We start from the raw sequence: 288,358 nt of genomic DNA, 5'->3' as shown, positions 1-288,358 counted from the left end.
AGACTGTGGTTAAATCCAAGACAATATAGGGAATTTACAAAGCAAGAATCAGAGCTACTCAACAAGAAGGACAAAACTAATGATTGCACTTTAGGCAAAAGATCTGTTCCTGGCGCTCATCTTCCTAATGCAATAAGAGAAACCTAATAGAGTTTTTCAGAAAATATTCATGGATGAATTCACTGCAATACAGTGAGCATTACTGATGAATGAGAGCAACCACCAGTGATCTGGGACCTTGGTGTGAAGAGAGCGATTAGCACCTACTCAATTAAAAAATTTGAAGGAAATGAATGTTCATAATGGATACCACGCAATTATGTGAAATTTTTCACAGCATCACTGGGGACCAGAAAATTTCAGCTATCATCAGTAAACCTTCCTGGATTGACATATGGAATTGTAAAATATAAAGTTAAGTAGAATTAGCCTAAAGTCATCCTATTTTTGCCATTCTTGGCATACAGAAGTGACTTCTGATTTTCTCTCAAGAAGGATGGAAAGTCTAGCGACAGATACCACACATACCAGCCCCGTAAACTACAGGCCGTTCCTGAATATATTTCGATTCCTTCTCTATTCCCTGTGGCCTCCTTTAGCCCTTCATTGTTTCTGACCTGGATATGAGAGTGGAGCTCTTCCCTCAGCCTTAGTTTTTATTCCCTTGTCTTTTAAAGCCTTTCTCCAATGCCATCTCCTCCGTAAAGTGTTTCCCAATTACATTGTGAAGAATGATTACCTTTTATAGCACCCTGTTTATCCCTCATTTGGGGATAATCACCATGTAATGCATTTTACTAGAGTATGATCTATTGAAGTCAGTAGCCCATATTGGACAATAAGCTTCTTGAGGTGGTATATTGGCTTTATCCCACTTTATCCTTTGCACACAGTGTTTATTGTTCTAAATTTTCTTTAATGCAAGACTCCTAACAATTGAATCATTTACAAATGATTCTCACTTTGCCAATATACTCAGACCCCAGTAGATTCCGGTTAGAGCCTGTTATCCTTAACTCAGTTTGTTTTTCTAAGCCATAGTTCTGTAGTTAATCCCATGATCTCCAGGCCTTCAGAATAATTTTCCTATATGATTTCAAGGCAATTATTCCAGTTGAAATACTGCTAGCAGTAGTAGTCGGAAGGACTCTCTAAAGTATGCAGTAGATCTTTTGAATATAAGGAACAATGAATCTACTCACATATGTACATGTGGGTAGAAGACTTTTTAGTTACTGAGGCTAGCTGCAGATGACTGACTAATGTACCAGACTAGCAAAAACATAAAAACTTATTTATAAAACCAAAAAATAAATGAAAGAAGAGCAATTCCTAAGTATTTATTTGATTGCTATATGGCATCTTGAGCATTTATTTTATGAAGTCAGAGATGAATGAGACTGGCTTTAAAAAAATCACTGAACCTAAGACTTAATTGAGATATATATGCTTTGTGATGTGCTTCTCTGGTAGCTCAGATGGTAAAGAATCTGCCTGCAATGTGGGAGACCCGAGTTCAGTCCCTGGGTCAGGTTAGTCCTGGAGGAGGGAATGGCAACCCAGTCCAGTATTCTTGCCTGGAGAATTCCATAGACGGAGAAGCCTGGTGGGCTACAATCGATAGGGTCACAAAGAGTCAGGCAGGACTTTGTGAATGTCAAGTGAGATGAAAAAAGTTTTCTGAGAAAATTTGTATGCAAAAACTGAAGTTGAAGATTCCAGTCAGTTATCCTATAAGCTATGTTTGGCCACCCCAAAATGTAAGTAATAATTAATAGATGAACACTGGGTTTCTCAAGATTTTATTTGTGACATTCTACCTGGGGAAGTGAGAAAATTTGGGATCAGCCTAATTATGGAGAGTTAATTCACCATAAAAGGCAAGAAAAACCATACTGGATATATTATTTCTGGATTTTGAATTTGTTTTTGTTTAAAATTTATGGTGAATCTGAGATGCTTCTGAAATGAGTACAACCTAGCCATGAAAAATGATTGAGCACAGGGTGCCTAAGTCTTATTGAACTTTGTCCTCATAGGTAAATCAGTTGAGTTCCCACTTTACTGAGTAGTTCTTAAGAGTGCATAATCACTGAGGGATAAACTCACACATCTGTTACTCAGGAGCTGGGATAGGGAGGTTTTTATATCACACCTGGAGGTTGCCATAGATGACATGCTATATATGTGTACCTAGAAGCCCAGCTTGGCTGTTCTGTGCCCCCTCCTTTGCCTCATGAACAGGGGTCTTGTAAGAGGATCTGTCATCACCTAGGGTCAGTCCAGGAGGTACCATTTAGCCTGGCTTCTTCACCAGTCTGGTGGAACCCAGTGACAGGTGCCCCAGATGAGAGCTTGTGGGTATGGGCAGTTGCTGCCACAATTTCCACTTGGCCCCTTGCTACTTACCAAACAAGTCTCTATTCCTTTTTCATTATTTTAAGTGCCTGGAAATGAGTGCTTAATTCTATTGCTATTTCTGAGTAAGTTATGAGAGAACCATAAAAACACTCTCTGGTAGGCTCAAAGCAGATATTTCTAACAATTACCTTAATGAAGGTGGAATAGGTACATTGTTAGTTGGTATAAGCGCATATTTAAATCAGTTTTTCCTGTTGGTTATTTATTTCAAGTCTCATTGTTTTCAAATTATCTTCTGACATCTTCCTTTAAATCACTGCTCCGTATTCATTTTACTATACATCTTTCTCAGAGAAACCTACTAGGTATCTGAATAATTACAGCTCTTGTGGCAATAAATCCTAAATTGTGTGATGCATCATTGTCTGATGCATTAACAACTGGTTTTCTGTATTCTGTTTATTCCTCAAGACTAGGGACTATGGTTTTCCCTTTCTTTGATCATTCTGAAGTATTTTCTTACTTAGTAGGGTTCTATAGGGGCTTCCCTGGTGCCTCAGATGGTAAATAATCTGCCTGCAATGCAGGACACATGGGTTCAGTTCCTAAGCTGAGAAGATCCCCTGAAGAAGGGAATGGGAATCTACTCCAGTATTCTTGCCTGGAGTATTCCATGGACAGAGGAGACTGGTATGGTAACATGAGAAAAGAACTAAATCAAGTGAGATCTCTCACCAAACATATGAAGATCCAGGGAAGTGCAGGTGCAAAGACAATGTGGCAGGAATAGGTTTCCTTGTGCAAGGGCAAATTAGCAGACCCATGCATACAGGGCAAAGTAAGGGAAGGGCAAGGGGTAAAAGAGGAGGCTATAGGTAAAGGCTAGAGGGAGCATCTTGGAGGGCCATGTAAGGGCTGATGGGTGAGCTGACTACACTGGGATTGTTCCTATATGTCCTCAAGAAGGAGAGCCTTGAAAATGTAAACATCATGATCCATGGCCAGACAGAGCAGACTGCAGCAGTTGGGGACTAAATGCAGCTTCATACCTACTCTTCGAGGCTTCCCAAAGATGAGCTCCAGAGTATCTATAATGACTCCCAAGAAGAGCACCTTGCAGTGTTTTATCTGTTTTCTGCCCCAGAGGTTCACAGATGGAGCAAACCCCAGACAATATGAGTGTTTACCTCCGAAATGAGGAAGAGGGAAAGTAAAACGAGGCTATGCTCATGCTCCCATTTGACCACAGCCTGCCAGTGGGTAAGCATCTGCTTTTGGAGCCTAAGTCTGTGTTCTAAAATGTTTTAATATAGGGATCACCTGGGAAGCTTGTTAAAAATATAGATTTCCATGTTCCCCAACATTCACAAAAACAAAATAAATAATTAATGAGGGGCTACTGTACAAATCTAGTGAAGGAAGGGACAAATTTCCATTGCCATCATTTGCTGGTACAAATAAAGAGACCTCTAAGGAACCATGACTACATATTAAAAGTTGCAAATAGCTGTTTTCATAGTGATAATGAAATTTATTTCCTATACTTCTCTTGTCATTATTTTCCTAAATAAGTTAAGGGCTCTTGTAATAACAAATATCTTTTAGAATTGGCCTCATCAAGAGTTTTCAGTTATTCTTCTCAGTTATTCATGCATATTTTTTTTCTATTTCCCCCAAGTCTCGTAGGATTGACTTGGCTCAGAGATAAAGCAGTGCTTGGAAGACTTCTCTAATGGGACACAGTGCTGAGCGTAAATGAAGAGGGCAATGACAGAGGCTACCCTGAGATGCAAGGCTCTGTTTTGTTACAGTTGCCTTCCTTTTGTCATCTGCATCTGTTAGAGTGGCGAACCTCAGTGACAGACAAGAAGTAAATGTGAGATGTATCAGATCTGTTTTTGAGCAACTGATCTTGCATAACCAGACTGTAGCAAGCTGTCAGCTCTGTACGTCCCTCATCGCTAGACCTTTGCACTTCTCTATGCTGCAATCCTCTGACCTTTTATTCTCTATATAAAAGAATAAAATGCTGGCTTTCTATTTGGCTCGGTGTTTTCTGTGAAACCCCACAGTTTGTAAGAGAAGGACTCGGTGTTTCAAATACACTTCTTTTCCTAACTTGTTGAGGTAGGGTTGGTTGGCCAAATGGAAAGTATTATAGTTTTTTAGGTTTAAAGTATAGTTAGAAATACAGGTAACACCACTGCAAGCATCATAATGCATGCATAATGGCAAAAGGGTAAAGTAAGAAATGAAAAATCTTTACTACAAAAATAATGGCTATATTTTTTTCCCATGGGAATGCTCCAGCAATTTCAAAATCTAAAATACACCAAATAGTTAACCCATGATCAAAAAGGCCTCACAATGTTCATCCGATGAGAAAAAGTTCTTTGGGCATTTTTCTGCAGCTTTCCTTATTTGGTCTGGTTTGTTTGTAATAGTCTTTGAATTCATCCCACTCTGATAGAATTTCATAAGGTGTTTAGACAATGGTTTGACTTCAAAGTCAGTCAGTCATTCTAGAAAAATAAATAAATTATCAACCCTAATTTCAAGTAATGATCTTTCCATAAACTGAGTATTTTAAATATCCATTATTTTATCAATTCCTTTTTTCTTTACCCTTGTTGTTATATTGCATAGACTTCTTATGTTAGAATAAATCTAATGTAGATACCTTTATAAGATATTTGATAGAATACACAAAAATAAAATAAAATAAGGCTTTGGTAGATAAGATTATCTGACTATTTTTCTGCCCCTTGCTTGAGGACATAACCCCTCAAACAAGCATGTAATGGAGAGGATCAGGTCTCTGCTTTCACTTATTGTCCCTAAATCTCATCTGTTGGCAAAAGCCATATTTTATGCATATCAGATTTGAAAATATAGGTGGAAATCACCTAATCTGTTCATTTTTCTTGGCAATGAAGATGGAAGATAAAATATATTCACAGGAAAAATACTATAGACCAGAAGAAGATACTCTGCCTTGTTTGGTAGCACAAGAGACATTACATGAGAATCTGGATGTTTCCAGGGCACATGCAAACCTTCATACTATCCAGCAGATGGCGCCAGGCAAAGTTCAAAGTCTTCTGGTAAGCACAGAAAAATTCACATTCTGCTGCTGCTGCTGCTGCTAAGTCGCTTCAGTCGTGTCCGACTCTGTGCGACCCCATAGACGGCAGCCCACCAGGCTCCCCCGTCCCTGGGATTCTCCAGGCAAGAACACTGGAGTGGGTTGCCATTCCCTTCTCCAATGCATGAAAGTGAAAACTGAAAGTGAAGTCGTTCAGTCGTGTCCGACTCTTAGCGACCCCGTGGACTGCAGCCCACCAGGCTCCCCCGTCCATGGGATTTTCCAGGCAAGAGTACTGGAGTGGGGTGTCATTGCCTTTCTCTCACACTCTAGAGGGCCCCTAATATCAAATTAGAGAACAGAAAAATGTTTCATAACTTTGGGGTTCTTTATTTTTAATTTCATAATTTGAACATAATCCTAGATTTACCTATGGAATTCCTTTTGCTCTCTTTTTATACTATTGCTAAAGTAAATCTGGCTAGTGTTTGTTAAAACAGTCAAAAAGAACGCACACTTATTTATTCTGTTCAGTTTAATCTGCTGGATCTATTTGTCTTTCAATAACATAATTAGCATACACAGATCTATTGTTTTTCCATTTGACTTATTCATGTGATGTAATTGAAAGTAAATGGAATTGACAAGTGTGGAAGACCTTAGGATAGAAAGGAAAAATCTACTGGCCCTTGAGGACATCAAGAGCTTTCCCTTTACTCATTGATAGCTGCTATGTTTTGCTTCAAAATTTCCTAATATGTTTTTGTGAACAATCCAAACCTAATTTTTTCTTGTACTGTATACAGAAGGAATTTTTTTCTCAATGAACAGATTTGGAAAACTGATTTTTATTGCAATGTTAGTTGGAGAAGCAGAGAACCTCTGAGGAATGAATATAGGATGTGTTTCATAAATGGGCAGTCAAAAAATTCCATCATGATTTCTTTTCCCCTCCAGACCATTTTCCCCACAATTACTTTATGATTTTACAACATTGTTTAGCTTGTCCTGAGAAAAGCTTAGGATGATGTCTGTGTGGTAGATTCCTTCAGCTGAATTAAGAAGCTAAAAGTGGGTATGTATTTTTCAGTTTAGAAGTGTGCGTGTGTATTTCCTGGTAACTATACTTTAAACCTACTCGCTTCATTTGCAGTTGAGTGAGTGAGTGCAAATCGCTCAGTCATGTCTGACTTTTTGCAACCCTATGGACTATACAGTCCCTGGAATTCTCCAGGCCAGGATACTGGAGTGGGTAGCCTTTCCCTCCTCCAGGGGATCTTCCCAACCCAGGGATTGAACCCAGGCCTCCCTTATTGCAGGTGAATTCTTTACCAGCTGAGCCACTAGGGAAACCCTCATTGCAGTTAACATGCTGTATTATAGTTTTTGTGTCAGCAAGATTGTAAACTGTGTGAGAATATATGCACATTCATCTTTACACCCCCTAGTATCTGCAACATAGAAAGTGCATAAAATGGTCATTTTGTCAAAGTTCAGTTTAGTGAGTCATGTATAGGCTTTGTGCACAGATTTTCTTTGCCAGTAATACCAAACAGCAGATGACACCTCAGGAGTGGTGGCCTCTCAGCTCAGATTCCTGCAGAGAACTGGAGATGCTCTCCCTCTGAGACACACTGGCTCCCCTCACCTGCAAGAGTTACACAGGAAAAACATTAAGGACTCCAGTCCCAACTTCTTAAGAGTTTAATGTTGAAATAGCCTGAAGTTTGTTCAAAACAGCATCATCAGTAGTCTGGTACAGAAACAGCCAGTCACAAAGGGTAGTGGAAAGCAGACAGAGCCTTCCTCTGGGCTGATGGCTGTCCATGAGGATTTTTTCCTACCATACTAGGTGTTTTCTCATAATTCCATACCACCACTTTTACTCAATTTTTTGCCCTTTTCCTTGACATATTTTGCAGTTGCTAAAAATTATCTGAAATTGAAAAGAAGGAGGAGAAACCCCATTGAGAAGAGATATGTAAAATAAGATCACACAACAGGGATGTACCTGGATTTGTCATTTGGGGTTCCCACCTATCTTGAGGCAGTTTGTGTTAAAAAATCCTTAAATTATATTTTCATTTGATTTTTTACTCTCAAGTGTGTTTAAAATTTGCATAAGTAAAAGATGCTGGTAATATAGTAATTTTTGTGTAACAGTATCTAAGTTCTACCTTTACAAACACCTGTAAGTCACATTTTCCAGAATGATTGTTCAGAGTTTTCATTCCTTTTCAAATATGTTTTAGGCATATACAATCATGTACACATACTTTTCAAATGGAATCGTACCACACAAACTATTCTACAGCTGTTCATGGAATCATACTCCACAAACTATTCTACAACTATTTTCCAACACGCAATCATCATTTTGTTACTGCTAAGTCACTTCAGTCGTGTCCGACTCTGTGCGACCGCATAGACGGCAGCCCACCAGGCTCCCCCGTCCCTGGGATTCTCCAGGCAAGAACACTGGAGTGGGTTGCCGTTTCCTTCTCCAATGCATATAAGTGAAAAGTGAAAGTGAAGTCGCTTAGTCGTGTCCGACTCTTGGCGACCCCGTGGACTGCAGCCTACCAGGCTCCTCCGTCCATGGGATTTTCCAGGCAAGAGTACTGGAGTGGGGTGCCATTGCCTTCTCCACAATAATCATTTTAGTGCTGAGTAATTTTCATCATGAGGTCGCACTGTGATTCATTTACTCGAATCTCTTACTGACCAACATTTAGGTTGTTTCCACTTTTTTTAACTTCTAAAGGGTGCTTCTCTGTTCATCTTTCAATCTTTTTTTTGCACATTTGCATATCTGTGGGGAAGTTTTTCTAGTAGTAAAATTGCAGGATCAAAGGAAATTAATGTTTTCAACTGCCTCCCGGACAATGCACCAAGTGACTTTCTTATCAAAAGTCACACCCCTCCACCTCATCAAGCTACTGCTCTCTTTTTTTAAAAAAATTGAGATATAAATTGACATATATTCACTTTAGGTGTACAACATAATGATTTGATATTTGTACATATAGCAAAATGTTCACCACAGTAAGTCTAGTTAACATCCGTCACCACACAGAATTACAAAGTTTTGCATTAACCATATAGTACAGTATTTTTTACTATCGTCACCATGCTTACATGTGCTACATGTAACACCACGTGTTATATGTCCAGGACTTATTTATCTTACAACTGGAAGCTTGTATCTTTTGACCACCTTCATTCATTTCACCCACACTCCACACCCCTTCTGGAAGCCACCTAGGAGTTTAGGAGGTTTTTTTTGAATGTTTTTTCATTTTCTGATCCCACATATCAGTAAGATCATACAATATTACCTTTCTCTGTTTGACTTATGTCACTTAGCATAATGCCCTCAAGTCCATCCATGTTGTCACAATTGACTCTCTGCCTCTTTTAATCCTCAAAAAAGAGACCCAGGTTTATTTTATTATTCACCTACAATTACTTAAAAGGTTATAAATATTGGTAGACTATGTGTAAAAATATAGGAACAACAGAAAAGACAGGTGATAAAGATTAGGCATTATATATGATGTAGATAATGTTATTTTTATTCCATTATTGTTGTAACAACAGAGGTCAAACATACTGTAACAAAACTTGGAAGGATGGGGACATAATCAATGTATGTATAAATTCCAATTTGCTCTGTCTCTGAGCCTCCTGCTTGCTGAGATAAAGGAGGCAGTTTTTTGGCTTCCATCAGAAAAAAACCAAAAACCTATTACCCACAATTCCTTACACCTTCTCTGCTCGATGATGCACCAGTGACAATACAATAAATCTGCTTGTTCATGAGAGCACCACACTGCCCAGTTAGGAAGATAGCACTCTGCGGCCCCTAGCATCATACATCACCTGGAGGTGCTGCTGGCTGTGTTCTAGAGAGTGACGCGCCTCTGAATTTTCTCCTTTTTGTCACTGACTCCTTCAGACATCACTGTCTCATCAACTGTAGCTGATTCCCAGCCATATTTCCCCTCTTTCTGCCTCCTTTCATTACTTGTACTCAGATAAATCTCTTCACTTTGACAGAGAGGGTTGAATATATGGCCCCTTTCCCTTGCAGGGATCAATACTTGCACGAGATAAGCCAGCCAACAAAGAGTGGATGGTGCAATAGGACTGGCTTTTATCGTGATTGTGTCTCACACATAAGGTGCTTCTAACCTTCACATGTAATCAGTAACAATAATATACATTTTAGGGGACATAACCGCAAGATGGGCACCATCACATCAGCGCTATAAACACAGACCAGAGAGGCTTTCAGATGCAGCTCAAGGGCCTGAACCATGGCATTCAACCAGGCATACTCCTGGTCTCCCAGTATTTATTTGTAACCCCGATCTTCCAGGCTCCTCCCCCTGTGGAAGCAAATGGCGCTCCCAATATCTATGTTCACATTCATTTCAATGGCTCTGACTCCATCCACTTACTCAGTCTGATCTAATTATTATGGGGACTCCCCAGAGGATCACCCTGAAGTGCTCACATACTAGTGGCCAGTTCCAGCCAGAGTTATGTCCAGAATCTGCTCCAGCCTCCTCCTCTATAACTACTGCCTGCAAAGGCACTTGGAGGTGCCGTCCTAGCAGCCATGTTTACCATAGCACCTTGAATGTCTCTGTCAAGGGGACAATCTCCCAATCTTCCCAAACCTCTGGGAGCTAGTGTGGGCCTGTGCTCCTGAGGAAGTATAAGAATGCTCTTCTCTCCAGCACCATAATGTCCTCTAGCCCCTGGGTACCAAAGGAACTCTGCCCATTCCCCCCCACCCCCGCTTGCCTTACAATACCTCATGGAACAGCTCTGTCAAACTTGGCCTTTTGTCCTTCTTTATGGGACCTGACATAAGGCTTTAGAACTGGGCCACCAGAGGCAACGAATCTAACTTGAGCCCCCTCCTCTCCTGTGTTCCACTTCACTGAAGTCTATCTCCTCTCACGCCTATTAACTCTTGCAAGCAGATGCCTGAAGGATGACAATCCTAATCAGTCCTTCTAAGTTGCTTCTATTCCACATATTTAATGTCTAATGCAATTTCATGACCCCAAAAGAAGTTCCACACAAAGCTGCATTTTGAAAATCAAGTAAAAAGTATGCATTAGAGTCTTCACTCTTTTTGCGTGAGTGTCAGTCATGTCCGAGGCTTTGTGACCCCATGGACTGTAGCCAGTCAGGAGTTTTCCAGGCAAGAATACTGGAGTGGGTTACTGTTTCCTACCTCAAGAGTTTTCACTAACTAAATTGTAATGACCCCCTGGAGTTGCCTTCTTTAGAAAAGGCTATTTGTTGTTGTTACTGTTTTTTAATATTTATTTAGTTGCACCAGGTCTTAGCTGCTGCATGCAGTTGTGGCATGAAATCTAATTCCCTAACCAGGGATTAAACCAGGTCCCCTACATTGACAGCATGGTATCTTAGCCACTGGATCACCAGGGAAGTCCCAGGTTATTTGTACATCTTAGTTGGTTTTTGTACATCTTAGTTTTGTATGCTCTAAAATTCACACTTTTGAACACCTTTGAGCATCTGTGTTCCTGCCAGGAATGTTCCATGTAAAATCAGTTGTGAAGACAATATCTAATCTAACATACAAGGTCTCCATAAAGTGTCACTTCTTCTTTTTCTAACTCTGGCTTTAACCCTTTACACCCACTAAACAGTCATACTGAATGACTTCCAGTTTCCTAAACAAATTTTCCATTTCATTCCTATAACGTTTGCTGCCAATATAAACCTTGCTTCCAATATAACTTAACATAAAATATGTTCTTCCCCTTCTAGTTACATTTCAAACCCAAGTCGAGCATCACTGCATACATGAAGACTTTTCTCTTTCATTCTATCTTTTCCCTCACTATCTTGAAAGAATTAATTACTTCCTATCTGTGACCCAACACCATATTGCATATAACATTCCACCATAGCACACAAAATAGTTTTCAAACTTGATAAAGTCAAGTCAGAGTTATTTCATCAGCATCTACTCAATATCTGATGTTCAGTAGTTGTTGGTTTGGGGAATTAATTTCTTAGAAATAAAAGGTATTGGTACATCTTTGCATATGTAGATAAGAGTAAGCAAACCATTCTTTTCCCCAAAATGCTTAACTATATCTAGACTTAGATAGCTTTTTGTTTTTAGAAAATTCTCCTAAAGAATAACAAACTGAATAATACTACATGGGGAAAAATGAGGGGGAAAGTATGGGAAAATTCATATTATGAGCTCTATCTCCTGGTGCCCACATCACATCCCCTGGGCCCACCTCTGACTGCACTGCAGCTGGAGTGGACAGAAGCTAGATGAGCCTCTTTGTTTTCTTGCCCTGGGCCTTCTCTCATCCTATACAAGCTCTAAGCCTATGCAAGCACAGCTGGAAGCAGAGTAGAGTTAATGCACAGCCAAAAGCAGAGTAGAGTTAATGTCCTACACGAAGCCATGGAATCTTGTCCTAGACAATTAGCCCACTCTAACACATTAGTGCATGGAAAGATGTACCAGAAGAGATTGAAAAAGACCTAGAAAATATAACAGTTAAAGATAATATGTGGTTCTAGATAGGATTGTAGTTTGGGCAAACCAGATATAAAAGATCTTTTTAAGACAATTATAAAAATGTGAATATGGCCTTGTACTTCATGAGATGAAGATATACTGAAGTGGAAAAATAGATATTATTAGCTCAAATTGTGTGTGTGTATATTCCAAAAGCCAAAAAAAAAAAAAAAAAAAAAAGGATCTGGGAAGATATACACTAAGGTATTGACTGTTAAATCTCTAGATATTTGCAATATGATCCTATTATTCCCTTAGTTTTATTTATCTGTGTTTTCTAATATTTTACCACACACACATAAACTGCTCTGATATTTTAAAGGAAGCATTTTTAAAAAGCAAATACAGTGTCCAACTTTCAACCTGTTATTGTTATTCCAGGGCAATTTCTATACAGTTCAGAGATAAATGAGTCTGAGAAACAAGGGAAAATGTAAATGGACTAAAGAGGGTCCCATAATGCATTGTGGCAGGATATGGATATCCAGGCCATGACCCAGCTCCTGGGCAGACAGGATCCCATATATATCAGAGTCTGAGTCTTTGTGAGTTATAATCACTTCTCTCTGTAAACTTATTCACATGCATGCATTAACATACTCAGAGAACACAGACACATTCCTCAGCCCAGATGGAGGAAGATGCTTGTTTAACCAGCACTTCATAATTTATGATTTCAGGAATTAGGAGCCAGCCTCCCTGCTTACTAACTGCACCTGATGTGACTTGGCAGGAAACTTCCACCTCAACACACACATTCTCTGTAAACTGATGATCCTCCTATACACTTAATCTTTTCCCAACCAATCCCCCCAAAAGAAAACAAATATTTGTAGATTAAAGGAGAGCTGCCTTTTCATCCTTTACAGCTGCTGGCATGCAAGCCATAAAGCACAGGGTGTTTAATTAATGGAAAGATATCATTAGAGAGACAGCTGGACCTGCATTCAGATGAGTTTGGATTCAAGGTGCCAACAGATAAAGATCTGAAAATGGAGAAGCTGGACTGCAATTGGGTTCATTTATAAAAGAGACTATTAAAGGTCAACTGTGTTTTCTTGTGCTAGAGATAAAGAGATGCTATTAAAAACAATTGGAAAGTAATTCATAAGAGAGCACTGAGTCACTTACGCTAAATTAATTTGTCTTTCTGATAGCATGGCATTCATGATGGGAAAGTAAATTTACCTAAAAGCAAGATCTTTCACAAACAACCATTGGTCATGTCTTTTATGCAGTCACTGAAATATGCTTCAGAAGCCAGAACCACTGGTTCTGTCTGATCACTGCAGCCCCTTAGTTCACTGCAGCCTGTTCCCAGTCTGAGAATTCACTGCTTTCCCCTAGGGACAGTACTGTAGTGGCATTTCTATGGACATGCTAAGATGCCTGAGGCTGCTAACATCTTCCCACTACCCTTGATGAACTAATATCCAAGGATCAGGACTACCCATTGTGCTCATGTTCCCACTTTCCTGTCATTCAGCAATATATTGGAACAAACTAGCTTGCTGTATTTTACCTACAACCTCCCCCTCTTCCTGTGTTCACTCCAATATACCACGCATTCAAATATACGCAGACTGGAATGAAAATTGTTCATTTAACTGGAGGATATATCTACAATTATGACTGGTAGTTTATTTAGCTTCATATAGCGACATGATATGTTTTCTTTGTGCATCTCCCCCTCAGGGTGAATCCTTTCATTCAACTACTGCAAACTTCCCTTCTCCCCAACACATCACACCAGTCAGAAGTGTGACAAACAGCAATTTCTTCCAGTGCTCAGTGAACCCACTGAGCTCCCCTTCATCTTCCCCTGGGCAAGATGGAGGTTGTGTCTATTTGCTGCTGGACTTGGGGGTGGCAGGGACTAACACACTCCATAAGACTGTGACCTCGTACTAGTAACCTGGATCTAATTCTCTTCTACCCTTCTTCTTGCCAGAGGAAAACTGCCTGTTGCTCTTCTTCATTTCTTGGGCTTGGGAGTTAATGGGAGTGTTTAGTTTCTGAAATCACAAGAACAATGAGCAATTTTCTGCAAAGGTCTATTTGTGAACATGCATTTCCAGACAAATTCCTGCTCAGCACCAGTTCCATGTCGGTTGGGAGTGTTGACCAAGGATAGACACAGAGGTAAAGAGGCAGTCAATATCACACATTTACCACTGTGGATCATTTACAGGTTTTAATAACAGATTTGCAATTCAGATTCTGTACTACAAAGGATTTCCAGAACAGATATCACAAGGTTTCTTCTGAGTCCATCACCTTTGAAAAACTAGGGAGGCAGACATCTTCATTATTAACTAAATTAGAATGAAGGCACCTTGCTCACGTTCACATCTCACTATATACCTGACCTTAATAGGATGTGCTTTAGGCTCCAGTCATTGAAGGGTTCCCCCCAGTCATGGAGGCTACTGAGAAACAGCACACCATGGAAGGAGCCAAGAGTAACAGCAGCCACAGTAGCTACCACTTGTGGAGTAGCTGCTGTAAGTCACATACTCTACCACTTGTTTTACACACACTGTGCGTGTTAAGTTGCTTCAGTCGTACCCAACTCTTTGCAACCCTGTGGACCATATCCCACCAGGCTCCTCTGTCCATGGGATTCTCCAGGCAAGAATACTGGCGTGGCTTGCCATGCCCTCCTCCAGGGGATCTTCCCAATCTAGGGATCAAACCGGTATCTCTTATGTCTCCTGCATTGGCAGGCGGGTTCTTTACCACTGGTGTCACTTGGGAAGCCCTAATGTCCTTTAATTCCTAAAGCCAGACTGGGAGATGGGAATTGCTGTTTGCATTCTTAACTTAAGCTGAGTTAAACTAGTAATCCCTAAATACTTAGGTAAATAGAAGAGATAGCGTACACTCATGCACTTGTTCTGTGTCAGCTATCTGAAACCATCTCTTGTGATTCAGAGTTTGCCAATGAAACTATGAGTCTATAAATAACTACAACATACCAGGTGCATTTTTCCTGTGCTATCTGTCCCACCCACCTCCTATCTTCATGCGAAATCAGCATCAGTGTCCTCTAGAGGATGCTCTTTCCACTACATCAACTGTCTCATTGAATGAGCTGCTCATTCTCTTCTTACAGCCCCTCAGCCCCTCTGTCCACAGTAATTGGCCCAGGTAGGCACATGCCCAAGTCAGTCCAACCCCTTGGATGGACTCCTTCCACTCCCTGGCTATGATTGTTTGTTACAATGAGCATGTGAAACAGTAACAGTAATTCAAAATATATTAATGGTTTTTATGAGCCAGACATCCTATTTTTTACATATTCTTACAAGGATTCTATGATGTAGGTACTGTTATTATCTCCATTTTTCAGAGGTGGAGAGTGAAATCCAGATGGTTAGGCATCTTGCCCAGGGTCCAATATCTAGAAAGTTGCAAAGCTGAGACTCATTTTGTATCAGTTAGCTATTGCCACGAAAATGCTGGGTAAACAATTTCATGTCTTAAAACAACAATCATGTGTTCTCCCTGAGCTGGGGTCACACAAATATTAGCTGGTAGAGGCTGGGCTCAGATAGATGTGTCAAATGTGACCTTGGCTGAGCTGGTTCATGCAGTTGGGTCCATAGGGTCAGCAGATGCAGGCTGGGTGACTGAGCTCCATGTGTCTCCAGGGACCTGAGGGCTGGCCTGGGCATGTCCTTAGGGAAAAACCAGAGAGCAAGAGCAGAGAGAGAAACAAAAGAGACTTCCTGAGGCCCGGACTAGGAATCAGCACACTGCTGTTTTCACCTCATGCAGACGCAGTCAAGAAGTGGGATGTGTGGTCTGTCTCTTGTGAGAGCTCCACAGTCAAAAGCAAAGCGGAAAGATTCAGGGAGAAATGAAGCACTGGGACCAATGACACAAGCTACCGCAAAGTCCCATTCACTCCTTTAGAAATGTTCCATCTCAAGCTGGGGAATTTCAGTTTCTTGTTGGTCAGTGGCATCATGAGCTGTGGATCTTTAAGGTGGTCCAGCACCCACATCCCCCAGTGAGAGGAAGAAACTGGTCACAGTGGTATGTGGGGAGAGATGCACAGACCGAAGATGGAGAGGTCTCCAGGGATGCACATTGCCTTGGGGACCACTTGCCTTCAAGCTTCAGCTGTGTTCCCACCCATCCTGTCATTTGGTTGTTCAAGGCTGTTTCTCAAGTCATTACCCCAAACCCCTTTAATTTAGATTTACTTTCTGTCAAATGTTACCCAAAATGTTCTGAGCAGTAAAACACCTTGTGAGTAAAACAAAAGCAGAACTGCAGTAATTCAGGCTAACATTCCTCACAATCAATGTATATTTTATGCATCTACTATTTGCAATGGGTTGTGTTAAAAACTGGGCATCAGAAAGAATGGGTCAGGTGGAATGCCCATCATCAAAGAACTCATCATATAGAAGGAGACACAACAGAAACACAGCTTGTGACACTGCCAAATGAATGCCTTCAAGGGAAATGCAGAGACATCACTTTGCCCACAAATGTAGTCAAAGCTATTTTTTTTTCCCAGTAGTCATGTACAGATGTAAAAGTTGGACCATAAAGAAGGCTGAGCACTGAAGAATTGATGCTTTTGAACTGTGGTGTTGGAGAAGACTCTTGAGAGTCCCTTGGACAGCAAGGAGATCAAACCAGTCAATCCTAAAGGAAATCAACCCTGAATATTCACTGGGAGGACTGATGCTGAAGCTGAAACTCCAATATTTTGGCCACCTGATGTAAAGAGCCAACTGACTGGAAAAGACAGTGATTCTGGGAAAGATTGTGGAAAAAGAAGGGGGCAGCAGAGGATGAGATGGTTAGACTGCATCACTGACTCAATGGACAAGAGTTTGAGCAAACTCTGGGAGATAGTGAAGGACAGGGAAGCCTGACCTGCTGCAGTCTATGTGGTCACAAAGAGTTGGACACGACTTAGAGATTGAACAACAACAAAGGGAAATGCAGGAAAGGATGGGATTAAAGTCTGATTTGGGCAAAAATAGGACTGTCTGACAGAGGACCTGATGTGTGCTGTCAGTTCCTAGAAGATTGAGGATTATTTCTACAGCCAGAGGAGAGAAAGGTGGGTGGCACTGAGGGGACTGCTGTGGGGGAGGGTAGCAAGGGCAAGGAGCAACATCATAGAACTATTTAAAACTACATGATATCAGATGGGAGATCAGAATCATTTGGTAATTGACAAGATCTTTTAAAGTGAAAAGTTAGAAAAATTTGCCAGTGTGCCTCTAAGAAACTGTGCTAGGCATGAGGCCATGTCTAGCTGGCAGAGTGGCTCTGCCCTACTTAGCAGGCATTATATCCCTAAAGGGCCAGGAATATAGAAAATGTCCCTTGAGATTGTTCTGCTTCTTTACATCCTGACATTGCACTTGCAAAGCAACCTTTATAACATCATTTGGTTTTCCACATAGACAGTCCTCTAGGGAAGAGAAGAGGCTAACCAGCCCACGGTAATATTCCAATCCACGTGGCAGTTACATTTCTTAGAATAAATTTTTAAATTGAAAACCTAGTTTATAGAGCAAATTCTTGGCAGTCTGGTGTGTAATCAAGACTATTTTACAGAAACCCAACATAAGTTAAACAAAAGGGGTTGCCTGGAAAATCACCCATTTGGCTTACAAAGAAAGAGCTTCAGGCACCAGGGCTGCTTCAGGGCCTTAGGATGGAACTTGTAACTCCATATTCCCCTCTCATCATTGTTTGGGGATTTTCTACATCCAGGTAGACAGCAACAGCTCTCAGATCATATTTTATAGTCCACAAGCAATAAAGAAGAAAGAAATGACTTTGCTAGTTCCAGCAGAAAATATTCTAAAATATTCCTCCTATTGTTCAGATTTGAATTAGCTGCTCATTTATGAGGGATACCAAAGGGATGAAATGAAATGATTGATCCAGTGTGGGGTCATGTGCTCAGAGATGGGTGAGAGTACTATCCCAAAGTTTGGGCAGGGTGTTTCCTGGACAGACAAAGTCAGGGTCATCAAATTTATTTATAATGAGTTAATCATGCTTTACATTCAATGGTCCTCAGACTAACCGATCAAACTGAAGGACTAGACCTGGACGCACTCCCACTTCCAAGAATAGAGCAACCAAACAACACTTACCCTGGCCCTGCATCTTTTTAAAGCCATGATTAGAGGTGATGCAGACTGAATAAGCTTTTGGACACATCATGGATTAAGTTTGCCTAGGTTAACCCTGTGTCTGCTGCTCCTGCTGCTGCGTCGCTTCAGTCGTGTCCAACTCTGTGCGACCCCATAGACAGCAGCCCACCAGGGTTCCCCATTCCTGGGATTCTCCAGGCAAGAACACTGGAGTGGGTTGCCATTTCCTTCTCCAATGCATGAAAGTGAAAAGTGAAAGTGAAGTCACTCAGTCGTGTCCGACTCTAGTGACCCCATGGACTGCAGCCTATCAGACTCCTCCATCCATGGGATTTTCCAGGCAAGAGTACTGGAGTGGGGTGCCATTGCCTTCTCTGAACCCTGTGTCTAGGATATTAAATTTTTACCGAGATGGAAAAAACTTACTGAGTGCCAAATGATAACAGAAAATGAGTGTCTTTATCTGCTTTGGGGATGTATTCATGTGCCCTGAAATATAAACACAGAAGAACCAGCAGTGTCCCAGATGCTCAGGGAAAAGGTTGAAAGAGAGTAATAGTGTGCCCAAGAGTGCCCGTAGCCATTCTCCAGATCTTAGAGCAGTTGTTCTTTCTTAATCCCCACCCCTACCCAAGAAGCTTGCCATTGCATTCAAAACGTTGCATTTAGATCTCACAGTTGCAAAGGTCAACAATTTTTCATGATTCTTTTCGTCTTCTTTAAACAGGGACTACTTAGGCAGGTCAAACACAGTCCATGTTAAAAGCATGGCCAGTCATACAGTTTTGAAAGCAAGGCATAAAATGTAAAGAAGAAAAGCGATGGATCCCAGAAGACTAAATCTCTGTCACTCGTTCTTGCATGGACTCTTGAGCAATGTACATCCTTTTCGAAGTTGTTTCTTAATCTGTGAAAGCAGCTTGTTAGTCAAGTTAATCTCTAAGGATCTTTCCACATGGAAAGATCTTTGATTTCACTAGAATTCCAATTTTCTAACCTTTTCCAAGACTGATGCCTTAATGTGTTCTCAGAGTCCTTTGTTGCTCTGAGGATGATGGGATCACTAATATGGGAACAGTGTCTACATACCAAACCATATACTGTAGAAGGGTGTTTGGAGCTCAGCATTGCAACCCAATGGACTGTAGCCTACCAGGCTCCTCTGTCCATGGGATTTTCCAGGCAATAGTACTGGAGTGGACTGCCATTTCCTCCTCCTTCAAATAGCACAGATCTCTTCAAACCACACCTCCTGTATGTTGCCTAGAGCGAGGGACATTGACAACAAAGAATCAGGAGGACTCAGCTCCTGCCTTTCAGGTGTAGAACACTTAACAATAGCTCTTTGACCTTGAATCTTGGAGGAATAGGAAGGTGAGCCTGCTGAGCCTGGTTTTAGACATCCAAGAGAAAGTGCAGGAGGCAGAGAGAGAAGTGAGAATGGGGGTCAAGAGCTACAGAATTTTTAATTGGAAAAAAATATTGGTATCCTTTTTGTCCTTTCAGCAATGAGGGGTAGAAGCTAAAAACTTGGCTTGGACTTGTAGATTAATGATGGCCTCAAAAATGGTGTTTCATAAGCAACAGGAGAAGGAGGCCCTTGGAGTACAAATACAGCTCTACTGCTCTGTTGATGCAGATAACACATGGCAGACTCTGAATGAGGCTGCCATGCCTTTCTCCTGCCACCTGGTGTGCTGAGGGCAGTTTCACCCTCACTTTATCTGATTCTCCCTGTGTGCATTATGTTGTTGGCTTAGTGAATTAAAAAAAAAATAAAAATTTGTCCAGGTGACAGACCCCTTAAAGAAAGTGTGGCAGTCTGTGGGCCTGTGGTCTGCAGTCAACTAGGACGGGGCTTCAATCCTAGACTGACACTGATTTATTCCAGTCATATCACCTACCTTCAAGAGAATGGATTGACAAGTGTCCATCAATAGAGGACTGGTTACTCTATAGTAGCTGACCCAATGGACTACTGTGCAACCATAGAAAGAGAGAGGAGGCTATTAGGTAGTTCAGTGAAAAGATCATCAGGCTATTTCATTCTATGAAACAAGCAGGATGCAAGACAGTTTAAACACTATGTTACCTTTGGGCTAGGGAGGGAAGAAAAGAATATATTTATATGTTATTTGTATGTAATTTTAAAAAATTTTATCAGAGTATAGTTGATTTACAATGTTATGTGGTTTCAGGTATACAGCAAAGTGGTTCAGTTATTTATCCTTTTTCAGATTTTTTTCTCATATAGGTTAGAATATTGAGTAGAATTCCCTGTACTATATAGTAGGCCTTTGTCGGTTATCTGTCTTACACATAGTATGTGTGTATACAATCCTAAAATCCTGATTTATTCCCCCTTCGTTGACGTTTCCCTTTGATAACCATAAATTTGATTTTGAAGTCTGTGAGTCTGTTTCTGTTTTGTTAATAAGTTGATTTGTATCATTTTGAGATTAAATTCCATATATGAGCAATTTCAGTTGATATTTGTTTTTTTCTCTCTGTAGCTTACTTCACTTACTCTGATAATTTTTGGGTCCATCCATGTTGAAGCAAATGGCATTATTTCATTCTTTTTATGGCTGAGTAATATTCTACTGTATATTTGTACTGATCTTCTTTATCCATTCCTCTATCAATGAACATTTAAGTTGCTTCCATGATTTGGCTATTGTAAATAGTGCTAGAGTGAACACTGAGGTGCATGTATTTTTTTGAATCAAGTTTTCTCTGGATGTATGCCCAAGAGTGGTACTGGTAGACTACATGGTAGGCCTATTTTTAATTTTTTAAGGAACCTCCATACTTTCCCATAGTGGTTGCACTAATTTACATTCCCATCAACAGTGTAGGATGGTTCCCTTTTCTCCACATCTTCTTTAGCATTTATTGCTTGTAAACTTTTTAAATGATGGCCATTCTGACTTGTGTGTTCAGTTCAGCTCAGTTGCTCAGTCATGTCCGACTCTTTGTGATCCCATAAACTGCAGCACTCCAGGCCTCACTGTTTATCACCAACTCCCAGAGCCTAGCCAAACTCATGTCCATTGAGGTGGTGATGCCATCCAACCATCTCATCCTCTGTCATCCCCTTCTCCTCCTGCCCTCCATCTTTCCCAATATCAGGGTTTTTTCAAATGAGTCAGCTCTTCACATGAGGTGGCCAAAGTATTGGAGTTTCAGCTTCAACATCAGTGCTTCCAACGAACACCCAGGACTGTTCTCTTTTAGGATGGACTGATTGGGTCTCCTTGCAGTCCAAGGGACCCTCAAGAGTCTTCTCCAATACCATAGTTCAAAAGCATCAATTTTTTGGCGCTCAGCTTTCTTTATAGCCCAACTCTCACATCCATATATGACTACTGGAAAAACCATAGCCTTGACTAGACAGACCTTTGTTGACAAAGTAATGTCTCTGCTTTTTAATATGCTGTCTAGATTGGTCATAACTTTCCTTCTAAGGAGTAAGTGTTTTTTAATTTCATGGCTGCAATCACCATCTGCAGTGATTTTGGAGTCCCTAAGAAAAAGTCAACTACTGTTTCCACTCTTTCCCCATCTGACTTGCATGAGGTGATATATATTGTGTTTATTTACATTCCTCTGATAATTAGTGATGCTGAGCATTTTTTCATGTGCTTTTTGGCCGTCTGTATGTCTTCTTTGGAGAAATGTCTGTATGTTTTGTATATATGTATAAAGGAACACTGAAAGTATATACAAGAAACTATTAATTTACTAGAGGGCAGAAGTGAGAGGGTCATGAAACAGCCTGTACAGAAATGAAGACGGAGTGATACTGACATTGTGCACCTTTTAAGTTTTGATTGTTAAACAATGTGAATATATTGCTTGTTTTAAAAATTTTAAATTTAAAAGAAATTTGGGATATGATTTTGTTAAGGTGGGCTTCCCAGGTGGCTCAGTGGTGAAGAGCCTGCCTGCCAATGCAGGAGATGCAGATTCAATCCCTGGGTCAGGAAGATTTCCTGGAGAAGGAAATAGCAACCCACTGCAGTATTCTCACCTGGGAAATCCCAAGGACAGAGGGGTGTGGTAGGCTATATAGTCCATGGGATCACAAAAGAGTCCACATGACTTACTAATCGCTGAGTGGACTTAGCAACTAAACAATACAAATTTGTTAAGATAAAACTAGCTTTGTTGTTGTTGTTTAGTCTCTAAGGTGTGTCTGACTCTTTTGCTGCTCCATGGACTGTAGCCCACCAGGATCCTCATCAGTGGAATTTCTCAGGCAAGAATACTGGAGTGGACTGCCATTTCCAACTGCTATTGCAAATAAATCATAAAACTCAAAGGCCGACTGTAGTGTTTATTTTTCGCTCACACGAAGTCCAAAAGCTCAAGGTCATTCAGGGACCCGAGTTTCTTTCAAAACAGGTCTCCTTTTCTCCTGTGTATCTCAGATTCCTCTGCATCCAGCTGGTGGAATTAGGGTGCTGGAGAGGAACCATGGGCCTGGAAGTGAGGCAATCATTGCTACCTTCATTGCTTTGTCAGAATTCAGCCAGACAGCCACCCACAACTGCAAAGGAAGCTGGGAAAACAGCCTAGCTGTGGGCCCTGGAGGAGGAGAAGATGAATTGGAGGAACAAAAACCGTATTTTACCAGTGGAAAAACTTGGCAAAAGAAAAATTTTGATAAATCCTATTTATTTTCTGAGTATTTCAAGTTAGCTTTTACTAGAACATTGTTTTGAAATTGTGTCATTACATAACTGTTCCTACAAGACAGATTTGTTGATGTTGATGAGATCTGTGTGTTCACTAATCTGATCCATTTATCATGTCTTCGGTTTAAAGGAACCATTGAAAGTTCTGCTATTAGAGCAAATATTGAGGGTCCATTGAATGTGGCTCAGATGGTAAAGCGTCTGTCTGTAATGCAGGAGACCCGGGTTCAATCCCTGGGTTGGGAAGATCCCCTGGAGAAGGAAATGGCAGCCCACTCCAGTATTCTTGCCTGGAAAATCCCATGGATATCGGAGCCTGGTAGGCTACAGTCCATGAGGTCGCAAAGAGTTGGGCACGACTGAGCGACTTCACTATTGAACAGTAGGATTCTGTTCAAGATCCCCTATTTCGTTCACTTCAAGGAAGATTCAAGGGCACTGTTCTATTTATGAATCCCAGGAAATAAGATAAACAGCATTACCTGCCTCAAAATGCCCCCAAATTCAGTGATGTTAGTACGAATGGGGTGTCCAGGATGGAGGTCATATTCACTTACCAGTGTCAGGAAATTCAGAATAAGCAACTAAGATTACTAGCTGTCTCTAATGCAAAACTGTGCATTATTTCCAGGGTTTGTCTGATTCATTGTTTTTGAGCTATTTCACAATTGACAACAAAGCAAACCATTTGTGTCTATGGATATGCAAATAAATTCTGTCTGGTGGAGGGACCTATTCTTCCGCACAGAAAAGCTATGTATGGGTTCATCTGAAAATTCATTTCAGTATTCCCAATCTATAAATGTATATGTTCCTCAGATCCTCTTTTGAATTGAGTGTAACGTTACAATTTTATTCTCTTTTGAGATGAATCCTTTCACACTAGAAATTGTTGAAAAACGAGGATTTGTGCTTCTGGTTCTTGTCAAGCTTTGTTTTCCTTTTGGTTTATTTATTTGTTTTGCTGTCTCTTTATGTCAGGCCTATCATCGTTGCCAGAAAAGCTGTTATGTAGTATAGCATAAAAATCAAGTGGTGAAAAAATTTTACTATCTTCCTCTTGCACCCCCACCCCAACTGTTAGGATGTTATGCCAACATAATATCATCAGAAAGCCCATTCTGCTGACATTTCAAGCTCCCACAGAAAACACTGTGAATCTTCTGAGAAGGCCTTATTTGCAAGATTTGTTCAAGAGGCTGGATAAGCATCTTGGATTAAGCTTTCAAAGCAGCATGCCCTTGGTTTCTTTTCCTGATTAACCTGGGGACTCTTTAAAACTCTCTTTCTTATCATAATATGTTTTTTGAAACCATCAGTTTTCATAATGAGAAACACTTTGGTAAACACACTTCTTTATGCCTTTCCTTTTAATTAGTAAAACCTTTATTTCCCACAAAAATTTCCATGTTTGAACTTTATCTGCAAAGAATATTTAGTGTGAAGTATTAAAGAATTAGACAGCTAATAGAAAATACATTTTTCCTACTGATAACATATCAAAATCTGTTAGTCTGTTCATTAATTTCTGGCTGCTTAGCTTCCAGGAAGAACAGAGCCAAATTTGTGACTCAATTTAATAACTCAGTAGAACCTACCTGCCTGCCTTCTACCTTCTTTCACTCTTAATCTTGGTTCCAAATTTATATTTTACCAGTTCCTGATTTTACTTATTTATGCGTATTTTCTTCTATTTTACCACATGCATTTTATAAACCATGTCTACTTGTTTAGGGAATAGGCCAGACATAGGGTAAGAAATTTATACACATAAATTATACATGTCTCTGTGTACAATCCTGTACGAGAAATTCTTGTGCAGTTCGGTTCAGTTCAGTCACTCAGTCATGTCTGACTTTTTGTGACACCACGGACTGCAGCACAGCAGGCCTCCCTGTCCATCACCAACCCATGGAGCTTACTCAAACTCTTGTCCATTAAGTCAGTGATGCCATCTAACTACCTCATCCTCTGTCATCCCCTTCTCCTCCAGCCTTCAATCTTTCCCAACATCAGGGTCTTTTCAAATGAGTTAGTTCTTTGCATCAGGTGGCCAAAGTATTGGAGTCTCAGCTTCTGCATCAGTCCTTCCAATGAATACTCAGGATTGATCTCTTTCTGGATGGACTGGTTGGATCTCCTTGAGGTCCAAGGGACTCTCAAGAGTATTCTCCAACACCACAGTTCAAAAGCATCAATTCTTCAGGGCTCTGCTTTCTTTATAGTCCAACTCTCATATCCATACATGACTACTGGAAAAATTATAGCTTTGACTAGACAGACCTTTATTGGCAAAGTAATGTCTCTGCTTTTTAATATGCTTTCTAGGCTGGTTATAACTTTTCTCCCAAGGAGTAAGCATCTTTTAATTCCATGGGTGCAGTCACCATCTGCAGTGATTTTGGAATCCAAAAAACTGAAGTCTGTCACTGTTTCTATTGTTTCCCCATCTATTTGCCATGAAATGATGGGACCAGATGCCATGATCTTTGTTTTCTGAATGTTGAGTTTTAAGCCAGATTTTTCAGTCTCCTCTTTCACTTTCATCAAGACGCTCTTTAGTTCTTCTTTGCTTTCTGCCATAAGTATGGTGTCATCTGCATATCTGAGGTTGTTGATATTTCTCCTGCAATCTTGATTCCAGTTGTGCTTTATCCAGCCTGGCATTTCACATGATGTACTCTGCATATAAGTTAAATAAGCAGGTGACAATATACAGCTTTAATGTACTCCTTTCCAGATTTGAAACCAGTCTGTTGTTCCATGTCCAGTTCTAACTGTTGCTTCTTGACCTGCACACAGATTTCTCAAGAGGCGGGTTAGGTGGTCTGGTATTCCCATCTCTTTCAGAATTTTCCACAGTTTTTTGTGATCCACACAGTCAAAGTCTTTGGCATAGTCAATAAAGCAGAAGTAGATGTTTTTCTGGGGCTCTCTTGCCTTTTCAATGACCCAACAGATGTTGACAATTTGATCTCTGGTTCCTCTGCCTTCTCTAAAACCAGCTTGAACATCTGGAAGTTTACTGCTCATGTACTGTTGAAGCCTGGCTTGGAGAATTTTGAGCATTACTTTGCTAGCGTGTGAGATGAGTGCAACTTTGAGGACATACTCCACTTCCAAGGGCAAGGGAGAAGCCCCAAAATGGTATTAGAATCAAACCCCATATTCGCCAGAGATGCTCAGAGAGCTCAAACAAACCTTGTGTGCACTAGGACCCAGAGACCCCATAGAGTCTGAGCCAGCCTGTGTTTGAGTGTCTCCTGCAGAGGTACAGGTCAGCAGTGGACTGTTGCAGGGACAGGGGCTCTGAGTATAGCAGACCCGGGTATGGCATAAGCCTTCTTGGAGGAAGTCGATTTTAATCCCACCATAGAGCCACTAGAACTTTCACAGGATTGGGGATATAGACTCTTGGAGGGCACAAACAAAATATTGTGTGCACCAGGACCCAAGACAAAGGAGCAGGGAGCCCATAAGAGACTGACCTAGACTTGCCCATGAGTGCACAGGAGTCTCTAGAGGTGTGGGTTGGCAGTGGCCTGCTATAGGGTTGGGGGCACTGAGTGTAGCAGTGCATGCATGGAACCCTTTGAAGGAGGTTGCCATTATCCGCATTACCTCCACTATAGTTTGGCCTCAGGCCAAATAACAGGGACAGAACACAGCCCCACCCATCAACATAAAATTGGATTAAAAGTTTACTGAGCATAGATAGCATATTCAAAAGCAGAGACATTACTTTGCCGACTAAGTTCCGTCTAGTCAAGGCTATGGTTTTTCCAGTAGTCATGTATGGATGTGAGAGTTGGACTGTGAAGAAGGCTGAGTGCTGGAGAATTGATGCTTTTGAACTGTGCTGTTGGAGAAGACTCTTGAGAGTCTCTTGGACTGCAAGGAGATCCAACCAGTCCATTCTGAAGGAGATCAGCCCTGGGATTTCTTTGGAAGGAATGATGCTGAAGCTGAAACTCCAGTACTTTGGCCACCTCATGCAAAGTGTTGACTCATTGGAAAAGACTCTGATGCTGGGAGGGATTGGGGGCAGGAGGAGAAGGGGATGACAGGATGAGATGGCTGGATGGCATCACGGACTCGATGGATGTGAGTCTGAGTGAACTCCAGGAGTTGGTGATGGACAGGGAGGCCTGGCGTGCTGTGATTCATGGGGTCGCAAAGAGTCGGACACGACTGAGCAACTGAACTGAACTGAACTGAGCATGGCCCCGCCCATCAGAACAAGACCCAGTTTCCCTCTCAGTCAGTCTGTCCCATCAGGAAGCTTCCCTAAGCCTCTTATCCTTCTCCATCAGAGGGCAAACAGACTGAAAACCACAATCACAGAAAACTAACCAATCTGATCACGTGCACCACAGCCTTGTCTAACTCAATGAAACTATGAGCCATGTCGTATAGGGCCACCCAAGGTGGACGGGTCATGCTGGAGAGATCTGACAAAATGTGGTCCACTGGAGAAGGGACACGACTGAAGCGACTTAGCAGCAGCAGCAGCAGCAGAGAAGGGAATGGCAAACTACTTCAGTATGCTTGCCTTGAGAACCCCATGGACAGTATGAAAGGAAATTTTGGGGAAGTTACAATTTGCCTTGTCATTGTTCTTTCCTGGTGTGTTTCATTCAAAGATGATGAAGCACTTAGCACTTTCTTAATCTGTTTTGAAATGTAATCAGTTGCTCAGTGGTGGTTGACTCTTTGAGACCCCGATGACTGTAGCTTTCCAGGCTCCTCTGTCTATGGAATTTTCCAGGCAAGGATACTGGAGTGGGTTCTCATTGCCTACTCCAGGAGATCTTCCTGACCCAGGGATGGCACTCACTTCTCTTGCAACTCCTACATTGGTGGTGGATTATTTACCATTGTGCCACCTGGGAAGCCAACTGTTCACGTGCTCTATAACTACAGAAATGGAAACTACACTATCCGTTAAGTGATGTGAATCATTGTTAGATCCGATGCATATTAATTTGACCTTGTTTGACTTTGTGCATCTATTCCTAAAGTACATTTAATATGAAAAATACTTTAGAAATGGATACACAAAGTCAAACAAGGTCAAATTCAGTTCAGTTCAGTTCAGTCGCTCAGTTGTCATGTCCGACTCTTTGCAACCCCATAAATTGCAGCACGCCAGGCCTCCCTGTCCATCACCAACTCCCGGAGTTCACTCAAATTCATGTCCATCAAGTCGGTGATGCCAACCAACCATCTCATCTTCTGTTGTCCCCTTCTCCCCCTGCCCCCAATCCCTCCCAGCATCACAGTCTTTTCCAATGACTCAACTCTTTGCATGAGGTGGCCAAAGTATTGGAGTTTCACCTTTAGGATCATTCCTTCCAAAGAACACCCAGGACTGATCTCCTTTAGAATGGACTGGTTGGATCCCCTTGCAGTCCAAGAGACTCTCAAGAGTCTTCTCCAACACACCATAGTTCAAAAGCATCAATTCTTCAGCGCTCAGCTTTCTTCACAGTCCAACTCTCATATCCATACATGACCATTGGAAAAACCATAGCCTTGACTAGACAGACCTTTGTTGGCAAAGTAATGTCTCTGCTTTTCAATATGCTATCTAGGTTGGTCATAACTTTCCTTCCAAAGAGTAAGCGTCTTTTAATTTCAGGGCTGCAATCACCATCTGCAGTGATTTTGGAGCCCCCCAAAATAAAGTCTGCCACTGTTTCCCCATCTATTTCCCATGAAGTGATGGGACAAGATGCCATGATCTTCATTTTCTGGATGTTGAGCTTTAAGCCAACTTTTTCACTCTCCACTTTCACTTTCATCAAGAGGCTTTTTAGTTCCTCTTCACTTTCTGCCATAAAGGTGGTGTCATCTGCATATCTGAGGTTATTGATATTTCTCCCAGCAATCTTGATTCCAGCTTATGCTTCTTCCAGCCCAGTGTTTCTCATGATGTATACTCTGCATATAAGTTAAATAAACAGGGCGACAATATACAGCCTTGATGTACTCCTTTTCCTATTTGGAACCAGTCGGTTGTTCCATGTCCAGTTCTAACTGTTGCTTCCTGACCTGCATATAGGTTTCTCAAGAGGCAGGTCAGGTGGTCTGGTATTCCCATCTCTTTCAGAATTTTCCACAGTTTATTGTGATCCACACAGTTAAAAGCTTTGGCATAGTCAATAAAAGAGAAATAGATGTTTTTCTGGAACTGTCTTGCTTTTTCGATGATCCAGTGGATGTTGGCAATTTCATCTCTGGTTCCTCTGCCTTTTCTAAAACCAAGAGCAGGGGCAGTGGCCAAGAGGAGCTACCACACACCCAAGGTCAAGGTTAAATTAGTGTGCCTCAATTCTGACAACAATTCACATCATTTAAGTGATAGTGTATTTACAGTTTCTATAAATATTTGTCAGTCACATCATTATTTATTAGATAAGTACTATCTGATCACCAGCATCTCATCATTTTCTCTACAGTCATTTCAGAAGATAAAAAGTGGCCTGCCATCATGCTTAAGAGTTCAGAATGTACCTTGAACAGCTTGTCTATATCTCTGGGATTTGAGCTTGTCTAAATCATCCTGAAAACTAAGATCATGGCATCTGGTCCCATCACTTCATGGGAAACAGTGGAAACAGTGGCAGACTTTATTTTGGGGGGCTCCAAAGTCATTGCAGATGGTGATTGCAGCCATGAAATTAAAAGACATTTACTCCTTGGAAGGAAAGTTATGACCAACCTAGACAGCATATTCAAAAGCAGAGACATTACTTTACCAAAAAAGGTCTGTCTAGTCAAGGCTATGGTTTTTCCAGTGGTCATGTATGGATGTGAGAGTTGGACTGTGAAGAAAGCTGAGTGCTGGAGAATTGATGCTTTTGAACTGTGCTGTTGGAGAAGACTGGACTGCAAGGGGATCCAACCAGTCCATTCTAAAGGAGATCAGTCCTGGGTGTTCTTTGGATGGAATGATGCTAAAGCTGAAACTCCAGTATTTTGGCCACCTCATGTGAAGAGTTGACTCATTGGAAAAGACTCTGATGCTGGGAGGGATTGGGGGCAGGAGGAGAAGGGGACGACCAAGGATGAGATGGCTGGATGGCATCACCGACTCGATGGACATGAGTTTGAGTGAACTCTGGGTTTTGGTGATGGACAGGGAGGCCTGGTGTGCTGCGATTCATGGGGTCGCAAAGAGTCGGACATGGCTGAGTGACTGAACTGAACTGAACTGAACTGAAATCATCTTGAGATACAAATCTTTCCCAGTTTCCATAACAGTGGTGAAATCTCCTTAAAGGAACTAAAGAATTGCCTTCAAGGTGGAAACAAAAGTGTCAGTTAGCTACCTTCTCTCTGTAGTGCGGAAGATCCACTCGATGGCATGGTAGTAAAAGCACACTGAACTTTGGGCCCCAAATCTGGTTTCAACTCATTTTACAACTCATTAAAGTATGCTCTCCTGCATTTGTACAATGTTGGTAATAATTCCCCTTACCTTCAAGTGGTTGTGAGGACTTCATGTGAACACGTTTGGCATTGAATATGGTTTCCTCATTACCCACTCCCTCTCTGCCTTGCGCTAAGAATTGACAGTGCAAATCAATCCCAGGGCTTTTTAAGCCTCTTTCTTTCCTGATAACGGGCTGCCATGCTCAGAGAGGCTCAGCTGCAGCTTCTCTTCTGTTGGTTTTATTTGTCTCAGGGCTGTCCTATTCTTAGCCTTGGGCATTTTTCATTTTGCTTTAATAACCTGGGAGGAGACTTTCATTCATGAATGTATCTGCCCTTTCGTGTCACATGAAATTTTCCAAAGATGGTCACATCAATGTCTCCCACCCCATTAGCTCTTCTGCGGTGTGATACCCAATCTTACCTGGAGGAGGGCTGTGGTTTTTCCATAGTCATGTATGGATGTGAGAGTTGGACTATAAAGAAAGCTGAGCACTGAAGAATGATGCTTTTGAACTGTGGTGTTGGAGAAGACTCTTGACAGTCCCTTGGACTGCAAGGAGAGTCAACCAGTCCATCCTAAAGGAGATCAGTCCTGAATATTCATTGGAAGGACTGATGCTGAAACTGAAACTCCAATACTTTGGCTACCTGATGCAAAGAACTGACTCATTTGAAAAGACCCTGATGCTGGGAAAGATTGAAGGTGGGAGGAGAGGGGATGACAGAGGATGAGATGGTTGGATGGCATCACCAACTCAATGGACATGAGTTTGAGTAAGCTCTGGGAGTTAGTGATGCACAGGGAGGCCTGGCATGCTGCAGTCCATGGGGTCACAAAGAGTTGGACACGACTGAGGGACTGAACTGAACTGAACTGATATGAGAATAGTGTCCAACTAAACACACTTTTGAAAGCACTGATGTATTCATATTAACTATCTATTGCTATGTAACAAATTACCTCAAATTTAGCTTAGAATAACACACATTTATTATCTGACAGTTTTTGTGGGTCAGGAGTCTGAGTACAATTAATTTGCTTTGTACCTGTGACTAAGGTGTTATCCAGGAATAGTCTCATCTCAATGTTTGACTGTGAAAGGGTTCATTTCAAACAAGTTGTTGACTGAATTCATTTGCTTATTACTCCCAAGCCTGAACCTTCTGTCCAGCTCACCAAAGGTTAAATGTAATTCATGGATCAGGACTCACAAACCAGAAGGAAAAAACATTAAACAGGTGTTGAATGAGTACAGAGCAAGAGGGCTTTGTAGGTACTGTGTTCTGTTTTGTTTTTTAAGGGAAGCTCACAGCTTCTTTCACATTTTATAATATAAAGTGTGGACACTAAGAGCTGAGATCTCCTTTGACATTTGCCTGTTCAGTGAACTGCAGAAAATGCAAATCTTTACAAGCCAGAGAATGGTATCTTCCCTGTGTGTGCTTAGAATATTTAAAAATCAATCTGACTTTATTGTTCTTAAAGTTTTTGAAATGATGTTCCACTTGATTTTACCCTTTTAAAAAAGAGGGGAGAGTGGCAATGTTGCAAAGGTCTTTATAGCACCTGCCAGGCTCCTCTGCCCATGGAATTCTCTAGGCAAGAATTCTTAAGAGGGTTGCCATTTCCTACTCCAGGTAATCTTCCCATCCCAGGGATAGAACCCAATTCTCCCACATTGGAGGCAGATTCTTAACCATCTGAGACACCAGGAAAGCCCTTTTAAGAAATGAATTGTTTCCAATTCTGTAAGAGTGCTTTAAATCAACAATTATTTCCCTAGTTTTGTATTACCTTTAGTATTCCAAACTATGTTTTCAAACTATGTCATCTTCTATCATCACAATACCTTTATACAAGTATCCTTGAAAATGTGATTTTTGGAAAAAGTAATATTATTCCTAAGCCACAATAGCTCTAAAATGAAATTAAATTCTATATGGATTTTTGCTTCCTCTTTTATATTTCATTTCCATTCCCTTGATATTTAGACCTACTTTCCAATAAAATTTTCTTCTCCTATGAACAGCTTCATTTATACTTTTAATCCATTAATGATTTGGTTCAGAAGTCTTCACTTTAATTTTTCTCTGGCCATGTTAAGTAGTTTCAGGCCTTGATCTGAGTGTTTGTCATTGAGCTGTAGATTCTGGCCTGGGATCTTGCACCTCAGCTACCTTCTCATTCAAAACTTCTGTAGACAGTCATATTCTTCCTGATTTGCATTTTCATCACTAAATGTAGCATCTCTGAGCCACTGGAATACTATTACTAGCATTCATTTTCTCTTCTTACTAGATTATAATACCTTTTAAGCTTATTTGGAAGTAAAATGGACCTAGAAGGATATTTGATGATAGGAAAAATAAAATTTGATTATTGTAAGGGAGGAACAGCTAAATGCCTTAGTCATAGCTAGAGAAAGGCAATCAGAGACATTAAAAATAATTTTGGAAGCAAATAACCCAGTAGAAAGATGGGCAAAATATTTGAACAGACACTTCTGCAGAACTTATATACAGATGGCAAATAAGCACATAAAAAATGTACAACATAATCAGTCATTAGAGAATTGCTGATTAAAACTCTGAATATTCATTGGAAGGTCTGTTTTTGAAGCTGAAGCACAAATACTTTGGCCACCTGATCTGAAGAGCCAACCCACTGGAAACGTCCCTGATGATGACAAAGATTGAAGACAAAAGGAGAAGGGGGTGGCAGAGGATGAGATAGGTAGTATCACTGCTCAATGGACATGAATTTGAGCAAATTCGGGGAGATAGTGGAGGACAGAGCGGGGCTGGCAGGCTGCAGTTCATGGGGTCACAGAGTCAGACATGACTAAGCAATTGAACAACAACAAAAATTAAGCCACAGTGAGATCCCCACTTGTATGGCTAATGCCAAAACAAAACAAAGCCCAAAATAACAAATACTGATGAGAATGTGATGTGGAACAACTGTGGCTATCATATATTGCTGATGGGAATGTGAAAATGTTAATGTTACTTTGACCAATACTCTGATAGCATCTTATAAAGTTTAGTATATACTTACCACATGACCCAGCAATCCCACTCTTATGCATTTACCCAAGAAAAATGAAAATTATGCCCTCACAAAAATCTGTACCCAGATCTTTATAGTAACTTTAACCATAATTGTCAAAACCAAAGAAAGTGAAGTTGCTCAGTCATGTCCGACTCTTTGCAACCCCATGGACTGTAGTCTACCAGGCTCCTCTGTCCATGGGATTTTTCAGGCAAGAATACTGGAGTGGATTGCCATTTCCTTCTGCAGGAGATCTTCCTGACCCAGGGATTGAACCTGGGTCTCCTGCCTTGTAGACAGATGCTTTACCATCTGAGCCACTCAAATATCTCCTAACTGGTGAGTAGATAAGCAAACTGGGGTCCACCTATACAAAGAACACTACTTAGCAGTAAAAAGGAATGAAAACTCCTGATATGGGAAATCACATGAATGAATTATGTTAAGTGAAAGAAGCTCCAGTGTATGATATTGTGAAAAAGGCAAAACTGTAGAAACAGAGAGCAGAAGAGTGGCTGCCAGAGGGAGGTTGGGTTTAGGGAGAAGACATTGACAGTTGACTACAAATGGGCACATAGAAATTTGGGGGTATGTCAGAACTGTTTGTTCTCTGTCTTAACTGTGGTGGTGGTTACAAGGCTGTATGGTTTATCAAAACACACAGGACTGTACATTAAAAGTGTGAATTTTATAACTCTTAAAAATGAAGGAAAAACCTAAGAGGTCTCTGGCTTGAGTGACAATTAGAGTGACATTGCTGAAATTAACAAGAAACCTTGGCTGGGCAGCAGACAAGCCTGAAAGGAAATAAGGGCAGGTTCTGCCTTGGCAATTAGAGTTGGAGGCAGGCAGCAGAAATACAGAGTTAATATGGACAAGATGGGTTCTTTTTGTTTTGCTAACTGGTATTCTATTATATTCTGCTGAGTCGGGAAGATCAGCTGGAGAAGGAATAGGCTACCCACTCCAGTATTCTTAGGCTTTCCTTGTGGCTCAGCTGGTAAAGAATCTGCCTGCAATGTGGGAGACCTGGGTTCGATCCACAGGTTGAGAAGATCCGCTGGAGAAGGGAAAGGCTATCCACTCCACTATTGTGACCTACAGAATTCCATGGACTGTACAGTCCATGGGGTTACAAGGAGTCGGACATGACTGAGCAATTTTCGACTGAGCAAAATTAACAGTGTTATATGAATATGCCATAGTTTATCCATTTGCCCGTTGAGGGACATTTTTTTTCCACGTTTGGGCTTTTATGAATGAAGTCTCTATACACATTTATGTGGCTACTGAAAGATCTCAGCAGAAAAATTAGGAATCTGTGTTCCTTAAAGGCAAATCTGATCATGTTATTCTCCTGATCAAAATTCTGCACCGATCTCTTACTGCCTACAGCAGTGATTCTGTATGGTGACTGCACAGTAGAGTCACCTGGAGCACTTTTCCAGCTGTTGGTTGCTGGGCCTATCCTGAGAGGTTCTGATTTAATTGATCACTGGATGGGGCTCAAGTGTCAGTTTTATTAAAAGCTCCTTATATGATTTTATTATTTTTTAAGTTTAACTTTCTTTAAACAAAACAGTATTACTGAGATATAATGTACCTAAAATACAGTTCATCCATTTAAACTGTATAAATCAATGGGTTTTGGTATATTCCATTATTAACTTTCTAAGTTGAGGCAAAAAAAAAAAAAAGATGTATATATCATAAAATTTACCATTAAATGTATAAGTCAGTGACATCAGTTAACATTCATAGCCATTAGTTACATTGTACAGTCATTACCATTAGTTTTTCCTCACCATTTGATACTAATAAATGTCCACTTCTATAAAGCTAAATCTAAGTGCTTTAGCAAAGACCCACAAAACAAGTATATTTTTTTAAATTTCACTAAAATTATGGCTTGATGTACATGAAGCAAAGTATGGTTTCATCCAATCTGCCATTACCATGTTACCCTATTGTCTCACATTATTAAAAAAGCAAAATGTGTATCTGTCATACAGAAATATGTAGACATTAAATACCTCAATCAGAAATGAATTGTTTAAAGGAGAGAAGTATATGCTAAAAAGTATTGCAGTCTGGGATCTGCTTTAAGACAATGTGATGAGAGAGAGGAAAAAGTATATACATAAAGCAGACATGGCAAAATCTTAATAATTATTGAACCTCAGTTATGAATATAGGGGAATTCTTCATACTCTGCTCTCCACTCTTGTGTATATCTGAAGTTGTTGATGATAATAAATGATACAGGGATCATAAACTTACAGATAAAATACCTTCTAACATTTGTCCGTCTAGTCAAGGCTATGGTTTTTCCAATGGTCATGTATGGATGTGAGAGTTGGACTGTGAAGAAGGCTGAGCGCCAAAGAATTGATGCTTTTGAACTGTAGTGTTGGAGAAGACTCTTGAGAGTCCTTGGACTGCAAGGAGAACCAACCAGTCCATTCTGAAGGAGATCAGCCCTGGGATTTCTTTGGAAGGAATGATGCTAAAACTGAAACTCCAGTACTTTGGCCACCTCATGTGAAGAGTTGACTCATTGGAAAAGACTTTGATGCTGGGAGGGATTGGGGGCAGGAGGAGAAGGGGACGACAGAGGATGAGATGGCTGGATGGCATCACCAACTCGATGGACGTGAGTTTGAGTAAACTCCAGGTGATGGTGATGGACAGGGAGGCTGCAGTTGATGGGGTCGCAAAGAGTCAGACACGACTGAGCGACTGAACTGAACTGAACTGAACATTTGTACAAATTTAAGGATACAACTTAAAAATTAGGTTCTTTAGTCATTGAATTTTACTGGGTAATGTCAAATAATAATGATATTTTGGAATTAACATGTTAGATTCTTTCTTGAGAGCTCTTTCATTAGTGATATTTCATCATGGAACATCGAATGACAGATTTCTACAGTGGCACTACCTTTTTCTGATATTGTTTAATAAGTGCATTTCTCATTGCCCTTAAATCTGAACATCCTTAAAGAGTTCATTTATCTTGAAAAGCAACAATAATCTTGCATCATCTTTAAAATTACTCAATGTTAAAGATGATAATGTTGAAGCTGAACACATCAGGACAATCCACATTTCCTGATCCTTATATGTTAACAAGAAAGGGTATTGCATTCAGACTTACACATGCAACATCTGATTCAATCAACTATGTATTGTTTTCTGGAAACCATATCTATTGATTGTGGCTTGAAACATGGATATGAAAATAGCAATATTTTTTTACTCTTTTGACAGTTAATAAAAGTAGAGTGTATCTTATATTCTAGAGTGAGATGTTTAGCATGCCATAGGTATAAATAAAAGACATAAACTAAGAGACAAAAGTGAACCTTTTAACATTAACGTGATGTTGGCCATTATTATGAGCCTAATGATATCAAATGCACATAAGAACACATAGGTATCATGCTGGGAAACCAATGATCTAGCTCTCATCTTGACTGCAGGCAAAGAATATCTCATTAAAGCCATAAATTTCATGAGTTTGTTCCTAAATTTAAAACCCTTAAGGAAAATGGTTTTCATGGTTCAATAGTTTTAAAGGGTTGTACTTAGTTGGCTTTGTAACGAGGAAATTAATCGCTGTTTTAAAAACAAATCAGAATTATGCCTTAGTTGCATGTGTTTTCATGCTGTTGCTGTTAGCACTTAACTTCCTCCCTAGACAACAAAACCCCAGACTCCACATTGAATTCACCATGGGGAGACATTTATTACCTGCTATGGTTGCTCAGGATAGTCTGGGAAAGATGAAATTTGCTCATTCATGGCTACATAAAAATTGTTTTCTTGAGTTAATGTGAAATGGAGAGGGTTTTAATCAACCCTCACTATTCAGAGTAAATATTATTCAGGCCCCACTCAGGAGATGTAAGTTTCTCCAGTTCCATATGGTGCTAGCACCCAACCAACAGAAATATCTGCAGGTCTCAGGGATCCAAGGCACTGGAATATGTCAAAGCAAATAATTGAACTTATTTCTTTTTTCTCAGTGGATTTTGGAATAAATCTTCCATAGCAATGGGAGAGATGCATTTATAGGAAACATTCTCCTTTGTTTCCTGCATGTTCAACTTAAAGAACAACAATTTGTTGCATCTGGGAGAAACAAGACACTATAATGGTATAAGAGAGCATTTCAAATGCCTCCCAATGTTTAAGTTTAGAGGAGAGTCTTAGTGATTGTTTTACAGAAAGAATATAAACACATGCAAAAAGAATATAATTATTGACTTCTAAAAATTATCAGGGAAGCAAAAACTACCTAGACTGACCTCATTTCATCTGGATGATTAGAAAGTTACAAATGGGAAATACTATACCTTGGAAAGACCATGTCCTATTTGATGTGTGCGGAAATAAAATTCAAAGCAGTTCATAGACACTTGAAACTCCAAGTAGCTCAGACATTTTCTAAATTAATTTATGTTTAATTGAAGGATAATTGCTAGTTTGCAGACATTTAAAGTTGGAGCAACTAGGAATACATCTTGCTTCTTTCTCACACAAGCTTTCTTTTTAAAAAATTAATTATTTTAATTGGAGGCTAATTATTTTACAATATTGTAGTGGTTTTTGCCATTCACTGACATGAATCAGCCATGAGTGTGCCCCCACATGTGCCTCCATCCTGAACCCCCCTTCCATCTTCCCTCCCCATCCCATCCCTCAGGGTCTTCCCAGTGCACCGGCCCTGAGAGCACTGTCTCATGCATCAAAGCAACTGACAAGGAATTAATCTCAAAAACATACAAGCAGCTCATGCAGCTCAATACCAGAAAAATAAATGACCCAATCAAAAAATGGGCCAAAGAACCAAACAGACATTTCTCACTCAAGCTTTCTAATCTCAGGGGAAATGGATAGAATTTATTGAGAAGATAAAGTTAAGATTTAAAAATTTTAAATTATGTTTAAATGTATTTTCTACTGCAGAGGTCATTCAAAAAATCATTTATTAAAACAGAGCTTGAAATCTATTAAAAAGCTTTAACTACATTAAATGTTTTCAAGTAAGGCATCACACGTTTTTGAATGCTGAATTTAAAAAAATTGTTATTTAATTTATTTTTAAGCTTTCATTAGCGTCTTTTGTAGACAGTGATTACTTTTAACTTTCAAAGTGTTATAAACATTATTGCAGAATACATCCAATTTCCCTGAAAGAAAATTCAAGTATTAGACCCAAATTTAACCATGCTACATAGCTTAGTGTGACAGTTTCTGAAAAGAATAACCATTATGAAGTACAATTTCTACTTAAAAGAAAAAACAATTGCCTCCAGTTTTTGGTTATTACAAAGTTATGAATAAAGTTACTTAAAATATTCATATATAATCTTTCTGTAGGCATATCTTTTCATTTCTCTTGTGTAAAAATCTCTAGTGGAGTACCTGGTTCATGTATTAAGGGTATGCTTAATTTCATGTGAAATGTCCAAACTTTTCCAAAGGGGTGTACCATTTTACATTTGGACCAGTAATCAGGTGGACAAGATGACAATTCCCATAGCTGTTAGTCTGCCTCTTTCTATCATTGCTTTTTTTAATAGGCTCTTGATAAAATAGACATTCAGCAGAGAGGAAGGCTGTGTATAGAAAATAACATTAGTGTTTACTTCTGAAGGCTGATTTGGTTACCACTGCTGAATGCCTAACTTTTCTGATAGTAGCAACCCTTCTTTAATCTTTTATGGAATATCTCCATTAGACTTCTAAAGCATTCTTGGTGCATAAAAGTTACCATTAAATTAGCAGCTTATAACAATACAATTATTATTTCAGAGTTTCTATGGGCCGTGAGGCTGGATGTAGCTTTGTTGAGTTCTTTGTGAGTTCTGGTTGCTTTATAACCTCATCAACATTTCATTACCAAGAGTTCAAATTATCACTTACACTTGGCCAGTAGAAATACAATGGAATTTATCCACACATATTTCAAGTTGCCTAGGAACCACATTAAAAAAGTGAAAATAGTTGAAGTTTTTTTAGTAATATATTTTATTTAACCAATCTATCCAAATATTACCATTTCATCAGATAATCAAAAGTTAAGAAATTTTATATTTTTTCTCATGCTAAGTCAACAAAATTGTATTTTTATGTATTTTGTTCTTTAGCACATCTCAATTTAGACTAATTGTATTTCAAGGGCTTAGTAGCCACATGTGGCTAGTGGCTGCTGTATTGGACAACACAGTTAGATGCTTCCGTGAGTATAGTCACTCTCTGTGGTTTTAACTTGCATTTTTACCAATAACTAAATGATGTTGAACATGTTTTTGTATACTTATTGACCATATGTAGATCTTTTGTATAGTTTTTGTTCAAATGCCTAGCAACACGTGCTATATTCACATAGCAGTGATTCATAAATTGTGGTATATTGATACAGTGAAGAAGTACTCAGTAATAAAAAGGAATAAATTAGAGTCATGAAATAACCTGGATGAATCTCAAAATATTATATTGAGTGGAGAAAGCTAGACACAAACAAATACATGTGAAATGATTCTATTTGCATGAAACTTTAGAACAGGCAAACTAACCAAGAAAAAAAGCAAGTCCATGGCTATAGTAGGACTGTGTGAAAGACTATAAAACTGCACAAGAGAACTTTCTGTAGTGATGGAAATATTCTATATCTTGACGAGTGATGATTATGTAGAAATGTACATTTATCAAAACTTGCTGAATGGCAAATTTAAAATAGGTGTATGCATATATAAATTATACTTCAACTTAAATGATGTAAAGTAAAAGCAATATATGATAGTACCTGCTATGTAATTTGCAGGCCCAGTGCAAAGTAAAACTGTAGGACCCCATATTCAAAAAGTATTAAGAATTTTAAGATGGTGATAGCAAAGGGATTTTATCTGTTATAAATCCCCAGTGATAGTGAACAGGCTATAGTATGTTCTAATAAAGTTTTGTTGGATGAATTTATGACCAACCTAGATAGTGTATTTAAAAGCAGAGACATTACTTTGCCAACAAAGGTCTGTCTAGTCAAGGCTATGGTTTTTCCAGTGGTCATGTATGGATATGAGAGTTGGACTGTGAAGAAAGTTGAGCACCGAAGAATTGATGCTTTTGAACTGTGGTGTTGGAGAAGACTCTTGAGAGTCCCTTAGACTGCAAGGAGGTTTAATCAGTCCATTCTAAAGGAGATCAGTCCTGGGTGTTCTTTGGAAGGACCGATGCTGAAGCTGAAACTCCAGTACTTTGGCCACCTCATGCGAAGAGTTGACTCATTGGAAAAGACTCTGATGCTGGGAGGGATTGGGGGCAGGAGGAGAAGAGGACGACAGAGGATGAGATGGGTGGATGGCATCACCGAGTCGATGGACATGAGTTTGAGTGAACTCCGGGAGTTGGTGATGGACAGGGAGGTCTGGCGTGCTGCAATTCATGGGGTCGCAAAGAGTCGGACATGACTAAGCAACTGAACTGAACTGGATGAATTTAAGAACTTGGGCATATTGTTTAGTTGCTAAGTTGTGTCCAACACTTTGAGACCCCATGGACTGTAGCCCGTGAAGCTCCTCTGCCGCTGGGATTTCCCAGGCAAGAATACTGGAGTAGGTCACTATTTCCTTCTCCAGGGGATCTTTCTGACCCAGGGATTGAACCTGCATCTCCTGCATTGACAGGCGGATTCTTTACCACTGAGCCACCAGGGAAGCCAGGCACATTGATGCCCAGCAACTTCCTTTCAAGGACAGCCTAACATCTCTTCCTACTTCTGCTATGTGCTCCACAGACCTAAGGAGAGAGTGGAATTCTGAAAACAGCTTTTTAAAATTATTATTAAATGTTTATGATAGAGACAAATTCTGAGTAAAAGTTGTCTTATTTTTAAATTCTTTGAAAATGTGAAGAAATCTAGCTCAATAACTAACATGAAGAAAATTTTGTCCTTCAGGTGTTCCATATTAGTTATAGGCTGACTTAGCATGGCAGTGTTACACCCAATGTGGGTCAGGAAATAAGTTAAGTAATGGGCATGTAGAGATAAAACAGGTATAATACATATAATTGTTTTCTATAGAAATTCTTAGATCATATTCCAATTGTAAACATTTCTAAGGATCCTAAATATATACAATCTATATTGCCATAGACATAACATTGGGACTTCACTCTAGTGTTCCCTAATATAACTAGAATTGTTATAACAGACGTGTTTGGACTTATTTAAATACTGTGTTATGGACTGAATGTGCTCTTCCCACCCATCTCCCTCCAAGCGAAAACTCACATGTTGAAGCTCTGGCCCTCACTATGGCTATAATGGCTGTATTTGGGGTAAGGAAATATTTAAGGTTAATGAGGTCATAAAGTTGGGAGTCCTGACCTGATAGGATTAGTATCCTGTTAAGAAGAGATTAGAGAGCTCATCTGCTCCCTTTCTGTGTGTACTCACCTAGGAAAAGACCATGTGAGGATGAAGCAAGGACACCATTTATAAGCCAGGAAAAGAGTCTTCACCAGAACCCTAAACCTGAAGAAGCCTGATCTGGGACTTCCAGCCTCCAGAACTGTGAAAAAATACATTTCTTGTTTTGAAGCCAATAAACCTGAGGTATGGTTGGCTAAACCAACCTGCCTCCTGTGCAATGTAATGAACCTCCATCCATAGTTCTTCAGGCACTCTGTCTATCAGAGCTAATACCTTGAATCTACTGTCACTTCCACAGTATAATCACAAGGGATTTATTTTGGTCATATCTGAAAAAGCAAGAGAGTTCCAGAAAAACATCTATTTCTGCTTTACTGACTATGCCAAAGCCTTTGACTGTGTGGATCACAATAAACTGGAAAATTCTGAAGGAGAAGGGAATAACAGACCACTTGACCTGCCTCTTGAGAAACCTATATGCAGGTCAGGAAGCAACAGTTAGAACTGGACATGGAACAACAGACTGGTTCCAAATAGGAAAAGAAGTACGTCAAGGCTGTATATTGTCACCCTGCTTATTTAACTTATATACAGATTACATCATGAGAAACGCTGGGCTGGAAGAAGCACAAGCTGGAATCAACATTGCCAGGAGAAATATCAATAACCTCAGATATGTAGATGACACCACCCTTATGGCAGAAAGTGAAGAGGAACTCAAAAGCCTCTTGATGAAAGTGAAAGAGGAGAGTGAAAAAGTTGGCTTCAAGCTCAACATTCAGAAAACGAAGATCATGGCATCTGGTCCCATCACTTCATGGGAAACAGATGGGGAAACAGTGTCCCACTTTATTTTGGGGGGCTCCAAAATCACTGCAGATGGTGACTGCAGCCATGAAATTAAAAGACGCTTACTCCTTGGAGGAAAAGTTATGGCCAACCTACATAGCATATTGAAAAGCAGAGACATTACTTTGCCAACAAAGGTCCGTCTAGTCAAAGCTATGGTTTTTCCAGTGGTCATGTATGGATGTGAGAATTGGACTGTGAAGAAAGCTGAGTGCTGAAGAATTGATGCTTTTGAACTGTGGTGTTGCAGAAGACTCTTGGGAGTCCCTTGGACTGCAAGGAGATACAACCAGTCCATTCTGAAGGAGATCAACCCTGGGATTTCTTTGGAAGGAATGATGCTAAAGCTGAAACTCCAGTGCTTTGGGCACCTCATGCGAAGAGTTGACTCATTGGAAGACTCTGATGCTGGGAGGGACTGGGGGCAGGAGGAGAAGGGGACAACAGAGGATGAGATGCCTGGATGGCATCACTGACTCGGAGGATGAGTCTTAGTGAACTCCGGGAGTTGGTGATGGACAGGGAGGCCTGGCGTGCTGCCATTCATAGGGTCACAAAGAGTTGGATATGACTGAGCGACTGAACTGACTGACCTGACTGAATGGTCTAGTGGTTTTCCCTACTTTCTTCAACTGAAGTCTGAATTCAGCAATAAGGAGTTCATGATCTGAGCCAAAGTCAGCTCCCGCTCTTGTTTTTGCTGACTGTATAGAGCTTCTCCATCTTTGGCTGCAATGAATATAATAATCTGATTTTGGTATTGACTGTCTGGTGATGTACATGTGTTGAGTCTTCTCTTGAGTTGTTGGAAGAGAGTGTTTGCTATGACCAGTGCGTTCTCTTGGCAAAACTCTGTTAGCCTTTGACCTGCCTCATTCTGTAGTCCAAGACCAAATTTTCCCGTTACTGCAGGTATTTCTTGACTTCCTGCTTTTGCATTCCAGTCCCCTCTAATGGAAAGGACATCTTTTTTGGGTGTTAGTTCTAAAAGGACTTGTAGGTCTTCATAAAACTGTTCAACTTCATCTTCTTCTGCATTACTGGTTGGGGCACAGACTCAGATTGCTGTGATATTGAATGGCTTGCCTTGGAAATGAACAGAGATTATTCTGTCGTTTTTTGAGATTGCATTCAAGTACTGCATTTCAGACTCTTTTGTTGAGTATGATGGCTACTCCATTTCTTCTAAGGGATTCTTGCCCACGGTAGTAGATATAATGGTCATCTGAGTTAAATTCACCCATTCCAGTACATTTTAGTTTGCTGGTCCCTATAATGTCGATGTTCAATCTTGCCATCTCCTGTTTGACCATTTCCAATTTGCCTTGATTCATGGACCTAACATTCCAGGTTCTTTTGCAATATTATTATCTACATCATCAGGTTTTACTTCCATCACCAGTCACATCCACAACTGGGTGTTGTTTTTGCTTTGGCTCCATCTCTTCATTCTTTCTGGAGTTATGTCTCCACTGATCTCCACTAGCATATGGGGCACCTACTGACCTGGGCAGTTCATCTTTCAGTGTCCTATCCTTTTGCCTTTTCATACTGTTCATGGGGTCCTCAAGGCAAGAATACTGAAGTAGTTTGCCATTCCCTTCTCCAGTGGACCACGTTTTGTCAGAACTCTCCACCATGACCCGTCCACCTTGGGTGGCCCTATATGACATGGCTCATAGTTTCATTGAGTTAGACAAGGCTGTGGTGCATGTGATCAGATTGGTTAGTTTTCTGTGATTGTGGTTTTCAGTCTGTTTGCCCTCTGATGAAGAAGGGTAAGAGGCTTGGGGAAGCTTCCTGATGGGACAGACTGACTGAGGGGGAAACTGGGGTCTTGTTCTGATGGGTGGGGTCATGCTTAGTAAATCTTTAATCCAATTTTCTGTTGATGGGCAGGGGTGTGTTCCCTCCCTGTTCTTTGGCTAAACTGTGGTGGAGGTAATGAGGATAATGGCAACCTCTTTCAAAGGGATCCATGCATGCACTGCTACACTCAGTGCCCCCAACCCTGTAGCAGGCCACTGCCAACCCACACCTCTAGAGACTCCTGGACACTCACGGGCAATTCTGGGTCAGTCTCTTGTGGGGTCATTGCTCCTTTCTCCTGGGTCCTGGTGCACACAAGGTTCTGTTTGTGCCCTTCGAGAGTCTGTTTCCCCAGTCCTGTGTAAGTTCTGGCAGCTCTATGGTGAATTAATGGTGAAACCTCCTGTAAGAGGGCTTATGCCACACCCAAGTCTACTACACTCAGAGCTGCTGCCCCTGCAGCAGTCCACTGCTGACCTGTACCTCCTCAGGAAAAACCCAAACACAGTTCTGTCTCAGTCTCTGTGGGGTCTCTGGGTCCTGGTGCACACAATGTATGTTTGAGCCCTCTGAAAATCTCTGGTGGGTATGGGGTTTGATTCTAAGTATGATTTTGCCCCTCCTACCATTTTGCTTGGGCTTCTCTCTTGCTGGGGCAGTAATCAAGACCATCCCCAAGAAAAAGAAATGCAAGAAGGCAAAATGGTTGTCTGAGGAGGCCTTACAAACAGCTATGAAAAGAAGAGAAGCAGAAGGCAAAGGAGGAAAGCAAAGATATACCCATTTGAATGCAGAGTTCCAAAGAATAGCAAGGAAAGAAAAGAAAGCCTTCCTCCATGATCAATGCAAAGAAATAGAGGAAAACAATAGAGTGGGAAAGACTGAAGGTCTTTTCAAGAAAATTAGAGATACTAAAGGAATTTTTCATGCTAAGATGGGCACAATAAAGGACAGAAATGGTATCGACCTAACAGAAGCAGAAGCTATTAAGAAGAGGTGGTAAGAATATGTAGAAGAACTATACAAAAAAGATCTTGATGACCCGGATAATCATGATGGTGTGGTCACTTACCATGAGCTAGACATCCTGGAATGTGAAGTGAAGGGGCCTCAGGAAACATCACTACAAACAAAGTTCGTGGAGGTAATGAAATTCCAGTTGAGTTATTTCAAATCCTGAAAAATGATGCTGTGAAAGTGTTGCACTCAATATGCCAGCAAATTTCGAAAACTCACCAGTGACTACAGGACTGGAAAATATCAGTTTTCATTCCAATCCCAAAGAACGGCAATGCCAAAGAATGCTCAAACTACTGCACAATTGCACTCATCTCACATGCTAGTAAAGTAATGCTGAAAATTCTCCAAGCCAGGCTTTAGCAATACGTGAACCGTGAACTTCCAGATGTTCAAGCTGGATTTAGAAAAGGCAGGAGGAACCAGAGATCAAATTGCCAACATCTGCTGGATCACTGAAAAAGCAAGAGAGTTCTAGAAAAACATCTATTTCTGCTTTATTGACTATGCCAAAGTCTTTGACTGTGTGGATCACAACAAACTGTGGAAAATTCTTCAAGAGATGGGAATACCAGACCACTTGACCCACCTCCTAAAAAATCTGTAAGCAGGTCAAGAAGCAACAGTTAGAACTGGACATGAAAAAACAGGCTGGTTCCAAATCGGGAAAGGATGTATATCAAGGCTGTATATTGTCACCCTGGTTATTTAACTTATATGCAGAGTACATCATGAGAAACACTGGGCTGGAGGAAGCACAAGCTGGAATCAAGATTGCCAGGAGAAATATCAATAACCTCAGATATGCAGATGACACCACCCTTATGGCAGAAAATGAAGAAGAACTAAAGAGCCTCTTGATGAAAGTGAAAGAGGAGAGTGAAAAAGTTGGCTTAAAACTCAACATTCAGAAAACTAAAGATCATGGCATCAGTTCTCATGACTTCATGGCAAATAGATGGGTGGAAACAGTGAGAGATTTTATTTTAGGGGGACTCCAAAATCACTGCAGATGGTGACTGCAGCCATGAAATTAAAAGACGCTTGCTCCTTAGAAGAAAACCTATGATCAACCTGGACAGTATATTAAAAAGCAGAGACTTTACTTGCCAACAAAGATCCATCTTGTCAAAGCTATGGCTTTTCCAGTAGTCACATATGGATGTGAGAGTTTTATTATAAAGAAAGCTGAGCTCCGAAGAGTTGATGCTTTTGAACTGTGGTGTTGGAGAAGACTCTTGAGAGTCCCATGGACTGCAAGGAAATCCAACCAGTCCATCCTAAAGGAAATCAGTCTTGAATATTCATTGGAAGGACTGATGCTGAAGATGAAACTCCAATACTTTGGCCTCCTGATGTGAAGAACTGACTCTTTTGAAAAGACCCTGATGTTGGCAAAGATTGAGGGCAGGTGAAGAAGGGGATGACAGAGGAGATGGTTGGATGGCATCATTGACTCTGGATACGAGTTTGAGTAAGCTCTGGGAGTTGGTGATGGACAGGGAAGCCTGGTGTGCAGCAGTCAGTCCACGGGGTAGCAAACAGTCAGACACGACTGAGCGACTGAACTGAATTAAACTGAGCCTGAGGTATGTTATGGCAACCTGAGCTAGTACAAGTTATATGCTCTATGAAACAATATATAATATGTAAAATTTGATTTAAATACAATGACCAGGTTAATCAGTCATATAATGTGGGCAATCTTTTAGCATTATAACAAGATTTATGTGTATATATTTATGGCATAAATGTATAAACCCTAAAAATTTTGATAAAATTCATATGGCAAAATTTCCCTAAATTTATAGTGATTTACTTTATTACATATTGTCCATAAGCCAAGGGGTATACAAATATTTCAGAATATTTCTGTAATGGAAAATTGGAGTTTTAAATGGTTAAAGGTTTCACTTAAATATATTTAATGTGCCTGTTGAATAGCTGTGTGTCCCTGTGATTCTCACACTCAACAACTTATTTTAGAAATGTAAGTATTATGAGATGACAGTACACTATTAACTAGTTTACTGAAAAAATATGGCCAAAAATTACTGAAAAATTGGTGAGAAGCAGTAAGATGCTCTCATAGTTGTTGTTCCATCATAATTCAGTGTAGAAAATATAAAGCAGGTTTTTCATGTTTAAGTGGGCTGGTAGTTAATTATTTCACTTATTTTACTGAAGTCAAAGTTTGCAAACTGAATTAAGCATGGTTAAGAAGAAAAATAATTAAACAGGACATAGCAGGTGGTAAAGAAGATGCTAAAAAGACTGCATGTTTTTGGGGAATGATAGTGAATTGAAAGAGATATGATGTTAGTAGGTATTTCACAGTGATTAAATGTGTTATTCTGGGGTGAGACTGCTTGGGTTTGAAGTTTTCCTCTGCCAACTACAAGTAATATAACCTTGGTTAATTTATTCCCCCTAAGCATAAAACTTATCATTGGTAAAGTGAAAAAGTAATAACTATCTTTTAATAGTGTTTATTAGTGGTATAAAAAATACTGTTTAGCACAGTATCTATAGCACAATCAATGTAATAAATGATCATGATATGAATCATGTATTATTGCTTCTTTTCAAAAATGACACCACTAATGTAATTCCAATCTAAGTGAATATGGGTTATTTTGACATAGACTAATATGTAATCCAAAAATAGAGAAAAAAAGGGAGGAGTCAAATTATCTTTATATTTGCTTATTCCAAAGGCCCTCTTCAGACTCTGACGTGCCTTCTCAGGCTTTTCTTTGGCTCAAAGTCTGCTTCAGAATTCACCACCCAGGGAGTCCAGTCTGTGAGATAGAGCTGTTTTCCTGATATACATTATTTGAGGTTATATACATCAGTGAATTCTCTATCTTGCCTACTTGCAGTTTTCCACCCTTTGGTCAGCTATAGCTGCCAGTCTGTCCCACTGTCACACCTTTACAGGGCTCCTCAGATGCTTGTGATAAAACCATCGCTCCAGGGTAAGTACAATACACAGACTCCATTCTCACAGGGAAGAAGTGTGTGCTGGCATGTTTTTATAAGCTTTCCAAAGTTTTGCCTCTCATTTTAAGAAACTCTGCTTTAAATAATCAGACAAAGGCATCTGCTAAAAACATTTGGGTCTGCAAATAGCAAGTAGATTTGTTCCTCCTGCTGAGGCTGGCAGATGATAGCTTAGGAATTAGAATCAGGAAAAGTAAAATGTCTGGTTACTGAGAACTCTGATAAAGATAGGAATGAAAGGAGTTTTAGAAAACTCCTAAGCCAAAGAAACACAAGTAGGGAACAAATGTCCAGAAAAAATGTGTATGGCCTAGAACATACTAAGTGCTTGCTGCTGCTGCTGTCGCTTCAGTCATGTCCTACTCTGTGCGACCCCATAGACAGCAGCCCACCAGGCTCCTCCGTCCCTGGGATTCTCCAGGCAAGAACACTCGAGTGGGTTGCCATTTCCTTCTCCAATGCATGAAAATGAAAAGTGAAAGTGAAGTCGCTCAGTCGTGTCAGACTCTTAGTGACCCCATGGACTGCAGCCTACCAGGATCGTCCGTCCATGGGACCCTCCAGGCAAGATTACTGGAGTGGGCTGCCATTGCCTTCTCCAGATCCTTAGTAAATATCATATCAATTAAAAATCATGGTGCTACTTCTGTCACAGAGAATGTTAAATTACCATTTCTTTTCAGCCTTTACCTGCAATCCCAGAATATTATGTGATGTATAAGTTGATGAAATCAGAAAACGATATTTCATCCCATGGCACTTGCTGGTTTTCAGAGTTTTTACATGCAAACATTTCCTGTTCATTTCTGAACTATGTTGGATTTCTTTATATTAATAATTGGAATTCTATTAAGGTTCCTGAAGAAGACAACGCAGACTTGCAAGCAAAAAAAAAAAGACTTTCAGAGTTTGTTTTTTTTAGGTCATTCACATGATAACACTTGGGTTACAGATAAGAGGAAATTCTGTCTCTATTCTCAAATTTCAGTAGAGAATTAAAAAAAATATTTTAAAGGTCTTTTATACAAATGTTTAAATTGCTCTAAAAAAGCATACAAATTCCAAATGCAAGCTCCCATTTCATTTTCAATGACTTTATTGAGAACATTTTGCAAATTAGATTTTACAGTTTAACATTTTACAATTAGAAATTTCATCTGCTACTACATAAGTTGCAAACTTCTCAAAACACTACAGAAAATCCTTTATTTCTTTGAATTTTTCTGTTCCACACTGAGCTCCTGAGATATATGTTTTCTTTCAGCTTCATTTTCATCTTCCTGTGAAATAAATTTGAGAAAACATCAAAATACAAACCTTAGAGCATTTAATCACTTATACTTCATACACTTTAACTTCATTTCTCTGAAGAATTAACTATCATGATTTCAGTAATACTAGGGAAAAGGCTATAAACAAAATGGCACAATTATATAACATTTAAATATTTACAGTGGGTGCTGTTTTATACTACATGTTGACTAAATTTTTCTATATATTTTTAAAAGCAACTTATTTTATCAATGACCTAAAAATTACTTTTGGAAACACTTGCCACTAAAAAGTATCCTTTTTAGGGGTCAATCAGATATTTTTACTTCACTATTTGATTAAAAAAAAAGTAAATGTAACTTCTGAGACACTTTATGCACATTGGCATTTTTGTCTCATCCAGCAGACTTTCTTGACAGGTCTGCCAATTTCCCAATTACTTGGACCACCATATATTATCTGAAAATCAGTCAGCTCTAAAATAGGAAACTCTAAAATGGGCACGTCAGGCAACAGAATGCTTACATCTTCTACAGTTTCGATTCTGAGTAGTGGCTTCATAATTCATGGCAGGCTCCTGTGGAACATGGTGAATAAATAAAGTGACATCATAATGTCTGCTTCCATAGGAATGAAATACATCTTGTGTTCAATATTAGATGGTGACCTCCAAAGTATAAATGAATGAGAATCTGGAAAAATACGTCACCTTACATTTTATAATCCAACTTATCATCTATGTTCTTTAACACCCAAGTACAAAGCAGTCTTGCTTTCCTATTATTCCTGAAAGGCCTTTCATTTTTATTAACTGAAGTAAAAAGCATTGTCTAACTCTTTACGAGTTAAAGTATGAATATCTTAATTTCTTAAGCATCTCAGGAAAACAGTAATTATATCAGTATCACCAAACACATAACCCTGTATCTCTTTATCTTCTTATAAAACCAAGTTCAATTAAATAATTACTGAGCTTTGGTTAGTAAACTGACTTTATTAAGTAAATGCAAATCAAGATGTGTGTATATATATCTATGTTTTCCATGAAAAACCACATCCTTGCCCATAAATATTAAGGTGGAGAAAGCTTCCTTTATAGACACTGTCTCTAAACTTCAACAGCAACTGTGATTAAACTTTTCTGTGGCTATCAATATTATCAGTCAGCCTGAATAATTATAGATATGCTGGCTATAGAGGATGGCGTTCTGAATATCAATTTAGGTGATGTAATTTTAATATATTTTTCTACGTATAACAACCACTGAGTGTTTTTGTTTTTTCAAATTTTCTCTACTGAATAGAGATATAATGTTGAATGGACTATTAAAATCTGTTAATGAACAGATAGTTTTGGGGTTTCCCTGGTGGCTGGCTTCCCAGTAGTAAAGAATCTGCCTGAAATGCAGGAGTTGCAGGAACTGCCGATTTGATCCCTGGGTTGGGAAGATCCTCTGAAGGAGGGCATGGTAACCCACTCCAGTATTCTTGCCTGGAGAATCCCATCGACTGAAGAGCCTGGCAAGCTACAGTCCATAGGGTCACAAAGTCCAAAAACGATTGAAGCAACTTAGCACACGCATGCAGTTTCCACTTTAACTCAACACTTTAACTCAAACAGAGATTACATTTTAATCATAACCTAATAAAAACCAAATCCTATTCCATATTTTCCACTGTCTTCTGGTGAAACACTGACAGAAAGTGTTACATCAGCAGGTAAAGGTGGCAAGATTTTATTAGGTAGGACTGAATGTGTCTATATGTTGCTCAAGGCAAGGTTTTATCTTTTTTATCTTATATTCCTACCATCTAACAGGGCATATTTAGTATCTAGGTAGAGTTCAATAAACATTTCCTGAACTATTTTAAATACTGGGATAAAGAATGAATAAGAGGTGTGTACTTTGGAAAAGCAAAATATCCTTCCTTATCTAGTGGTTACACTTCTGAGTTTACTAAAACAGTATTGAAAACAGGAATAAGCAAAAATGTCTGAAGCAACATTAGACAAAATTGCCTTTACCAAATTCATAGTCTTTAAGTTTTGAAAAAAAAAAAAAATGGAGCTTTTATCATGTGAACGGTCTAGTAAGTCCCCACAGCAATATGACTTACTGGTTTAACAACTAGTTTTAACAACTAGTTTTTCCCTGAGAACTCGGAATTATCTATAATATTTACTTGCATAAATGGCAACCCACTCCAGTACTCTTGCCTGGAAAATCCCATGGATGGAGGAGCGTGGTAGGCTATAGTCCATGGGGTCGCAAAGAGTCCGACACGACTGAGCAACGTCACTTTCACTATATAATGTCACTCTTTTTGTTGAATTTTTCTTAGTAATAAAGTATAGCTAATAAATGCATGTCTATTCTAATAGTACCTTCTGTTCAGGACAGGTACAAAAGTTTCTTATGATGAGAGGATATCTTAAAATATCTTGCCTTTCTATGCCTTTAAACTATTTATGTAAGTCAGCAAGATACAATTTCTTCTTCCTCTGCAAAAAATAGCTGTAGTCTGGATATAGAAAAGGATTATGGAAGTATAGAGAAGGCATTTAGTCCCACTGATAAGAGTCCCACACAACATAATTGCTATGGTATAGTATCACCAAAATAATAAAACAGCAATAGATTTTAATCAATATAAAGAAAACATCGGAATTAGATATAATAAAACTCCAGAAACGATTTTAGAAGTTGTCTTGGTTTTTCTTCTTTTTCCAGAAGTGCTAACTTGTATTTCTAATGTTACATTGTCAATTTTTATAAGAACTTTATAAACAGTTCAAAATTAATAAAATCATTAAAATAGTTGAGGCAGCGAATCAAATATCATTCACAAATGACTACATAATGAATGAAACTACAAAGAAAGGAAGCTCTTTTACCGAAGTATTTCTTCGCTACTAGTTTAATAAACGCTGGCAAAAATTTCTTCTGATAGATGGCAGGTTTTGTCACTCTTTTCTAAGACAAGACATCTGTTTGTTTCCCAGTGAAAGAAGACCCTTGCTACAAGGATCATTTTCTTAGTGACAGCCCTGACAAGTTTGACATTTGTTTCATGAAGTATTCTGAAGCAGCCAACAAGAAAATGTACCCTTTGGGGCTACTGGGAAGTAGACAGGTTTACCTCTTAATGTTTAAGCCTGTTAATTTATACTCCAGAAAACATATGATTATGGCAACCTTGCAGATCTCCTGTTACATGCGGAATTTCAGGAATACACACACGTAACAGTAACACTCGTAATGCCAAATCATTACACGTGATTCCTTGGCCTCCCTGCTCCTTGTACACTGACAGCACTGTTGGAGTGAGAATGATAATTTCTAGGCACACGTGGACCATGTAATTATGGACTCCAGGAGGCAACATGAGACTAAAAGAGTCATTCAAACAGAAAATAAGTAAAAACAGTGCCATTTTCCATCTAAACTAGATCCCATAAAACCCGAAAGAGTCTTTAAATACTACTCAGCTTGCAGCATCAGTTTGGAAGAGGTGGCTTTCTATTTCCCTTTATTTACAAATTTGACTTTGCTCTCAAAATAGTTGAAAGAATTAATGTCAATAAAACCTATCCATCCCACTTTTCCTTTCTCTTGAGGTAACCAATTCCAAACAAAGAGCAATTACTTTAGCAGCTGGACTTCTTAATGCTCAGGTAGTATCTAGACTCAAAATTATAGTCTATGAACAAAGATGACTCTGTATTTACGCTACAGACTGTCAAGTTTTAAATGATTTCTTTTAAAGGTTGCATTATACAAAGGGACAAACTTTCTCCATTATTTCATTTTATTTTTAAAGATGACTTTATGAGTACCTTTAGAGTAGAGAAATCTGTCAAACACTACCTTAACCAAATGATTAGGGTTAACATTACCAGTAAGGCATATTAACATCAACCCTTTGGTAAAATGCTTTACAAAGGGCATGTTAATTCTGATTTGTGGTATCCTTCCCAGCAATGCATGAACCTCAATCTAATAAGAAAACATCAGATAAATGCTCTATAAAAGAATTGAACAGTAGAAGATAATAACACTATAGGAAGCTGGATGAAGGGCAAATGGGAGTTATCTGTGCTATTTCTGCTACTTTTGAAAGTGAAAGTGAAGCCGTTCAGCCGCGTCTGACTCTTTGTGACTTCGTGGACTGTAGCCTACCAGGCTCCTGCGTTCATGGGATTCTCCAGGCAAAATTACTGGAGTGGGTTGCCATTTTCTTCTCCAGGGGATCTTCCCAAACCAGGGATCGAACCCAGGTCTCCCGCATTGTGGGCAGATGCTTTACCCTCTGAGCCACCAGGGAAACCCTAAGTTTTGGTAAGTCTAAAATTATTTTAAAATAAAAAAAAAGATTTAAAAAACAAAATAGAAATGAATACTTGATGAAAGTTTTCTAAATTCAAAGTAAGGGTGATTTACGCACAAAGAGTTTATGTAAAAGAAAATTCAAGGTTACTTTAGCCTCTACATTGAAAATACACAGCTAAAATAAATTGTTTATGCTTTCCATTTTTGTACTTAAAATTCCTTTCTTAAGTACCTCAACTGTTTATTATGATGATGCTATTAATTTTTTATTTTCTTGTTTGTGCTTCCAGGCATTTTTCTTACATTTGTACTTTCAGTACAGATCACTTTCACAGTCAGAAAATATAAGCTTTATCTCCAGAAATAAGGAAGCATAATGGGAGACTGTTTTCAAAGAGAATGATGTCAGCTGTTTTAATTTTATAGCAGCAAAGACATATGGTGGGAACAGTAAAATAAAGTGAGAAAGTACAACTAAGCACTAAAATATTTCTATTTCCTTATGATATTTTCTTTAGATTTTAAATATTCCTTTAATCAGAAGAGTTCCTATAATCAGATTCAAATTAATAGCTGAAATTATCTGTATGCTTTAACTATAATCCTTTCAAAACTGCAGTATATATGCAGCTTCCAGTAAAAAATATGAAAACACACTTAACCTGTTAATATAGAAAAGCAATATATAATATACTCTAATCTGTGGTCAAAAATTCCTCTTTTACTCATTTAAAACATACCAGATGTAACTCTCAACAGCATTTAAGACTGTGCTTTTAATACTGAAAATAAGCTAGTGCTGCACAATAGGAAAAATTTATCTTAATAACTGAAAAAATGTTGATGATAATGAAAATGTTCTAAGCAAAAACGAGCATGCTGCATGCTTCAGACTAAAATTAATTAGAGTTTTTAACGTTTTACAATTCCACCATAATTCTTTAAATGGTGCATTTACTTCATGGCAATAAACACTTGGATCATTAAGTAAAGTGCAAAATGTGTGTGATGTGCTACATTTAATAACCTTTGGCCCTTTTTTCTGTACTTCTGGCATTCAGTTTTCCAATGCACTGAATAAGCAATTGAAGACCACAATTAAATATCCTGACGTTGCATATTTGAGATTCTTTTTTCATTTAATACAAAAGGCAATTAGTCTACCATTTTACAACTGAATCCCAACTTTAGTGGGCCATGATAAAGATACTGAAATGAACTTACAAGAAATGCTTAATTAAATTTACAGTAAAAAGCAAAAGAGGTTTTTTTCTTATGACAGAAGTTGCATATTTAATTAGAAAGTCTAGGGCTACACTGTGAAATTACAGTAACCTCGGAAGTTCTTAGTGAACCTAGCTCAAACATAAATGCTGCTAAATAAGATGGAGCTATTTTATAAATTTCTACCTTTTTTCTCTACTTAGTGATTCAACAAAAGGTAGTTAAATATTGTCTAATATTGTAATATTATCTAATATTACAAAATCATGGGCTTTATGTTAGTAGCAAGTATAATATATACATAAAAGGACAATGAGTGCTCAGTCACGTCCGACTCTTTGCAACCCCATGGATTGTAGCTCTGCAAGCTCTGTCCGTGGAGTTTTCCAGGTTAAGAATACTGGAGAGGTTTGCCATTTGCTACTCCAGGGGACCTTCCTGACCCAGGGATCAAACCTGTGTCTCCTGCACTGGCAGGTGAATTCTTTAACCCTGTGCCACCTGGGAAGCCCCAAAGGGATGGCAATAAATTTCTAATTTCATGTATGAATATATATGAATTTCATATCTCATTTATTTCATTTATTAGCAATCATATCTCTCCATTTGTGATTCTGGAGATCTAGTTGAGTAAGTTTGCCCTTCTAAATCTCTAGTTGAGTAGATGTGCACTTCTAAATGTTTAGTTTCTCTTGTTACCTTTAACTTCCTTGTTTTGTTTTTTGATGGCATGGAAATGGGATAGTTAAAAATAAGGCTTTGGATTTCCCATGTATGATTTGAGATCGAGAGAATTTCTGTGACCTGGGAAGAAAGGCCCTAAGGATTGGTCAACCATCTGGGGAGGGCATATTAAAAGGGAATGGAAAACAGTAAGTCCAAGATAAGAGTCTGGCAAAATTGAATTAAAAAAAGGAAAATGAATGATGGATGGTTAAGTGTGAGTTAGGGCAGACACTTAATGAGCATAAACCTAATTCTATAAGCTTGCATCTTCCCATAAACATGAAAAAAAAGCACAACTTTGAAGTTTTAGGTATTTAGCAGGTTGCAAACCTGCTGGGCCTAGAAAATTTAATCATATTCTTTTCTTCTCTGACAGATGAGTTCTTGTATAAGGCATATGTTTGATAACCCCTGCAGAACTTATGATCTTAAAGATAATAAATTTTCCTTCTTTGGTAGGCTTCTAATATCTAGGAAATAAGCTTAGAAGTATACACTAGAAATCAAATTCTATAATGGGGCAATATATTTTCAAATGAGAACAAATCCAATGTATATGAATTAAAAGCTTATGTTATATTAAGATATAACATTTTAAGAGGCTCTTCAGAAAGTATTTTTTGCATAAATCATCTATTATTCACTAAATGTAACATTACAAAAATCCTAAATGTGCTAATATTTAAAGATAATACATATGAATTTTTACTTTTCCCACAGGTATTCAACAAGAAGAGACATTTCTAAATTTATGTTGTTTGATTTTTTTCTGTCCTAAACATATACATACAAGATTAAATTTCATCAAGCAAAAATGAGGCAAAACAAATGTCTAAAAATGTCTGAGGTAAAAAAGCTCACCAGTAAAATCATAGTTCCACAGCTAAGAAATTTCTAAGTTGTATAAAAATCAGTGACTGACTCATTAAAATTTTCAGTCATACATGCACTGTTTTATGACTGGAAATTATTCAGCAATAAATGAGTTATTTATACAAGCTGGAAAATACTTATATGTAGCATATTTATATTTATTAATATAAGCAATAACCATTGATATTAGAATTGGCCATTGTGGAAGAACTGACCTCTTCAGTAATGTGTGACTGCATTTTGTTTATCCTTTACAATATGATGAGAAGTTTAATGCAACATAGATTTAAAAGGTATTTTACATATATAATATTAAAAGGATTTCTGGTGTTATATCTTTAACATATATAATATTAAAGATCAAGATGGCAGAGTAGAGGCATGTGGAGCTCACCTGCTGTGTGTGTGTATGTGTGTGTGTGTGTGTGTGTGTGTGTGAGAGAGAGAGTGTCACTCAGTCGTGTCTGACTCTTTGTGATCCCATGGACTGTAGCCCACCAGGATTGTGTCCATTGGGATTCTCCAGGCAAGAATACTGAAGTGGTTTGCCATGTCCTCCTCTGGGGATCCTTCCAACCCATGGATCGAACCCAGGTCTCCTGCACTGCAGGTGGATTATTTACTGTCTGAGCCACCAGGGAAACCCTGACCTGCTCTAACAAATACATAAAAATATATTCTTTTAGGTTTTGCTTATCTGAGAAATTCTTGTTTTTAAATTTACTTATTATTGTTGTATTAGATGCTCAGTCATGTCTGACTCTTTGTGACTCCATGGACTGAGGGTCCTCTGTCCGTGGAATTCTCCAAGCAAGAATACTGGAGTGGGTTACTTTGCCCTTTTCCAGGGGATCTTCTTGACCCAAGGATTGAACCTGGGTTCCCTCACAGCTCAGTTGGTAAAGAATTTGCCTGCAAGGCAGGAGACCTGGCTTTGATTACTGGGTTGGGAAGATCCCCTGGAGAAGAAAATGGCAATCCACCCCAGTATTTTTGCCCGGAAAATCCCAGACAAAGGAGCCTAGCAGGCTACAGTCTATAGAGTTGTAAGAGTTGGACATGACTTAGAAACTAAACCACTAACCATCACCACCTCCCCTATTGCTGGCAGATTCTTTACCATTTGAGCTACCCTAGAGGTTTGTTAGCTCTGTGAATACTAAACCAATCCTAAAAGAAATATCTAAAGGTCTTCACTAAACGGAAAAGAAGCAAGTATCTACATGAAAGGCAAATAAATAAAAGGATTGAAGATTACTTAAATAAGCCAGCACAAATGTTAACAATAAAAAACAATGAAAAAAATTCTGTGAAAGCAATTATAACTACAATGAACAGCAAAAGGATAAAAATTAAGATGTAAAATAGGACATCATAAAATGTAGGGAGGGAAGTAAGAAAAATGTAGATCTTTTAGAATATATTTGAGTTTATATGACTACAATTGAAAGCAAGTAGGTAAGCTATGGGTTAATATACTTGAAAACCAGGATAATCACAAATCAAAAACATGCAGTAACTTCACAAAAATCAAAAAGAAAGGAACTATAGCATAACAGAAAAGAAGAACATCAAACCACAAGAGAAAAACAAAAAGAAGACAGGGATAAAGAAGGAATACAAAGGAATCAACTGGAAAACAAGGTTTAAAATGGCAATAAATAATTATCAATAAATATGTTAAAGGTAAATGGACTAAATTCTCCAATCAAGACACAGAGTGAAAGACTAGATAATAAAACAAAAACCTTCAATATGCTGCCTATAAGAGATTCTCTTTAGGGAAGAAAATGTATACACTGAAAGCGAGGGGATAGAAAAAGGTGTTTCATGCAAATGGAAATGACAAAGCAAAAGTAGCAATATTCATATCAGACAAAACAGACTTTAAAACAAAGGCCATAAAGAAAGACAAAGGAGACTACATAATGATAGAAAGATCAATTCAAGAAGAGGTGTATATGCACCCATTATAGAAGTGTTTAAATACATAAATAATAACAGACATAAAGGGACAAACTAATGGGAATTCAATAAGGCAACGGAGATCCTAAAGGACACAATAGAACAGACTTAATTGAGATCTATAGGCTAGTACATCTAAAAAGACCAGAATATATATTCTTTTCAAGTGCATATGGAACATTCTCTAGGATAAATACATCCTCTACATACTAGGACACAAAACAAACCTCCATAAATTAAGAGGACAGAAATTATTTCAAATATCTTTTCTAACTACGACATGAAACTAGAAATCAATCACAGAAAGAGAAACAAGGGGAAAAAAAGGATTACATGGAGACTAAACAAAATGTTACTAAAAAGACACAGATGTGTATAGCGGACTTTTGGACTCAGAGGGAGAGGGAGAGGGTGGGATGATTTGGGAGAATGGCATTGTAACATGTATACTATCATGTAAGAATTGAATCGCCAGTCTATGTCCGATGCAGGATACAGCATGCTTGGGGCTGGTGCACGGTGATGACCCAGAGAGATGTTATGGGGAGGGAGGTAGGAGGGGGGTTCATGTTTGGGAACGCATGTACACCCGTGGTGGATTCATGTCAATGTATGGCAAAACCAATACAGTATTGTAAATTAAAATAAAGTAAAAAAAAAAAAAATCAGTGAATCAATGATGAAATCAAAGAGGAAATAAAAAATACATTGAGATAGATGACAATAAAACACAACCATACAAAAGCTATGGGGCACAGCAAAAGTTCTAAGCAATCCTGAGAGAAAAGAACAAAGCTGGAGGTATAACATTTCCAGACTTCAGACAATACTACAGAGCTACAGTAATTAAAATAGCATGGTACTGGCACAAAACCAGACATAGATGAATGGAACAGAAAAGAGAACACAGAAATAAGCCCGTATGCCTTTGGTCATGGAGAAGGCAATGGCAACCCACTCCAGTACTCTTGCCTGGAAAATCCCATGGATGGAGGAGCCTGGTAGGCTGCAGTCCATGAGGTCACTAGGAGTTGGACACAACTGAGCGATTTCACTTTCACTTTTCACTTTCATGCACTGGAGAAGGAAATGGCAACCCACTCGAGTGTTCTTGCCTGGAGAATCCCAGGGACGGGGGAGCCTGGTGGGCTGCCGTCTATGGGGTCACACAGAGTCGGACACAACTGAAGCGACTTAGCAGTAGCAGCCTTTAGCCAATTAGTCTTCTTCAACAAAGGTGAAATATATAATGGAGAAAGACATTTTCTTCAGCAAGTGGTGTTTGGAAAGCTGGACAGCCACATGTTAATCAATAAAGTTAGAACAGTCTTTCACACTATGCACAAAATTACACTCAAAGTGACTTCAAGACTTATTAAGACATGACACCATAAAACTTCCAGAAGAGAACACAGGCAAAATATTCTCTGACACTGTACCAATGTTTTCTTAAGTCAATCTTCTAGGGCAAAAAGCAATAAAAGCAAAGATAAACAAATATAATCAAACTTATAATCAAGCTTATAATCAAACTTATAAGCTTTTGCACAGCAAGAAAAGAAAAGAAGAGAGTTAGTTGCTCAGTTGTTTCCAGCTCTTTGTGACCCCACAGACTACCGCCTGTCAGGCTCCTCTCTGCCCATGGAATTCTCCAGAAGGGAATGGGTAGCCATTCCCTTCTCCAGGGGATCTTCCTGGCCCACGGATTGAACTGAGGTGTCCTGCATTGCAGGCAGATTCTTTACTGTTGGAGCCACAGGGAAACCGTAAACAAAATGAAGAAAACAACCTATGGACTGGGAGAAAATATTTCCAAATGATGTGACTGACAAGGGCTTGATTTCCAAAATATACGAACAACTCATACAACTCAGGGCTTCCTGGTGGCTCAGTGGTAAAGAATCGGCCTGCCAATGCAGTAGATTCAGGTTTGATCCCTGGATCAGTAAGACCCTTGGAGAATGGCAACCCATTCCAGTATTCTTGCTTGAGAAATTCCATGGACAGAGAAGTCTGGCGGTTTACAGTCCACAGGGTTGCAACAAGTCAGATACAACTTAGCAACTAAACAACAACAACATACAACTCAGTAACAAACAAACAACCCAATCAAAAAATGGGCAGAAGACCTAAATAGACATTTCTCCAAAGAAGACACAGAGATGACCAACAAGTACATGAAAAGATTTTCAACACTGCCAATTATTAGAGAAATGCAAATCAAAACTATATTGAGGTATCATCTCACACAGTTCAGAATGGTCATCCTGAAAAAGTTTACAAATACTAAATGCTGAAGAGGGTTTGGTGAAAAGCGAGCCCTCCTACACTGAAGGTGGGAATGTAAATTGGTACAGCCACTACGGAAAATAGTATGTATTCCTTAAAAACCTAAAAATAGAGTTACCCTATGATCCAGCAATCTCACTCCTGCTCATATATCCTGAAAAGACAAAAACTCAAATTTGAAGAGATACATGCACCCTAATGCTCATAGGAGCACTATTTACAGTAGCCATGGAAACAACCTTAGTGTCCATCAAGAGATGAATGGATTAAGAAGTGGTACATATATACAATGGAGTATTACTCATCCACAAAAAGAATGAAATAATGTCATTTGCAGCAACATGGGTGAACCTAGAGAATATCATACTAAGCAACATAAGGCAGAAAGAGAAAGATGAATACCATGTGATAAAACCTGTGGAATCTGAAAAAAACTATACAAATGAACTTATTTACAAAACAGAAACAGACTCACAGACATAGAAAACAAACTTATGCTTACCAAAAGGGAAAGGGGTAGGGGGAAGGTAAGTTAGGAGTATGGCATTAACAGATACACACTACCATTTGTAAAATAGATAAACAACAAGGATTTACTCTACAGCACAGGGAACTATACTCAGTATCTTTTAATAGCCTATAATAGAAAGGCATAAAAAAATTATTGTGTATAAATATGTGTATAATTAAATCACTCTGCTGTACATGTGAACCTAATACAATATTGTAAATCCATATTCAATTAAAAATTATACTTCAATTAAAAAAATTTTTTTTGCTTAGTCAAGTCCTATAGTTAATATTTACCTAGACTGTGTATCAAAGCACTGTCAAAGAAGTAGAATTTATATAAATGGTAATATTACAATCTTAAAGTGCTACTTTAGAGAAGAGATAGAAGACAGTCAAAAAGTGAAAGGTAACACAAACTCCCCTAATGAAAATGATGTTATTTATATAACTTGATGCTTAGGCTTGATAACTGTCCTCGTATATAAGAAGTTATCAAAAGAAGCTGGGTGCTTCATACTCACCGTACATGTTTTTGCAACGCTTTTAAAATCAAATTTGTCTCAACACAAAAAGTAAGAACAGGTAAGCAAACAGACAAATGATCTTTGTTGTAAAATCACCTATGTTGTAAATGCTATAAAGTTTCTCACCAAAATAATATACAGAGGTTATCAGAGTTATGAGTAACAGTTTCAGCATTTCTGTGATACGGACAGCTCATTACAGACTCCATACTGTAAACCAGTAAACTGTATTTACTGCTTGCTAGTAAAATCATAAAATCATTCAGAGATACTGAGTTATGTTTCACACATGAAATTCACTGTAGTGTTCTGAGGATTCATGAAGTTTAATAAGAACCATGAGAATCAAATTCAACTCTTAACGGTAAAATAATCTTCTCATTTTACAAGACTCTTCATCCCTTGACTCATATTAAACATTTTTATCTTTTAAAGATAATATTAAGTATTGAAGTAAGTTCTATTCCTAGAAATCCTTCCTTTCTTCCTCCTGCAAAAATTTATTGAACAATGACTGTGTGTCAGACACTGGGAAAGGTACTGGAAATAACAAAATGAATGAAATGTCTTCCTGCCTAGAGGAGCCTGTGTTCCAATGTGGTAGAAAAGTAAAACTGAAAGTTGCCCAGTTGTGTCTGCCTCTTTACAACCATATAGTTCATGGAATTCTCCAGGCCAGAATACTGGAGTGGGTAGCCCTTCCCTTCTCCAGGAGATCTTCCCAACCCAAGGACTGAACCCAAGTCTCCTGCATTGCAGGTGGATTCTTTGCCAACTGAGCTATCAGGGAAGCCCAATGTGGTAGATAGGCAGTCATATAATTACAGTGCAATGGAGAAAGTATATTTTAAAGTCTATCAGGCATAAAATGTAAAGAGAAAAACCTGAACTATGACAATATATAGGAGAGTTTTTTTTTTTTTTTTAAATAATGAGTTATATTCTAGAGTTGGGGTATGGCATCGGAATAATATATCCTCCTTCATTCTCAATGATTGCGATTCTGCATCTTTGAAACAAACACTTCTCAACGTAACTTACACTGCTGCTGCTGCTGCTTACACTGACTACTCTTTTATTAAGATTAAGTCAACATCAAAGGACAAGTGAATTTTTAAAACTTTACTCCCAAGTGAACAGATTAAGTTACTGCAAATGTCTCTATTTCAAGTTGAATGCTATTTTCCCTAGAGTGAATCCATTAATCTTTTCAGTTTTATTGGAAATTAGTAGCACATTAGAGATCCAAGTAACACATTTCCTATGGCACATTAATTTTTCATGAGTAAAAAAAAGTTTGATTTTGCTTCAAAAAATAAAAATAACATTTTAGAAAATTCCACACAGAAATTTTCTCTAGTAGTGGTACTTCATATCAGACAGAGTCCAATATAACAGCCACATTTTCTACATTCTGACTTCAAAATAATTGTATAAACACTATTTTGCTCTTAAAAGAAAAGTTAAATGTTTTAAACTCTTTGCTTTAAACTGTTACCATAATGAAAACCAAGTACTGATACCACTGTAAATGATTGCCAGAAGTAGGCCTTGTGGTAAGTACCAAATCAGTTAAAAAGCTTACCTGAAAATGTATTTACTTAACTGATGTTTTCTATGACCAATTAGTTATTCTATAAGTATAAAGTATTTCTCTATATTTCATGATCAACACTATAAAACATTAGAAAAAATATTTGATAAAATGACATTTGAAAAACCTATTTGAAAAGATCATTCAGAGAGCTACAAAAGCCATTCATACATTTCCCCCGATTATTAACTGTGTGTCAGTTATTGTGATAGGTGCTAATAAGAAAAAAAAAACCAAAAACTGATATATAAGGCAGATTCTGAGCCTTATGAATCTTTTAATCTCTGTCCAAAACAATGATTACTAACTATAATTTCAATTAAGACATGTTCAATGAAAGTACAATGCTATGAGCGTTTCACTAGAACAGCCTAAAAGTTTCAGAGAAGCTTGTCCTCATCCTAAAAATGACAAATACATTCAGACCTGGAGGATAAGATGGAGAGGTAAACCTAAAGTCCACACACAGACAACATCAGAAGACAAAGAAACATCTTCGATTAATTAACCCTACAACCATCTAATAGTCTTAATTCTGAAAATATCAACACAAGGTATGAAATATTAAAAAGTTACATTTTCTATTAACTTGCAGTTAAAGCATCCTTACCAATACAACACTGGAATCTTTGTTAATTTTCTTCTTAGTTCTTTGAATTTTCCCCATATCTTTGATTTCTTTTAACTTCCTTTTATCAATGTTTTTAGAACTCTGTTACTCTTATCTGGAGATGGCTCTAAAGAGCCTCAAATGCCATCTATTTTATGTTGACTCTCCAATTTATACCTTCAGCCTGGCATATATTCCGTGTTTTAAGGTCATATGTCCACTGCTACTTGATGTCTTCACTGAACTTTTAAATGAGCACTTCAAACAGACCAGGTACAAAGCCAAACTTGCTTGCCTTTCCCCAGGCACTACCAACCTCCCTCAAAAGCCTTATACCTCTCCTGGTCTATAATTTATACAGTTGCTCAAATACAAACTCTAGGAGTCATTCTTCTATTCTTTTCTTTCTCTCATACTCCAGAGCCAACTCCTGTTGTCTCTATTACCACAGATAATACCATTTCAGTATTTCCATTCCATATTTCCCGCCAGGATTACTCTAATACCTTCCTAATCAACGGCTTCCATTTTACTGTTGTACAACTGATTCTCCATATGATAGGGAGCAATTTTTGTAAGGCATGGAGGATATCACATCCCATCTTTGCTTGAAACCCTCCGGGAGTGCTGTATTTAGAGTCCGAACTCCTGCCATGGCCTATAAAATCCTATAAAATCTGGCTTCATCTTCAACAGTTCTCCAACTTGCTTACGTTAGCTCCAAACATGCTGGTCTTCCTTTTGATCCCTGAACAAATGGCACTAGCTGTTCTCTCTGCCTTTAACTTTATATGCCTAAGTTGTTTTGTTTTTGTTATACAGTCTTAGTGAGTTCTCTGATGTCATGCACATGGAACCAGCCTTTCCTCCACCAACCAGAGGAAAGAACAGTTCTTCATAACTCTTATCACAGTGAAATAACCATTTACTTGCTTATTTTATATATTATCTGTCTTCCCTCACTACAGTGTAATCTCCATGATAGCAGATTTTCTCTGTCTTGCTAACCACAGAATCCTCAGAAGCTAGTGTCATTTCTACCATATCACAGTCTCAGTATCTCTTTACTGTATGAATAACTACCCTACTATATAACTGCATAGGAAACAAATAGTAGTTTTGACTTTTTCAGTATTTATTAAATACAGAGTTTTCACATACACTGTATCTAATACTCACAAGTACCAGGCAACGTAAGTATTATCATTCTCACTTCCCATCCAGAAAATTGAGAATTAAAGACATTAAAGAACTACCCTGGGTAACACACCTAAAAGTGTAAGAGGACCTGGATTTAAACTCAGCTCTGTCTGACTCCAAAGAATTCTCCTTCCAGTATTACAGACAAGTAGAATTGCTCATGATCAGTAAATTTAAGCCTCACTTATATTTCCAAAATACCAATAATTCATTTTTTGTCCAACAGATACTGATCGCATTAATTGCTCAGTCGTACAAAAAGATCTTAAATCTGTCTTGTGGAAATGATTGAAAAGCAATCTTTAAATCCAAAACAGTTTAGCCATTGTGCACCTTGAAGATTATTTATAGAAATCCTGATAAACATACCACTTGCTTTTTCATTTTTTCAAGCTTTCTGACAATATTAGGATTTGTTGTGTTATATTTCCTAAATCTCATGAGGATACAGAAATGGTTGAGAACAAAAAGGGGCACTGCGGAAACACTGCAAGGAACAGATTCTCAGAAACATAAAATTCTGCCATTACCTTGGGATGGCTGCTCTTTTGTCTTCAAATAAGCCTGTGTAAAGAAGATTTATTATCAAGGTCCATGGCTTTCTCAATTCTTTGACAGATACCAACACAAAGGTTTACTTTCTCAGAAAGAAAAAATAGTCTCTATTTTTAAGAAAAAGGATCACAAGCCTTTACAGAGGTAGGTCCGTGAAGGACACTTGGAAGCTTGTGGAAATGTTGAGAGTTCAAATTGAAGGGTCTCAAAAGAAAATCCTGGTATAATATTAAATTGAATATAAAGCTGACAAAATATAACATTTAAGGAAAATTAAATTATAAATTTAAATATAAAGTAACTTTTTAACATAAAAATGATCTCATAGCCACATTATGTGGCAACCATATTGTTCAATCAAATTGATTAAACATTTGGAAAGTGCTAATTTTCGTAATACAGGTGTTCAACAGTTACCCAGGAAACAAATCTCTAATTCTCCATTGAAACATGAAAGTATTTTTAAAAGATGATTTTACTTTCCTTAACTTTTAAAGATACTATCATGCATTTTATCATAGACAGAAAATACATAAACAGAGTGTGACCTTTTAATTCCAATTTGATTTTAAAATTAAAAAATAAGCTGTATACTCTGAATTTCACCACAGTTTGGAATGTCTTATTGATATATAATATATCTAATTTCAAAAGAATGATAAAGCAGAATATAACTGAGCAACAGCAGGCATTGGAAACTGTGATACCATTTTGCCTCCTCTGAATGTACCCTCGTATGAATCATTGTTAGGATTCAGCACACAAGTAGTATACCCCATAATTAATTTGATTATTTATTTTATACATCACAAGCAGCTCAATAAATATGAAATAATATGTTGTTTTCTGGAAAGTTATATGGAAAGCTAGTTACATTTTCTACATTCAGAAAAAAAAGTGGGCTTCTAATATACAAAATAAATCTACATCGTTATTTAAACTTAGATTTGCTTAAAAAACATTAACGATGTGTAGGCGCTAGTGGCAAAGAACCTGTCTGCCAATGCAGGAGATATAACAGACGCTGGTTCAATCCCTGGGTCAGGAAGGTCCCGTGGAGGAGGGCATGGTGGGCTACAGTCCATAGGGTCATAAATGAGTCAGACATGACCAAAATGACTTAGCATGCACACACAATAAAAGAATAAGGAGAAAGAAGGAACAGGGAAAACTAATGAAGAATGTCCTCCTCTCTTTCTTTCCTCTATTCTTTTAATCAAAAATTATTAAGTGAATGCCTATTACATACTGTGCATATGTTCCGGGTAGAGAGGAGAACAAACAGCTGATCTTTTTCAGAAAACTTATGCACTTGAATTGTAAAACTAGTTCAACTTATGCCTCCTACCTTCTCCATTCCTTGTCAACAGACACCTCTATGTTTCTTCAGAAAGTCAAATTATTTTGTTTATAAAATATTGCAAACATAGCAATAATCATAGCTATAACTTTTAGCACTTATTGAAACCCCCTGGATATTTCTTCCCGAATACATTCCTCTTCCTTCCTTTTTACCAGACGTGACCAATATGCTGAACTGCACATCACTCATTGGTATGCTTTCATACCATATTTTAACATTTTATATGCGTGGCATCATATTAAACTTCTACAACTTCCAGGTTATTTTTAACACTATATTTCACTTATTTATTTGTTATACTTTCTTAAAATAACATACACGTTTTCAGCTCAAAAACTGGAATTACAAACTAGAAACAATCCAACTAAGTTAAGGTGGCGACAGATATACCACTATTATTTAATCTTGTTTGGAGATACTGGTCAACACAATTAGAAGAGAATGCCATGAAGTATAAAATTGTAAGATGAGATAAAACTATCTCTATTTGTTTATACCTGGAAATGTCAAAAGAATCAACTGAAACACATAAAGAGAGAATTCAATGAGCACCTCTGTTTATGAGGAAGATCAATGGTAGGTAACAGAATAAAACAATTTAAATAGACAACTATTATGTTCTATATCCATATTCCTCTAATTCCCTTTCTAAATTTTAAGACTGATTAAAGAAAGAATACTGTTTGCTATGTGTAGTTTTAAGAAGAGCAAATCAATATATTAAAATAAGCAATTTACATTAAATACATAAGTCAGATGCTAAGTTAGATAGATTTCTTTGGTTTTCCAGACCACTCTTCTCTAAAAAGAGCCATAAAATTTTAGAGAGAGAAGACAAGGTATTTTACTTAGAGGATGGATCATTTGATCCATTCTATTTACTCTACCGATAGAGAAGCCATTCTTAGAGCACATAACTGACCTCCCCAGGATCCCACAGCTACTAAATAGTATAGCTGGAATCAGAATTCAGGTCTCCTAAGCTGCTGTCTGGAACTGTTTGTCATGATGAGCCAGTATAGACCATAATGAATCAGTATGATATTAAATTAAATGCTGGTAAAAATATAGTATGCCTAAAAGCAAGACAAAAAATGTTGGTGAGGTTGTGTATACCTAGGTATTCTAAGAATCAATGTGATCTAACATGGTAAAATAATTGTGTGTTCTTATCCAAAGCATCTACATGAGCACAGTGGACAATGTATATGCTTCTGGCCTCAGACAAAACTAACCCAGTCCTCCTTTGACACCTACTATTGGTGTGACCTTGGGAAAAGCACATGACCTCTCAGTCTGTTTCCTTATATGTAAAAAAGAAACCCACAAAAACTAAAAACTAACCTGAAAGAACACACTTTGGGGATTAGAAATATGATTATGCATGCAAATTATACTAATAAAATGTTTACATTTACTAATAAAATGTGTTAACATAGTAGGTGCTCAAAACAAAGCCAGCAATTATTATTAAAGAAGTTAAAATACATTCCCCAAAACCAGGCTCGAAAGTTGAGAAAGTTGGTTGGAGAAAGTGCTTTTTCTTTTTACCAGAATAAAAATGAACAGTTTTGCTTCCTTTTCTAACTAGAATTTTAGTTTTTCAATGCTGATGGTAACTGTAATGTGAAGAATTACTTAAACTTGTAATATAGAAGTGTTTTCTACTTGTTTATTAACCTGCAAATATGTAAATGTCTATCTACTATCTGCCAGGTTCCTTTCTAGAAGGTGGAGAAACAAGTGGTAAATAACAGGATGTCTTTGTCGTCATAGGTCTTATATTTCAACAGGAAACAGAATAAACTGTTAGCAGATAATTTGACATTTTGATGTCGTAGAAAAAACAAAGGAAAAGAATACAATATGTGTGTGAGCACAGGTTTCCTTAGATAATGCCGTCAGGGAAAGTTACTATAGAGGTAGAGGTAATACTCAGGCTGAGATGCCAGTCAGGTACCAGCCTGTGAAAAGAGAATGTACAGGCACAGGGAACAAGAGCAAGGGCCTAACAGGACAAATGAACTCAGCATGTATGACACCAGTGTATGTGGCAGGAGATGCAATGTTAGGCTGATTCCATTTACAGTGAGAAGCCACTGAAGGATTTAATACTAAGTAATTTGATTTTGAGCTTTAAGGTTATTTTGGTTGCTGTATAGAGAAAGAAGGATAGGGGTTATAGGTAAGAATGAAAATAGAAAAATAAGTCAGAAGACAACTGCAACAGTGCAAATCAGAAATGATGGTGGCTTGGAGCACTGTAGTAGCGGTGGGAAAGGGAAGATGTATGACATGGTTCTGAGTCAGGACAGGCTATGAGGGAGAAATCGAGGAATAAACAAAAGAGAGTAATTAGAACTGACTCCTGTTTGTGGCACACAAAAATGGTAGTAGTGAGTTGGGAAAGAGTAAGAGACAAGTATGCTATCCATGGGAGTGAAGAATGATCTGGGAAAAAAAAAATTCTATTTCAGCAACATTAAACTTGAGACAATCTTTAGCTGTCCAATGGGAACGTCAGGAAAACATCAGGATACATGAATTTAGATCTTGAGGGAAGAGTTCAGGGCTAGTATTAGAAACCTAGACGTCTCCAACTTATAGATGAGACTATATGCACTCATCAAGGGAATGGCATACAGAGAAGAAGAGGGTCCTATGGACTAAGCCATGGAAATAAAACTGGGCACAGGTGGAGTACTCAGCTAAGAAGATTGAGGAGGAGTTGCCATTTATGTAGCATGAAAATCAGGGGACTCTGCAGGTCATCAGTTCAGTTCAGTTGCTCAGTCGTGTCCAACTGTTGCGACCCCATGGACTGCAGTATGCCAGGCTTCCCTGTCCATCACCAACTCCCTGAGCTTGCTCAAACTCATGTCCATCGAGTTGGTTATATCATCCAACCATCTCATCTTCTGCCATCCCCTTCTCCTCCTGCCTTCAATCTTTTCCAGCATCAGGGTCTTTTCCAGTGAGTCAGTTCTTTACATCAGGTAGCCAAAGTATAGGAGTTTCAGCTTCAGCATCAGTCCTTATAATGAATATTCAGGACTGATTTCCTTTAGGATAGACTGGTTGAATCTCCTTGCTGTCCAAGGGACTCTCAAGAGTCTTCTCCAACACCACAGTTCAAAAGCATCAATTTTTCAATGCTCAGCTTTCTTATATATATTATATATAGTCCAACTCTCACAAAAAACCACAGGCTTGACTAGACGGATCTCTGTTGGCAAAGTAATATCTCTGCTTTTTAAAATGCTGTCTAGGTTAGTCATAACTTTTCTTCCAAGGAGCAAGCATCTTTAATTTCATGGGTGCAGTCACCATCTGCAGTGATTTTGGAGCCCCCCAAAATAAAGTCTGTCTCTTTTTTCCATTGTTTCCCCATCTATTTGCCACGAAATGATGAGACCAGATGATCTTAGTTTTCTGAATGTTGAATTTGAAGCCAACTTTTACACTCTCCTCTTTCACTTTCGTCAAGAAGCTCTTTAGTTCCTCTTCACTTTCTGCCATAAGGGTGGTGTCATCTGCATATCTGAGGTTATTGACATTTCTCCTGGAAATCTTGATTGAGAAGTGTTAAAACATGTCAAAGGAAACGAAGAGATGTTTTTTGAAGGAGTTAAGATATTTTCTATCTCATATTCCTCTGGTATTAGTTTCAAAGTCTTATATCACACAAAAATTATTTGCTTTCAAAATACAATACTATTATAGGAATTCTCATATTTTAAAAAAACGTTTTATTTTGTGTTGGAGAGTAGCTGATTAACAATATTGTGATAGTTTCAGGTGGACAGCAAAGAAACTAAGCCATACATATATATGTATCTACTCTCCCACAATACATATATATGTATCTACTCTCCCGCAAACTTCCCTCCCATCCAGGCTGCCACATAACACTGAGCAGAGTTCCCAGTGCTAAACAGTAGAATCTTGTTGGTTATCCATTTTAAATGTTGCAGTGTATACAAGTTGATCCCAAACTTCCTAACTATCCCTTCTTCCCATCTTTTCCCCTGGCAACCATAAATTTGTTCTTAAAGTCTGTGAATTTATTTTTGTTTTGTAAATAAGTTCATTTGTAACAGTTCTTCTTGGAGGAATTCTCACATTTTGACTGTAAAGCCCTAGAAACAAAATCATAAACATACTGTCTTAAGCCTAGATTTTCCAGTGAAATATGCTAAAATAATACTAGAAAGCAGAAGACTCAGGTTTGATCCCTGGATCAGGAAGATCGCCTGGAGAAGGGGATGGCTACCCACTCCAGTATTCCTGCCTGGAGAATTCCATGGACAGAGGAGCCTGGTGAGTTATAGTCCACGTGGTTACAAAGAGTCAGACACGACTGAAGTGACTAATACACTGAGTTATTTCAAAACTTCTTCCAAACTGTTCATTTCATTTGTCTATATTCTCTTTTAAACTGTAAGTATCAAGAGGACAGGGGTTATATCCTTTCAAGGATGCTCCTAGCAACTGTTACTAGGCCCTACAATGATAAAGGACAGAAATGGTATGGACCTAACGGAAGCAGAAGATATTAACAAGAGGTGGCAAGAATACACAGAACTGTACAAAAAAGATCTTCACAACCCAAATAATCATGATGGTGTGATCACTCACCTAGAGCCAGATATCCTGGAATGTGAAGTTAAGTGGGCCTTAGAAAGCATCACTACAAACAAAGCTAGTGGAGGTGATGGAATTCCAGTTGAGCTATTTCAAATCCTGAAAGATGATGCTGGGAAAGTGCTGCACTCAATATGCCAGTAAACTTGGAAAACTCAGCAGTGGCCACAGGACTGGAAAAGGTCAGTTTTCATTCCAATCTCAAAGAAAGACAATACCAAAGAATGCTCAAACTACCGCACAATTGCACTCATCTCACATGCTAGTAATGCTCAAAATTCTCCAAGCCAGGTTTCAGCAATACATGAACCGTGAACTTCCTGATGTTCAAGTTGGTTTTAGAAAAGGCAGAGGAACCAGAGATCAAACGGCCAACATCTGCTGGATCATCGAAAAAGCAAGAGAGTTCCAGAAAAACATCTATTTTTGCTTTATTGACTATGCCAAAGCCTTTGACTTTGTGGATCACAACAAACTGTGGAAAATTCTTCAAGAGATGGGAATACCAGACCACCTGACCTGCCTCTTGAGAAACCTATATGCAGGTCAGGAAGCAACAGTTAGAACTGGACATGGAACAACAGCCTGGTTCCAAATAGGAAAAGGAGCACATCAAGGCTGTATATTGTCACCCTGCTTATTTAACTTCTATGCAGAGTACATCATGAGAAACGCTGGGCTGGAAGAAGCAGAAGATGGAATCAAGATTGTTGGGAGAAATATCAATAATCTCAGATATGCAGATGACACCACCCTTATGGCAGAAAATGAAGAGGAACTCAAAAACCTCTTGATGAAAGTGAAAGAGGAGAGTGAAAAAGTTGGCTTCAAGCTCAACATTCAGAAAACGAAGATCATGGCATCTGGTCCCATCACTCCATGGGAAATAGACGGGGAAACAGTGGAAACAGTGTCAGACTTTTTTTGGGGGGGGCTCCAAAATCACTGCAGATGGTGACTGTAGCCATGAAATTAAAAGACACTTACTCCTTGGAAGTAAAGTTATGACCAAGCTAGATAGCATACTGAAAAGCAGAGACATTACTTTGCCAACAATGGTCTGTCTAGTCAAGGCTATGGTTTTATCCAGTGATAATGTATGGATGTGAGAGTTGGACTGTGAAGAAAGCTGAGCACCGAAGAATTGATGCTTTTGAACTGTGGTGTTGGAGAAGACTCTTGAGAGTCCCTTGGACTGCAAGGAGTTCCAACCAGTCCATTCTGAAGGAGATCTGTCCTGGGTGTTCTTTGGAAGGAATGATGCTAAAGCCTACACTCCAGTACTTTGACCACCTCATGCTGAGTTGACTCATTGGAAAAGACTCTGATGCTGGGAGGGATTGGGGGCAGGAGGAGAAGGGGACGACCAAGGATGAGATGGCTGGATGGTGTCACCGACTCGATGACGTGAGTTTGAGTGAACTCCAGGAGTTGGTGATGGACAGGGAGGCCTCGTGTGCTGCAATTCATGGGGGTGCAGAGTCGGACACGACTGAGCGACTGGACTGAACTGAACTGAACTGACACTACCCCAGGGTAGTAAATGTTTGTAAAATGAAGGCAAGAAGAACTCTAGAAAGAAATACACCAATATGGCAACAATTGTAATCCCTGGGAAATATGGTATGACTTTTGTTTTCTTTATCCATTTCTCTGAATTTTTCAAATTATCTATAATGAACATATATTACTTGCATAATGGGAACAAAATAATTAATATACTTAAAACGCAGCTCCAAAAGTAATCGGTCACTTAATTCCTTACACAACAGGTATGTAACAATATGAAAATTGTAGTAGTTAAAATAAATTGATGCTACATAGTTATAGAATACATTTATGCTAAATGAAATTTATATATTTAATTTATAAATTACTGTAGCACATTATCTTCAAAACATTAAGGACATTTTAGTATATAGGCCATAGTTGAATAAAACTCTTTTTCATTAGGAAAAGGCAATATCAAGTCAAAGTCAAGAAATTGCTGAACTCACAAAGGATGTCAAATATTTCTAACATAATACCCTTTAATTTCTAATTTTTAGAATGCAGATCAAGAGTTATATAGCTTGTTCCTCTCCTAGAAAAGTATTTAATTACAAAATTATGTAAATAGTACTAAATACAGGGCTACATCATGTGCATGAGCCAAAAAGAAAATTGTGGATTTTTCAAATTGATAACTTTTTAGACATTAGTCAACTAGCCATTAAGTTATTAATACTGTGTTATCACTGTATATTTATGTAGGATAATAATTTGTCTTTGAGAACTCCAAGTAGAAAAATACGAACTATTAACATAATAACTATTTTTTTCACTTTTATTTATTCACTTTTTTGTTGTTGCTGTTTTCGAATTTTAGGAGTTTTTTGATGATCTTGTATAGTGAGCATGTGACTAAAACGAAATCTTACTATTATTTTTTCCCCTATCCTAACAGGATCTTCTTTAAGGTTTGTGATGATAGGTTGAGCTTCTGATACTATTTTTAATAAAATATTGCTTCCTTACTTTAATATAGAAGACACATTTTCAGGAAGGAAAATGCTGATGTTATCTTGGTTATAAGCTTGCTGCTGAAATGATTGAGATGGTTTTCTCTCCCACACGATATCAGTTTAAGGCCTTTCTTTTCAAGAATGAATTATAGCTGATATTTCAAACCTATTTTATCTGTATCTCTTAGTTGAGAAAAATGAGAAAACATAAATATTTATTCTATATAAATGGAACAGACACAAGACATAGATAAAAATGATTCATTATGGTGCAGTGAATAATTGCTATTTGTATCACCATTTGAACAGAAAGGGGCATTAAGTATTTCTACCAGCTTTAAATCTGAGGATACCTAAAGTTACTGAGAAAATAAAAAATCTACAGTTTTGTGTGTTTGGGATATTGTGTTTGTGGTTCATGATTTTGTATTGACAAGAAATTTAACACTGTTATCTGTAGCATACTTCGGAGAAAATTCAATAAAACCTTGCTTTAGTTGAGCATCTGTGTATGCAAGACATTCGCCACCCACATCAAAATAAAAAAAGTTTAAAAAACCCTAATGTAAAAATAAACAGTGAAGCTATAAGTAAAAATTATTACTTTTTAAAATTCATTTACTTTGCCATTTCTGATATCTCGATATTCAAAAGATAACCACCAAAAATTGTACAGACAAGTAATTCTCATAGTCTGATAATTTGAAGAAAATACGTTGAGTATTTTTTTTCTTTCATGAAGCAGTAGTTTTAACTTTGAGGAGACTACACTGAAGGGAGAAGGAAGTATCACATAGAAACAGCAATGTCATTGATAAAGTGACATAAGTATAAAAACTTATGTTTATGTTTGGGTGCTACGCTGTGTTTGAGTCTTTGCGAACTCGGATTAACCCATCAGGCTCCTCTGTCCATGGGATTCTCGAGGCAAGAACACTGAAGTGGGTTGCTATTCCTCCTCCAGGGGATCGTGGCAACCCAGCAATTGAAACCAAGTCTCTTGCATCTCCTGCACTGGCAGGCGGGTTCTTTACCACTAGTGCCACCTGGGAGTGCTAGAAATAATTTCAAACTAACCTTTAAAAAAAATGTAACAAAAAATAACTACAGTCAGAGATTCACATACTACACTGATACAAAATGAAGCTGATAATTTTGAAGAATAACATTTGTACCTAGATTAAACTTACTGGGAGAATCATGTATCAGAGTATGCTCTTGATAAAATTCAGGCTATTATATGACACAATGCATGGGAAATTTTTACAAAACTTACTTTGTTTTAAAATGGTAAGAAAATACTTTTATTTTATGTACATATTCCAGACAATAAGCCCAATTAGATAATCATGGAAATTATATAATACTTGGAAATTACATAAGCACCGTAGGACATTTACCATGAATGTATGTAAACAAACGTTGGACACTGGCACTATAAATGAGAAAACCGAAGGATTTGAAGACAGAAAGTCAAAGTCCTTATTGATACTTTTATCATAAGTCTTCCACAATTCATTCACAAACCTCTTGGAACTCCAGATTTCTTAACGAGTGATAGCCTTAAGGGAAAAGAGATCTAAGAGAATTTACCAGTTGACCTATAACTTTAAAGTCACTTCTAGATTTAAGTTCTAAGATTCCATTATTTTAAATGAATGAGAAGCAAACTATTACGAATAACACTCAAGGGAAAACTGGTGTTTTCCTCACGTAACCTTGGGAAATCAATTCTCTCCCTGGGGAAATAATTTATAATTCTAACAAACTAAATTTTAAAGGCAGTTATTACTTGTTTAGGTAAGTATGAACACATTTCAATATTTACTGGCCTCTTTTATTAGCAATAATTCTATATCATATGAAATTCAACACTAAGAGCCTGAGTTAAAAATTGAGACACTAAAAAATACAGTATTCATAAAAACCTGTTGAAAAACTGTGAAATACTATTTCCATATATGATTCCATATAAATCTAGAAACCATAGGCTGCAAACCTATAACCAAATTAATACGATTCTATTTTTCTCAGTCTTTTTTGACAACTATCATATAAGACCTACTCAAAGTTGTTTGATATCTCTTATCCTCTGGGTTATGAAAAATCAAACATGTATGCAACAGGATAATATTGTTTTGCTCACAAAATTGTAAAAAAATGAGATTAACAATGGTATTAATAGCTATAATAATAATCATGAAGGTATGTGTTACCATTTATATGTAATGGGCCAGTAATTATGTTAGGCAGGCTTCACTGGTGGCTCAGCGGTAAAAAATCCACCTGCCAATGCAGGAGATGTGGGTTTGATCCCTGGGTCAGTAAGATCCCCTCGAGAGAAAAGGGAAACCCAGTCCAGTATTCTTGCCTGGGAAATTCCACAGACAGAGGAGTCTGGCAGGCTACAGTCCAGGGGGCTGCAAAGAGTCAGACACAACTTGGCGACTAAACAACAACAATAATTATGCTAGGCATTCTGCACACCTATATTAATACTATTCTCTGATCTTCAGAACTTTCCTACACAGTATTACTTTTACTGAAGAGGAAATACAAACTCAGAAGGCTTAAGGAATTTGCCCCGGAGTACCAAAGCTACTAAATGGAGAAGTAGACAGTCAAATCCAGGTCTGACTATAAACTGATGCTTCAGAGGCATATTTTACTCAATTCCAATTTTACAGAAATTGACATATAAAAAAAGAGGTTGACTCCCAGATAATAAATGTAAGAGAAAACAGTTAATGGCTTCTTGACATTTATATGACAAGACTGACTGTATACCAGAGAGGTTTCCCAGGAATTAGACATTTCTCAGGGTCAGTAAGTAGTTGGAACAACTTCAGATAATGACAAAATTAGTAACCAATTGCTATTCTACTAGCACAAAGTCCTTCATTTTATCATAAAGTAGAGAAATATCAATCCTATTTTATGAACCTCTTTCAAATCCTTATCATTTAAACCTCTAGTTTCTTTAAAAACTTCTACATAGAATATTCTTGTAGTTTCTCCATTGCATGGTAAAGAAAAAAAGGAAATGTATTAATATATATAGCTCATCATTGCTGAACAATGAAAGATCACAACACAAAAGCTTGAAGTATATCTACACAAAATTATGAATGTAAGCCAATGTTACTTCCTCTTAGGTTAAATATATTTTCTTCTGTATCTGTATTTATATACACAGACACCTAGCAAAAATATAGGCTGATAGAGAAGTCAGGATCTACTCTAGAGCAAGCATGCAATAGTCTAGACGACATGTGACTTTACTGAGTTATTTTAAAGGTGAAATTTAATAGAAAAAAATAAAATAGGGTATATCACACATAGTAAGGATAGGAAAATGTTTCATTTTCGTGTAGAGTGTGTATGCATACGCACAGGGTGCACGAGTGACAGTCTTGTAAAGGGCTATGCAGGCAGTGTGTGTAGGGCTATGTGTAGAGCTGTGTATGGGAACATCTGCAGGAATGTATGTCGGGGTATGAGAAGGTGATGTACATTTAGAATCAAGTATCCCTTATGATTATACAGTGGAAGTGAGAAATAGCTTTAAGGGACTAGATCTGATAGAGAGAGTGCCTGATGAACTATGGATGGAGGTTCATGATATTGTACAGGAGACAGGGATCAAGACCATCCCCAAGAAGAAGAAATGCAAAAAGGCAAAATGGCTGTCTTGAGGAGGCCTTACAAATAGCTGTGAAATGAAGAGAAGCAAAGGAGATATACCCATTTGAATGCAGAGTTCCAAAGAATAGCAAGAAGAGATAAGAAAACCTTCCTCAGCTATCAGTGCAAAGAAATAGAGCAAAACAATAGAATGGGAAAGACTAGAGATCTCTTCAAGAAAATTAGAGATACCAAGGGAACATTTCATGCAAAGATGGGCTCAATAAAGGACAGAAATGGTATGGACCTGACAGAAGTAGAAGATATTAAGAAGTGGCAAGAATACACAGAACTGTACAAAAAAGATCTTCACGACCCAGATAATCACAATTGTGTGATCCCTCATCTAGAGCCAGACATCCTGGAATGTGAAGTCAAGTGGGCCTGAGGAAGCATCACTATGAACAAAGCTAGTGGAGGTGACGGAATCCCAGTTGAGCTATTTCAAATCCTGAAAGATGATGCTGGGAAAGTGCTGCACTGAATATGCCAGCAAATTTGAAAAACTCAGCAGTGGCCACAGGACTGGAAAAGGTCAGTATTCATACCAATCCTAAAGAAAGGCAATGACAAAGAATGCTCAAACTACCGCACAATTGCGCTCATCTCATATGCTAGTAGGAGAAGACAATGGCACCGCACTCCAGTACTCTTGCCTGGAAAATCCCATGGGCAGAGGAGACTGGTAAGCTGCAGTCCATGGGGTCGCTAGGAGTTGGACATGACTGAGCAACTTCACTTTCACTTTTTTCATGCATTGGAGAAGGAAATGGAAACCCACTCCAGTGTTCTTGCCTGGAGAATCCCAGAGACAGGGGAGCCGGGTGGGCTGCCGTCTATGGGGTCACACAGAGTCAGACTCAACTGACACGACTTAGCAGCAGCAGCCGCATACGCTAGTAAAGCAATGCACAAAAGTCTCCAAGCCAGGCTTCAGCAATATGTGAACCGTGAACTCCCTGATGTCCAAGCTGGTTTTAGAAAAGGCAGAGGAACCAGAGATCAAATTGCCAACATCTGCTGGATCATCGAAAAAGCAAGAGAGTTCCAGAAAAACATCTATTTTTGCTTTATTGACTATGCCAAAGCCTTTGACTTTGTGGATCACAACAAACTGTGGAAAACTCTGAAAGGGATGGGAATACCAGACCACCTGACCTGCCTCTTGAGAAACCTATATGCAGGTCAGGAAGCAACAGTTAGAACTGGACATGGAACAACAGACTGGTTCCAAATAGGAAAAGGAGCATGTCAAGGCTGTATATTGTCACCCTGCTTATTTAACTTCTATGCAGATTACATCATGAGAAATGCTGGACTGGAAGAAACACAAGCTGGAATCAAGATTGGTGGGAGAAATATCAATAACTTCAGATATGCAGATGACATCACCCTTATGGCAGAAAGTGAAGAGGAACTCAAAAGCCTCTTGATGAAAGTGAAAGAAGAGAGTGAAAAATTTGGCTTAAAATTCAACATCAGAAAACTAAAGATCGTGGCATCTGGTCCTATCGCTTCATGAGAAATAGATGGGGAAACAATGAAACAGTGTCAGACTTTATTTGGGGGGGCTCCAAAATCACTGCAGATGGTGACTGCAGCCATGAAATTAAAAGATGGTTACTCCTTGGAAGGAAAAGTTATGATCAACCTAGATAGCATATTGAAAAGCAGAGACATTACTTTGCCAATAAAGGTCCATCTAGTCAGGGCTATGGTTTTCCCATTGGTCATGTATGGATGTGAGAGTTGGACTGTGAAGAAAGCTGAGCGCTGAAGAATTGGTGCTTTTGAACTGTGGTGTTGGAGAAGACTCTTGAGAATCCCTGGGACTGCAAGGAGATCTAACCAGTCCATTCTGAAGGAGAGCAGTCCTGGGTGTTCTTTGGAAGGACTGATACAGGGGCTGAAACTCCAGTACTTTGGCCACCTCATGCAAAGAGTTGACTCCTTGGAAAAGACTCTGATGCTGGGAGGGATTGGGGGCAGGAGGAGAAGGGGACAACAGAGGATGAGATGGCTGGATGGCATCACCAACTCGATGGACATGAGTTTGGGTAAACTCCGGGAGTTGGTGATGGACAGGGAGGCCTGGCGTGCTGCGATTCATGGGGTCACAAAGAGTCGGACACGACTGAGCGACTGAACTGAACTGAAAAGATTTAAACATTAAAAAGGAAAATGTAATTCATTTTTCACTTGTGAATGCCAACATGAAATTTCTGAAAACATGGCTTCATTCGTAGTACAGAATACTTTCAGAAGTATCATAGTTGTAGTATCTGTGGGTGGAAAGTGAATAAATATGCTAGAATAAAGGGACAAAAACAGCCCATAAAGGCAAAGGCCTAATCTGGAATTTTCAGCTCAAATAAAAATGAAGAGCACTAACTCCTTTCAGTTTGCCCTTTGGAAAAGATGATCTGTAATTAAAATGCTGACAGACAGAACTATTTAGCAGCAGCACTGCCACGTGGCATACAGTAGATATGACACTGAAAGCTACAACAGCTGCTACCTATACTCACTCTCACACTGACCTTAACATGGGATGAACATTGAAGGACTTTAAGAAATGCAGACAGAACTGATTCTACAGAAAAGGACAAGAAGCTAGGTTTGAAATATGATGGGAAATTTAAACTTGTCAACAATGTTACTTACATAAAGCAAAAGATTACCGATGATTTTTTCCCACCATCCTCCCCTGCCCCCTGCTACCTGTGTTTTTGAATACTGGTTGACTTTAACAAGACAGCTCTGAATGTATTGTAAGTTAATTCTTTATCAGTTTTCATATATCATCCTTTACCTTGGTCAGCCAGCTGAAAATTATGCAAGCTATAAATTAGCTTTAAACAAGCTCTGAATCAGGCTAGAACTGGTTTCCGAATTAAAGAGCCTTCAGTATATTACAATGTGCTGTCATTTTATTACCTCAATCAATTCTGTGTGGCCTGAGGTGGAAGGAAATGAATGCTGCTTTCATTTGCAATGGGTTTATCTCTTACAGCAGGCTCTGGAAACATAACTGCAGCAGTGAATTGAAAACTAAAGTTACATTTAACATTACCAATGCAGGAAATTGTTGCTCCTTAACAAAGCTGTAGATTCAAAGAGGGGGAAAAAAAGATGTGTCTATACTGTGAAAAATATACAAAATTTAACATCTGATTAAAATTAAATTTTATAGAATACTAAAGGAATACAGTTAAAGCTTGCATTCTATTAAAATAACTTTAAATGGTTCACAGATTAAGAAAAAGAAAAAACCTACAATGGATGTGCTATTTTCAGTATTTCAGAAGTACTAGACATAAATGTATATATTTCATCTTTATCTTAGTGAAAAACCATTTCATTTCTTTTTCCTGTGCAACTAAACAGACAAGTGAATTAGGTATTAGATTAGGCTCACTGTCATTGTTACCTGATTCAAAACCACCAACAAAAGAGCTTTAAAAAAAAAAAAAAAAGCCTCAACGAGTAGGTAATTTTTTGCTGTCTCCATTTTAAAGTGAGGAAATCAGGTACAGAGACATTAAGTCACTCACCCAAGTTTACACAGTTACCTGGACAATTTGATTTCAAGTCTATTCTTTTTTTTTTAATTTAAATTTATTTTAATTGAAGGCTAATTACTTTACAATATTGTATTGGTTTTGCCATACATCAACATGAATCTGCCACGGTGTACACGTGTTCCCAATCCTGAACCCCCCTCCCACCTCCCTCCCCATCCCATCCCTCTGGGTCATCCAGTGCACCAGCCCCAAGCATCCTGTATCCTGCATCAAACCTAGACTGGCAATTCGTTTCTTATATGATATTATACATGTTTCAATGCCATTCTCCCAAATCATCCCACCCTCTCCCTCTCCCACAGAGTACAAAAGACTGTTCTATATATCTGTGTCTCTTTTGCTTTCTCGCATACAGGGTTATCGTTACCATCTTTCTAAATTCCATATATATGCGTTAGTATACTGTATTGGTGTTTTTCTTTCTGGCTTACTTCACTCTGTATTCAAGTCTACTCTTAAGGGAGACTTTGACTAAGAGTACAGGGACATCCAGTACATGTAAGAGACTAATTTTTCAGAAACTGTTTCAGAGGAAATAATGAGGAATTACCAGCATGGGAAGGAATAAAATCAAGTTCAAAGGCTTACAAGAGTATGTCAAGTGAAGACAGAGGTAGATTCCCGTGACAATACACAAACCAGCATGCTCAAGTGCAAGTACTCATATAACACAAGAATGTGTTCAGTCACTGACCAAGTTTACTCTTAGGAGTATGTGTTGCTCTTGCTAATCAATCACTGCGGACCCTTCCATAGTTTGAGTTTACTCATGATTCTGCAAAATGAGTTTAGACATCCATATTTTAGCACCAAACTTGTTTTTAATCACTAAGCAGATTTAATGACAATATAAAATTATTTCTTAAGTGCTCAGTGGTAGATTAACAAATGGAGAAAAAGTACTAACTGGCACTAACCTGGTCATAGCTCTGCCATTAACTAGCTGAATAACTCTGAGCTTCACATGAGATTACTTTTCTGAGTCTCACTTCCCTTAACTGTAAAATAAAGCACTTTAACCAGATCAATATTTTTCAAATTATTTAATAATATAAGTGGTAGTAAAATCAATTTAGTGGAAACTGATCAGCATTTTAGTGAAAAACGAAAAGAACAAAAATTATCAGCACGCTTTTTGTAAAATCTTTAGGTTATATGTAACAAACTATATACAATAAATAACTGACAAAAAAGCTTGTGAATCATTGGTCTAAATGATATCTCCTCTTCTGATCCTTAACATCCCCTAAAGGACACCAAACAGAACTTCAGTGGTTACAAATTCATGATAAGATATTTATAACCTTTTATGTTATGGACCCATCTAAACTCCCAACCACTTGCTTTGTATTAAAAATATATCAGCTAAAAAGACTACATTTTCTCCATTAAACTGCTTTTACTCCTTTACCAAAGACTGGTTGATTATATATGAGGTGGTGGTGGTTTAGCCACTTAGTTGTGTTCATCTCTTGCAGTGCCATGGACTATAGCCTGCCAGGCTCCTCTGTCCCTGGTATTTCCCAGGCATGAATACTGGAATGGGTTGCTATTCCCTTCTTCACGGAATGAAATCCTGCCACTTGCAAAAATATGGACATATCTTGAAGGTATTATGCTAAGTGAAACAAATCACATTGAGAAAAACAAATACTCATATAATTTCATTCATATATGTAATCTGAAAAAAATGAACAAACAAAATAAACTCAGAGACACTGAGATTTGCATCAAATCTGATAAAGGACAAGAATCTAGAATATACAAAGAACTCTAAAACTCAGCAATAAAAACAAAACCAAATTAAGATTCAGGCAAAAGATCTGAAGAGACAGCTCACCAAAAAAGATATATAGATAGAAAATAAGCATATGAAAGATGTTCAACATCTATGTCACAAGGGAACTGCAAATCAAAATAATAATGAGATATCACTACATATTTATTAGAATTGCTAAAAGCTGAAACACTGACAATACTAAATGCTAACAAACATGTGGATCAATAAGAATTCTTATTTATTACTGGTGGGAATGCAGGATGGTACAGTTGCTTTGTAAGACAGTTTGGCAAAGCCTCTTCCAGAACTAAATATACTTTTACCACATGATCCAATAACCATGCTCCTTGGTTCTTCCCAAATGAGGTTATGTCCACATAGAAATCCATACATGTATGTCTATAGCAGCTTTACTCATAAATTGCAACACTTGGAAGCAACCAAGACTGGTGTATATACAACAAACTAATTGTACTCAAAACTTTCTCACCTTCAATAGGTGAGTGCATAAATCAACTGTGGTAATCCAAACATATTATGTGATTCTGACTATATCACATTCTGGAAAAGGCAAAACTATGGAAATAGTAAAAAGATGTGTGGTTGCCCGAGATTTGGAAAAGGGAGGGAGGAGTAAATAGGTGGAGCATAATGGATTTTTCAGGTAATAAAACTATTCTGCATGATACTGTGATGATGGATATAATTCATTATACGTACGTCAAAATGTACAGAATGTATAAAATGAAGAGTGAACACTAATGTAAACTATGGACTTGGGGTAGCACTGATGTGTCAACACAGGTTCATCGATGGCAACAAATGTGCCACTAGATGCAGGATGTCACAGGCGGGGGAGGATGGCTGTACATCTGCGGAAACAAGGAGGATACAGAAACTCTTTGTACTCCACTCAATTTTGCTGGGAGCCTAAAATGTAAAGGATGAAAGAGGAAGAAAGAAGGAAAGAAGCTATCAAGCCATGAAAAAACACGGAGAAAACTTAAATATATATCACTAAGTGAAAGAAGCCAATGTGAAAAGCTATGTGCTATGTAATTCCAACTATATGACATTCTGGAAAAGGCAAAAGTGTGGTGACAGTATAAAGATCTGTGGTTACCAGGATTTTAGGGGGAGGGCAGGAAGGGCAGATAGGTGGAACACAGGGCATTCGCAGGGAAGTGAAACTATCCTCTATGATACCGTAATGGTAGATAGACCCTATCCTACATTTTCCAAAACCCACAGGATATACAACATAAAGAGTGAATCCTAATGTAAACTATGGACTTTAGTTAGTAATGATGTATCAACACTGGCTCATTAATTGTAACAAATGCACCACCCTAATACAAAATGTTAATAACAGGGGGAACTATTACTACAGTTTTACATATTATAGGTGTAGGGGCAGGAATGAGGGGCATATAGGGAACTCTGTACTTTTCACTCGATTTTTCTGTAACCCGAAAACAGCTCCAAAAAAGTCTATTTTTTAAAAAAAAGCAAAAAGAAAAAAAATTAAACATATTAGCATTTATTAGTAGTACAATTACTGCTTCTCAAATTATTATGCAGTTTCCCTGTACAAACTGTATATATACTCTTTCTTTCCCTGGATTCTCCCTATGCTGCTTCAAATACCAAAAACGCCTCTGAAGTATGTTAGCACAGGGTAGCATCTGGCCTTTTAACATTAGGTTTAACTTGAGGAATTTGTGTACCATAAGATGGAGTTCAAGGTGTCAATTTCCAGATAAGATTTTAAAGGTCATTCCATATTTGCTCTATTTCCTTCTACAGTACCGTGAAGCACATATGTTGAAATAAACTGCCATCACCTTGGGTCCTCAAGTGACTACGATATACAGAGTTGCTCTGTCAAACTGTATTGACATGTTACTTCCATGAGAAATCAACTTGTGTTAGGTCAATAAAAATTTTGTATTTTTTTGGTGTGTGCTGCATAACCTTGTCTATCCTGATTTACATTCCTAACTTGGTTTGGTTTAGTCCTGCCAGGCTCCTTTGTCCATGGGATTCTCCAGGCCAAGAATACTGGAGTGGGTTGCCATTTCCTTCTAGGGGATCTTCCCAACCCAGGAATCAAACCCAGGTCTCCTGCATTGCAGGCAGATTCTTTACTGACTGAGCTACAATGGAAGCCCACATCCAACCTAATTTTTGTAATTCCATTCAGATGACACATTATTCATAATCTTTTTTCCTGTAAATCTTAAAAAATTTGCTTTTGAAAGCAATGCTTCTAGTCTTCTAATTCCCAGTAGTTTATCTGTAACTTCTAAAGACATTTAACACTTTAAATCTTATATTTATACATGTGTTATCTATCCTACTAGAACATAACTTTTTAAGGGCCACATTTATGTCTGATTATTTTAGTATGTCTCAAGTACCTAGAAGAGCATGTGGCATACCTTCTGAATATTATACAGATTTTTATTCAATAAAATGAGGTTCCTATTGCAGACTTATTGGTAGGTCCATCAAGACAAAGAACATATGTATATAAATAAAAGAGTTACTGTTTCTTATCAAATGTTACACTTCTTATCAAATATTTATACAAAATATTGAAATGGACATTTTCTTTCAGATTGTTTTTAAAATTTCAGAGAACTCTGGTGTTCTTCATTCTGGAGGAGACAGTTTCTTTTTAACTAAAAACTGTTATCTCTATTTCAAGGCACTTTACCATAATCAATAAGCACTTTAAAATGTTAACAGGAATGTTGACTGACCTAGACAGAAACAATTCTAAAAAAGGACAGTATTTTAAACTTGCTAAAGAGACATTCTCTTACATCTCTTATTCTAGGTCTTTTCTGCAATATTTGGGTCATCATCGGAAGAAATTTATGTTTCAGACATCCATTTATTGCTCAAAAAATAGCCTTGGGCATCTAAGGCAAAACCTAGAATCTGTACCACTTTTGTTGCCACTCAGTAAAATGAAAGTTTAAAAAATAATTTCAATAACAACAAATAGGAAACAAGCTAGGAGTGAAGCACTACCAGGAGTGCTTTTAAATCTATCTTTGAAAAAATCATGTGTAACATTCAGGTTCCTGTCTTGAAAAAAAATGTGAAAAAAAATATTCTCTAAGAGTTTGCAATGTAGCTGGTAAGGAGAGCCAAGACATAAAAAGATGAATAAAAATACAAAGAAACATCTACCAAACGTCAAATGAACAGCCTAGCAAAATGCAAAAGAATTTTAGTTTAGTCCTAAAGACTACTTGGAAAATTAGGATTTAGCTGAATATTTCACTAAACAAACAAACAAACATGACACTCTGATGATCTCTGTAAAAGGGAGAGGGAAGGGAGTGGGGAGTGGGGAGAGAGACAGTGAGACGGGAAAAGATATATCTAGAATATTAGCATGAGGCCAGATTATAGACAGCCTTGAAAGTCCAGGATAAAACTCTGCTGTATGTCAGTTTTCACTGTCCACTATAGAGTAGTGGACAGTGAAGGGCTTCTTGGAGTTTTGTAACCTGGAAGGATAGGTGAAAAGTGATCTTTCAAAAAACTGATTGGAAAAACCTTGTAGGCGGACTTCATGCAAACAGAAACTTAGATTTTGAAGAGAAAGATTTTTGGAATAAAGAACGAAAGTAAGTGACATTTGTTTTTTTCTTCTGAAAAGAAAAGAAATAAGAGATTGAGGTATTTTGAAAGTAACAAAAGTTGAAGTAGAAAAAGTAACAAAAGACTTTCTAAGGCTGGGATGTGATAAGATAAGGTTATGACCCCTTTTTTTTCCTCAGTAAAGTAAGAGACAGAGTTATCTAGAAAAAAACGAGGGTGCTGTAAATAAAACTGAGACTTGACAAATGTGGCAAATAGCGGAAATAACTGCTAAAAGAAATCTGATAAGGAACTCACAAAAAACAGCAATGAGGCTTGGTTTATCTTAGGAACCATAAAATTTGTAGTGAATCTAAGTCTACAAATTCCTCCAGTTATTTTTAGGCAGAAGAGAGAAGAAAAATAAAAAAAAAAAAAACCATCACATTTAAGATGAAACAATACAGTGAATGCAGAGAAAGTTAATGAATTATAACAGAGGACTCTAATGTTTTTTAAAAGTATCCATTAAAATGCCAAATCATAGCTTCAAGAAGGAGAGGTAGATAAAATCAGAAAGAAGATGATGTTCTGGGGGTCTTGAGAAGAAGAAACTGGCAGAAAGTGAGGAAGTGGACAAATTAAGAAAAAAGAATGATGGTTTTGAGTCCTGATGATTTGAGAATGATCTGACCTTCTCACACAAAAGGACTAAATAAAGGATAGGTGACATTTTATCTCTAGGTCTCTCATAAAAAGTCTAAAATTTCATTTTTTAAAACTATTCACTGATAATATGCTTTCGAAAGTATTGTCTTCAAAGACTCACACATACAAAGATTCATCAAAGGAGAAGCTTGAAGAATGAGGAAAAGTGAGATTGGAGAGTAAGGATTTCTTTAAAAGGTGTACTCTATAGGAAGTCCCTATATGAGACAGTCTTTCTGAAAAGTATGCAAAGCGTTTGTTCCTTAGGAGTTCCAAGGACACTGAGATTGGCGGAAGATGCTTTTGAAGTGTCTTCAAAGAACCTGTCCCCTCAGAGTTCTGAGGGACACTCAGGTGAGGTGGTGATGCATCTTTCTAGTTGTAAAGGCAGAGCAGCAAAGATGCAGTGCTGCAGGGGGAATGCCTGCTCTTAGCTTACAGGACAAATGAGAGACCCACGAAAGAGAGCAAGACTCTGTTGTTTAGAAAGGGATCTAGCCAGAGAGGAATGGCCTAGGGGGAGTGAGCCTATGCCAATCAGGGAGGAGCCAAAAGACTAAAGACTTAAAGACTTCAGAAAATGAGTTCTACGCAACCCACTGAAGAACACCTCTCTCACTTCAAGGAAACAGCAGTAGGGAAGTCCTAAACAGTGAGGAGCCACTAAAACGTCACTAAAGGAGTCAAAATTCAGGATGTGCCCTTCTCAAACTGTAGACTTCCCAGTTTGAAGCAGGCCTGGAGCTGGTGAGAGGAGAAACTCTGAACTGGCCGAGGGTCTGAAACCTTCACATTAAATTGGACTAGGTTTCCTATATTAAAAAAGAGAACTTTTATTAATAATACCTCAGAAGACTGGAAAAGCCACAAGTCACCCAAAAAAAGAAAATTTATCAGAGCTTGTTTAAAGGTACTGGAATGAAAAAAAATAAGTTGCTTTCTATGAGCATCTTGTTGAATTCAGGGACAAAATTTATTTTAGTTCAGTTCAGTTGCTCAGTCGTGTCCGACTCTTTGCAACCCCATGAATCACAGCACACCAGGCCTCCCTGTCCATCACCAACTCCCAGAGTTCACTCAAACTCACATCCATCGAGTCGGTGATGCCATCTAGCCATCTCATCCTCTGTTGTCCCCTTCTCCTCCTGCCCCCAATCCCTCCCAGCATCAGAGTCTTTTCCAATGAGTCAACTCTTCGCATGAGGTGGCCTTACAGCATCATTCCTTTCAAAGAACACCCAGGGCTGATCTCCTTTAGAATGGACCGGTTGGATCTCCTTGCAATCCAAGGGACTCCCAAGAGTCTTCTCCAACACCACAGTTCAAAAGCATCAATGCTTCGGCGCTCAGCTTTCTTCACAGTCAAACTCTCAAATCCATACATGACCACTGGAAAAACCATAGCCTTGACTAGATGGACCTGTGTCGGCAATGTAATATCTCTGCTTTTGAATATGCTATCTAGGTTGGTCATGACTTTTCCTTCCAAGGAGTAAGCATCTTTTAATTTCATGGCTGCAGTCACCATCTGCAGTGATTTTGGAATCCCCAAAAATAAAGTCTGACACTGTTTCCACTGTTTCCCCATCTATTTGCCATGAAGTGATGGGACTGGATGCCATGATCATCGTTTTCTGAATGTTGAGCTTTAAGCCAACTTTTTCACTCTCCTCTTTCACTTTCATCAAGAGGCTTTTTAGTTCCTCTTTGCTTTCTGCCATAAGGGTGGTGTCATCTGCATATCTGAGGTTACTGATATTTCTTCCGGCAATCTTGATTCCAGCTTGTGCTTCTTCCCAGTGCTTCTCATGACATACTCTGCATAGAAGTTAAATAAGCAGGGTGACAATATACAGCCTTGATGTACTCCTTTTCCTATTTGGAACCAGTTTGTTGTTCCATGTCCAGTTCTAACTATTGCTTGGATTGGACTAAAAAGGAAAATCAGCCTTTTAAAAATAGTAGTCTGGATAGTCCTTCACACATTTACGACAGAGAACAGATGTGACCATTTCTATTGTCTCCTTTTATATTGTTTATTTAATGTTGTTTAAAGGTGTCTGTTTCAGACTGCAGGATTTCCATGCCACAACCCCTCATATTGCCATGGTGCGTTATTAAAATAAAAAAGCAACTAACTCTATTTGGCCTTATTAGGGAGGTTCCCGCTGAGTTTTCCAGACTTGCTGGCATATTGAGTGCAGCACTTTCACAGCAAAATCTTTAGGTTTTGAAATAGCTAAACTGGAATTCTACCACTTCCAGTAGTTTTGTTCATAGTGATGCTTTCTAAGGCCCACTTGCTTTCACATTCCAGGGTGTCTGGCTCTGGGTGAGTGATCACACCATCGTGGTTATCTGGGTCATGAAGATCTTTTCTGTATAGTTCTTCTGCGTATTCTTGCGAGCTCTTCTTAATATCTTCTGCTTCTGTTAGGTCCATACCATTTCTGTTCTTTACTGTGCCCATCTTTGCATGAAAAGATCCCCTGGTATCTCTATTTTTCTTGAAGAGATCTCTAGTCTTTCCCATTTTATTGTTTTCCTCTATTTCTTTGCACTGATCACTGACCAAGTCTTTCTTATCTCTCCTTGCTATTCTTTGTAACTCTGCATTCAAATTGGTGTATCTTTCCATTTCTCTCTTCTTCTCTCAGCTATTTTTAAGGCCTCCTAAGACAGCCATTTTGCCTTTTTGCATTTCTTTTTCTTGGGGATGGTCTTGATCACTGCCTCTTATACAATGTCACGAACCTCCACCCACAGTTCTTCAGGCACTCTATCAGATCTAATCCCATGAATCTATTTGTCACTTGAACTGCATAATCATAAGGGATTTGATTTAGGTCATACCTGAATGGTCTAGCGGTTTTCCCTACTTTCTTCAATTTCAGTTTGAATTTGGCAATAAGGAGTTCATTATCTAAGCCACAGTCAGCTCCCGGTCTTGTTTTTGCTGACTGTATAGAGCTTCACCATCTTTGGCACCAAAGAATATAATCAATCTGATTTTGGTGTTGACCATCTGGTGATGTCCATGTGTCGAGTCTTCTCTTGTGTTGTTGGAAGAGGGTGTTTGTTATGGCCAGTGCGCTCTCTTGGCAAAATTCTGTTAGCCTTTGCCCTGCTTCATTCTGTACTCCAAGGCCAAATTTGCCTGTTACTCCAGTTATCTCTCGACTTCCTATTTTTGCATTCCGTCCCCTATAATGAAAAGGACATCTTTTTAGGGTGTTTGTTCTAGAAGGTCTTCTAGGACTTCATAGAATCATTCAACTTCAGCTTCTTCAGCATTACTGGTTGGAGCATTAACTTGGATTACTGTGATATTGAAAAGGTTTGCCTTGGAAATGAACAGAGGAAAACTCAGCAGTGGCCACAGGACTGGAAAAGGTCAGTTTTCATTCCAATCCCAAAGAAAGGCAATGCCAAAGAATGTTCAAATTACCGCACAATAGCACTCATATCACATACTAACAAGGTAATGCTCAAAATTCATCAACTCAGGCCTCAACAGTATGTGAACAGTGAACTTCCAGATGTTCAAGTTGGATTTAGGAAAGGCAGAGGAACCAGAGATCAAATTGCCAAAATGCGCTAGATCATCAAAAAGCAAGAGAGTTCCAGAAAAACATCTATTTCTGCTTTATTGACTGTGCCAAAGCCTTTGACTGTGTGGATCACAATAAACTGTGGAAAATTCTGAAAGAGATGGGAATACCAGACCACCTGACTTGTCTCCTGAGAAACTTGTATGCAGGTCAAGAAGCGACAGTTAGAACTGGACATGGAACAACAGACTGGTTCCAAATTGGGAAAGGAGTAGGTCAAGACTGCATATTGTCACCCTGCTTATTTAATTATATGCAGAGTACATCATGAGAAATGCTGGGCTGGATGAACCACAAGCTGGAATCAAGATTGTTGGGAGAAATATCAATAATCTCAGATATGCAGATGACACCACCCTTATGGCAGAAAGCGAAGAACTAAAGAGCCTCTTGATGAAAGTGAAAGAGGAGAGTGAAAAAGTTGGCTTAAAGCTCAACCTTCAGAAAATGAAGATCATGGCATTCGGTCCCATCACTTCATGGGAAATAGATGGGGAAACAATGGAAACAGTGAGAGACTTTATTTTGGGGGGCTCCAAAATCACTGCAGATGGTGACTGCAGCCATGAAATTAAGAGACGCCTGCTTATTAGGAGAAAAGCTATGATCAACCTGGACAGCATATTAAAAAGCAGAGATGTTACTTTGCCGACAGAGCTCCATCTAGTCAAAGCTATTGTTTTTCCAGTAGTCATGTACAGATGTGAGAGCTGGACTATAAAGAAAGCTGAGCACTGAAGAATTGATGCTTTTGAGCTGTGGTATTGGAGAAGACTGTAGACAGTCCCTTGGATTACAAGGAGATCAAACCAGTCAATCCTAAAGGAAGTCCTGAATATTCATTGGAAGGTTGCTGAAGCTGAAGCGCCAATACTTTGGCCACTTGATGTGAAGAACAGGCTCATTGGAAAAGTCCCTAATGCTGGGAAAGATTGAAGGCAGGAGGAGAAGGGGACGACAGACGATGAGATGGTGGGATGGCATCACTGATTCTACGGACATGAGCTTGAGCAAGCTCTGGGAGTTGGTGATGGACAGGGAAGCCTGGCGTGCTGCAGTCCTTAGGGTTTGCAATAGCTGGACACAACTGAGCGACTAAACTGACTGAGGGAGGTTTCTATCTTAGGGAAGCTTTTTACTGATGAAGGAACATAATACAGTTGATAAATATACAGAATGTCATGTTTCCAAATGCTGCTCTCACTAAGTCTGGGAAAAACAAGAAGAGCTGAAAGACTATGAAAAAAGAGAAAACTGGCGGATTTGGGAACCGCAGCCATGAATAAACAAAGTTTATCTCATAGCAAAACTTACATCATGAGTAGCAGAACTCCAAAGAAAGAGTCAAAGAGAAAAGGAGAATAAGATTATACTTTATATAATATTTATGGTGTAAACAGGGTAAAGCTTCCACATTGTCACTAAATGTCACAGGGAAAGGGTTGGAAGATGTCTAAATTATATATCACTTTGTCTTCTTTAAAAGAGAAAAGAAAACTTTCTAAAAATATCCACTTCACTCATAATCCTAAAATGGCATGAAGTGGAGATAAATTGACTAATGGTAAGTAAACTAATGACTGGATCCTGGAATAAAGTTTGATTGAGTTATTTAAGTAACAATTTTTTTCTTGACACTGTTGCATTAAAATAAGAAAATAATGCTGAAACATCTCACGTTCATACTTTGCTTTAGACTACATTATATTATATATATTACTATATATCCTCTTATAATCTATGCATCTTATTGGCTTCCCTGGTGGGTCATATGGTAAAGCATCTGCCTGCAACGCAGGAAACTCAGGTTCGATCCCTGGGTTGGGAAAACCCTCTGGAGAAGGAAATGGCAACCCATTCCAGTATTCTTGCCTGGAGAATTCCATGGACAGAGGAGCCTGGCAGGCTACACAGTCCGTAGGGTCACAAAGAGTCAGACACCACTAAGCGACTAATGTACACACACACACATCCTATATATCTATGCTTCGGAAACCAGATCACATATATCTGCTAATCTATATTTTAAAAACAGAATTTTAGAATACTATTTTTGTCTTTAGAAGTTGAAAAAATAGTCGAGTCCCTCAGGAACACAAAAGTGAACTGAAAGAAATGCTCTGATGCATTTTGAACTTTTAAAAGTGATTCTTAAAATTTTTTAACCTCTATAGGCATACCTTAAAGAGTTTTCAAACCAGCGAAGCAGATAATCATTTGTAGCCATTATCGAAGGTACATTTAACAAAAAACCAACTTAACTTCAATGACAATATAACACTGCAACATAAACCTTTAAGAAACCTTCAGAGAAAACATTAAAATAGATTGCATCTTAGCTGACCAGAGTGTAAATTTAGCTTATGAATATGGTCCAAAGGAAAAAAGGGAACAATTTATTAAAGCTAGCTAAAACAACCTATAGAAGTCTGAAATCACAAAAGAATGTAGATGGCTGAGCTAGATCACAGGTCAAGATACAGTAGAATAAAAAGCCTCATAGATGGATCTTTATCTGTCAAGAAATGAAACATTTTTAAACATTTTATAGATGAGGTAACAATTTCATACTCTTTGGTTAAAGAACAACAAAAGAATTAACAAAAGAACTAACCCATATGAGTTTAAACTGCATAATAAATAGTTTTGATCCACTGACAAACAAGATATTTGTTTCTGAATAAGATCTTTTACTGTAAAATTATGCTAACATTGAAAAAATATACAAAATCTTCCAGTTTATACATAAAGTGGCTGACATGGTGCAAATCCAAATATTCTTAAACTATCTTTGCAAAAAGATTGTATGTGGTTGGTTTTAGTTTCTCTTTACAGTACAGACTTTCAAACTTTTACAACTCATGACAAACATTAGGCAGTAATATTTGACTCAGCTAAAACACAATGCTTAGTGCCTAATAATTTTTTTTTTTCACTTTTAGATCCCTTCCCTCACTTCCCTCCAATTACAATAGATTAGACTCTGCCAGGACCACATAAATCATCTGTGTTGTCAAGCGGATGCTCCCTAAACATAGACACTTACTTCACTGAATATTATAAAGAAATGGCCTTGAAGAATTATAGTCCATCTTTTAATACCTTATAGGGGAAACATCCTTAATTGATTTATTTAATAATTACCTTTAGTCTCCTATTCATTAAAAAGATCAGAACAGATCCCATTTAACAAACACTTCTCCTTTTCCTATTACTAGCAGTGTTTATTTGTAAAAGAAAAATTAACTGAGTTTCTATATGATGAAAATCTAAAGTGGCTTCAGGACAAAATCTAATTTGAGAACCTCTTGCAACAATGAATAGAGAATCAAATTTCTAAAACAAGGCTTTGAATCAGGCAGATCTGGGTTTGAATCACTGTTATACCACATATTTGCTGTGTAAAACTTAACTTTTTTGAACCTCATCTTTTTTATTTTTTATTTTTTTTTCTTTTGAACCTCATCTTTTTTAATCTACAAAAAGGGGATGAAAAATAGTAGCTACCATAAAACCAGTAATATATCATATAGTGAGGATTAAATGAGATTATACATTTTAAGTGCTTACATAATGCTAGGCACATAGAGGTACTCAACGCATGTTAATTACTAATATTATTACTAGTAAGGTGTTCTTTTTTATTTTTAAAATGTTCATTTTTTTTTGACCCAGAAACTACACTGAGAGTCTATCTGAGCAAAAGAATATTGTACAGTACTTTAAAAATCTCATTAGAAAAGAGTATTTAACACTATGGGAAACTGTCATATAATGCAGTTACATGAAGCAAAAAGTATATAATAGAATGTATAGTGTAACTGTAATTTTTAGGGAGTAGGTTGAGATAGAATATACCACAGAGACATGAGCAGAAACGGAATTACATTTAGGTACTATAAGTTATAGGTAATTTTTAATATTTTTCTTTGTTTTTTAAATTTTCCAAATATTCTATAATAACCATGCATTACATCTCTAAAAAACTTTTTAAAACACAGATAAAATATGTAATTCTCTTTTCTGACTTCAAATTTCTCCAGAAAAGTAGACTCAGGGAATAAAAAAGAGAAAAAAAGAGTAAGAAGCATGAATTTTTTAAAGCAAGATTTATATAGAGGATATTAACTTTATTACACTAAAAACTTGTTATTTTGAATTACTACTCTCTAGCTTTAAAGTTCGGAGAAGGCAATGGCAACCCACTCCAGTACTCTTGCCTGGAAAATCCCATGGACGGGGAGCCTGGTAGGCTGCAGTCCATGGGGTCACGAAGAGTCGGACACGACTAAACGACTTCCCTTTCCTTTCCACTTTCATGTATTGGAGAAGGAAATGGCAACCCACTCCAGTGTTCTTGCCTGGAGAATCCCAGGGATGGAGGAGCCTGGTGGGCTGCTGTCTATGGGGTCACACAGAGTTGGACACTACTGACGTGACTTAGCAGTAGCAGCTTTAAAGTTAAACAAAACTCAAATAGAGCCTGACACTTCAATTATATTTAATCATATCTTCACACTAATATTTCACCTGGAGATCAAGTTGTTGTGTATTCTCCTAGTTAAGCATATTCTATTCAAGCTTTATAGTAAATGGAGACTATAAGATAATGGAAATGGCCAAATAACACTTATTTTTTGTAAACGTAATGTAAATTTATCATTACATTATGTCTTAATTATTAGATTGAAAGACAATATTTTAAAAGATAGAAACTTTCTCTCTCTTGATTAACATTAACTCAGAGAAAGTAAGTAGATGGATCACTAATCTTAAGTCCCAGGTATTCCCATAGCAAAACTGGTATGGTAGTGACCCTTAGGTATGGATGCTGTCACCTGCAGAGTGAGAAAAGACAGTGAGAACAGGCAAAAGAAGCTTATCAAAAGGCAAAAAAAAAAAAAAAAAAAGTCTGATAAAAGGGAGAGAAAACCAGAAGAAAACAGGTTGACTGAAGGCAAAGATGTGTGTGCTTAGTCGCTCGGTCATGTTGGACTTTGCGACCCCATGGACTGTAGCCCACCAGGTTCTACTGTCCATGGTGATTTTCTAAGGCAAGAATACTGGAGTGGGTTTGCCATGCCTTCCTCCAGGGGATCTTCCCAACCCAGGGATCAAATCCAGGGCTCCCATATTGCAGGTGGATTCTTTACCGTCTGAGCTACCAGGGAAAGCTGAAGGCAAGGAAGGAGTTTGTAAAAAAGAAGTACAACAGTATCAACAGCTATATAAAAGTAGAAAAAAATATGAAGGTCAGTGACAGAAGATTGATGGGGACAAAGAGAATCTATAGCTCAGAGAATATGCTTGAGATACTGCTGGACAATTCCAGAATGAGGAAAGAAGACAAGGAATATTAGCAAACCAGAGATACTACAGTACTGAACCTGACTCAGTCTACCTTGAACCTGCTTGTCGGGTTGAAAGTCCCATTAGAGACGAATAAAGACTGAGAATGAATGATATTCTGTAGGTACAATAAGTGAGTACTTCAGAGACAAAACTGTGCGTAAGGAATTTAAAAGAAATTAGGGTCAAAGAAGGTTCTTTGACCCGAGGTTCTTAAACATTAGTAAGTATAATGATCACCTGTGGTGCTTATAATAATGCTGATTACTGGGCATCATTCCAGGAATACTGATTTAGCAGATCTGCATGGGCCCTCCACACTGCCTATTTAATAGTACTTTGAAAGTGAAAGTGAAAGTCACTCAGTCGTGTCTGACTCTTTGTGACTCCATGCAGTCCACAGAACTCTTCAGGCCAGAAGACTGGAGTGGGTAGCCTGTTCCCTTCTTCAGGGGATCTTCCCAACCCAGGGATCCAACCCAGATTTCCCACATTGCAGACAAATTCTTCATCAGCTGAGTCACAAGAGAAGCCCAAGAATACTGGAGTGGGTAGCCTATCTCTCTCTTCTCCAGCAGATTTTCCTGACCCAGGAATCAAACCAGGGTCTCCTGCATTGCAGGCAGATTCTTTACCAACTGAGCTATCAGGGAAGCCCTAATAGTGCTTTAGATGACCCTAAGGCCAGTGTTTGTAGGCTATACTTTGAAGAGAAATCACTGAAATTTGGGCTAGGTAGATTGACAAGTGATGAAAATCTCCAATTATAATATCAAAATCAGAAGTTCAAGAATTTTTTTTTAAGAATAGCATATTTGATATTCCCAGAAGAGATATTCTACTTTTAAGTTACATGAAGATAAACAAATATAGAAATTTATATACTATTAAGGATGTATATTATTAATGGTTTCTTCCACTGAGAATCAGGGGAGCAGGTGGCAGAGAGAGAAAGGTATGAGGTGTCAAGACAGGGTTCTTAGGAATTTACAAGTATAAATCACTGCCCTTTAACTTAAACATATAAAGCATGTATTAAATTCTACCTTTTTGAGAGACAGGCATTAGTAGCATCTGAGAAAGAGTACAAATTTACTTATTTACTTCATGGAAAGCTTTCTTTTGGCACAAATGTTTGTGAGACATATTGAAGGCATATAATCATTTTACAGAATTCTAAATATATTTACACAGTTGCCCTAAAAGTTAATTACCTTAATTTCCAGGTACCACAAGGAATGTAAAAATGCTGGCCCAGAACTCCCCACATTTCCATCCTTAAAGGTATTCCAACATTTATATGAAAAAAGGGTATGTTGCTGATATATGCCTATTCCTGATGCTTCAGATGGTAAAGAATTTCCCTGCAATTTGAGAGATCCAGGTTTGATCCCTGGGTCAGGAAGATCCAGTGGAGAAGGAAATGGCAACCCACTCCCGTATTCTTCACTGGATAATCCCATGGACAGAGGAGCCTGATGAGCCACAGTCCATAGGATTGCAAAGAGTCAGACATGACTGAGCAACTAACATTTTCACTTTCTTTATTTCTCTAAAAGCTATTTGATGAGTCTTTTACACCTTGATAAAGTAAATTCATAAGTTATCTTACAACTATCTTCAGTAGTTTGCTACTTTTAAATTTTATTTACTTTTTACTTTCATCTCAGTTTCAAGTTTATAGGTTTCATGACCTTGACATGGAAATAATATTCCTCCAGTCTATGGGAAATTTCTTTGATACTTCTTCACCTATTAACAAAACATGTCTTTGGTTACTGAAAGGGAACTCTTGCCTGTATCAGTTATGTCTTAGACATGACCTTACTCTATTTAGTGTAGAACTCTGAGAAAAGAAATATTTTTTACTTTGAATGTGTAAAGATAAAATATAAAACACAGCAAACTGCTCTTCAGATTACTTTAAAAAAAAAACATTTTACATTTGAAAACTCAGAACATTATCGTTGATTTTGAACCTTTCTCTCCACAGCTCAAATGACTGCTTATTTTTAAGAATGAAAAGATGTGTTATTTACTGACCACATACACCTTGATAAAGTAAATTTTAAATATTGCCATTAAACTTTTCACAAATGAGCAACCTGAAACTCACATTAAGTGAAGCAACATGCTGAAGGTCACAAACACTGTAAATAGTTATTAATAATCCAACCAATCCATTCTGAAGGAGATCAGCCCTGGGATTTCTTTGGAAGGAATGATGCTAAAGCTGAAACTCCAGTACTTTGGCCACCTCATGCGAAGAGTTGACTCACTGGAAAAGACTCTGATGCTGGGAGGGATTGGGGACAGGAGGAGAAGGGGACGACAGAGGATGAGATGGCTGGATGGCATCACTGACTCGATGGATGTGAGTCTGAGTGAACTCCAGGAGTTGGTGATGGACAGGGAGGCCTGGTGTGCTGTGATTCATGGGGTCGCAAAGAGTTGGACATGACTGAGTGACTGAACTGAATTGAACTTTTTATTGATCATTATTGCTGGCTCAAAAAGCAGTTTACTTGATTGTCCTAGACATGCTTATGAACCCTTTCTTCAGGTAATATTTTTACCACGTAACAATTTTCAGCAAAACAAAGATTGTTAATGCCCTGGTGGCTCAGATGGTAAAGAATCTGCCTGTAATGCAGGAGACCCGGGTTTGATCCCTGGATCTGGAAGATCCCCTGGAGAAGGCATTGGCTACCCATTCCAGTATTCTTGCCTGGAAAATTCCATGGAGAGAGGAATCTGGCAGGCTAAGGCTCAGGGGGTAGTAAATAGTCGGAGATGACTGACTGAACAACTTTCACTTTCACTTTTACCAACTATAGTTAGAATTGTTAATGGTTATTACTTTTTATCGAAATCACAAAACACTGCTATTAGTCTCAAAGTACTTGATAAAAATATTATCTAGAGCATTCTATTATAAATTAGGACTTAAAAGACATTTATACAATTATGCCTGCCAACCAGCAACTGCCTGAATTTAGCCTAGGTTAAGGTACAAGATCTACTGGAAGTGTGTGGAAATCTAGCAAAGAGGAAATCTGAAGTTTAAATATTTAACTCTAGCTATCATGAAGGATAACCACACCAGTTTTAATTCTCAGACTTTTAGTAAGTCTACAAACTATGAGATTTGTTCTATGGGATTCTAATTTAGGATACTACATAAACAACTTTTTTCTACACTTTACATAAGTGTATCAATAAAAAGGAAAATCAAAACTCAGGAAGGTTTGATAAAACATATTGTTATAACCACTAACATCATACAAGTTCTAGAGAAGAATTCAGAAGACGAATACTGAATTAAGATGGTTAAGTGGTGTAAGTTTTACCCGAAAATGACTTCTCTGTCAACCACGCTAAATTTAGAAACTTAAAAATCTAACCTAATGCCAAATAAAATCCCAGAGGTCAAATGAATAGCAAAAATATTAAAAAGTCCTCTTTTATGGGTCAGTTATACAATTCAAATTTAGAAGAACTTTAAAGGATAACTCATTTTAATTTTATATTTTTCATAAATCTTCATAATACATAAAGCTCAGACATTCAATTTCCAATATCACCAGGTTCAATTAAATGTGCTTGTTTAATGTATTGTGGCAAGATACTCCTTGGAGAGATTGTTCTGTGCAGTTTTAAAGAATCAAAATTCTCAATGACCATTTTATTTGCTAATAAATATTCAATATGTCATTTTGACACAAGAATTTCAGTTATAGAATTCTACCTGCTCAATGCAAAAAAAAAAAAAAAAAAAAGGAAAATGAAAATGAAACAAAAATTGAAAAAAAGCATACTTCCCTACTCAGGGATTTCTAACACAAATGATTATCAAAAAGTACTGCACTTTCCTGAGCTAGTGTGTCATGAATTTGTAGTTCCAGAAAATCTTCCATATGGATTTAGATGAGATTTTCATGCATATGAATTCAACTTATTACCACTAAAAAGAGTACCAGAAAGATGAAAGAAGAGTGAAGCAAATGGAAGTCTCAAGCTAAGACAGCTCATTTTGTAGTGTTCAGGTAATGATCTGTCATGTATACCCTTTGGCTTTTCAGAAAACACAGCATGAACAGGGATGAAAAGCTAGAATCATAACTGGCGCAGTCACTGTAAAATATATGATGTGTATTTAAATCCTCAGTGGCACTTGTGAATATATATCATTCTATAAATATTCTTTCAAAAGGATTTTATTCATGTTCATTTAACTATATCAAAATATCCTCATTTGGGGTGTTTTAGTACAAAGCAGTTGTTGAGATCTATATCAAGTATACCCTAAAAAAGAGAGACTAGTGAATTGTGCCCTATATTAACATGGAATAAGGGGGAGAGGGCGCAAATAAATACAATTAGAAATGAAAAAGAAGTTACAATGGATACCCGTAAGCAACTATATGCTAATAAAATGGACAACCTAGCAGAAATGGACAAATTCTCATAAAGGTACAATCTCCTAAGACTAAACCAGGAAGAAATAGAAAACAAAAATATGAACAGGCCCATCATAAATACTGATATTGAAATTGCCATTAAAAAACTCCCAACAGACAAAGTCATAGACCCAATGGCTTCACGGATGATTTCTATCAAACATTTCAAGAAGAATTAACTTATCCTTCTGAAACTCTTTCAGAAAATTGCAGAGGAAGGAACACTCCCAAACTCATTCTAGGAGGCCATCATTACCCTGATACCAAAATTGGACAGAGATATCACAAAAAAATAAAATTACAGACCAATATCACTGATGAACATAGATGCAAAACTCCTCAACAAAATACTAGCAAACCAAATGCAACAATACATTAAAAGGATCATACACCATATACCATGATCAAGTAGGATTTATTCCGAGGATGCAAGGATTTTTCAATATCTGCAAATCAATCCATGTGAATACCACATCAACAAATTTAAGAATAAAAGCAATAACAGTAGAGAAAAGGAGCAAAGAAAAACTGGCGATATATTTAAGGAAACACCTGTACAAGATTCTGTGACTAGTAAATGTACAAGCTAGTCCTTGTACAAGCAAGTGACTGACTGTCTATTTGGGACAGGATGAAGAAAACCTGAAGATGAATCCAGGTATTTGGCTAGGGAGAATGGATGAAAGTAAGGATGGAAGAAAAAATGAAAGATGGGTGAGGTAGAGGAGTAAGAACAAAATGCATTGACTTTCCAGGCATACAGCATTCAATGGCAACAGTATTTTCACAACATAGCAAAGCACAAGGGGAAAAACCTAATGCTGGTGATCGGTAGGCATGAACTAGCCCCACTGAATACAAACACGTCACATTGTCTTGGATAGCTACTGCCTTAGTTAAGTATCTTTGAAGCATAGTCTGTAGAAGAAAATGTTTTGTGCATGTGTTTGTATGTATGTGTATAGATTTGTCTCTCTACGTGTGTTACATGTAACATTTATATCTGAGCTCATGTAGCTGGTCATTTTTCATGAAACCTAGTGATTACCTATGGGCTTCCCTGGTGGCACAGACAGTAAGGAATCTGCCTGCAATGAGGGAAACCCGGGTTTGATCCCTGGGTCGGGAAGATCCCTTGGAGAAGGAAATGGCACCCTACTCCAGTATTCTTGCCTGGAGAATCCCATGGACAGAGGAGCCTGGCAGGTTATAGTCCATGGGGTCGCAAAGAGTCGGACACGACTGAAGCCACTTAGCGGCAACAGTAACCTAGATATGAAGGATTGATAAGGCAGAGACAGTCTTATGCTTTGTGGGTCTGGATAGAATAAAAGTAATTTTATATACAAATATTGAATCATTATGTTGTTTATCTGAAACTAACATAATGTAAGTCAATTATATCTCAGTTAAAAAGTCATTCTGTTAGGTAAATTGTTATTAAATCAATATCATTAATTATATATTATTATTAATTTAATATACTTAGGTATATTTTATCTTTCATGAGCTAGAACTTTATATCATGGGTTGAGATATGTTGAATCTTGTTAGACTTTTGTGTTTACAAAATTTCATTTCTGTGAAAGTGAAATTAAAAGCAATAGGCAGGATTAGTGACAGAAGATTTTTGCTCTCACAAAGCTTATGGAAAAAGAAAACCCATCACTTCAAAGACAAAGTCATATATAAATACGTTACGCTGCTCAGAGTATGAATGGCAATATTTTAGAGCTTCCACTAGTACGCAAAATTTAGAGATAATGTTTTAACAGTTAAATAATGTTTAAAGCACAATGCATTTTCAAGCACATTTTCAACTACACACCCATACCTTATACAGTAATTTATTACACTGGAGTCAAATGTTTATAATAAAGTTAAGACTTCTTGGATTAATAATTCTGACTATCATATATACGTATTTATGGCTATTAACAATTTTATATTCACTTGCCTCCACCTAAATTTATTGCAACTGATTCCTTTCTCCTGGCAATAACTATTTCTACCTTAGCTTTTAATATCATTATAATATATGAACATGGCAAATATACCTAGTATTACCTAAAAAATATCATTCCACCAAAGCCAACAGAGGATAATAAAGGACAAGCAAAATGTATTAACTTTTATTCTGGATTTCTTTTAGGCTCCCAAATGATACTAATTTCTTGACAGATGTTAATATTCTGCTTTCTTAATTTGAGCATTTCTGCAGCAATTTACTGAATTGTAAACCTGACATTATCAATGTTTTCTTCTTGGAACCCAATAATAGTCAACACCTTACAAGAGAAAATGTAAACAGAAATTTACCACCTGCTGGTCAGGAATGAAAGTTTTCAAAGTGAGCAAAACAGAGTTGATTTAACACAAGTATCCAAAGGAACGAATTAAGCTTCCCTGGAGGTACTAGTGGTAAAGAACCCTCCTGCCAGTGCAGGAGACCTGAGAGATTCTGGTTCCATCCCTGGGTTGGGTAGATCCCCTGGAGAAGGGTATGGCAACCCACTCCAGTATTCTTGGTAGGAGAATTCCATGGACAGAGGCTAAAGTCCATGAGATTCCAATAGAGTTGGACACGACTGAGCAACTAACGTTAACACAACCTTCAGCTTAACTATTATATTGCTTAATTTTTCATAGGAAAAAAGTATATAATATTCATCTTGATATGATAAAAATATAAATCCATTTCACTGCTGTAATTCTTACAGTAAACTGCTGTGACATTGAGCAGTGAGATACCATATTTAGATGAAAGTTTGAAAATGCTGGCTGTTTACATCTGGTATTCATTCAATCACAGGTCAGAGTACAGCAAGTACAATGCAACTTTTCTAACAATGTATCTTACTAACAGATTTCCATTCAGAGTTCAAAGACCTTATTCTCTCAAACAGAGGGAAAAACAAAATATGGGAACAACTCAATGGCTACTGGCATGCGCCTACTGCATTTACAAAATATTCATTTTATATATTCCTAACATATGTGAAATACATCCCCTTGCATTTTCAATGTTCATTAATGAAGTTACTACATAACTTAACAAAGGCACTCTGGATTTAATACAATGCTACATAATTAGGGCAGTATAAAACATTTTTAAAAGAATGTATAGAAAAAGATTTATTCATAAAATGCAATACATGTTTTTTCAAAAATTGCTTTCCTAATTGCTTTTTGAGGGTAGAAGAAAATCCCAAACAAAAAACACACTTAGAAAAATTACATCACAAAGAGTCCCAGTCCCATAAGATGATTATTTAAAATCTACAGTACACTATTATTTTTTCATTTAAATATAATTTCTAGAAGGCATTTTTAAATTATGTAATAAAATATTTTGATATTAAATATGCTCTATCTTAAATATGGGTCTTAATGGCTGGAAAATTATTCTTGATATCATATAGTTTAAAATCTTGAGTAAAAAAGCTTGATTATTAAATAAAACGCATAATATTCTATTTTATTAATCATTATATAAAATATATAAAATTTTAATAAATTTCATTGTTTGAGAAAACAATAAAGAGTTTTTTTCCCTATAGTCAAATGCTTTTCTGTAATTTTTAATACAAAAGCTTTTACAGATGGTATCTGTGGTAAGCTTGAGCAAATCATTTTAACTGACAAAATGAGTATTTTTGATTCCATAAGCAGACAGTAATTCAGTGTCAATTTTAATTCACCCTAAGAAAAACAAATGCACTGAAGTGGCATTTAGGAAAGATGGCTTGAAGTTCATATTATAATAGACAGTCAGCTTTTGCTGTCTATTTAAAAGAAGAATAATTTGTTTAACCTAATTGTATTGTCTTAGTTCAAATATATTCAATGTATCTGTCAAGTGAGTCAAAGCATCAGGAGTCCAGCTATTCACTCACACATTTTAAATAAAACACATAGTTATCTTAAAATGCTGATCACCACAATTAAAGATTTGAGCTACCAGAGAAGTCTAAGGTTATAATACTGATATTCAAAAGATATAATTTCAATAGTTTATTTTCAGAGATAAACTATGAAACAAATTTATTAGGTATTTCATCCTTTCTACTTATCTAAAATAATTTTCATAGAAAATTTTAGTATATAAAAACTAGTTTTCTCAAAGAACACACATTATAAAAATTCATAATATATTGATTATATATTAAGATGGGTCATCTATAAAATTAAATTGGGTTTTATTGGTTATTCCCTAGGGGTGGTAAATAGCAGACGATGACAAGTTTTGGTTACTAGATAACTATTTAACATGCTACACAGCACAGCTAAAATATTTCATAGAGAAAATTTATATACTTCAGTAGAGTTCTTTACTCTTTAAGGGCAATAAAATCACCAAAGCAGTATTTTCTTAAAGTGCATCAGATTAAAATGTTGGTCCTTCATATACCAATTATTTTTAAACTGAGGAAGCTGATGGTGAGATGTAGAAAAGCTATCAAAATAAACAGAAAGAAGACTTTTTCTTACAGGTTTTCCCCCCTTACCTTAGAAGATGAAGAATCACACTCCTGACATATCCATCCATAGCCTGTTTGTTTAGGAGATTTTTTCAAAGGAGGATCCAAACAACCAAAATGGTAGCACAGTCTGCATTCATCACACCTGCAGGGTAAACAGATTTATGGTGTATCTAAATAATATTAAAAAACACCTTTTTCAGAAAACAAAAAACCAGTAAACTACTATATATTTCAACTGTAACACTGTTAATTCTATCCTTAGCTGACAAGATTATTGAATTAATGTTTATGAAAAAGACAATCTAAACCTGAAATTAATGTTTTAGGAAAAATAAAATACCAAAACAAAATTAAACAAAACAAATATCATTTAGAACACATTGAAGGTAGAAATGTTAAGACCATAGGAATAAATTTATATGTATAGCCATGTTTTCAAAACTAATATTAACATTTTCAATTTTGAACTTTAATAATAATCACTTGCCTATTAGTTTTAAAATATTTAATAAGATACATATAATTAAAGACTGAATTCAATCTAATACATTATGATTGTTTTAAAAAAACTTTAAATCTAATGAATTCTACTAGGCCACACTAAGCTTAATTCTATACGATTTGTGTATCTCATCACTCTCCAAGTTAAGGTAGATTCTAAAAATAATTTCTAATGTTTGGAACATGCTAACATAATCTATAGCAAATAAAAACCATACTCAGAATTTCATGTTATTTTCTAAAATACAAATTTTCTCAAAAATTTACCTGCCACTTTCAGTGCATTTGGGTTGCAAAAGTACCTCCTAAGTACATTTTAAAGCTTATTAACAAATGTTTTGATAGTGTCTTTGCCACCTATGAGGTACAAAATCTAAGAAAACTACCATACCTATTCTTCGTTTCAGACAATCTCATCCTGCTGACAATGAAGAAAGATCTGTATTATTTCAGTGTTTTTCAAAATGAATTTTGCATCAGTTGGAATAACAAGATGAAAATTTAACAATAAATAACAAAGTTGTATATATTTTATAGAAAGGATTATATTCCTCATTTTGTGTTCCTTTTTTTAAGTTAAAAAAATAATACTTTCTCCAAACCAATCTGTCACATTCTCAATGTATAAGTTACCCTTACTGATTTAAAACATAAAAAGTTGAGGAATTTATAACTAGGAAAGCAAAGAAGATATTTCATAGACAACATATTTAAGTAATATGCTACTTAAATAGAGTACAAAATAACTATTCAATAACTTTTGTTAGAAAAAAAGGGGAAGGAGTTACTATGATAAACAACATGCAAAGAAAAGCAATTTATTTTCACAATAAAGGGAACTGTAAATTTACATTTATAGTAAAAATTTCATATCATTCTACAAAACCCAATCTCCCATTTCAGGAATCAAGAGTTTCAAAAAATTTAGCAAATTAGCTAAGCTATTCAGGTATAAAGAAGTCTAAAACAAAATACTATGTCCTAAGTTTATGTATGCATTCCTCTACAACTTTCTTCTTATAAACCTAACAAACTGCAGTATTTTTTCAAAAACCTTTGCTTAGACTCAAGAGATGGACTTGAATAAAAATGTTTATTATAATAATTTTAGCTATACAAAAAATCAAATCAAATGGAATAATAAATGGTACTCTATTTGTTGTGCCAGAATTACGTAACTATCCAAAATATATCTAAAAGTAGTTAAAATGTTTAAGTACCTATTTTTCTATTATTAAGAAAATGTAATAGATAATAAATAGCTAACATCAAACATTACATAAAACTAAATGGCAAGCCTGTACAATTTTATGTTCTTCTCAATTGAACTTATTTACCTTTCAGTAGTTAAGGTTCCAGTTACATTAAATACATACAGGACCCTTCAGAGTATAAGCATTTCTGAGTTATGAGAAGCTAGAGATTTCTAGATGGCTAAGAGTGTACTCCTTCAAGCACGGAAACTATTTATTTCAGTCATCTTCAATGCAAAATTTAAGAATCACATTCTTTGCTTCATCAAGAAAAATCTGTTAGATATGGTTTACTCTATCTTTGTCATCCCTGGGTCACAAACACGAGTAACAGATACTGCTACATGTCTAACAGTTGTGCCAGACTTGTGTCTGGAAATGAGTATCATCAGTCTGCCATACTGTCTGAATTGTTATATTCAACTATTTTAGGTCCTCACTTGCTTGAAAAATATCAGTCACTACTTTTCTGATATTGGCAGTGTTATTTGTTTAAGTAGCATCTCCCCAACAATAATTCATTGTGGATTCAGAAAACAGATCACTCAAATCTGTGTAAACTGATAGTTAAAAGAGCATGGAAATGAGAGCTGCTAAGTACATGGGCTCAATTTTGGTTAACTATAGTCTTTTTTGCTTAATTTAGGTTTTTTAAAGCAAGTTTAGGCTTTTGATAGTGAAGTTATAGTATTAATGTTTTCCTAGTTCATATTAAATTACAACCTAACTACTGTATCTTTATAAGTCCATGCCATAGTAAACTTGCAAATTATGATTTCTAGTGTACAACTAGAATCAAATACTATATGAATACAGAGGTAAATCATAATTTATTACCTTTTACCTTCATGTACACCTTCATGGTGTACGAATATAAAGATGTGTATATACACAGATATTTCAATCTAATAATTGTTTCCCGAGTGGCTCAGATGGTAAAGCGTCCACCTGCAATGTGGGAGACACGGGCTTGATCCCTGGGTCAGGAAGATCCCTGGGAGAAGGAAATGGCAACCCACCCCAGAACTCCTGCCTGGAAAATTCCATGGACTGAGGAGCCTGGTAGGCTACAGTCTATGGGGTCGCAAAGAGTCAGACACGACTGAGCGACTTCACTTTCAGTTTCTTTCTTTCAATCTAATAAATTAAGAACAAGTTTGTGACACTGAAGTAGTTCAGATTTGCAGCTGATTTCAATTAATTGTAAACTCAAGCTATCTTTCAGCTCAATAAAAAATGCAAAAGGAAAGGATTTTATATGGTAGATTTGTTAGAAGATGATATTGAGTAGATGCTATTTGGAAATGACCCAATCCTTACTGACTCCTTCATTAATTATACTTTTTAGAATGGCTTAGTCTACATACAGAACAAATGTATTAGTGTTGGGTTCAAGAGGAAAGGAGGAACTTACTTGTTAGAATCAGGGGGTGATATGGGAATTCTCTGAAGTTATAGCTCACTCACTAGTAAGTAAAAACTGCAATTCCAAGACTAAGTATTAATAGCAAAAAGAAGCAGTTAATACACTTAGGAACTCCCAAAATTCAGGAGAGGCAAACAGAAAAAGAAATAACCCAATCTTGAAATCATAACTATTAATTAATAAGTATAAGTGCTTTCTAAAATGACTAAAATTATTTCCATGCAGAAAAAAAATATATTTGTTCTATACTAAACTATTTAATTGAAAATATCTATAGCTTCATGTGCTGGTAACAAAAATATCCTGAGTGATACAAGGGAACTCCAGTAGAATTTGCAAGAATTACTTCACCATAAACAAACGTAAGAGATACCATTAAGAATCCTAGAAATCAAAGAACAATTTAGATGGTAAAAATGGTGAATTACTTATTTCACGCGCACACATACCACTTTGTTAACTTTGGCAAATTTTGTCAGCCAACAAATTATGGCTTAGGTTACAAATTTAGATCATTTTAAAAACTCAAAAATCAGCGACTCGTAAGGATCTGCGATCATTCTGCTACCAAAAAACTGAAATAGAGTTGAAATAATTACTGATCCAATTACTATGACTGCTACATCTAATTCTGACATATACTTGGAAATACGTAACTGTAACACATAATATGGAACATATTTATCAAAATAATAAATACTATGAAAAAAGCAGTCATTGACCCACAAAAGCATACTGATACAACACAATATACTTTATTAAATAACACAAATGTGTCTATGTTAAAAAAACAGACTAGTATACCAATGGCACATATATTAAATGCGAAGACAATGTCTTAAAATAGCAAAAGATAATATAAAACTAACGTATAAAGAAACACAATTTTTTTTAATAAAATGCAAACTGGATGCCTAAAGAATATCCTTGAAACATCTAATAAACTTGTACACATTAACATATTATAGGACATTCTAAAATTACAATTTTAAATGAGATAAAATAAATCCCATTTATAATAAAAGGAAACCTGATTGATTAATTAGATTCTTACTAAATACAACTTCCTACCCATCAGATTCATAATGGATACAGATTTAAACAATAAAGCAGCTATATGTATATAGTCTTTTACACATTCATGTAACAAAATACAGTGACCAAATAAACATAGTTCTATACGTATTTAAAATACTTACTTAGCATACGGTTAAGTATAGCACCCTAGACAAAGAAGAGGAAGAAAATGATTTATGTTCATATGTCCTGTGATCCATAGAAGCAATCAATCATGTGTTTGTCTGATTACTGAGAATATGCATATAAATAAAAAGAAACATTTCCATCTACACCTAAGAGACAGGCTAGTGTTGCAAAGGGTTTCTTAAACTCCCTTAATTTCCAATTGATAATTTTATTGGGAAAGTACACTAAGTAACTACTTTTTAACCAAAATAAGTTAAGTGTACCTCATATATATATATATATATATATATATATATATATATATAAAATTTATAGCTAGATGATCAGCTAAATTTCAGGAAGAAGAGAAATCCACAACATGGGACTTGAAAAGTGATGTACATGTATTATAACTAGGATGATCCATAATCATAGCTATTTTTATGTCAATGAACGTTTGATTTAGATCCCTTTCAAGTCTATACGGAGTAAAACAAAACTGACTCTGACAATGTACACTATTACATTGGTTCACTTATAAAAAGAAACACACACACAATTAAGTATCAAGAGAACTGTCGGTTGGATTTTCTTCCTTTTTCATCACTTCTATGTAAAAATTCTATATAAGAATAATCAAAAGAATTGTATTTGAATATAAGATTACTTACATAAAATCTTACTAGCAGTTAGAACACCTACACAAAGGTATTATTAACCAGTAGTAATAGACTCTTTTATTGAATGGTAGCCAATTATTTCAATTATTCATTTTAGCAGATGGAGAAAATGCAGGTTTGTGTGCCATGAGTTAAATCACCTCTAAAATAATACAAGCTTGCATGAAATTCTGCATTCTACCAATATTAGAATAACACTTAATATCAATAAAGGCAAACTTTATTCCTTTTTACAACACTTTTAGTGCAAATAACCTATATGAGCATTTTCTAAATAATTAGAAAACATCTATTATAACATATTTCACATATAATGACTAATATGGAGTTCTTGAACGTATTTTTATTAATGCCACTACAGACTTCCATCACATGCAATAATGAATGAATGAGTGGTAGGAAACACAAAAATATCCTTTACACATTTAAGTATATTAATTGGAAAAAACATTTGGATAATTATTGAAATCCAAATTCATTTTTAATTTCACTTAAATAATGGGGTTAATTCAGCTTGCTACATCTGCATCAGCCAAGTTATAAGATTAAAAGTGAAAGGAAAAAAATAAAACATGAAACAAAAAAGTTCATATGAAAATGCACAATAAGGTCAAGTTCCTCTTCACAGCACGAGAGAACGATGAGACATTTTCATACCTGAAACACGTCTGCTTCGTTCTGTAATAAACTGATCTCCATCTGCTCATGCCCTTGGAAATCTTTCAGCAGTAAAACCTGCTGTGCTCAAGTCCCACATAACTTTGTATTTCCCTGCTCAGAATTAACTAATTATTCTCTAATCAATAGTGTAGATCTTGATTTTACAACATATATTAGATAAATGACATAATGGCTGGGGGTCAATCTCATTTTATTTACAAAGCCCAGCATGAGCATCCAACTTCATTATATCTTATGTACCTGAACAGCAGTGAATCTTCTCAGCAGGCCTACAGAAAGTCTTAAGATTGAGTACTGGGACAAAGAGGGCTACATTTTTATTAAATTAAAAAAAAAAAAAGGCATTTGCAAAGCATGTCCAGATCAGAAATATTTTAAATCACAATCCTTAGTGTTATGTAAACTGACAAAGTGCTGACTCAGACAAGTAGGAAAAAATTTCTGCCTTCATATATCATGCAACTCTAAAGCTGAGTCTCTTAAACAAGTTTTAATTGTTGAAATGATTCCAGAAAATTTAAAGAAAAATTAATAATGTCAATATATCATTCTGCTGCAGAGTCCTTCTGAATTCCTTGAAAAGATTTTGGTGAAATATTAATAAAATATTCCCATACTGAGAAACAAGTGAAGCAGTGGTAAGTTTTGTCAAATAACGAATATTAAGCATTTAAAAATAGCGATCTCTTTAAGTGTATGATGTAAAAACAGGGAAATAGGATAGTGAGTGTGAATATTCTTATTATTTGTTAGTAATCAATCTATTTTTACTATCAAAAATGCAAAATCAGATAAACACTCAAACACATGAATAACAATGATATATAAATGATAAAAAAATTTCATTTACAAATTTAAAATGGATAAAGGTTAAGGCTAATTTCCTCTTTCATGTTAAACATAATCCTAATTTCAAATTTTAACAAAGTTCTATGGACAAAGGCTATGTGCCTTGATTCATTTCTGTGCCTAAAATACTGTGATCTCCATAACAGGTATAAAATAAACACCTATTTAATTGAACTTATGTATAATAAAGAAGTTATACTGCATGTGTTGTAAATAGAATTACCAGAATCTCTTTTACCTAGAAATAAATATTTTTGAAAATTTAAGGGCCCTTTAATGAGATTAAAGCCACATACAATCAATCGATGTCAAGCACAACACCATGATTCTTTTAAAAAATACTATATACAAATGCATGTCAAAGGATGTCCCTGGCCAGCAGCAGCATCATCACTTGGGAACTTGTTAGAAAAGCAAATTTTCTGGCCTCATCTCAGAGCCACTTAATCAGGAACTGCATGGAGAAGGAGGAGAGAGTAAAATGCAGAGGACTAAAAGAAGATGGGTGGTATGTGAGCAATCTGCTTTTAAACAAACTCTCCCTGTGATTCTGATGTCCTACAAAGTTTCAGAACCACTGCTATATACTGTCATGTCATTCTTCTTGTATCTCAGAGTTATTTGTTTTATCCCTTGATATTTCAGTATTTTTTCCTTTCCCTATTATGAGACAATGAACCGTCATTCACTTCTTTGGCTGTTTTCTCTTATATATGTCTGTAAAATATGAACAGTTTAGTGTATATTTCCTTAAGTACACACTAATATCTCCTTTGAATAACAACTGGACCAATTTCAGAAAAGGGTTAATTCTGTTCCCTGGAAATATAAAAGTCTCTAGGAGATTTTATTAGGAGAAAGTGTTTTATCCTATTCTATTCAAAAGTTCTACTCCAAATACAGGTTTGTAGGAAAAATGATCTTATGAATTCTGTGTTTTACATTTTTATATTTATATTTGTGATCTGTGACCAAGATTCTTAGAGCTAGCACCAAATATGGAACAGGATATCTACCACAGAAGTATAAAGTAAGAGAGAGAATGAAGACAATATGTTATTACAAACAGAAAAAGGTGGAAAGGATTTTGATAGACAGTGACATCAAAAGCATAAGACTTATTAATTATTTTTTCAAAATAAAAAGTCTAAAATAAAATGACCATTAGTAATTTCTCATCATATATCAAAGGAGGATCAGGTCCCAATGCATTAGCAATTCCTTTTTTAAGGAAATGGGAAGTCTGCCATTTTTCTTAAAATCAGCTAAGATTTGGCAACAGTAATCATTACCAACTTTTTCTTAAGATTATATAGCAATAAATAGTGAGTCCTTCTCCTAAGGAAAAAAAAAGCCTACTGGTTTTGCTACAGGTTATTAATATTTTTCCTCCAATGTTACAAGGTCTTTCAATAAGTTGATGATCTCAGTTTATACATATTTTATATACATTCTACTTTTATTACATATCCAATAATTATGGTTCCTTAGTATAACTATAGATTACTAGCATATAGCAACTTTATACTGACACTTGCTTTTGATTATCTATAACATTTCCTACTCTATTCCTAATGTTTAAACTATTTTCAATTGCCACTATACCTGAAAAGATGTCCCAAACCACATCTATAAATCAGGTAATTCCAAGAGACGTGTTTACAATTTACATGTAAATATGCATTTCAATTTCAGCAAAGAGTCTCTTCTAAATCAGTTCAAGATGAAGTGATGAAATATTCAACGTATTTCTGTCGTTGACTTAAAACTGGATCATTAAAGCTTGAAGATCAAATTTTAATTCTGCAAACCTTTGGAAAGATACAGATGTTGATGAAGATCTTTCATTTGGCAGGTTGTTTAGTCAGTAAGCTTTGTATCTCTCTCCTTATTTTGTAACCTCATATTTACGTTTGAGAAAAGTAAAATTAAACCGAACAGAGAAAGTTTGTATTAAGTCAGTGAAGACTCAGTAAGTTTGGTTACTAAAAATATCTAGAGATCAACACGGATATATGTTATTTATTTAAAATCTGAAGTTGTAAAAACTGCATGCTAATAATACTAGTGCTTTCACACTAGAACTAATGAGTCAAAACTAGAATGGCATATTCTTTCACAAGTTTTCATTTTTGCTGAATTATTATAAATAAAAGTAACATTTAATATAGTCTACAGTTGTTTCCCAATGTAGCATTTCATATATGAATATATGTATTAGCTGGATGAAACAGAACAGCAGACTAGTGGAATGCATTGTCTTTCTTATTTGATACTAGATTTGTTCAACAACAATGAGTAGCACATTGCACGTAAGTCCCACAGGCTTCCACACTCTTTAGTAAGTCCAAACACTGTATATCATTTGCCAAAAAAGCAAGAGGGGAAGACATTACTTAATGGACAATTCTGACAAGACATTATCTAGTAGTTTTCAACAATGTACATATCAAATGTTTCTGATTTTAAAAAAAAGTTGAAGGGAAAAAGAAGAGAAAAAAAAAATCCATAGAGGCAAAGTAATTGCCTTGTCAGTCCAAGCAACAAATCAATCAATTACATTCTATTCAAACCTGACAAGCAAAGGCAACTTTTTGCAGTGATAAGCTTATGGGAAGGACAAGATAGCTGTTCTCCTTTACTTTATGTACTCTATTGAGAGGGTAATCCACATTTTAAAAATCACACTTATAAAAGAGGTTTCCAGGATTGCCTCCGAGGATGAGCTGTGGCAGAGTTGGGTCTCATGAAGGGTATCTACACAGTAAAGTGATAAGAAAAGAACATTAACATTTAAAGATCACAGCAGATCTGCACTATGTCTTATGAAACACACTAAAAATAACCATGGTAGATTCAAATAACATATGATCCGGTCCAAAGAGACAGATGCCCTGAATCTAAATGCCATGATCTTGCAAAGGTTTTTACTAGTTAAACTGGAACTATTCTATCATTAGAAACACTGAGTAGCCTCTTGTATTACTCTTATTACTTTTAGTTGTCAAAATAAACCTTACTAACCAAAAAAAGAACACATAAAAATGATGAGGGGCTTGCATTTATACAAGCAAATATGTAGTTCAATCAATAAATGTTTTAAAAATAGCAGTTTGGTATTTTCTCATCAAATATAGCAATAATGTTTGAGAAAGCATGCAACTATGCTAAAAACAAGTACACGTAATCAGTACAGTATCAGGACTGGTTCTACTCAAGTAGAGCGTCTCAGGGAGGAAATTTTCAGATGATTCTTACTCCCCGGGCTTCCACTGCCTCTTTTATAAAAGACTATATTGGAAATGCTTTGTTACAATTATGAAAAGTATATCCCCAACTAGCTATTTGAGTAGATCTGTGCAACAAGTGACAGAATACATGTCATTGTAAAGACCTGGTCATTGATTATAAATACACTAATTTTGGCCAAATTTCAAAAGTCATTCATTTGTGTTTACTTTCAAAACTTTCATCGTTTCTTGTATTTACTTCCCTATCAATAAATTTTCTGAGTAATTTTAGATGCCTAGCAATTTGAGGTAACTTTTTTGATTGTGGTAAACAAAATTTTATCGTTCTCTTCAGATATTTACATCTGTGTATATGAGGTGAAATTGCCAACTAGTCACACATCACAGAAAAAGTTCATTTCAATATTTATTAGAGAGATGTGTTTAATGCTTCTAAGTTCTACTGAGAAAAAGAAAGTGAAAAGTGGCACAATCACAGACAAAGCGCTACTGAAGAACTACCATGTCAAACTGAATAACCTCCAAAGCAAGGAAAAACAAAATTGTACAAGAAAAAAAGAATATAACATGAAACACAGTCTTCACAGAAACGTACTTATCAACATATGAGAAGTAAACAGAATGAACAGAAGTCACTCACTGAATAACAAGGAAACAGACAGGAAGAGCTGAATTCCCTTGTTGAATAGTCACATGTGCTAACTTTTCTCAGCATTTCAGTCTGCAAGTGATGAGCTTTAAGCACATTCTAAACCTGATATTCTGAGAAATGCTTTGTCAGCAGGTTAAGCACTACTAGATAAGCATAATGCAAGAGGAAGCGACCACATCATTTATCACAGAAGTACATTTAACTTGAACTTATATGCAAATACAATGGAGACTAGCAGACAACCCAAAGATATATTTGTACTTAACATTGACAGGAATTTGAAAATAGAAACACTAGATATCATAGAAATCTGCTTTAAATTCTAATTAAATCTAGATTTAACTTTGAAAACACTAAAAAGCTATCACTAATATTCTTCCATTCTAAAATTTCACTTAATTTCCAGAATAAGCAATATGACTTATCCTGTGTGCTACCTTCCTAGGACAGAAGACTACTATGTGGTCTTTTATATCAGAGGTCAAGCCTTGACTTTGTATTTATTCCATGTGCTTCTAATAAGTTTACTTACAAATTAATGTAGAAAAAAAGGGAATTATATATTTTCAAAGGGCTTCCCTGAGGCAAACTTCTTGTATAGTTGGAATTGCTGACCAAGAAGAAACATCTGCTTTTGCCCCAATGAAGGCAAATACGCTAAAGAAGCATTTGTCTGGTCAGCAATATGCCTAATGATTAGAGCATTCGCAACACATTCAATGCTGACTAAACTCAAAACTAATTCTACTACTTCCTGTTCTACCTATTGTGTGGTCTTGAACAAGTTAAAACTTCTCAGTTTCCTCAGTCATGACCTAGGGGTAAAATGAATATCTGTCTAATGGAGTTGCCTTGAGGATTACATGAGATAAACTATGGAAAACACTAGCACACTGGCCCTTAATAAACTCTATAAACTAATATAAAACTAGATACTCAGCAACTGACGTGAACAACATCAGACTTATCAAACACTATAGTAGTATGTGTATTGGAAAGGAAGAAACTATTTTCTAATAACAATTTATATAACACAGTTTCAATATATCTTTGGGACAATTTGTACTTCATAGTGCTTAATGTCTCTGTACCTCAGTTATCTAATCTCCAAAATGGAGATGTCCATACCTCATATGATTGCTGTTAAAAATTGAATGAGATAATACATTCAGAGAGCAGAGAAGAGGATCTGGGATATAGTAAGCATTATTTTAACACTAGCATTATTTTAATCTCTAGTTCATAAAGACTTTGGGGTTCAATTATTAATAAAATGTTAAAATATCATTTTCTTATGTATTATGATCTATACTTCAAAATCCATCAGCTCCAACATTCATATCCTATCTACAAATTCTAATTCCAATTACTATGTCTATTCCATATGTCCAAAACTATACAAATCTATACAAACAGCACAAATCAAAACCTTGTTACAAGAGAACAGATGAAACGGGATGTTTGATTAAAAAAAAGAAAAAGAAAAATCAGAACACAATATAGTTGGTTTCTAACACTAGAAGTTAGATAATGTTTGTTTTATATGATTCTAATGATTGAAATTGTCAAGAAGAGATACCTTAGCTGACTTGGAAAAGGAAACTGCCAGTGATCAGAGCAGCCTCTAGAGGGAATGGGTGACTTATATACTTCTATCCTGTCAGAGGCTCTTTGCCTGTTACTTAAGTAGTGATACTGAGCAGATGACTCAAGTGCCAAATTGACAGTGAGATCCTTTTCAGAACTGTATAGGATTTGTTTTGAAATTACTATGAGTTACAAAATCTGAGAAAAAAATGAGGTTGAGACCTTCATTTTATAGATGAGAAAATGACTATAATGGTAACATAATTCAAGGTCATTCATCTAGCCAGTAGCAGAGCTGTGGGTGTAATACCAGTCTTTCTAAATAACTGAATAACCCCTTTGATGTATAAGTTAACAATATTAACACACTGCAGTAAATAATGAGTATAAAATTACAAAAAATAAATTTTACTGAAAAATAAATGCATGAAATGAGAAATATTTCACTGCTATATATGATAAAAATTATAATGTTTACTACTCTAAAATTGCATACTCCAGAAATACCACACTTCACTATGTAATTAATGGTTAGCATGTTCAGGCTTCCTTTTTTTTTTTTTTTTTACAATTTACTTGTCTATAATGCATTTATTTTAGAAAGAAAATTTAAAAATTCAAACACAGATAACAAAAATATTTATAAATCATACTAAGTTACTTGAAGGTTTAATGGTTTAATATAGATTTGAAAATCAACGAATGTCATCATTGAATACTAAATGTGTGAGGCAGGTTAGCCAGTTCACATGTCTAATAAAATCATCAAATGAGCTTAGTTATAAAAGAAAAAATATATACTGAATAAACATTTTCTTTTCAACCCAAATTTTATCAGAATACTATTCTAGTAAGAAAGATTCAGTGGCAGCTGGTCTATCTCAGTTATCCAATTACAAATATTTTGAACATTAAACATCCCTTTCCCAATTTTTACTAACAGAAGAGCATTCTTAAAAAGAACTTTCAAGTATAGTTTCCTTCACAAGACTCAGTTTATTTTTGAATTTCCTCTTTAGAATCTAATCTCTTCATGATGTATTATAAAGCATCAGTTTAGTTCTAAAGACATTAACTTTAACCGCTGATCATTGTTTTTTGTAAAGCTAGATCTAAGGCACAAAGGCAATATCCTTAGTGTTAGGGATGGCTAAGTAACTCTTAAGAACAGTAGTATAAAGCATTCAGTTTTAAATTTTAGACCCTTTTACCCTAAATGATTCAGCAAATGTTCAAGACAACCTTGGAGTGGTGCTATTTGGAGAACAAATAACAGCTGGGTTCAGGAGAAAACGAAGAAGCAGGAGAACCTGTGGCCTGCTCAGACAGTGAGGATTCTGGTGGACTTCCTTCAGTGACTGGAGTTCAGGTTTAGGTCATTTAATCAGGCAAGGAATAAACCAGAAAGTTGGAGGAATCAACATATATTAGAGCTAAAGAATGCAGTTATACCAGCTTTACTAGCAATAAAAAACGTGGACAGCCAAGGCAAACAGAGTGGAATCCAAGGAGGCCTCACTGGAAGTGAGAAACACAGACAGGAAAAAAGAGGAAACAATTTAGAAGCTCAAGTGTACAGAATAATCTAGTAGAGAACAGTGCAGACATCATAAGCCAGCCAAAAAAATGGGAAAGGAAAGAAATGGAGAGCTTAGTTTAATACACCCCTTTCTTCCTTGCCTCCTCATTTTTGGCTAATTATCTGCTGTAACCACTGGTGTGGACTTACGTCCCCCAAATACTGAATCCTTTCCATTTATTTTTCCATCAGTCTAAGTTCGAGGCCCCCAAACTGGTCATTCATCACACAGGCCACCACAATATCAACCTCATAAAACTACTCTTCTCCCTGTTATCTCCGACCTTTAGTGAATTCCCATTGTGTGTGCTTAAGTGCTTAGTCGCCTCAGTAGTGTCTGACTCTTTTGGACCCCATGGGCTGCTGCCCACCAGGCTCCTCTGTCCATGGGATTCTCCAGGCAAGAATACTGGAGTGAGTTGCCATGTCCTCCTCCAGGGGATCTTCCCAACCCAGGGATCAAACTCACGTCTCTTATGTCTCCTGCATGGGCAGGCAGCTTCTTTACCCTACTCTCAAAATCTTTAGCCTGAATCCAGGCCCCAATCTACCTTCAATCTACATCACAAATGGCTCCAAGGATCCCACTCTATGTCTTTCAATTCACTTCAGTTGCATCTGACTCTGAGACCCACGGACTGCAGCATGCCAGGCCTTCCTGTCCATCACCAACTCCCGGAGTTTACTCAAACTCATGTCCATCGAGTAGGTGATGCCATCCAACCATCTCATCCTCTGTCGTCCCCTTCTCCTCCCACCTCCAATTGTTCCCAGCATCACGGTCTTTTCAAATGAATCTGTTCTTCGTATCAGGTGGCCAAAGTACTGGAGTTTCAGCTTCAACATCAGTCCTTCTGATGAATATTCAGGACTGATTTCCTTTAGGATGGACTGATTGGATCCCCTTGGACTCTCAAGAGTCTTCTCCAACACCACAGTTCAAAACCATCAATTCTTGGGTGCTCAGCTTTCTTAATAGTCCAACTCTCACATCCATACATGACTACTGGAAAAACCATAGCCTTGACTAGACGGACCTTTGTTGGCAAAGTAATGTCTCTGCTTTTTAATATGCTGTCTAGGTTGGTCATAACTTTCCTTCCAAGGAGTTAGCATCTTTTAATTTCATGGCTGCAGTTGCCATCTGCAGTGATTTTGGAGCCCCCCAAAATAAAGTCTGTTATTGTTTCTGTTGTTTCCCCATTTATTTGCCATGGAGTGATGGGACCAGATGCCATGATCTTAGTTTTCTGAACGTTGAGTTTTACGCCAACTTTTTCACTCTCCTCTTTCACTTACATAAAGAGGCTCTTTGGTTCTTCTTTGCTTTCTGCCATAAGTGTGGTGTCATCTGCATATCTGAGGTCATCGATATTTCTCCCACCAATCTTGATTCCAACTTGTGCTTCATCCAGTACAGCATTTCTCATGATGTGCTCTATGTCTTTAATCATATTCATTCTCTTCAAGGATCTGGTACCTCCTACCTCAATCTTCTGAAACCTGCTCATACTTCAAGATCCAACTCAAATGTCACCTTCGTTTATATGGAAATTTCTCCCTCATCCTTTTATAAACATCCCCGTTCCCATATAAAGTCTTATGCCTTTATATATCTTCCAAATGATAATTTGATGAATAAATAAATGGATTTTAATTTCCTTAATATCAAATAGATTAGAAAATAAATTTGATGAGACTAAACATAAGACTCATTATTAAAAGAACTGGAAGGAAACAGATTCCATAATTTCTTTACAAACAAAAGCTTCAAAAGCACGATCAAAAAATTTTTTTGGTCAGAGTGCTTAAAATATTCAGTATAAGAAACTCAACTTTCCTTTTTAAGTGATCTACATTTAAAGGCCACTTCACAACAAGGTCCTTGATATAAGCAGGCAATTTTTAAAATTCTTTAATAACTGACTCAAATGAGTAACTGACAAAAGAAATGGGTCTGGAAGACTTCAGTCACTTAAAAAGCAAGTTACTGACATGTAGTTTCTCTTGGATGTGACTGAATCCCATTGATTTAGTCTTTCCTAGGCCTATTTTCCTTGTGCAGCGGGGTCTGTGTCCATGTGATTTACTGAGCATCTACAGAGATGACCTAACAAGTTTCATTCAAAGCAGAATTCTTCCTCTAGTTGCTATTATCTGGAGAGAACACACTTAAAGTTACTTTCATGTAGTTCAGTCTATCAATTCTCACAGTATTCAACTGGCTAAATCACACTTAGGACACTTCAGATCATGGGCTTCATGTACTATCTATGTACCAAAAAATGAAACACACACACACACACACACACACACACACACACACACACGCAGAATGTATGATCAATTTTATACTAAAGTTAAGTCATAATCACTTTTTTAATTGTATAGTTAGAAGGTAATAATTACCTTCACTTTTCTCAAATTTGCCAAAGTATTTTAGGAAAACAGACAAACATTAAGTACCTCGTTAAAAACTGTTTGTGGAGTTCTGATATTCAACTTTTAAAGAAACCATGGAGTATTCAGATAAGGGTCAAAGGAAAGTCATAAGGAATTATATAACTGATATAGTATATCTGAGAGAAAGGCTGAGGAAACTGAGGTATTTACTTTTTTTTTTTTTCTAAATTTTTCACTTTAATTCACCAAAGAATTAAAATAACAGTATAATAAAACAAAACTCAGATTAAATAACAATGTGCCATTGCCTACATAAATTAAATATCAAAACAAGCAATTTGGGCAAATGAAAGGAGGTACTGAACCCAGTGGTTTAGTCTTAGGTAAAGAATCCCCGACAAGCAGGAGATGCAGGTTTGATCCCTGAGTTGCGAAGAGACCCTAGAGAAGGAAATGGCAACCCACTCCGATATTCTTGCTGGGAAATCCCACTGTTTTAGAAACAAGTAATAAACTCTGGAATTGATAGTTTAATTTTCAGATAATCATAATACATGCACGGGAACAAAGATCACAAGAAATTTTTTTTTGTCTCTTTAATGTGCAGGGTTTTAAAGGAAAAAAATCCAATTTAACAGTAAATGAATCTTTTGAACACTTCTTGTGTTCTAGTTTCTAACTCTAGTTCTACTAACTAATAAATTTAATGTATATAAAAACTGTACTTGATAAAAATAAAAAATCAAGAAGAAAACAATCTAATTCCAAATCAAACTCTTTTTTTTTTTCAGCCAAGCTGTATGGCTTGCAGGATTTTAGTTTCGTGACCAAGAATTAAACCTGGGCCAAAGCCAAGAAAGCACCAAGTCCTAATCACTGGACTGCCAGGGAATTTCCCAAAATTTAATTCTAAGAGTACTACAGGGTAAGCAATGAGGTGTAAAGGAAGCAATGTTATGTATATTTCATGCACATATGTGCTTATATTTATTTATATAGAGAGTAAGTTATTACTTGCCAGTTAAAAAAAAACAAAGAGGTTTAATGAGACTTAAAAGTTTGCCCATTGTTAACATGTCTATCTGATATTAATAAATCACACATAGTTACCAAAAATTGTTTTCAGGGATTTTTAAGATGGCCAAACAAACATCAGAACAAGAAGATCTAAGAAGTTTTCAAAGTTAGCAATTTTATATATGGGATATAATACTTCTATAATGTGTGCCAAATTTAAAAAGATGTGACTGCGAAGATTAAAGCTCAAGAAATGCATGAAGAATTAAACTTTTTGTACCATTTACATTCAAGTGACCAGACTAAATCAATAAAATGTCACAAAATAAAGTAGCTACTGGTACAAAAGGGAAATATGGAAACTCAATGACGTACAGTGACACAACACTGCAAAAGATTTAGTATTTCTAGAAAGTACTTAAACAATGAAAAGACTTGTGCAGTTAATCCAGATGGAGTTATATTCTCCAAAATTAAAATGAACCTAAAATGATCAACAGTCCAGATACTAGAATAAAAGTGTTAAAAAGTATAAACATTTTATTAAAACTAATAATACTGTTTGTAAGGCATGTAAAGATACAACTGTGCACTATAATAGTGTCTTTATAAAGAGTAGGATTATTATAAGAAGTTAATAACAGAACCTGTAGAAACAGTTTGATAATGAACACTGAAGTCAAGAAGTCTGGGTTCTAAGCCTAACTCACACTAACCAAGTAATCTCTTAAAAACTATCCGTCCAAATAATTACAGAAAGATTACAGTATGCCAAGTTTTATTCTGGCACTTGAGATAAAAGTATAACTCTTCCATTAAATTCACAGTCTGATGGAGGGTCAAGTGAACTGAAGTGTAAGACTCTATACAGGAGAGATTTAATACAAAGTAAAAAGCATTATTAGCATATAGGCCTGCAACAAATAGTCAATAAAACATATTAGGTAGACAGACTATCTTTGCTTGATTAGTAGGAGAGAGCAGGCTAAGGAAAGGATTAACAAGAGAAAACACCAACAAGATTAAAGCAAGTGTTACAAAGTAAGTAGGAATTTATCAGAGAGAGAATATGTGGAATAAAATTTGAAGATATACAGAGGAGTTCTTTGAAAGAGTATACCAGAAAAATGTTTTGCTGGCATTTGGCTATACCATTCAAAAACTAAGTGGAAAGTCTGGCTAGAATTAACTTTGGGAGTATTCTGAATTAAAAGAAAGAAGACATCAAAGATGAGATCACCAAGGACTGTGTAGAATGAAAAAAAAGAAATTAAGGTAGAGATGGCCACAATAGGACTATCGAGAGAGATGGACATGAACTTGGGCAAACTGCAGGAGATGGTGAGTGACAGGGAGGCCTGGCGTGCTGCAGTCCATGGGGCTGCAAAGAGTCGGACATGACTCAGAGACTGAACAACAGCAACAATCCAGAGAGATAGGAGAATATCTAAGAGAATGGCATGATTTGAAAGCTAAAGGAAAGGAATCAACTGAGAAATTGAAGATAATTACAGAAGAGTAGGAAATAATCTGGAGAAGGCAATGGCACACCACTCCAGTACTCTTGCCTGGAAAATCCCATGGATGGAGGAGCCTGGTGGGCTGCAGTCCATGAGGTCGCTAAGAGTAAAACACGACTGAGTGACTTCCCTTTCATTTTTCACTTTCATGCATTGGAGAACGAAATGGCAACCCTCTCCAGTGTTCTTGCCTGGAGAATCCCAGGGACGGGGGAACCTGGCGGGCTGCCGTCTATGGGGTCGCACAGAATCGGACACGACTGAAGCGACTTAGCAGCAGCAGGAAATAATCAGTCATGACGAATGGGATCCAGGGGGCACTGGTAGACATGATAGTTTCAGAAGGAAAAGGGAACACTCTTCTACTATACTGTTATGAAAAGAGAGGAGAGGGTGGTGGAAGACAGAAGCCTATGGATGTAAGTTATAGCGTCCGTGTCAGAAAGTTTAGGGATTTCTGTCCCTAAACAGATGGTTTCTGTTTTCTATGTGAAGCAGGAGACAAGGTCATTTGATAAATATGAAGCAAGAGAAAAAGTAATGAGATAAGGAGCATGAGAAGAATGGAAACAGGCGCTCTCAGAAATGAAAGTTCAAGCTGACTAGGAAAATATGCAAGGACTGGCAGATAACACTGAGGGCCTAATTTATAATAATCAGGTATGTTAAAAAAAATACATATGTACCAATTAGTGATTTATTTATACTCTGGTATACATATACTTCGGAGAAGGCAATGGGACCCCACTCCAGTATTCTTGCCTGGAAAGTCCCATGGACTGAGGAGTCAGGTGGGCTGCAGTCCATGGGGTTGCTAAGAGTCGGACACAACTGAGTGACTTCACTTTCACTTTTCACTTTCATGCATTGGAAAAGGCAATGGCAACCCACTCCAGTGTTCTTGCCTGGAGAATCCTAGGGATAGGGGAGCCTGGTAGGCTGCAGTCCATGGGGTTGGGAAGAGTCAGACACAACTGAGCGACTTCACTTTCACTTTTCACTTCCATGCACTGGAGGAAATGGCAACCCACTCCAGTGTTCTTGCCTGGAGAATCCCAGGGACGGCAGAGCCTGGTGGGCTTGCCGTCTATGGGGTCTCACAGAGTTGGACACAACTGAACCAACTTAGCAGCAGCAGCAGCAGCCTTTGTGTGTGTGTAGTCAATTAGGACTGTATTTTAAAGTGTAACACAGAGGAAACCAGAATCAAAAGAGACACGTGTATCCCAATGTCCATAGCAGCACTGTTTATAATGGCCAGGACATGGTAGCAACCTAGATGTCCATCAGCAGACGAATGGATAAGAAAGCTGTGGTACATATACACAATGGAGTATTACTCAGCCATTAAAAAGAATACATTTGAATCAGTTCTAATGAGATGGATGAAACTGGAGCCTATTATACAGAGTGAAGCAAGCCAGAAAGAAAAACACCAATAGCAGTATACTAACGCATATATATGGAATTTAGAAAGATGGTAACGATAACCCTGTATGCAAGACAGCAAAAGACGCACAGATGTACAGAACAGTCTATTGGACTCTGTGGGAGAGGGCGAGTGTGGGATGATTTGGGAGAATGGCATTGAACAATGTATATTATCATATGTGAAACGAATTGCCAGTCCAGGTTCGATGCATGATACACGATGCTCAGGGCTGGTGCACTTGGATGACCCAGAGGGATGGGATGGGGAGGGAGGTGGGAGGGGGGTTCAGGATGGGGAACACGTGTATACCCGTGGCGGATTCATGTCGATGTACAGCAAAACCAATACAGTAGTGTAAAGTAATTAGCCTCCAATTAAAATAAATAAATTAAAAATAAATAAAGTGTGAGTAATTTAAAATTTTGTAAAAATTTTTTAATGTTTTACTCACAATCCTACCATACTAAAAAAAAATAGGATGCTTATTTCTTGCTCCCTTCCAATCTCTAGGTATCTGTTATGTAACAACTGAGGAGCATATACTTATATTCTAAAATAGCTTTCTTCATTCCCATGTAATTATCTTGTAATCTATACAAGACACATATTTTTTGTTCTACTAATTTGCTATACTTATCATTCCCCTCCTATACCATGTTTAAGCTGCTTTTATTCTGGGATTTGTGTGTTCTGAGTATGGATAATTTTATTACTATTAATATGGCTATAAATATTCTTTAAATACTTTTCTTTGCATATTTCCTTGTGATAGAATCCAGAGAGGAAGGTTATCATGACGAAACCAAGATCACATATAAAGCAAGCACAACTAAAATAGGACAAAATTAAATTTTCTTCACCTCAAAACAAAAAAGTAGAATTACATATAAAATATACAATATTTACAATTAGACATTTTAAAATGCCTGAAAATAACAAATACTGTTATTCTTATTAATTGTCAGTGTTTGAATCACTTGACAATTTGTAAAACTGTCGTTAGAAAACAGACTATTGTGTGTATACATCTGCGTGTCTGTGTAACCAATACAAATTTCTTTCTAAAGTTAATAACAAGGATAATTTTACAAAGTTAAATGTTATACTGAAGGAAGCAAGCAGTATTCTACCAGAAGTTAAAACTTAAAGAATTATGTTCTACAAATAGTAATTACCCTGATTGACTTTACAGATGTATATTTTATTTTTTTACTTTTGCTTTTATTTCCATTCAACTTCCAGAAATCATAATTTTCCTAAATTACTCATAGTTTCTTTTTAATTTCATATTTAAAATGCTTACCTAACACAGAAAAGAGTATTAGAATTAGTCTTATAAATGTAACTATGCACATCACACAGGCACACACATACAAATGAAGATATTAACAGGAATGAAATAATCTAGAGATTAATTACCAAGTGAGAGGTATAATAAGGGTCAGAGAGGTAGCTTATAAACATAATCCAAGTCAGCAAGAGCCACTGAAAGGATTAACTGCATAGGGAAAGACACCTGGGACACCAATCACTGGAGCAAAACCAAAAACTATGGTACTATACCAAAGTACCTATAACAAAAAACAAAGCCAACAAAACAAACAAACAAACAAAAAAAAAAGGCAAAGAAAGAACCTGTGTCTTTTATTGCCATGGAATTACCCCAGGAAGCCAAATTAGAAATTCTCAAACTGTTAATAATTTTTTTTCAGATTAAAATGGAAAGAAAATCCAGATTGTTACAAATTACAAAATAAAGTACAGTTTTATTTCCTCTAAGTAAGTAAGTAAGTCAAGTCACTCAGTCGTGTCTGACTCTTTGTGACCCCGTGGACTACAGCCCACCAGGCTCCTCAGTCCATGGGACTCTCCAGGCAAGAATACTGGAGTGGGTTGCCATTTCCTTCTCCAGGGGATCTTCCTGACCCAGGGATCGAACCCGGGTCTCCCGCATTGGAGGCAGACGCTTTAACCTCTGAGCCACCAGGGACTGACTAACATTGTATTATGACCTAGTCAGATTTAACTAAACTGACTCTGTATTGCCCAAGCAGTTAAAATTAGCAAAAACTAACAGCACACAAATTTTCAGATTAAAGAAAATTCAGATTTCAATGAGGTAGGAACTATCTTTAGAAACACCAGAGGAATGTGAAGGGTAATAAAACTCATTTAAGAATTTAAATGTATCTTAACTCATAGCACAATACAGCCATGAAGAAAAAAATGAACTGAATTACTGTAAGTTACATTAAAGTATGACAAAAACTACCATCCCAATCTAAATAAGGTTTGAACATTTTATATATAAAAATAACATTATCTAAGCCAAGTTTCTAGTAATATCTGATGAATATTACTCTTAAAATATTAAATATGAATGACTTTAATTAAAATCTATAGATTTTCTATTCTCTTCATCTATGTAAAGGGCATACTATGTGATAAGCATGGAGGGAGCCTGGGACTGGAAAAATTAAAATTAACTTAAATATCAATATATGGTACTGGGAGATGGGAGGGAGGTTCAAGAGGGGTGGATACATGTACACTTATGGCTGATTCATGTTGATGTATGGCAGAAACAAACACAATAATGTAAAACAATAATCTTCCAATTAAATAAATTTTAAAAAGATACAATTACTGAGGTTTTTTTATGTGCATAAGCCTTTTTCTGGGATTTTTATTCCTTTCTGTTGACTGTTTTGTCTAGCCCTACACTAATAATAAAATGAAACCAACAAAACATTGTAAAGCAATTATTTCCCAATTAAAAATTAAAAAATTTTTTAAAGATATGGTACTTACACACTAAGAATCATGAATTGACCAAGACATACAGACGGTAAAGAATCTGTCTGTAATGTGGAAGACCTGGGTTCGATCTCTGGGTTGGGAAGATCCCCTGGAGAAGGAAATGGCAACCCACTCCAGTATTCTTACCTGGAGAATCCCATGGACAGAGGAGCCTGGCAGGCTACAGTCCATGAGGTCACAAAGAGTTGGACAGGACTGAGTGACTAATGTAACATAAATTAAAGGTGAAGCAAGATGGCATGAAACTAAGTGAAAGTTTTAGGAAGGAGAACTAGGTTATCCCAAACTGTGAATAACTGAAATGAAGATTAAAAAGACCGAGGTCAGGTGGTCAGGTGCGGAAGACCGTAGACCATGTTTTAGACTCAGGATTTACCCTTGTAACAAATGAGAAGCTTCTGGACAAATTTAAGTACAACATGAACAAATTCTTTAGAAAACTAGATGGAGACTGGAGACTTTCAAACTACTGATGGTGCTGGTTACTATAACAGACTAAGAGGGAGTTAATGAAGGCATATAACCTCTATTTCTATTCATTTAATCCTCACAGCAATTCTATGAGGTAGAAACAATTACTACTCTCAGTTCATAAATGAAGAAACTAAGGCACAGAGATCAGTGCAGATGGTAACTGCAGCCATGAAATTAAAAGATGCCTGCTCCTTGGAAGAAAAGCTATGACCAACCTAGACAGCATATTAAAAAGCAGAGACATTACTTTGCCAACAAAGGTCCATCTTGTCAAAGCTATCGTTTTTCCAGTGGTCATGTATGGATGTGAGAGTTGGACTATAAAGAAAGTTGAGCACCCAAGAATTGATGCTTTTGAACTGTGGTGTTGGAGAAGACTCTTGAGAGTCCCTTGGACTGCAAGGAGATCCAACCAGTCCATCCTAAAGGAAATCAGTCCTGAATATTCACTGGAAGGATTGAAGCTCCAAAATTTTGGCCACCTGATGCAAAAAATTGACTTACTAGAAAAGACTGATGCTGGGAAAGATTGAAGGCAGGAGGAGAAGGGGATGACAGAGAACGAGATGGTTGGATGGCATCACTGACTCAATGGACATAAGTTTGAGCAAGCTCTGGGACATGGTGGAGGACAGGGAAGACTGGTGTGCTGCAGTCCATGGGGTCGCAAAGAGTTGGACACAACTGAGGGACTGAATTGAACTGAAGGCACAAGATTATATAACTTACTCAAAGTCAAAACTAATAACTGTTGGTGGAGAATTTGAACCCAAATAATTTGGGCCCCAGACACAAGCATTTTAACCACTGTTCTGCCACTGATAGGGACTAGAGTAAAAACAAAAGCTTTAAGAAGGAATGTTCATCACCAATGTTATTAAATGCTGAAACAAGACCAAAAATGAAGAGTACTTAGAAAATTAAAATGCCTTTGAATTTAGCAATTCAGAATTTATCAGTGACCTCTTCAATTAAAACAATAATTTTGCCTTTGTAATCAACCACCAAACACAAATTCAATTTCCTCAAGGTCCAATCACCAAACACTATTAATAAGGTCTAAAACATTATATAAAAAGTTACAAAATTGAAAAGAAGCTTCAACAAGCTTGAAAATATGCATTCTCAGTATTTAAAAAGTTACAAAATCATCTCTGAAAACAAACTGGTTTTAAATCAAAAGAATTTGACATATACTAGTAAAGCAAACTAACATTTTATATTATGGTAATACAAAAATATAAAATAAAGCTATTTTTAATTGACATAATATCTCCACAGGTCTTTAAAAATATTTCAAGCACAACTGCACATAGATCATCCAAAGGGCAAAGACAAATAATATGCACTGCCTGACTAGGTAATGTATGCGATATTAGTTGGTTATGTCATAACAACACATATTAATTTCTTCAGACATAAATATCATAACATATAAAAATTAAAAGTTCAGTTTTGCCAAAAGTATCATTAGCAAGCAAAAGACACACACACACACAAAATACCTGAAAGAAAAGGCCTGTAATCTATGTAAAAAATATGTGATAAAATCATTTTTAAAAAAAGAGGAAACATCTCAATAAGGAGGCACAAGATATGGAAAGACAACACATGGATGAGAAAATCCAGATGGGTAATCAATATATGAATAAATACTCAACTGCACAGTCACAAAATAAAATAAAAATGTCAATTTCTATCAACCAAATTGTCAAAAACTTACACAATAGCATCCTCACACAATTATGTATATTGGGAATTGACACAATAATATATATTAAAATGTAAAATATAAATAGAGTTTGGTCTAGCAAACTCAATTTGGGATAGAAATCAAACAAAAAACATGAATTTCCATTTATAGATAAGTACTAATAAATTGTGGTTTATTTTATTGTACTATTTTATTGCTACTTAAAAGACTGGTTTAGTTCTATATTTACTGAAAAAGTCCATTATGTGTTTTCAAGTTTAAAAAAGAAACAAGGGACGTTTCAGAGTAAAGCCAAAATAGCTATAAGAGAGAGAGGGAGGAAGCCAGCCAATATGCCCTGAATATTTCGTTTGCACTTAGAAGAAAGAAGTATGCTGATTATACACTAACTGACTATGTCTGTTATCTCAAATGGAAAGGGTTTTGAGGAAGCAGGGTGAAAATAACATTTCTCTGTACACTTATTAAGCAATTAAAAACAACATATATTGCATTAATACTTAAAAAACCATCTGTTAAATTAACAAATATGCTCTAATCCAATATGCCATTATCTCCAAAATAAAAGGCTATCTGTATATGCCAAATATTTTTTATATTGATGATTTTTGTTTTCCCAGAATTGTATGTGTATGTATGTATAATGTATGTATACAGTTTCTTCATGAACATGTTTACATTTTGTATTTATTTTTAACTATGTTAGAAAATATTATAAGTTATGCAAAATAGCACATTATAAAGTATCTTTTTTTATCTTACTTATGTAATGTTACAATCCCCCAAACAATCATAAATTGTGGTGTTTTAGGTCAAATAATTCTGCACAGAATTCTGCCACAAAAGGACTTCCCATCTTCCTAAGAATGCTCACAAAGCATCTCTTCTCTTCTGGAAAGCCTTGCTCTTTTTTTCCCTACTTGCTTAAACCTACCCATTCTTTTACAAATCCATCGGCTTTACTGGCTACCATTTTTTCTTTTTTTTTTTACAATTATCTTATTGGGCAATCCTATACTAACAGTTCCCATTATCTGAGAATTTTCAGAAAACTGATTATTTCTATATAACAAATTTCTGTGGCTTTCCGGTCATAATGATGGAGAGCTGGGAGGGACAAAGGAGGAAGGAAGAAGGGAAAGTGAAGGAGGGTAAGAGGAAGGGAAAAAAGAAAAAAAAGGAAGGAAGAAAGTGAAGAAGAAAAGGAAAGCAAAAGAAAGGTGCTTGCTTAGTAAGGCATACTTCATATCACTAACAAAGTGCCAAATCATTTACAGTTGAAAACACAGGGATTTATATCCACACTGAATATTATTCTAATTAGTTCTTTTGATCTGTATAATCATTTGAAGACCAAGAACTGTTGAACTCAATGTAAACCCTCCCATTCTGAGACATTTGCAAGAAAGAGCAGCAGAACTAAAGCCCATCAAGCAACTAAATACAATCGACAATAGAGTTCATGAAGAGTGATGGTCTCCTATTAAAGCCAGCTGGGAAAACGGGAGAGATTTCAAGTTAAATTTCCATTTTTTTAGTTGAAATTGCACCTTTTATAAATATTCCTATAATCCTGGGGATTTAGGGGAAACAAAGTAGTGTTTAGTCAAATACTATCTGATGTATCTTTTATCAAAAGTGAGATACTGAGAAATATGTATGTGCAAAATACATTTCGAAGGTTTTTGGTTTTGTTTTTTTAAATTATTGTGTGATGGGACCCATACCCAGGCACTCCGTATCAACTCTAAAACAGAGTCCAGTGCTGTACAAGTGTTACAAAATATATTTTAGTAAGTTACTCTCTCTTTCTCAGTATGTTTCCATAGGGCAAAAAAGTTTTATGTGGGACAACTTTATGACTTCATTCCCAATAGAAATGTGCCCTCTCAAAGTTAACAGGCATTGATTTTTAGACCAGTGAGCCTATAAAATCAGCTCTAATAATACACATCTAAAGTGACAATAAAAAGTAGGATACTTTCTGGTTACACATAATAGGTAAGGTCTATGTAATTACTCAACAAAGCTGTCCTGATTTACTGACATGTCATTTCTGATCAAGAGTTACTAGGAAGAAAAAAGGAGAGGGGAGGACAATGGAGAAAAAAAATTAACTTGAAAGAATAAACACACTGCTTTAAAGATATACTAGAACTACATGATTTGTGTATCACAGTTAACATAAAATGTAAAGGGGTAAGAGTCATGTTACTAAAAAAAATTTAACTGATTTATTTTGAAAACAGATTCCTATAATAGAATTCAGTGCTTGGTCACTCTTCCCCTACATTCTTATCCTAAACTTTGGTTTCTTTTTAATGAAAAAAAGGAGTCAGCAAAACAAAATGCCACCATTAAATCATTCTGCAACATTTTGTGTCAAAAATGTAATGGGAAATGCACCCATCAAGGGAAAGGTTACTGTTCTTCCAGAACATCTTTTCGCTTGGTTCACGGCTCATCCTTCTACATAACCGTGCAGGCACTACTGACGGTTTTCTCTTTCAGTTTAATGTGGCATTTGAAGGATTATGGCATTTTCAGAAACCACAGTGCAGTGATTTTAGTCATTATCTGACTGAAAGTGATACTGCGACTCAGAATAACTGAGCTGTTTATGTGCAGTGGTAAAAGTCAGCTACCAACTCTTTTCACATTATCAACCTAATTGTTGATTGTGTATTTTCTTAATAATACATGAGGTCAGTCTAGAAACTAACGCCAGAATTAGAGAAAACTCCATTTAAATGGGAGCCTGCTGTACACAGGGATACTGTATTTAATTTTAAATCCTATTAACTGCATTGTTATAGAAAGAGTTAATTCAGAAATTGGTAATCTTAACTCATTTCAGTTTGGGGAAAAATGTAATTGAAACTGTTTCACAAAAAGGGTTAAACAATTAAAGGGAATATTCTTAGAAATTAAAATGAAAAGAAACCATATATCATACATGTAAATCAATTAAGAACTATAAAGATACAGTAAATGAGATATGCTATAAATACCCAGATAATATTTTAATCTACAAATATTTGAATAGATTACTTATATTAATATATTTAAAGTATATTTTAAAAGCTCAATCTATAATATTTTATTTTATAGAATTAAGAAAATAAAAAACTTTTCAAATGGAAAGAAAACAGTTTCTACTATAAACTATTTCTCACAAACTATTTCTACATCTCAGTTAGTGAAAAATGAAAAGAGGCTGCCTTAAAATTAACTCATATGCTTCTGGTAAGCTATGACCTATAAAATGTATAATTGACAACAAAATTAGAAAAATAACATGGATTAATACAATAAAAAACAGCACTGTTGGTGGGAGGTTTGTGCGGTAAATTGTTCAAAATCCCAGACTGCTGGATATTTTCCATTTCTGAATTTCCTTCTCTTCTCCTTTAGTCTATGATATAATGAAATCACAGAATGTGAAAATTAAAAGGTATCTTCAAATATATCTAATACATTGCTTAATTTATGAACGAGACAGATGGTTTCCAGAAAAGTTGTCTGCATCCTCAAGGTGACAGTCTTCAAACTCTCAGTGTTAGTCCTATACCCTCCACCATCATTTTGCCTGGTTAGTTATCTAATGAAGTTTTCAAGTGAGGTTCATTTTTTGAGCCTATTAAGATAAAACATTCAATGCACTTTCACTGCCAAAGAGAGACTGTCCTTAATAAGCAAGAAAATTATATTCCTGGTTTTCCTAATTAACAATTTCCTCATATATGTTAACAGCATTATGTGGAAAATTAGAGCTGTAATAATGACATATATCACATCTAAATAATAAGTGAATAGGGTGAAATTAAGGGGAAAATGAGGTTTGATAACTTACTTTTATCCTTATTCAAAAAATAGAGATAGAAATATAAAAACATTTGTCCAAATACAACAATGTTATATCTAATACACACACATTCACACATGTACATTTTAAAACCTGAACAAGATCACCCTAAGGTTAAAGAATTCTGAGGTTATGTATTTCTGAGATTTAAGTCTCAGTTTTATGTATGCTACAGAATCAACTAAATGATGCAAAACTTCCTGAGTGGGGAACATATTAACATTTATTTTATGAAGATTCTGAAATGACAATGTTCTTATTTGCTCACTGAATTTCAAAGGACCGCAGTTCTTTGTCTACTAACTTGTATTGTTCTACTCATTTAAATAATCTCTTCTCAAAAACAAAACCCTCAGATCACAGGTAATTAAGAGGCTGACTACAACAGAGGTAAATCTGTTTTTCAGATTTAATCTACCAAATGCAAATATACTGCACTCGGGATCTTTTTTTTGCCCCACAACTGGTGCTTATTACAAATACTCACCTCTCTAAAATTTCACATCATTGTGCCTATAAACTCAAGATTTCTTCAGTCTATTATTAGAATGATGCGGTTGTATTCTTCAAGACAACACAGAGAGACTACAAAAGCATTTAGTAGACAGATGACCACAATTAAAATGACGAGTGACCAAAAAGATAGAGGTAAGATGCATCGTGCATTTTCACGAACAGCAACTTCAATTAATATATGCAACATTATGTGACTTAAGTATGTACACATATGCCATTTTAATGTGTATACATATAACATAAATACAATGTAAATATATTCATATACCCTTCAACCTGAAAGTTATTTGTAAAAGATGTAACTTGTCCATGAAAAAAGGATAGAGTATATTTCCTTAAAAACAAAAGTCCCAGAGATAAACATCTACAAAGGTCACATTTATTGAGTCCTATGCCTCTCATTTAATATAAAATACAAATGAAGAATAATGACATCTAAAGTTAAAAACAAAAAGTAGTAATTTTAATAAATCCTTTTATTATCAAAGAAAATCAAATAGTATAGTTGGAAGAATAAAGATTACAGCACTACAGTCTCAAAGAACATCAAGTTTAATTTTAAAAAAACACACCAAAATTCAAAACATCAGATATGATCCCAAAAGGGATGTCATCATTTAGCCTGAAACAAATACATTTATCAAAGGCAAGTTTTATTCTACCAGGGAGCTGAAATGAAGATTTATATTGAGTCTGTATGAGCTGAGAGCACAAACTGTTTGAATCTGAGTATCAGTTTCACTACTTTCTTTTGGGAAGTTATTTATGCCTCAGTTGCCCCATCAATTCAATGGAAGCAATACTACTGCTCACCTTATAGGGTAGCTGTAAGGATTGAATGGTTCAATATGTACATATATATATATATATATATATATATATATATATATATATATGGTATCTGGTCCATATAAGCATTATATAAATAGTTTATTATAGTTGTTTGCATATATAGGGTATTTACAATTCCCTAATTACTATGCCAAGCCATTTACTTCTATTTATCTCACTTAATCCTCCAACAACCTCTGGGTTAGGTACTATTGACTATGGTTATTTTACAGATAAAGAAACCAAACCACAGAGAACATAAAGGCAGAATCCCCAAATAACAGAAACAGGTTTTAAATCAGGTGGCAGGCTATAAATATCCATTTTTAATTGTTCATTATATAAAACTGTTTCCCAAAATGTAGAAAGACTCTGAAATTTAATAACATTTAGGCTTTTTACATAAATTTAGCAAGTTTGCTTTAAAAATATCCAGTGTAAAATATCATGCTGAAGAAGGAATAAAATGGGATTAAGTTTTTCACATACAAGATTCACTTGAATTAGAAGTATCTATTTCATTAAATTATTTTGTTAAAGAAGAAACATATTCAATGACAGGTGTTCAAGATTGTATGGCAGGCTTTATTTAGGACCATCATGATAGATTTAGGAACCACTGCATTGCGACTTTATACTGGGGCAGAAAGACTGGGCCAAACTCTGAATACAGTATGGCCAAGAGGGAATTTATAGAAAAAGTGCATGGTGGCGATCAATGGATAGAAAATTAATAAGCGGAAATATCAGTGCTAAGGGGGTTTTGGCTAAACTGACCTGAAAGAATTTTTTCTTAAGATATGCCTGGGTGATCAGAATAGTAGAGACTGAGGAACCAGATCAGATACTTAGGGTGATCAGACATCAAGGGTAAGAGATTCTGCTTAAACTGACTGAGCAGGGTTCCTGCTAAAACTGGACATTATAAGGAAACATACAGATGAACTTTGGAGAAAGTTCAGTAACCTGACTAAAGTTTGGTCCAGCAAAGAATCTTTATTGCCTTTGCTAAGTCGCTTCAGTTGTGTCCGACTCTGTGTGACCCCATAGACGGCACCCACCAGGCTCCCGTCCCTGGGATTCTCCAGGCAAGAACACTGGAGTGGGTTGCCATTTCCTTCTCCAATGCATTAAAGTGAAAAGTGAAAGTGAAGTCGCTCAGTCGTGTCCGACTCTTCGCGACCCCTTTAGCACATTAAAAAAAATTTTTTTGAAGAAAAAACAACAGAAACTAATTTTATTTAATCAAACACGTGTAAAAATAATATTAAGATTAAAAAATGGATTAGGAAAGAAATAGGCTATGAGGAACAAGTGACAAGAGAATATTTGCAGTGGTTTTCTGAGGGTGAGGGTGAGCGTGAGATATGGGATACATGGTATATGGACTCTCCCCCCAACCAGGGGTCAAACCCATGACACCTGCATTTGGAGAGCAGAGTCTTAACCACTGGGTCACTGGGGAAGCCCATAAGAGTAATATGAAGATGAGAAAAATGAACAGGAAAGTAACAGGTTATGAAGAACCAGTGACAAGAGAATATTTGCAGTGGTTGTCTGAGGGTAGGGTGGGAGCTAGGATTGACAGTATATAGTCAGAGCACTTTTTGAGGTAATGGAAAATTCTCTAAAATGGGACTCTATGGATAGCTGAACAGTTCTATAAATTTATTAAAAATTGTTAACAGTCTACATATAAAATGGCTGAATTTGTACAGTATGAAAATTAAATCTCAATATAGTTATTTTTGAAAAAATATTTGCTCTTTATCAAAGGAAGTAGGCTGTACCAAGGGAACTGACTTATTTTCCAGTCTCTTTGGCTAAATGAGAGAAAAGGCAACAAGAATGACTTCCACTCTAAGAGACTTAATCAAAATATATAAATATTCTACATAGTTACAGAATAGTCTAGAAAGAGATTCTGAAAGTATGTGTTTACAAGAGAGTCTGTGAGGGAACGTAATTTAGTATAGATTTGGGAACTTGTAACATCACATGACTTCCCTGGTGGCTCAGACAGTAAGGCGACTACCTACAATGCAGGAGACCTGGGTTCAATCCCTGGGTCAGGATGATCTCCTGGAGAAGGAACTGGCAACCCACTCCAGTATTCTTGCCTGGAAAATCCCATGGACAGAGGAGCCTGGTAGGCTACAATCCGTGGGGTCACAAAGGGTAGGACACAACTGAGCGACTTCACTCACTCACTTAGTCAACATCACATATGATTATCAGAGGTAGTCTGTTAGAGCTCAGAGATGATATAGCCTGACATCTTTTCTATTCAAATAAAAAAACAGAGACCCTCTGAGATTCAGCAGCTTGCTAGACAAGCTAGGTAAGAGACAAGCTAGGTAAGAGACAAGCTTGGACTGAGGTCTTCTAATTCTCAGTGAAGTAATCATAGTCAATCAGAAACCTTTATTTACCTACCCTTTTTGTTGTTGTTTGCTATAAGAATATACTATTTTAAAGTTTGTTTTTAATAAGTAAAAATGAAAAAACAAATCAATTAAGACCCAAAGAAAAGTCTTTGCTCTCAAAGAGATGACACTATTTCAGTGTATAAGGCTGAAATGCATACAGACTTAGCAGTGCATCAGTAAATAATTTAACAAAAATTTACTCTGATTAACTTCCTGTGCCATATTGTAGAAGACTATGAGAATCATCATGAATAAATGGAAGGCCTCATTTAATCTAGTGAAAAAAGTAATTCATAGGTAATTTCCAAGGAATTGGATAATAGCATGATGTGGGATTTTATGTGGATCCCAAGGTCAATCAAAGTTAGAAAAACATCATTATGGGATCATATAAGTCTCGAAGGATACATGAAAGAAGTAAATATCGACCTAGTCTTAGAAGAAAGAAGAGAATATGATCTGAAATAGAAAGTCTCAAGCAAAGAGTTGTAGTGCCCATCCAAAAGATAAGCATACTCAAGAAAAGAAGCAACTGACAACTGAAACAAAATCAATAAATTGCTTGAAAAACACAGCTTACCATAACTAAAGTAAGACAAAAGAAAAAGTTTTCAATAGCTCTATTATCTAAATATATTAAAAATCGAGGGACTTCCCTGGTGGTCTAATGGTTAAGACTCTGTCCTTCCAGTGGAGTGGGTGTGGGTTCAATCTCTAGTTGGGTTACTAGGACCCCCACATGCTGCATGGGGCAGTCAAGAAACAAAAAGTAATAATAAATAAGTAAAGATTTTTTAATATGAAATTAATTACCAAAAACCTCCCAACAAAGAAAATTCTAGCCCAGAATGGGAGAAAATAATAGCAAATGAAACAACTGACAAAGGATTAATCTCCAAAATACACAAGCAGCTCATTCAACTCAATACCAGAAAAACAACCCAATTAAAAAGTGGGCAGAAGACCTAACCAGACATTTCTCCAAGGAAGATATACAGATGGCCAATAAACACATGAAAAGATACTTAACGCTGCTCATTATTACAGAAATGCAAATCAATATACAATGAGGTATATCACCTCCTACCAATCAGAATGGCCACCATCAAAAAAAATCTACAAACAATAAATGCTAGAGAGGGTGTAGAGAAAATGGAAACTTCTTGTACTGTTGGTGGGAATGTAAACTGATACAGCCATATCAATGTAAATTGATATGAATACAGTATAGACATTCCCTAAAAAACTAGGAATAAACTATCATATGGCCCAACAATCACACTACTGGGCATATACCCTGAGGAAACCATAACTGGAAAAGGCACACACACTCCAATGTTCACTGCAGCACTATTTACAATAACTAGGACATGGAAGCAAACTAGATGTCCATCAACAGATGAATGGATAAATAAGCTGTAGTATATATATACAACAGAGTATTAGTCATAAAAAGGAACACATCAGTTCGAAAGAAAAGGATGAACCTAGAGCCTATTATAAAGAGTGAAATAAGTCAGAAAAACAAACATCGTATATTAACATATATATGCAGTCTAGAAAGATAGTACTGATGAACCTATCTGCAACTCAGCAATGGAGACACAGACCTAGAGAAGAGACTTGTGGCCACAGTTGAGGAAGGAGTGGGGGGATGAACTGAGAGAGTAGCACCCAAAGATGTACCTTACCATATGCAAAACAGACAGCCAGTGGGAATTTGCTGCATGACACAGAGCACTCAAACCCAGGGTTCTGTGACAATGAAGCGGGTGGGACGGGATGGAAGGTGGGAGGGAGGTTCAAGAAGGAGGGGACATGGGACATATGTACACCTAGCGTTGATTCATGTTGATGTATGGCAGAAACCAACAAAATACTGTAAAAGCAATTACTCTCAAATTAAAATTAAATTTAAAAAAAAAAAGAAAGAAAGAAAGCAAACTCTGGTCCAGATGGTTACATTTGAAGAATTCAATGAAAATTCAATGAAGAAATAAAATCAATCAATAAATACTTCAAAAAAATAGAATACTTTCAAACATCTTCTAGAAGGCCAATATAACCTGAAAAACAAAATCTGATTAAGACTTAAGAAAAAAAATTGAAGAATAATATTTACATGAATAGAGACACAAAACCCTTATCAAAATACTAGCAAATAAAATCCAAATATATAGCCCAGGAGGGCCTTATCCCAGGATTGTAAAGTTGATACAACTTTTGAGGTCTCCATCTGTGAAGGATGGAAAAGCTAGACTGAAAACACTGCTTATGCACCTGCTTGTGCCAAGATCTCCTTATTGAGAGGTCTTAACACTTCTCTCTTGGAGAAGGCAATGGCACCCCACTCCAGTACTCTTGCCTGGAAAATCCCATGAACGGAGGAGGCTGGTGCACTGCAGTCCATAGGGTCGCTAAGAGTGGGACACGACTTCACTTTCACTTTTCACTTTCATGCATTGGAGAAGGAAATGGCAACCCACTCCAGTGTTCTTGCCTGGAGAATCCCAGGGACGGGGGAGCCTGGTGGGCTGCCGTCTATGGGGTCGCACAGAGTCGGGACACGACTGAAGCGACTTAGCAGCAGCAGCACCAGCAACACTTCTCGCCACTGAGTCTGTATTTTCCAATTTCCTAGGCCTTTCCCTTCTTCTTCACTCCAGTCCCTGGGTCCATTAAACAGCAAAAGCCTTCTGATTTAATGTTCAGCTTGGCTTCTGATCCTAACTGACTACCTCAATGCCTGGCAGCTCTCAACACCTACATAAACAGGTTTTTTTAAAAAAATCTTATTTAAAAATTTCTTATACAATAGCATCAAAAACATTAAATACTTAGGAATACATTTAATAATAAACATGTAAGACTTCTAAAATGCAAACTGTAAAAACATTGATGAAAAAATAATGGATATCTGAAAATCTGAACAAATGTAAAGATATACCTAGTTCATGCATCAGGAAACAATTCTGTTAATGCTTCCCAATATTAATGTTCCCCAAATTCATCCACATATTCAACACAAAACTTATCAAAATCCCAGTAGGCTTCTTTTGAAACACTGTGGTTAAATATATGTAAGATTTACCATTTAAACCATTTTTAAGTGTACATTTCAGACACATTAAGTATATTCACACTGTTGTGCAAACATCACCACTATTTATCATTTTACACAACTTAAACTCAGTACCTATTCAAACACTAACTCCCCAGTCACCCTGCTCCTGGCAACCACGATCCCACTTTCTGTCTCTATGAATTTAACTACTCTTAAATATCCCGTATTAAGTAGAATCATATTACATTTGTCCTTTTTTGACTGGCTTATTTCAGTCAGCATTAAAGTCTTCAGTGTTCATTCATGTTATAGCATGTATCAGAATTTCCTTCCTTTTTATTTTTGGAATATATCCTGATGGCTTCCCTGGTGGCTCAGTGGTAAAGAATCCACCAGCCAACATAGGAGACGCAGGTTTGATCCCTGGATCAGGAAGATCCCCTGGAGAAGGAAATGGCAACCCACTTCAGTATTCTTGCCTGGGAAACACCATGAACAGAGAAGCCTGGTAGGCTAGAGTCTGTGGCATTGCAAAAAGCAGGACATGACTTAGTGACTAAATAACAACAACATGAATATATCTTATTTTGTTTATCCATTCATCTATTAATGGACACTTGGTTTGCTTCCACCATTTGACTACTCCTAATAATGCTGCCAGGCTTCCCTGGTAGCTCCGCTGGTGAAGAAGCTGCCTGCAATGCAGGAGGCTCTCGTTCAATTTCTGGGTCGGGAAGATACCCTAGAGAAGGCATAGACTACCCACTCCAGTATTCCAGGGCTTCGCTGGTGGCTCAGTCGGTAAGGAATCCACCTGCAACGCGGGAGACCTGGGTTGGGAAGATCCCCTGGAGGAGGCACGGCAACACACTCCAGGATTCCTGCCTTGAGAATCCCCATGGACAGAGGAGCCTGGTGGGCTGCAGTCCATGGGGTCACAAAGAGTCAGACACGACTGAGAGACTAAGCACACAGCAATAATGCTGCCGTGAATATGAACATACAATATCTCTTTAAGCTCCTGCTTTCAATTCTTTGGGGGTATATGCTCTCTAGAAGTGAAATTTCTTTTCCTCCACATCCTCCTCCAAACTTGTTACTTTATATTTTTGTTTGTTTAATAATAGTTATTCTAATGGGTTTGAAGCAGTATTTCATTATGGTTTTGCTTTGAATTTCACTAATGATTAATGTATAGCATATTTTCATATGCTTAATGACTGTAGAATTTCTTTGGAGAAATGTCTGTTCAAGTCTTTTGCTCATTTTTAATCAGTTTTTTTCATGTTGTAAATGATTTGTTGTTCTTTTTATACTCTTGATATCAATCTCTCATTGGATGCATGATTTGCAAATATTTTCTCACTCTGTTGGTTGCCTTTTCACTCTGTTGGTATTTTATGACACAGATATTTCTATGTCTATTATATTTCTATTTCTATGTCTGATTAGATGAAGTCTAACATATATTTTTGTTGTTGCTGGCCTGTGCTTTTTTTGGTATCATATCCATGCTTTCTTCCTTTTAATAAAAATGGAAAGCTCTTTCTGACACTCATATGAAAATGCAAAGGATCCCAAACAACAAATGAGCTTACGATAAGACCTCAATAAGCCAGACATTAGTACTGGCCTAGAAATATGTACATAGCTTGATGGAACAGAATACAAAGTCTAGAAACTGACTCTCATTTAAAAAGTCAATTAATATTTAACAATGAAACCAAAGCAACTTAATGTAGAAAGGAAATGCTTGCTAGAAATTTGTTAGAAAACTGGTGCTAGAAAACTGGAAATCCACATGGGATAATAAACAAACCTTCCTTAACTATACCTGAAGTTAAACAAAAATTAACTTCGGATGAACCATACAAATCTCAGTATAAAAGATAATTCATAAAGCTTTTAGAAGAACACAAAGATAATTTTTGTGACCTGGACCTAAGCAAAGGCTTCTTAGATAGGACACAAAGGCATTAATCATAAAATAAAAAGTTGCTAAACTGAACTTAGTAAAATTAGTAATTTCTGCTCTCTAATACCATTAAAAAATGAATAAGCAGGCCATAGATAAAGACTGTATGTTTGAAAAACATGTATTTGCAAAATAGAGTATATTAAAAACTCATATAAACTCAATACTAAACATACTACCCAATTTTTTTAATGAGCAAAAGAATTAGCTCACAAAGGAAGATATACAAACAGCCAGTGAGCATATAAAAATGTGCTCAACATTATTATACATCAGAGTAATGTAAACTAAAACCACAGTGCCATTCCCTCACACATTCATTAAAACGGCTGAAATCAAATAAAAACTAAACATGCCATTTATACGTTCTACAAGAGGTAACTTCTAGGGGAAAAAAAATACAGTGGTTGCCTTTGAGAAGAGGGAATGACTAGGAAAGGGCACAGCTCTTGAGAATGATAAAAATTGTTCTACATCTTAATAGAAATGGGGGTTACATAAGCTTATCATAAAAAATTTTGTTACATGCTTTTCTTAAAATTCACCAATTTATTCATTTAACATTTATGCATTTCACTGTTTGTCACTTTAACCACACACACACATACACAAGCAACTACTGAACTTAATAGATTTATTTTTTGTAGTGGTTGGGGCTGGCAATTCCGAAACTACTTCCTATATATCCTAAGCTTGAGCAAATAGGAAAATATATTATCCTGAAACCCAAACTGGATAAGACAATTTATGAATACACTTTAATATTTCTATGAAATATTTATATTTTTATAGAAATGTTTCTATGAAACTTTCGTTTCATCATTAACTCAGAATTTACAACCTTTGGGAAGCTTAGTTATTGTTTCTCTAAGTATTTACAGAGCCTGGATGTAAAAACACTGAACAAAGCACATGTAACTAGACTTCTATACAGATACAGCCATTTTTCTTACTTGAATTTTAATGTTTGTTGTTTACATCAAAATTATTAAGATCATATTTTGCCAAAATATCCATTTAAAAAAATATATCAGATAGGGTGACACATACGAAACTTTAAATAGTTGCAATGTTTGCATTTTTCCTACTTATTATTGATTAAAGTGAAAGTCGCCCAGCCGTGTCCGACCCTTTGCGACCCCATGGACTATAGCCTGCTAGGCTCCTCTGTCCATGGAATTTTCTAGGCAAGAATACTGGGGTGGGTTGCCACTTCCTTCTCCAATCTTTGATTAAAAATATAAAGAAAAATATCTTTGTTAATCAGTGCTCAGGCTGATTTATTTATACATTCTAGCATTATTCATATATTAAATGCTGGCATTCTTATAGAGTTTTAATTCTGGTATTAAGCTGATTGAATTAAGTTTCTTTTTATTTTTTTAAGTTAATACAAATAAGTAACCAGGTCTTCAAAAATTATATAAACTTTCAAAACTAAAGTAGACCTCACTAGGGTTTTTTTTAACATCAAAAAGCTTAAAAATCAATTGTTAAACAAAATGAAAATTTAGAAATATTTTCTCAAAATATGGATATAATGATGTTAAACTCTCCAGAATATGACAGAAATACGTTTCTGAATTCTATTCAATTTTACTTACGCATTAGGTGATGTTGTTTGGTATTCATGTCAGAATTCCTTGAAAATCTGTTTCTATAAACTATTTCTTATTATGGTTATTCAAAAAGTAAATGTAAAAGTTTTTTAAGCAATTAAAAAACCTAAGAAAAGGAAGTTTCAAGTCATAATTATACTTCTGTTTAAATTTTCAAATAATTTCTAGTGCTTCACTGGTTTGTATTTAGAACGCTACACTTACCTTCCCTTTTGATGCGATTCTTGTTAAAGAATTAGCACATTTCCTCAGGCTATGAGTTATAGAAAGTCTATATGTCTTTCAACAACTTGATATGCTACTTTACCTTTGCCTTCTATGTAAAATTAGATTTTCATATCAGATTTTTGATAATATTTTTAAGCCTCTTTTATATTAAAAATAAAAATTAGGAAGATTTAATATCTGGCCAATGATTCCCTAACGCAACCTCCTAAAAAGTGTGTAAGCCATTACCTACCACAGGGAGGCGCTCGTTGCTCAGTGACTTGGAGTAAGAACAGCAGAGCTATAAGGACATGTAAAACAGAGACTGTGCCTTCTAGATGGCCATACTTGCAAGAGAGAGAATTCAAGTAATATTACAGCACTAACAGCAGTGAACTTCAAGAAGAGATACATCACACAGGACATAAAGGTGACATGAGGCGATACATTTTACTACACATAATTGAAAGAAATATTAGACCTCCAAGCTTTGGAAACAATCCTCTAGAATACAGCAATTTGTACTACACTGATCACTGACTCAGGGTTATAAAACAGAACAAAACATTAAAACCTATCCTTGAAACTGTTGGTAAAACTAAGGAATAGAAACAGAAGATTAACCAGAAATGTCTTTGTGCAGGAAATTTTTTTTACTAATTTGAAATTTATTAGAAGACAAATCATTTTAAAATTTCTATTTGTTTCTAATTTACAAGTGTCCAAATAATATATATTCACACCATCACTTGACATTCCTACATAAATATGCAAATTTTATCATTAAGACTGATTACTATGTGATAAACTACATAAGAAATAATAAATTGGAAAGTGTATAATCAAAATAAATCATGCTAAATATTTTAGTCAGTCAGTTCAGTTGCTCAGTAGTGTCCGACTCTGTGATCCCATGGACTGCAGCACACCAGGCTCCCTCTCCATCACCAACTCCTAGAGTTTCTTCAAACTCATGTCAGTTGAGTCAGTGATGCCATCCAACCATCTCATCCTCTGTCGTCCCCTTCACCTCCCGCCTTCAATCTTTCCCAGCATCAGGGTCTTAAAGTACTGGAGTTTCAGCTTCAACATCAGTCCTTTCAATGAATACTCAGGACTGATTTCCAATAGGATGGACTGGTTGGATCTCCTTGCAGTCCAAGGGACTCTCAAGAGTCTTCTCCAACACCACAGTTCAAAAGCATCAATTCTCCGGCACTCAGCTTTCCTTATAGTCCAACTCTCACATCAATACACGACTACTGGAAAAACCATAGCCTTGACTAGACGGACCTTTGTTGGCAAGGTAATGTCTCTGCTTTTGAATACGCTATCTAGGTTGCTCATAACTTTTCTCCCAAGGAGTAAGCGTCTTCTAATTTCATGACTGTAGTCACCATCTGCAGTGATTTTGGAGCCCAAAAAGATAGTTTGACACTGTTTCCACTATTTCTCCATCTATTTGCCATGAAGTGATGGGGCCAGATGCCATGATGTTAGTTTTCTGAATGTTGGGTTTTAAGCCAACTTTTTCACTTTCCTCTTTCACTTTCACCAAGAGGTTCTTTAGTTCCTCTTCACTTTCTGCCATAAGGGTGGTGTCATCTGTATCTGAGATTATTGATATTTCTCCTGGCAATCTTGATTCCAGCACTTCATCCAGCCCAGCGTTTCGCATGATGTACTGTAAATATAAGTTAAATAAGCAGGGTGACAATATACAGCCTTGACATACTCCTTTTCCTATTTGGAACCAGTCTCTTGTTCCATGTCCAGTTCTAACTGTTGCTTCCTGTCCTGCATACAGATTTCTCAAGAGACAGGTCAGGTGGTCTGGTACTGCCATCTCTTTCAGAACTTTCCACAGTTTATTGTGATCCACACAGTCAAAGGCTTTGGCATAGTCAATAAAGCAGAAATAGATGGGAGATACCCCATGCCCAAGCTCAGGAGCGGTGGCTGCACTTGCTGGACCAGCAGTGAGAAGATACCCCATGTCCAAGGGCAAAGCAGAAGCCCCAGCAAGAAGGTAGGAGGGGCGAATTTGCATTTAAAATCAAACCCCATTCCCGCCAGAGACGCTCAGAGGGCTCAAACAAACCGTGTGCACACCAGCACCCAGGGACCCCACAGAGAGTGAGACAGAACTGTGTCTGAGCGTCTGCTGTGGAAGTATGGGTCGGTGGTGGTCTGCCGCAGGGACAGAGGCCCTGGGTGCAGCAGACTTGGAGAATCCCATGGACAGAGAAGCCTGGTGGGCTACAGTCCACGGGGTCGCAAAGAGTTGGACACAACTGAGCGAACAGTCTAGTCTAGTCTAGTCTAGTCTAAGCTCTCTTGGAGGAGGTCGCTGTTAACCCCACCATAGAGCTGCCAGAACTTACACAGGACTGGGAAACACTCTCAGAGGGCACAACAGAAACCTGTGCACCAGGACCCAGAAGTAAGGAGCAGTGACTCCACAGGAGACTGCCCCGGACTTGCCTGTGGGTGTCCAGCTGTCTCTGGCAGAGGCGTGAGTCAGCTGGCGGCCTGCTGCAGGGCTGGGGGCACTGAGTGCAGCAGTACATGCAACGGATCTTTTGAGGGAGGTCACCTCTACCTTCATTGCCTCCACCACAGTTTGGCCCCAGGTAAATAGCAGGGAGGGAACACAGTTCCACCCATCAACAGAAAATTGGATTAACGATTTACTGAGCATGGCCCTGCCAATCAGAACAAGACCCAGTTTCCCCCTCAGTCAGTCTCTCCCACCAGGAGCTTCCATAAGCCTCTCATCCTTATTGATCAGAGGGCAGACAGACTGAAAACCACAATCACAGAAAACGAACCCATCTAATCACATGGACCACAGCTTTGTCTAACTCAATGAAAACTATGAGCCAGGCCGTGCAGGGCCACCCAAGACAGACAGGTCATGGTGGGGAGTTCTGACAAAATGTGGTCCACTGGAGAAGGGAATGGCAAACCACTTCAGTATTCTTGCCTTGAGAACCCCATGAACAGTATGAAATATTTTAGGCAATCTATCAAATGTAATCAATTATTCTTAAGAGAAATGAAACTATGTTTTATTTTTTTAAGTACTTTAAAACAATCTATTAGTATTTAAAGTGATCTTACATTCTGTGAACATAGAGTTAACACAGAGTTACAAATAAGATCTGCTCTCTTAGTCTAACAGAATCTCTGGGGAATTAAACACCCCTTACTATGACCCAGGCAATCTATAAACCTCCAGAAAGCTAAAACAGGAAATGTAATTATAAACTGAAAAATCTGAATTATCACAGAGACCAATATTTGAAATAATTGATAAATATGAATTTGTGTTTGTGTTCCTAGTAACTTAAGATATCAACAAATTGTTTTGAGGAAGGCACACAGAAGCTAGATGTTTAAAATGTCAAATAAATAAAAGTGCTAATAACAGTGTTAACAGACCAAATAAACATCCTAACTCTGTAACCAAAATGGTTCAATACCTATATAATTTGCCATATACTCAAATAAGGAAGAGAATATAGTAAACATTTAACGGTATAGACTTAGCTATAAAAATAAAACAGCTGCACAGATCATTTCCTACCCTCAATGCTTCTAAGTAATGGCCACAATACAAGGTAAAACTAAAGATGTTATTTAAGAGGACCAATGGATTTTAAGGATCTTAGTTTTAGGAGACCTTTTTCCTCTCGCCTATTTCCCGTTAAGTAATAAAATGTGTCCCACTGAGTTTACATAGTTAAGATAAAATCTGAAGCCTAAAATTTTGGTCTTATTCCTAATTTGATGGTTTGATAAAGATGTGTAGAGAACAAAAGCCAACCTACATCTAAAATCTATCTTTTGAAAATAAAATGTGTTCAAGAAGAATAATCACTTTATTTCTACTTTTACATTAATATATCAACAAACATTTCAAATTTGTGATTCCTAGTCCTTTACCTAAAACACAGAAAAAAACCACTGCTCTTTAGCAACATGAAAGTAATCCTCCTTTATTAAGTCTTTTAAACATTTTATCATATACTTATACTGAGTGAACAATTTGTTCTAGAAATAAATTAGAATAGTAAATGTTTTTAAATTAATTCAGCAAAGAATAATCGGTCACTACTCATATGGCAAAGTCACTCATTTGCCACACATTTACTGATAATTAAATGTCCCAGGAACTGAGGAAGCAAAACCAAGTAAGATATCACTAAGAGCTCAAAAGTACCTCCAACAAGGAACATTCACAGCAAAAAGATAAATATCCACAAAGATCTCATAATTTGAAGACAGTTTCAATTTGCCCTTTAGCATTTAACTGCACTAAATAACACAGAGGAATATATTTTCAATTGGAAACTTTCCAGTTAAATTTTAATTAAATTTAAAAAGTAGATGGCAAAAAAGGAAGCACTATTTTTTCTAATCAATATAATAATGTAAACCATCTTTCATCCATAAGACACTGATAACTTTCATATTTCCTGTGTTTAGAAGAAATAGTTGGTCAAATCATTTTAGGGACCATGTTTCAACAAATTCAAATTTTCTGTCTCCCTTATTGCAAGAATAATCATATACAAAAACAGGACAAGCACACTCTCTGAAAGGTAAAAAAATATGCATTAGTATTATTACTGTAACATATTTACCATCTAGAATCCTTATTTCAGAGCACACATCCATGTATTCTTTGAATTATTAAGTATTAATAATACCACTGCCCTACTATCTTATACAGAATAACTCACAAAGCTTATAATGGAGCACAGCATGATTGTGATCATATATAAGAGAGGAGAAAACCAAGACACAGAAATTCTAAATTACTTGTTAAAGACCTGAGAAAACTCAAGAGGCAAAACAGAAAATAACATTTGGAACCTACTATTACAGGTAACTGACAAATTGAATACAGCTTTCTCATGATATTAAAAAAATTACACATGTAAATTAACATATACACATTTACAAATAACTGAAAAAGCCAGGAACATCCTAAGAATTTTTTATATAGCCTGAATTACATAGAGAAGTGTGGTTTCAAAATCAAAGCTGCTAAACAGCCGATTCCAGTGAGTCATGTACATTAGTTCAAAGGAATCTGAGAAAATACAGTATATTCAATATAATATTAGTAATTAAATTATGACCCAAGAAGTTGATTTTATAAGAGGACTTAATAAACATATATAATAAGTAATATGATCAAGCACTGAAATATATCTTCAGGGGAAAAAAAGGTTACTTTAAAATGTTTTAAAAGTAAAGTTAAAAAAATAGCATGTGTACATAATATTTAAGATGCAACTTAATCATAAAAGTGTGGGTTTTGGGGGGAGGGGTTTGCAAACAACGATGGTACCATTACAAAATAAAAGAGATCTTAGGGGAAATGGTAGATATTGGCTTATAAGCCTACCTCTTGAAACACATGAAATTCTACATAAAATTCTTCTTTAATCCAAAAGCAATGTGCTTAAACTAAATGTGTATGTGTGTGTGTGTATATAAAATATAGATAAAATATATATGTATTTTTAAAGAACAATCACATTATAACTATAAAACATTTTATGGCAAGGCTTTATATCCAGCTTATTTTGTTCTCAGAGCATTATTAGTATATAACGTTTATAAAACATTTAATTCCCTCTTCATTACCTCTAAAATCTTTGCAGAAAATCTGATATTATCTTCTTAACAAGGCAAAACTAAGGAAGAGATTTGTATATCCATCATTTCTAGAGTAACAAAAATATCTTTACCTTCCAGAAGACTTTCACAAAAACCCGACACTGGAATGTTATAATAATGCAAGTGAGGATGAAAATTTTATAATAGGAACTGATAAAATAAATGAGAGGAAAGGCTAATAATAGATAAAAATGTTTATCAAGAATCAAAGAAAGGTGATACCTATTTTTTCTTTTTTAAGACAACTATAAAACAATGTCCTGGAGATACTCTTGTTATAGAGTGGTTTTTAAGATGAAAATTGTATTTACTTCTTAGGTTCTTTTTTTCAAATATGACCAAATAAATAAAATACAAACCTGACAAAAACATATAGAGTCTATAGCAAAAAGACCTGCATCAGCCTACTATCTTAAGAAAATAAATAGGAGGGAGATATTTACATAGATTTTAATAGTTATAAAAAGAATAACCAGCTCTCTTAACTATTGCTTCAAAATGCCCCACAATGCTGCTCTCAATTCTAGACTGAATTTTTGTTCATTATGTAAGAGTGTTTTTATGTTTTTTCTTTTATTTGTTGTTTTATGCATTCCAGTATGTTATGCTTACGTTTGGGATTTCTTTTTTTATATAAATCAGAACATCATGTTGTGATGAGGATTATTCATGGGTCTCTTCTGATATTAGAACTAATTTACCCTAAACTTAAATAAGCTTAATCTCCAGGAAAGCTTTCACGATATTTTACATAAACTATCTCAAAAAACAGTGGTCTAATATTACAGACTTTTCAAGTCTGCTGAAGCACTCTGTATTTCTTCACTGGAATTTATACTTTTTCTTTTTCTACCTCAACGATGGCATAAAGTCATGAAATTTAAAACCACATGCCTTTAAGAAATTAAAACAAGCAAATTATACTTCTAATGACAAATACATGACATCATTTTGGAAGCAAATATTTAAAATCTTATAAAGGTATTAATACACATTAACTAATAATTTTTGAATCATTTAATTTCTATGCCATGAGTTAGGGGTTTATCAAAAGACAAAATTTTGAAGGAAATCAGAAAGTGTTCCCATAACATACTAAAAAATTCTTTGTGTCACTGTCCTTTGAAAGAGGATACCTCTTTTTAGATGAGGTCTCCTTTTTCTCACCCACCCACTGCTTCATCTCACTGAAAGCTTTGTGCAATTTCATCATCTCAGCAAGAGAGGCAAATGGCTCAAGTTAGCAGTCTCTGGACCCTCAGGAATACCCACTATGCCATATCATCTGAGATTCCTGATTAGAATTATGTCTGATTAAAAAAAAAAAAAAAGTAACAAAACAAAACAAAGAAACAAAGAAGAAAACAAAACAGAAAACAAAAAATGTCTACCTAGGCCATCTTTTCACCTTTCTTTATTTCATAAGAGAGAAGCATTTAACACATTTTTTTGAAAAATGATAAAGTACTAACAAAGCTCGTGTCAATAAAAAGTATTTCTTATCATCACTGCTAAAAAACTTATCAACTTTTATATGCTAACAAAACTCAGTAATCTTATTGCTCTATGAGATAAAACATAATAACCTTAGCACAAACAGTTTAGATCAAATTATTTTTGTGGCCTCTATCTATAGAACACAGTCAACTTCTCATGCCAAGGGAAAGTTAATTCTCTTTTGTTGAAAATCCAGATTATCACTCTTAACTATATCTAAATCCAGAGAATAACCATGTGTAGCACATTGGATGAAATTTGTTTGTGAAGTACTTTTTTCACTAAATAAGATTTTAAGAAAGGTCCTATACTGTGATTTTTTTTCCCCCATTATATCTGTGATGAGAAAATGATTAGGATGGAACCTTAATCCCCAAAAGATAAAGTCTCAGCAACCAGCTTACCTGACTAGATTTTCATTGTCTCCAGTTCCCTTGCAAGTTGCACATTCAGTTCGTAAATCTTCAGCCTTGGGCTTCTTTTGTAACACAGACTGCCTTTGTCTTCTCTCTCTAGGAACTCTTTCCTGTCATACAAGGAAGAAACAAAATATAAAATCCGGATATGAGGAAAACAGAAATAATTTTAAGCAAGGAAGTTTCTCAAAGTTTAGACTATGCAAAATATGCTTAACTTATTCCAACCTCATGTTTTTCTTCCTCAGGAATGAAGCTTCGTTTTCGTCCTCTGGTTCTCTAAAAAAGAAAGAAAGAAAGAAAAATCCACAAAAATATCCAATGTTTAATTAATGGTAAAAATAAATTTTCTCTGTTAAATGTTACTGCTTAGGTTAAGCAGTTGGAAAGTTAGCAGCATTTCTAATTAATGCAGTACTGCTCCACTGCACTTTGTTACAATTTATATCATAGAAAATAAAAACATGACAAATTAAGTACAGCCTACAGTAACAGTGCTTTACTTCTAAATAACAGATATCTGATAAGAAAAATAAGCTACAAAATTAGCCTGAAGATTTATGAACACCATAGATGTCATACTATGATGATTTATGAAGAACATTTAAACTTTCATAACTTATCATATATGATTGCTAGAGCTAAACCTGGACTCACAATACATCTATTGTATGCCTCTGTGTGTGTGTGTATGTTTGTGTGCTGCACAAACATGTCAGAGTAACAAGAATCAATTTTTAACGGCTACGAAACAAGTGGGAGGCAAAGGGCTCAGATGTCTCCCAACCCTGGTTAAAGTAAAATCAACTAAAACATGGTACAGGTGACTTGAGCTTATTTACTTAAAACTTTTGAAATTTATATCCTGTATTTCAGAACACATTTACCATGTGAAAGACAACATTTGTATGTTTTAAAGTAATACAAGTACAATAGTATTTGCAGCCTGTATGTTAAAAATCTCGACCATGTAGCACATACTCTGGAGATCTACAATTCTCATGTAAAGATCACTGTTCTTAAGAGAGAATGAAGAGAAAGGAGGCACCACTTTCAAAAATTACTTTGTCTGACTGCTGAGATCAAGGAACATTATTTCCAAGTTACAGTAGGGACCAAACAATTCTAAATCACTGTCATTTCAATTTTCCACAGAACCAAGTCACTTGTTATTTAGAACCCACATCCTGTTTAATCTGCCCCTCGAGGAGAAGGGGGCAACAGAGGATGAGATGGTTGAATGGTATCATCGACTCAATGGGTACGAGTTTGAGCAAACTCAGGGACGTAGTAAAGGACAGGGAAGCCTGGCCAGCTGCAGTCCATGGGATCACAAAGTCGTCAGACACAACTGAGCAACTGAACAACAACAGATGACCAAGAGTTAACCAAGTCAGTCATTCAAAATAAGCAGATTTAAAGACAACATATTCACTTACATTTATACTCTCAATCAGTATAGTTTGATTATATTATAGAAGAAATTGGGAAGAAAAAGTAAGACTGTACCCAGGGAAAGATTTCAAATGCAGTCCACACTGGACATGACTGAGTGACTGAGCACATACACATCTATTTTTAATTTCAAAGATTAGTACTAAGCCTTGCTTCTCAAAATATGAATCATGGTTCATAAGCACTGGCATCCACTGGGAGTTAGAAATGAAGAATCTCATGCCCAGAACAACATACTGAATTAGAACTTGTCTTTTCACAAGATCCTCAAGTAAGTCATATACACATTAAAGTTTGAAAACAGCCTTTAATACTGACACCACTTACCCAAGTCCTAATTAAAACCTTATGGCTAGCTCTTTGTATAGTCATCTTTCCCCTCTATGACATTCCTTCTTTTATGCTTCAAATTCTGTCTCCCTACACAATTTCTCCCAAAACTGGTAAGGACCATGTCATATTCATCTTTTCAGACCCAATTAACCTTAATATAATGCATATTACATAGAAATTCAATAAATTTGTTTAAATAAAATAAATATAAGTATCTGGAATGAAACTACAAATGAATACACCAGATAATACAAATGATAACACTGACCAAAAGGGTAAGTTATTGTTCCCTTCTCTAATAATCTATTTTCAATTTGCAAAAATTATGCATAGAACCATTTCAATAAGGTGATCAAAATTAATAACCACTATCAAAGGAAAAATATTCAAATTACTTATTTTAGTTCTAGGAACATCTAAAGAATGTTCAAACGGTCTTCACACATTTCTATATTTCTCTTCATTCAATCCATCTTTTGTTGAGTCATCTAGTTTTTGAATCATCTACTCACTGAATTAATTTTTAAAGTATATACATCAATGGTCCAAGTTCATATTCTCAGTTCTTTTAAAAATATATAATTATTTACCATTTATGATTAATACTTTAAATTTTCAAACATCTGGCTTGATTCCATCAATTGGAAGCTTTACATACCCATGGAAGAGCTGATCTTTAGGTAGACTGGTAAGGAGTCCAGGGCCCTCAAGGAGGAAGGGGTCCAGAGCCCTCAAGGAGAAAGGGGTTTAGGGCTCTCAAGGAAGAGAAAAGGACAAAGGTTTTTTCCCTACATAGCTTTGTCTTAGTCAATATAACAATCTATCTTGCTGAAGGACATGTTTCTCCTTGACAAGAACATTCTGACTAATCTTGTTACCTTAAGACATATATTGTGGGAGTGGGTCTGGTAAGACCTTTCTATTGTTAGTTCTAATCTTGTTAATTTAAGATGTATGTTGTGGGAGCAGGTCTAGTAAAAGTATATAAGGCCTTGATAAGACTAGTGGGTTTCTGGCACTATCCTTCCCCCTTCTGATGTCTATGTCAAAAACTTTCTCTCACTTTTTATACTTTAATAAAACTCTGCTACACAAAAGCTATTGAGTGATCAAGCCTGGTCCCTGGTCCTGAAGCTAAATCTTCTTTGGAGATAACAAGTCTGACATCATTCACTGTAAGCTATCACCCATACTGCAATTACCATCATAAAGTATAATGTCACACTGATCCTATCTCATAACTATAGTTACATATCTCTACATTTATAAATTGTTTTATATTTTATGAAAGTAGTATTTTTAAATGACTAAACATTTATAATAAAGTGATTTTTAACTTAAGTGCACATATTACAAGAAGGTAATCATTTACGTATTCCTGCTGTAATTTTAAATAACTAAATACAAGAAACCAACATAAACAATTTCTAGCCAGAAAAACAAGGTTGTTACTAGCAACATGAAATTATAGCATTTTAGAGTTCTGAGAAAGCAGGTCACAGAAGAAACTTGATCAGCTGTGATCACACAGCTGATAACTGATTAAAGGTGAACTTCAAACCCAGGTCTTACAACTCTCAATTCAGTGATTTTTCTTGCATGATAAATCCAAGATCAATAATTTAATCCCACATAGAGATGAGTAAAACTATCAAAAGAAAGCAAATGTCTTATTCTCACTTGATAGTTAAATAAACTGTAACACTCTTATGTCTAAATGAAAAGTTCTTACATTTTGAAACAAGTAAATGAGACAAAGGAGACAAGTCTACCCAAAGGAGTGGAGACCTCAATACCTCAAGCTGACTCTATCTATATTCTACTCAATTTGGTACCCTATACATACAATGACTAACATGATCCATTACCAAAGTGATTTATAGCAAGCTTCTTTAGCAAATATAACTAGCATTTTCAATGGAGAAGGAAATGGCACCCCACTCCAGTACTCTTGCCTGGAAAATCCCATGGACGGAGAAGCCTGGTAGGCTGCAGTCCATGGGGTCGCTAAGAGTCAGACACAGCTGAGCAACTTCACTTTGACTTTTCACTTTCATGCATTGGAGAAGGAACTGGCAACCCACTCCAGTATTCTTGCCTAGAGAACCCCAGGGATGGGGGAGCCTGGTGGGCTGCCGTCTTTGGGGTCGCACAGAGTCGGACACGACTGAAGCGACTTAGCAGCAGCAGCAGCATATTTCCAAAAATTAAAAATTAGAGGATTTAATCCAAACAGAATGTTTCAGAATATCAAGTCTCTCAACCAAGAAAATACTGAAAGTAGTGGGTTTTTGCCCCCTAGTTTTAATGAAGTGCCAGCAACTGTTGTAATTCACACCAATCTACAAACAAAACAGACAAAATATGTTAAACATGGTATCTCCTCTAGTGAATCAAAAACATAACGGGAGTTAAAAAGAAGGAGAAACGACAGGAAAAAAAACAAGTGTGCCTCATCCAACAGGTTTCAATAATCAAAGAGCTTGCCCCATCTTAGATGTACATAAGTATTCATAACCAGGTGGTCATTTCATGGAATACATTGAGCCTGACACTACTTTAGAAACAAGATAAAGCAGAAGGGAGAACATAGTGCATGGAAGAAGGAAAGAACAATTATTTAATAAGTATGTGCTTTAGAACTTAACACAGATATATTATCTAGACGTTCCAAATGATTGAAAGTTTATTTCCAAATTGAGGTTCCTTTTTAATTATTACACTCTTAAAAGTAAATGAAAGTTTGAAAATCATTCCAAATCTTAACACTTTCCTATCTTTTTCTTCTTTGTTATTTTTTAAGAACTTTATTTGCTCAGGGAACACTGTCAATCTGAGCTGCTTAGATTACCTAGCTCTACCTGTCTCTGACACATTTACTTGAAAACAGGAGGGGATAAAAACACCCACAAAGAGCGGCATAATATTAGAGACAATGCATCTAAGTTAGGAAAGAATAAAACATTTGTAACTATAGGCATCATTTTAAAAGCACATCCATCTGAAATAAATATTTCAATAACTTCACTCGTTGGACTAATAAACATGTAACATATTTTAATTCTGGGTTATTTTAATTTATAATTAAGTCAGATGTATGATTATTTCCCCAAGGTTAGAATGATTCATTTCACAAATGAACTAAATTTAAAACTAAAAGAGTGTATCTCAACATCTTTGATGGATTTCACAGTCATTTGTGCACTGACTTCTCTAAGTTTGACACACTTTTTTGATGAAAAATCACCATTTACACAAATGACAATAAATAAGCCACACGTGATTAGACAAAACAAAGAATGCCTTCCGATGTAATTTATATATAAAAAGATAAAATGCTTACTTATTAACAAAATTCAAAATTCAATGTTAATTAGGACAATTAAACCTTGAAAACCTCTGTCAGGCTAAAATAGCTTCAGATTTATGCTGAGGAATAAATGTCAGGGCTGCCTTGAAGCTGTTCAAAATGCTTCAATGAAATATATATACAGCATATATATTTTTCCCTTAAACATAAGTATGTTTTCCAATTTTAAAAAAAACACTAAAAACAATCATATATTAAAACTCACAAAATATTCGAAAGAAAAATGTTATATACATAAACAATGTATGAACAAAGCACCATCTGTTTCTGTTGGCTACAGGCATACAACAGATGGAATGGTGATCACCAAAAATGAGTGTTTTCACTTCTTGTCAACTGACTAGAGTTTATTTTTACCTAATTTTTATTAACTGGGTTTGGAAAATAGGTGAAAAATAAAAAGAATATCATGACCAGTTTCACTTAACACTGTAAATTAAAATAACCACAAGCCTAAAAAGGTAAAATAAAAGCTACATATTACATGACAAATGTTTCTGTAATGCCCTTCTCATAGGTAATAGCATATTCAAAATAAGGAAAATCCTGAAGATTCGCCTCGTCCTTGTTCTCTTTATTTCACACACCTGGAAATAAATAAAAATGATGACTTTCCAAAAGGCAAAAAGCACAGCAGCAGCCTGTGGGTTCTGAGTAAGATTACCTGACGGAAGGACACCCTCAGTGGCTCTCTTCCAAGTGAGTCAAGGTGAACTAAGCATGGTTTAGTCCACCAAAAAATTTTTTGCCTAGGTTTCTTCTAAGGATCTGTGACAGACACACAGGTTATATAATCTGTTTAGTACTTAGTACTTCAGAGGTCCCCTTGAGTCTGATAATAAACTCAAAAATAACTCTGATATCTAAGATCCCCCTACATAATCCTTTCTTCCCAGAACTACATTAATTAATCAAAACCATTAGCATATAGATTACAAATAAATTAAGACTTGGGCAATGAATGCCTAGTTGCCTTTAGTCATTTCAATAGGGCTGAATCCAATGCTTCTATTATTTCTGCTAAACTAGCATCTAAAAATTGTATGTATGAAAAACATATTCCAGATTTTAAAATTTTCTGTTAAATAGACTATATGACAGACATAAAACATATGTGTATGTGTAAAACTATTTTCAAATCAAATGAAAGCAGACTCTCAGATATTTGATTATCTCTCAAATGAAGCTTACCACTTATAACAGACTACTGATTTATTGAGTAAAATGGAAAACAGATTAATAATGTGTTTCAGTCTATTTCTAGAATAATGATCTATAAGAAAAGGTGAATTCTGAAAAAAATATAGCTTCAGTCAAAGCTGATAAAAAGTACTTTGACATTTTATTGCATTTATCTCTCCAAAAAAGGAGATACATAAAACAATATAAAAATGTATGAGACAGAAAAAAAGATCTGACAACTTCAAAGAGAGTAGAAGATGATACATTGTGTATAAGAGTAGGGAAAGATAGTCCCAACAAGTCCCTTTGGCACTTGTATAAAAGATGAAAAGTCACTAGATGACACAGAGTGTAAAGAAAACGAAAAGAAAATATGAAAGCTTTCAAGTTACATTAAAGTTATTAGAAAATATGCCAAAAAGTACAAACATCAATTTTAAAGTAACTTCAAAAGGAACATGGGTAAGCTAATTTATATTTTCTTCAAAAGTAATTTCCCTGCCTAAAAGCAAATGAAAAGTTTCTACATTAAAAAAAAAAAAATGCAGAGAAAATGTCTAAATAACAAGATACTTAAAGGGAAGGCTGCCTTTCAAGTAATTCTATAGTTTCACCAATGAAATATGATTAATACATACAAGGAGAAACAAACTAATTCCCTTCCTAACAATAAAGGGCTAGGGAAAAGACTGTTTCAAAGTATACTAAGCTTCTGATACATAGCAACAGTGGAAATGAACTCATTGGTGAAATACACTAAGTACCTACCGTAGTAGGTAACGAACACACAGTGGTGAACAGGACAGCCTCTGCCCATTGGGTTCAGAACAAATAATTAAATGTATAATTATTTATAAATTTGGAAAGGGCAACTAAGGTGAAGCATAAAAATAAAGTCACATACTGCTCAAATCTTTAATCAAAACTGTTCTAAAATTCAAGTCAGTCATAATGTATACTCTTAATAATGATACAAAGTTGATGTAAAACTACATTCACCTTAAAGATGGGTGTGGAGAAAATGCCTAACAAAACTGGAAAAAAAAAATTCTCAAAGGAACACACTTACATGTGACACTGGTGACCCTCAGGAAGGAATGGAAAAAGAAAGAGTTCAGATGGGCAAGAAGATAAAAGAAGCAAGGACAGCAGCAAACACATTACTAAAATAACAAAGGAGGTAGGAGAGATACTGGAATTGTAAGGAAAGCATGATCCTAGACATCCAGGCTGCTAAGTAACTGTGAGAATAAAGATGGTAACTGGATTTGAAATGTAGAAAAGAAACCCACAACATACTGAGGGCACATGAATTTACTTTTAATCATGATTATTTCAAACACCTGAATCTTAAAATTAAAATCAAATATTATTTCATATAATCTCTACTCAATGCAGAAAAGCCATGATTATTCCAGATAACAAGGCAGAATGTTCCATATAAGACAGTTCTAATTATCAGTTCCAGTTTTACTATCCAAACATCCTAGCATTCAGGTAATAGAAGTTTAAATATTTAAAGATAAATGAACAGGTCTTTATTATGTTAAGAGTCTCTGTTCATTCATTTGTTAAGCTAATAAACATACCAAAAAAATAATTATAAAGTAACAAGGGCAGCAAAATCAAGTAACTATGTGAATATTCTTTCAGTTAATTACTCCTCAGAGTACTTTTCCAGAACTTCATCATAATATCACATTAGGTTTTATTTTCTTAGATCATAACAGCTAAAATTGAGGGGTGATGGCAATAATGACACAGATGAATAACGCTTTACAACAGATCTATAATCTGTCACTTTTCCTTTGTTTAAGAGTCCAACTACAACATCATTTTTACAATATGTAATAGAGAACAGATAACAGAAAGGAGGAAGGGGCTGCATCATTTTTCTTTTAAAATATCAACAGTGTCATTAGCCAACAAAGAAATACGTATCAAAACCACAATGATATACCCTAAGTGTTCCTGGGCTAAAATCAAGGTGTTGGCAGGCTGCATTCCTTTCTGGAGGTTCTAGGAAGAGAATCACTTTGCTTGTTTTTCCATCTCCTAGAGACTGCCAGCATTCCTTGGACCCTTTCCTCCATCTACAAAGGCTGCATATCTCTGACTCATAATCTATAGTCACATCTCCCTCTTACTTTCAGTTCAGTTGTGTCCAACTCTTTACGACCCCATGGACTGCAGCATACCAGGCTTCCCTGTCCATCACCAACTCCCGGAGCTTGCTCAAACTCACATCCATTGAGTTGGTGATGCATTCCAACCATCTCATCCTCTCTTGTCCCCTTCTCCTCCTGCCTTTAATCTTTCCTAGTAGCAGGGTCATTTCCAGTGAGTCAGTTCTTCACATCAGATGGCCAAAGTATTGGAGTTTCAGCTTCAGCATCAGTCCTTCCAATGAATATTCAGGATTTCCTTTAGGATTGACTGGTTTAATCTCCTTGCAGTCCAAGGGACTCTCAAGATTATCCTCCAACACCACAGCTCAAAAGCATCAATTCTTCAGTGCTCAGCTTTCTTTATAGTCCAACTCTCATATCCATACATGATTACTGGAAAAACCATAGATTTGACTAGACCGACCTTTGTTGGCAAAGTAATGTCTCTGCTTTTTAATATGCTGTCTAGGTTGGTCATAACTTTTCTTCCAAGGAACAAGTGCCTTTTAATTTCATGGCTACAGTCACCATCCACAGTGATTGTGGAGCCCAGGAAAATAAAAGTCTCTCACTGTTTTCATTGTTTTCCCATCTATTTGCCATGAAGTGATGGGACCAGATGCCATGATCACCCACAAGAGACTGACCCAGCTTTACCTGTGAGTGTCCAGGATTCTCTGGTGGAGGCATGGGTTGGTGGCCTGCTGCAGGGATGGGGGTACTGAGTGCAGCAGCATGTGCATGGGACCTTCTGAAGGAGGTCACCATTATCTTCATTATCTCCACTATAGTTTGGCTTCAGGTCAAACCACAGGAAGGGAACACAGCCCCGCCCGCCCATCAGAACAAGACCCAGTTTCACCCTCAGTCAGTCTCTCCCATCAGGAAACTTCCATAAGCCACTTATCCTTCTCTATCAGCGGGAAGCCAGAATGAAAACCACAATCACAGAAAACTAACCAAACTGATCACATGGACCACAGTCTTGTCTAACTCAATGAAACTATGAGCCATGCCATGTAGGGCCACCCAAGATGGACGGGTCATGGGGGAGAGTTCTGACAAAACGTGGTCCACTGGAGGAGAGAAAGGCAAACCACTTCAATACTCTTGCCTTGAGAACTTCATGAACAGTATGAAAAGGAAAAAGATAGGACACTGAAAGATGAACTCCCCAGGTCAGTAGGTGCCCAATATGCTATAGGAGAACAGTGGAGAAATAACTCCAGAAAGAATGAAGAGACAGAGCCAAACCAAAACCAACACCCAGATGTGGATGTGGCTGGTGATGGAAGTAAAGTCCAATGCTATAAAGAGCAATACTGCACAGGAACCTGGACTGTTAGGTCCATGAATCAAGGCAAATAAGAAGTGATCAAACAGGAGATGGCAAGAGTGAACATTGACATTTTAGGAATCAGTGAACTAAAACGGACTGCATTAGGTGAATTTAACTCAGATGACCATTATGACCACTACTGTGGGCAAGAACCCCTTAGAAGAAATGTAGTAGCCATCACAGTCAACAAAAGATTGAGCCCATATAATACTGTTTAATCTTCCCATCTCATGGTCCATAACTTTAATCTTATCTGCTAAGCCCCTTTTGCCAAGGTAACACATAAAGATGCTCTGGGGATTAGGACATGGACATCTTTGTTGGGATAGGGGTATTATTCTGCCTACAACATTGTGGAAATCAAATGTACACACTTAATGAGCTTATGAAAGCTATCATTCTACAGGTAGAAATGGGGCACTTAACAGTAGTAACACTTGAAAAATAAAACTCCTGACTATATTACAATCACATAAACTCACATACTATTATTCTCAATGGTGAAAACTAAAAGCATTTCCTCCAAGATCAGGAACAAGACAAGGATGCTCCCTCTCAACACTTACTCAACAAAGTTTTGGAAGTTCTAGCTAAGTCAATCAGAGAAGAAATAAAAGGAATCCAGATCAGAAATGAAGAAGTAAAACTCTATTTGCAGACAACATGATATTATACATAGAAAACCCGAAAGATACAATCAGGAAATTACTAGAGCTAATCAATGAACTTTAAGTAAAGTCACAGGATATAAAATCAATACACAGAAATCACTTGCATTCCTACACACTAACAATGAAAAATTCGAAAGAGAAATTAAGGAACCAGTCCCATTTATCACTGCAACAAAAAGAATAAAATGTCGAGGAATAAACCTACCTAAGAGACAGAAGAGCTTATATACAGAAACAATAAGACACTAATGAAGGAAGTTCTGTTCTTGTGCCAGTACCATACTGTCTTGATGACTTTAGCTTTGTTGGTGGGAACATAAACTGATATAGTCACTATGAAAGACAGTATGGAGATGCCTTAAAAAACTAGGAATAACAGATGGAGAGATAAACAGAATAAACAGATGGAGAGATAGTCCATGTTCCTGGGTTGGAAGAATCAATACTGTGAAAATGACTATACTACCAAATGCAATCTTTGGATTCCATGCAATCCCTATCAAATAACCAATGGCATTTTTCACAATTAGAACAAAATATTTCACAATTCATATGGAAACACATAAGACCCCGAATAGCCAAAGCAATTTTGAGAAAGAACAATGCTGCTGGAGGAATCAGCCTTCCTGACTTCAAACTATACTACAAAGCTAAAGTCATCAAGACAGTGTAGTAATGGCACAAAAACAGAACTATAGACCAATGGCATGAGATAAAAGTCCAGAGATAAACCCATGCACCTATGGGCACCTTATCTTTGACAAAGGAAGTAAGAATTTACAATGGAGAAAAGATAGTCTCTTCAATCAGTGGTGCTGGGAAAACCAGACAGCTACACTTAAAACACTGAAATTAGAACACTTCCTAATACCATACACAAAGATAAACTCAAAATGGATTAAAGATCTAAATGAAAGATCAGAAAGTATATAACTCTTAGGGAAAAACACAGGCAGAACACTCTATGACATAAATCACAGCAAGATCCCCTATGACCCACCTCCTAAAGTAATGGAAATAAAAGCAAACAAGTGGGACCTCATTAAACTTAAAAAAGCTTTTGCACAGCAAACTATAAATAAGATGAAAAGACAACTCCCAGAATGGGAGAAAATAACAGCAAAGGAAACAACTGAGAAAGGATTAATTTCCAAAATATACAAGCTGCTCATGCAACTCAATACCAGAAAAACAAACAATCCAATCAAAAAGTGGGCAGAAGATCTAAACTGACATTTCTCCAAAGAAACTACAGATGGCTAATAAACACATGAAAAGATGCTCAACATCGCTCACTATTAGAGAAACTACAGTAAGATATCATCTCACACCAATCACAATGGCCAAAAAATTTACAAACAATAAATGCTGGCGAGGGTGTAGAGAAAAGGGAACCCTCTTGCACTGTTGGTGGGAACATAAATTGATATAGTCACTATGAAAGAAAGTATGGAGATTCCTTAAAAAATTAGGAATAAACTACCATATGACCCAACAGTCACACTCCTGAGGAAACCATAATTTAAAAAGATACTTTACCCCAGTGTTCACTGCGGCACTATTTGCAATAGCTAGGACATGGAAGCAACCTAGATGTCCATCAACAGATGAATGGATAAAGAAGCTGTGGTGAATACATACAATGGAATATTACTCAGCCATAAAAAGGAACACATTTGAGGCAGTTCTAATGAGGTGGATGAACCTAGAACCTATTATACAGAGTGAAGTAAGTCAGAAAGAGAAAAACAAATATCGTATATTAATGCATATATATGGAATCTAAAAGATGGTACCAACGAACCCATTTGCAGGGCAGCAATGGAGATGCAGACACAGAGAACAGACCTGTAGACCCAGGGCAGGTAAGAGAGAGTGGGATGAATGGAGAGAGTAGCACATTACCATATGCACAGTAGATGCCAGTGGGAATTTGCTGTATGAACAGGGAACTCAAACTGGGGTTCTGTGATAACCTAAAGGTGTGAGATGGGGTCAGAGGCAGGAGGAAAATTCAAGAGAGAGGGGACATACATATAACAATGGCTGATTCACACTGATACATGGCAGAAACCAACACCACATTGTAAAGCAATTATCCTTCAATTAAAAATAAATACATTAAAAAATATATTAAGAAAACGCTACTTTGGATGAAACTTCAGTAACATGAAGATATAAGGATTTGACTTCCTTTCTATGCAGTCAAGAGATTACCCCTCTCCCATAGGACACAAGAGGTGTATTCTCTGGAGAAAAAGAACCGGAGAGACTCTGTACAAGGGGTTTTCAGGCACAGAGAAGGAAGCAATGAGGTAGCAAACAGAAACCAGAAGCATTAATGCATTCTGCTTTTTAAGCCATGAGACCCTTAGCCCCTTTCTCCTCACCTGTCCAGGATCCTGACAGTCAAAATTATACCTATCAGTTAGGAGACAAGAGACTACTTCCACTGAATTAATGTGGAAAAAACCTATAGATACTGACATTTAGGGAGTTTCCAAAGAAAAAGCCCTGTGATCATAAAACCAATCTTTGGGGGAAACACTGGGCCTATCAGCCTTACAGGAACTTTTGAAACAAAATATGAGTGGATGACTCCAAAGATTCCTAGGCATCTGAAAGCTTCAACATGAAAAAGATGAACATGAATAGAAATAAGGAAACCAAATGCAGAATACAGAAAAAAAATAAAAATTATAATATTCATAAGGATATAAAAGAAGTTTTTGTAATCATGAAATAAGAATATTTGCTGTGTTTTAAAGAAATTTGCTATTATAAGAAACAATGAAAGTACATGGTCATCCTAAATGATAAAGAGAAAATCTTAAGAATTTCAAGAGAAGGAAAAAAAGAAATGCAGAAAGCAATACTGGGAGCCAGGAGTCAGTCAAGTAGTACTTAAAAAAACATGTAGTATTTTATACACAGCCAAATAAGTAATGAAATGATAAAATTGATTTTTAGACATATAAGATCTCAAAAAACTTACCTCTTATTAATCTTTACTCAATAAGTCATTGAAAGAGTTGTCCCATCAAGATAAGGGACTAAGTGAAAAAAAAACAAAACAAAAACGAAACTGAAATGTAAGCAACAGGAAATTCCATCTTTCAAAGGTTAAAAGGAATTCCCAGGATGATGATGGAACAGAGTTCAAGGTTAACATTAAAAAAAAAAAATTCACATTAGAACTGGAGGAGAGAGGTCTGAGAGAAAATATTTAAGAAACTATATGACACATGTGACTATATGTAAGACAGTGTATCAGAAATATTTTACAAGGTAGCTGAAGGTTGTGAGAAGACAGTCTTAGATTTAAAGATAAATTACAAATACAATGAAAGGCAAATAGTTTATTTTTAAAACTATTCATTCCTTTCTTTAAAAATAAACTGAATAAGAATCCTCAAAATTTAATTAGTGAGATAATCTGACTGTATTCTTTCTTTCAGCACCTGCCTCACTCTTGCCTACACAGCCTTAGACCAGTAATAGGGCAAAGTGTGTCAATGTTTAAAAGTTCATAAAGTGTTTAGGGAGTTATTCTGTTGTTCTTCATATTTTATCTCTGGTAAGTTACTATCATGAAGAAGTCAATAGAAAGCTGGCTAAGTAAAACAATCAAATGTTACCTTGGAAACAAAAGGACAACAAAAGGAGAACTTAAAAAAATTTTTTTAAATAAAATCATGAAAATAAGTTATCCTATACATCTGGTGACCTACTTTCTTGGAATCATTCACACAATTTTTTCAGAAGGAGACAATGATTATAACAAAGGTATAATTCAGAAAGGGAAAAGATAAAGGTTACCAACAAATGTGATCTTTAAAAATAAAACAAAACACTCTAAAATATAATTACAAAATATTACCAAAATTTCCAGATTATTTGAATGTCAATGTGTATTTTTTTAATATAAATTTATTTATTTTAATTGGAGGCTAATTACTTTACAATATTGTATTGGTTTTGCCATATATCAACATGAATCCACCACGGGTGTACATGTGTTCCCCATCCTGAACCTCCCTCCCAACTCCCTCCCCATACAATCTCTCTGGGTCATCCCAGTGCACCAGCCCCGAGCATCCTGTCTCATGCATCGAACTTGGACTGGTGATTCGTGTCACATATGATATTATACATGTTTCAATGCCATTCTCTCAAATCATCCCACCCTCGCCCTCTCCCACAGAGTCCATAAGACTGTTCTACACATCTGTGTCTCTTTTGCTGTCTTGCATACAGGGTTATCGTTACCATCTTTCAATGTGTATATTTTAACCCTCCCATAAATAGTCTTAGGGATAGAAAATAAATACAATTGTGAAATTCAGAAAGAGACTTTTGGTTCTAGAAAAGACTGCAGATCATCTATTTTATAAATGAGGATACTGAGTGCAAACAAGATAAGTAAATTACTTATTCAAGGTCACACAAAGGGTTACTGGCAGAGTATGGACTAAAATTCTAACCTACCATGTGCTAACCGAGGAACTTTCCACCACATACCATGCTATCTTATAGGTTTCGAGGCTATTTAAAACACTCAAGAATTTGATTTTGTACCATTTATCTTTTAAAGGAAATAATGCTACAAAGAAATGGTCCTAGAGTAGAAAATACTGTTACAGTTACAATGGTTGGTTATTTTCTCAAGCATAATTATAAGTCATATCAAAATATAAAATATTTTCAACTAAATAAATATAAGAAAGTTATTTAAGTTAAAAAAAACCAAAAGCCTCTTCAATCAGTATACTAATGATCAAAATGTCCTTAACACAGGAATAATTTAAAGAGAAATGAGCTATCCTAAAAAAATGTTCGTATCTATTTATATGAAAAAATAACTGAAATATTAACAGACCTTTTGCTGATGGTGCTTTAACTCATTAATCATCAATAATTTAAATGATAAGTACATCTGTACTAACATTAGCTATTAAGATTTGATCCAATTAGCTTTTTTAAAATTTTGCAGTTACTAATGCTAGGAGTTATTGCCAGCCATCAAGATGCTCATAAAAACATGTAAGAAAGACAAGACACAGGTGTTAAATGATAACTGTATATGGTTCAAAATTTTTACACTAAATTTTACACGAAAGTATCCAAACCTTTTACACGTGTTCAGCTTGCTGTTACTTTAAAAAATTCAACTTCTTTAATAGCAAGGTTTTCAGCAGTGGAAAACAAGGACTTTCTCAGCCAGTAGAATACTTTCCTACTATTGACAGCAATAATAGTCAAGTTGTTGTCTTTGTTGCTTATCTCAATCTTCTGTCTTTCCTCTTCCATTTCAGTTAGCATGTTATCTGCTAGTGTAATTTAATGTCCCCCTCATATGGACACTTTACCTTCTAATTTATAAAATGTCACATTATTTGAGGGTCAACTTTCTATCAGCATAGTTCTTTGAGGATACAGACCATGTTTTCATTTTAGTGTTCTATTCAGCATCTATTGCCCAGTGCCTTACTTCATTAGTTGCTCAATGGATATAAGTTGAAAAAATTAATCTGATCATGGTTCAAGAGTAGGACAAGGAGTCACAAAGACCACAGAGCATGGAAAGACCTAGATATCCATGTAGCCAATTTTTACTGCTTAATATAAAGAATTACTCAACTCAGGAACAAATATGACCAAAGCACTCACGTAAAAGGTAATTCCCTACAATTTTGACAACTGTGAAGAAAATGTAACACCAATTCATGTTCTTATATACTACAAACAAAAGTTCATCTTTACTGCACTCTGAAAGCTTACCCAAGAGGACAAAATTAATTAAAGATCAAACCACTGAAGCGGAAAATTGTGTTGCATGCATTACAAGTCACTATCTACCCTCTACATGATGTGAGATAAAGCTGAAAATAAGCAAAATCAGAGAAGATGAAATAACTACAGAATTACTGGGCTCTCTAAAGGTGTGAAAAAGCACGTAAGTGTTAAAACTAGAATATTATTAAATCGTAAAACAGTCTGTCTGATCAGTTCAGTTCAGTTGCTCAGTAGTGTCCGACTCTTTGCAACCCCATGAACCGCAGCATGCCAGGCCTCCCTGTCTATCACCAACTCCCGGAGTCCACCAAAACCCATGTCCACTGAGTCGGTGATGCCATCCCACCATCTCATCCTCTGTTGTGCCCTTCTCCTCCTGCCCTCAATCTTTCCCAGCATCAGGGTCTTTTCAAATGAGTCAGCTCTTTGCATTAGGTGGCCAAAGTATTGGAGTTTCAGCTTCAACATCAGTCCTTCCGATGAACACCCAGGACTGATCTCCTTTAGGATGGACTGGTTGGATCTTCTTGCAGTCCAAAGGATTGAAAGTAAATGTGTCACTTATCAGTAAAACAGCAACCCACAAGGTCAACAGTATTACAAGTTGTTCTGGGTCAATGACAGAGAAACAAATTGGAAAGGTGGAAGAAGGAAAACGAAACTATTTGAAATCAGTAAGAAGAAAGTACTATAACAAAAAGTCATAGTTGAAAGTTATTACATTGTCTTATGTAATGTAAGAATCAAAGGGAAAACAATATATGAAGTATGGTCATTTTACATTTAAAGGTGCAAAGAAAAGGGAGTCAGGAGTGGGGTGGGGGAAGGAGTCTGGAAGTGTTACTTTTTATGGCACGTACCACATGCAAAGTATCACTACATTAAGCTGCAGTAGGTTATTATGCGAGATCGTCTGTTGTCAATCTGGCAGACACACCAACACTACCACCACCTCGTTTACGCGGTCTAAGGCTGGAAACCACATTTCCCACAATCTCCTGGTCTGTACAGTTTTATGACAGAACCTCATATTTGAAGCAGATAAGTGAAGGCCAGTTTTTCTCAAGAAGTAACAGGGCTCAGGTGCTTGGTTTTTTCAGATGCTGCAGCCTTGTAGACCTTTACATCAGCTCCCACTTCATAGTCCTGACAGGTTTTGCAGACCTTCCCACAAATACTCACTTTTCTACCCACTTACTACCAGTGATGTTCAGGCTGAGGTCTTCACCAAAGTTCTCTGATCTAATGTCAGCTCCTACCCTCTGCTCAGTGCTTCAGGATAATTTCACTGACAGTCTCTCTGATGTTCAGCAGAGCTCCTTCAACGTATGGTGATCTTTTCTTGACATTCAGGCCCTGAACTGTGGTATAAGGCCAAATTCTTTATAGAATGCCTTCCATTCTCCAGATCAAATCCTTAGTTACTAAGCTGCTGGAAGCATGAAGGTCCTATGATTCTAGCCCAAGAAAGTCCAGGAAAGGATCTTGTCTAGAGAGGCAGCCTAATAAAGTGATTAAAGGGCTCAGGACCTAGTAGTTAAATCTGATTCTTGGTTCTACCACTTTGAAGCTGTATGTCCTTAGATAGGTAACTTAAACTCTCTGCCTCAGTTTCTCATTTGGCAATGATATTAGTAACTAATTCATAGAATAGCTATGACAAATGAATAAATATTAGATACATACCAAAGAATAGGTAAAGCTTATTAAAATATGCTTTTCAACCCTCTTCCTTCTTTAAACTTACTCCTCCTATTTGTACCCATTAATAAAAGAGAATAATGGTTACTAAGACACTGAAATACTGGAAATGGGATATTTATGAGCCAATGAAAGAAGTGTTACAAAGTCTTATCTCTGGAGCAGGAAACCATATGTGAAGAATTTTATAAAATCAGATCATTCCTGTTTTATTTATTAATACTTGAATTATATGCTATGTGTCTTGAACCATCTCCAAACTACTTTTCTATATGACTCATTCATCATTTTTTTTCTTGTTCCTGACAGATACACCTATAGAACTGTCAAATAATCAAAGTTCAAAATATATACTCTTCTAATAAAGATAGATTCAAGGCATGTGAATTGGGTTGGAGAAAGGGAATGCTAGGAAAAGAGTTACAACAGACTTTGGATTTTTAAACTTCTTACAACAACAAAAAAAAAACTATTCACATTACATTTATAGTTAAAACTCAATTTTGAAATTATTCTAACTTTCAGAATGATAAATTTCAGAAACACTGATAATTTAGCAAATAAATATGAGATAACATTAAAATACAAAACAGAGAGAATCTCCATGTTTTATAGGAAGGATATTTTCTGAAAGTATACTATCTTCATTCTTATACAAATACCTTTTTTAACCCATTAAAAAAAATAAACACTAAATCTTTAATGCTATAATTTCTTTCAAGTAACTTTTCTGGTTAATCTTTTTATGATCTTTGGGTAGAAAATATTTCTAATAGAAAAAGTAGTACTGAGACTACTTGCTTTGAAAAGCATCTAGATCTTATTAAATCTACTGTCTCAAAACATGATATATCCTTTCAGATTTCTATATATTTTTATTAAGGAAGTATCCAAATAATAAAAATAAAGTAAGGTTTAATGAAGTGTTCTCCCTGTTGCACCCTTTGGTCATGATAAATGGCAACTGCCTGTCAGCAGGAAAAAGTGGATGCCATTTTTCTAGTAGTAGCTTTGTTTTGCACAAAAGAGGCCTTGGAGCACAAAGATTGAGTCTATGGGCTCATCTTTCTTAACAGTGATCAAACCAAATGAACAAATCAAAAAGATATTCATTGCTTAATCAAAAAAGTTGAGATGCAATAAGCCAAATGTTTTAGGTGAATTTGGGATAACTAGTTGGGAAAGGAAAAAAATGTAAAAAAAACCATCATGCACTTCTCCAACTTCACTCAACACTCCTTTTTTTCCCACAGCAGGTTTCACAGTCCTCAATGTGGTAGAAAAAATACAAACCAAAATAGAGAACAGTAAAATAAACATATATTGGTAGCTCACACATACACACACGATCAGTATACTTATTGATTTGCTGCTTTTAACTTTTTCTTTTCTTTCTGATTGTTTAAAAATATCAATTTCCTGAAGGTAAAATAATCTTCAAATGTTTTATTAACTTCTACAGCATTATACTGTGATTGACAAGAGGGTTGCCAACACTCCTGCACAAGCTTGAAAAGGAAAACAGTTCACACCCAATTGAAAGTACAAAGGAAAACAGTGTTAAATGTAATATTTAATGTGAATGAATTCAGTTTTGAGAGTCAGTAAGTGGATATGTGTCTGGGTGCTCATACGTAACACTATGCTGTGGAAAGACATATGACCATTCTGGTACCAGTTGAGAGTATCACATTCCCAACTATGTTATCTAATGATCGAATGTTTTTACAACTATTTCATTTGTACCACAACTAAATGCTCTTCTACAGACCTCAGGAAAGACAGTACTTCTTAATTCAGCTATCTGGGTTCAATTCCGATTCTTCTTACTATCTGTAAGATCACAGGTAAATTACTGAAGGTTTCTGTGCCTGAGTAGTATAGAAGTTATAATACCTAAATATTAATTTTTTTAAGGGGGAGTAGGATGGAGGATTACTACAGTGTCTGGTATATGATCAATCCTCAGAAAATGTTAGGTATTATTACCATTAAACTATTTTATGTAAGAGTAAACATATACTCACATCCACTTCTGACTTAGCTACCTTTGAAAAATGTTCTGAAGTAAAATAGCCAAAGGTCAAATAATAGGAGGAAATATAAAATAATAGAGCAGTTGGATTTGTTAGCAGTATAGATAAAAAGACGTTAAATTACTACCAGGAACACACTAGTATTTACTCAAACATTCCAACACATGAATGTCTTCCTTCTCCCATTTACTCCCTTACTACCATGATGCTATTTTCAAACATAAAGTTATAAAGTATATTTATAAAGTATAAAAGGAGAGAAATTAATAACAGAGGATAAGGAAACTAATCAATAAAAATGGAACTTCAATCTATAGCAGCTCTGATCACTTTTTATTTTCGATGGTTCTTGGACAATTCCACAGAGACAGACTTCAAAATAAGAGATTAAAGTTCTGTCCACTTAATTGTACTGTAAAGTCTTTTTTTTTTTTTAATAAAATCATTCTAACAGAATATCAATTCATACACCCCACAATATGGATTTCTGAAAGATGATGAAATCATTTCACTAGCATGAAAGAACCCCAAACTACTTTTCTAAAAATTGTGCTATCACTGTAATCCAATGGAACATAATAAACTTAACAGAAATGGAAACTTAGAGAACAAATGATCATCTGAACTGTTTTACTGAGTGAGAGACTATTTTGAAATGAGAAACTGAAGTTTAAGGTCTGTCATGAATCTTCTATGTCACAAGGGTAAAATTTTCTTCAAAATTTTGACAGAATAATATGACTACTGTAAAATGAACTTTTACACAAAGAAACTAGAGACAAAGAATTTGATGAAAGGCACTGGACTAAACTGGAAAACTTAAAAACTTTCTTATAATTCTAGGCTAAAAAGCAGACAGGTAAATTAGAAAAAAATGGAATCGTGTTTTATCTTACATAACACTGAAATACGGACACACAAATATCACTAAAATATGCACAAAATTTCCCTCTATATGATAACTCCAAAGTTAATGGTAATATCATTCCTAAAGATTTGTTTAACTCATAAAGAAACTAGAAAAAATGTTTCCTAAGAAGATAATCTATGCAAACACAGACATAAGAAGTAATAACAGCTTTTTCTCTAAGATCTTAAGTACAGCTGCAGATAACAGCATCAAAGAGTCACAGAAGAATATTTTAGAAATAGAAATAAACAGGCTTATTTAAAGAAATAAAATTATCTCTAGTTCATCTGTAAATAAACTATATTTGTGAAATCTAAAAAATGTTTTAAACTAGTGGAAATTATAAGAAAAAGTATTTCAAGTTGATCAATTTAGAGCACCCAAAACTAAATATTTCAATTATCTAAAAGATAACAATTCCCAGATTCACTTCATCAATTTCAAATGAGTCCATAACACAAAACTGAATGAAATAATCTAGGTTATTTCTCTTAAAATCTTTTAAGTGATTATAATATAGATGGATACTACAGATTAAAAAGAAAAAAAACTTTTAAGAAAACTGTTACTGTAAGGGAAAGAAAAAATTAAGACTAAAGCCAAACAGATAACAAAACAGATGAATTTGACAGCTATCCCTAAAAGTATATTTACATCTCCCTCCCTGGTGGCTCAGACAGTAAAACGTCTGTCTACAATGCGGGAGACCCGGGTTCGATCCCTGGGTCGGGAAGATCCACTGGAGAAGGAAATGGCAATCCACTCCAGTACTGTTACCTGGAAAATCCCATGGACGGAGGAGCCTGGTAGGCTGCAGTCCATGGGGTCACAAAGAGTCAGACACGACTGAGCAACTTCAATTCAATTCAATAGGGATAGGCAGATCTGTAAAATGTGCCTGCCTTGGCTCAAGGTAAGAAAATGAAAAATGTCTCCCCTAAGAATTCATACCTGCAAGCCATTGCTCATGGCTTTGGAGTAGAAATTAACAATATTCATGTAGTGGAAGAGACACACAGGACAGACTTTTATTAAAATGGCCTTAGGCTGGTAGAGCTCCCAGGCACCTGGTAATAACTAACATAAATGTTTTCTGGAAAAAATTTTTAAAACTCTGACCTGAGAGAATTTTTTATAAGAATAGGTTAACAACCTGATAAAAAAGCTGAATAAGATTGTACATACAACCAACCAAAAATATATAAATGCTCTAAGTCAACTAAGTATTGAGAGAAGTGCAAATAAAATGACTCTCTACTATTTACATATATCACACTGGAAAGCAATATAACACAAGACAAACCAAGTTGGTCAGAAAAAGTAACATTACTAATTGCTGATATAAGTGTAACCTGGTTTGGAAAATACTGCACTTATGCAGCAAAACTGAAGATGCCAATATCCTGTAACTAAGCAAATCCATGCTTTTTTATATACCCTAACTCCTTGTTACCAAGCTGCAGAAGAAATTTAGAATAATATTTAAAGTGAAGTTGTTTATAAAAACGAAAAGATGGAGGGCTTCCCTGGTGGCTCAGGAGACACAGATTCGATCCTTCAACTGGGAAGATCCCATATTCCATGGAGCACCTAGCTTGTGCATCACAGCTATTGAGTCTATTCTCTAGAGCCTGGGAACCACGAGCCCAGGCAACAACTGAAGCCCAGGCACTCTAGTGCATGTGCTCTGCAACAGAAAAGCCGTCAGAATGAGAAACCCTCACACCACTACTAGAGAGTAGTCCCTGCTTGCCACAACTAGAGACAAGCCCACATAGCAATAAAGACCCAGCACAGCTAAACATAAATATATAAAATTATGATGTAAAAAAATGGAAACAAAACTGCCAAACTCTTACTTTGCCAACAAAGGTCTGTCTAGTTAAGGCTATGGTTTTTCCAGTAGTCATGTATGGATGTGAGAGTTGGACTATAAAGAAAGCTGAGCACAGAATTGATGCTTTAGAACTGTGGTGTTGGAGAAGACTTTTGAGAGTCCCTTGGACTGCAAGGAGGTCCAACCAGTCCATTCTGAAGGAGATCAGTCCTGGGTGTTCATTGGAAAGACTAATGTTGAAGCTGAAATTCCAATACTTTGGCCACCTGATGCAGAGAGCTGACTCATTTGAAAAGACCCTGATGCTGGGAAAGATTGAGGGCAGGAGGAGATAGGGATGACAGAGGATGAGATGGTTGGATGACATCACCAACTCAATGGACATGAGTTTGGGTCGGCTCCGGGAGTTGGTGACAGACAGGGAGGCCTGGCATGCTGCGGTTCATGAGGTCGCAAAGAGTCGAACATGACTGAGCGACTGAACTGGACTGAACTGATAACAATCTATTTTCAATAAAAAATGACATACTGGTGAAAATAAATGAGCTACAATTACACAGATCAGCATGTATGAATCAAATCAAGGTAAAGTTGGTCAAAGTATCAAATAATGGGAAAAAAACAGTTTGACTCAATTTACACAAAATTCAAACTGTGCAAAACTATGTATTACTTATGAATATATACATACACGATGGTGGTAATTTAGTCATTAAGTCGAGTCTGACCCTTGTGACCCCACCACACTGTAGCCGGCCAGGCTCCTTTGTCCATGGGATTTCCCAGGCAAGAATACTGGAGTGGGTTGCCACTTCCTTCTCCAATATATATACATAAATACATATAAAAAATGGAGTGAATAAGAAACACAAACTTGAGAAAGGAGGTTATCTCTAGACTAAATGGATGGTGAAGTGAGTCCTGAGGGATTCAAAGGTGACTTCACAGGTTTTAGTAATGTTCTATCTTTAAAGTGGGTTTGTGAATACAATGTGAATACAATGGATCTTCATTATTATTGTGCTTTGCATTGAATATGTAAACTATACACTCTCATGTGTAACTGGTATAGTATTATTTCACAATATAAAACAGTAAAGAAAAGAAAAACCAAAAGCAACATATTAAGAAAAGAAAAACCAAAAGCAATATATTTCTTTCATTGGCTACTGAGTATATGCTTGCCCTCTGTCTTTCTGTCCCTTTAAATTTTGACCTCAGAGTTTTGTAAGGGTTATTATGACTACTAGGGAGTCAATTACCGTGTTTCTTATTGGAATCTTCTTGGGTTCTGGAGGCATATCCTGTGGAACAAATTTCACTGGTTCCTTAATCTGCCTCCTTGACCGTTTGGTCCCATCTGGTAAGGTTTCCATGGCCATCTCTGCTTCCATGTCACTGCTCCCTGCCTGGTCACATTCAGAACACTGCCTACATAAAGAAAAAAATATTACTTCATACATTTATTTTTACCTTCCAGCATTAGCCATGGTTTCTATAAATACAAAATGCAGGTATATGTTTAGAATATATGAAAATGTACATAGGAACATGTGACCATAGGCATATAATGACCATACATACAGAAAAGCACATACATTCCTTTAAGAGAAACAACAATGCATGTAAAATGTCCAAAGCAATTTCATGTATCCCTAATAAGTATCATAAAAACACATGTAATACTGCCTATATTTAAGTGAACGAATGTAAGAGGGCCAGTACTGATTAAAAAGATAGTTTCCCTTAGGAAATCGTGATACTTGTACATAAAGTCAATACAGATGAAAACACTATTTGCAGCTCTTTCAACAATCTGTTAAACACTATAGTCCTCATTTCATAAATAGCCTTTAAAATATGAAAAAGCATCTCTGCTACATTAACTGGTACACAAGATCCTAAGAAATAGGATGTTTAAAGTAATAATAATGAAAATTCATGTTAGGAATTTATGCCAAAGGACTACCTTCATACTGAAATACTAAGAGATTTTTCTCAGTTTGCTATATATTCTGGATCCTCAGCACTATACACTCCAACTTATGTTAAGGAGGTTTTTAAATCTTTATTATTAAAGGAAAACAATTTCATTGTGTATGTGTGCTGTGTGCTTAGGCACTCGGTCACGTCTGACTCTTTGCGATCCCATGGACAGTAGTCCACCAGGCTCCTCTGTCCATGGGATTCTCCAGGTAAGAATACTGGAGTGGGTTGCCATTTCCTTCTCCAATATACATAAATAAATACATATTAAAAATGGAGTGAAGCCCTTTTTAAAAATCTTTATTATTAAAGAAAAACAATGTCATTGTATAATAATGCTAAAACAAATCCATGATTATGACAAAGTTCCCTGGCCCTGGAGACTACCAAACTGGTTTTCAACTTGGATAGGATACTTACTAACACTGCTGATATTCTAATATGTGACAGCAGTTTCTCTTAAATTCTGGTTTCAAAAGCACTCACAAATCACAAGTAATACATTCTACTATAGTTGAAATCAGTTGACCAGTATGACTGCCTCCAGGCAAATTGATAAAAGAGCACTATGAAAAAGAAGGGCTTCTCTCATAACTCAGCTGGTGAAGAGTCCACCTGCAATACAGGAGACCACAGCTTGGTTCCTGGGTTGGGAAGATCCAATAGAGAAGGGATAGACTACCTACTCCAGTATTCTTGGGCTTGCCTTGTGGCTCAGCTGGTAAAGAATCCACCTGCAATGCAGGAGACCTGGGTTCAACCCCTGGGTTGGGAAGATTCCCTGGACAAGGAAAAGGCTACAGACTAACAGTATTCTGGCCTGGAGAATTCCACAGACTGTTTAGTCCATGGGGCCACAAAGAGTTAGACATGACTGAGAGACTTCCACTTCATTACATGAAAAGTAATCATGTGAAAATGGTGAAAGAATGTGAGCTTCTTAATAAAATGGACAGACGTTGGTTTATGAAACAAAACAATGAGGTCAGAAAATATGCTTTAATGTATTTGATAAATAAACACCTTTTTGTACAGATCACCATTTAAGACTGGGGTCTAGTCTTTTCTAAAACCAGAAGTTGTGTAAAATTTGTATAAAAAGAACAGTCATGTGCCTTCCAAAGCTCTCCATGACCTATATTCTTCCTATACAGAATCAATCTATTAGAATTTGAACATCTGTCTTTCTCTTGGACTAAAATTAAGGAAAGAATAAAACTTATAAGTATCATAAACTTTTATTAAACATCTATAGTGATTCCACATGCCTAAGTTAATGAAAAATTTCAGAAACGTAAGTCAAATGTTTCTAGATTTACAAAGAATCAGTTCAGTTCAGTTCAGTTCAGTCGCTCAGTCGTGTCCGACTCTTTGCGACCCCATGAATCGCAGCACGCCAGGCCTCCCTGTCCATCCTCCCGGAGTTCACTCAGATTCACATCCATTGAGTCAGTGATGCCATCCAGCCATCTCATCCTCAGTCGTCCCCTTCTCCTCCTGCCCCCAATCCCTCCCAGCATCACAGTCTTTTCCAATGAGTCAACTCTTCACATGAGGTGGCCAAAGTACTGGAGTTTCAGCTTTAGCATCATTCCTTCCAAAGAAATCCCAGGGCTGATCTCCTTCAGAATGGACTGGTTGGATCTCCTTGCAGTCCAAGGGACTCTCAAGAGTCTTCTCCAACACCACAGTTCAAAAGCATCAATTCTTTGGCGTTCAGCCTTCTTCACAGTCCAACTCTCACATCCATACATGACTACTGGAAAAACCATAGCCTTAACTAGATGGACCTTAGTCAGCAAAGTAAGGTCTCTGCTTTTGAATATGCTATCTAGGTTGGTCATAACTTTTCTTCCAAGGAGTAAGCATCTTTTAATTTCTTGGCTGCAGTCACCATCTGCAGTGATTTTGGAGCCCCCAAAATAAAGTCTGACACTGTTTCCACTCTTTCCCCATCTATTTCCCATGAAATGATGGGACCGGATGCCATCATCTTCATTTTCTGAATGTTGAGCTTTAAGCCAACTTTTTCACTCTCCTCTTTCACTTTCATCAAGAGGCTTTTTAGTTCCTCTTCACTTTCTGCCATAAGGGTGGTGTCATCTGCATATCTGAGGTTATTGATATTTCTCCTGGCAATCTTGATTCCAGCTTGTGTTTTTCCAGTCCAGTGTTTCTCATGAGGTACTCTGCATATAAGTTAAATAAGCAGGGTGACAATACACAGCCTTGACGTACTCCTTTTCCTATTTGGAACCAGTCTGTTGTTCCATGTCCAGTTCTAACTGTCGCTTCCTGACCTGCATACAGATTTCTCAACAGGCAGGTCAGGTGGTCTGGTATTCCCATCTCTTTCAGAATTTTCCACAGTTTATTGTGATCCACACAGTCAAAGGCTTTGGCACAGTCAATAAAGCAGAAATAGATGTTTTTCTGGAACTCTCTTGCTTTTTCCATGATCCAGCGGATGTTGGCAATTTGATCTCTGGTTCCTCCGCCTTTTCTAAAACCAGCTTGAACATCTGGAAGTTCACGGTTCACGTACTGCTGAAGCCTGGCTTCGAGAATTTTGAGCATTCCTTTACTAGCATGTGAGATGAGTGCAATTGTGTGGTAGGTTGAGCATTTTTTGGCTGCCTTTCTTTGAGATTGGAATGAAAACTGACCTTTTCCAGTCCTGTGGCCACTGATGAGTTTTCCAAATTTGCTGGCATATTGAGTGCAGCACTTTCACAACATCATCTTTCAGGATTTGAAATAGCTCAACTAGAATGCCATCACCTCCACTAGCTTTGTTCATAGTGATGCTTTCTAAGGCCCGCTTGACTTCACATTCCAGGATGTCTGGCCCTAGGTGAGTGATCACACCATCGTGATTATCCGGGTCATGAAGATCTTTTTTGTACAGTTCTGTACACAGTTTTGTACTGTGTATTCTTGCCACCTCTTCTTAATATCTTCTCCTTCTGTTAGGTCCATACCATTTCTGACCTTTAACGAGCCCATCTTTGCATGAAATGTTCCCTTGGTATCTCTAATTTTCTTAAAGAGATCTCTAGTCTTTCCCATTCTGTTGTTTTCCTCTATTTCTTTGCATTGATCACTGAAGAAGGCTTTCTTATCTCTTCTTGCTATTCTTTGGAACTCTGCATTCAGATGCTTATATCTTTCCTTTTCTCCTTTGCTTTTCGCTTCTCTTCTTTTCACAGCTATTTGTAAGCCCTCCTCAGATAGCCATTTTGCTTTTTTGCATTTCTTTTCCATGGGGATGGTCTTGATCCCTTGTCTCCTGTACAATGTCACGAACCTCATTCCATAGTTCATCAGGCACTCTATCTATCAGATCTAGGCCCTTAAATCTATTTCTCACTTCCACTCTATAATCATAAGGGATTTGATTTAGGTCATACCTGAATGGTGGTTGAATTTAAATATACAACTAGCCAGAAATAAAGTCTTTGGTGACACTAATTTAGAAACAAAATACTAAACTACATTTAAAGCATGAATATGGAGGCAAATTCTTGATAAAAAACAAAAATAATGAATTTTTAAAAATGTTATAATAAAGAGTTATAAACACACTAAACAGAATTCATGCCTTAAGAAACCATTGCTAAGATATTAAAATAGCCTCAATTAATTTAAAATTCATTTATCAAAAAAACTGCTACATCTCTATGCATATAATACTATAATAAACACATATGTCTGAAGTATTCTTACCACAAAAAATGATAACTATGAGGTAATGAATATGCTAATTAGCTTGATTGTGGTGATTATTTCACAGTGTATACATATATTAAATCATTATGTTGCAAACCTGAAATATACACAACTTTTAAATGCCAATATTATTGGAAAACATTATAAAATATTCAATTAAAAATATACTGAAAACTTTATTATGCATCAAATATGTTCTAACACTTCAACTTATACTTTTGAAACTAAGAGCAACACCAGTTCTAACATCTAAATGCTCTTCAGTTTACTTACCAATAACTGTTTTTGGTCTTTCTTGGCATCCTCGTAAGAGGAGGGTCCAGACATCCAAGATGGTAATGGAGTTTACAGGTATCACACAATAAAAGAAGATGCTGATCATGGTTCTTCTTACAAATTCCACAACTTTGATAAAGGCAGCAATAAAGGATTAGAATAATAATTATCATAGTGAATAGTTAATTTATGGCATATTTTTAAACTTTCAAAATTTCATTGTGATTTAACTTAATATTTCTTTAATTTAAATCAAATACTTTTTTATAACACATCTTTTTATAATGGCAATAATCTAAATACTTTTTTTGAGAATTAGAATAGTTTAGATCTATTATAAATTTAAATTTTGCTGGAGTCAAACTATTCAGAGAAGGGCATATGTTAGGTATTTATTCTAACATCATCTAAATTTGAATTATTACTTAAAAGCCCATGTAACATCAGACCAAATTTTCTCTAGGAACAAATTATTAAACAAAAATAGTTTTCAATTTCCTACCTCTCTAAAACTACAAAGAAGTTACTTTACAAACAAAATTCCATTTATTTTCTACCATTAACTGTAAATCTTTCAAAGAACCTTCAGCATGTAAATAAGCTACATATGTAAATCTTTTTACAGAATCAGACTCTGAGTCTTAAAAATATACCAATTAATATCTATTATAAAGAACTGGAAGTTTTATTATTATTGTTACTGTTGTTTTAGATTTTTGACTGTTCTTAAGAAATCTAACTTTTCTTGTGCAAAAGGTCAACTACTCCTGAGAGCACAAACACCATGATCTACCAATCCAGTGTATACTTATATTAGGAATGTGAAGGGTGAGGAAAAAGTTGTCGAGAACCTAAAACAGCCATACGTATACAGAAACAGCAATGATGTTTGAATTTTAAATAACCTTAGGAAAAAAAATCAAATATACACGTATACAACAAAGACCAATCAATACTTGGTCTCAAAGTTGCTCAGAGTAAAAATGAAAAATTCCTAAACTGTATCCTGAAACAAAAATGAGCTGTAGTGATGAAAAGTCAGAAGTACAAGTGATAAGCCTGACTGTTTCAAATGAAGCCATTTTATCTGGAAAAGCTAGACTGTGACAGTGCTAGTCTTCATCAAGTACAGTATAGACACTAGCGAGCTTGTCCCACATTTCAGGGCAGTTAATTGCTACCACCTATGGAGAAAGCCTCCAAGCTAGAAGAGAAAGTAGTTATTGAGACTGATATTGTTGTTGCTATTTCTGAGAAAGAAAGAGGTTGTAGAGAGAGTATGTATACATTTAGATAAGCATATTTACTTGTGTGTGTGAACAGATACATTTGTGTGTGTATGGATACACACAAACATACTTGCATCTTCGAAACTTTCCTCAGTTAGTTTCATCAGCTACATGAAAAATAAGTAAGATCCAAACCTACTGGTATGGAAAGAAATCTTAATAACTATATAAAACTGTTACAATGGTGAACACTGTAAAATACTGAGCCAAAAAAAAAGAGAACAAAAATATTTGGGGAAATGAAATTACTACAACTGAGCACAGAGAGAAAAAAAAAATGTAGACAGATTCAAATCTAAAACTCATCTTCATTATCCACCACTACCACTGTACAAAGGCAGTAATTCAAACTATAATATCCAATACTATCTAAAAACACACGTAAACCTCTAAAACTCACTCAAGCAAAATAAAATATAAATGTCCATTTATCTAACACACTGTTTTAACTATTTAAGAAAATAATCATGTGCATTACTTAAAAGTCACTTTCCAATTCTCTAAAGAGGAGTTTCCATGGAACTTGTGCACATATAACCCCAGTTACTTAAAGTATACAAAAAATGATTTATCATTAAAAGAGGAGCGACTCTATCCTATCATCATTCAGTCTGGAAAGTATTTTTGATGAAGGTATTAATAAAATCAACTTCAAACATATTTAACTTTAAATTCTGATATAAACAGAATTCATTCACAAATATTTCAAGTATCTTGCTACTAAAAAGTATTCATTTAAAAATACACTATATTAATCTGTCAAAATTTCATTACTTGCCTATAAAGTACTGCAGGAAGAGTAGATGCCTTTTGTGTACCCCCTTCTTTTTTACTTGGTTTTCTCTCCTTGGGTGCTCGCAAAATTGCCGGTATGTTCAACTTCTATTGATTTGAACAAATGCAGTTTATTTTGTTTTCAAAGAAAAAACATAAAGCAACATTTTTCTTTATACGCCGTTCAAGTCAACTAATATGCTAGGATCGTGAGCGGGAAATGTTTTACAAGCTTTTACATTGGCAAAAAGGACTAAAGTGAGTTTTTGTCTCATAGTCACTGCTGTGAGAAGCCCATAATTACATACTTTCATCAATTTTCTCTGGACCACTAAAACATTGTGAAAATTAAACTTCTACTTTAGCTTTAAAAGTGAAAGACAAGGGCAAGAATTCAAGAACTTGAAAAAAAAAAAAAGAACACGACAAAAAGAATATTGAGGCCGTTTATTTTCTTAAACACCACAGCTACACTGATGCTCCAAAGGTTAATTAGAAAAATTATCTTATTGGACCAAACTCTTCACAAAGCGAATTAGATTCTCTTTGGGTTTCTACTAATCTGTAGTATACTGGCTTCTCAGACAGCAACCATCTATCAAAGTCATTTCTCATTGGCCCAGTGGGCCAGCATCAATTCAACCAACTGGAAAAAAGTGTCCTGCAAGTGGTACAAACGAATTCTACTTCTCCTGTGTATTTTACATTTGCACACAGAAATGCATGTGCTTCTGTTTCAAGTGATTTAATAAATTAAAATGCTCTTTCATAACTTATACTAAATAGATTCTTATGAGACAAACTTGCAAATCAGGCCAAAAGATAATGCTAGCTTGCCAAATAAACTAATAGGCTTGCATTCAGTATTAATTTCACTAAATATAAAATATAAAACACTATAATCTTCCAAATATTCACCAACAGCCTATCAATAGAAATGAAGGTCAACTGTGCATATGTAACTACTCATTCTCACCTCTTATGTTATTCATTATACTATATGCCACATACACCCTGTTGACAAAAGAAGCATCTTCAAAGCTAGCATGGCACAATACATATCAGTATGTATTACTTTCTAAAATGTGTCTACACAAACTATATAATGCATTTGGCTCTTTATAAAACTTTAAAATAAATAACACAAAAAATATCTGTTCTTTAAAAACCTTCCTTCACAAATAAAACTATTTCCATAGTGAAAAGACCACAGCGAGTCTCCATCATCCTTAAAGAAATAACTGAAATTATTCAAATGAAGTATTAATTTAAGAATTAAATACACAGTACTAAAAACAGCATTCAAAGAAATCCATTTGGCAATGATTGTTCTTTTCAATACCAAGAACTTTAATAGGCTCAATATGTTCAAGGATAAAGTAATTGCTTTCATAATTAAAATGAAACTAATGAAGGGAAAAACTACACTTTAACATTAAATTTCAAAAACCATTTCTTATAAGTTCAAAACCCATCAACATGAAAATAAATCCAGTTTTCCTTTTACATTTCCCCCATTAAAAAAAAACAACAACAACTAATTATAGCACAAGAACAGGACAGAAGAAATGTGGCAAGGAATCTAAAACTGCTATGTAGAGGTAGAAGAATATGGTAGGAGTAACTCATGCTTCAAATCTTAGCTTCATCACAAATGACAGGTCAATCAGTTAGAGCAAATGAAAAAATTTTACAAACAAGATAGCTGTTAAAACAACCATATTAAGCTACAGGTTCTCAGTAGGCAGCTTGCAAAGCTCTAGATGCATTTCAGGCAGAAACTATTATCCCAGAGGATTAGCTGGCCCTGATTAAACAGAATTCTTCAGTTAGTGAAGTGACAGTTGTATTAGAGATCCAATCTTTGAAATCATACAGAAAGCAAGAAGAGAAAGAGAGAGCAATTGGAAAGAAACTAACCTGCCCTGTGATTCTGCCTAGTAAGGCCCATATTCCTTGTCCTTCACTTCGAAGTTTTCCATTCATGTTTTGTAGTTCTTCCAAAGATTCACAGAGCTATAATGCAAACAATTCAAATTAGTAGACCATTACAATATTCAGTAACATATTTGAAAATATAAACAATTTATCAATGTCCAAAATATCTACATTTCTATTCCACATATATACATTCAAGTCACAATACACTGAAAAATGAAAGTCTCCAACTATTTAAGAAGCACCAACAAAAAGTAAACATTTTATGTTAGTATTCTACTAATAATGATACTTACATATTCTATTATAGTTTATTATATAATTTCACAGACACACTAATTAACCCTTATGAGTGTATCAAGATGCACTCCCACCATTTTTCCAATATGAAGATGATCTCTATCAATAAGTCAATACTGGGGACATCCCTATGGTCCAGTGGTTAAGAATCTGCCTTTCAATGAAGGGGATGCAGATGTGATCTCTGGTTGGGGAATTAAGATCGTACATGCCTCAAGTCAAGTGAGCCTGAGCTCTGCAACTAGAGAAGCGCACAGGCCGCATTACTGAGCCTCGCACCACAATGAAGACCCAGCACAGCCAAGAGAAAAAAAAGTCAATCCAGATTTTGCTCATGTTACTTATTATCTCACATTTAGTCACAACTTGTTTTTATACACTTCTTCATGAACTTCTTCATCTTTAGAATGAAGACAGAAAAGAGAAATTTTAATCGAGAAATTGTTTTTTTATCAAAAGTAACAGAACAATTTAAGAAAAACAGTAATTCAAAAGTAAGTTTTAAAGTTTTCTATAACTTAGAAAGATAAATGGAGCCAGACTTGGGCCTCAAACCCCAACTCTATGCCTTGACTACCTTTGTGAACCTGGGCAAATTACTTCACCTGTTTAGGATTCAGTTTACACTTCTGAAAAAGGGAGCAGTAATCATAAGCCACATTATAAAGCTGAAGTGAGAATGAGATGAATTAACACAAGTAAAAATGCTCAAAACTGTGCCTGGCACATAGAAAATACGCAGCGTTAGTGACAGTAATGAAGATAACGAGGGGTCGGAATTACAGACAAGTCATAGAAACTCCAGAGGAATTTCAAAATGAAACATAAATTAAAAATCACAAAAGAAATCATCAATAAGATGTAATTACATTACGTTGTTTGTTTTACCTTATTATATTCCACATGAAGCTTTTCTTGTTCATTCTCTAATTTATCCTTTATATTCTTTTGTTCAGCCATATTCTCCTGAATTTGAATCATGCGCATATTTCTCTCTAGTTAAATTAAAATATCCAATTTTAGTTTAGAAGAAAATAAAAGCTGATATACAAAATATACAAAGGAAGAAGCTAGCCATACAGATGATCACATGGATAAACTTAGACACTTTTAACCCTACTCACAAATACATTAAATTAGCATTTTGCAATAATCCACAACTTATTAGGAATATAAACATATTTGATATACGTAGCAAGACTAGTAAATTTCTAAACATTGACAGTGTATCAAATATTTCTATCGGCAAACTGTTCTCAATGAAAATGTGCGTGCATCAGGGCCTATACTGACCGAAATAATAATTCACAAAATCAGCAGTGAGAGCAGGTTGCTTATGCTTTCTCCTTCCATCCACACTAGAACTAGTATCTGAATTGTCCACTGGGAAGATATCTGTACTGATCCCCATTAGTTCTGCTTTCCGCATTAGTTTGCGAATGGCTGAAGCACTGCTAGTGAGTGGTCTGGGCAATTTTTCCCTCGGAACCCAGGCCTGGGGTCTGGTGGATCGAGCTAGCTCTGCTTTGGCACGATACTGCTGAAGCCGGGCATTGATCCTTGCCTATAAAAGAAACGTATACAAATTTTAAAAGATATTAAAATGGAACATACTTATGATTTTTATTTCCACCCTTAGCAAGAGTAAGGACGATCAGAAGTTCCTCTATTGAGGCAAGTTATATCTATCCACAGTCCTTAATATCCTCAGCATAATTCTTGGGTTACAATAAATTAGGTCTACCCCTAGTTAACAACTGCCCTAGCCTATGATTAATTGTCAAAAACTAGTATAATTAAGCTGAAGTTTCTCTTCTCAACTAGCCTTATACTAGTCTTCATAAATTTACTTAATTTACATACAAATATATTTCATGACAGGCAAACTAATCAAAGTCTTTGCACATATGAATCTTAGAACAGACTGAAAAAAAGATGTGGTCAACATATTGCACTGATAGAATAATTTCCTTTAAGCCACATTCTTTAATGTATCAGAAACATGTTTTATAAATGACTGCTTTGTTGAGACTAGATGATGAGTAATGTATTCAACCACAAACTATACTCTCCATTTACCTTAATGACAGTCCACTTTCTAGGTAATTTCACAATTACACTAACCAAATTTCACAATTATACATCATATATCAAAGACACATGAGATCTTAAATTTCTTTCTTTTTTTTAGCCAGGCTGTACAGCTTGGGGGATCTTAGCTCTGTTACCAGGGGTCAAACTGGAGCCCTTAGCAGTAAGAGAGCAGAGTCCTAACCACTGAACCACCAGGGAATTCCCTGAAATCTATACCCTTGAAAGAAAAAAACAGGAGTTTTGGAATGAATCTCATACCTGTGCTTCTGGTGATAACTGCTTCTCTCTCTCTTGTAAAGACATTTTACAATAGGATTGTAGAGCCAAGTAGTTTTTTCTCTTCCACTTTCTGTCTAACCTATCTGCATGTTGCTTACAATAAGCAAAAAATGGATCTGCTATATCCTATATAAAAAAAACAGAGGGGGGGGGGAATGAACACTTCTTTTACTCCAAAGGGCCATTTTTTAAAAAGCCATAAGAGATAATATTTCCTTTTTGAAGAATATACCACAGTGCTGGTTATTCCTAAAAATAAATCACAAAATTAAGTTTTATACATAATGATAAAGTCGCTGCTTTAGGAACTTAATCCTGTATACCAAATTCAAATTAACAATTTTTTTTCTTTATACGGCCTTGTGGATTTAAACAATACTGAAATCAAAACTTAGGTATAACATTAAGTTATACTTGTTACCTAAAAAAAAAAAAATCACTGTTTAAAACAAATAAGATATTAATAGGCATAGGTAGAAATCATCATTAAAGTTATTAATACATAGATTAATATTATAAAACAACAATATATCTAGAAAATATAGGACTAGTCAACAATAGGGCATTTCTAACTGACAAGAAATGCACAGGCAAACTCTACCTGGAATAAAACTAGATTAACAAGGCCAGGCCTTATGGATGGGGAGTTCAGGGGAGAATGGATACACGTATATGTATGGGTGTGTCCCTTCACTGTTTACCAGAGACTATCATAGTATTGTTTGTTAATCAGCTATACCCTAATACAAAATAAGATGTTTAAAAAAAAAAAAAAAAAGGCCCGGCCTTGTCAATAAAACACCTCAGATATGCTCTTTAACTCTACAAAATTCTAAAACCTCAAATGGAAACACAGCTCTCTCACAGTCTTATTTTATGGTACTACCTTAATGGGTACATATTCATAAATAATAGGATACAAAAACATAAAAGGAAATCTACTATCAAAAATAGGAAAAAAAAATTGTAACTATGTAGGCAAAAAAATGCATTCTGCAATGTGACTGCCAGCAAAGCAACAAGTAGTTCATTCTTCAGGTCTGTCCCAAAGAGAAAAACAGATAAGCTGCCCATAGCAGTTACGTTAGGGTCTCTTAGGAAGGTGGGGTTTTACAACCCAAAGAGAACTGATAATGCTAACAAAAGAAGAAACAAATGAAAAGTACTAAAAGAATAATCATCATATAGTAAAACCAAAGTGTCCTTAACATTAAAAACAGCAAAGTATATAATGCAATTTTCTAGTATGATATCTACAGATGTTACAATATAGCACTGTGAATATTGTAATCAGAGAATCTGGACATATAAAAACCTGGACATAAAACCTGGCCCCACCAATTAAAGATTTTTGTGGCGTTAAACAAGTTGCTAATTATCTCTGGGTCTCTGTTAACTCATTAACAAAACAGGTTTAATAATAATTACTTCATATAGGTACAGAAATAAATTTTAAAAATGTAGACAGGAGATTGGATTCTCTCTCTCTCTTTCTCTCTCATTCACACTCACACACAGCTGCTTTCTCACAATGTGCTCTACACATCCTGGCAATAGAAGAGAGTAAGTGGAAATAAAGAATATATTGAACTATAGTCAAAATGATCTCAAGAACCATTCTACTGTCTTTAAGTAGTAGGTAATGTTGAAATTGAGTTATCAGAGATAGGATTCATGCTTGCATAGGTCAGTTAAGCATTAGAACCAAGACTCTGACTTGGTAAAAAGACCAGTCATCTCTGGTCAAAAAGATATATGAAAAGGACAAAGTAGTCCAAGTAATTTTTCTTTTGTTTCATGACTTGGGATTGGGGACAATAAATCCTAAATCTAAGGCTATCAAGACCAAGGGATTAATCTTGTTTAGAGAATGAAACAGATATTCCAAGTAACCACTTTCCATTAACATCTATCCTCCCCTTTTTCCCCTTAGTACTAGAATCTTCTGAGTTTCTACTGGATACATGATGACCTTGCTAGAAAATTTCTACTGAAGACCCTCAGCAGCTGAGTATGGCCATGTGATAAGTTCTAGCCAATGAAGTTTATGAAACTTCTTAATTTCATAATTAAAGACCTTGACCCTTGAAAGGAAATATCTACTCTTCACCTTCTTTTCCTTCTTACCAATGGGGTACAACCCAGGCAAGGTGGTGATAAACCATCTCTGACCATGTGAGAAAGTACAACAAACTAAAGGAATACGCAGCAATAAGTAAGAGGCACCTGGTCCCTGGAACCAAACTCTCCTGAACATAAAATCAATCTGGAATCACAGAAAGAATTTAACATCTTCCTTGTTCAAGTCACTGGCTATTCAGTTTTATTAAACCATTCCAAATAGTGTGCTAATTAATAATCTGGTTGACTTGGAATATCCCCTCAACTAGCCTAGAGGAACTTTCAAGATTCTATTCCCAGTAGAAAATAAAAGGGAAAAAAATTTTTCTAAATATTCACCATGTACCAGACATAGTGCCTGTTTTCAGGCTATCTCATTTATCTCTTATCACTACCACATGAGGTGAGTTCTATTATTTTAATATCAACTTTATGGATAGAAAACTGAAAAAGAGAGAGGCTAAGTTGCTGACCCAAGATCCACTGCTAGTAAGTAAAAGCTGTCTTTTTCAACCATTGTCATCAGATTTACTTAAGGACATTTCCAAATAGAAACGACAAAAGCCCAACTCTGGACATGTGTCTCAGTAGGTCTAAGGCAAAGAGTTCTAAATGTGAATGCCTTGAGAAACAGTTCCAGTAAACATAAATGAGTAAAACGATGTAAAGAGGCTGGGAAATTATAAGACAAAAATAATGGTGGAAGTAGGGGCAAAAGCGGAATGTGGGGTAAATGGTAGGGAACTGTGACAAACTGGAATACCCCATCAACTCAAGTTATCTTTTTATTGCACTATTCTTATCAAACAAAATGTATCTACAGGTCACATTTAGCTTGTGGACCTCTGAATTTCATGATTTGTTCTAGAAGCTTAAAACCAAAACAATTTTTTCCAAACAAAGCTCCCTGACTAATACTGATTCAACAGTTCAAACGACTATAAGCTGAAAGAAACTATTAGGAATCTTTGTACATTGAGAACCAACTGGCACTTGTAAAAATGGAATATTTTTAAGAAAAGTAGAGAGACTTTATTGGTATCTACATAAAATTGTTTATTGAAATCAGAAAAGTGTAAATACATCATGAGTTAGGAGCATAACATGTTTATCCTCTCAGATACAACACCATCTTTTCCACCTCACTTCAGCCATTTAATTCCTATGACTGTACCTAAATTCTGAACTCTTTCCATAATACAATTCCTCAAGTATTCTCTGAGCATCATCTTTTATCTTTCCTGATCACTTCTTTTCAGACTCAACTAAGTTTTTAATACTTTTCAGATCTCCAATGTACAGACTTTTATCCTCTGACTGCCCCAGAGCCCATGGGGCTCTGCCCTCTTTACCTGATTATTTCAGGTATTAATTATTTGTTTGCAAGGTGCAGTCCTCTCTTCACTTGTTCCTCTCTTCCTCATCTAGCTTCATTTGACAAACCTAAAGCACAGGTAAATCCAACTCTTCCCCTATTTTAACCTGCATCAGAGCAGCTGAACATATTCCCAAATTAATTTCCATTCCATTTTTATAGATAATCACTGAACAGCTTCATCTCTAAAACTTTCAGTATCTCCTCTCTATTCTTAACTTGCCAATGATGGCCTTATTTATTTCACTGGAGAGGTTTCGAAGGGAGGAGAAAAGCAATTAAATGAGAACTTCCACAACCTCCAGTCACTGCATACCTCAACCTATCTGCATGTCTACACATATCCTCTGACTAATCTCCTGTTACTGGGGATAAACTGCCCAATGTTCCTACCTAAGGTTGGCCTTCAGTTGCTCTTAATTCACCCCATCTTCCCTCCAGCAATTCTACCTCTTGCTCATTTTTTCTCTCTACTGGCATACTAAAAACACTGTAATATCCTTTAAAAATACTTAAAAGACATTCCTTGGGCTCTCATTTGTAGTTCACTTCAAAGTCCCCCTTAAAAGGAAAAATCTAAAGCCCTGCCCACATTAGCTGTCTTCAATTCTGTTCCATTCCTAAACTTTCAACTACTCTCAACTTCTCTAATAGCTCCTCTCAAGTGAAACTGACCTTCATTTTGACAAATTCAATGGTCATTTCTCAGTCTTAACCTTATTCCTTTGACACAACTTGTTTACTCTCTCTTTGAAACACCTGTCTTAGTTGTTTTTTTTTTTAACCTCACTAATGACTCTGCCTCAGACTCCTTGGTAGATTCCTCCTTATTTTCCCAAATTTCAATGCTGTTGAATGCCGAGGTAGCCCTATGACTCTCATCAGAACTCTTCCCATCTCCTTCTCCTCTTATACTCTAGGTAATTTCACCTAGTCATCTCACCATAAATACTATCTATACCCTGACACTCCCAAATCTGTATCTTTAGCCTTGATTGCTTCCCTAAACTTCAGATTCTGATGGTCAACTACCTACCTGATGTCTCCACTTACAGGCCTAATAGGCATTTTGAACTCAACATGTCCAAAACTGTCCTCAATTTCCTTCTCTTCTGCAATAAATCTGCTCTTCCTGCAGTCTTTTCTACCTCAGTAAACCATAACTCCACTCTACTAGAAGCTCCACAAAAGCCTCTTGATGAAAGTGAAAGAGGAAAGTGAAAAAGCTGACTTAAAACTCAACATTTGAAAAGGTAAGATCATGGCATTCCGTCCCATCACTTTGTGGCAAACAGATGGAGAAACAATGGAAACAGTGACAGACTTTACATTCTTGGGCTCCAAAATCACTGCAGATGGTGACTGCAGCCATGAAATTAAAAGATGCTTGCTCCTTGGAAGAAAAGTTATGACAAACCTAGATAGCATATTAAAAAGCAGAGACAGTACTTTACTGACAAAGGTCCGTCTAGTCAAAGCTATTGTTTTTCCAGTAGTCATAAACAGATGTGAGAGTTGGACTATAAAGAAAGCTGAGCGCCGAAGAATTGATGCTTTTGAACTGTGGTGTTGGCCAAGACTTTTGAGAGTCCCTTGGACAGCAAGGAGATCAAACCAGTCAAACCTAAAGGAAACCAGTCCTGATTATTCATTGGAAGGACTGATGCTGAAGTTGAAGCTCCAATACTTTGGCCACCTGATGCGAAGAGCTGACTAATTGGAAAAGACTCTGATGCTGGGAAAAATTGAAAGCAGGAGAAGGGGACAACAGAAGACAAGATGGTTGGATTGTATCACCGACTCGATGGACAAGAGTTTGAGCAAGCTCCAGGAGTTGGTGACGGACAGGGAAGCGTGGCGTGCTGCATTCTCTGGTGTCACAAAGAGTCAGACACGACTGAGTGACTGAACTAGAAGTTCAGGCTAAAGAGAAATCACCCTTTTCCTCTCTCTTTCTGTTTACTCCACAATCTCTCAACAAATAGCTATAAAATCTATCATTTCTTATTACCTCTATCCTTAAAACCCTAAACCATTCTATTTTTTCTCCCTACTTTCACCTTCGCCTCTCTATAATCTTTACTGAATACAATCATCAGGGTCGTCCTTCTAAACATCAGTTGACTCACATGTTCTCTATGCAAATCTGATAGCTTTCCCTCTCACTCAAGAGTGTAAATCCAAAGTCATTCTCATGTTCTTCCAGTCCCTACATGATGTAACTGCCTGCTGCCTCTATGACCTCCTTCCACTCCTCTTACCAAACACCAGCCCCCACCTCTGTATCAGCCATACCAGTTCTTCTTGGTCCTCAAACCAAGCATGTTTTCACCTCAGAGCCTCTACATTCTGTGCCCCCTGGCTGTAACATTCTCCTCTCAAATAAACATAAGCTCCCTACCATTTTCCTTACATTTTCTTCCACAAAATGTCACGTTCTTAGAGAGCCCACCTCTGATCTCCCCATATAAAATAGTACTGTTCTACTTCCCTTACTCCCTACATACTTTATCCTGCTTTGTATTTCTTCATAATATTTATCACAATATAGCAGTGAGTTGAGGATAAACCCTTAAGTCTGGAGACAGAGAAGTGATTACTCGTTTGTCTCAAAATTATTGGTATTTTCTGGTAAACTTTTTCACTATCTGTCCTCTCTCAATCTGCCACTCAAATGTAAACTACCTTAACAACAGTTTATTTTGTTCAATGTTAATCTCCATAGGCTCCACAGCAAAGCCTAATACACAGTAGCTCAATATATCTGTTGAATAAATATGCTGAATGAATGACAGTAAAAAGCATTAATCTGTAATCCTTAAGTAGTTCAAAGGTAAGAGACAGATAGGCCAAGAAGGTCCACTGAAGTTTCTGATTCTTCTAGGGAATCTTATTTCTGTATTTACAGCACTTCTTGTCCATCAGAGGCACCTGTGACATCTTTTAACGTTGTCTTGAAAGACTCTTTAATGTTTCATTGTGTTTACTATCTAACCCCATCTACGTGACTTAAAGCTATTTTTATGCTCCCTGACAAACTCCTCCACCCCCAAACCTAGAGTTTATAGTGTCTTGCACATATGCACAGGCCCTCAATCATGACTGACTGATGTTAACTGAGTACTATTAAGTTATGTTTGAATATAAATTTCACTGTTTGTAAACAAAAGTTTAGGTCACCCTGTAACAAAACAACTCAGTTTTAGAACATGAACTCAATAAGGACTTACTCCTGATAGTCACATTCCACAAATGCTGGTTGAGTTATATAATTCAGCCCTCAACAGTGATGCCTTTGCAAACACTACATGATTAACTATTTAACATACAGTTTTAGTTTACTTTTTAAGGAGTCTTGTACTCAAGTCTAAAACTCCCAAAGATGAAGACCAAAGGATAAAAACAATAAATCTAAGCAAGATTTCTTAATTTCTTGAATCTAGTACTTGAAATTTCTAGAACCTTTTACAGATGAAAAATTTTCATGCACATTCAATGCCCAAATGCTTGAGAAGGAAATGGTAACCCACTGCAGTGTTCTTGCCTGCCTGAAGAATTCCATAGACGGAGGAGACTGGTGGGCTATGGTCCATGGGGTCACAGAGAGCTGGACACAATTGAGTGACTAACACTACACTAATGCACAAATGACTAGTGTCTAGATACCAAAAAAGAAAAATTTGACAATGTACATATTTTCAGAACCATAAACAAAACCATACATACGGCTGTTTAGTACCCTTTCCTATAAAAACTAAAAGTAACCCACTTAATTTTATTGAGATCTTATTCTAGCTGTTGCCGCTAAGTCGCTTCAGTTGTGTCTGACTCTGTGCAACCCCAGAGATGGCAGCCCACCAGGCTCCCCCGTCCCTGGGATTCTCCAGGCAAGAACACTGGAGTGGGTTGCCATTTCCTTCTGCAACGCATGCAAGTGAAAAGTGAAAGTGAAGTTGCTCAGTCGTGTCCGACTCTTCGAGACCCCATGGACTGCGGCCTACCAGGCTGCTCCGTCCATGGGATTTTCCAGGCAAGAGTACTGGAGTGGGGTGCCATTGCCTTCTCCCTATTCTAGCTAAGAATCTGTATTCAATTTGATCTCATTTTGAAAGGTCTATTTTTTCCTATTTTTAGCATTTATCACTTGTTCATTTTTCACTTTTATGACTTAAGTATTTTATCAATTCTTAAAATTCATACATATTATATGCAAAATATGGTGGTCTAAAATGAAAGTGAACTAAATCTAAATTTATATTAAGAATTTTATGTAAATTATATTTATTTAAAAAAATAAAGCAGTTTCTTTACCCATCATTAAAATACTATCCTTATTTATATCTTTTATATAAAAAATTAATACTAATCTAGCTAACAGAAAAATAATACTTTATGAAAGCAAAATTATCCTTTGGCATCAGATTCTACAAAACATTAGGTATTAACTATTTATATTAAGCTCATTAAAATCTGACATTAATATTTTTTCTTGCAGGAAAATAGATGATTTAATGATTATATAACACTTTAAAGTATTCAATTCTACTTTTCATTTTTTAACCACATCTGTTAAAACAAAAAGAAAACCTATGTTAATTTATTCTGCAGCCTAAAGTTCAACTTATGCAATATCTGTTTATCTAGGAAAAGTCCTAATAATCAGCTCTGCACATACTTAGGAATTATCCATTTGCATTTATTATATTTTATTATTTCCTTACACATAGTCATACCATTCCAAATTCATTATTTTTAATTGCAGTTTATAACCAGATAAAAATATAGTCTTATGGTAGACATCAAATTTAGACAATGACACAAAACTCACAAAGTTAACTGAAAAATAATGATATAAACTATTAAAAACACAATTGGTGTGTTTTTATTCTATAGGTTATTTCTTACTTATATTATTCAAAAAAGATTTGAGGTGGCTTATTAAAATAGACAAAGCATACAATAATTTAATTAAGCTTTAATTATTAATTTTAAACCTAAGTAAGGACTGTCGTGTGTGTGTGTTTAGAAGGTAAGAGTGAATAATGAAACGAAGGGAAAAACGAAATAGGAAAAAATAAGACGAAGCCCAGACATACAGAATATTTCTCAAAGTACTCTGTGTAGGATTATAAAAGTAAAGCCAATATTAACGTCAAAATAAAACAATGAGGAAAAAAGTCTTGAAAAGGAAGGACTACTGAGAAGCCAATCCCACTGTGATGAGAGAGGCTGGAAGGAAAAGGGATGACACTCTTAAAAGGCAAAGATCAGGTAACAGATCAAACCTAGGGAAAAGAAAGGTCAGAACATCAGAATTCTACTGTGAAGCAAGGAAGAGAAAAATGGAAACGGTGACATTTTCATTTATTTCTTTCTTTTATTCAAAATAACTGATTCTTCTTTTCCTTCTTTTAATACATGATAAAAACACTACTTCATTTGATCTAAGTATATGGATGAGCTACAGTGAAAGGAAATTAACTGCCAACTTCTTAGGCTGGTTGTAGCAAACTGTTTGTTAGCTGCTGACTCCCCCAGCCATTCCCTTCCAACATATTCCTTTTTTGTAAAATTCATTTTCTCTGACAGAAACTAAAAATGTCAGGTTTCACCAATTCATCTTATTGCACTGCTAATGATAGCCATAATGACTATTTTGACACATGAGATAATGGGACAATCTACTGGAGTGAATATATGAGAAAATTTTTCAGTCCTAATGATAAAAGAACCCTCTCCCCTCCTCCTCTGTTTCGAATTATATAATGAAAGAACACAGTGCTTATTTAGAGCTACTCCAGCAATACTGAGACCATGAGACAACAAGGTTAGGAACCAAAAAGAAAAGCATATTGATGTTGGCAGAATAGAAGAATAAAATAAGACTTAATCATTGAGCTTCTGAAACAACCCCAGAACTACTATTGTTTACGGTCTCCTGTCATGAGATAGTTAACACATGACTACCACAGTTAAGCATTCCATTACTTGCTTCCAAAAGCCTAGATAAGGTCAAACATCAAAAAGATGAACAACCAAAACACTTATCATAAGAGTCACATGCACACTGGTAGTAGACTCCACATGTGGCTCTGAAATTTCCAGAAAAATAAAGAAGTTATTGCAATCAGTAACATAATTCACAATATCAGAAACCAGTTAATAAGCAAACACACAGCTACACCTACTATTAAGAATTGAGAGAAAGAACACTACATAATGTACTGAGAAACAGGCTCATCAACATTCTCAGTTTAAACAAAAGAAAAAAATCAATAAGGCTTTCAACAACAAAAGTATAAAAAGTACACATCAACTAAATGAATAATAGTTAAGAATCAAAATAATTTTATCCAAGAACATAAACATCTAATAATATGGCTCATGTAAATGTTTGGAGCAGTTGATAATCTGTATAAATTCCAAGTAGATTATATTTCTTACAGTCATACTTCAAAAAAAAGTTAAATATGATTCTTAGAGAAGTACCAAAGTGAAAGTGACCTCTCTGCTAACAGGTAACCAAGCTGGAGGAAGAGTGAGCAACTTATGCAAACCAAAGAGACACATGTATGAATCAAGTTATTCTAATACAAGAAAAGGTACCAGGGAAATACCCTCAGACAATGCCCATAGATAAATAGGAAATCAAAACAAGGATAAATAGGAAATCAAACTGCAATTCACTACACACAAAACGATGGTCTGAAAACTAATTTTACTCTAGAACTCTTTTCTTAATGAAATCTTAAAAAAAAAAAAAAATCTTAAATGCTAAACAGCTGATCCCATACAAGGTGAATGATAGAAGGGACTGGGCCCTCAACCTGTATTCTAATCGTTGAGAACACAGTGAAAAATAATGACAAAATACCCCTGTCCTCATGAATCTATGTCCTAATGAAAGTGATAGACAGTAAGCAAAATAAAAAGAATCATACATATTATCACACACCATGATCAAGTGGGACTTATTCCAAGGATGCAAAGATTTTTCAGTATCTATAAGCCAATCAATGTGATATACCATAATAACAAATTGAAAAATAAAAACCATATGATCACCTTTATAGATGCAGAAAAACCTTCTGACATAATTCAACATCTATTTATGATTTCTCTTCAGAAAGTGGACATAGAAGGAACATTCCTCAACATAAAAAAAGGCCATTTACGATAAATCCTCAGTTAACATCATAATCAAGGGTGAAAAGCTGAACGCATTTCCTATAAGTTCAGGAACAAGATTAGGATGCCAACTTGTACCACTTTTATCCAATATAGTTATTTTGGACGTCTTCAACACAGCAATCACAGAAGAAAAAGAAAAGGAATTCAAATTGGAAAAGAAGTAAAACTGTCACTGTTTGCATATGATATTGGTGCTATACCGAGGAATTCCTAAAGACACTACCAGAAAACTACTAGAGCTATATTGGACAGCGGTTAGCTTAGTTAAACGGGGAAGAAAGCAGCAGAAAAGAGAATAGAAACTGTTATGGGAGCGGGAGGATTGCACCTTTAGACAGGGTGACCAAGAAAAGCCACAGTGAGTAGCAGATATAGAATGAGGACCTGAAAAAAAGTGAGGGAACGAGCCATATAGGGGAAAGGCAGCCCAGGCAAGGAAACAAATACAGAGGCCCAGAGCAGGAGCTCACCTGGCCAATCATTCAAGGAGCAACAAGTGAGCCAATGAAGCTGAATGAGGGAAAATGATAAACTCAGAGAGGTAATGTGAAGCCAGATCACACAGACACTTATATATCAGCAGAGACACTGGCCTCTAGTTTGAATCAGATGGAAAGCCATTAAAGGGTTTTGAGCAAAGGAGTGACCAGATCCGACTTAGATTTTAATGGGATAATACTAGCTACAACTGAAAATGTCCTCTGTTCTCTACGAAAAGGCTTAACACCAAAGTATGACCTAAAAGCCAAATCTGGCACTGCCTGTTTTTGGAAAAACAGTTTTATTTGAACACAGCCATGTTCATTCGTTTATATATTGTCTATGGACTTTCACAATCAGGGGCAAAGTTAAATAGTTACACATAAGCCATAGGCCCACAAAGCCTAAAATATTTACTATCTGGCTCTTTATAGTAAAAAAATTGTCACCCTCCACTCTAGCAAGACAAGGCTAGAAAGAGCTGGGAGGTTATTATATTAATCCAGGTGACAAAAGAAGACTTGGACTAGGGCACAGCAATGAACTTAGCAAGCAGACATGGAACATGTACTAGACATACTTTGAAGACAGGATATGCTAATGGATTAGCTATGGAGTGTGAGAGAAAGTGATCTGAGTAACTGTCAGCATTCATCCAGAATAATTAAAAATAATGCCTAAAACAGCCATATAAAAATATTACTGAAGATCTCATACAAAATATCTACTTTTAAGGGATGTAACTTCTTCATTAATTAATTTAAAAATATTTTGATCCAACAAGAGCCATTCTTACCAATCCTGGTTCTTCTAACAATATTAAGGCATCAGTTCAGTGCCAAATATCTAATTTAATCCAATTGAAATTTAATCCATGAATGATTTCAATCCATTAAATCAAAGGTTGTAGGAAATAAATTGATACCTAATTTCACATTATTTCAAAGAGAATTTTTTACATGGTAACAGATTATAACAATGTTCACAGTACCAAAATCATACTTTATCATAGAAGAAACTACCATATGGTTGAAGTGAAAGATAAGGAATCTTAAGGCTAACTATATGATGTGAAACATAAGTTGCAATGAGCATAACTGGGCCTGTTTTATAGTTTGCTTTTAACAATAAGATATATTTTGTCATGAAGTGAAGTGAAGTCGCTCAGTCGTGTCTGACTCTTTGCGACCCCATGGACTGACTGTAGCCTACCAGGCTCCTCCGTCCACGGGATTTTCCAGGCAAGAGTACTGGAGTGGGTTGCCATTTCCTTCTCCAGGGGATCTTCCTGACCCAGGGATTAAACCTGGGTGTCCGTCATTGTAGGCAGGTGCTTTACCATCTGAGCCACCAGGGTCATAACATAAATAACATAAATATTCTAAATAATCGAGAATTTTCACAAAATGGGTCAAAAGCAATAGAATAGATCTCACTAATAGGATAAAGTACTATGGCAGATGGCTATAAAAAGATGTAAAAAGTATGCTAGGGTGTATGATGTCACTGGATGAAACCAAAGTACTCTCTCTCTTTTTCAACCTTTCTTTGACTGCCTATATAAAACAGTATTAAGAAGTAAGAAATCCAACTTAATAAAACAGTCTTTAAAAAAGACAAAAAAAGGTGCTTTCTCTAATGTCATAAAACTGAAACAGAAGACAAGGCATATCCACAAACAGCAGATCTATTCTGATTTAAAATTTATTTTTTCATCAAATATGCATTACATAAATCTTACTCTACGGAAGTACAACCAGGAGAAGTAGCCAAGAAGTTCATTTTAACAAGATGTTTACTGACAAGAGCAAACTTCATTGATATTGATTCAAGCCAAGTCTTGTATTTTAAAACCCTATTTTTCAACTATATAACTGTTTACAAGAAGAAACCACAAATGCATGCAAATATGCTTTAAATCATTTTCCCAAAAAGAGTTCATTTAACAAGATGGGGAGAGAAAAATCCCACTTCGTTATTCCAAAATCCAGAATTCCTACCTGATCAATCAAAGGAGGGAGCAAGGCAAGGAAAAAACTTCAGGCCCAGTTTCCACACCGTGATTTATCTAAATTTCCCTGTAAATTTCCCCAGATTAGCTCACAGATATATAGATATTCAGACCACAAACTGTAAACTATTTATTCAGTGTAATACTGTATTTTGTTTTAATTTGAATGCCTTTAGATATGGAGATGCAATCTCTAAATCACTATGGACCCCATTATAGCCCTTGTCCCATACATGGCTGCTTCACACGTTTTCATTAATTAAATGGCTACTGCTTCTGCTGCTGCTAAGTCGCTTCAGTCATGTCCAACTCTGTGCAACCCCATAGACAGCAGCCCAGCAGGCTCCCCGATCCCTGGGATTCTCCAGGCAAGAACACTGGAGTGGGTTGCCACTTCCTTCTCCAATGCGTGAAAGTGAAAAGTGAAAGTGAAGTTGCTCAGTCCTGTCCAACTCTTAGCAACTGTCTACCAAAAATAATGATGGATGGCACTATACAAAGAGACCCAAACTACCACAGTATAAGAGGCAAAGTCCTCTCAACAAGTTCTAAAAGAAATGGCTACAAAAAAATCATCCTGGCTTACAAAGTTCAAAGTTTCCAGAAGTAAAGTCATAACCTTAACCTACAGATTCTCTGATCCAGATAGTCACCGAGAATTATCTGATCTGCTGAGTCTTACTTCTTTTATCTCTGGATTTCTGCCAACCATCTTGAGTAATTTCTTGTTGTTCAGTCGCTCATTCATGTCCAACTCTTTGTGACCCCATGGACTGCAACATGCCAGGCGTCCCTGTCCACCACCATGTCCCAGAGCTTGCTCAAACTCATGTCCATTGAGTCAGTGATGCCATCCAACCATTTGTCTTTTGTCATTCCCTTCTCCTCCTGCCCTGGATCTTTCCCAGCATCAGAGTCTTTTCTAATGAGTGGGCTCTTCACATCAGGTGGCCAAAGTATTAGTGCTTCAGCTTTAGCATCAGTCCTTCCAATGAATATTTAGGACTGATTTCCCTTAGGATTGACTGGTTTGATCTTGCAGTCCAAGAGACTCTCAAGAATCTCCTCCAACACCACAGTTCAAAAGCATCAATTCTTCAGTGCTCACCTTTCTTTATGGTCCAACTCTCAAATCCATACATGACTACTTGAAAAACCATAGCTTTGCCTTGTCGGCAAAGTAATGTCTCTGCGCTTTAATAAGCTGTCTAGGTTGGTTATAGCTTTTCTTCCAAGGACCAGGCATCTTTTAATTTCATGGCTGCAGTCACCATTGCAGTGATTTTGGAGACCAAGAAAATAAAGTCTGTCACTGTTTCCACTGTTTCCCCAGCTATTCATCATAAAGTGATGGGATGGGATGCCATGATCTTAGTTTTTTGAATGTTGAGTTTTAGGCAAGCTTTTTCACTCTCCTCTTCCACTTTCATCAAGAGGCTCTTTAGTTCCTCTTCACTTTCTGCCATAAGGGTAATACAATCTGCATATCTGAGGTTATTGATATTTCTCTCGGCAATCTTGATTCCAGCTTATGCTTCAGCCAGCCCGGCATTTTGCATGATGTAATCTGCATATAAGTTAAATAAGCAGGGTGACACTAAACAGATTTGACATACTCCTTTCCCAATTTTCAACCAGTCTGTTGTTCCATGTCCAATTCTAACTGTTGCTTCTTGACCTGCATACAGGTTTTCCAGGAGGCAGGTAAGTGGTCTGGTATTCCCACCTCTTGAAGTATTTTCCACACAGTCAAAGACTTTGGGGTAGTCAATGAAGCACAAGTAGATGTTTTCCTGGATTTCTCTTGCTTTTTCTATGATCAAACAGATGTTGGCAATTGGATTTCTGGTTCCTCTGCCTTTTCTAAATCCAGCTTAAACATCTGGAAGTTCTCAGTTCACGTACTGCTGAAGCTTGGCTTGGAGAATTTTGAGAATTCCTTTGCTAGCATGTGAAATGACTGCAATTGTGTAGTAGTTTGAAGATTCTGTGGCATTGCCCTTCTTTGGGACTGAAATGAAAACCGACCTTTTCCAGTCCTGTGGCTACTGCTGAGTTTTCCAAATTTGCTGGCATACTGAATGCAGCACTTTCACATCATCATCTTTTAGGATTTGAAAGAGCTCAACTGGAATTCCATCACTTCCACTAGCTTTGTTTGTAGTGATGCTTCCTAAGGCCCACTTGTCTTCACACTCCAAGATATTTGGTTCTAGGTGAGTGATCACACCATTGTAGTTATCTGGATCATGAAGATCTTTTTTGTATAGTTCTTCTGTGTACTTTTGCCACCTCTATCTTTTGCTATCTTTGCTAGGTCCATACCATTTCTGTCCTTTATTGTATCCATCTTTGCAAGAAATGTTCCCTTGGTATCTCTAGTTTTCTTGAAGTGATCTCTAGTTTTTCCCATTCTGTTATTTTCATCTATTTCTCTGCATCGATCACTGAAGAAGGCTTTCTTATCTCTCCTTGCTATTCTTTGCAACTCTTCATTCAGATGGATATATCTTTCCTTTTCACTCTTGCCTTTTGCTTCTCTTCTTTTCTTAGGTACTTGTAAGGCCTCCTCAGACAACCATTTTGCCTTTCTGCATTTCTCTTTCTTGGGGATAGTTTTGATCACCACCTCCTGTACAATGTCATGATTCTTTGTCCATAGCTTTCCAGATTAGATCTGTCTATCATATCTAATCCTTTGAATCTATTTGTCACTTCCACTGTATAATAATAAGGGATTTGACCTAAAGGTCATATCTGAATTGCCTAGTGGTTTTCCCCACTTTGTTCAATTTCAGTCTGAATCTTGCAATAAAGAGTTCATGATTTGTGCCACTGTCAGCTCCCTTGCAGTCCAAGGGACTCTCAAGACTCTCCCTTGTTTTTGCTGACTGCATAGAGCTTCTCCATCTTTGCTTGCAATGAATATAATCAATCTGATTTCGGTTCTGGCCATTTGATGATGTCCATGTGTTGAGTGTTTGCTATGACCAGTGAGTAATCTACATGACCCCATTATACAACTGCTCCTCTATATAGGTCTACCAAATAGCTGTGAAAATGCGTATGTCCCTTTACTACACTTCTTCAATTAACCAAATTACAACTCATCATATTCAGAGACTGGCACAAAAACAGATACATGTGCCCAAATTATAATCCCCAATAGGATCAATTCATTGGTAAAATATGTCCCTCAAAATTGGCTCAAAAAATTTTCTTCATGAAATTATCTTTTTTACTTGTTTCTTGTCTATGAAATAAAACGGAGTAAGATGAAAGCTCAACATAAAAAATATATTTTTACATGACACTGAAAATTTACCCAATAAAGTAGCATAACAACAGAGGCTTAGATATAACCATAAATCTATTCCAAATATAAAGTAAGAATTATAGAACACTCAATTACCTACTTATATAAAAAGCTTAAAAAAAAAAAAGAAAACAAAACTTGGTCTCAGGATCCCTTATAGTAGTAAAAGGTTTTGAAGACCTGCAAAGAGTTTATGTGAGTTAGTTAACATATTAGAATTTAAAATTGAGAAATTTTTAAAATATTCATTTATTTAAAAATAACAATAAGCCCACTACATGTTAATAAAAATAACAATTTAATGAAAAATACTAAGATTTACACACATAAAAATTTTTAGTGAGAAGAGTGACACTGTTTTACATTTTTGCAAGTCTCTTAATATCTAGATTAAAAGAAGACAGCTGGATTTTCAAAACTGCTTCCACATTCAAATGCTTACATTGTTACATGCTATATAATCTCTGGAAATCTCCACTATTACTTGTGAGAAAATTAAGAGCTAAAAAAGTACGTATTATTTTCATACTGTTATGAAGACAGTTTTAACCTCACAGACCTTGAGAGAATATTGAAGAGTCCCAAAAACATACTTTGAAAACAACTGACTGCTTAAATTTCTAGTATGAAAATTTTAGAATTAGAAATAATTGTAAAGAAATAGAAATGCAGGTACTGAAGACAGGGTAATGATTTTATTTAAAGAGAAACAGAGCAAGGTTATTACTAAAATATAATTTTAGATTCTTATATAAGATATGCAGACATTATAATGCTTTAAAACACCTTGAATTATGTTTCATTTCATCTGTCAGATTTCATTATAAAATTTGTAACATGTTTTCCAAACGTATGGCTAGATTTAAGACTAAAAAAATTCATATATATTGTTTATTCAAAGTTTTAGACCAGTGATCTAGGCAAACACTTAAAGAATAAACTCACAAATTTATTTTAAAATGCACACCTGTTGGAGAATATAATGGAGTCATGTAAGTCTTAGGAACATATTCACCAACCATGGATTTAAATAAACCTACCTCTTCTGCTGCTGCCTCTGAAAGCAGACCTTCCTTCTGAGCACAGGTCACATGGAAATAGGCTCTGCACATCCCTGCATCACAGCTAATGCAAACTCCAGTTCGAGCAAAACGAGGGTCTTCGCAGAAACTACACTCCTACAATGGAAAATAGGAAAAGTCTCAGAGGGAAAACATTCCCAGAACAGAAACTGCATTCTCATACAAAGCTTCTACAAAATACAAATAGTGAACCAATAGTACCAATAGTATATCAATATAAACAAAAACCATAGGTAAGCCAAATATTTATAAGAAAAAAAGTAGTTCTTTCTATATAGTTCTACAAAACCAAAATTCAACTTACATAATAATGATTATAACAATAAGTAGTTGAGGGCTTACCATGCATTAAGCACTATTCTAAGCACTTTACAGGAATTAATATATATAATTCTTTACATATAGTGTCATTTGACACTATTTCATAATAATGTGTGGAAGAAATACTACAGTCATTCTCATTTTACACACGAGAAAACTGAGGTAAATGCAGTCTTTAACCAGATAATCTTAAAGACCATGCTCTTAACCATTAAACTACACTATTTCAACAATAATATACTATTTGAAAAAATTAAAGAAAATGAATAAGAAGCCAGAGAAAATTCACCAAAAGATCTAGACATTGAAATCAAAGAAATAACACATTTTTAAAATATATTTAAGAGAAGCAGAAGCAATCGTAAGGAAACAATTTTGTGAAATTAATAATAATACACAATATAACCAATTATTTATATTCTTCCTGTATATAAAAGGAAAAACTGCAAAACTAAAGGTATAAACTGTTGAAATTACCCCAAATGCCAGCACCCTGATTTATTTTTTCATACTTTTAACTAAACCACAGAGAGGAAGAAAAGAAAAAAAAAAACCTGCTATCAAAATATACTCTATAAATATGAACCTTCACAAAAAAACTTGCTAAATTATGAAAGACCATCAGCAGACAGTTAAGACAGAACTGCTTAGTAAGTGCATTCTATATAAATTAAATATGAGGGAAACATTTAAAAAGAAAAATGAAAAAGCTTCAATAGATGTTAAAAACATCATTGTAATACTGTTAACAGTTAGTACCTACTTGGTAGACAGTACCAAACTGATATATTAGCACTGTTATCCAAGAACTGTGTTCTGGGCACAGGTGTGAAAATACTGCCAACTCCTAACATTCTGCTGCCTAGTTAAAGGTCTTTTCCATTAACAGTAGTATATGTATGGTATAAAATATCAGCAAGTAGTAATATAAACATGAAACCAAAAAACTGTTAAACAAAGAGAAAGAGAGGAGAGGGGGATGGAGAAGGGGAGAAATTAAACTATTTAAAGGATGTCAATACCATGAACAGAATCAAATTGTTCAGGATAACAATTTAATGTAATTTAATGTAATATGATGAAATTGGGCAAGGGACTTCTGACAGTACACAAGAAAAAGTGTCTGACACTGAAGTCCTAAAAGACTATAGAACAATCTAACAAAGAAAATAGAATCTTCTTCAATTGCTTGAATCATTTACAATGCTAGGGAACGAAGCAACTGAGAACACAGGGGAAGAAAGTAATCAGGATTAGGAAATGGATAGACAATGTGGTCTAGAGAGCTGCCTAAGATAAAACTCACAACATTGGGTTTGATTTTGCAGATGAACTTGACAGTACATAATTTTTTTACTCCTTTTCCTAGCAATACTTCAACACAAAAGCAGGTGATAATGAAAAACATCATCTGATAATTATACATTTAATGACTCATTTTTAATCCAGAGGTCACTGCTAGCCTCAGTTTTATGAAGCAGTATCTACTTACTGTTTTTTTTTTAATTGCTTTGAGATTTATATTTATGGTAACAATATATGCCTATTGAAAATGATGGAAGTCAATCCCTTTTAGGCTCGATGGAAGCTACTATCAAAAAGCAGGAACTTTCATTTCCAAAAGTGGTGGACTAGGTAATCTGTATTGCTTCTACTCAACTAGAAAACATAGACAAATTAGTATTTATTTACTATTGTTTGAAGGCATTAGAGAAGCAACAAGACAGTGTACAGTTACCTGAGGAAAGTAAATTCAATACTAGGGCCTAGAAGCTTTAGCTAATTCTGGAGAGGTAAGCTGCAATTACTCAAACCAAAGCAAAAGATTACTGGAGTGATTGTTAAGAGTCCAAGGAGGATATTCTGGATATAACAGCAGAAACTATCAAAGTTTAAAATCAGAATTTTCCAACAATATCTAAGTTTTTCACCTTACCTTTAATATGTTACTAATGCTCTTCAAGAGACTCCCTTCTCAAATTCCCAACAGACAGTAATGGAAAGAGAATATATATCAGTGCCTAATTAGTTCTACCATTCTAAAGATGTGTGAAGTAATTATATACTTAATTTTAAATTAATAAGTATGTAATCTTATCACTCATAATCTAAAACTCAGTCATAGTGAAAAACAAATTTATAACCTACAGAGACTCATTTGCTAGGAAAGGTTATGCAGTCATAAAATCAGTCCTTGAAATCTGAGAAAATAATGGGTTTTCCTTGTACTCTTTTCATAATTTCATCAATTTCATTTCAAAAGTAAAGTTAGAAATTAAGCTCATATTCAGTCCAACTGGTTAAAAATAAGGATTTAATCTGAGAATTCATTATACACTAAGCAGTGTGCCAAATGCCAGGGAAACAACAGTGATATCAACTATCATTTTTTCCCACAGGTTAAACTAAATTGCAAACACATGGAAGAATTTATATATTACTGGCTTTCTGGGAAAATTACTGTCAATTATAAATGATTTAGTACTCTCCAATAGCATAATTGGGCTTCCCTGGTGGCTCAGACAGTAAAGAATCCACCTGCAATTTAGGAGACCCTGGGTTCCATGCCTGGGTCGGGAAGATCCCATGGAGAAGGAAATGGTAACTCATTCTAGTCTTCTTTCCTGGAAAATTCCATGGACAGAGAAACTTGACAAGCTACAGCCCAAACAGGTTACAAACAGACACAACAGAGCGACTGACTAAGCACGCATCCAAGCAATAGCATGATCAGTAATAAGCATTTCTGTAGTTAACAATGATACTAGCAAAAAGCCATATTAACTAAGTAAAACTTTCTCCTAGACAACCAAAAACAGTTTGTCTCACCTTGGCACCATATTTGGAATAGTTCATTTCTGTTAGTGTTACTGGTCGTAATTTGTCAATATCTCCAAAGGCTACACCAGGAACGTACAGGGCACAAACGATGTGAACCCATCTATAAGGATAAAAGATATGATTTTGTTATCAAACTTTCTGATAAAATGCCGACATGGAAAATACACATAAAATATATGTGCTATATCAAATAACTACTGCAAGAATTTTACAGCCAGGTCTCAACACCTCAGACATACAACTAAAGAATATTAAACACTTATATAATTATATCATTTAGTTACAGAAAAGGGGACTGCAATAAGCACTACTTTTCCAGCAGCTTAGCCAAAGCTGAGTTAACAACCATAATTGCCTTTCACTTAATATTCATCACACTATGCACTTATCTGTTATTCTTAAATATTTGCACAAAACCACTATTCAAATGAAACAAAACATTTTCATATGCATGGAAAGGTATTCACAATATTTTAAGCACTCTAGAATTAAGGATCCTAATTTAAGAACTATAAAGTTACTCTGCATAAATTATATAACATTGATCTTTCCTGCTACTTTTTCTAAAAGCTATTGGATAATCCTTAAGGACATATTTTTTAAAAAAAATGCTTAGTGTGCCTCTTAACTTTCTTTCTTCCTAGGCTGAAACTGATTGATAGGAGACTGGACAGAAGAGTTGTGATAATATAAGGAAGTCACAGTTCATTCAGCTCATCTGTTCACCATACAACCTATGTACCATGTATGTGCCCCACAAATAAATAATGTTTAAAGTCTGGACGATGTTACAACACTAAACAACAGCAACAACAAAATGTTCAGTTTCAGTGTCCTGAAAAAAAACAGTAGGAGTTGATTCTAATTACATTTGTAAAAAACTGTTCTGAACCTCTATAAAATATATCAGGAACACTTTGTTTGCTTACAACCATGCAAAATACAGGACCACTAGATTTTGAAATGTAAACAGATCTCCCTCATCTCTGCAAGAAAGAGGGTAAAAATGAGATGGCAAATATCTCTTAACCTTGTGAAAATATTAACAACAAATTTTACTTCATCATAGCTTGAGAGGCTATGATTGCTACATGGTTCTGTTTTGTGATGCACTTATGAGTATTAAAGCAATAAGACTAAAAACATTTTACAGAGGTACTGGGGAAAACAGTTACAAATCTTTAAAATTTATCCTTTTTTATTGGGAAGAAAATTCAAAGTTTTGAGATTTTCTTGATAAAACGTTTTAATCCAACTTCCCAAATGCATCCTGTGGAGTTCAATATAAAGATACACATCTTCAACGAGCAGCTGCTTTCTCAATTTAATTTGTGCAGTTTTTTCATGCTCCACTGATGTATTAAATGCCGCTGTACTCTGTAGGAGTTTATCTTTGATAAACCCAACAGCTGGCTGCTTGCTTCATATTGACCTTCTGAAAATCTTTTAGAACTAGTCACACAAGTACTACAGATAGAAACTGCCATTTCAGTGTGACTGGCACAAAAGTGTATCATTTCCCGCAACCGTACTTGTGAGGATGCCAACCGAGTCTTTATTAAAATACATACCAAACAGCTGAGATAATTTTGGTCCTTTTTAATATCTGTTATATATAGATTTTTGTTCATTTGTTTAACTGCGTGTACTTTAGAACCTTGTAATTAAGACAAATTGAGAAATCAAAAAGGAATAAACTTCCATGTTACTTTATCATTCATTTTGCTTGGAGCTATGAAGGCAGATGTTGCTCAAGCAAGGGAACAGAAAACAAGCATCCCATAAGACCACCAAAAACTAGAGTCAGAATTGTCATTCTAGCATAGAAACTATTAATACATTCTTTTAAATTCACATATTTTAATAAAGCAAACTAAGTAGAAAACTACTTCACAAAAACTCATTTCAAATAAGAACTATATTCATCAATCAAACTTGATTTTGAAATGCTTTGTATGTGCTGTGTCTTTATAACATATTTAAAAAACTCACTTCAGGAGTTATTTTCATTCCTGCATCTATTTATTCAGTAATTAACTACTGAGCGACTGAACTGAACTGAAGAACAGAGCACCAGGCAGGCAGTGGGGAACTGACACAGAAGTATGTGACATGCTTGCAGCATAAGGTGTGATACGCTATTATATTAAAGCATGTGTAATATTTCCTATATTCAGGTTTATAATACCACTAAGGCAGGATAAAACACTCTCTTTAAGAAAATAAAAATAAAAATTTAATGATAAGAATGTATTGATGGTCTTCTCACATTAAATGGTATTATTTTCTATTGTAATATATGTAGCTCTCATCGGACACAGAAGGGAAAACAGTCTAAATGGCCTATGTAATAGAAGAAAATTTCAAAAATTTTTCATTCTTTCCATTTATAATTCTTTCTTTTCATCCATTTTCCATTTGAAGCTAGAGTACTAAATACCTTGTCAAATCTTCGTGGCTTTTTTGCTCTTGATTCAAGCTAGTATTATATCCTTCAAACTGTATCAAGACCTATAATTCCCACAGTACTCAAGTATGGGCATCAACACAAATAAAATGTTCAAAGAGCATAAAAAAATTTTCCAGGCTGCACCAACAAGGGAGATGTCTACATATATGAAAGATCCACAGAAGTCAATATAAATATACCTCAGTAAAACTCAATGGTTAAAGAAGCCTCCCTTTTCTTCAATCAGAGACAATTTTACAAGTTAGTTTGTGGACTGTGTATTAGTATATATTACATATTAATGTGGTAAGAGAGCTACTTTATAGTTTCTCAATAGAAATTTCAAATTATTGACAAGAGAAAAGGTAAAATAAATGCTCTTCCCTAAAAGGAAACTGTGTTTCTCAAAGCTGCCATACTTATTCACAACCATTTATCACCATAAATTTCAACTTGCAGGACCGAAGTTATTAAGGAAGGATTTATGCAGTTACTTTTCTAAGATTACCTTAAATAAATGGAATAATATAAGTAATTTAAACAAAAAGCACTAGCACTAGCAGCAGAAAAACTAAGGAGATATTTATTACACACTTAAGTTTCAGAAACTACACTGTTTACAGAAATCGTCTCATTTCAGTTCAGTTCCGCTGCTCAGTTGTGTCCGACTCTTTGTGACCCCATGGACTGCAGCACACCAGGCTTCCCTATCCATCACCAACTCCCAGAGCTCACTCAAATTCATATCTATTGAGCTGGTGATGCCATCTGACCACCTCATCATCCCCTGTGCCTCCCGCCTACAGGGTCTTTCATATGAGTCAGTTCTTTGCATCAGGTGGCCAAAGTATTGGAGTTTCAGCTTCAACATCAGTCCTGCCAATGAGTATTCAGGACTGATTTCCTTTAGGATGGACTGGTCGGGTCTTCTTGCAGTCCAAGGGACTCTCAAGAGTCTTCTCCAATACCACAGTTCAAAAGCACCAATTCTTCGGTGCTCAGCTTTCTTTATAGTCCAACTCTAATAATCATACATGACTACTGAAAAAACCACAGCTTTGACTAGGCGGACATTTGTTGGCAAAGTAATGTCTCCGCTTTTGAATATGCTGTCTAGGTTGGTCATAACTTTCCTCCCAAGGAGTAAGCGTCTTTTAATTTCATGGCTGTAGTCACCATCTTCAGTGAATTTGGAGCCCCCAAAAATAAAGTCTGTCACTGTTTCCACTGTTTCCCCATCTATTCCCCATGAAGTGATGGGACCAGATGCCATGATCTTAGTTTTCTGAATGCTGAGTTTTAAGCCAGCTTTTTCACTCTTTCATCAAGAGACTCTTTAGTTCCTCTTCGCTTTCTGCCATAAGGGTGGTGTCATCTGCATATCTGAGCTAATTGCCATTTCTCCCAGCAATCTTGATTCCAGCTTGTGCTTCATCCAGCCCAGCGTTTCTCATGATGTACTCTGCATATAAGTTAAATAAGCAGGGTGACAATAGACAGCCTTGACGTACTCCTTTCCCTATTTGGAACTAGTCTGTTGTTTCATATCCAGTTCTAACTGTTGCTTCCTGACCTGCATACAGATTTCTCAAGAACCAAGTCAGGTCATCTGCTATTCCCATCTCAGGAAGAATTTTCTACAGTTTGTTGTGATCCACACAGCCAAAGGTTTTGACATAGTCAGTAAAGCAGAAATAGATGTTTTTCTGGAACTCTCTTGCTTTTTCGATAATCCAATGGGTGTTGGCAATTTGATCTCTGGTTCCTCTGCCTTTTCTAAAACCAGCTTATACATCTGGAAGTCCACAGTTCACGTACTGTTGAAGCCTGGCTTGGAGAATTTTGAGCATTACTTTACTAGTGTGTGAGATGAGTGAAATTGTGCCGTAGTTTGAGCATTCTTTGGCATTGTCTTTCTTTGGGATTGGAATGCAGACTGTCCTTTTCCAGTACTATGGCCACTGCTGAGTTTTCCAAATTTGCTGGCATATTGAGTGCAGCACTTTCATCATCTCATTTAATCCTCTCAAAAGTGTTAGGAAACTGAGGCATAAAATGGTTAAATCACTTGCCTAAAATCAGATAGTAAGAAAAAACCAGAATACAAATATAGGCAGTCTAACTTGAAAGCACACAGTTTTAATGTTGTAGTAAATTTCCTAATTCTAAGTCAAAGTGAGTCCAGGCATAAAATAATGCTATTGTCTATAACACAAACCACAGACTCAATTCAATACATCTAATATTGTGTTACATGTTTATTTTGAGGATAAGCAATGAGGGACAAGAAGTAAAATTTTTGTTCATTTACCTAGACGTCAATATACAGGGTAGTCATTTTTCCTAGATACCCTCAATATATAGTCTCCAAGATTCCATGACAGACTTGGTGCTATCCCAACTGTATGGCAATACTTCTCAAGGGCCTACCCACCAACTGAGGTAAAAATGAGAAAAATAGCTTTTACTTCACTAAAATAAAATTTATTAAGTTTAAAGAAAAACATTTTTTGGCATATAATGCATCCTATCATTTCAAAATTTTAAATATGAAAAATGATCACAATAATTTGTCTAGCTTATTTCATTGTTCCTATTAAAATATTAAACATTTAGTAAAATACTGAAATATCCATATGTGCTTAAATAAAAAATTGTGTACCCTCTCTTACATGGGGGGAAAAGGGTAAGTAGTGATTCATAATATATAAAAGGTTAGGAACTAATCTTATATTAGTCACCCATCCCAACTGGTAGTCTCCCAGGGAAAAACAGAAAGATGCCAACACTGTAACAATGACAACCGTTCAAATGTGACACTAAAAGTGAGTGTGAATCTAGTGAAAAGAACACAGTTCTCTGGGCCAGTTATTATTCTAGTGCCTCTCAGCTCAATTCCACTCTTCAATATCTGCTTTGAAATAACCAACAGAATCCCATCAGCACTTTCCATCTACACGATCCTCGGCCCTGTCTCAGTAGAGCGGCAGAAGGCACTGTAAGAGGAAGGGGCTTCTCTTCAGGACGGGAAAAGGACGCCCACCAGTGCTCTGCCCTCAGTGACCTTGCAGACCCAGCCTGAAGATCACTTTCCTGTGGCCCTCTCAACCCAGACACCACACACTCCTGGTTTGAAACCACTGCCCAGTTACCCACTTGCCTAGAACTACAGGCCAGGTACTGGCCCAGGCAAACCAGCCAACTTCTCTGCCATCCAGTAGGCTCAAACTACACTTTCTCTAACAAGGCCTGAACCATAGTCTTGGGGAAGGTGTCTTCCTTCCAACTTTGTCATTCCCTGGAAACTCTCTCTCAGCTCTACAGTATTACTATTCAGAGTTCTTTTATATCTTTATGGTTACTGTTTATTATAGCTTAGTCCTTCTTTAAGTTAAATATCCCCTTTTATAATCACTGTATAGGTTCTATTTACTAATATACTCTTGAAGTCAAACAGATCTGAGTTCAAATTTAACTACGAACTTGTTCAAAATTATGTAAAGATCTGAGCCTCAGCTTCTACCTATAAAATAGGCAACTTTAGCATCTCTCTTATCATACAGTCATTCCTAAGATTAAATGGCATTATAGGTTATAAAGGCAAATGGAGATACTCAGTAAATGATCTTTCCTCCTCTTTGCCCTGATATGTAGCCTCCTGTCCACTTACTCTATGTCAAAAAGACACAAAGAAGCAATCAAATGAAAATGTCTAACTCCGAAAATCATAAATACAAAAACAGAAGCATATGCATTATAAAGCAGGTATATTAACACAAAAGAATTATGACATCAACCTTCCAGCATCTGTCTCCTTGAAAATTCCATCCTGATTGGGACACAGTTCACAGCTAGGGGAAACACCACATTTACAGGCATCACAAAACCAAGGTTCAGTGGAGTTTTCAGAAGCTGAACTCATAATAGAGTCACTCTCTCCATCAACTCCATAACAACCTGAAAAAAAAAAAAAAAAGAAGTATGATTAGAGTTTACTTTTTAAACTCACATTTATAAAGTTACAAAAGAAAAAGGGAAAGGAAGTAGAGAATAATTCTGAAAATTAATGGTTTAGAAGAATGATATTAAAGTCAAAACACAGAACTGAAATCATTTTATAAAAATGTTTTCACCATTTCATAGCGTATGCAATGACATAACTCTTTAAGACAAGTTTAGGTCTACTGGAAAGCATTACAGAAGGGCAAAATTTTACTGTTCTTTAAAATTTTTACAAAAAAATACATTAAAATATGAGTTTTCACTATACAGAAATCAGAACTATCGAGTCTAGGAACTATTAATTAGTAAATATTTTCAAGCTACCTTTGTACTGAGCATTTAAATATATCTAAAAGACCATGATCATGTAAAACATACAAACAAAAACCTCTGATCTAATTTTGTATGAATTTGGTTAAAACACAAATTCATACAACCATAAATGCAAAGTACTAGTAAAAGGAAAATAATAGACATACACTTACATAAATTAAGGCTACTGAGCAATCTGAATAGTTTAGACTAGAGATAAACAAGCGAGTTCCATTCACAGTTGAGCCAGTCTAGAGCTATACAAGGTATCTGATCTATTTAACATTTATAATTCTTCTATCTTCTGTAAAAATGTATCCAGAACTGAAATGAATGAAAAGAAGGGTAGCATAATCCTTCACATTTTAGAATAGGACATCAACCCTTATTGTGGCTTATAATAAACAGTACTTCCCTGGTTAATGACAATAGTCATGACTCCTAAATAGTTTTGTTTTGTTTTTTTACCTAAATGGTGCTTGATGTACCACAAATTTCATATTATCTCTCTTTTTCTAGAAAGGAAGACACTGCTCTCATGACAAAATGTACTTTAGAAAAATAATTTAATACACATTAAAAATTAAACAGACAACCTAATTCTATTAATAGTTCCAATTATGCCCATCATCTTTAGGTTGGGTATTTCTCTGATATCCTAAGACACACTTATTACTCTCAAGATAGGTCACTTCTACAAATAGCCTACTATTAACCATCCCAGGATAATTCTGACCAGGTTTATCCTAATTGGGTGGTCTTATTGCCAAATTCTAAGGGGCACTCAAAGTACCCTCTAATAAACTGAAGCTATTAAAAATACCACTATGAGAAACATATGTAAGTAACAATTCTCTTTCAAAAGGTTTCACCATGGAGGTAAGTTTCCATGCATCCAATGTAAGATCATGTGACTACTGGAACTGATTAAACACTACACAGACAACAGGAGCCTGATGAAAATTGTCTTCTCACAACCACCAAAGATACCCAAATTGAAACAAGTAAGTATGTAATCCCATCACTTCATGGCAAATAGATGGGCAAACACTGGAAACAGTGACAGACTTTATTTTCTTGGGCTTCAAAATCACTGCAATGGTGACTGCAGCCATGAAATTAAAAGACGCTTACTCCTTGGGAGAAAAGTTATGAGCAACCTAGACAGCATATTAAAAAGCAGAGGCATTACTTTGTCAACAAAGGTCCATCTAGTCAAAGCTATGGTTTTTCCAGTACTCGTGTATGGATGTGAGAGCTGGACTATAAAAGAGGCTGAGTCCTGAAGAACTGATGTTTTTAAACTGTGGAGTCGGAGAAGATTCTTGAGAGTCTCTTGGACTGCAAAGAGATCAAACCAGTCCTAAAGGAAATCAGTCCTGAATATTCATTGGAAGGACTGATGCTGAAGCTGAAACTCCAATACTGTGGCCACCTGATGGGAAGAATTGACTCATTGGAAAAGACCCTGATGCTGGGAAAGATTGAAGGTGGGAGGAAAAGGAGACAACAGAGGATGAGATGGTTGGATGACATCACCAACTCAATGGACCTGAGTTTGAGCAAGCTATGGGAGTTGGTCAAGAACAAGGGAAGCCTGGCGTACTGCATCCCACGGGGTCACAAAGAGTCAGACATGAATGAGTGACTGAACAACAAATGTTATTCAAAGGTTTTACAATAGTGAACCTTAACATAATCCAAATGTCATACAGAAGAATGCTAAAAATTTTAAAGGAGCTACACTATCATGCACAAGAAAAAGATTCAAAATACTAATTTCTTTAAATCATCTAATTGTGGTTGGTGATAATTATTACATTTACCACTTCTGTTTGGATATACATTTTTAAAACGATAAACCATAAAATGAAAAAGAAATAAAACTTTCCTCTTGGGAGTAGTTATTATTGCTTATCAGCAAGATAAGAACATTTTTCAGTAAAAATAACAGTAAGCAAACAGTTTATTTGAAGAAAACTCACAAAACAATAAAAAATAGTGAATTTGATTTCTCAGTTATGTAATACCACAAGGAAAAACACTATTTTCTTTACAAAATAATATTTTTCAGGCAATTTTTTTCATTAGTATTCACATGAAGTCCCAAGATAATAAGCCCTCCAAATGACTATCCATTTTACCCATCTCATTCACCAATATCAAGGTGATATCAATATCAATCATATCAATATCAATATCAAATCATAGCAGCTCACTCTTTTAAAATAAAGCAAAGTTTCAATTCTAATTTTTAAAGAATATACCACACACTTGACAAATATCTGATTAAACTGATTTAAAACAATGGTTAAATCACCTACAAAAACCTCAGAAGTGACTTCTATGGGTCCCTTTTAGGAAATTCCTAGTTTGCAACCTAAAACATTGGTATCACATAAGCTTAAAGAACAATGAGCAAGTGGATAAGTATTTCTTCTTCAGCTTCACTGCCCTTGAAAAATGATCCACACTGTGTTATTACCTTTACAGAGTCTTCAACTTGCCACTTTTCCATATTTCTCTGCCATATCTGTTGTCTACTGAGCTTTAGACTGAAATTCTAACATTTATATCCACTCTAATCCATTTAAATTAAAGACTAAACACATTTTAACATCTTTTTCTTTCTTTCATACAAAACAGAATTCAAACTACCATAAAATGAGGTTTATTCTCTTCAACCTATCTAATTTTGAGTAAAAGATACAAAAAGTACACCTTCAATATGATTATGGAAAAAAGGTTTTTTATATGATGAAATATAGAAAATTAAAAATTTATAGATATATAAAACCTATTCCATATAGGTTTTTCATGTTTTAAAATGGGTAAACAGGAAAAACATGTTTGCTATTATTTTAGCAAAATCTCAACTTAAAAATCTCTCTAAATTATAATTACTTAAGCTTTTTTTTCTAAGGGAAAAATATAAAGGAAATACATCAAAGCACTAATTATGGCTGTCTGGATATTAGGACTGTTCAGTTCAGTTCAGTTCAGTTGCTCAGTCGTGTCCGACTCTTTGCGACCCCATGGATCATAACGCGCCAGGCCTCCCTGTCCATCACCATCTCCCGGAGTTCACTCAAACTCACGTTCATCGAGTCAGTGATGCCATCCAGCCATCTCATCCTCTGTCATCCCCTTCTCCTCCTGCCCCCAATCCCTCCCAGCATCAGAGTCTTTTCCAATGAGTCAACTCTTCGCATGAGGTGGCCAAAGTACTGGAGTTTCAGCTTTAGCATCATTCCTTCCAAAGAACACCCAGGACCGATCTCCTTTAGAATGGACTGGTTGGATCTCCTTGCAGTCCAAGGGACTCTCAAGAGTCTTCTCCAACACCACAGTTCAAAAGCATCAATTCTTCGGTGCTCAGCTTTCTTCACAGTCCAACTCTCGCATACATACATGACCACTGGAAAAACCATGCTGCTGCTAAGTCGCTTCAGTCATGTCCGACTATGTGTGACCCCATAGACAGCAGCCCACTAGGCTCCTCTGTCCCTGGGATTCTCCAGGCAAGAATACTGGAGTGGGTTGCCATTTCCTTCTCCAATGCATGAAAGCGAAAAGTGAAAGTGAAGTTGCTCAGTCGTGCCCGACTCTTAGCGACCCCATGGACTGCAGCCTACCAGGCTCCTCCGTCCATGGGATTTTCCAGGCAAGAGTACTAGAGTTGGGTGCCACTGCCTGCCTTAACTAAATGGACCTTTGCTGGCAAAGTAATGTCTCTGCTTTTCAATATGCTATCTAGGTTGGTCATAACTTTTCTTCCAAGGATTAAGCGTCTTTTAATTTCATGGTTGCTAGAAATGTTTTATTTCTTGAAATTATGATCAAGGCTTCCCTGGTGGCCCAGTGGTAAAAAAAAAAAAATACACCTGCCAATGCAGAAGGCACATATTCAGTCCCTGGGTTGGGAAGATCCCCTGGAGAAGGAAATAGCAACCCACTCCAGTATTCTTGCCTGGGAAATCCACAGAGGAACCTGAAGGCCTACAGTCCACGGGGTCACAAAAGAGTCGGACATGACTCAACAACAATTACTATCAACCTCTGAGTAGCACACACAACCTATGTGAATCATATTTAATGAAAAATAATATAAAATGTGTCTATAATTGTTTTGAATTATTTAAGAAATATGTACAGTCCAAATCAGAGGAAACTTTCCCCATTCAACTTGTCACTGGGGACCAAAAGACCAACCACATCACTGAGGCTGAGTTACCTTACCTTAAATAAGTATTTAATATTTATCCTATCTTTCAGTACAGAAAAAACAGGAACACAAAATTTGCCATTTAAAACATTTTTTTCTGTACTTAACATCCTATCACTAGAACTCTGATTACAAAACCTACTAAAAGTTTTTAAATAAATTGCGTAATATTGCTGATGATGAGAAAAGAACTTATAATATGCACAATACCTATCACAAATATATCCAAAGGCACAAAAGAGACAAAATGCTGTTGACACATAAAGTCCAAATGGTGATTATTTGAACATTTGCTACCCAGTGAATGCTGCTAAGGATACATTTTTTCATATGCTAAGAAAAAAAAAAAAAAGTCTAGGGCTAGGCTAATAGCAGATTGGAAAATAAATAAAATAGGGGGTGGAATATCTCTTAGAGACCTTATTTAAAACACTGTTGGCAAGTATACTACCTAATGTTCTGTCATGTACTATGACATGCAGGTGACATTTTTCTTCAGACACAGTGCAATCAATATATCAGGATAACTGACATCACAGTCAGGGGTACCCTACTATTACAAGTCAGTTACAAGATCTTGTCACAAAGGTGTTTATACTAAGTGACAAGTTGCAACCTCAAAAGAAAAGAGATTTATCTACATTTAGATGAAGTACTCCAAAAAGAATTAGACAGTTATCCATTTAAAAAGCACATTTGGAAAACTATCTTTTAGCAAAATCTCAACTTAAAAATTTCTCTATAATTACTTAAGCATTTCTTTTAAGGGAAAAAGATAAAAGAAATACATCAAAGCACTAACTATGGTTGTCTGGATATTAGGACTGTTAGAAATGTTTTATCTTCTCTCTGTTCTATACATCCGTCATTTTATTTACTATTCATTCGTGGTTCAGCTGGTAAAGAATCCACCTGCAAAGGAGGAGACCTGGGTTCGATCTCTGGGTTGGGAAGATCCCCTGCAGAAGGGAAAGGCTACCCACTCCAGTATTCTGGCCTGGAGAATTCCATGGACTGTATAGTCCATGGGGTCTCAAACAGTCGGACATGACAGCAACTTTCACTTACCCACTTACCCAATACATTATGATGGACAATTAGCTTTTCAGAAAACAAAACATTTAAGAAGTTCATATTTAACCATGAAAATATTTAAGGAAAAGTGACCTGGTTAATTTACAATATGGAAGTCTGTCACTTAGGCACCTGATAACCAAAACCAAAAACACAAAACCTAGCAAGACTAGCTTCCTATCATGCCTTAGAAAATTTCCCTTCTTCTGGATTCATTAATTTTAGATAAAAATTCATTTTGGAACTTTACAAGTAGTGAAGAAAGATCTACATATGTGAATGTACAAAAAAATGAAATTCTAAACAGTGAAAAATACCACAAAGTTAAAAGGTACAGGACAAGGTGGAAAAGTATTTGCAAGGATACAAACTATTTGTAACACATACAACAGACAAAGGATTAACATTACTAAAAAAGAAAATTCCAATAAGTCAATAAGAAAAAAGACAGGTTAAGAAAAAGAGGGCTTCCCTGGTGGTCCAGTGATTGAGAGTCCACCTGCCAATGCAAGGGATACAGGGTTCAATCCCTGGTCAGGGAAGATCCCATGTGCAGTGAGGCAGCTGAGCCCAAGCACCACAACTGCTGAAGCTCCTGTGCTCTGCAGTAAGAGATGACACAGCAATGAGAAGCTCGCACACTGCAACTAGAGAGCAGCCCCCACTCACCAGAGAGAAAACCTGCACACGCCAATGAAGACCCAGCACAGGCAAAAAAAAAATATCTTTTTTTTAAAATAAAAAATAAAGAAATGACATAAGAAGTATACAGCAAGCAATAGGAAAAAAGAAAAAAATGGCCACACATATTACTACCAAAGTTCAATACTAATAAGAGGTACAGATATTTTTATTAAGAGATAGTCTCCAAAAGATTTTTTAAAATTTACTAATATGCAGTGTTGCAGAGTGATCAAGTAGTATACTGTTAGAAGAATACAAATAAATACAGTCTTTTTGAAGGGCAATCTGGCAAAGTTTGTTAAAATTTTATATGTGCTTATATTTTTATTCATTCTAGAAATCTATCCTGTACAAATTATGACATTAATATATATGACACATATATGTTAGCACTATATGTCAGTGGAAAACTAGAAACAAAAAAAAAAGTAAAGACATTATGGTTGATCCATTCTATAGCTATTAATATATACCATTAAAAAAAGCAGTAACATACCGCATATGTAACTCATATGAAAAGAATCTCAAGATTAAGAAATGAGTAAAATAAAGTAAGTCATGGGAGGGGAATCTCCTGGAATTTATCTTATTTATTGCAAGGTGGGGACTGTGCAAACATGCAAATGCATGTTGCACACTTGTATGTACGTTAAGAGCCTGACAGAGGGGGCTCTCACTGGTAAAATTTGGACAATTTAAGTATCAGAGTAATCAGGTTATAGATGATAATGAGACCACAGTAACACTGAAAAAGGATAAAAGGGGAGAGGTTCTTTACAAAACAAGAGTTGCCTAATAAATGTAGGAAGAATGGTAGAAAATCCCCATTCTGCAGCCACATGCATAATAACTGGCTCTGTCAATGATGCTAAAACCACTAAGTATAAGGCTGTTAGGCAACAGGATATTAGAAAGTCTCAAGGTCATTACCCTATAGGTATTCATTAACTATAAAGAGTAAAGTATAGCTTTAGAATGGAGAGGCTTGGATGACACTACCTTAACCCATCACCAACAATGCAATAAATTGGCATTAAATGCTCTGGATGTGTAACATCATCACAGCACTCTTACCGAAAAAAAAGTTTAAACTGAATCTAATCCAAAGGAAACAATAAAACAAATCCAGATTGAGGGATACTCTACACAACATTTTAAAAAACCTTTTGATCCTTCAACAAGTCAACATAAATGATACAAAAAGACAGGAACTTGTTTTAGATTAAGACACTGACAGGCCACAAAATGCAGTGCATGGTACGTGACTGTATCCTCGATGGTAGGAGGAGGGGAGAGCTGTGATAACAGAGGCATAGAGGGTACAAGAGGAATCTGCATATTATTGACTACTGATCTTTTTGAAAAATATGTTTCTGTATGTGTACGCACATGAGATGTTGCCTCCTACTATGTGAGCTGTTTGCTTTAGGGACGATTACAAAGACTCAAATGAGAAAAGCATGAGGCTGCTTTATCGGCAAGCTGTGTTTTCCCTCCTCTATCCTTCTGAATAAGCTGGTGTTAAATGTAACCAATGGTAGTCTCGAAAATAATAAAGTGTAGATACCCTGGTAAGCCTTATTGAGCCATTCCTTCATATTATCAATGGAGCTAATGGTTTAATGTTCACATGAAACACCCTGGGGTCAGTCATAATACAGATTCTGATTTGGAAGGTTAGGGACTTGGCCTGTGATTATGCTTTTCTAACGAGCGTCCAGGTGATACGGATGGTACCAGTTAATGCTGTGATCTGTGGACCACACTTTTCAGTAGCACAACTTTTAAAAAAACTACTGAAATAGGTAAAAGTGACATTTTCATTTAAGTTTAAACCTTATTTACTTTAGATGCAACAATAGTTCAAGTATACAGTGCTGCTGCTCCTGCTGCTAAGTCGCTTCAGTCATGTCCAACTCTGTGTGACCCCATAGACGGCAGCCCACCAGGCTCCCCCATCCCTGGGATTCTCCAGGCAAGAATACTGGAGTGGGTTGCCATTTCCTTCTCCCATGCATGAAAGTGAAAAGTCAAAGTGAAGTCGCTCAGTCGTGTCCAACTCCTAGTGACCCCATGGACTGCAGCATACCAGGCTCCTCCATCCATGGGATTTTCCAGGCAAGAGTACTGGAGTGGGGTGCCATTGTCTTCTCCAGTATACAGTGAGAAAGACCTTAAAAACTAAAATAATTAAGTGGCCATAAAAGCTCCTATTCAGATAAATAAGTAAAGGACTGAAACTTTACTTCTGACAGGCTGCTGACCTTGTTTTCGAGGAATACAAAATGAAAAGTTAAAAAGAATTAGAAATGTTGGTGAGTATGTGGAGAAAAGGGAACCCTTGTACACTGTTGGTGGCATGGTAAACTGGCACGGTCACTATGGAAAACAGTATCGATGTTCCTCAGAAAACTAAAATACATCCAAAGAAAACAAAAACAAATTAGAAAAGATACATGCACCCCAATGTTCATAGCAGCATTACTTACAATAGCCAAGATATGGAAGCAACCTAAAAGTACATCAACAGATGAACTGATACAGATCTGGTATACACAACAGAATATTACTCAGCCATTCAAAAGAATGAAATTCTGCTATTTGCCACAATGTGGATGGACCTAGAGAGTACTACGTGTACGGGAATAAGTCAGATGGAAAAAGACAAATACTCTATGTTATCACTTATATGTGAAATCTAAAAAAAAATAAACAAATGTATATAAAAAAATAGAAATACACTCAATATATAGAGAACAAACTCATGGTTACCAGCAGGGAGAGGAAAAGTGGGAGGGACCAGACAACCATAGGGGAATAAGACATACAAGCTACTATATATAAAATAAATAAGTAACAAGGATTCATTGTACAGGACAGCCATTTAAATATAGCCAGTATTTTTTAAAAACTTTAAATGGATTATAGTCTATAAAAATACATCTGAAGTTAATATCATATTATAAAGCAACTTTACTTCAAAAAATAAACAACAGGTCAGAAGGGAGCGTTCATGGTGATTTGTAAAGGAAATGCAGGAGATGCAGACTGGAGTCCAAAAGTAAGCAGCTACAGTAAGAGAGCTGCTTTACTATCATAGCTGCGGGACACTGAGACCACAAGGCTGTAGCAGACTGACTAACAGCAGCAAGGCATCACCCTCAAATACATTCAAACGTTTCTAAGGACCAGGCAACTATCAAACATGAGTGAGGGATGTAACAGAAGAGAGGGGCAAACTGAAGATTCTAGGCTTCATCAGCCCCATTCAACTCCAGGAGATTACTACCATAAAAGTGAGAACCAACTGCTGTCAGAACTTCAAGAGAAGTTCAAATTCCTAAATATGTAAAATAACATCTTCAGTTTTTAAATGTTAACAATCAATTCAATTTCTTAAAATCATTGTGCTAGCCTTAAATAGGAGAAGGAAATGGCAACCCACTCCAGTGTTCTTGCCTGGAGAATCCCAGGGACGGGGGAGCCTAGTGGGCTGGCGTCTCTGGGGTCGCAGAGTCGGACATGACTGAAGCGACTTAGCAGCAGCAGCCTTAAATATCACATCCATGGTCAAAACCATGACCTATGAAGTAGAGGCATTACCCTCACATGATGACTAGTCAGTAACACTAACAGTACTAGTCATGCCTGCATCTCACATCAGGACTGACAGTCACTCACACAAGCAGCGGTAACACATCTGTGACCATCAGTGGTGATCAGCACGACAAACAATGGCAGCACAGCTGCTACTTTTGATGTTCACCTATTCTGCAACTTCTCCAAGAAATCTGAACCACTCTTAGAGAAAAAAAAGAACTCATATGCACAACCATGTTGACTGGTCCAAGGTTATAATCATTACCACTAATCTCAAGTAGTCCCTTATTGCTGTCTGGTAATACATACACACATATATTATATACACACACATATAACATGGGTGAATATGTAAGTATACACACACACACAATATTATGTACGTATTTCCCTAATCCATTTATTCCCCCAAATAACTATTTTATACCAACCTCTCACTCCTCAAATCTCCAACGTCTTCCCACCTCTACATTCTGCTAATGGCTGCTTCCTATTTCACTGAGAAAATAAGCATTCAATTCCACATGTTCTAACCACCACATCCAACATCCTACCTACATCTGTATCCATATATTCTCTTCTAGTTACTATGCCAACTTTTATCTATTAAATCTCTTCCCTTGTGTTGGATCCTATTCTTTATAGCCTTGTACTCAAAAGACTTGCTCCAGCAACTGTTCCCCTTTCTCTCCTGACATCATCAATTGCTAACTTTCCATTTCCACTGGTTCCTTCCATCCATACACTAGCATCTGTCTCTGTGGGAGGCAGCCTCTAAGATGGCCCCCAGTATTAATATTCTTGGAATGTCCCCTCCTACATTTGACTACGGTTGGTTCTATGCGAACAATGTAGCAGAACTGACAGTACATGCATAATGTCACCCTGCTTATTTAACTTCTATGCAGAGTCCATCATGAGAAACGCTGGGCTGGAGGAAGCACAAGCTGGAATCAAGACTGCTGGGAGAAATATCTATAACCTCAGATACGCAGATGACACCACCCTTATGGCAGAAAGTGAAGACGAACTAAAAAGCCTCTTGATAAAAGTGAAAGAGGAGTGAAAAAGTTGGCTTAAAGCTCAACATTCAGAAAACGAAGATCATGGCATCTGGTCCTATCACTTCATGGGAAATAGATGGGGAAACAGTGGAAACAGTGTCAGACTTTATTTTGGGGGGCTCCAAAATCACTGCAGATGGTGACTGCAGCCATGAAATTAAAAGATGCTTACTCCTTGGAAGGAAAGTTATGACCAACCTAGATAGCATATTCAAAAGCAGAGACATTACTTTGCCTACAAAGGTCCATCTAGTTAAGGCTATGGTTTTTCCAGTGGTCATGTATGGATGTGAGAGTTGGACTGTGAAGAAAGCTCAGTGCCGAAGAATTGATGCTTTTGAACTGTGGTGTTGGAGAAGACTCTTTTGAGAGTCCCTCAGACTGCGAGGAGATCAGTCCTGGGTGTTCATCAGAAGGACTGATGCTAAAGCTGAAACTCCAGTACTTTGGCCACCTCATGTGAAGAGTTGACTCATTGGAAAAGACTGATGCTGGGAGGGACTGGGGGCAGGAGGAGAAGGGGACGACAGAGGATGAGATGGCTGGATGGCATCACTGACTCGATGGACATGAGTTTGGGTAAACTCTGGGAGTTGGTGATGGACAGGGAGGCCTGGCATGCTGTGATTCATGGGGTCACAAAGAGTCGGACACGACTAAGTGACTGAACTGAACTGAACCACGTTAACTAATCCGATATTTTCCCCCTTGCTTCTATGTATTTTACATTTTTAATAAACCATGTGACATAAGCATTTTGCCTATAAGCCTTGTTTCCCATAACCTTTGCGATGACTTGCCTGGTAGTGACTTGGAGTTTACCATGCATTAGGGTCATTTCCCATAAGCCAGGTTTCATCTTACTCTAAAAACAGTGTTTGACAGTTACAATCTATTTTGGAAACTTTTCATTACTCCAGGCCACTACTCAAGGCTCTTCTCCAATCTCACTGACCCTGTGCTCCTCCACTCCTCTTGAAGTGCTCAAAGCACTATGCCATTCCCTAGACAGCACATTCAGGCTCACAGTTTTAAACTTCTGCAGGCTGATCAGTCCCAAATTTACCTCACCAGCCCCTATATCTTACCTCAACTCTAAAAGCTTAAAACCAAACTTTTACTATCTACCTGTAAACCTATTCCTCTGTTGGATCATTGCTATGGTCTCCAAAATGGTCTCCCTGATTCCCACTTTAGACACACTTCAGTCTGCTCTCACCCCAGCAGTGATTCTTCCAAAACATTAATCATATCATAGTGATCCTCTGCTTAAAGTTCACCCAGCTCTTCCCATATCCATCTCAGTATAATCTGAAATCTATGACCTACAAGGCCCCACCTGGTTTGCCCTTATCTCTGCCTCCACCACTAAGCAGCTCACTCCCTCAGTTCTAGCCACACTAACCTCCACGTCATCATACAAACACTCCAGACATGTTCCTACTTCAACATCTTTACAGTAACTACCCCCTCATTCTGGAGTGCTCTTTCCCCAGATATTCACATGGCTTGCTTACTCACATGCTTCAGGTCACTGCTCAGAGATCACCTTATCAGAGAGGATTTTCCTTATAAGCTTTTATAAATAGCCCACTCAACAACCCCCATTCATAGCATTCCTAATATTCCTTTTCCTACTTTATTTTTCCCCACAGTCCAGACCACCACCTGATATATATTACTGTATTATATTTTCATTCCTGTCTCTTACTATGCATTAAGCTCCATAGGGTCAGCACTGTCTATATTGTTTATTTTACATGCCTGAAACCTACAGAATGCCTAGCACTCAGAAAGTTCTAAACAAACACTACTGAAAGAAAAAAAAAAAAAGAAATAACAGCAACAGGAGACATTCCCACAGTGAGTCTTAGCGGCAAGGGCAGGGAGCTTCACATGAAGACAAGAGGATTGGTTAAAGAAGTCCAAGCCCCACAAGTCTCAGAAGTCCAGCGGACACCCAAAACTATTTGGGAGGAGGTGGCAATACCAGAAAGGCAGGTAAGGGCAAGGCCACAGAAACACTGTTTTTCAGTAGGTCATGAGAGCACAAAATAACTTCAGAGGCACTTCTGCCAAAAAGCATCAGGTTAGCACCTGAACCTAATCAGGAGAAAACGTAAGAAAATCCCAATATTGAGGACATCCTATCAAAGAACTGGCCTGTATTCTTCAAAAATGTCAAAGGCATGAACCACAAAGACTTAAAATATGTTCTAGATTAAAGGAAACTAAATAGATATGACAACTGACTGCAACTCATAATCCTGGATTTTATTTTGCTAGAATCAATATCATTGGGATGATTGGCAAAATGTGAATACAGTCATAGACTAGATAACAGTTTTCTACCCATGGTTATTTCCTGACTTTGATAATTATGTGCCTTTGTAAGAGAATGAATGTCCTCGATCTTTGTTCTTAAGAAATACACAGTAAGGCACTAGAGGCAGAGCTGAACATTTTGTCTACAGTTTACTCTCAAAGGTGAGGGAAAATTTTTTATATGAGAGAAGATAAAACATATATAGCAAGATATCACCATCTGGCAAATCTTAGTGAAGAGCATACAAATTCACAAGTCAGAAATTATCTCAAAATAAAAAATTTTAAATAAAATACAACAAAAATTACATTAAAAAGGTTCAAAATTCATAATCAGGAAAAATACTTTCAATGTATTACAATGGCTCCTATTTCAGATTCTAAAAGATGATCTCTACAAATTCCCCTTTCAACTTAAAAATTATAACTATGAAAGAAGAAACTATATACCACTTGACTCAACTGTACCTTTTTCAAAAATGCACTCTACTATACGAACATACTAGATTTTTTCCTATACCTAAATTTCAATTAAAAACTAGAAATAATGCCATAAAAGAAAATATCATAGTATTGACCTTCAAAGAAATAATGATTTATATATAGTAATAATCTACTTTGATTATTTTAAAACACATTTTAAATGAACCTAATCTGAAAAAATAATACCCATCATAATTTGAAAATTCAGTACGTCTTATTTCAGGTTAAGTATAATCAAATATTATAGAAAAATTAGTATAGTACATATGTAAAACAGCTGATATTACTTATACAAATGCAGTGTCAACCAGTCATTTCTAAAAGGAAGCAAAACAAAGCAAAATTACCTTCATGAACTGTAATGCCACAATTGTCACACTGAATTATTTCATCAGCATCCTCACTATTATCTCCAAGACAAACACAGCAAATCAGAATATGGTCCATTTTTTGAGAACTCCAGTTTTGACTCTTCTCAAGAATCAGCGAGTCCTAATAATAAAATATCAGAAAATCACATATTTAAAAGGTAATTTTCATAAAATTCTCACCTTAAATCATTTTGTGCATTTCCAAAATTATGCTGCATACTCCATTACTTTAGGGATTCCCAAGTGCACCACATTTGAGAAGTACATCCCTGTTAAAGGACCCTCTAAGAACCCTCTCTCTAATTTTCCACTTCTCTCCAAGTTTTATATTCTCTCTTCCCAAGTAAATATAAAACCAAGCTTATAACCAACAACTCTTCATCTGCTTTGCCATTCTGGATACAGCCTGAGCCCTGAAACTCGGAGAAAGGTAAAATTAATCCACAAATAATCACTAATTCTATATGATTCTTAAAAATGTAAGAATGGTGCCTACACTTAGCAAGCTTATAATCCTATCTAGGGGAGACAAGACACACACATATTAAACAATTTTTAAAAATCAATTCAAGATAACATATAGGCAAATATATATGTGATGGCATAGTTACAGACTAAACTCCTTTGGTGCTGCGGAATCTAGAATTTCCAGAGTCATCAAACTGGTGGATGATAGATCCATGAAAGTCTGCAATGGAAACTGGTGTATACAGGCACAGAAAATCATCTAAAAAAGAATCCAGACTGACTGCTAGAAGAGTCAGACTACTCTATCAGCCTTTTGTCAAGAAATACCTAGTGAACACCTAGTTAATTGCAACATAAAAGGAGAAAGGAAAATGCATTCAGGAATATATTAAAAAAAAAAAAAAAAGGAAGAGGGTGCTCCATTTAATTTAAATCTTCTGCAGCATGAATTTAAACTTTAAATGCAAATTAACAAGATAATGATGTCTGCCATTTAATGCACTGGGCTTAGCATTACATGTAATAAAAGATGACATCTGAGTCTATATATTTTCATTTAAGAACCTAACCATATTCAGAAACAAAATAAATTAGTTCCATATCACACATTCATTAAATATATTATTTCATGTTAACATTTTTATGTTTCTATATTCTTTTAAACTGACCAATATCCACAGGTAACATTTAAAGTAATTTCAACAGCAATTTGTAAATTACATCTGAATGACATGACTGTCATAATTCATAACATTCTTTCAAGATATTTTCTGCGTAATTAATAAACTTGCAGCTGACCTAGACAAAAAAATCACTAAATACTGCAAAAGTTAACAAGGAGGCAATGTCATTTCTCTTGAGAATTCTAGCACTTTAAAATTCTATACTTCACTCCTTTTGTTATAAAACCAAAGTAGTGTGGGGCGTTGCATGTGGCTAGCAAATAAGGTTAAAATTTCCTAAAAAGAAAACTCATGTTTTAAAGTAGTTTAGTACAGTGAGCAAAACAAAAATCTGCCCAGATTTTCATCCCACAACTTCAAAGCTGAAGCTTTCTCATCTGTAAAACTGGATGACAAAAATAATACCTACCTCATCAAGTTCTTGTAAGAATTAACAAGAAAACATATGGCAAAAATGTTCCTGATACGTACTAGGTATTCAATAAATGATCATTCCCATTCTCCTTTCTTCTCTACTTTGAAGATGGTCCAAAAAGAGAAATATGAGCTGACCATTTACTACATTGGAAATCTTCCTTGGAATCCCAAAAGGAAAGTTATAAGTCTCAATAAACACTGCTAGTTTAAGTATTTTCCTATGGTAAATCCATTTTTTTTAAAGAATACCACATCAAGATTAAAAAAATAACAGATCAAATAAAGAGTGAGCAAATGACCAGAGTTTGATGACTGAGAAGCTACTCGTGTTAATGCATTCTGCCTGTATTTCTCCGGTGGAATTACAACTACTAATTAGGCCTTGAAAAAAAGATTTACCCATGTGGGAAATAAATAAATGTCTATGGATCAGAAAAATGAGCATCAATAGGTAGCTCTAAATCTATTATTTGTCCTGTTTGTCTATTTTGCTCAGAAAAACAGTAAATGTCTTAATTATATCTCTATTCCATTTTCTCTCTCACACATTATCATTCAGAGGCAGAGAAAACAAAATTAACTGGCAATTTTGGTTGATACCCATCATTGCAGACTCTTACTAAAAATTAAATACAAAGAGACAAAAATGGGGAAAATTAGGAAAATTCAGATGACAACTGCTATTTCTTCACAGGGCAAGACATCTAATCCATTTAACATAACAGAGACTTTTATCAGGAAAAAAAAAAACTTCCACCTGAAAATTTCTAAGATGATGTTCTATCATATATTAATTCTCACCGAAAGTGCTTGTTTCAAAGTCCAGGAACCATTATCTGAAAATACTATACAGCCCTCCCCCAGAAAATCTTACTTCAGAAAACTAAAAGGTAAGGTAACCTTAGTGAATCTCAGAAACTTCAAAATAAAATTATGAAAAAGACATGTAACCATATTCCAAGAGTACTGTTGAGATTGCACTTAAATTTAAAAAAAATGCCATAATGCCACTGATAAAAGATATGCCCATGTGAAGAAAATGCAGGTTATCAAATGCCCAATTATTGAACAGTAGTTCTCAAACTGGTCTAGGGAACTCTCTTTCAGGGGTTCTAAAAGATAAATACTATGGATATTTGCCTTTCACTCTCTCTTATGGGTATATGATGAAGATTTCCAGAAGTTGTATGACATGGGATGGTGTCACCAATCCAACAACTTCTATGCTTCTTTACATTTTATTTTTTTTCAATTTCTGAGTTTTAATTGCAAATGGCAAATATCAAAAGATATAACTTATATAAATAATAATTATGGTCCTCAATTTTTAAGAGTATCCTGAACCAAAAATTTGAGAATCACTGCTCTAGAGCATTTCAAGGCCTACAGCATACACACAGTAAGACCATTAAGAGCCAATAATTATAAAATTCCCCCAAAAAGAATGTCAAATGCCTGTAAAAAAATTTCAAAATTATGAAAGTTCCTGGGCATCATTTACGTAATACCCAATTTCACAGCCCTAAAAAAGCACCTGACAGAAGCCAAGGGAAAAAAAAATCTGCCTGCTTATAAGCTAAATACAATTCTATTCTGTATTCTAAAACTACATTTTTAGCTATCTCTATTACAAAGTAGTATTTGAAACAAAGTAAAAGCATAGAAAAATAAAACTTCAAATATAATCAGATATATAGGTATTAACTAATGAATACTTGGCAAGGTATCACTACCTAAATTAACCAGGAAGATTAAAATTCAAACACTGGTCAGACAACAAGGATTATTTTTGGTCATCTTTTTACAAAATCAAGATTATACAAATAGAAAATTTTAAAATATATAATAAACTGAATTTATTAGTTTTCTATTAAAATTTAACATTAATTTGAATGACATTTACATAGAACCAGAATCATCAAAAATAATTGAGGAGTTTGAAAAACAGTTTTGGAAAAATACAGTTATCAAGGTTTCAGGTAGGATATTATTGAGGGAAAATTAATCTTCCATAAGTTCTTCTACATTTCTATACAGAGTGGAACAAAAGGAAAATTAACATAAATTAACACAAAAAGAATTAATTTAGTTACTATAAGAAGCACTTCCTTTACAACTTTATCAAAGCACTTATCCAAGAAATCCTCTGGAATCTCATTCCTTAGGGACTGTTAACCTAAATAAAGCCCCATTATTTACCAAAATCTCTTCTGTTTAGTAGAGAAAAATTAAACAGCACATGTCACCTTTATATGTATCATAAAACACAGTCTACAATCTCTCAAGCAATTTGTTATGTAGTACAGATTATTAACAACTGAATAATTTACATAGATTTTACATGGCAAATATCTAGACATTCCCTCACACCTTAGCATAATTCCCCCTATCACTAGCCAGCCTTTTGTATGGTTGTTATGCTAATAAAAATGAAGAAAGTGATACTGCCAAAGGTAAACTAAGGAGATACAGATTAGCATAAAGTGCTATAAAATAAATTGGATACATGCTTAAATCAATTACGAACAACTGGATTTTCCATACTTCTGTTTCCTTAAATTGCAAATACAGACTGTCTTGCTACATCATTATGAATAGTATGCTATATTCCAAATGACAATTTTCCTTTACCTAAAGATAGGAATTAGGAAAGCATTGCAATCAGGCAACATTCTTCTTAGGAAAACGGGCAACCTAGAAGTTAACCAGTGTTATAATCTAAAACACCAACTACTGCTTCATCTGTGCTGACATTTAACACCTACCTCCTAATCTGCTACATACTATTTTGGTTAAACATCAAATTTTCAAATGAAATTTAAAATAGAAAATCACTGTTATGTAAAACTTGTAATCATAAGAAATGCAAAAGAACAAATAAAGCACAAAAGGAAAATCTTTCTACCAGTTTAATCTATTCAATAACACGAAAAAACAAAAACTAAGTGCTTGTTAAAGAAGTGAATTTTCATGACTATAAACACATTAATGGAATGACAGACAATCATTATAGTTCTTCCATGTGATGTAACAGGTACATCTACATGTAAGACAACAATTCAGTCTTTCTTTTGAAGAAAAACATATACATAAACACACAGACAAAGAGATACAAATGTGTTTGAAGAGTCTTGAATGTTGCATCTTGGGCCCAATGGATAAACCTAACTTTCAGTAGTAGAACTTCAAGTGGAAGAACTGAGTCATTATTGTAGTTTTATTATAGTAATGTTTGTTTTAGCATAGAATGTTTGTTTTCATTTCTTTGTAGAGAGACCTTATTCACTAAATATACGTAAATATATAATTTGTATTTACTTCCACACACCTAAAGCAATGATCTGGTGACTATTCAGGTGGGTGCCACAACTAAAAAAGGAATTACCTTTAAAATGAATCTCTAAAAGCCTGAGACAATTAAATTCTTTGTTGCTCTACTTGAAAGTACTCTTAGAAGTACTCTAAATTTTTATGCAGATATGGATATAACTAAGTTGAAAGAAAGGTGATCTTTGTTTTCATAACCCACTCAGGATCATTTAGCAGTCCAACGAACAATGGACTGAGGGGATAGACAATGGAAAAAACTCTACCATTTCCCAAGGGTATGGACATAAAAATATTTCTTTAAATTTAGACTGAGCTCCTTGAGAACGGTGATTATGAGCTCCTTGAGGACGGTGACAAATAGGAGATACTCAATAAAAGTGGGCTGACCAAATGAATAAATGTTACAGTTAGGGTGCTCATTCACTCCCACAGCTAAGAACAGGCTTTCAAGGAAGCCACTTAATATAATGGGTAGAATGGTTTAGAGAAGAATTCCCTTTTCCCCAGACAGACAGATATCATAAAAATTGGGTTGATCTACCTCATTACTCTTGCTCTGAGATAGTGTCAGGCTATCATTGGTCAGTTCCTCATCATCAGCACTGTTTCTGCTAAGAACTTTACTCTTCTTCTTCTTGCAGCCCCCTTCACTGGCAGGACTGCTATGATCTTCATCGTTGCCTTCGTCGTTCTCGTCCTCATCACTCCCACTTCCCTCATCTTCATCATCCTCATTGTCTCCATCACTTCCTTCCTTCTGAGATGCAGATCTTCCCTTTCTTTTCACTACAGTGGGTCGCCAATCATTGTCATCTTCACTGTCATAGTCATCCATGTCATTCAGCTCTTCCATGGAAACAAAATCCAAAAGTGGTCGGTTCCGACGAAGGTTCCACTTTTTTGGCTCGCTGACTTGCTCCTCAGCAGCCGTGGTAGAGGGGCCTGAAGGACATGTGTGAGCAGCCGGAGGGCTTGTGGCTGGCGTGGCGGAGGCAGCAGCAGCAGCCACATTATCAGATACTGTTGCTTTCTCTTTCTCCTTCTCTCTCTCCTTCTCTTTCTCTTTTTCCTTTTCTTTCTCCTTCTCTTTTTCCTTTTTCTTCCTAGGTCTTTCTCCACTCTCTTCCTCCTCTTTCTTTTCCACCTTAATTAACTGTTTTTCTGATGACAGTACTTCTTCCTCTGCAGAATTTTTAAGTTGTTCTTCTTTTACTTTAATGTCTTCATTCAGTTCTTCCTCTAAAATGTTTTCTTCAGAATCACTACAGGAACCTTCTCCACTGTCCTTTGAAGGATCTTCACTTCCATTACCACTCCCTTCAGAATCTGTTGAAAATATGAGAAAAAAAACCACACATATGTATATACATACACACACACACACACAACGCTGACACAAATGAAACCACCAAAATTTGTGAGTAACTTGCAAAACAATATAAACAAAGTTAAGTCAAAGAATGGTAGACATTCCCAACCTGATTAAATAATAAATCAATGAAGTTGATATGATTCTAGTTTAGTATACCACTAATGAAGATGAATAGATGTAACTCTAAATTAAAACCTGCTTTAAAACGAGGACCACTATTTTGTGTCATACGTCTCACACTATACTTGGTACTTTAGAGGCATTTTTTTTTTCCTAAAAGTAAATGTGCTTCTTTTTAAATTTAGCACTTGATTTTAACTTTATAATACAGATTATGTTCTTCTTCTCTTACATCTTTCTTTCATAAATTACATGGATTGGCAAACATGGAGTCACATTCAGAGCAAGAAAAATCTGACCCCCTCCCCCCCCCAAAAAAACCTGTTTCATTTATCTCACTCTTTACCTAGCAAAAGTGAACCCAGATATTTATGACAGTCAACCTGTACCACATCTCTAATATACCAATCAAATTTAGGAGCACCAAATACACAAGGGAAAAACAGACAATAGCAATGGCACAGAAAATGGAGGTTGCAAGATATTTAAGTTATCCATTTTTCTGCTTATTAGGATACTGTTCGTATCAACAAAAGAGTCACCTAAACTTCCAAAGGTTCTAGGCATTAACGACTAAAGCCCCTAGATTGAAAGAAATTAGTGCATTTTTTAAAAACGAATCCGTCTTAGACAAGAGCAAGCACAGTTGTCACTAAAAAGATAGGCTGAGGATATTAAGAGTTCATGCAGGACCACAAGCTTCCCAGCAAGTGCTATCCATTCCTGCCTAGGGCTGTCCACACCCTGTTAGACCAACACTAGTCAGTAGCATTCCAAGCCTCTTTACATATAATCAAATAAATAAGAATCTAAAATATTTGTGGAAGGAGAGCAGGAAGAAGTAGGAAACAAACCAGTCAATTATCAGGTCGTAGCCAACATCAATAGTAAAATCTGTGGGGTGATGAATATTTTGTACCTATAACCACAAAAAGGATAATCATAAAATCATGGAAAAAATTCATATTTTTGTACCATTTTAATTTCTGTTAACTCAACCAGCATTAGCCTCTATAATTACCTGGCCATTCAAAGTAAAAAAAGTTGTCTGTTATTAGTATCTGGTTTCTAAAATATCTCAGAAATCCTTTACAAACAGCTGATGAAGAAAATCCTGAAAGTTAAATCACATAAAAAAACACAGACTAACATTTAGTCGATGCTAACTGAGCCTGTAAAAGCACTGTCAATCTCAGGATTATCATACAGTGCCTATATCTCATTCAGGACTGCAGTGAAAAAAGCATTCTCAACCTCAACAATCTTGCAAAGGCCACAAGAGTAATATAATGTAAGCCATCAATCCTTTGTTTGAAACTTTTGGAGCCAGATGTGTTTCAGAATTTAGATGTTTTTCCCCCAGATTTTGCAAACATAGCATGGTGCATGCACAATACATTACACTAACACCACCGGTGGGGTCTATGGTACTATAGTATTATCAAATACATTATTTCTGCAGTGAAAAGTATAAAGATTTACGTAAGATAAGTAAACACTACAAATAAACTCCTATCAGTTCCAGTCAGATTTCATCATCAAATAAGTTTATGTCAAACATAGGAAACATCTTTGAATTTGTAAGCAAATTTTTAAGAAGAGTGTGGACCCAGTAACACCAATAGGGGAAGTCCAACAGCTCTACAAATCATTAAAGAAAAAAAAAATGGTGATTTTTTTTCATACCACTCACAACTATTAGACTCAAACTACCAAGAAAAAAATACTTCTGATAAAAAAAAAAACAAGTTCCTAGGTAATTTTAGATAAACGTGAAAGTAAAGTGAAAGTTGCTCAGTAGCGTCCAACTCTGCGACCCCATGGATTGCAGCCCACCAGGCTCCTGTCCATGAGATTCTCCAAGCAAGAATATTAGCCTTTCCCTTCTCCAGAGATCTTCCTGACCCACGGATCAAACCCAGGTCTCCTGCATCTCAGGCAGATTCTTGACCTTCTGAGCCACCAGTGAAGCTCATTTTCGGATAAAGATAAAATAAATAATAAGCAGAGTTAACCAAATGCTTCACAGGCAAAGACGGATCTTTGCGCATACTGATGAAAGAAAACTGGAACATCCTGAAGGCAATGCAGATTAATTATAATTAATTATAAGTAGATATAATTAATTATAATTAAGAGAGCTGTGAAATGGAGAAAAGGTACTTTTCTTCTGGATTAACCTTGTAGAATTTTTTCTTAATTAAAAAGTACTCCTAATAATTTTTACCAGTAAAAACATAATAGTAGATAGAAAAAAAAAAATGATCAAGTGAGGCACAAATGTGGACTCCTGATCAAAACCAAGACCAATCCAACTTTGGTAAACATTAGTTGGAAATTTTTCAAAATGTCAAGAATTTCTGCAATTTTGTTTTGGTTGTTTTTGCCAATGCCAATAAATTATTTTTAAAATAATAATTTTGAATCTGTTTTTGTTTTCTTATCATGCCTGAATAGAAAGCAGAATCTTAAATAGATTAATTAAATGTTTTATATTTGTTAACATTATTAGAAGAATCTGAGATTTTCCCACAAATTTCAATCCTAGTAGCTTACCCAACCCTCCATTCTCCAAATATAACACATTAGCCATACTCCAACTGCAGGGGATCAGGAATTTTCAAATTTTACTTTTCTCTGATTTCTGAAAAATAACTTCAGCTGATTAGTTGTAACTTCTTTTTGGTACATATGCACTTGGGGGATGGAGACAAACAATGTTTAGTCACAGGCATTACTTAGTAATAATGACAATGAGAAAAATCAGAGTCCTGGGCTATCTATAATTGTATTTTTGTAGACTGCAATGAAAAATTTCCTATTCAAACAATGTTCCAAGTCATCACTTTTACAACCATTAAAAAAAAAAGAAAAAAGCAATAATAGACTAGAGAAATAAACCAGATATTTCAAATACAGCTATTGTGGACACAGGAATAGAATTAATTCTAATTCTACAATAAAAAAAATTTTTAATTAGAAAAAAAAATCTTTAAAATTGAAATCTCTATCTCCTAGTCAGTTAAATTAATGGTGAGGTGAAGTGAAGTGAAGTTGCTCAGTCGTGTCCAACTCTTTGAGACACCGTGGACTGTAGCCCACCAGGCTCCTCCATCCACGGGATTCTCCAGGCAAGAATACTGGAGTAGGTTGCCATTGCCTTCTCCAGGGGATCTTTCCAACCCAGGGATCAAACCCAGGTCTCCTGCATTGGGGGCAGATGCTTTAACCTCTGAGCCACCAGGGAAGCCCTAAATTAATGGTAACCTTTCTCAAATACAATATATCAGAAACTCTGCAAGCAACAGCTATTTCCACTAACAGACAGTTAAATGTTTTACAGATAAAGAAATTAGAACTCAACCTTAAAGAATCCCTTCACAATATTCAATGCTTATGTTTTCTCCATGATAAATATTAAATAATAGAATCAGTTAATAAATATTAAGTAATTAAATCAGAATGATTTAATTCAGTTTTATGGTAGCTTTGCAATATAAAGAATCATCTTTGTTCATCAATCTTAGTTATTTAACTATTCTGTTTATTGAGCTGATGTAACAATAATTAGGATTATACACATATACAACAGGTAACAGACACATCACTAGTCTAGTAGTCATTCAGGTGTCATCCTGGGGACACTGTACGCTAATCTAGTATGTTTCTTTTTAAAAAGCCAGTCAACACAACTCATCTTCTACTGCTTACTCTAGTTCTACTTGTGGCACTTTGTATTTTCTGGGTAAATCCAGACCAATGGTTCTCAAGTGGGTACAATTTTGTCCCACAGAAAACATTTGGCAATGTCTAGACATAACGGTTGCCACAAAAGGGCAGGGCTGGGATAGGAGTTAGGTAGGGTAGATGTTAAAGGCAGTTAGCAGAAGACAGAGATGCTGCTAAGTATCCTCCAATACAAAGGACAAGCCTCCACAACAAAGAATTAACCAAAACAAAATGACAGTGTTGCTGAGATTAAGAACCCTGGTCTGACATGTAAGACCTCAATTTGACCTCATTCTATTTTCCCAGGCTCATCTCTTCCACTGTTCTTTTATTCAAATTCTGATCTCCATATGTAAATAATATTTACCATCCTCCACACTCTGTAACACCTAGTGTTTCCCTCACCTAGGTTGGGACTCTTTCACTTCCTAGTTCAACCCTCATCTCCTCAATGAATCTTCTAAATCAAGCCAGTCTAAAGTAATCCCATCTCCTTTGAAAGACTGGAACTAGATCATGCTTTATAATATCTGTCTCCTTTTGTATTTAATTATTCCAGTATTTATTATTTCTTTGTGAATTCACCATAACATCCAGCAAAGAGCTTTTAAGCAAAATAACAGTTGGTTAATGAAAAACCAGATTTGCTCATTAGCCAAAGTCAGTTAAGCAGAAAATACTACCAAGGCAAAATCTAGTCTCAGTCTTTTGGTTAAATTGTTTTCTGGCAATTTGGACCAACCAAACTAACGATGGGCTTCCCTGGTGGATCAGTGGTAAAGAATCTGCCTGCAAATGTAGAAGATGCGGGTTCAATCCCTGGGTAGGGAAGATCCCCTAGAGAAGGAACCAGCAACTCACTCCAATATTCTTGCCTGGAAAATCCCATGGGCAGAGGAGCCTGGCAGGTTACAGTTCATGGGGTCACAAAGTCGGACACGACTGAACAACTGAACAACAACAAAACTAACTATGGCTCAAGAGCTAAAGTTAACCATCTTACTTTGGCTAAGGGTTGGGGAGACACAGCACTGCTATTTTATCTTGTTTAATAAACGTAGTACATGCATTTATCTTCAACATTATTCCAGTTGCATGTGGTGGTTTAGTCACTAAGCTGTGTCTGACCCTTGCTACCCCATGGATTGCAGCCCACCAGGCTCTTCTGTCCATGAGATTTTCCAGGCAAGAATATCGGAGTGGGTTGCCATTTCCTTCTCCAAAGGATCTTCCCAACCCAGGGATCAAACCCAGGTCTCCTGCACTGTAGGCAGATTCAATCCTATTTTAAATGTTTCCTATCCCGTCTTAAGTCATAGTCTCAGATATAATCAGTTTAAGCCAAACTATGAAACTGCCAATAATCAACTGCCTTTAGTCCTATAAAGCTGATTAATTTCATAGGGTACCAGCTAACATATGGTTCTTCTGGTGGTAACCACCATAAATTTGATACGCTTACATGTTATTTTAGGATTAATTTGAAAATTTATTTAGTGATTGTCCTCAATCAAAAGTGATAGATTTAGTCCTACGTTTACATTAGAGATAAAATAAAAGATGGTCTATTTTCAGTTCATACTTTTCTAAAGGTAGAAGCTATTAACACTTAACTGTTGATAATAACTTGCCAAGTTTATTGGCAGCTCTTTTCTGAATTTTATCTTTTTCTATTTTATCTGAGAAGCATAAATATTATGTCTATCTGCAAGGGTAGTCAGTTTTCAGAAATTTCAATATTTATTCTTAAAGCCAGACAGAAACACAAAGTTTTGTAGTCAGAACTTCAGAATTCAAAATGAATACCGGAAGAAATTCATAGAATCCAATTAAAAAACTGAGGCCCACCACTCTAACCATTGTAACATTAAGTCTGAACGAGGTCAACAGTTTATTGAGTTAGTCATTTTTAACAACTTTGTAGGAGTCTTTTTTTTTGGCCATGAAACATATGGGATCTTAGTTCCCCAATCAAAGACTGAAACAGCAACCCCTGCATTGAAAATGCAGAGTCCTCACCACTGGACCACCAGAGAAGTCCAGAGTTAGTGATTATTAAAGACTGCTTTAAAAGAAGCTATGATCAGAAAAACTATTATTAAAGATTATTACTATTCAGTTACCATTTTTTCACCTCCAGTTTAATTGCCTATTACTAAGTAGGGCTGGGATTCCACAACTTCAACATGTTTGAAAAACAGTGATAACTCAAATGTCTTATTTCCTATAAGAGTCCAACTATCTTACAAAGAGAAGAGAAAGGATTCAAACAGGAAGCACTGGTCGTCTAGATAAGCCAGTATGTCAGCTATGGGAGACAATACACCTTAACCATGAGTGGAAAATACAATTCAATTTCTACTATTACCCATTTTAAAAAAAAATCATTTTCTACTAAACTCTCAGTTATGATAACAAGAGCTGCACAAATAAATATGTGACCTTTGGGGCCCAGGAAGGAAATTACAAGTATAGCAGATTAGACAACTGAAAGTATATATTTTTAATTGCTTCAGAAGACTAAAAAAATTATCAACCTAACAAAACTCGCCATTTTCACAAATAACAGATAATTCACATCAACCAGGATTAAAATTTAACAAGGTGAGGGGGTCTTTATTTAGCTTGATACCAAAAAATTATTTTGAGAAAGCAATTTGTATCATTAGATTATTTTAACCCTTGTAAAGAGAAGTGCTACATCTCAATAAATAAAACGAGAAAAATTATATGCAAAGTCAGAATTTACCGTCATAAAACTAATTATGGAATACGTAAAAGAAATTAAGCTTTGGAGTTTTTCCCTAACGGTATTCTAGTAAGTCATAATTTCTGAGACCCAACCATTTTTGTCAGTTTACAATCTCAACATGACAAACCAAAGCTGCATTCTAGCAAAGAATATCCCTTTCTGCCAGTTTTCAACAAGAGCACTGACATAGGTTTAGATTTTACTTCTTTCCCTTCCTTTTTTCCCCTTTGGAAATACCAAACAACAGTAAACCAAGTGAGAGATGAAAGAGCTGAAAAATAAAGGGGTAAAAAAATTAAACAAGATAAAAAACTTTACAACTTTTGATTGCTGGGAGTAACCTCAGTTAGTCACCTTGATAAGTACAATAGTTTCAATTTAAGACTACATCTATTCACTTTCAGGGCCTAAGCAGTGAAAGCATTAAAAATGTTGAGAATCCTAAGAACTGGATTAGATCCATTTAGGCTAAGTGGCTTCATGCAAATTCTTTAGACTCAGTGTCCCTGTTATCTGTAAAATAGTATCTCTTCCAAAGTTATTGTAAAAATTAAATGAGATTATGGAAACAAAAAGTTGTTGGTAAATCACAATGTAAACTGTTCCTGTTGATGCTATTAAAAGTAAAACAGTAACACAACACAACCAAATTTCATCCCTTCCTACCACATCTGGCAGGAAAAAAAAAAAATCAGGAGAGAAATAGGACTAAGCACTGAAAATTCTCTAGAAGAATAATTTAAAACCTTTAAAAGGATAAAATCAATTATCCTTTAATTGATTTAAATTTAAATTTGATTTAAATTTCTCACTTGATTTAAATTTCTGTCAAAAGGGGTAGAACTAAGTAATTTTTATTGTTCATGTGTACTTCTATTTTTCACATAAAATATTTAAACATAATCTGTATTTCTCAGATTCCGGCAATGAAAACTTTTTATGTAGATATGTCTGTTGAATTACAATGAACAAAAGATAAACGGGAAAACATGTTTCCATTTTTCAATTGTGTACAATGTTACTATACGATTTCAGTTGTGTGTATTACCGTATGAAATTTTTTTGTTTATTTTTAAAATCACAAAATAAAATTAGCAAGCATTCATGCTTTGTAGCTCAGATTTTCAACGGCCCAATCCACAGGGTCCAGCACCTACCAAAGTACAACTTTTTACTTTTGTCAATTTTGTGCTGGTAAGGGAGCTAATAGACAAAAAGCAAAACTCCTTTCAGAGGGTGCCAAGCAGTCTAAAAAGACAAACTTTTCCTTGGTGGTTCAAGGCTCCTATTACTCTCAGAACGGTACTCTACTTTAAGATTAGCTCTAGATTTTTCCCCACTCTGTCCATAAAGGAAGTGTAAATGTATCTTTAAGTAAACAACAAACACTTCTGCATCTTGTGTCTTTCTGGTTTCCACTGTGTCTTTTTGTTTGGTGTTTATTGAGGTATGAAAGTGAAAGTTGCTCAGTCGTGTCCGACTCTTTGTGACCCCGTGGACTCTACAGCCTATGGAATTCTCTAGGCCAGAATACTGGAGTGGGTAGCCTTTCCCTTCTTCAGTAGATCTTTCAGCCCAGGGATCCAAACCGTCTCCCACATTGCAGGCAGATTCTTTACCAGCTGAGCCACAAGGGAAGCCCAAGAATACTGGAGTGGGTAGCCTGTCTCTTCTGCAGCGGATCTTCCCCACTCAGGAATGGAACTGGGGTCTCCTGCACTGCAGGCGGATTCTTTACCAACTGAGCTACCAGGGAAGCCTTTACTGAGGTATAGGTGATTTACAATACTACTGCATCTTTGAAATAAATCCTTCTCTGACAGTTATCTGATACGTAGCAACAATAACAGAAGTAGTGATAGTATTATCCAGTGACACGCTCTAAGGGATATGTAGGAAATCAAACAGACAAAATAAAGTTTATGTGCTTTAACTTTATATTGACATTTTAATTAAAATCCATTCTTTTTAAGCAATGTCTGAAAATCAGCCCAACTCCAAAGAGCTGGGAAAAGGGAAGCGAGAAATAAACATTTACCTGAAGCATCTCCAACTTTAAAATCACTGTCATCTGAACTATCATAATCGAGAGCTTCTAGCAGAGAAGCTGCCAAAGGCTTCACCTGCCTCCTCTTGGAGCTGCGATCCACTGTTAAAAGAAAAACATTACATCGTCATTCATAATCACACCAAGCGCGAGGGAGAGCTGTGGTGCTGAAAGAAGGTACAGATGACCTCCTGCAGGTGGCGCAAATCTTTGTCTTAATTCAGTTCTCGGCAAATGGTGCGGTGGAAGGTTGGGGTGGGAATATTGGGGCTGGCCGGCCAGCTCCATGGGCAGGTTCAGCCCCAAGGCGCAGCAAGTACGAGCCCAGGGCTCAAAAATCAAAACTGGCCTTCTTGAACATCTTGCTTCTGAGACTTGCTCTCTGTAATCCCTCACTAAGACATCGTTAACAGTCAATAAAAAATTCAAAGCCCAGGGAATATAAAAAGCTATGTCCATTCCGACGGATCGTGGAGGGGGGAGCGTCCGCGGAGGGTACCTCTTCCCACAGGACTCTCCCACCCCCGCCCTGCCCTCGCCGGCCCCGACTTCTTGGGCTGAAATGGATCTGTCTCCCCGCGGACGCCTCCGACACACTTACTAAGGAATCCGAGGTGGTCGTTTGGAGGAGACCTAGGAGAGGCTGCGATAGCACAGGCAGCGCCGAGGTCGAGGACTGAGACCAAGGAAATAAGTCCAAAAGATGCTATTAAAAATAGGCGGCGCCGCGGACCTGACCGGGGCGCCCCAGGTGCAGCCCCGCCGCTCCCCTCCCGCCCCCCGGCCCCCCGGTCCTAGCAGAACCGACCCCGGCCGCTCGAGCGCCTTCCTTTGGCGCTCCCTGGCCAAAGGCGCCCTCCGGCCCAGGCAGCGCGGCCAACCCGGCAGCCCTGAGGAGTTAATTTACCCCGTTAAAACGCTTAGATTAAAAAAATAAAGGAAAGAAAAACTTTATTATCCCGCAAACAAAAGCAACAAAAGACCCAGAATCTGCACACTCCGAGGCCGGTTGCCTAAGACAATAGAGAAAACAACGACCCGGATACAGCTCTGAAGAGAAGGAAGTAAAAACCGGAGCTAGAGAGCAGCCCTAAAAGCAGCAGAAGCTGAGAGCGCGTGCGCGTGCGCGCGAGTCGCCTCGGCTGTATCTCCGAGAGGAGGAGCCGAACGGAGCCGAATGAAGACGAACGCGAAGCCGAGGGAGAGCCGAGAGGAGCCGAGTAATGCCGAGCGGGAACAGAGAGCCTTCCCAAACCCTCTGCCTGCAAATCCCTGATGCTGGGCCCGCAGTCCAAATAAGTAGGAGGTCAGTGTTTGTTTCTGAGAAGACAGAGCAGTGTGTGTGTCTCCATGAATGTGGAATAGTGCTTTGCATACACTTAGATAATATAGTTTTTAAGATGAATTGTTAAATCCATAAAAATATGAGGAGAGTATGTACAATTGGATTTCAGTCCTTCAGCAGTTTCAAATGCCACTTTTATTCATATACAGGTTAGCTATTTTTTAAAAACAATGTTAAAATGTTAGAATCTGAGCAGTATTAACACTTTTTACGTGTTTCTATATCAAGGAGAAAGTAAGAAAATAAAGCTGATTCAGTTTATGTATTCCCCAGATATATATTGAGGGGTAATGTTTGTAACATGGGAAAATACAGAGTTAGGAAGGACTGAAAATGAAATATATAAGAAGCAAATCATGCAATACAATAGGGGTATTTATTCTTTAAAGAAAACATGTTGAATTCTTTTGTGAACTGTAATTGAATTTTATAATACTAAATTTGAAAAAATAATAAATACTTACAGAGTGCAATTTAGGGGATGATTACATAGAGGCTGTACCTTCACCAAGAAAGTTATCTTTTCCCTGCCAGAGCTTAAGATATAGTTGAGGATACAAATAAGTCAGTGAGCAATTACTACCTATTGTGAAAAGGGCTGCCAGAGAAAAAGTACATATGCTAAGAGAAGTCTTCCTAAAGAAAGCTTTTTTTTCTTTTTGAGTTTTAAAATTTTATTTTCTGTGGCTGTGCCATCTTCGTTGTTGTGCACCTTTCTCTAGTCGCGGCAAGCTGGCCACTCTCTCCTTGTGGTCTGTGGGCTTCTCATTGCGGTGGCTTCTCTTGCTGAGATTTGCAGGCTCTAGAGCTTGGTCTCAGTAGTTGTGGCACATGGGCTTAGTTGCTCCAGGGCATGTGGAATCTTCCCAGACTAGGGATGAAACCTGTGTCTCCTGCATTGGCAAATGAATTCTTAACCACTGGACCACCAGGTTAAGTCCAAAAGTCTCATTTAGCTCCAGACATAGTGTCTGAACTGGGCGGGAGAAGAGAGAAAAAGAGATGCAAGTTCCAGACCAAAGAAAGGACATAAGCAAATATCCAGAATGAATAGAGGAATAGAGATGACTAGTCACATTCCCTGAAAGCTGGGCTACCTTGAATGCCTCAAGACATTCCACCACAACCGTAGTTATTGCAACCTCATATTTCTGTGTTCCACATCACTGCTAAAAATGCAACGTCTCTGACCTTCTGATCTCTCTGAACCTTTAATTCCCTGACCCAAACCACCACTGCTATGTTCCCACTCAAACCTTTCTATCATACTGAGGAAACTTCCTTTCCAAAATTGTAAACTGTTAGTAAACTCTTTGTAAACTCTTCCCCGTTTCAGTATCTTTCTTGTGCCTCCTTGTATAAAGTAGGAATGTATAAAGTTTGTATGAAGTTATCATGAAACCCCCTCAAATGGAAGCCACTTGTTTTCTCAGTATCCAAAGGTGGCATCTGGTCCTTAGTTGGCTTTCAGGAAGTGTCATAATTCAAAATAATTTGTAACCAAATTCAAGATACTTGGAGATAAAAAGATGGAGTGTGTGGGGAAAGTAAAATAAGAAATGAAAAAAGTTGAATTGTCCTGATTAGTATTTTAAGAAACCAGAAAAGTGGAAATCAGTTTGTTATAAACCTAAGGATAACAGACATCAGCAACTCGATGGATATGAGTTTGAGCAAGCTCTGGGAGTTGTGATGGACAGGGAAGCCTGGCGTGCTGCATTCCATGGGATTACAAAGAGTCATATGACTGAATAATTGAACTGACTGACTGAAGGATAACAGATCTGGCTCACAAAACATAATGGAACATGTCAGTTACATTTCTACTCTCCCCAAATTTCACTGAAATTACAGGAAACAATAAATATAAATAAAGCCAAAAAACCATAACTCTGCTATAAATCTTAGCAGAGTGTCACAAGCAAACTTTTGAGAGTAGAAGAGAATGTTAATAGTTACGGAGGTAGGCTCAAATTGCCAACAAAATCCACCTTACTAAAAAGTGCTTAATCTCATCTGGGTGAAAGAGATGAGTCACTGAAATGAGTTTTTTCAGAAGTCCTTGTATAACCCTCAAATGACAGATAATAAGGCCTGTGAGAAGAGCTAAGACTTGGATAAATAGGTTGGCTAATTCATGCTGCTGCTGCTGCTAAGTCGCGTCAGTCATGTCTGACTCTGTGCGACCCCATAGATGGCAGCCCACCAAGCTCCACCGTCCCTGGGATTCTCCAGGCAAGAACACTGGAGTGGGTTGCCATTTCCTTCTCCGGCTAATTCATAAGAAGGCAAAAAAGTTTCACAGAAATCCATTTGTAGAGGGCCTGAAAACAGTGTTTCTCCCCAGAATATAACTTCAAGTTCATTTTTATTAAGTAAGAAGTCTGATTCCAGAAATTACCAGAATGGGCCCCAGGTTTATAGGAGAAAGAAGGATAATTAACCTAGTGCCATGAGCTGTCATAAGAAATAGGAAGATCCACCATACAAAATCACTCATAAATCGTGAAAAAGAGCCTAGTCACATGTACTCTCCCTACATCACTGATCGACCGTAACGACCAGAGTGAGGACATCTATAAACAGACCTCGTATTCTTTTATCTGCCAGGTGAACAGGACTTCTTATTTAGGCAACATACAAAAATTCAGGCTACCAAATCCACCTATTCTATGTATATAAACATAGAGGCAACCATGAATATTTTAGTAAAACTAACAACATGAGAGGATTTAGATTTTTAAAAATCTTTAAGACAATTGTATAATTTATATATATCAGGTCTCATGTACATCATAGATTTAGAAGGTGAAAGGACACAGAGGCCACCTTCTTTCAGCTGTAGCAGTAGCAAAACAAAATCCATTATCTGTGAAAGTAGAATCTATGTTCCGGCATCTACTCACCATTTTAAAATGCATAACGTCATGGTGGAGAACGAGCTCTGGAAAGGATTAGCAACAATAGCTGCACTTTGTTTTCTGCCTTTTAGATCATAGCTACAGTTGTACGGTTTTGAAACTCACAGCCTCTTTGGATTACCGACTTTCACTCTTTCAGTCCTTCTAATGATTTTGCATGTACCAATTTTTTTTTTTCAGTATAAAATACTTGTAATGGTTTCCATTCTACTAAAAACTTCTTTGATATGAATGCTTGCTAGAGAAAGATGTTAAGAAAATAAATAAATAAAACTCAACCATGAAAATTAAAGATTTTTTGACTTGGTGTTTGTCAAAAGGCAGTGATGACTTCATTTATTGTTGAGGTTTAGTCATTAAGTCAAATCTGACTGTTTTGCAACCCTGGTGGACTGTAGTCCACCAGGCTCCTCTGTCCTTGGGACTTCCCAGGCAAGAACACTAGAGTGGGTTGCCATTTCCTTCTCCAGGGGATCTTCCCGACCCAGGGATTGAACCAGAGTCTCCTGCATTAGCAAGCAGATTCTTTTCCACTGAGCCACCGGGGAAGCACAGACAATTTATTAACAGTGGAAAATAGATACAGATGCAGTGATAAAAAAGTTATTTACAGTATTAAATGTAATAGCCAGAAATAAGGTGCCTATTGAAGGCAAATCTGTGGTGACAATGCTTGCTATGGCAGAATGAAAATTATTATTTTATCACTATCAGGATGAAATAAGAAATACTGATTTGGGCTGGAGCCAGCAGCTAGCCAAATGGCCGTCATTTGTGATCACTTAATTCATTGTAGAGTCTATGGCTCATGTTATCTCACAATACTTAATGTTTTCAGAGATATTCAGAAGAAAACAATATTGAAGAAATATAAAAAGATGGTGCTGAAATATCTGAGCTTCAAGAGAATGCTAAATGCTTCTAAAGAGAAAAGACAGAATATCTACAAAGGAATAGAAATCAAGTTAGAATCAGAATTTTCAGCTGCAACTCTGGATGACTGGGAACTTCTAAAACCATCTCAATGTTTTCTAACAAAGGGTACATTGATAACCACCCTTTTCCAATTATGTAAAATATATGGCCACAGAATTTTCTCCAAGGCAAGAAGGATCTGCTCTAGTATTACAGAGTAGTACTTTCCACATATATAAAAAATGAATAATACTGACTTTTTAAAATTAATTTTTCATAGATAATATGTACACACAGTAAAAAAAATGTTTAATGCACAAAAGATTTTTATGAAAATAAATTTTCAGTTTATCTTTGTGCCCTAGCCAGTCATCTCTCTAAACATAACAGGATTAACTTTTTTTTAAAAGACGCTTAGCTCAGGGCTGAGTTTTTAAATCTTTATTGGGATACAGGTCACATACCATAATATCCACACTTCCATGGTGTAAAATTCATGGTTTTTAGCATATTCATAAGTTGTACAATCATCACCACTATCTAACTGTAGAACATATATAACATCATCAAAGAAAGATAGCCCAAACCCATTAGTAGTGACTCCCTGTTTTCTTATTTCTAGACCCTGGCAGTCATTAATCCACTTTCCATCTCTTGGAATTTGCCTATTCTGGATTTTTATACAAATGAAATAAAAAACGTATAGTCTTCTGTGTCTGGCTTCTTTTATCTAGCATAGTGTTTTCATGGTTCATCCACACTGTAACACAGCTTGTTTGTAAACTAACCTAATACTGTTTGTAAACTAACCAAATACCCAGTATTTGTTCTGCCTGGAGAGAAGATGAAAGAGGTATTTCAATATTTGCTGTAATAGCTGTGTATTAGACAGATCTCTTAGACAAGCTGAGATATTTAATTATGTTTCAGTGCATATGAATGGCACTCTTAGGGGATGAGTTTCACAAGGGGCAAGTCCCAAGAAAGCAAAGCAGATGGGCAAAGACAGCATCACTGATGCAACATCACAAAGTGTACAGCATTGTATGTTAGACAGACAAATAAGGTTAGTTAGAGACAGGAGTTCTCGTGTCATCAACTCAAAAGGTGGCAAAGCTTTCAAACAAACAAGAATGCATAAATAATACCTTCTGTTCTTTTTAATCCATCAAGTCTTCAAGTGACATAACATAAGCAAACTCCTCAATATTGTTCTAAATCTACACAACTCAGTTAAAAAAAAAAACTCTTATTGGAAAATATCAGAGGACAGTGAAAAATAAATGAACATACAGATGAAAGGCTCAAGGAACAAAACATCCTTATAAACACCATCCATGCCAAGGCCAAAAAAGTCTCTCTTGAGCCCCCTCAATTAGTACCCTCTGTGAAAAGAAGAGAGGTGAAAAGCAAAGGAGAAAAGGAAAGATATAAGCATCTGAATGCAGAGTTCCAGAGAATAGCAAGAAGAGATAAGAAAGCCTTCTTCAGCGATCAATGCAAAGAAATAGAGGAATAGAACAGAATGGGAAAGACTAGAGATCTCTTCAAGAAAATCAGAGATACCAAGGGAACATTTCATGCAAAGATGGGCTCGATAAAGGACAGAAATGGTCTGGACCTAACAGAAGCAGAAGATATTAAGTAGAGGTGGCGAGAATACACGGAAGAACTATACAAAAAAGATCTTCATGACCCATATAATCATGATGGTGTGATCACTAATCTAGAGCCAGACATCCTGGAATGTGAAGTCAAGTGGGCCTTGGAAAGCATCGCTATGAGCAAAGCTAGTAGAGGTGATGGAATTCCAGTTGAGCTGTTTCAAATCCTGAAACATGATGCTGTGAAAGTGCTGCACTCAATATGCCAGCACATTTGGAAAACTCAGCAGTGGCCACAGGACTGGAAAAGGTCCGTTTTCATTCCAATCCCAAAGAAAGGCAATGCCAAAGAATGCTCAAACTACCGCACAATTGCACTCATCTCACATGCTAGTAAAGTAATGCTCAAAATTCTCCAAGCCAGGCTTCAGCAATATGTGAACCGTGAACTTCCTGATGTTCAAGCTGGTTTTGGAAAAGGCAGAGGAACCAGAGATCAAATTGCCAAAATCCGCTGGATCATGGAAAGAGCAAGAGAGTTCCAGAAGAACATCTATTTCTGCTTTATTGACTGTGCCAAAGCCTTTGACTGTGTGGATCACAATAAACTGTGGAAAGTTCTGAGAGAGATCTCTTGAGAAATCTGTATGGAGGTCAGGAAGCAGCAGTTAGAACTGGACATGGAACAAGAGACTGGTTCCAAATAGGAAAAGGAGCACGTCAAGGCTGTATATTGTCACCCTGCTTATTTAACTTCTATGCAGAGTACATCATGATAAACGCTGGACTGGAAGAAGCACAAGCTGGAATCAAGATTGCCGGGAGAAATATCAATAACCTCAGATATGCAGATGACACCACCCTTATGGCAGAAAGTGAAGAGGAACTAAAAAGCCTCTTGATGAAAGTGAAAGAGGAGAGTGAAAAAGTTGGCCTAAAGCTCAACATTCAGAAAACAAAGATCATGGCATCTGGTCCCATCACTCCATGGCAAATAAATGGGGAAAAAGTGGAAACAGTGTCAGACTTTATTTTGAGGGGCTCCAAAATCACTGCAGATGGTGATTGCAGCCATGAAATTAAAAGACGCTTACTCTTTGGGAGAAAAGTTATGAGCAACCTAGACAGCATATTCAAAAGCAGAGACATTACTTTGCCTTCAAAGGTCCGTCTAGTCAAGGCTATGGTGTTTCCTGTGGTCATGTATGGATGTGAGAGTTGGACTGTGAAGAAGGCTGAGCGCTGAAGAATTGATGCTTTTGAACTGTGGTGTTGGAGAAGACTCTTGAGAGTCCCTTGCACTGCAAGGAGATCCAACCAGTCCATTCTGAAGGAGATCAGCCCTGGGATTTCTTTGGAAAGAATGATGCTGAAGCTGAAACTCCAGTACTTTGGCCACCTCACACGAAGAGTTGACTCATTGGAAAAGACTGTGATGCTGGGAGGGATTGGGGGCAGGAGGAGAAGGGGACGACAGAGGATGAGATGGCTGGATGGCATCACTGACTCGATGGACGTGGTTCTGAGTGAACTCCGGGAGTTGGTGATGGACAGGGAGGCCTGGCGTGCTGCGATTCATGGGGTCACAAAGAGTCGGACACGACTGAGCGACTGAACTGAAGTGTGGCCTATAAATATAGTCATTACCTTGAGTCTAAGACTATTTTTTTTCACATTTTATTTACATGAACCCATACACTATACGTTATTTTGTTTCTGGTTCCTTTGACTAATATTTTTTTCTAAGGATAATCTATGTTGTTGTAATTGTAGTTCATTTGCATTTTGGAAGCACATGCTTGAATATACCACAATACACTTTTCATTTACCCTTGATAAACACTTTGGCTCTTTTCAGTTTATGCTATTATAGATAATGGTTTTATATGTATTCTTGTTCATGTCTTGGCATAAATAAGCACACATCTGTTGGGTTTATATCTCAGAGTAAATTATTGGACCATATTGTATTCAAATATTAACTTTAGCAGATTTTCAAAGCATAGTCCCAATTTATACTCTAATCAGCCATGTATTCAGGTAATGTATTTAGCAGGGTAGCAGGATATAAGATTAATATACAGCAATCTGTTGTATTTCTTTAAATAAACAATGAAATAATAGAAAGAGAAAGTTTTAAAGAGTCCCTTCTAAAATACCGTAAAAACAATACTTAGGAGTAACCCTGACCAAGGAGGTGAAAAATGTATATGCAGACAACAAAACATTAATAAAGGAAAGTGAAGATGATTAAAATAAATGGAAATATATCTTAGATTGGAAGAATTAATATAATTAAAATAGCTATACTATCCAAAGCAATCTGCACATTAAGTGTAATCCCTATCAAATCATCCATGACATTTTTCACAGAACTAGAGCAAATAATCCTAAAATGTATATGGAACCGCAAAAGACCCAGATACCAAAACCATCCTGAAGAAAAAGAACAAAGCTGGAGATATAACCCTCCCAGACTTTAGAAAATACTGCAAAGCTACAGTAATCATAACAGCATGGTGTTGGCACAAAAATAGATATATAGATCAATGGAACAGAATAGAGAGCCTAGAAATAAACCCACAGCCTACATTCAATTAACCTTTGAAAAAGGAGGCAAGAATATACGATGGAGAAAAGACAATCTCTTCAGCAAGTGGTATTGGTAAAGTTGGATGGCTACACGTAAATAAATGAAGTTAGAGCACTCCCTCATGCCACAGACAGAAATAAACTCAAATGGGTATTAATCTTTAGGCTTAAATATAAGACATGGCACCATAAAATTCAGAGAATAGAAAAAACACAGGCAAAGCATTCTCTGACATAAATCATACAAATGTTTTCTTGGGTCAGTCTCCCAAGGCAAAAAGAGAAGACAAGTTTCACTACTTATATATGACATCTAAAAATATATATACAAATAAACTTATTTACAAAACAGAAACAGACTCACATAGAGAAAACAAACTTACGGTTACCAAAGAGGAAAGGGGGGAGGGATAAATTAGGAGTTTGGGGTTAACAAACTCATACTACTATATATAAAATAGATAAATAAGAAGGTCCTACTGCACAGGAAACTATATTCAATATCTTTTAATAACCTATAATGGAAAAGAATCTGCAAAAGACTATATATATATTTCCATTATATACATATATAACAGAATCACTCTTACTCTAGAAACTCACACTGCATTGTGAAACAAACTATACTTCGACAACAAGAACAAAAAACAACCTAGCAGATCTGTCAGTACTTGAAGCAAATTACCATGCAAACTAAGTTATCCATCATGAACTGGGTTTTGTCTGACCAACAAAGCCATAAGACTGAATATGCAGAGTAGCATTCTATCACCAAATGGAAACCAGATGAGTCCGAGATGGTCCTGAAGGTATAAGTAGATTGCATGAGTAAGTGTTATTGATGCCTGTGTTCTACACTCCTGCAATAATATCTGATCCCCTCTCAACCAACCCACATCTATGATTACATGGAACACACCCTTTGACCAGTTAACTGAGGGAGACATATTTAAGTCCAGTAAACAGATGTTTCTCTATGAAATACTCTCAATATTAAACAGCTGTATTATTTTAGTTCAACTCTGGATTGACCCTGAAGGACAGTAGTGAAAGATCATATGGAAGTGGCTCTTATTATTTTCCCTAAAAATCCACTAGTGAAATTCCTTTCACTTCTGCAACTGGAGCCTTGCTAATCCAGAAGCCCTAGCTTCAAGAAAAGTTTTCTATCAGGACATAGAGCAATGATTCAGTTAAAGTGGAAGGTGAGACTGCTACCTAATCACTTGGGGCTCTTTAATCAACATCCATATAGGAGGTTATTCTATTTAGCTCGGGTAATTGACTTTGATTATCAAGAGGAAATTAGGAAGCTACAACTCAGTGAGGGTAAGGAGGAGTATGTCAGAAATGCAGATCTCCCAGGGCACCTCTTAGTATTCCTGTTCTTGCCAAATCCCTCTTTTAGTTTCTATATTCCTAAACTAGGTTTATGTCTAGTTCTGTGACGAAGGGCTCCAGTGTCTTTGGCAGGACACCCATATCATTAAGCCTGAGAGTTTGGAGGTAATGAGAGACCACTGTGGTCTCTCTGTTCTCATGGGTTCCACCCATCCCCAGAGATTCTAATATGCCTTTGCTTCTGTTCCTCATGTCCTCTTCCTTTCCTGACTACCTTTCCTGTTAACTTCAAGATGCAATTAGAAAGAGTACTCCCACAATTGCATAATGTCAATTCCTTATAATAAAACTCTCATTATACATGCATATATCCTAGAAGCTCTGTTTCTCTGGTTGAACCCTGATGGATATATCAGCCTACGTTTCTGACTCATTCTACTTTTTCTGGTCTAACTCCTCCCCCTTGGCCTAGTCCTCATTTTGCACATATTCTGTAGAATCATAGCACTGACTCTCTTCTCTCCTTACATTTTCCTTCTTACACATTCTTTGTAGCCAAGCTCATCAATTTCCATAAATCTCACATGCACACCCTTTCCTTTTATATTGTACTTGTAGACCAAACTTCTCTCTTGAACTCTAGTGGTATTTCTGCCAGCCTTCAAAACATCTCTGGTTGGATATTTTGTAGATAATCCTAGACTCAACATTTCCAGAAATGAATTCATACACCAAGTAACCTAAGCTATGTAGCAGTATTTACTGTGGCACTTATCATACAGCTTTGTAATAATTATACTCCCATCCCACTAGATTATAAGATGTTGAGGAAACACAGCATTGTGTTATTCATCTTATCCTAAGTATTTAGCATGATGAACAGTACGCAGCAGGCACTTAACATATGTTTAAGAATGAATATATGAATGAACAAATGACTGAATTGATTTGTAGAAGAGATAGAAACTTCAGAGAGATAACAAGTGGCAACACAGAAGAATAGAGCATAGTTATTTTCAAAAAAGATATAATTTAAAGATCTATGTGTATGGCATAAATTTCCAAAAGTTTTAATAAATATCATTTTCCTAAAATTAATATGTAATCAGAAGTTTTCAGGGAAAAGAAGTACCATGATTTTAAATTGCTAGCGTTTCTTTACTTTTTAGTATTCATTGAATTTTATACATAAAATACTTCAAAAAATGCTTCAAGTATTTAATTTAAACTGATGACTGTATGTGAGGCTTTCAGATTTATGAGTGGAAGTAAACTTTCACAGAACAAAATATGTTTTCATTTTTCTAATAGAAGTTGTATAATTAAATACAGTTTATGCTAAGCAACCACAATACTGTTACAAGACATTTATTTTTAGATTAAGGATAGCTGCAGAGTCTTTATTAATAAGTGAAGGTATAATTTGTATTTGTGTTATCAGAAAAACAACTCCGGTTGTCAATTTATCTGCTAGAAAAATAATTAAACCCTAAATGCAAACAGAGTAAAAAATATAATATTCTGCTTTCAATTTGCATTAATATAGTCGTACTCCATGGTTCACTTATCAAATTATTCTTCTCTAAAGAAGCTATTTCTTTACTGTCATACATTTAATAACAACACATAATTACTATACTTTCCAGAATTTTCTGGGCTTGAATCTTCAGAGAAACCATGCAAACGAAATAATTTGGGGGCATGCTATTGATATACTGCCTATATTTATTCACTGAACAACTTGCATTTAATTTGAATAATATTTTGGTATTTTAAAATTGTTCACAAAATTAAATGGAACAAAGGAACAAGAAACCTAGAGGACACATGTCTCAGAGTGGAATGGTTTTAATGAAAAAACAGGCTTATTAATATATTAATAGTATGCTCTGCCGTTGTTTTATCTCTCGTTTATATATAAAACTTACAAATCTTTACCACCTAAAAGATAAAGTTCCAAATCTCAACTTCTCAAAAATCTGTTAATCTTTTCCACTTCATTTCCAATAACTCATCCTTATGAACCTAAACTCCCACCATACTGAATTCATTTCAATTCCTTCTACACATGATATACTTTGTGAACTTTCATTCCTTCTGCCCTTTTCAAGCTATATCATCTGTACAGAAGGAAATCTCCCCTCCTTTTTTCTCTGACTTTCTAAATGCTCCATTCTCTATCATTATAGCTTGTAAACTGATCAATTATTTTCTGAGTCCTTCTTTTTATTGTACTACAAGTGTGTCAGTTGTTGCCAGAAGTAACTGACGCATGTTGCTACAAGCCCTTTGCCTGCCATTTCACTCAAAGCTCTGAGTTCACCAGGGACATTAACTGCCTTCTAATTAATTGAGAACTTTTTCACCAACCTTCTGGCACTGCATAACATAGATTACCATCATTCTAGCCTCTAGTAATAATTATCTTGTCACCTGTTGCTGAGTCCTGAATCCAATGGCTCATACTTTACGGTTTTTATCATAACACACCACCACAGTTTTGGAACCAAATCTGAATTAATCTCAGTACGTTAGGTTATGCTACAGTAACAAGCTACTCTCAAACCTGGTGACTTGTTTCGTTTTCATTCTCCATGCATGTCCACCATAGCTCAGCAAAATATCTGCTGCGGGTAGTTTTCAGCATGACAGGAAAGACTCTGTCTACAACACTGCTGATCTTGTGGCAGAATGAAAAGACAGAACATAGCACATGCTAGCTCTTAAAGCTTCTGCCTGTGCATGACAAATATTACTTGTCACATCTCATTGGCAAATAATGCAAGTCATCTTATCAAGCCTGACATTAGTGAGGCAAGTAGGTGATACCCCTTCCAGGGAGAAGTAGCAAGAATTTGTACATAATATAATCTGCCACACATAACAATTCTACTTCTAAAGCTGAAGTTTGTTTTTACATCATGTATATTCTACTATGGCATCTTTTTCCAGACTGTCATCTCTAATCTTCCCATTTCTGCTTAAATATTGGTCACTGACTCTTTCCTCTAACTTTATTGTGAAAAATGTAGATTTTTACAATCTGACATTTTGGTTAATATTTAATGAAATTTAGAAAATTATCTGGTGTTCCACTGTTTAGGACCTCATGCTTCCATTGCCAGGTGTCTGGGTTCAACCCCTGGCCAGGGAACTAATATCTCCAAAGCCAAATGCCTGCCCCCCTCAAAAAAAAAAAAAAACTTTTAAAAATGAAATTTAGCTTCCCTGGTAGGTCAGGTAGTAAAGAATCCGCCTGCAGTGCAGGAGACCCCAGTTCAATTCCTGGGTCAGGGAGATCCCCTGAGGCAGGGATAGGCTACCCACTCCAGTATTCTTGGGCTTCCCTTGGGGCTCATTTAATACAGAATCTGTCTGCAATTCTGTGGAAGACCTGGGCTCGATCCCTGGGTTGGGAAGATCCCCTGGAGGAGGACATGGCAAGCTACTCCAGTATTCTTGCCTGGTGAATCCCCATAGACAGAGGTGCCTGGTGGGCTACAGTTCACGGGGAAGCAAAAAGTTGGACACGACTAAGAGACTGAGAAAAATTTGGCTTAAAGCTCAACATTCAGAAAACTAAGATCATGGCATCTGGTCCCATCACTTCATGGGAAATAGATGGGGAAACAGTGGAAACAGTGTCAGACTTTATTTTGGGGGGCTCCAAAATCACTGCAGATGGTGATTGTGGCCATGAAATTAAAAGATGCTTACTCCTTGGAAGGAAAGTTATGATCAATCTAGATAGCATATTCAAAAGCAGAGATATTACTTTGCCAACAAAGGTCCGTCTAGTCAAGGCTATGGTTTTTCCACTGGTCATGTATGGACTGTGAAGAAAGCTGAGTGCAGAAGAATTGATGCTTTTGAACTATGGTGTTGGAGAAGACTCTTGAGAGTCCCTTGGACTGCAAGGAGATCCAACCAGTCCATCCTAAAGGAGACCAGTCCTGGGTGTTCATTGGAAGGACTGACGCTGACTGAAACTCCAATACTTTGGCTACTTCATGAGAAGAGTTGACTCATTGGAAAAGATCCTGATGCTGGGAGGGATTGGGGGCAGGAGGAGAAGGGGACGACAGAGGATGAGATGGCTTCACGGACTCGATGCACATGAGTTTGAGTGAACTCTGGGAGTTGGTGATGGACAGGGAGGCCTGGCGTGCTGCGATTCATGGGGTCACAAAGAGTCGGACACGACTGAGCGGCTGAACTGAAGAGACTAAGCACAGCACAACCCTGTTTTGTTAATGATTCCAAAGGCATCACTTGACTACCTATCTTATTGTTACTTCTAGAAACTAAATCATTCAAAAAAGAGTCACCGGATTTTACTTTCTTATTAGCAATGGCATTCCTGTGTGCCTACTTACTTATTACCAATTGTTATCATTAAAAATAAAATATTGCAAGATCTTCCCTTTCTAACTTCTTTACTGAAAGCCTACCTACATTTACTAATCTTGGGCTTCTATGCTCACATCTAAGTATCTTGCATGATTTTTGTGCTGATCTTTTCTTTTAACATAACCATATTCCTTACCATAGTTTATAAAGTAAATGTCAGAGACACCTTTATAACCTCTCTGATCTCATTTTTTAATGGGTCAGCCATACTGGCCTCCCTTCAGCATTTTATTATTTTGTTAAATCTCAAAATTATTTTTTCTTGACAATCGGAATGTTTTTCCCCCAGATCTTCAGTAGGTTATCTTCTTTTCATTTGGGTTTCAGCTCAAATATTACCTCTTCAGAGGAATCTTCCACATTCACTTTTACTAAAATAAACTTCTTTGCTCCATGCCTCCATGTCCTTCTCTCATTATTCTTTTTGTTTGTTTGCTTTATTAGTCTGTAAAATGGGTTTCCCTGGTGGCTCAGATAGTAAAGAATCCACCTGCAATGCAGGAAACTCAGGAGATGCAGGTTTGATCCTTGGGTCAGGAAGATACCCCCTGGAGAAGGGAACAGCTACCCACTCTAGTATTCTTGCCTGGGAAATCTCATGGACAGAGGACCCTGGCGTGCTATAGTCCATAGGGTAACAAAGAGTCAGACACGACTAAGTTATTAACAAGAAGTCTCTAAAATTATCTTAATTGTTTATTTATGGTTTTGGAACCATTCACCTCAGATTGGGATCTGAGGTGCCAAGACCCATGTGCCAAGAATTGAACCCGGCCAAGACCCATAGCTTCAAACTGAGATCACACACCTGTTTTGAGGACCTAATGAAGCTCAGTCAGTCAGTCAGTTTAGTCGCTCAGTCGTGTCTGACTCTTTGCAACCCCATGGACTGCAGCATGCCAGGCGTCCCTGTCCATCACCAACTCCTGGAGTTTACTCAGACTCATGCCCACTGAATCAGTGATGCCATCCGACCATCTCATCCTCTGTCATCCCCTTCTCCTCCCACCTTCAATCTTTCCCAGTATCAGGGTCCTTTCAAATGAATCAGCTCTTCGCATCAGGTGGCCAAAGTATTGGAGTTTCAGCTTCAACATCAGTTCTTCCAATGAACACCCAGGACTGATCTCCTTTAGGATGGACTGGTCGGATCTCCTTGCAGTCCAAGGGACTCTCAAGAGTCTTCCCCAACACCACAGTTCAAAAGCATCAATTCTTTTGTGCTCAGCTTTCTTTATAGTCCAACTCTCACATCCATATATGACTACTGGAAAAACCATAGCCTTGACTAGATGGACCTTTGTTAGCAAAGTAATGTCTCTGCTTTTTAATATGCTGTCTAAGTTGGTCATAATTTTTCTTCCATGCATCAGCGTCTTTTAATTTCCTGGCTGCAGTCATCATCTGCAGTGACTGAGATGAAGCTCAGGTTCTTGATATTTCATCACAGAAAGAATTCAATGAATGACAAAGTGGTAAGAGGTGGATTTATTTAGAGAGAAACACACTTCATAGACAGAGTTTGGGCCATCTCAGAAGGCAAGAGCAGCGGCAAAACGTGATGTGGTTAGCTTCTACAGGCTGAGTAATTTCATGGGCTTGAATGGGAGGATCACTTCAACTATTTTAGGGAAAGGGTGGAGAATTCCAGGAATTGGACTACTGCTCATTTTTTGGACTTTTATTCTCAGCCTTTGAACCATCTTGGTGCCTGTGGATGTGTCTTTCAGCTTGCTGTTGTTACAACCAGCATATACTGAGGCTCAAAATCTAGTGGAAGTCCACTAGTCTGCCATCTTGGACCTGTTTGATTCTAATCAATTTATGTCATGTCTTCAGGCTATACCATTCTTTTAAAGGTTGTGCCCCACCCCCCTTCCCTCCTGTTTGTCTTCCCAACCAGTATGTAAACTCCATTAGTGAGGAACAAGTTTTTCTTTCAGCTGCCATAGTTAAAACAGTGCCAGATGCAGAGTAGGTACTTAATAAAGATCTACTGAATGAATGAAAAAGATACCAGTCTTCATAAGCTTCATGTCATTTTAATCATCACCACCTCTTCTCCAGCACAATTTGAAAGCATCAATTCTCCAGACCTCAGCCTTCTTTATGGGCCAGTTCTCTTAATCTGAATAATTGGCATCAATCCACAGAGTTAGAATGGAACCTCTGAAACTATCCTGGACTCCCTTGTCTTCCCACTTCTGTTTGACCAATCACAAAGTCTTGGTGCTACCTCCTAAATATCTCTGCAATCTTTTCTTCATCATCACATTTCCTACACTAGTGGAAGCTACCATCACCTAACATGGACTATTGCAATGGCCCTTTAACCATTCCCCCCTCTTTCATGTTTATCTCCAGTGATTCAATTTTCATAGACAAAGCAATCACTTAAAGTCACATCTTGCTTTTGCCTAACTCCCTAATGCTTTCAGCATAAAACCCATGCTGTATAAATGACCACTGGTGCAACAGATCTGATCCCCGCCCACCCCGTACCCCCCACCCAACTGCCTCGCTTCCTCTACTATTCAAGTTCCAACCAAACCAGACTTCCCTTCTTAAAAAGTTGCTGTAAGACAAGTGTACCCCAACGTTCATCGCAGCACTGTTTATAATAGCCAGGACATGGAAACAACCTAGATGTCCATCAGCAGATGAATGGATAAGAAAGCTGTGGTACATATACACAATGGAGTATTACTCAGCCATTAAAAAGAATACATTGGAATCAGTTCTAATGAGATGGATGAAACTGCAGCCGATTATACAGAGTGAAGTAAGCCAGAAAGGAAAACACCAATACAGTATCCTAATGCATATATATGGAATTTAGAAAGATGGCATCCAGTCCCATCACTTCATGGGAAATAGATGGGGAAACAGTGGAAACGGTGGAAACAGTGTCAGACTTTATCTTTTTGGGCTCCAAAATCACTGCAGATGGTGATTGCAGCCATGAAATTAAAAGACGCTTACTCCCTGGAAGAAAAGTTATGACCAACCTAGATAGCATATTCAAAAGCCAAGACATTACTTTGCCGACTAAGGTCCTTTAAGTCAAGGCTATGGTTTTTCCTGTGGTCATGTATGGATGTGAGAGTTGGACTGTGAAGAAGGCTGAGCGCCGAGGAATTGATGCTTTTGAACTATGGTGTTGGGGAAGACTCTTGAGAGTCCCTTGGACTGCAAGGAGATCCAACCAGTCCATTCTGAAGGAGATCAGCCCTGGGATTTCTTTGGAAGGAATGATGCTACAGCTGAAACTCCAGTACTTTGGCCACCTCACGCGAAGAGTTGACTCATTGGAAAAGACTGTGATGCTGGGAGGGATTGGGGGCAGGAGGAGAAAGGGACGACAGAGGATGAGATGGCTGGATGGCATCACTGACTCGATGGACGTGGTTCTGAGTGAACTCCAGGAGTTGGTGATGGACAGGGAGGCCTGGCGTGCTGCGATTCATGGGGTCACAAAGAGTCGGACACGACTGAGCGACTGAACTGAACTGAACGATAACTTTGTATGCGAGACAGCCAAAGAGACATAGATATATAGAACAGTCTTTTGGACTCCGTGGGAGAGGGAGAGGGTGGGATGATTTGGGAGAATGGCATTGAAACATGTATAATATCATATATGAAACGAATCGCCAGGTTCGAAGCATGATACAGGATGGTTGGGGCTGGTGCACTGGGATGACCCAGAGGAATGGTAGGGGAGGGAGGTGGCGGGAGGCGGGGGGAGGGGAGGGTTGGGGTTGGGGAACACGTGTACACCCGTGGCGGATTCATGCTGATGTATGGCAAAGCCAATACAATATTGTAATTAGCCTCCAATTAAAATAAATAAGTTAAAAACAATAAAAAGTCTCTTTAGTTTCCAACAGTCACAACTATTACCTCTCTCTATACATCTACCTCCCTCCATTTCGTTTGGTTAGCGTCTTCTCCTTCCCGTCTCCGTTACTTTTTTGGAGGAGACTTTCTTTCCAGGTCCAATTAGTGGTGTGATCACTTGATTAATGATTTAAATTACATATGAGGTTGGGGTTCAGAGTGTCCTCGAATGCCTGGGAAGACTTTTGGGTTCAAAATAGAAAAAGAAAAAACAGGTAAATGAGAATTCCAGTATTGGGATACCGGAGTAACAAGACCAATAGAAACATATTTTTAGAACGCAGTTTTAGACCCGGGCAGAGAGAGGAGAGAGTGGCAATGTCGCAGAGGTCTTTGTAGCACCTTTGTAGCCAGGCTCCTCTGTCCGTGGGAATCTCCAGGCAAGAATACTGGAGTGGGTTGCCATTTCCAGCTCCAGGGAATCTTCCCGTTCCAGGGATCGAACCCGTCTTCCGCACTGGAGGCAGATTCTTTACTGGGTCTGAGCCACCAGGGAAGCCCTGAACATTTAAGCGACGACCAGGAACTGTTTCCAGATCACATTGACAAGACTACCGCCATCTGTAAGTCATTTACTAGTTTCTAACTTCGGCCCCTCAATGACAGTCAAGGACAGGAAGCAGCTGCACTAGTTTTAAACCGCAGTCGCTGACCTCAGTGGCTAGAGACTCGACCTCCCCTCTAGGCGGCCGGCGCCCAGCAGCCAGAGGCGCCGCGCAGCTCCCGGAGCGGCTGTCAGGGCGGCCGGCGCGCAGCCGGCACGCGCGCCCCCAGCGTCTCGGCTCGCGGACCAGGCTCGTGGACGTCTAGCTAAAGACCGGGCTTTCTGAGCTCAAGGCGCGTGCGTCCGCCTGCCCGCCCCCTCTTCAAACACGCGGCCTCCCGAGTAAGTGCCCGTGTAGTCAATCGTAGGTTCTAGTTTTGACGCAAAAAAAATTACCCATTGAAAGTATGCAAGGCATAATAATGAGACTGTTTTGCTTTGCAGTCAAACGCTGTTGATTTGGCCAGGTTAGAGCAGACGCCAGAGGTGCTGAGTCAAACAGGCATTATCCAGGACAGCTGCATCCGGGCCCTACTGCCGCAGGCCGCCCTCTGTGCCAGGGGTCCTTCAGGTAGGAGGTCCTGAGTGACTTTGGATGTCCGCTCCTCCCAGGTGCGGTGAGTGCTTAATCTCCAGCGTTGCGGCTTAGTTTTTCTCTCGGTTTGGAATCGAGGCTGCTGTCGCAACCATGCTCCGCCAGATCATCGGTCAGGCCAAGAAGCATCCTAGCGTGAGTGTCTTCCCTTGTCTGTCCTATGGGGGGAGGCGGCTGCGTCAGTCCCCTGGGAGCTTCCTCCTTCAGCCCCTTACGGTTCCTCGGGGCTGGACCTTGCCTCACTCTGTCTTGTTCTCCTAGTTGCCCCAGGACCTTGAGTTCTGACCTTGCACGCCTTGCATTGTGGGGTTTGGCCTGGCATGGGGGAGGTGAGGGATACTCTCTCCAAAAGAATATGTTGGAACAGTGTGGTGGGCGCGCGTCGTCTTGCAGGTCGGTGGTACCAGGAGGGATAGCTGTGCGCTGGGTGGGTTAGACAGCAGGAAAGGTCAGGTATACTGTTTGTTGTGCTGTTGAAAGCCTTGTTTTCACTGCATTGCACCACCAGGCCTTAAGGAAAACGTGAAGGTCTCTGAGTTTGGCATCCTCAGTTTCTCTTGACGTCTTGATATTTTGTGATATTTTAGGAGTGCGGAGTTTAATTGCGTTGAGTTCTTTTATATTTCACGTATTTTCCCCTTGCGCATCAACGTCCGGTGGTCCTAAAACTCAATTACGCAATCTTTAATTTGTATTTTTAAATCTGATTGCCTAACTGTGCATTAAATGTGCTAGCAGTACGTTTCCAGAGATTATGTGTAATAGCGGTATTTAAACTAGGTGTGTTTCTATATGCTCATTCAGACTTTACTTAACATAATTTTTGTTTTTCGTAACGTCTGTATAGAAGCAAGCTTAAATAATTTGCCAGGATCTTGTGTTTCAAGCCTTGACATGCGAGAAGCTGGAATTTAATGAGTGATGTATGACTATTAGGTAAAAAAGATGATGTATTTTCTTAGAAAATTTAAAATTTCAGTATAACGTTTTCCACGTTAAATCAGAATTATCCTCACATCCTTTAGAAATTCTAGAAATTCCTTTTTTTTTTAAATTATTGAACATAGTTAAAAGTAATCTTCCTTAAAAATGAAGTCTTTTTTTTCAGACTTTAAGACCAAATTAAAAAGGTGGTTTGAAGAGAAAGTAAGTCTAGAGTTAGAACGCAGATTAGTGGTTGCCTGGGGCTGAAGATGGGGATGCCAGAGGCAGCAGTGGCCCTGAGAGAGATTCTTGGGGTGATGGGAATGTTCTAAAATTGTATTGTGGGACAGTTGCACAACTTTATACATTGACTGGAAATCGTTGGTTGTTGAAGTTAATGAATTTTACGGCATGTAAATCCCAATAAAGCTGTTAAAATTTTTTTTAAAAATAAAAAGATGATTAGAGATTTGGGAATCAGTGTGTAGAAACTACTGTAGTCTTTTTTTGTTTACTTTTATCAGTATGTAGGTATTTGAAGATGACTGTTAATTCTCATCTATTTTGTTTTGGCTTCCAGTTGATTCCCCTTTTCATGTTTATTGGAGCAGGAGGGACTGGAGCAGCACTGTATGTCATGCGCCTGGCATTGTTCAATCCCGATGTCAGGTAAGTGTTTAAAAACATTTAGAACTTTGATGGTTAACCAAACTGATTGAGGAGCCTCAATCTTTCTAGAGAAGCAGCGTCAAGTAATAGAAAGAAGCTGAAATTTGCTGTCCTAGAGTAAGTTCAGATCCCAGTTCTACTGTTGTTTTGTTTTGTTTTGTTTTCTGGTTCATGAAATTATCTAGATTTCTCTGAGTTGCATTTTCTCGTTGGTTGAATAGAACTGCCAGTACCCGTTTTGTAATGTTGTGATGATTGAGATCATAATAACTTTATAAAACACTTAGTCAGGGTTGCTAGTATGTTTGAGTGTTTTGGGGGGGCTATTTTTCTACAGTAGGGAATGCTTTTTTTTAAACTAAAGTTTTCTGTGACAGGGTTAGGGACAGGGATAACTGCCCCAAGGGGCTCTCTGTGTTGTATCTTTTTCTAACTTGTTCCATGGGTTTGATTATTAGGTGTCTTTTCTCTATTTCAACTCTATAATGAAAATAACACTACTTCATCTGATAGGAAATGGAATTTGATCTATTCAAAATGATAGCTTCTGGAATATAAAACTATTTTAAATAGTATTTTGTAACTTTAATAATTATAATGTTTTATATATTTCTTCTAGTTGGGACAGAAAGAATAACCCAGAACCCTGGAACAAACTAGGTCCTAATGATCAGTACAAGGTAAGCTAAAAATTGTTTCAGAATTGCTGGAAAGTGTATTTTAATAAATTTTGTCATGGAGTAGGTCTTTTTTTGAAATAGGAGATGCAAGTAAAACTCTATTATAATGAACTTTGAGAAATTACTAGATTGTTCTGTGAAAGTAAACTGGTATATTTTTCTAATAAATATCTTTTTAAGGACTTTATTCACAGGGTTTAGAGTCTGGGTGGGAAATGAAGATAATGTCTCAATTCTGCTGATTTGACTAAGGAAAAAAAGAGATAATATGCTTAACATTTTCTCCAGTCTTGGTTAGTGTAGTGCAGTGATTCTCAGACCTCGGCATACATTGGCATCACTGGAGAGGTTGTTAAAATAGATTCTTCAGCTCCACCCCCAGCAGTTCTGATTCACTTGATCTGTTGTGGAGACTGAACATTTGCATTTCTGATAAGGTTTCAGATGATATTGATGCTGTTGGTCCATAGGCCACACTAACTAATCTAGTGGCTGGTTTGGTTGGTGTTTTTTTCTTTTTGATATGGTTGACATATTTCAGGTGAGAATCAGTAGGAAGAAGTGAAAATCAGTTGAAACTTATATTTTACCATAAACTCTCTAGGTATACCTTTTTGACATCTTTCTGCAAAACTAGTTTATGAAACTACTCCAAAGAATGATTTCATGGACTGAGGCTGTTTGCTTCTATTTATGTTATTGATGCATAATTGACATGTAATACTGCATAAGTTCGAGGTGTACAGCTTGTTGGTTGGGTGCACTTATGTATTACACTATGATTACTACAGTAGTGTTAGCTAACACCTTTATCATGTCACATAATTATCACTTTTTTGTGTTGAGAATAATTAAGAGCTAGTCTCTTAGCAACTCTGAAATTTATGATACTGTTGCTGATAATCACTATATTGTGCATTAAGCCTTCAGAACGTGATGAGCTACTAGTCACAAGTTTCTGCCTTTAATAAAATCTTGCCAATTTCCCCATCTTCTATCCCCTGGTAGTCACCAGTCTACTTTCTCTTTTTTACAAATTCAGACTTTTTAGATTCTATTTAAGTGAGGTTCATACAGTATTTGTCTTTCTCTGTCTCAATTACCTCACTTAGTATAATGCCCATAAGGTCTATCCTTGTTGTTGAAAATCTAAGACCATTTATTCCTAAGATGCTATGCTTCCATGTAAAATTTTTGCATATACAAAGAAAAAAATCCCTGCAGTGTCATAAACAATGTAAATTTTTGCATATACAAAGAAAAAACCCTTGGCATGTCAAAGTTTTGTTAGGATATGATTCATATACCATATGTGTGTACTAAGTCACTTCAGTTGTGTCCAACTCTTTGTGACCCAGTGGACTGTCACAGAGAGTCAAAGGGTGAGACAGAGGATGAGATGGTTGGATGGCATCACCAATTCAATGGACATGAGTTTGCGCAAGCTGCAGGAGTTGATGATGGACAGGAAAGCCTGGCGTACTGCAGTCCATGGGGTTGCAAAGAGTTGGACACGATTGAGTGACTTAACTGATGGACTGTAGCCCACGAGGCTATTCTGTCCGTGGGATTCTCCATGCAAGAATACTGGAGTGAGTTGCCATGCCCTCCTCCAGGGATCTTCTCAATCCAGAGATTGAACCCTCATCTCTTATGTCTCCTGCATTGGTAGGTGGGTTCTTTACCACTGGGGCCACCTGGGAAGCCCTTCATATACCATATAGTTTACCCACTCAAAGTATATAACTTGCCGTGAATTTTCCACTATGCCAGGCTCTTTCATCAAAAGCTAGCAGTTTCTTTGAGCACTGTTAGGGAGAAGTATCCAGAGCAAGGAGTGTTTAGGACCTTTTAGCAAATATATCTTCTTCTTATAGAAATAATGCTGTCATTACTGATGACAGCAGCTTTTAAAATAATTACCACCTTCTGCAGACTCCAAGCCTTCTGTTTAACCTTCTGATTATAATTGGGCTTCCAAATGTTCAACAGATTTCTCTACAAGAAACAAAAATGTACTGGTGAACCTGAAGTGAGCCATCTTAGTTTTTGTCACATTTTGCCTCAAAAAATGATACTCAAGCATCCTATTTTTTCTCTCCTGTAAATTTATGTCCATTCTGGAGAAAATTATTCCACATCCAATAAACTTTGAAAAAGAAAATAGCAGCAACAAAAAAAACCCAGGCCTTGGTCCTCTCACCCCAAGAGCATATTGGAATCTCTGGTATGTAGTTCAGAAAACTCCCCAGGTGATTATGATAATGAAACTGATTACCAGTGGTTTAAAATATGATGTTCATGGGGTCACAAAGAATCAGACACGCCTTAGTGACTGAACAGCAACAACAAGAATATGGTAACACATGCCAGTATAAGGCCGTGTGAGCTGGAAATGGAACGTTGCTGCAGCAGAAATCTAATGTGTGTGGCATAGATTGGGCTGTGAATAGCTAGGACATTGGTATTAGAGCCTGGAAAAATGAATCATATAATGGCAAAATATCTGATAAAGTGTCCCCTGCTATAACGTGGAAAGCAGACTTTGTGCCTAAAGAGTTCATTATAAAAGATTTTGGAAACCAGGATGTTAGTAGACTATTGCTGGCTCTACTTGCCAAGAGATGAGTTTAGAAGAATTGGGACATTTGCAAGCAGGAATAGAAGGGAGCCAAGACCAAAAACTCATGAGCTTGGCATGCATGATGTCTACTGCTCTTAAACCTAAACAGTGAGGTAAGCTAGGTTATTCTTTCTCTGTCATTCACTTCCCCTCACCTAAGAGAATTTTTTCTCTGGCCCTTTTAACATCAGGTTTGGTTATGTGACTTGCTCTGGCAAATCAAAGAAAGTGGTATCTGCCACTTCTAAACGAGCATGTGGTTCATCCATTGTTCTTTTCCATTTCCCTCCTGAGACCGAATTGACAGTTAAGAGCTTCTCTTTCAGCCCAGATTAAAATGAAAAGAACATAGAACAGTCAGCTTAGAAAGGCAGATAGTATGAATGAAAAATAAACCTTTCTTGAAAGCTGCTATGATTTGGTGGTTATTTTTTGCTATTTCACATTCTAGCAAAAGCTAACTAATACAAACGAGAGGAGGCTAAGATAGCATTTTAGCATTGAAGGTCTAGCAGCATTTCTCAACTGAATAAAATACCCTGAAGCCAAGATCAGAATATGCTGTGTCTTCCCAGCTGTTGTTTCAGAAACTGCCGAGGTAGCTACCATTAAATTGAGAAAAGGATGGGGGACATGGAAGCTGAAAAATAAAGCAGATTTGAAAATTACTTTGACAGGGAACTCTGATACTGGTACATGGAGCCGAATAAAGCAAACATATCAGAAGTCTACTTAGTTTTGAGAAAATTAGCAAAAATACTGTGAACTTTCCACTCTGCTTGGGTGTAGGAGCTTGATCCTGCTTCTGACAACTTGAAAACTTGATCCCAGTGGCTTCTTTTCTAAAGAATGAGTAAGGTTGTGATAATTAAGATAAATGATTCTGCTGATAGTGCCTGGGATCTTTTAAAACAGCCCAATAAATATTTCTTAAAATATAACTTGCAGTTCCTTTTATAAATATTCTCTTTTAACATTTTGTTAGTATGTTACAGATGAACAGTTGGTTTCTTTCAACTCTCATTGTCTATTTCAGTTACTTCATAGGAGAATACTGTCAGAACAAAAAATACTAGTTTATGACTGATTCATACTTTAATGTTTATAAGGTTTATAAATGTCTACATATGTATCTCAAGGATAAGCTTTACAACCTGGGAATTTTTTTAAAAGTCAAATAAAATTAAGAATTTTTCAATTAGAGATCAAGAAGTTAGGGTATGTTTCAAGAAATGAAGGGGTTTGAAGAAATAATGGACACAGATTTATGAGCTTCTTGTTTAAAAACTGAAGAAAATGATGATAAATTCTGCAGTTTGGATACTTCTGGAGTTAAATAATATAGTTTTCAAGTAATTATAGCATAGCCTCTTCAGTATTCTTTGGCATAAGATTATAGCCTTATCTGGGCTTACTACGAATCCTGATGTTTCCTTAGTACGATTGTTAGAGCAGTTAAAGTATAAATCATCTTTTAAAAAATTATTGGGAGTTAGAGGCAGTTTTTAAAGAAATGATAGTAAAATATATTTCAAATTAAGTTGAATATAGACACATTTATGAAAATTTAAAAACTTCCAAAGTACATTTAAATATATTTAAAAGCTTTTGTGCCAAAGGTGGTAAAGTATAAATTTGATTTTGATGCATTCTGGGTTAGGAAATTAAGGAAACCCCAAAGTAAAGGAGAGAGAAAAATGGAAAGAAAAGCCATCAAAGCAGGCCAGTTTGTATCTAAAAACTAACAGAAACAAACAAGTAACAAAGCATTACTTTGTATTATTAGCTGATGTTTATTGCTTTGAATCTTTCCCGTCTAAATTATAGCACTTTGCTGACCAAATGGGGATGATAATTGATACTCATTCTGTTGGAGATTCACTCCTGTACCTAATCTAGATGAAAGGAAAAATGTAAGAATTGAAAGTATATGTCAGAAGAATTCATAATTATTCACCTTGAAAAGAAGAATTTTTTATAAGTTCCAACAGATCATACTGACTCGGCTTTTCTGAGGAAGACTGAATATTTTTACCTTACCAAAACCATTATTAAGGATTGGAATTTTAACATCTTTGTTTGAATGACTTTTATATTGTTAAATATTTCTAATAATTCATGTCTCTAATTGTTACTATAGAAAGCTGAATAAAAATGATCTTAAACTTCTATATCATCTTTGTGTATATGATTATCTAAAATATCTTTTTTCTTTTCCAAGTTCTACTCTGTGAATGTAGATTACAGCAAACTGAAGAAAGAAGGTCCAGACTTCTAAATGAAATATTTCACTATAAAGCCGATTAGAATGAAGGTCTTCCAGAAGCCATCCGCACAATTTTCCACTTAACCAGGAAATATTTCCCCTCTAAATGCACGAAATCATGTTGGTGTATTGTGTTGGGGGTTACACTGATGAATAAATAGTCTGAAACTTGATATGTGTCATTATTTAATGCTGAAACTCTACCCTGAACTTCATAACTTAGGATATGGGAAATTATTGGAATTTAAGGAATTTCTTGAATTTCTGTGTATTCATGTAACTTGAAAATAAGACTTTAAGCAGCTCTAATTAGACACTTTCATTTTGTGTACAGGCTGTTGTTAACACTGGGGCATATTTAAGAACTGGAATTGTAAATGAAAGGTAGATTTGGAAGATTATTCAAGCCTCTTTGGGATTGGCGAGATGAAAACATGAATTTCTGTTACTGGCTGATATTGAAGTATGTGCTGTTGTTAATACTGGTTTTTACTGTGTCATTCATTCTCTCTGCTGAAAATTTTCTAGGTTGCCAGTTGCCATGGTCTGGCTGGGGATTGTAGTTGGATCTGACTCCATCACTACTCACCAAGTGAATGGCGAAGAAGAGCTCTTGAGGACTTTTGAGTTTTGGCAGGTTTTCAAAGGCTAGGAAGTATGCTAGCAATTTTGATCCAATGAGCAGAACATTTCATTGGTGGCTAATCAAGAATTCGCCATGTCGTATTATCAGTTTTCCACATGGTATGTGTAGATCATGACATTGTAGGGGCTTCAGGAATTTAGTGAGAAAATTTTAGATTTTAATATATAGGTCTACATTATACATATTTTGTGTTTACAAAGTAATGGTACATTTTACTTGTCAGGAACTGAATTAAATGTTCATGTGAATTATCTCAAATACTTAAAAATATTTTTTTAAACAGGAAACCAAGACCAATTAAACCAAGATTAAATTATTCAAGTTCATTCCATTAGTCAAATGGGAATCAGTTATCCCTTGGTGTTTGGTAGGTTTGTTTCAGAAACACTGTTCCTCCCCGCTCCCCGCAGATACCAAAATTCAAAGATGCTCAAGTTCCTTATATAAAGTGGCATAGTGCAGTCGACCCTCTGTATCCATGAAGGCGGAACACATGAATGTATTTGAACCCATCTGTTTGTATTTGAACCCAGGTAGTCTTGAATGTAGAATTGACCACTTCAAGCTCCTTGTCTTTTGATAATGTTTCTCCTCAGAGTTTCTCAGCCTTGCCATTGTTGACTTTCTGAGTCAGATGTCAGATGGTTTGTTGTGGTAGGGTGGTTTTTATTTTATATTAGCGTGGTTAGTAGTGTCCTTGTCCTCAGCCTTATATGCCAGTGACATTCTCTCTCCACGTTGTAAAACTAAAAATACTTGCAGAGATTGCCAAATGTTTGGTGGACAAAATTGCCCCATTCCCACCCATGTCAGGAACCACTCTGGATGCTTTGGTACAAATCACCTCAAGGTTTAAAATTATGCAAAGATACAGGGATTTAGTTTAAATTCCTAAATAATTGAAAGACAAAAGATTTTATTAAGCATTTCCAAATAAATGCCTTACATTTCCTAGTACTAGAAAATTGTAAGTCTTTTAAGACTTTAATAATCTCTTTGTGATCAGTATTTCTGGACTTGCCCACACAAAAATGTAAAATTTGGCATGAGACATGTCTTGAAGAAACTACATCCAATTATTGCTGTTAAAGACACTGAAGTGGAAATGGAAGTTGACTGTCACTTAGGACTGTATCAGATACAAATGCTGCCAGGAAAAATAACATGCCATTTTTTTTTACCCTTGAATGAATTTGTTTAGAATTATATTTTTACTGTATTGCTTATTTAAATATACAGCAGATTACTTTGTAATTTCCTCATCTTAATGAGGTCACCAGGCAAAACTGCAATTCAGGACAGATGTTGCCTTGGGTAGCATTTTTGTATATTTGAAAAATTGCCATTTTCAGAATTGACAGATGCTTCCCAGGAGGTACTTGAATCAACCCTGAATATTTCATTGGGAGGACTGATGCTGAAGCTGAAGCTCCAGTACTTTGGCCATCTGATGTGAAGAGCTGACTCACTGGGAAAAAGACCCTGATGCTGGGAAATATTGAAGGCAGGAGAACGAGATGACAGAGGACGAGATGGTTGTGTGACATCACTGTGGATATGAGTTGGAGCAAGCTCTGGGAGATGGTGAAGGACAGGGAAGCCTGGTGTGCTGCAGTCCCTGTGGTCAAGAGTCAGACACGACTTTGCAACTGAACAACAGTGTATTTGAAACAAGAAGCAAGCAAAAATTATACTGAATTTTGCTTTTTTCAAGTCTATTAACCCACCCTGATCAGGTTTTACCCTTATTACTTAACTAAAAATGCTTCAGTTTGGGGCATCAATGACCTCCACGTTTATAAATTTAAAAGTTAATTATCATTGCTCACTTTGACCTAATAGAGTTTACCCAACTCCTTGAAATATTCCTTCACTGTCTAGAGCGACGCTGAAATATTCCTTCACTGTCTAGAATGACGCTGTGCTTGTTTTTCTTTTACAGTTTTGGCTTTTCTACTCTGTTGGTGATATACATTTCGGAGAAGGCAATGGCACCCCATTCCAGTACTCCTGCCTGGAAAATCCCATGAACGGAGGAGCCTGGTAGGCTGCAGTCCATGGGGTCGTGAAGAGTTGGACATGACTGAGCGACTTCACTTTCCCTTTTCACTTTCATGCATTGGAGAAGGAAATGGCAACCCACTCCAGTGTTCTTGCCTGGAGAATCCCAGGGATGGGGGAGCCTGATGGGCTGCCGTCTATGGGGTTGCACAGGGTCAGACACGACTGAAGTGACTTAGCAGCAGCAGCAGGTGATATACTTTTCATTTCCATGAGCTTTTAATATTGGAGTGCGCCAAAGAAAAACACTGGGCTTTTTCACTATCTGAACTCTTCATCCAGGTTCATGTCTTCAAGTACCGTGATTTGGCTGTTAAAAGTAATTTTTCAGACCAGGTCTTTTTTCATGTGTGTTTGTGTGTGTGTATCTCTATTCACTTGACCTCTCCATATGGATTCTTAGAGGCATCTTTAAGATGTCCGATATGAACTTGTAAACATCTCAATTTCTGCATCCACAGTCCTCAGTCCCACTGTTCTCAATATTGTTAGTTTATAGGAACGCCATCCTTAATAGTAGTTCAGTCCAAGATCCTCAGTCTTCATTAACTCTTCAACACCCTGTATCTACTATATTTGAGTATATTTACTGTACCTAATATAATACCCAGAATCTCACTGTTTTCAGCACATAATTTCCCCACTGTCACCTTGGCCTTAAGCCATCATCTAACATGAAGTAGTAAATAACCTCTCAACTGGGTCTCCCTGTCTACAATCTGCTCTTAACAACAGCAGCCAAAGTGATCTTTAATATATTCCTTTGTTCGATATCCACCAACATTTTCCTGTTTTACTCAGTAAAAGCTAGATTGTTTTGTTGCTAAGTCGTCTCTGACTTTTGCAACCCAATGGACTGTAGCCCACCAGGCTCCTCTGTCTATGGGATTTCCCAGGCTAGAATATTAGAATGGGTTGCCATTTCTTTCTCCAGGGACTCTTCCCAACCCAGAGATCAAACCCAAGTCTCCTGAATTGCAGGTAGATTCTTTACTGCAGTAAAACTTTCTGACTACTTTTTAAATATCTTCCTCTACTAAAATGTAAGCTCTATGAGTACACGAATATTTGGCCATTTTGTTTGTTGAAATATCCTTAGCACCTGGAATGATACCTGGCATACAGTTGGTGTTCAAGAAATATTTGTTAAGTGAATGAATGAAGGACCAATTCATCAGGTGTCTAGAGTGGCTAACCTTAAGTTGCTACAAGTGATTTTTGATGAAGGCAGAGAACCAGAATTAGAAATACGAAACATCTTTAGTGAAAGGGCTCTGAGCTATACTTTATGTCATCAACCCCAGTGGATAAGTTTTTAATAGGTCTTCTAAAATTTCCTGCTAAAACATCATCTTTATACTGAAAAACATCTATCCTGACATTTCAAGCTTATTTTCTTATTTCACAACATTTTAGTTAGGATGAACCTGAATGATGAAAAAGATAGGTACAAGCACAAATAAAACTAGATGAGTCCTCCTTTCATTAAAAAAAAAAAAATTCCCAAAGTCCATATACCATATTCACCATTTCCGAAAGATATCCATTTTCTTTCCTTCCCATTTTTCTCCTTTCCAGTTATGAAAGCAATGCATGCTCAGCATAACTAAAATAATTCACAGAAAGCATTTTTTATATATCCAAGGCTTTCCTTTAGTGGTATCAGAGAATGTGTTGGAATGCTACTCTGTTACCACTTTCAAAAATGCTCAAATAGGGCATGCAGGAACTTTGTTATCTGAACAAATAACAGTTACTGTAGAGCAAAACAGAACCTCTAAATTTGAAATTTAAACTTCAAGTAAAAATATACATAGAAATTATATATATATTTATTTATTTATTACACTTAAATGTTTCTCATTGTAGCAGCTTGTCCCTTTCCTCTAGGGTGATAGAATTCATCTTTGGAGGAAATCTCCACTTTTCTTGAGTAGGTAGAAGGTAAAAAAGACAAGAGAAAGCATTACAAGAAGGCATCTCATATCAGGATGAAAGTGATAACACCAATGGATAACATCATTGAGCCAGGGACAATATGTATTACTTCATTTACTAATTATAACATTGTAAGGCTGACACTACTCAACCCCCTCCCCCGCCAACTTTTTTAGACGAAGAGAACAAGACATAAAAATATGCCCAGGGCCATATTTAACTAGGAAGTGGTATAGAGTTAAGCTTTGAATCCAGATAGTTTGACTCCATGTTCATTCCCTCAGCCTGCTAGACATGTCTCATAGGGTTGTCTTTAGAATTAAATAAGATAATATATGTAAGAGGCTTAATATATCTCCTGGCAAAATAATATATAATAAATATTATATAATTTGTATTATAAAGACTGGAGTTCATTTCTTTCCTTCCATCAGAAATTTAATGGGAAACTTAAAAGCCATATTATAAAAAGCTTAAAGGAAAGAAAAGAACTGTTCAGTAAAAGCTTATGCAACTACCAACAATCTGATCCAGTAATTTTTTATTGTAAATATCACTGATTTCAAGGTGACTCCCCTTTTATACCAGAGCTATAAGTCTAAGAAGTGTGATTTATGTTTCTCCCTAGGTTTGCTCAAGCAATGCTTGCCCACATAGCATGCCATAATAATGTTCCACCCTCTCTGATTTGCATTATGACTCTGTGAATTAAAATCTTGTTATGTAGGTCATTTCTCCTCAGTTGAAAATGATACTGAGTTAATCCATGCCTGATATTGAAAGAATTTTTTAATGCTGTTTGAATGATAAATACCATCTGGAAAAATTTATCTCAGGTCTTTTTTCCTGTTTTTTTTTTTAATCTTAAAAGGCAGCAGCTTGTATACTCTATACAAAGCTTTTCTGTTTGTTTCTAACCAAATCTTTTCTAGGAAAAGAGTTAATACTATACAATATTTTCAGACTCCATAATGATCCATCCTAAATAAAGATCCTCTACAAACTTAATTTGTTTTAGACTGGTCAAAAAGTAATTTATCCTTCCTTGTTATATAGTGTATTTCAACATCTTAAATTACAAAGCAACTTTGTTAGGAGAATCTTGTTAAATTGCTAAATTGTTAAATTCTATTGTTTTCATAAGGAGTTTGTCTCATGTTCCCTCTTGGAGCAGTGGTGTGCAGGTAAATGTTTAACAACAAGCCCTCCAGGGAGGAAAATCCTGATTTCTAGCGTTTGCAGATTTCTGTGGTTGGCAGATAAATGCCTTCCCCTAAATTAATTCCTGGAACCTGAGAATAAATTTGTTTATATGGCAAAGGAGAAGTAAAATTGTACATGAAATTACTGTTGGTAATCAGCTGACTTTAAAATAGGGACATTATCCTGGATTATTCAGAGCCCAGTGTAATCGAAGAATCCTTAAAAGTGAAAGAGGGAGTCTGAAGAGGAAAGTCAGAGGGAGACGTGACTATAAAAGAATAATAAAAGAAATGCAATGTTGCTGGTTTCAAAGATGGAGAAAGGAGATCATGAGCCAAGGAATGTGGGAAGCTTCAAAGAAGCTGGAAAACCTATGGAAATGAATTCTCTTAGAGTTTCCAAAAAGGAATTCAGTCCAATGAATTCTAACTAATATAACTGTGAGATAGTAATTTGTGTTTTAAGCCATTAAATTCATGGTAATTTGTTATAGGAGCAATGGGAAAACTGATACATTTACTGTGGCAGAGTTTAAGGTACCATCTTGTTTTTTTCAATAGAAGGTTGGAAAAATCCAAGAAGAATTAGCTCTTGAGAGCTGATGTTGAACTCATTCTAGCACGGCACTGAGTGGACTCAAATAGGAAAAGGTTTGTTCATTTTCTCCTTATATTTCATAGTAGAATAATAAACTCAATAAAAAGTGACTAATTGAAAACCTCTTACTATCATTAAGCTGTTTGCTAGTATTTTCTTTTCTTTTTTCTGTTTTGTTTTGTTTTTCCTTAGAGTCTAAGGCAGCTGGAAGGTAGGAAATGGGCATCTAGGGAGGGGAAAGAGAATGGGAGGAGGTGATCACGTTGAACAACTCTTGAGGGTGAAGACAATACAAATGATGTCCCATTTAGCTGAACAGAATCAAGTCCCCAACATGCTTTTAGATTTTTATACAATATGAAAACTGCTGCTCTTTCATAAAGTGTTTTTTTTTTTTTTTTCAAATTGTTCACTAGAAACTAAGTAAAAAAATCAGGATTATATATACAAAAGAGAACAGGGTTTGAATAACATAGAACTTTAGTCACTATTCAGCCAAAAAAACCAAACTCAAGAGATCAAAAACACCATAACGGAAATGAAGAGGGCCTTTGATGGGCCGTACGTAAACTGGACAGAACTGAGGGAAAAAAAAAATCTGAGCTAGAGGATATATCAATAGGATCCTTGGAAACTGGAAAGCAAAGAGAACAAAGACTAACAAAAGAATATGCAAGTTGTGTGGAACAACTTCACACATACGTATAATGGAAATGGAGAAAAAAGAGAGGAGCAGAAGAAATACTTGAATAATAATGACTGAGAATTTGCCAAAATTAATGTCATAAGCTAGCTCACAGATCCATGAGGACACTGAGCAGGTAAATGCCAAAAAAAACTATCCCTAGGCATATTAATTTTAAACTACTGAAAGTCAAGGATTAAAAAAAAAATCCCGAAAGAAGCCAGAGGAAAAGCAATTACTTGTAGAGGAACAGAGGTAAGAATTATATTTAGCTTCCCTCAGAAACAATGCAAGCAAGGAGAGTGGAGTGAAATATTTTAAATGTTTTGAGAAGGAAAATGTACCTCCCTAGAATTCTGTGCCCTGCAAAATTGTTCAAAAGTGAAGGAGAAATAATGACTCTCAAACAAAAGGTGATGGAATTCGTTACCAATAGATCTGCCTTGCAAGAAATGTTAAAAGAAGTTCTTTAAGAGGAGAGAAATAATGTAGGTCAGAAACTTGGATTTACTTAAAGGAAAGGGAGTACATGGAAGAAGGAATAAATGAAGGTAAAATAAAAATTTTAATTTTCCTTCATAATTTATCCAACAGCAGTTTGTTCAGACAATACTAACAATGCATTTATATGCTGTGGATTCAACGCAGCAATGTATTTACATGCTTTAGATTCAGTGTCAGTTCAGTTTAGTTGCTCAGTCGTGTCCAACTCTTTGTGACCCCATGAACTGCAGCACGCCAGGCCTCCCTGTCCATCACCAACTCCCAGAGTTCACTCAGACTCATGTCCATCGAGTCAGTGATGCCATTCAGCCATCTCATCCTCTGTTGTCCCCTTCTCCTCCTGCCCCCAATCCCTCCCAGCATCAGAGTCTTTTCCAATGAGTCAGCTCTTTGCATGAGGTGGCCAAATCCCCAATCAAAGTCTTGGTAAGTTATTTTTGTGGATATTGACAAACTGATTCGAAATTTTTTGTAGAGATGCAAAAGAGTCAGAATCACCAACACAATATTGAAGGAGAATAAAGTTGGAAAACTGACAGTACCCGTCTTCAAGGCTTACTAGAAAGCCATAGTAATCAAGATTGTGTCATGCTGGAAAAGAAAACATAGATTAACAAAACAGAATCAAGAATCCAGAAAAAATGGTACAGCTACTTCAGAAAACAGCTTGGGGTGGGGGGTGGGGGCATTTTCTTACATAACTGAACATACTATAGGAGCCAGATATTTCTCTCCTTGATATTTACCCAGAAGAGTTGTAAACTTGTACTCACAGAAAAACTGTACATGGATATTTATAGCAGCTGTCAAATAATAATTGTCAAAAGTTGAAAGAAGCCAAGATGTCCTTCAGTAGGTAAATGGATTAAACTGTGATACATCTGATAACAATTGAATATTATTCAGCACTAAAAAGATATGAGCTATCAACCCATGAAAAGACATGGAAGAATCTTGAATACATATTACTGAATGAAAGAAGCCGTCCTGAAAAGGCTCCATTACCGTATGAGTCCGACTATATGATACTCTGAAAAAGACAAAGCTGTAGAGACAGTTAAAAGTTCAGCAGTGTCCGGGGGTTGAGGGAAGGATACATAAATGGAATACAAAGGATTTTTAAGGGACTGAAAATACTCTGCTTGGTACCATAATGATGGATATGTGTCATCATACACTTGTCCAGACCCATAGGATAAATAGCAAGGCTGAACCATAATGTAAACTTTGGACTTTGGATGATTGTGATGTGTCAGTTTAGGTTCATCAGTTGTAACAAATGTACCATTTTGGTGGAGGGTGTTGATAATGGGGCTGGGGGTTTATGCATAGGTAGTGCAAGGGCTATAATGGGAAATCTTTGTATCTTCCCCTCAAGTTTTCTGTGAACCTAAATCTGCTCTAAAAAAATAAAATCTTATTAAATTTTTTACTTTAAAAAATAAAATGAAGAGAAGAAAAGAAAGGAAGGTTAAAAAAATCCACTGTTACTTTCAATCAATCTGCAATTCTTTTCCCCTTTGCGTCTTGTAACACACGGCCACGGACTATATTTATGATGGTTACAAAAACTTCATAAGTAAATCTACTTCCCCATTTCACACATCTTGATTGTTGCACCAAGGTTTCTTTGTATCCATGAGAAGAGTGTCTATATCTGTTTTGTTTATCCTTGTATCTCCAGGGCCTGACAGTGTCTGCACTTAATAGACCTGAAAGTATTCATTGATTGAATATATAGAACATAATGTGATTGCAGAAGCTTTTGATTTATATACATTTTCTGAGTGATAGTGTAACTTAATTTGTAGATGGTAGTTGAATTTTGAATGGATGTTTAGAAGTGGAAACTCAAGTGCTTATATGTTATTAAAATGAAAATAAAATGCAATAGAATGTTTTTTATAAACACCCAAGGGTTTATATATGAAACATCAATAAAATAGCTATTGAAAAACCCTAATTACTGACACTTTACCATGTAGATACCTTATATGATGTTTCTACATGGACGCTACTAATTTGAATCACTCTACAAAAATAATGTATATAGGCATTTTTAGTTTATCATTATAATATGGTGATGTACCCCCTCTTACTAGAATTCCACAGTGCCTAATAGTCATGAATAAATTTATAGATGTGTTTTTCATATTGAAGCAAAACGGCTATGAGCATGAAATATCCTCTTCTTTTAGTTTCCTTACTGCAGGCAAATAAAACAAAGGACCTAATGCATAGTGAGAATAAATTACTATATGGAGAAATAAGAACTGTATGCCTATTACTAAGTTTTAGGCACATAAACAAGGAAACAAAAATAGATCATATTGCTGGTCCATATTGGTATAAAATATAATTTTAATTCTAGTTTTAAAGGTGATTTTTAAATAAGTATAATTTTTGAATTTAGCTAAATGTTGCCAGGAGAAGAAAATGAGTTTGGCATTTGCTGGCTTATCAATTTGTAAACATGATCACAGATCATAAATTGCAAGAAATACAGTGCTATTTATTTTTTAGATTGCAGTAAGAATTAGTTCACTGGAAAGAAAACAGAAAGACATTTTAGCTAATTTATATTGCTTCTTAAAAGCACAAACCTAATAAAATACTATGTTAGGAAAGAAAAGCTTAGAAAGCAAAGAACATGGAGAAACATTGAATAATCAGACTGCTAGGGATAAAAAGTAAAGCTTAAGGTATTAGGAGGATTGATTTTGCTCTTACTTTCTGTAATGGATAGGGAGGGGAGAGAAGGGAGCTCTTGTTTAAATGTGCAAGGCTGTTTACATGGGTTACCTCACTTTTTATCCTAACACCAGTCCTTTTGGGCTGCTGTTGTTTTACTAATTTCAATATCAAAAAATGAAGTTCAAGGAGGCTGGTTGAGTAAGTTGCACTACTGTCTTATAAAAGCAGGCATTTGAATCTAGATCTACATAGCTCCAAAGTCCTTCCCCTTACCACTATTTTCAGCTATGTTCATCAAGGGGTGCCAATAATTTGAGTCCTGACGCCACAGGCACAATGATCTGGTATTAAGAATCTACAACCTGGTGGGAATGGCTTAAATTTGCCTTAACTGTAGCTTGCTCTTTTCATTGCCTTTGAGTATTTTTATTCCTATATTAACAGATGAAGAAATTGGAGTAGAGAAGTTAAGCAAATTATGGTTACACAGGACGCAAATTGCTGAAATGGGATTTGAAATCAGAAATGGTAACTCCAGAGCATACAAACTTAACTACTGTGCTAAAAGGTCAGGCGTTATGGAAGAGGAAATATAATCCTTTCTCCCTACCACAGCTTTCATTATCTCCTGGTGATTTATGCTGCTTATGGGAAGGCGGCTGAGAATAAGGGGGTGAAGTGGGGAGAGGGGTGTAGAGGGAAGAGAATTCAGATGCATTTCTTTAATTAATTACTTTGGTGTTTGTTTCATGGCTCATACCTGCTTTTGATATATGTTGTAGGAGACAGGAAAACAAAAGGTATATTTGGATAGTGATAAATAGGAATATAAGGTATAAGGTTTTTAGCATGAGGTATGCAAGCTGGTAGTCAGAGATAAGACTAAAATGTGTGTTGAGAACAGATCAAGAGAGGAAGAAAAGATAAGAGTGGATTTTATATGGTGGTTGAAGAGAAACATTTATGATGGATACAATTAGAGATTTGCTTTTGAAAGATTAATCTGGCATAGTTGTACATGTGAATTTGAGAGAGGAGACATTGGAATCAAAGTCCAGCTGAAAAGCTGCTTAAAAAATAATTCAGACTACATGAATCTATTAGGGGAAAATTACTTGTTAAAACAGAAAAATCCTCCTATGTTAGTCATCTCAGGCTGCCATAACAAAATACCATACACATAGTGGTTTAAACAAAGGAAATGTATTTTCTTGCAGTTCTGGAAGCTGGAAGACTGAGATTAAGGTGCCTGCAAGGGTTGGTTTATGGTGAGAACACTTCTTGGTAGGTAACTTTCTCTATGTTATGACGTAGCAGAGGGAGAGAGAGCAAATTCCCTGGTGTCTCTTTATGAGGCCACTAAGAGCATCATGAGGGCTTCCCTTGTAGCTCAATGGTAAAGAATTCACCTGTCAACAGGGGACGCAGGTTTGATCCCTGGCTTGAGGAGATTCCTGGAGAAGGAAAAGCAACTCACTCCAGTATTTTTGCCTGGAAAATCCCATGGACATTGAAGCCTGGTGGGCTACAGTCCATGGGGTCACAAAAGAGTCAGACGTGACTTGGCAACTAAACAACAACCATGCCATCATGAGCCCCACTCCCATGACTTCTTCTACCCTAATCACCTCCCAAAGGCCCCATATCAAATACTATCATACTGGAGTTTATGGCTTCAACATATACATTTTTGGGGAATATAAACATTTACTCCCTTATACCCCACATCTTCATGGCTTAAATGAATAGAGTTTAATGAAGCTTGACATGTTTTCCTTGGTGGGAAGTTTTCAATATGGGTCGTGTTCAAAGTTGAGATTGATCCCTGCGTGAAACATAATAGTTTCTACAGCAAGAAGTGAGTGTAGTTTTTTCGGTGCTAGGTCTGAACATATCTCCTATTGATCTAGAGACTTAACAATTATGAGATGAACTCTGCAGGATTTACCAGGCAAGAGTACTGGAGTGGAGTGCCATTGCCTTCTTCGAACTCTGCCTCCTGCATACTCAATAATATAATATATGATCGTATACAATACCAGATAATCCAAAAAAACATACCCACTCAGAAAGAAGACAGAGTAGGAACATACATCAGTCTCTGGTCCATTAAAGCTCTGAAATCGCTCCATGTTATGAGAGCCCCCTTCTGTAGGGATAGGGAGTGTCCCTTGATCGGATAATTCTAGTTTCTGGGAGATGCGGCTCAGTCCATTGTTCTCTGTGTTTCTTAGGTCTCTTTTTTTTTTAAAGAGTACTTTTCAGTATTCCCCTTGGTCTCATCTAAAATAAATACTGGAGAATATACCCTCCCTGGGTACTTAGTAGCTTTTTTTGAATCTGCTTTTTGTCTGAGAAAAGTTAGAGGCCAGGGGTTGTTCTAAGACTTTAAAGATCTCAGATATTTCTAGTCTAGGCTCATGATTTATCAGACAGAAAAATGCTCTTGTAAACTTAATAGGCATTTAATCTGATTCCAGTGACTTTTATATGCCTGTCACACACCTGCAGCTCTTTTAAAGACATAGATAGGTTTACTATATATCTTTTCTTTCTAACCACCTCTTCTCTCTGTTACTCTCACTCTCATCTCATTATGATCTCTTGGTGTTTCACCTTAATTGGAGTACCTTGGACTTATCAGACTCCTACAGCAGAAACATACCCTTAATTTATTTACCTTGGGGCATTTTGTCCAACTGAAAGTATTTACTGGGTGCCAACTCAATTTATGCATAAACCTTAGCTTTGATGTTTGCCAGAGGCTTAGTTTTAATTCGCTGTTTTACTATTTGAGTTTGGGGAGAGTTACCTCTTCCAACTCTACAAATCACTGAATTTCTGTATTCTCTCTAAATCATATATTTCTGTTTCTTACCAGCCAATTCTTTTCACGAGTTTCTCATTTCCCTGTGATATCTCATTGAATGCAGGCAATGCCAACTAGAACGTGTTGCTAAACTTCATTTTCCAACCTTTTCCTTTAGGATTACAATTTGTTAGGTATATAATCTTCTATATAAGTTATTTCAGGGAACAGGTCTGCCAGGTGTTTTGCCATGGCATAGTTTTTGGACAAACATATTTTCAGGCTCTGAAAAGACTTTCCTTTTCACCTATTGCCTGAACCCAGTGCCACATCTGTAGATCAAATTGTCAACATTCACTGGATTATAGAGAAAGCAATTCCAGAAAACAATCTACCTCTGTTTCATTGACTATGCTAAATCCTTTGACTGCATGGATCATAACAAACTGTGGAAAGCTCTTAAAGAGATGGGAATAGCAGACCATCTTACCCATCTCCTGAGAAACCTGTATGCGGGTCAAGAAGCAACAGTTAGAACCCTGCATGGAACAACTGACTGGCTCAGGATTGAGAAAGGAGTACAATAGGGCTGCTGTCATCCTGTTTGTTTAACCTATACACTGAGCCACTCATGAGAAATGCTGGGCTAGATGATTTACAAGCTGCAATCAAGAATGGTGGGAGAAACACCAACAACCTCAGATAGGTGGATGGTACCACTCTAATGGCAGAAAGTGAAGAGGAACTAAAGTGCCTCTTGATGAGGGTGAAGGAGGAGAGTGAAAGAGTTGGCTTAAAACTAAATATTAAAAAAAAAAACTAAGATCGTGGCAGCATGCAGCCCCATTATTTCCAGACAAATAGAAGGAGAAAAGGTGGAAGTAGTGACAGTTTCTTCTTCTTGGGCTCTAAAATCACTGCGGATGGTGACTGCAGCCATGCAATCAGAAGACGATTGCTTCTCAACAGGAAACTGGTGGCAAACCTAGACAGTGTGTCAAAAACAGACATTACTCTGCCAACAAAGGTCCATATATCCAAGGCAATGGTCTTCCCAGTCATCATGTAGAATTGTGACAGCTTTACTGTAAAAAATGTAGAATGCCAAAGAATTGATGTCTTCGAACTGTGGTGCTGGAAAAGACTTCTGAAAGTCCCTTGGACAGCAAGGAGATCAAACCAGTCAATCTTAAGGGAAATCAAACCTGAATATTCACTGGAAGGACTGATGCTGAAGCCAAATCTCCAGTATTTTAGTTGTCTGATGGGAATAGCTGACTCATTGGAAAAGTCCATGATGCTGGGAAAGATTGAGGGCAGAAGCAGAGGGCATCAGAGGTTGAGATGGCTGGATGGCATCACCAATGCAATGGAAATGAACTTGGGAAAACTGAGGGAGAAGGTGAGGGACAGGGAGGCCTGGTGTGCTGCAATCTGTGGGATCGAAAAGAGTTGGACACAACTGGGCAACTGAACAACAACAATTGTTTGGGCAGCACCTGACTGGAAGGTACTAATTTTTACATTTTTCAGGATAGGCTAGATTATGACATAGAAACTCCCAAATATCAGTGGCTTACTAAACCAAATTTGTTTTTCTTTCACGCTATATGCTGCTTACTGTGAGTTGGGTAAGAGGTTCTGTTCATAGTAGTCACTAAGGAATCAAGGCTAGTGGAAATTTCAACCAAATACTTTTTTCCAAAACCATAGGGTAGCCCACCTATTCTCATTTGTTTGGATGTTCCCCAGTCTTAGCACTGAAAACCCTGCTTCCCATGAACCCAGTCAAACCAGAACAGTGTTTCTGGTATTGTTCTGGTCTTTTGTCTGGAACTCCTGTGTCCTAGGGAATCACTCAGTTCTGGGAAAACTAAGGTAATTGGTCATCTGACACAATCACTACAATAGTGGGAAGGAAATGTTCTTCTTAAGCCATCAGACCAAAAATGACATCTGCCACTGTTCCTTCCTCTCATTAGTCAGTGTTCGTTGGATGGCATTGTCTCAATTCAAAGTGGGCAGAGAAGAGCAACTGACCATGTGTTTACAAGGCAGAGTCAGAAATATTTAGTGAACAGTGCAAACTACCACAGGAAGAAGACAAAGCAGTTGAATAAGCAGCTGGTATAAAAGAAATTGTGGCAGCTTAAGATATTAAAACATATGAAAAGTTATACAAATAAAATCAATATAAATATGATAAAAGCTGGTATTTAAAAGGGAACCTAGAAAATAAATTAGATCCTAAAGATAACAGATCTGCTTTTGAACTATAAATTTAGCAACAAGTACTTTCTTGATTCTAGTTTGTATGTATACATGTACATGTGATGGTGGATATAATACATGTAGAATTTTAAGCTCAGTTACTCTGTGAATTTTGTAGAATATATGAGCAATGAATGCAAATCAGTCACTTGTAAAAATGTCTCTTTCTGAGCTCTGCAAATGTGAGAATGAACTAAGGATTTCCAAATTTGCCAGTTACTAGAATATAGGTGCAGAATAGTATCTAATCATTTATTCATCTATGAATTTATTCAGTATTTATCTAGTGACATAAACTGTGGATGTAGGGACAGAAAATGTAAGGATGTAGACATAAAATGCCCCTCTTCTCATTGGAGGAGACAGATAAACAGGATAATTGCTGTGAGGGGAATAAACAGGATGACTAGATAGAGAGCAAAGAGAGAGGGCAGAGAATGGGTAGGATGTATTTTGATTCGAATCATAGGGAAATTTCTCTGTGAGGAAGTTACATAGTAGGAATAAGCTGCCAAGGGAAGAGCTGGAATAGCTTTATAGCTACAAGTGTTACCAAGTACAAAGACACTGAGGTTGCAGTGGTACAGTAGTAGTGTTAATCGCTCAGTTGTGTCCGACTCTTTGCTACCCCATGGACTGTAGCCCACCAGGCTCCTCTGTCCATGGAATTCTCCAGGCAAGAATACTGGAGTGGTTGCCATTCCTTTCTGCAGGGGATCTTCCCGACCCAGAAATCGAACCCGGGTCTCCTACATTGCAGGCAGATTCTTTATTGTCTGAACCACCATGGAAGCCCTGAGGCTTTAAAGAGGAACCAAATAAAGCCAACATGGTCAGAGTATAGCCTTGG

At 36.6% G+C, this 288,358-nt stretch overlaps 2 protein-coding genes across 2 annotated transcripts; one reads left to right on the top strand and one right to left on the bottom strand.

The window, feature by feature from the left end:
• Positions 1–49,687: 49,687 nt before the first annotated feature.
• Positions 49,688–245,059, bottom strand: PHF14 (PHD finger protein 14). The gene is made up of 18 exons (XM_052639076.1): positions 244,915–245,059; positions 244,763–244,873; positions 235,293–236,077; positions 229,830–229,974; positions 215,511–215,670; positions 209,253–209,364; positions 206,061–206,198; positions 188,506–188,652; positions 187,447–187,717; positions 187,042–187,148; positions 185,836–185,931; positions 183,920–184,023; positions 181,850–181,981; positions 177,124–177,292; positions 153,292–153,342; positions 153,052–153,173; positions 105,951–106,068; positions 49,688–49,762 (listed from the first exon to the last, which is right to left on the bottom strand). Exons 1-18 carry the CDS (start codon positions 245,057–245,059, stop codon positions 49,688–49,690), a joined length of 2,988 nt encoding a protein of 995 aa, XP_052495036.1.
• Positions 245,060–264,909: 19,850 nt separating this feature from the next.
• NDUFA4 (NDUFA4 mitochondrial complex associated) lies at positions 264,910–272,273 on the top strand. Its single transcript, XM_052638864.1, has 4 exons — positions 264,910–265,073; positions 266,443–266,531; positions 267,151–267,211; positions 272,056–272,273. Exons 1-4 carry the CDS (start codon positions 265,032–265,034, stop codon positions 272,110–272,112), a joined length of 249 nt encoding a protein of 82 aa, XP_052494824.1. The 5' UTR covers positions 264,910–265,031; the 3' UTR covers positions 272,113–272,273.
• Positions 272,274–288,358: the final 16,085 nt, after the last annotated feature.

Source organism: Budorcas taxicolor, chromosome 4, assembly GCF_023091745.1.
Source record: "Budorcas taxicolor isolate Tak-1 chromosome 4, Takin1.1, whole genome shotgun sequence".
NCBI classification, from domain to species: Eukaryota; Metazoa; Chordata; class Mammalia; order Artiodactyla; family Bovidae; genus Budorcas; species Budorcas taxicolor.
This window is presented reverse-complemented; position numbering and strand designations above follow the sequence as displayed.

Excerpts from the sequence above, each read along its gene's own strand:
- PHF14 (XM_052639076.1), bottom strand. The coding sequence starts at position 245,059 with ATGGAGCTGGCCGGCCAGCCCCAATATTCCCACCCCAACCTTCCACCG. Across the intron at positions 229,975-235,292 it reads CTCAGAGCAAGAGTAATGAG|GACTCGCTGATTCTTGAGAA; the intron begins GTAGATCAACCC and ends TTTTATTATTAG. Across the intron at positions 106,069-153,051 it reads GACAATGAAAATCTAGTCAG|GTGTGATGAATGCAGACTGT; the intron begins GTAAGCTGGTTG and ends TTTACCCTGCAG.
- NDUFA4 (XM_052638864.1), top strand. The coding sequence starts at position 265,032 with ATGCTCCGCCAGATCATCGGTCAGGCCAAGAAGCATCCTAGC. Across the intron at positions 265,074-266,442 it reads AGGCCAAGAAGCATCCTAGC|TTGATTCCCCTTTTCATGTT; the intron begins GTGAGTGTCTTC and ends TTTGGCTTCCAG. Across the intron at positions 266,532-267,150 it reads TTGTTCAATCCCGATGTCAG|TTGGGACAGAAAGAATAACC; the intron begins GTAAGTGTTTAA and ends TATTTCTTCTAG.